Here is a 211,615-nt window from a genome sequence, read left to right on the forward strand (position 1 = left end):
CCGGGGACACAGGCCCCGTGCTGCCAGTCCGTCTAACTGAAGAAGTCTGATATCTAGATGTTCAGGGGAAAACTCCTAATTTTGAATGTAGACTCGAACTGGTTTTAAGACCTGTGTGAGATAAACAAAACACATCAACAGGTTTCTGGGCTGTGTCTGGCACACACAAACAAAGGGAATGACACAGGCAGTGACACTGTTATAAAGAAACATGTAGGACGCCTGGGTGGCTCAGTTGGTTGGGCGACTGCCTTCAGCTCAGGTCACAATCCCGGAGTCCTGGAATCGAGTCCCGCATCGGACTCCCAGACTCCATGGGGAGTCTGCTTCCCCACTCTCATGCTCTCTCTTACTCTGTCTCTCTCTCTCAAATAAATAAAAAAAGCTTAAAAAAAAAAAAAAGAAACATGAAGCAGGATGATTGGAGAGAGGAACGGTGTTGTTTAAGTGGAGAATATTTATATAAAAAGACCATTAGTTCATGGGCTCCTGGGTGGCTCTGGATTTTGGATCAAGCCCCACATCAGGCTCCGTGCTGGGGTCCACTTGAAATTCTGTCCCTCTGCCCCTCCCCCACTCTTGCTCTCTAAAAATCAATCAATCTTGAAAAGAAAAAAAAAAAAGACCAGTAGTTCACCTGGTGGTTCATCCCCCTCACTAACAGAAGCCAGAATCTCCTTAGCTTCAATACTTTCTTCAATGGTTTACTCCAAAAGGGCAGGAGGCCAAAGCGAAGGGAAGAGAAAGAGAGGTAAAATGCCCCCCTTCCCTCAAAAATCTTTTCAGCCATACTGAGGGCTGAAGGCAACCATGCAGAGAGCCAGCCTGAGAGAGAGAGAGAGATGGCGACAGACACACACACACACACACACACACACACACACACACACACAGAAATACACTTCTCAACCACTGTCCAGGGAAGTTATTCATGCCACCTGGCAAACAATGGTACAGGAGGCTTTATCCAGGACCAGAGATAGGTGCAGGGATCACTGCAAGGGGGTGTGTAGTGAGGGAGAGACACTGGGCTTGACTCCCAAACACAGCGAGGAAGGCAGCATTTCATAGCCAAGGTGGGGGAGGATGAAAATAAGAGGAAACATCAGGGGGACTGTGGCTAAACCAACCTACTAGGATTCTTGCTGAAGGCAGGCCAGCATGATCAGACATCACCTGGGGGATGCTGGAGGGTGAGGAAACCAATCAGATATCAAGGGTGGGGGTCCTGGCTGAACTGACTCAAGTGGATTCTTGCTAAAATTGGGTAATGCAGAAATGAACACAGAAGTCCCAAAGTCAAGGCCCTGCTGAGAAGAGTTCAGAGGAGCCTAAGTAGAGTTTGGTTAAGGAATCTTTGCCACCACCTCTAGGGTAAAAGGGCTCTCTCACAGACAGAAAGGCGCTCTCCAGAAGCAGAAAGTGCCCTTTGGGGTTCTCAGTTCTAAAAGAAAAAGTTGTTCAAGGTAAGACAGCAAGAGATGCCAAGTGCTGTCCGTCCGCCCACCGTCTACCTAGGAGATAGAGACCTTCCAGGTCAATGCATAGCCCCAACCTCGTACTGCCTCCTTCCTTCCCCGTCCCCCCTCCCCCTCCTCCTTCTTCTTCTTCAGATTTTATCTGAGAGAGAGAGAGCAGGAACAGGGTGGGGAGCAGAGGAACAAGCAGACACCACGCTGAGCAGGGAACACGATGGAGAGCTGCTTCCTAGGGAATCTGGGATCATGACCTGGGCAGAAGGCTGATGCTTAACCCACTCACCCACCCAGGCGCCCTGCCTGCTGCTGCTGCTTCTACTTTTTCTTTTTTTTTTTTTTTAAAGATTTTATTTATTTATTTGACAGAGAGAGATCACAAGTAGATGGAGAGGCAGGCAGAGAGAGAGAGAGAGGGAAGCAGGATCTCTGCGGAGCAGAGAACCCGATGCGGGACTCGATCCCAGGACCCTGAGATCATGACCTGAGCCGAAGGCAGTGGCTTAACCCACTGAGCCACCCAGGCGCCCATTCTTCTTCTTCTTCTTCTTTTTTTTTTTTTAAGATTTTACTTATTTATTTGACAGAGAGAGATCACAAGTAGGCAGAGAGGCAGGCAGAGTGATAGGGGGAAGCAGGCTCGCCACTGAGCAGAGAGCCCGATGTGGGGCTGGATCCCAGGAACCTGGGATCATGACCTGAGCTGAAGGCAGAGGCTTTAATCCACTGAGCCACCCAGGCGCCCCTTCTTTCTGAAATAATAATATTGGCCTCCAATTCCGGAGCACCTGGCGATACACATTTGCTCTCCCTCTGTTCTTATTTTGGTAAATAATAGGGGTAGTGTGATCTCTACAAGTAAAACCCCTGAAGCTCCGAGGAGGTCACACAGCCGGGAAGCGCCAGAAACGGGACTGGAAGCCACGTCTCTGATTCCAGAACCCCAGCCCCGAAGCACCACGCTAAAGCACTCTGGCCCGGAATAATAACCCAGGCATCCTAACGCCTGACTCGGTAGCTACACTGGACTCTCGTCCTCTTTGGCTGAACACGCTCTGCCCCGTTTCCCCATCTGGGGCGCGCCCAGAAAGGCCAGGAAGGGTCCTGAGATCCATTTCCGCTTCTGCCTGGTGGCTGCGACGACGCGCCACACACATTAGGACATCAACTAAGAAGACGCCATCCCTACCTACCGCGGCTACAGCAGTTCTATCGAGTCTTTCCCCAAGCCTCGCACAAGTCCGTGACCGCCGGAAGCGGAAGTCGCCGGAGACGGAGACCGGACCGGACCGGACTACACTTCCCAGAGTGCCCCGCGCCGCGCTTGGAAATTCTGTTACTTGGGCGCTCCTGGGGTGCTGTGGGATGCCGCTCTGCCTTGGGGTTCAGCACGGGAGACGGCTCTGCGAGGGCATCGGAGGGTGGTTTCATCCTCAGGGCAGCTACGTCCAGGTTATTGAGGCCTGGCCAGCCCCTCGTGGGCTATGAGCCTCAGTTTCCACATCTGTGAATGGGGGCGTTAGCCGTTCACGGTTGTATCAAGTTCAAAACCAATCATACGTATTTTCCAAAGCATATTGAGACCTCCCATCCGCTAGCCGCAGGCGTTATCACAAGTGGTTAGTTAGCAGGCGCTTGTTTTCGCGAAACTCAAATTCTACCAAGAGAGTATCTTGGAGATAGATCTACCTTGATCTTCATAACTAGGATGGTGATTTTTTAAAAGATTTTATTTATTTATTTGTGTGACACACAGAGAGAGAATATAAGCAGGCAGAGGGAGAAGCAGGCTCCCCACGGAGCAGAGAGCCTGAGATGGGGCTTAATCCCAGGACCCTGGGATCATGACCTGAGTCCAAGGCAGAGGGAACCACCCAGGTGCCCTAGCACAGTGACATTTCATAGGTCTTCTTAATTCCATATTATTGATTTACCAACCTTCCTTGGGTATCTTTAAATCTTACATTCCTTTCTAGAAGAATAGAAAGGCCTCCCATGTCACAGAACAGCAGTTAGACCTCTTGCACAACCCTCTGGCACTGAGAGCTGTAAAGAGGCACCACTAAGTCCACTTGGAATCAGGACCTGTTACAGACCACTGCATCCTCTCACTGATTAAAGATCCCTCCCCCCCTTTTTTTTTTTAAGATTTTATTTATTTATTTGACAGAGAGAGATCACAAGAAGGCAGAGAGGCAGGCAGAGAGAGAGGAAGGGAAGCAGGCTCCCTGCTGAGCAGAGAGCCCGACGTGGGACTCGATCCCAGGACCCTGAGATCATGACCTGAGCCGAAGGCAGCGGCTCAACCCACTGAGCCACCCAGGTGCCCCATCCCTCCCCCTTTAAAACTCTCCTGGCTAGGCAGAAACCAGGGAGTTAGCTTTTGGACAGGAGTCCTACTTCTCTGCAGGTGGCTGACCTCCTGAATAAAACTCATATTCCTTTCCAAACAATATTCATCTTTTGAGTACTGGCCTTTGGAGGGACAGGCAGCTGAAGTTGCGATTTGGTAACAAGAGGCATAAAGTGACAAAATCATCACATAAGTATTCCTTGAACATATCTAACATATTCCTGCCCCAGGGCCTTTGCACTAGCAGTGGCTTCTTTTCCCTCTGTGTGGAATGCCAGGACCCTAGTTATCTCTGTGGCTTACTGCTTTACTCCTTCACATCATTACTCAAGGTTCCTTCCCAGTGAGGTCTTCCTGACCCCTTCCTCCAATTATAAACCCTAGACTGTCCAATACCTCTTAAATGCCTTACTTGCTGCTGGTGCGCCCATCGCTATCCATTATGCCCACATTTTACTTATTTTATTAGGATCTTGTCCCACCTAGGTGCAAGCTCCTGAGGGCAGTGACTTGGTTTTGTTCCCTGCTGAACCCTTAGCCTCTGTAGTAGCACATAGCGGACCCTAAAGTTCTATGGGTAGAATTAACACATGGATGGTTGTAGCTCTGCCTCAATTTTTTTCTTCAGGCTTGAGATATAGTTGACAAGTAACATTGAATTAAGTTTAAGGTATACACTGTAATGTTTTGATACACACATCTATATTGTGAAAGGATCACCACAGTAAGGTTAGCACATCTTGTCACCTCACATAGTTATATCTTCTTTTGAGTGTGGTGAGAACATTTAAGATCTGTTCTCTGGGCCACTTTCAAGTATACAACATATGTTAACTATAACCACTATACTGTATATTAGATCTCGAGAAGTTTTTCTGTCTTATGACTGCAAGTTTGTAGCCTCTGACCTACCTACGCCTGCTCTCCCCCATATCCCAGCCCCAGGTGATCACTGCTCTACTCTGTTTCTATGAATCCAGCTCTTTTAGATTCCCCATAAGACCAAGATCATTCAGTGGCACCTGGGTGGCTCAGTCAGTTAAATGTCTGCCTTTGGCTCAGGTCATGATCCTGGGGTCCTGGGATCCAGTCCTGCATGGGGCTCCCTGCTCAGTAGGGAGTCTGCTCCTCCTTTTCTCTCTGCCCCTCTCCCCCTCTGGTGTTCTCTCTCAAATAAATAAAATCTTTTAAAAACTAGGCAAGATTGTACAGTGGTTGTCTTTACTTCTTTTTTGTTTTCTTTCTCTTTCCTTCCTTCCTTCCTCTCTCTTTTTTATTTGCAAGGTGGGGGAGGGACAGAGGGAGAAGGAGAAAATCCTCAAGCAGACTCCCCACTGAGCCTGGAGCCCAATCTGGGCTCAATCCCAGGACCCTGAGATCACGACTTGATCCGAAATTAAGAGGCAGATGCTTAACCAACTGAGCCACCCAGGAACCCTGAGAAACATAAGGTCTAATACAATCTCTAAATACAATTGCGGAGCCCAAGTCCCTGTGCTGGTAGATATCCCCGCCGTATTGCCTGGGGCTATGTTGACCTCAGGAATGTGCTCCATCCCTCTGTGGCAACAGGCTGCCTCTGGGACGCTGGTGTGGATGGTGTGGGTCCCCACAGGCCCCGGGGAGTTCCTTAAGCCTGGTTGGCAGATTTGTGAATTGGTGGGGTGAACAGCTATGAGGCAGGCAATCTAGGGTTCGTTCACTTAACAGCTGGGTCCCCACCAGCTGTCATGTCCAGGATGAAGCTGATATAGCTCTGTCCTTACAGACCTCCCAGCCTGAGAGGGAGACCGACCTGAAAACAAACCATGTGATACATGCAGAGCAGGCAGCCAGTAATCAGCCTGGGGAAGTCATGGAGGGCATTGTGGAGGAGGCAACTTCCAGTTCGTGGGATGGTTAGTTTTCAGTGTCTACTTACCCGGACCAAAGGATGGCCAGACAGCTGGCAAGATCTTATTTCTGGGTGCATTTGTGAGGGTGTCTCCAGAAGAGACTGGCATTTGATTTGGTAGACTGAGTAAAGAGGATTGCCCCTCCCCGCTGTGGGTGGGCATTACTCAACCTGTTGAGGGCTCTAAAGGAGCAAAAAGGCAGAGAAAGAATGGATTTCCTCCCCCTGCTTGAGCTGAGACAACAGTCTTCTCCTCATGCTGGTCTGCCTGGGCAGGGCAAAGAGGAAGACAGGAAGGGGAGTTTGGGGAAGATAGCTGAAGATGGGGACTTTTTAAGCATTTATGACGCAGGGTCCGGCCCTGTGCGGGGAAGGAGGGTTGGCAGACCACGGCAGAGCCTGATTTGGAACTTGGCTCTGGTTCTGGGGCAAAGGGGCTTGTGGTCCAAGGTACATGCTCCCAGGTCTTCAGGACTCCCCAAAGGGCCTGGGGTCTCATACCGTTATTTAAAAAAAAAAAGAAAAAGAAGAAGAACCATGCTTTTATCTGATGATAGCTCAAAGAAATCATCTACAGGATGTCTTTTGTTTTCCAAGCACAGCTTTTCATAAAAAGCAATGTCCACCTTTAATACATGCTCTAGTATATGGGCGTGTGTTGGGGGCTGCCGAGGACACTGGGAGCCCCGAGGCCTGGGCGCCCTGGTGCTCAGCACTCCTCGTCATCTTCAGAGTCATCCTGGGCCTGCTGGCGCACCTTCGATGTCTGGAGGGTAGCCGGGGGCCCCCCAGGGGTTGGGGTCAGGTTCACCCAACCAGGCCCACGAGGCAGCTGGTGGCTCTCATTCAGTCTGCAGACACGGTAGTTCTCATAGTGGACGTTGTGGGTGACGTCCTTTAGGTCTTGGAGGTGGGAGCTGAGAGATGGGCAGCGGTTCAGCCCAGGCCCTGCTACAGCTTCCCCCTGGGGTCCCCGCAGTCCCCCTGCCGGGCTCCCCGGTCCTCACCGGATGAGCAGATCTCTCAGGAGGGGAAACTCACAGTGCGCCAGGTTCTCCACTGCAAGACAGGACATGGAGCGCTGGCCCTGCCCTGCCTGCTCTGCCCTCAGTGCGTACTGAGTAATCGCCCGCTTTATGCTGTGTACCCCCATTATCCACTGCAACCCTTCCCCCACATTTCTCACTGTCTTATCCCACCTCCCATTCATTCGTTCATTCATTGCTTTGTTCCCCAGTGCCTGGTACTGGTGGTTCCTAAAAGAGTTGAATCAATGAATCCACTAACCGTTATTGTATCCTTAATAATTACTACATTACTACATTACATTATATACCATATATACAGTGTATATTACATCCTTTTAGTAATTATATTGGAAAATTGCAGGCTCAGGCCCTGGCTCCTCCTCCTTCACTTCCCAGTCTCCACCCCAGGGAGGCCTCCCTCTGCTCCCTCAGGCAGCCCTGTCTCCCACCCCACTTTGTCTCATCGTCTCATCAGCTCTATGAGGGCAAGAACCCTGCCAGTCCTCCTTTCATTGTATCCCCTCAGGAACCAAATATAGTCTGCCTGGCACGCAGTAGGCCCACAGTAAATTCTGGTGAGTGCCTAGGGTATCTTCTGGGTGCTGGCCATTGTGCAAAGCAGTGGCCTGGCCTGTCCCACCACCTTCCATGTGCAGATGTAGTTCATCTACTGCACCAAAGCAACTGGCTATGACGTTGATGTTGTCATCATGTCCACTTTACTGTGAGGAAACTGAGGCTCAGAGAGTCGGGGAACTTGCCCGAGGCCTCCCAGCTGCAAAGAGGGACTTGATCCCAGGTCTGTCTGTTTCCTGACTGTGGGCTTGCCCACTCTGGGCCCTGGGATAGGGGCTGAAGGTGCCAAAGGCAGTAGGATGACCCCCTCACCTACATTCTCTGCCAGTTCCCCGCACTGACCTTCAACGATGCCCCACTTGGTCTTCCGGCCCAGGACACACCTCCCATTCACCAGGTGCTCTCGGTCAGCCCCCACCACAGCAAAGGGGATCCGGTCCTGCAGGAGATTAAACAGAAGGGTTGGCCTTGCCTGGGAGGTGGGGAGAGAAGTCACTGTGGGAAAGGCACACTGTCCTCTGTAGAGAGAGAAAGTGGTAGAAGCAGCACAGAGATCTACAGGGCAAAAGACACGGGGCAGGGCGCCTGGGTGGCTCAGTGGGTTAAGCCTCTGCCTTCGGCTCAGGTCATGATCTCAGGGTCCTGGGATCGAGTCCCGCATCGGGCTCTCTGCTCAGTGAGGAGCCTGCTTCCTCCTCTCTCTCTCTCACTCTCTGCCTGCCTCTCTGCCTACTTGTCCTCTCTCTGTGAAATAAATAAAATCTTAAAAAAAAAAAAAAAGACACGGGGCATCTGGCTGGCTCGGTGGAGTCTGTAACTCTGGATCTGGGGGTTGGGGAGTTCAAGGCCCACATTGGGTGAACAAATAACTTAAAAATAAGATCTTAAAAAAAAAAAAAAGTCACCAGGTACAAAATCTCATCAATGGCTCGGTTTCCTCATCTGTCAAGGGGGAGTCAGAACAGCACATACACAGGCTTTGTGAATGTTTGGGAAGTTTACCCAAGGCCACAGTAATAACATAATCTTGCGGATGGCCCATCTCTTACCCGGGAAACAGGAGCTGCGACCATCTTCATCAGTTACCGTGAGGGTTAAAAGACACAGGTTTGTAACCCAGGGTTTGGCAACCTACAGTGAGCGACCCAGATTCAGCCACGCCTGTTTTTCCACGTGGAAAGTCTGTTGGCACGCGGCCCATCCAGTCATCTACTCCAGTCCAGGCTACTTTCCTGCTGCCATAGCAGACGGTGGGGGCTGTGCAGGGACGGCGTGGCCCACAGAGTCTAATACCTTTATCATGATCTCGGGCCCCTCACACACACAAAAAAAGACGTTTGGGGGTGCCTGGGTGGCTCAGTGGGTTAAGCCTCTGCCTTCAGCTCAGGTCATGATCTCAGGGTCCTGGGATGGAGCCCCACATTGGGCTCTCTGCTCGGCAGGAACCCTGCTTCCCCCTCTTGCTCTGCCTGCCTCTCTGCTACTTGTGATCTCTGTCAAATAAATAAATAAAATCTTAAAAAAAAAAATACGTTTCCCAAGCCCTGCTGAAAATTCTAGTTGTTCACTTGCTCGTGGTCAGAAGTGGAGAAGACTCGCATCCATAAACTGCAAAGTGCTGTCCAGGGCTTTGTTTTTTTATTTTTCCGAGAGTTAATTTGTAATGAGGAACAACACGGACGCTAACAGCAGCAAGCTATCTGTTGCACACTTATTAGGCACCAACCTGTGGCAAACCCTCAATGAATGTTTGGTGTCTGGGTGATTTACTGAGATGTCAGGTTTGTTCTTCTTGTACTTCCGGTTCCATTCCAGCTGTGGCCAGGCTGCTGCCTTCACTGGCCTTGGGGCAGAAACCAGATTGTGGTGGAGGTCGAGGCTCTCTTAGTGTTTCAGAGGAACTCCTGTTCATTGGAATGTATGGGGACACTGGGTACCAGCTGGGAAGGAGGGCCTCCATGTGCAGATGTGCGGGTTGTTTACTGTACAAAGGCAACTGGCCTTGAGACTGTGTAGGACCGCTGCCCTGCAGGCTAGATAGGGTCCCCTGGGGAGGGAGTCAAGTCTAGGGTGATGGATGATGGATGATGAATCCCAGGCCTTACCAGGGTCCTTTGAACGATCCAGACAGACAGACATTAGATGCACCGCAAGGACAGCAAGGTGGGGGTTTGGAGTCCTAATTCACTTGATTTGGGGAAAAAGAAGATATTAGCTACTCTCCCCCTCCCCCCGCTCCTTTTTTGGAACAGCTTTACTGAGATAGAATTCCTGTACCATAAAATTCACCCTCTTAAAGGTTCAGCATCTTTACAGGTACAGTTCACAAGACTGTGCCCCCATCCCTACCATCTAATTCCAGAGCACTTGCACTGCGCTGAAATGAAACCCTACTCCCATTAGCAGTCACTCCCCATTCCCCTCCCAACCCCCACCCCCTGGCAACAACCACTAACCTACTTTCTGTCTTTGTGGGATTTCTCTGTTCGGGACATTTTGGAACGGAGTCCCGTCATGTTTATCCTTTTGTGGTCTTGCTCCTTCCAGTTAGTTTTGTGCTTTCCTGGTCTATCCACGTTGTGCGAGGTTTTCTTTTCTTTTTAAGTCTGAAGAATATTCCATTGTGTGAACACACCACGTGTGCTTCTCCGTTCATAAGTAAGACACGTGCATTATGTCCACTCTTGGCCTATGGCAAGTGTTTCCGTCAGGAACATCCGTGTACACGTTTTTATGTGAACATAGGTTTTCATTTTCTCTCCAGAGTGGGACTGCCGCTGGGTACTCTGCTAACTTAGAGTTTAACCTTTGGAGGGACTGCCACATTATGTTCTGTTTGGCCTTCCCGCCAGCGCCAGCGGCGTGTGCAAGTTCAACTTGTCCACATCCTCACCAGCACTCGGGATTGCCTGTCGTTTTTGATCGCGGACGGCTTAGTGGGTGTGAAGTGGTATCTTGTGGTTTTGATTTGCGTTTCCCTTATGACAGGTGTTACCGAACAGACATCTCTTCGTGTGCCTCTCAGCCATCTGTTCAAATTCTTTGGGGGAATGTCCGTTCAAAACCTTTGCCTAGGGGTGCCCGGGTGGCTCAGTCGGTGAAGCAACCAACTCTTGATCTCAGCTCAGGCCTTGATCTCAGGGTTGTGAGTTCAAGCCCTGCATCGGGCTCCACACTGGGTGTGGAGCCTACATAAAAAAACAAAAAACAAAAAACTTTTGCCCATTTCTAAAGTGGGTATTTATCTTATACTGTTGATTTGTAAGAGTTCTTTACAAGTCCCTATCACATACATCATTTGCAAGCATTTTCTCCCGTTCTGTGGGTGGTTGCTATGACCCATTTCTTGGTCACCTTTTGAGTCTGTGGATATATGGACGTTCAGACCTGCTAGGAGTATGTGCCTCCCCGCCCAGCCCTGAGCTGTAGAGAGAGATGAATCTGCACATGGGAAGGATGAGTGGAAAGAAAATCACCCAGTCTTGGTCATGCCAGCCTGCCCACCCTGTCAGGGCCTCCTACCCGGATCTTGCTGTTGAGGATCCTGTCATTGATGTCCTCATCGAAGCATTTCTGCGGGTACACCTCGATGCAGTGGGTCCTCAGGTTGTGCTGGATCTGGGGATGCAGGTGACCTCATCTCATCCTGTGTACTCTGCCTCCTCCTTGCCCCCACCGACCCCATCACCCTGGATGCCCAGATCACCCTGCGCCTGAAGCTCTCTCGCTCCTCAATGGTCAGGCTGTCAGCCCGGGCAATCACGGGCACCACGTTCACGGTCTGGGACAGCCGCTGTAGGAACTCAATGTCCAGGGGCCGCAGGCTGCTCCAGTGGGGGTGATGGCAGTGATGAGTATGAGTGGGGGTGGCAGCCCCCAGCCCACCCCAGGGACTCTTTTTCCTCCACCTCCTCCTCCTCCTCTCCGTCCTGGGCAGGGGCCCTCCCCCAGCAGGCCCAACGACCTCACCAGTGCCCCGTGGGTGGCACGAAGTACACGCAGCAGTGCACCCGGGTGTCGGGGATATGACGCTGGCGGGTGATGAGGATCTCCTCCTGCAGATACTGCTCATACTGTTGGTTGATGTAGCCGAGGATGGGGTCCCAGCTGGGGCCGCAGACAGACTAATCTCAGAGCCCTGCCCCTGGAAGCCCCACCCCATTCCCCTGCTAGGAAGCCCAATGGCCCTGGTCAGCCCAGGACGCAGGACTTTCAGTCCTGTACAACCCAAGGCCCTTGGTTACCCAGGTACCCTCCTCCTACTCCCTGGAATCATCAGAGAGGCCCCCTGCCATGCTCAAGCTGGGGCCTCAGCTTCTCTGCTCCTGAAATGGGGACAATATGAGCACTTACACTTTGCAGGGTGTGATACTGAAAGAGCTAAATTGTCACAGCCCAGTTCATTGCCACAAGGATCTCCTTGTGTCCTCTCCCTTTGTCCCTTCTGCCCTGGTTGGGCTATTGTCAACACAGAACCCCAAAGATCCTTTTACGAATAGGAGTGGGAGCATATCCCTTTTCTGTCCACCCTGCAGTGGCTCAAGGATAGCCAAACGCCTTACATTGCACTAGCAGGCCCCACGCCATCCCACTGCAGTTTCCTGCCTGCCCTCTCCTCCTCCTCGCCCTGCCACTCACAAACCGCCAGCTATACCAGCCTTCTGGCAACAAACCCACCACAGGGCCTGTGCAAGTGCCACTGTGCCTTGAACACTCTCCCCCGTGTTAGCACACGGCTCGTTCTCGCATCTCCTGGCAGTCTACCGTGTTTCATTATCCGGGAGGCCTTGCTTGATCATTCTGCTTAAAACTGCAATTCTCTGACTGCTCCTGACCCTTTCCACTTTCAGAGCTGTCCTGCCTGGATGACAGAGCTGAGGCTCACCCCGTGTATAACTGATTTACTGTGCTCACTGCCCCACTGCTCCACGACAATGTAAATTTCAGGTTGAAGAAGATGTTCATCTGTTTTGTTCATTGCCGTGTCCCTGAGTCTAGAACAGACCTGGCACACAGGACGTGCTCTCCGAGGCACCCTGTGCAGGCCTGGCTTCTCAGGAGCACAGAAGGAGCAGTCTCACCATCTCTGCTTCAGAGGGCCTGCACTTGGCTGAATGTTGTGTAGTGGTGGTTTTATGATTCTTCATACTTTTTTGAACAAGGAGCCCCACATTTTCATCTCACTGGGTCCCCCAGATTATGTAGCCAGTACTGAGTGTGTGTGTGTGTGTGTGTGTGTGTGCGTGTGTGTGTGTGTGACCAACCACTGTCACGGGGTTGGGGTCTCATCGAGAGCTTAGAAGCACTCTGCAAGGTGGGTGTCAACATCCCCAAGTGACAAAGAAGGAAACTGAGGCATGGAGAGCTTCCATGAGCAGTTCCAGGTTACATGGCTGGAAAGTGGTCTAACCTGGCAGTTCTGGTGGTGTGGGCTTCTAACCACTGCTATACCATAACCCTGACTGAGCTACTATTTTGTATGCTAGCCAGCAAGCTCTGACATTTCTGTACTTAACTCCCTTCAGTCTTGGAGGGATGGTTGCACACACCCATTATACAGACAAACAAACTGAGACTCAACGATGCCACAGCCAGGTTAGGTTGCTTCAGGGCTCGGCTGTTTCCCAGAGACCAGAGGGGCAGGGGCAGAGACCGCCAGGGCTCGGCCCCCACTCCCGAGGACTCACCACTTGTCATTGTTGATCTGGTCCCCGAAGCCGGGAGTGTCGGTCACGGTCAGCTTGAGCTTCACGCCCTTCTCCTCGATGACTGTGTGGGGAGAACAGAGTGGAGCAAGACTGGCGGGGGTAGAGTGGAGCAGGGTGGGGAGGAGGGTGGGGGGCCACTCACTGTGTGTCACCGACTGCAGCTTCAGCGTCTGGGGTATAGGCGTCTCCAGGTCCAGCGCGGTGGACTTCCATATCTTGGACTTGAAGAGGGTGTTCACCATTGTGGACTTGCCCAGCCCGCTCTGCCCTGGGGGTAACCGGGGGACAGCAATGATGGTGGACTTTGAGGCAGTGCTTCTCAGGCTCTTAAATAGTTTTAGAAAGTGAACTGTTTTGTAAGCATAACATACAGAGGAGTGGGTAGTATCGTCAGGGTCCCCCTCAATGTTAACCCCCCTTCTTATTGAGGCAAAATTCATACGATAAAAAAAAAAAGAACCATTAGTCACTTAAAGTGAATAATTCAGTGGTATTTAGTACATTCCCAGTGTTGTGCACCCATCACCTCTGTCTAGCTCCTGTGAAAAATAACCTGCGTCGTGGGGCTTAACCGACTGAGCCACCCAGTCGACCCCCGGAAATGTGGTGTTAACTCGTAGGTCAGGGATTTTCTGGCCAACATCAATGAGGTTTGGTCACATGGGGCTCTCCATCCCCCAAAGGAAAGGGAGGTAAACCACCTGGGACCCTGGCTTGTCCCCTAAGAGAAAGCAGCCTTGCCTGGAACAATCCTTTCCTTTTGCTAATTTTCCTTGCACCGCCCCCTCCGCATTTCTTATAAAAACCTTCCAGAACAACAATGACACAACAACAGCCCCAAAGCCTTACAGCACAGCCCCGTGGAGCTCCCCTCTACTTGTTGGATGGGATGCTGCCCTACTCATGAACCATGTAATAAAGCCAGTTAGACCTTCCAACTGACTAGGTTGAATTTAAACATTTTTCTTTATTTGAAGTAGGCTCTGGGGTGCCTGGGTGGCTCAGTGGGTTAAGCCTCTGCCTTTGGCTCAGGTCATGATCCCAGGGTCCTGGGATCAAGCCCTGCATCAGGCTCTCTGCTCGGCAGGGAGCCTGCTTCCTCCTCTTTCTCTCTCTCTCTGCCTGCCTCTCTGCCTACTTGTGATCTCTGTCAAATAAATAAATAAAATCTTAAAAAAAAAAAAAGAAATATTTGAAGTAGGTTGAAGTAGGCTCCATGCCCAGCATGGAGTCCAATGTGGGGCTTGAACTCATGACCTTGAGATCAAGACCTGAGCTGAGATCAAGAGTTGGACACATGACCAACTGTGCCACCCAGGCATCCCTGAATTTTGTGTTTGTTTTTTTGTTTTTTAACATAAACAAACACTTGCAAAAAAATTTGCAAAAAAACCCTAAAACAAATCATTTGTATTGCTCCCCAAGAAACCCTACAGTCATTGGCAGTCCCTCCCTGTTCCCCCCCCATGGTCACCCTTGGCAACCACGAATCTGCTTTCTGTCTCTGTGAATTTACCTATTCTGGTCATTTCCTACAAATGGAATCATGCAATATTTGTCCTTTTGTGTTTGGCTTCTTCCCCTAAATATCCCATTTTCAGGGTTCATCCATGTCATACCAGCTGTGGGGCCTTTGTTCTTTCCCATGGCTGAATAATGTTCCATCACAGGAACGGACCACATTGTGTTTATCCATTCAAGCTGATGGGCAGTTTAACACATTTCACAAATTGAACAGCTCATGGAAGTAGAGATGGAGCACACAGCTCCCCACAAGCCCACTCACGCCCCATCTCAGTAGCTATAAGCCCCAAGACCCCAGGGACAACTGCTTACTGCCCTGACTTTCGACAGCGGGGCGCGGTTCTGCTTCCCCTTGTCTTAGGGAATCACACAGTGTGTGCTCTCCTGCCTGGCTCCTTTCGCTTGATGCTATTTGGTGAGATATACCCAGACTGTCTGTTGTTGTAGACAGTCCATTCTCCCTGCTCTGGGGGCTTCTCAAACTCTGCGGACCACACCTTGCAGGAGGGAGCACCTTGCTTCACAAGGACACACCTTTGTGTAGCTAATGGACATGGTCCTTAGGGATGAGCTATCCTATCTGGGAGTCACACTTGGCTTCTGCCGCCAGCAATACGGCAAAACAGAATTGAGCTGTGTGATCCGCGGCAAATGCAAACCAGATTTTGCAGCCCTGGGTTTGCCAAAAAGAATGCAAAATGTCTCATGGATCATTTATTATGTGAATTACATGTCAGGTCACGATAGCGTTTTGGAATAGTCTGGGTTACATAAAATAAGTGGTTATAATTGATTTCTCCTGTTTCTCTTCACTTCTTTAAAGGTAGCTACCAGAAATTTAAAAAATGATGGTACATAGCTCATGTTATAGTTCTATTGGACAGCAGTGCTTTAGAATAGTACTCTTCATGGGTGCTACATGCTCCAACCTTTTATGTTCTGTTGTAGCTTGTTTTGTTAAAATTGTAGTTTTGGCCTACAAAATCAATTTTGCATATATAAAAAGGCAGTTCCGGAGAACCTCCTGAACGCCAGGCCCTGTGCTAAGCCGGATGAGGAAAGGGGGCAGAGAGGGGTCGGGGACAGTGCACAAGCTCACCCACTGGTAGGTGTTAAGGTCTGGGACCAGGATCTGGGTCTAGGTGTTCACCACTTCCTGCCACAGCCTCCCCTTTCATTGCTCGGTTTGGGTTTGACTGGGGCTTTCTGGGTAATTCTTGTCTTTTAATGCCTCAGGGTTTCTAGATCTTCAACTATGACACCCGGTAAGAGGGACCATCATCAGGCCCTTTACGGATAGGGAGACTGATGCTCAGAGAGGTGAAGTGATGTGCCCAGGGCCCAAAAGGTTGCACTCATTGGTCTGTCCTGTGAGTCCCCGCCCCTCACTCACCCACTACCATGATGTTGAACTCAAACCCCATCTTCATGGCCTTGATCTTCAGTTGGTCCAGCACGGCATCAATGCCCACGTAGCCAAGCATCTCGCAGGGTAGGGTCCTGGGGCTGGAGGGTCTCGATGAGCAGGGGGAGGGGGACTGCCTCATGGGTTCCATGGGGCCAAGGACACAGCAATGCCTGTCATCCAGGTGGGTGGGAAGAAGGGGGTCACTGGGGCCCCAGAGGGGGACCCCTGAATTCTCATTTCTGGACTCTGGCTCCTGAGCTCTGTTGCCAGGCACCCCCCACACATGATACCCCGTAATCTACCCATCCTCCACATCTGCTTGGCTCAAGGGCCTTGGGGTGAGGTTCCTGGAGGAGCTGCCTTTCAGGGGGAGGCTGAACCCTTCCCTGAGATGCACAAGCCCATGAATCTGTTCCTCTCCCACCAACCCCCTCCCCCAGCTTCTTCCCGCCCCCACCCATGGTCCAGGCAGGATGCGTGCTCGGCTACTCCCCACCACCTCCTGCAGAATGTGACCAGCCTGGCAAAGCCCAGGGTCTGGACCCGTGGGGACAGAGAGAAAGCAAGAAGCAGCTTTTGTGTGGCACCTGATCACCTTGGGACTCTGAGGGAGCTTCAGGGGGCTGTTCTGTCCTGGCAGACCCTGGTTGAGTGTGGTGAGGGAGACGGGACAGGGTGACAGTTAACTGAAGAATCTGAGCTCCACCCCTTTCCCCTCAAGGGAGTGGGGGGTGGGGGGCTCCTCTACAGCAGGGAGCTGAAGGCAGGGACAGGTAAGATCCTCCAAGGTCCTTTCTGAAAACTACCCTAAATCCTTACTGCGACACCCCCCTCCTGTTACATAGACAGAGCCCAGGGCCTCTGGGCAGTTCCCTCACCCAAGGTCACCTAACTGGGCTAAGCGGGCTTCAGCTGGTCCCTCTGACTTCCAAATTCATATCCCTTAACCCCTCTGCTGGGAAAAGCCAACCTGTGATCCATAGCCGGAAAGCAGAACATCTGTGTGTCCTCTTCGGTCTGTCCACTGCTGGTGCTAGCACTGAAAATCCAAAGACTGATGTAGGAAACAGTCGCCCCAAACGTAGTCTGTGCATATGTTGCTCTGGGGGCCCTCTGGAGCCGGCGCTGTTACTCCCTCCAGTTTACAGAGAGGGTCTGAACCAGGTGTTCAAGGTCACCTAGTGAGGAAGTGGTAGGGTGGGTGGGATCTGAGTCCATGTTCTCACCTTCTAACGCCTCTTTTCTTGTTCACAGGAACATCTAGAATTCCAGTGTGTCTTCGAGAATGAAAGCGCTGGTGATTCTGGCCCAGCCCACAGCTGATGAGCTGCCCTCTGTAGCTGGGCCACGAACTCTTAGTTTGCCGTAGTCCTCACCCCTCCCTAAAGTGTCCCTGATAAGATGTTTCTTATACCAAATCCACCTGGCTCAGTTCTTTCCCACCTGTTTCCTGGCGTGTGAGCAGTCCTCGGTGGTGCTGGCAAACATCTTCTCTGAAAGCCTGCGCGTCATAACATCTCTATGGCATGTACCCTTCAGCCCCGTTGTCTGAGCGGGAAAGCAGCCACGGACAGGCAAAGGGTGTGGCTGTGTGGCCTTAAAAGTATTTACAAAAGCAGGAAGCGGCCTGCTGACCCTGCTCTGCCTACGGGAACTCACCAAGTCTGCCCCAGTCCAACTCACCTCCACTGTCCTGAGCCCCAGCTAGCTTCTGTCCCTTTGTACCCAGACCCTTCTGCTCTCCCACCTTCTACACATCTATAAGGCAGAGGCTCAAACTTCAACTTCACGACTTGAGGCTGGGCAGGGCCTGTGGCGGGAGGACTGGGCAGAACCTGGCCTGGAGCAGAGAAATCTCTCAAGCCATCAGTCCCCAGCTCTGGAGGGATACAGGAGCCTGGCTTCCTCCTCAAAGCAAATGAGAATGTTATGTGTGGACAACTGAACAGTACTGGGGACTGCTGGACTGGCCCTGAGCAGGAGGAGATCTGGCCTCTGGAAATGTCCCTTAAGGAAGTAAGCCACTCTGGAGAGAACACCCCTCCCCCTGCCAAAAAATCACATGTGAGTGGCAGCAGGGTTCTGAACAATTTGTGTTGGGGAGCAAGGCTCAGTGGGTGGCCACTCTCACTGCAAGGGAGATGATCAGGTTTGCGGAAAGCAGCAGTCACCTGCAAGGTGTCCTTGGCTATGCGGACTGCGAAAAGCCCAGGGTAAAGTGATCTGAGCAGTGTGAGCCTGGCCACTGAGCCCAGAGGTATACGAAGAACAGAAGACTGGGGGGGAATCACACCCACTATTTGGGTGAGTACCACACGGCCATCTAGTGTGTGTTTCTAGAGCGTCTCATCGGGCTAAGAAGTGTTAATGCAGATTATTCCGTTAAATCTTAAGACTAGAAGGGGGATGCTAAGTATACACCCATTTTACAGAAAAGGATACTGAGGCAAAGAAGATCAGGGATTGTGCCCCAAGGTCACACACCGGTGGGCAGTAAGGGCTGGGAGCAGGATCCAAGTCTAACCCACGTGAAATATGTCCTGCCACATGACCCCCTCCGTCATTGCTCTGCTTGGGTCTGGGGGCTCTCATGGGTTTTTTTTTTTTTTTTTAAAGATTTTATTTATTTATTTGTCAGAGAGAGAGCAGGAGAGAGAGCAAGCACAGGCAGACAGAATGGCAGGCAGAGGCAGAGGGAGAAGCAGGCTCCCTGATGAGCAAGGAGCCCGATGTGGGACTCGATCCCAGGACGCTGGGATCACGACCTGAGCCGAAGGCAGCTGCTTAACCAACTGAGCCACCCAGGCGTCCCGGTTTTTTGTTTTTTAACAGCTTAGAATGTCCCAGATTTTCTTTAATGAAAAGGTCTTACCTCCCCACCCCCACCATGGGGAGGTCGTACTTTCATAATGGGAATGAAAAACAAGAAACAAGGGTCTGGATGGGAAGTCTAAGGGTCAGTGGGGAGAGGAGTGGACAGAAGGCCTCTTGCCCACCCAGCCCGGCCAAATGGTGGGGAGACAGGGGCCACAGCTGCGGACCCCAGGGAGCAGGGGCAGAGGAGAGAATCTGAAGCAGATTCTATACTAAGCACAGAGCCCGAGGCAGGGCATGGAGCTCACTTTGGGGCTCAATCTCACAACCCTGAGATTATGACTTGAGTTGAAATCAAGAGTCAGATGATCAACCAAATGAGCCACCCAAGAGCCCCAGTGCTTCCCTCTTTTTAAAAATTGAGGTAGGGCGCCTGGGTGGCTCAGTGGGTTAAAGCCTCTGCCTTTAGCTCAGGTCATGATCCCAGGGTCCTGGGATCGAGCCCCACATCGGGCTTTCTGCTCGGCGGGGAGCCTGCTTCCTCCTCTCTCTGGCTGCCTCTCTGCCTACTTGTGATCTCTGTCTGTCAAATAAATAAATAAAATCTCCCTCTCCCGCTCTCCCTGCTTGTGTTCCTTCTCTCCCTGTCTCCCTCTCTGTTAAATAAATAAACAAAATCTTAAAAAAAAATTTGAGGTAAAGGGGCTCTTGGCTGGCTCAGTCAATAAAGTGTGCAACTCTTGGGCTCGGGCTGTGAATTCAACCCCATGTCGGGTGTAGAGCCTACTTAAAAATAAGTAAGTAGGGGCATCTGGGTGGCTCAGTGGGTTAAGCCTCTGCCTTTGGCTCAGGTCATGATTTCAGAGTCCTGGGATTGTGCCCCGAGTCGGGCTCTCTGCTCGGCGAGGAGACTTGCTTCCCTCTCTCTGCTTACTTGTGATCTCTCTCTGTTAATAAATAAATAAAATCGTTTTTAAAAAAATAAGTAAATAGGTAAAATTCACATAAAATTAAACATTATCTGTTCTTTTTTAAAAAAATATTTTATTTATTTATTGACACAGAGAGAGAGATCACAAGTAGGCAGAGCAGCAGGTGGAGTGGGGGAGGATCCCTGCTGAGCAGAGAGCCTGATGCGGGACTCAATCCCAGGACCCTGAGACCATGACTTGAGGCAAAGGCAGAGGCTTAACCCACTGAGCCACCCAGGCACCCCTATCTGTTCTTTTTTTAAAAGATTTATTTACAGAGTACCTGGGTGTCTCAGTCCTTAAACGTCTGTCTTGGGCTCAGATCATGGTCCTGGGGTCCTGGGATTGAGCCCTGCATCGGGCTCCCTGCTCTGCGGGAAGCCTGCTTCTCCCTCTCCCACTCCTCTTGCCTGTTTCCCTCTCTTATTGTCTCTCTCTCTGTCAAATAAATAAAATTTTTTAAAAAAGATTTATTTAAGTATTAGAGAGAGACAGTGGGGTGGGGGAGGATCACAGGGAGAGAATCTTCAAGGAGATTCCCTGCTGAGCACAGACCCCAACTTGGGGCTCAATCCCAGGACCCCAAGATCATGCCTTGAACCAAAACCAAGAAGTCGGATGCTCGACCGACTGAGCCACTCAGGCACCCCCTCCCCCACCGTTATCCGTTCTTTCTTTCAAGCAGATAAGTGGCAGACCAGAATTGAGTGCATTCACAATGTCATAATGCCACCACCCCTGTCCTGTTCCTGGACATGTTCATCACCCTAAAGGACATGCCATCAGCACTAAACACTCCCTCCCTTCCCCACCCCACCCCCGAGTTCCCCAGACCCTGGCTAGCGCTAGTCCTTGGATGTGCCTGTTCTGGACGTCTCCCGGAAACAGAACCCCACTCTGTGTGGCCCTTTGAGTCTGGCTTCTCTCACCGTGTGGCAGGTCTTTGAGGGGCATCCGTTTTGTGGCAGGTGTTAGGACTTCATTTTTCTGTGTGGCTGAGGAAGGGCCCAGTATGGACAGATCACGTGGGCTGTTCCCACCTTTTGGCTCTCGGGATGAGTGCCGCTGTGAACATTTGTGCCCAAGTCTTTGAGAACCTGTTTGCAGTTGTCTTGGGTCTATACCTGGGAGCGGAATAGCTGGGCGTTTGCTATCACCAGCACGTGACCTTTTGAGGCACTACCTGACTGCTTTCCACAGTGGCCACAGCCCTGCCTCTCCTTTGGCAATAACACTCTGCTTGCTTCAAAATGACCCTGCCTCTTGCAACAGGGCTCAGAGACGTCGGAATGGGATGGAGGGATTGTAGGGACCCAGGGCAGGAGACCCTAGAATATGGCGGTCAAGGGCTCTGGGGTCTGAGTGCCTGGGTCCCAGTTCTGGCTTCTCTGCTCACTCTGGGTACGGCCGGCAGGATCATGCCCCCGCCAAAGAGGTTTTCATCCTAATCCTTGGAACCTCGGAGCAAATATGTTAACTTACCCGGCAGAAGGGACTTTGCAGACGATATTCTGATCGTGAGGTCATCCTGTGGGCCGATGTCATCACAGGGGTCCTCGTCAAAGGGAGGTCAGAAGGGTCAGGGCCGGAGAAAATGAGGATGGAAGCAGAGACTACCTGCTAGGAGCTAGCAAAAGCAAGGAACAGATTGTCTTCTAGAGCTTTCAGAAGGAACACAGCCCCGCTGTTGTTTCAGACTCTGACCTCCAGAACCGTGAGGCAATAAATTTGGATTGTTTGAAGCCGCTAAGTGCAGGGGTGATATGTTCTGGTGGCAACAGGAAATGGGTACATCAGGTGTGTGACTTGAGCTGGTTGCTAGACTTCTCCAGGTGGCGCCTTTCCTATCTGTGTGTGGGGAGAATGGGAATAGCCCGTTCAGGATTGCTGCAAGGACACATCTGGTAGTGGGTGTCGGGTGGTCTGGTTGGTCCGGAGCCTGACACTAGCTGAGATGTTGTCCCCTGCTAGACCACAAGCCCCAGAAACTGTATCCACCTGGGGCATGGCCGACCTCAAGTGCTGAGCAGTCCTGGCCCCTTGGTGGGCCTGGATCCATGTGTGCTGAAGGAAGGAGAGTGAGAGCTGCCTTTGTGGTCAGCATCAGGCCCCCAGGTCCCCAAGTCCCGGGGAAAGAGCTTGTTTGAGAGGACAAGCATCTTCTTGTAAGGATTGACCTGAAGATGAGGATACAGCAAACAAGGACACAGAAGACTCCTAGTACGATGCCGGCAAATGCCACCTGCCCAGGAAAGGGATGTGGGAATGGAAACCACGTTTCCCTCCCTCCGTCTTTACTCATGAAGTCCACAGCGGCCCAGGGCGCACTGTGTTCCAGGCTGCTTGTCTGGTCTACTGAGAAAACATGAAAAATCCCGGAAGGAAGAGGGTTTCGGGGCCGGTGGCTCCCTCCGTGGGTCCTGCAGCACCTGCTGCTGTGGGGAGGCCGTGAGCACAGCTGCTAGGGCACAGGCCCCGCCCTCTGGAGTCTGGCCGCCCCCTGGGAAGGGTGGGACCGGTTGTCAAGGTGCCAGGGCCTCAGGAGGCACCTAGGATCCGGAAGCAGGAAATAGTTGGTGTTCTCAGGACCTGGGACCTGCCTGGCTGGGGGAGCTCCGAGGCTGGTGGGGGTCTTGTGGGGGGGGCTGCCGGGGCAGGGGGTAGTGGGAAGGGACAGGGCAGGGGTGGAGGGGTGGTGTGGGACAGAGCAGGCACAGGGCAGGGGCTGGACTGCGGGAGGCCTGGATGCCGCCCAGTCCCAGACAACAGGGTTCTGAGGCAGCCCTTGGGGGCTGGGGCAGGTGGCACCCAGAGGCCTCGAGTGGAGATGGACTCGGCAGAAGACCTGGAGAAAGAGCTGGAGACCACAGCCCAGGAAGTGCTGGGGAAACTCAGGAGCGGTGAGCTGTTCCAGTCTAACTGGGACACTGCTGCCTTCATCATCTTCCTCACCTTCCTCGGTGAGTGCGGCCCTGGCCTCTGGTACCCCTTGGCCTCCTGTCCTAGGCCTGGCCGAGGGCCGTATCTGGACACCCGTTCCGCCCCCAGGCACCGTGTTGCTCCTGCTGCTGCTGGTCTGTCTCCACTGCTGCTGCCACAGCTGCTGCAGCCGCCGGGCCTCCAGACCCCGGAAGGTGAGCCCCGAGCAGGTGAGGCCCGCCGGGCAGGTGAGGCCCGCCAGCGGAGGCAGCAGCCTGGAACTGCACTGGGGAGAGGCGGGTGCTGGGGCTCCTGTGGAGAGGGGCCGGCCGGGCACACACAAGGGAAGCCCGGCCAGCCCCGTGCCTCTCTTGCAGGAACACCGCAGGGGAGTGGATAACTTGGCCCTGGAACCTTAACGCAGCAAGCCCCCCAGCCCCCCTGCCCGTGTGTCCTGCTGGCACAGTGCCGATGCCTTGGTTGTCCGGAGTGTGTGTTCTGAGCTTCCCTTCAAGGGGTGGGCAGTGTGGGCACTCGCTGCTTTCTCCGGATGCCCACCTGCTCCCCCACGGCTTTCAGCGGGCTGGACTGTCGCTCCAGGTCCCACAGCAACTGCTGACAGCAGGGGAAGCTGGGCTCCAACTCAGTGGCCCGAACCGTGAGGCCGAAACCTTGTCCCCATCCCACTCAGTCCCTTGGCAGCCTGGAGGACCCCCTCAAAGGTGGGACAGGAGGCCAGGGGCTCCGTCGTTGGGTACTCCACCCAGGTGCTGATGATCAGGGATCCCCAGCTTGGTCCTCACTCAGACAGACAAACAGACAAGACGCTCCAGGTAAAGTCAGATGATCTTTATTTCCTGGAGGCCTTGTCAGGGATGCGGAGCAAACACATTCAAGGACACCACAGCGAGGCGGTGGATGGTTCTGTCTGCCCTCCTGACTCCCAGCTTAGGGCCCTTGCCCACTCCTCACCCTCCAACAGAGGGGAGAGTACGGCTGCCCGTCACCATCCTGGGGCAGGTCAGAAGGCAGAAAGAGGAGGGAGGAGGAGAGCCCTGGGCCTGGCGCCACCCCAAGTCCAAAGGTTCCCGCTGTGAAGGGAGGGCAGGGTTTGGAATGTGGGCTACCTCTGGGCTCTACCTTCCTGACCACCCCCAGTAAAAGAAAAAGCAAGCCAGCATCCCTGTCTCTCCATGCTTCCAGTGCTCATTTCCACATCCCTGTCTCTCCGTGCTTCCAGTGCTCATTTCCATCTGTGCAAATGTGATAGGCAGGATGGGTCAAAGAGAGAAATAAATAATAGCCCATGCCGCCTGGTTCTGGCTCTGGCTCTGGCCAACGTTCCTGGGGGGGGATGGGTGAGGGGGACAGGGGCCATTCCCCTGGGGGTCAGGCTCTTGGGTGCTCTGCTCAGAAAGGCCTGTAGCTCCAGTAGCTGGAGAACACGGAGATCTAGGGAGGGAGAGAGGTGGGGGGACATGGTGAGTGGAGGTGTTAGGGGGCTTGGCCCCTACTGTAGCCTGTGACCCAGATTCAAGGTCTTTCGGGGGCAATGTGTCAGGGAGAGGGTATTGCTGCTCAGCCACACCGTGGCCCATCTGCTCGTGTGTGCAGAAGGTACAGAGGACCTGAAGATTTGGGGGTGCTTTGGAGGTGTGACAAGAGCCCCTGGAATCCCTCCAAAATGAAATGACTTAGTAGCCTAGTATCTGCTGGCCCCATCTGTCTGAGAGGCCCGCCCCGCCCCCACCGTCCCCACAGCCCACCTTATCCTTGAGCTGCTGGCAGAGCTGCAGGGACACAGTGAAGAAGACCAGGGCGTCGTTGAGCCAGGGGATCACACACTCCACCTTATGCACGTGGCTCACCTCCAGGCGCTGGGAGCCCCACTCACTGTGGGGAGAAGGAGGGTCTCTGGGGGTGGCCTGATTGGCCTGGCCTCCCGGCCCCCAAGGTGTGGAAGGTTGGGGCGGGCAGGGAGCTGCAGGGCACCGTACTTACAACATGGCCCCGGGGCTGTGGAGCACGGCGCCTCCCGCGGGGCGGAAGTTCTAAGCAGAAGAGCATCAGACCCAGTCAGGCCCGAGAGGCTGCAAGGCACTTGGGGGTGGGGAGGCAAGTGGGGTCCCCCTCACCTTGGTGGAATTGGGCTGCAGGGCGTGCAGCTGGTACACGGTGAGGCAGAGCTTATTGAGGTTGATGTAGACATTGACGAGCAGATCGGAGGGCAGCGCTGGGGCAAACATCCGCTGGGGACAGGGACCAGGCAAGCAGGTGGCATGAGGGCCAGGCAGGCACAGCTTCCCCAGGACCGCCTGGGGGACCCCATGCCCCAGCCCATGGACTGGGGCTTCCAAACTCTTCCCAGGTGCCCCAGGGAGCTTCCTGCACCAGGCTTGGGAACCACTAACCCAGACCCGGGGTATTTGGGGGATGCAAGACGGAGGCCCAGAAAACTGCACAGACCTAGACCTTCGACTGACAACAGTTTGGGGTTTCCAGGACCCCGTCACACCCCTGTGTCCCTCCCAGGGGCAAGCTGGGCTCCTTGGTGGGGATTCCTTCTCCCGGAGCAGGGGCTGGCCTAAGGCACTGACCGTGAGGCCACTGGCAGCGATCTCAGGCAGAGTAAGGGTGGCTGGCGTGGTGAGCCGGTTGCGGGCTCTGGTCAGCTGCAGCATCACAGCGTCCATCAGCTGCGGGGAGGTGGCCGGTCACAGCTGCTGCGGGGGCAGCCACCACCCTCTCACATCAGGGAAGGACCAAGTCATGGTAGTGCCCAGCTCCTGCCTGTGTGGTCCCACTCTCACGGCCTGAACCCCCATAATGTGGGGCTTGTTCAAGGGGCGGATGTTTGGGCTCCAGCTGCGGGTGGGGATGGGACATCTGCACTGCTGACCATCTGTGCAGGAGGTTCTACCGCATGGGGTCCCGGGTGCTGGTCCAATGGGGAATGAAAGACGGAAGCTCCCTGGAGTTACTCCCAGGGGCATGAGGTCTTTGTGGATGGGGGTGCAGGCAGTGAAGGAGCTTAGAGGAAGGGGCCTTAATCCAGGCTGGGTGTAAGAAGCCAGGGGAGGCTTCCTGGAGGAGGTGATAGGATGGGTAAGTTGAGGTCTTAAGGTGGGCACCAGTCCCGTTTTCAAAAGTAAAGCTCCAAAGTGGTAAGGTCACATAGCTAGTCAATGGTGGAACCATCTGGAACTCATCCTTTTCCTTTGACAAGGACCAAAGCTCTGGCCAGAACTCCTCAGAGCCCCAATTTCCACTGCTTCCAGATATTGTCATGGGAATGGGACTGGGGGTGACCTGGCTTCTAGGAAAGGGAAATTTTGGGTGGAGGCCTGGGGGCCGCACCGCCTACACCCAGGGTGGTCACAGTTCTGGGAGGGACCTCAGTCCATCTAGTTGTAAGTTTTCCTAAAGGACCCAGAGGTCCAAAGAGGGTAAGTGAATCACCCAAGTCAGGGACAGAGCTAAAGCATGAATCTGAGGCGTGTCAGTGCAGCCCACCCGTCCACACCGTGTGAATTCACTTTGCGAATTAGAAGGGTTTCTCTCCGTCTAGGAGGGATACTACTTCCTGAGCATTCGCCACGGGCTGCTTCGCCTGCATCATCACAACTGCCAGTCATGACACCACGGCACCCTTTTGTAGGTGAGGCTGTTGACGCACAGAGTGGCTAAGAGAGTGACCTGGGGCTGCACAGCTCAGTGGAGCCTGGGATCAGAGTCCAGGTCTGCCTGGAGCCCAGGCTGTGAGTCGTTTGAGTGACTGCATGGACACGTCTATCAAGAGGTGATGGAGCGACCACTGGCTGCACCTGAGGCTGCTGGGGGCCGAGCTCTCCAGCGGCCTGGTCAGGACCAGGAGTAGGGATCCTGCTTCTCCTGCTCCTGCAGGCAGCTCACCTTGAGGACCTCTGCTCCTGTCCTGAACTGGTAGCTTTCATCCCGGTTGGCGAGGAGGTAAATGGCCTGGCTTACATGGTTCCTGGCATCCTGGATCTGAAAAAAAAAAAAAGCCCACTGCAAGGTCAGTGGGCTGGGCCTCAGGAGGAAGAGATGCCAACTTCAGAGTAGCCACAGTGTCCAGGGCCCCCGATGACAGGGCCTCACTCTGAGGGACTGTCCTCCTGGGAGGGCTGGGGTGGGTCTCGGCTGCTTGACCCCTCTCCACCAGCTATCCCCTCTGTGCCCACTGAAAGCCAGGCCCTGCCTGGGTGTTGGGCATATGGCACAGACTGGCAGGCCTGCCATCATATAGCTCACCTTCTAAAGGAGGACAGATAATAGCAGAGCGAAGGCACAAGAGGACAACACACTGAGTGACTTGCATAAGGACAAAAGGGTGACTCTGCAGGTGGGGGGAGGAGGAGCCTCTTTAGATGGACGTCAACGGAGGCCCCAGGGAAGTGCCTCTTGAGCATCACCCAGTGAAGAATAAAGCAGTGAGAGGGCTCCAGGCAGAGCGATGAGCATGGGCAAAGGCCCTGAGGTGGAGGGGCAGGGTCCAATCACAGAGGAGTGTGGACTTTGTCCCCAGGAGTCATTGGAAGCTCCTGGAGGCTCTGTGAAGAGTAGTTCCCTGTGTTTCCCACTGGGGCCCAGAGGCCTACAGACAGAGCAGGTTCCCACCTCCCTCCAGGCTAGACTCTGGAGTCCCAGGCACTGCCTGCCCCAGCTTTGCTGCTAGGAAACAACTTCCCAGGCTTGCCGCAGCCTTAAATCCCCCACGGCTACCCCAGGAGGCCTCAGTGCCGCTCAGGCCTGCCCCTGCCTGCCCTTGTGGCTTGAGCCCTGGCAGGAAAAGGGCCTGATTACCTGTTGCAGCTTCCACTGCTTGTCCTCTCGGAAGGCAAAGTGCAGCAGCTGGTTGTTCCGGGGAATCTTCAGGTTCACGTCCTGACGGGCAAGAGTGTATAAGCAGGAGGACCCCTCTCCTGCTTATGGCCACTCTGAGCCCTTGAGCAGGGGGCAGACACGGCATGAGTGTGGTATCTCAGGCCCCAGCCAATCTACAGGGTAGAAAGTCTCCCATCCTCCCCGGCATTTGGGGTGTGAACAGGGAGGTCAGGAAACAGGAACTCAAGCCCAAAAGGAACCACAAAGAAATGAAAGGGAACAGAGACAGAAAGGGGAAGGTGGCCTTAGCTGGGAGGAGGTGGTGTGACTGTGGGCAGAAAGGGAGTATGGGTACAGGCCAATGGACTGAACACCCACTACTGGAGGAGAGGAACCTTCCCCCACATCTTGGTGCCTGGCACAGGCGGAGCTCAGATGTTGGCTGATTCCACTTTGAACTGGGGCCAGCCTAATCCCTCCAATGCCCACGCTTCACTGGGCCCAGACTCAGGGCCAGGCCGTGTGCAAAGCATCCCCCTTCCTGCACCTCTCATTGAAGCCACACACCAATTCCAGAGGAGGTTTAGTGGGGTGGGTTGTTATTTTACAAATGAAGAAACTGAGGCCCAGAGAAGTCAAGGATCCTACCCAGGGTCACAAAACCAACGGGTAAAGGCAAAGCTCAGCAAGAGGCCCCCACACTCTTCCCCACTGGATCCTCCAGCAGCAGGGAAAGGGAAGAGGGGCTGGGGGACTCACCGCCTGGCTCAGCGCATCCCCTTGCAGAGTCAGCACGCCCTTCACCTGGTCTGTGCTGCAACATGTGGGGGTCAGAGCAGTGCCTGCGGCTGCCCTTTCCCACCACCTCGCCCTCCTAGCAGGCTGCCCCTGCTGTCACAGGATGGCCCAGGCTGCCCCACAGCACACCCTCTGCATGTTGGGGCTGAAATCAGTCTGCATGGCAGGGCCTTGGCAGTACAGCCTCCCCTAGAGAGTATCCCAGGTGTCCCCCTCACAACCAGTCCGTCCCTCCTGTTTCTGCTCAGCCCTGGCTCACCTACAGCTGCCGAGGATGAAGTTCTCTTGCTTGGCAGGCCCCTCGGTGCCTGCACCAGAGCACGGCAGAGTGAAGCGGAGCGAGGCCTCCTGGAGAGGCAGAGGAGAGTGGAGTAAAGTTGATGCAATCCAGCTCACCTCTCCTTCCAGAAGCCCCATTCCTGGGTTGGCTAGGGGAGGGACAAAGTAGGCTAGTTTTCCAACCTCCAGGGCACCTTCCCATTTCTCTGGCCCTTCCCCCACCACCTGAGTTTCAGGTCCTACCAGACTGGATAGCTGTTCCTTTCACATTCCCTGGATGCCTACCGACTGCCCAACTCAGGGGATATAGAACAGAGATGACCTCCAGGCTGGGTTAAGATGCTTGAGTGTGGGGGAGCAGAGTCAGGGAATGACGGTACTCATGGTAACTCGAAATTCTGGCGATAGCAGGCAATGCGTGGACATTTTTGTGAGTTGACTTGTCTTCACAACAGCGCTGTGACGCCAGTACTGCAATCTCGTTCTTGCGAAAAGGAGGCCCCATGAGGTTGAGTAAGGTGTTGGAGACCTTGAGATCACAGCTTCAAAGGAAGCCTTCCTTGACCACAAGCCTGACCGCCTAGACTCCCCTTAGCCGGGGGGTGGGGTGGGGGGGGTGGGGGTGGGGGTGGGGGGGGTGGGGGTGGGGGTGGGCTCATTCCAGGCCCACCCACTACGCTCACACGGCTGCTTGTGATTAAGTGGGCAATCACATAATGATGCCTCCACCGGACGCCAAGTCCACTGGGGCAGGGCCTGGTCTGCACAACGCGCGTCGCGTCCACAGCAGGCGCTCGGGAGGCAGACGCGGCGCCCCGGGAAGGAGCCGCAGCCGGGCCGGCCCGCCAGAAGCCTTACCTTGAGGATGTCCTGCAGCTGCCTGAGCACGGCGTGGACCTCGTCGTGCAGCAGCCAGCGGAACTCCTCCTCCTGCGGAGACAGGCCGGCGGTCAGTCGCCCGGGCCCGCGGGCCCCCGCCCCACCCCACCCCACCCCGCCCCGTCCGCGCGCCTCACCAGCACCGCTCGCTCCGCCGCCGTCGCTGCCATCGCGGTCGCCATCGCCGCCACCCGCCCGCGGTCCGCCCGAGGCTCGGTCCAACCGCCGCCCGTGCGCCCGCGGCGCGCTGGTCCACCCCCGCCGCCGATTGGCTGCGCGCGCGTCCGCCCCGCTCCCCGGCCCCCTCCCCGCCTCCGCCCGGCCGAGCGGGAGCTGCGAATCGAGACTGGCCACTGCGCGAACCCGCCTGCGCCGGCTCTCCCAAGCCGCCGCGGGCACGTACCGCGGGCGCAGCGCGCTTGGGCGCCGCTCCCCCTGGAGCGCGGCGGACGCTAATCTCTTCCCCTCCCGGCAGTGCTAGGACGCCCTGCTCCGCTTGCGCTCACTGATTGGCCAACGGGCGGCTTGTTCTCGCCGCGTCCGGCGATTGGCAGGCAGGGCGGCCTGTTCCTGCTCGGCCGTGCCCTCCGCGCGCTGACATCTCCGGCCGGGGAGAACCGACCAGCTGAGCTGTCCCGGCGCTCCCAACCCTCCTCCCTCCACCGCTGGGCGGGGAGGGTCTGGGTGCAGGTAGTGGCCACTGCTGAGGTAATCAGTCACAGTTGTGTTACCAATAAAGGTTTTATTTTGCTTGCAGTAGCTTTTTGTTAATTGCACAAAATCATGTTTTTGCCATTTAAACATTATCACACAATCCTATTCTGAAAGACAAATGTTCATTAAAAACAAAGCAAAAATAAAAATTCACAACCTTAATTACCTAGATTTGTCATTTAAAGGAGGTTTAAAGGAAAAAAAAAAAGGGTCATGGAAGAGGGGCTTTCTTACAAGCTTTTTCACAAGTGTCACATTTTCTCCTAAAAGGGAAGGATTTCAAAACAAAGGTGAAATAGCTTAAACGAAATACTCATAAAAAGAAACTTTACAGAATTGTCAACAATATTAAGACAACATTGACTAACCAGTTTCATTACAGTATTCTCCCCACCCCCACCCTCCCCGAAGTGTCCGGCTAGGACTAGAACAGGCTTTGTGTTCAGACAGAAAAGAATTCCAAATCCCAGTGAAGTTATGCCAAAAACACGCAGCATCTTCCCTGCCCTCCCCCTATGTCTTCTGAGATCCCTTGCCTGGTTTCTGATCAGCGAAAAAGGGCCAAGGTTGAGGGGGAGGGGTCCACACCCGTGTGGTCTCATTCTGTATATTCACTAGAAATGCTGACCTGCAAAGTGTGACTTTGGAAAATGCAACCCAAGCAGAGGAAGAGAACATTGACATCCTTTAGGTGACTTCTCCTTGTTTTTACGCCACATTCCAAGCCCCTCTGGTCCCCTATCCAAGGAGAAATGTTAGGGTCTTGAGGATGTCTCAGGTCCACCTCTGAGGGTTAGATAGTTCAGATTGGGTCAGACCCAGTTCTCTTCCCTCCCGAGAGACCCTGGGGCCCTGGAAGCATCGAAGACCATGCTTCTGGCTGAAGTGAAGACACTCGTTCCTGTTTCAAGAGCTGAGCCTAAGAAATGGCTGTCATTGGTCAGGCTGGGTCTGGGCCAAAGAAGGGACAGAAAACACTGTCTCCACAGGAAGAAAATGAGGAAGAGAGAATGAAGAGGCGGGCAGGTGGGGAACATGTACAGGAGTAGGGCGGAGTGGGTGAGACTGCTGTGAGGGGACCCAGTCAGAGTGACTCTTGAGAACCAGGTGGGAGTCTGCAGCATAACGGAAAACAGGAAGGAACCCCTCTCCTCCCTCTTCACTCCTCCCTGGTGGCCCTCAGGATCCCCTTCCCAAGGGCTGGAATGCAAATCCAAATACTAAGAGAGCCTGGTGAGGAGTAAGCTCCCCCTACACCAAAGCAAGGAAGTCTGATCCCAGCCCAGGGCTCTGCAGTGACGGTGACTTCTGGGACAGGAGCTCAAGAGCGGCGAGGAGAGCAGGCTTCCATGAGGCTCACCTAATGTGCTGGCGATCTGCTGCTCTCCCCAGGGAGCCAGAGCCCTGCGTCTGCTCAACTTCGCCAATCTCTTTTCAGTTCACAAAGGCATTTATGGAGAGTTGGTTGCACACTGGTAGCTTAAACATGACAATCCTCATCAGCTGGTCACCTGAGGTTGGAGGGCCCATGAAGACCCTGTTTGGAGTCGGTGTGGCTCATCTTGCCCCAGAGCCTCTTTTTCACACGCAGGATCCGGTAGGGGGATGTGGACGTAACCACAGCCTCTTTGCTCTGAGGGAAGGAAGCGGTGGAAAGGCTTCCAGTTCTTTCTGCTGATTCTAGTTCCTTGAATGGAAAGGGTCTGAGATAAGACAAGCTCAGAAGGAAAAAAAAAAAAAAAAAGCCAGGCAGCACTTTCTGGGCAGGTTCTATCCTGGGGCGAGAGCCAGTGTGTGGTATGTAGGGGTTGTGTGTATTGTGTATTTCTCTGTATGTGTGTGTGTGTGTGTGTGTGTGTGTGTGTGTGTGTGTATGAACACACAGCCACCTAGTCCGGGGCCAGTGCCCAGCTCAAGAGCTTTCCCAAAGGCCAATCCTGCTGACACCCCTCCCCTCCCCAGGACCTCCAGGGGAGGAGTGACGCTGTGTGCTGTGCTGATGGCAAGTCTCAAAGTCTGTATAAAAGGAGATGGAGACAGGTGGACTGGTCCAGAGTTAAGTCCCAGGACCCCAACCCCATGTGAGGAGGAGGGGTCAGAGGGAAGACTGGGGAGCAGGGGTGGGGTATCGAGGGCTTAGTGTATATAGGCTCGGTACACGGCAGACATGTCGTTGTCAGACTGGTCCAGTGCCTTGGCTCTTTTGTACACCTGGAAAAAAAGGAGATGGGCTCAGTCTCTGGCCACAGAGCTGACTTAAAGACATAATCTGCTTTGTGGAGGTAGTTCTAGATGCGGTCAGGCAGGCAGGCTCTGGAGTCCAGGCTGTCTGGGTGCAACTCCTGGCCACCCTCCACTGATCTTGAGCGAAGTGCCTCAGTTTCTCTCTGTCTTCGTTACTACTCCTTGATGTCATGGAGAAGATAACAAGGTTATCATGAGGACTAAATGAAGCGAGGGAGGTAAAGTGCTCAGAGCATCGTTAGTAATTATAGTCATGTCTCTTCCTGCCTTTAGGGTCTCCCTGTGTTATTCTCTGGTCTGCTATCCTTGCCCTTCCCTCTGCATGGGATGCCTTTCCCTAGGCAAAGCTGGCTCCTTCCCAGTCAGCTCCAAGGCCTTCCCTGACCAGTCTATATAGCATATACAGCAGCGGCTGTACCACTTTATCCTGTCACCTTATCTTACTATTTTATTCGTACTTCTGACCTTCAGAGAATTCTTGTTTAAATACCTGTCTGCTTATCTTGTGCCTCCTTCCATTAAAACGTTAAGCTCCACAAGGAAGGGAACGGGCGGCCCCTCACCATGTCCCCAGAACCTAGAACAGTGCTTGGCGGCTGACAGCCACTCCAGAACCACTAGGTGAGTACTACGAACGAGCGTGAAGAGAATTAAAAAGCCATTCAAGCAGGGCAGTGTGGCGTCCAGGCACACTGAGGAAATGCAGTTGGCCACAAGGTTCCTCCCACATAGCTGCATCTTTGTCTTTTTTTTAAAACATAGTCCAGTTGAAGCCACGATAATTGAGTGTCCATTATAGCTCAGGTATAGCTGTTAGCTCAAAATGAAGGCTAAATAAAGACTGTTTCAGAGAAAAGAAAACGAATCGTTGCCAGCAGACCTGCATTACAGGGAATGCTGAAGCAAGTTCTTCCAGTTGAAAGGGAACAATACCAGAGAGAAATTCAAATCTTCAGAAAAGAATGGAGAGCACTGGAAATGGTAAATTAGAGAAATATAAAATTATTTTTTCTTTTAATTAAAAAAAATACATACGACCACTTAAAACATTCCAACATTGTCTGGTAGGTTTAGAACAAAGGCAGATGTAACACACAGGACATCTATTCCCCAAAGCAGGGGTTCTCTTGGGGCGCCTGGGTGCCTGAGTTAGTGGCTCAGAGCGGCCGACTCTTGATTTCAGCTCAGGTCATGATCACTGGGGTGTGGGATCAGGCCCCCACGTCAGGGTCCACACTCGGTGTCAAGTCTGCTTGTCCCTTTCCCTTTGCCCCTCCCAACTCATGCACGTGTGTGTGCCTGCTCCCACTCTCTCGCAAAATGAATAAATAAAACCTTAAAAAAATAATAAAGCAGGGCTTCTCAACCTGGGGTTATTTTGCCCCATGGGACACATGGTAGTGCCTACAGACCTCTTCCCAACTAAGAGGGCACCACAGGCTTCTAGTGCTTAGAGGACAGGGATGCTGCTGAATATCCTGAAACGCACAGGGCCGCTCCCACAACCAAACGGCGACAGTGCCCAGGTGAAGAAACCTTGCCTTAGAGGAGGAGGGAGGGCAGGTGAGGGAAATGGATCTACGTTTTATGTGAACAGGTATAATATTAACTCTAAGTGGGCCATGAAGTTAAGGGTGTTGCGCATCCTTGCACACTGCAATCTCTAGGCCAAAGATAAAAGAGAAACAAGGCATTTTTAAAGAGCCAACAGAGAAAATGGAATTCTAAAAAACAGTCATATAATCCAAAAGGCGATAAAAAAGGAGGGATAGACAAAAGTCAGAAAGGACAAAGAGCAATCAAATGGTAGCTCTAAATCCAACCACACATCAACAGACTTTAAGAAAAGACTACATGTGAATGTACGGGTGAACCTTAAGATCCTGAACGCTGGGCTCCAATTAGAAACCTAAATTCACACCCTCCAGAAAACACTACGCTCCCCTGAGAAATTAACCAAAATGTCTGTTTTCAAGCCAACGAGTCCTGTAGAGCCACGGCAGAGGCAGGTCAGAAATCCCGGAGCACACTGCCAACACAAGCCACACGCAGATCCCTTCCGAAGTAACTTCAGTTAAAGACAATCGACGGAAAAAATTCTATAAAATACACAGAGAAGTCCACTGCTAAGAGAGAATCCAAGGCAAAACAAACAAGAGGAACCTGAAACTGTACTGAAACCTAAAAAGGTGAAGTGAGTTCCCTGAAATGCTCAGGCAGACAAGGAAGGGACAGGAGACCGATTACACATTATGAAAGGCCATGTCTGCAAAAAGCACAACTGTGTTTCTTTACTTCTTCACTGGAACAAGCCACTTGAGACTTCTATTTAACTTGAATCGAATGTGTATCCTCTTAAAGTTCCTAGAAGATACAGCCTCTAAAATAAATCAATTTATGTGTTTTGTGTTTTATACAAAATACGGTTTTGATTGTAACTCTACAGTAATGAAACACTGCTCAGCTTTTTTAAGGCGTCCCTTCTGTCAGGCTGAGGAAGACGACCTTCTCAACAACTGTTTCTGGGGCCCCTTGCTGGCTCAGGTGGTACAGCACCCAACTCCTGATCTCAGGGTCATGAGTTCGAGCCCCACATCAGGTATACAGATTACTTAAACTTATTTAAACAAATAAATAACCCCCTCCCCAACCCAACTGTTTTCAGGAAGTGCATATGTAGGTGCTGCGTTGTCACTCAAACAAATGTTAATAACCAAACCACTCCAGTCAACAGGCAGATACTGTCAGAATGCATACACATGCAGGCCCCACCGACAGGCTCTACACTGAGGATACCATTTAAATATAAAGACACAAGTTCAAAGTCAATGAATGAAAAAAAGATAAACCATGTACACAGCAGCAGCTATGGTAAAGCCAGGCAATAGGCCTCAAGACAAAGGTCAGGAGGGACATTCCATAATAATTAAAGGCCAAATTCATCAGGAAGACACGACCATCACAAATGGCTAAAAACCCAAACACAATAGTTACAAAGATAACAGAATTAAAGGGAAAAACAGACAATGCTACAATCACAGCTGGAGATTTTAATATCTCTCTTTCAGCAACCAAAAGAACCAGAGAAAAAGGCCAATAAAGATGATCTGAAAAACCACTAACTAACCTCGACCTAACTGATTATCGGCAGAACACAGCACCTGACAAGTAGAGAACAGTCTTCCTAAGTGCACATGGTACGCCCACCAAGACAGACCATCTGCTGGGCCGCAAAACAAGTCTCAATAAATTTAGAGTTAAAAATCACACAGGATCTGTTTTTTAACCACAATAGAGATACATCAGTAATCAATAACTATTAGATTCGCAGGACAACGCCAATTATCTGACTGATGCACTTTTAAGGAATCTGCAGGTCAATGAAATCACAAGGGTTACAAGTAAGCAGGGCTCAGAAGGGAATGTATGCTTTTAAACGCTCCTGTCTAGAATCAATGACCTGAGCTTCCATTCAAGAGGTGAGACACAAAGAGACACAAAGCAAAGAGAGGGGAGGAAGCCTAAAAGCAAAGGGAAGGCTGTCAGATCCGGCCTCTTGCAGTTACCTCATTGGCTGCAGCTGCCATAGGAGTAGGATGGTTGACGGCATCCCCCAGGGCAATGGCTAAACGGAGATCCTTCTGAATGTACTTCAGGTAGAAATCGGGCTTAAAGTTCCCTTGCAGGATATCTGAGGAGGGAAAGCCACATAACAGAAGAATTAAATGGACCCAAATTAAGAAACTATCTGCTGGACCACCAGGGCTCAACATCTAGCATTTCTTCCCTCTTGGACAATGAAGAAACCAGTCCCCAGCCAGTACCCCCAAATCCCATCTGCCATGTCTCTGGATCCCTCTGACAGAGGGCATGGAGGGCATGGACTGACCAGAGAGGGTGCCTCTTTCACACCGGTCAGCCCCTAAAGAAGAGAATGCTCTGTGACAGCAACCTGACTCGGTTTCTCAGCTCCAATCACAACTAAAATGCAGGAAGAGAGGCCAAAGGCAACTCACTTTGGCACTTCTGGTCCAGGAAGATGCTGGCCAACTGTCCCTGATTGAGGATGTCCAAGAGTGTCTGCTGGGACTGGCCTGTCACTTGGGCCAGGGTTAACCCCTCAGCGATGGTGGCCATGAAGCTTCCCTGTACCATGTTCACAATCAGCATCATCTTGGCAGCATTGCCAACCTCACCTGGCCAGGGTAGAGAATCACGGTTACTTTCCAAGAATTCCGAGGGAAGGGACTTTCTGCCCACCCTCATCCCTGCTCGGACCCACCTCTACACCCAGGGGAGGCCCCATTCACCTGCCCCTGACAGAACTGGCTCTGACCCTTCGGGCTCTTCCTCCTTCCAGGCACTGACTGTGCAAGTCAAAGGAAACCTTCCCACGGGGGCCCCAGGCAGAGAGGCCGTGCGGGATTGACGCAGTCATCAGTGCAGTCTAGAGGGGATGTGGCCCACCCAGCCTCCGGGCCTGCAGTGGCCCGACAGGTGGGCAGGCGTGTTACCTAGAAAGAAGGAGGTCTTTCCCATTGCCTGGAAGCAGCTGCTGCAGTCCTCATACAAGCCCCTGTCTCCGGCTGCTAAGATCACCAACATCCCATCATTAGACAGCTGCTGATTCCCTGAGACTGGGGCTTCCAGAAAGCGGCCCCCCCTGGACACAATCACCTAGAAAGGAAAGTCAAAGCTTCTGAAGGCCTTGCCTCTCACCGGTATTTCAAGTGGAAACACCTGGCCCTCCACACTGAGCCCCCAAACAGGTGTCTGAATTTCATGCAGACACAGAGAAGAGGGGTCTCCCCAGAGACGCCCACTGACTCCGAATTTCCTGCAATGACCAAGCGTGACCATGCCGATGGCTTGGCTGAGCACACCTCCTCCAGACACTGCCCTTCCCTGCTTCAGCCCCTCTCAGAACACACAGGGGCCAGAAGTCACCGCCCTCTCACTCGGCCCAGGAGCTTAGGCGGGGAGAATACTGTTGGGGACAACTGTAGACGACCGCTTAAACCAAAAAGGCCCTGCCGGAAGCCTGCACTGCTTCCCATTGTGGGGCTGGCGGCTACACGACCTAATGCCCATCCCAGCAGCACCTCTCCTCTCACGGCTGTTCGGATTAGCTGTGGCTTGGAAAGCAGAAAGTGAAGACAGGCTAGTTCCAAGGCTACAAGCCTCTCCTTCTCTCCTGGCTTGGTTTCTAGAGTAACCAAGTTGCTCACTCAGGCATAATCAATCAGCCTGAGTCTTGGGCTCCAACTGCCAAGGACGCTGGAAGGCCAGCATGAACGAGGCCGCTACCTGGGCCAGCTCGGTGACTGTGTCAGCATCCACTGTTGACATGTCCACGTAGCACTTCCCGGGGCGGATCCCCTGCAGCACACCACTGGGGCCCAGCACCAGCTGTGGGGACACAAGGGAAAAGCAATAGCCCAGGCTCCCAGCCAGATGCCCAGGAGCCCCTCAGACCTAAAGTCAGAATCTTGTTACTTTTTTGGCTCACTTCCTAATTAGGAGGTATTAAGGCTGCAAGGGGGCAGCAAGTAAATAAGCCTGAGGGAGAAAAATACCTCTACTTTATTCCCATTTATCTTCAAAACAATACATGCATGTTCCTTCTCACTAAAAATCTCCCATTTAAATAATAACCTCAGTATTTTTTGGGGCTTCTTTGGAGTTACTTGGATTAAACTAGTTACCAATTTAACAAGATGATTACTGTACTTGAACTTATAAAACATGCAGATACAGTCACAGCTAAACATAGGATCTTGCCAGGTACACAAAATAAGACTACATGAGGACAGCCGGCATAGATCGCAGAGACCCTAGTTATTTTCTTTCTTTGTTCTGAATTAAAGGATGTCTGTATTGAATTTATGCAGGTAACTTTCACGATGGGGGATGGCCCCAGATGGGAAATACAACCCTCCCACATGCTACAGACACTCACTCATGGGCAGGGGAGAAGGCAGGGAGGCCAGCCAGCTTTCCTAGCCACCACCTGAGACACTGAGGGGAGGGAGGGGATCCTTACGTCCTTGGCTGCCTTTGGATCGGACACGCAGGCAAAGGTGATGTCACAAGTTGAAACGACTTCAGCGGGGGTTCTTCCTAGGCGGGCCCCCTCCTGGATGAACAAATCACACTGCAAAAGTCACAGATCCTAATGTGAGCTGCAGGCAGTGCACAACAAACACACCAGCTAGGCCAGAGACACGCTGCGCAGTCCTCCGAGCTGGCCTCCCAAGGCAGAAGGCTGAGACTAGGAGCCAAGGACACCAGAGGTGGTGGTCTGCCTTTCTAAGAGAAGTGGATGGGGCTCCTTAAGGACTGTCTTGTGTTTGCATACCTGGTGCTTAGAATGATGTTCTACTTCACAGTAAGCATAAAACAAGTGTCTGCTGAAGGTTTCCTGTTTGAAGAACAGGATGCAAACAGCACCTGTTCGCAGCCCTCTGTGGCTATCTTGGCTGTGGCAAAACGTGCGCAGTGTCCCAGGCTATTCACATTGTGCTGGGGAAGCAGGGCTGGGGCTGGGAAGCTGCTGCTCTTACCAAGATGTTTCTGGGAGTCTAAAAGCATGAACTTTTCTTCCTTGAGAATTAAAATTACCCAGAATATCTCATAGCAAAACATCATTAATATTTCAGTGTTATTTCCTTTTCTAAGGCATTTAAAAAGGTAATTAGAATAAAGTGAACCTACTATTTTGTATCCAACTCTCAATACTGTGTGTGATATGTATTTATACATACTGTAGTCTAATAGATGGCTGCAGAATATTCCATTGAGATAGACCTGAGTGTACCTAATAGCTCTCCTGCAGTTAGTTATGTAGCCTGCTTTTAATTATAAATGACTCCAACAAATATCTTCACGCACAATACCTTTCCTGTATGTTTTGAATTTAGGTTTCGGAAATAGAATAGAACAGGCTCCAAACAGCTTTAAAGTTCTTAATAAATGTAGACAAATGGCTTTCCATTGGAGCTGTGAATTTATAAAGATCATCAGCAAGGTCTCAAACCACTATCAGTACAAACTTTAGAAACAACAAACAAGGGGTGCTTGGGTGATTCAGTCATTAAGCATCTGCCTTCGGCTCAGGTCATGATGTTGGGGTTCTGGGATCAGGTCCTGCATTGGGCTCCCTGCTTGCGGGAAGCCTGCTTCTCCCTCTCCCACTCCCCTTGCTCGTGTTCCCTCTTTTGGTGTGTCTCTGTCAAATAAATAAATAAAATCTTTTTAAAAAATTAAAAAAAAAATAAAAACAACAAACAAGCATCCACAAATACACAAAAATTTTGTCCTACTTGATGATTTAACCAGCCCACAACAGCAACTTTTTGATATATTTTGATCACTATTCATTACTGAACCTTCTAAATTTAATACCTTTGTTTGCTGTTTCTTTTGTGAGGTAGTTTTTATTTTGAAGTTATCAATATATTTAATAAAATCAATATATTACCTTTTCTCTATCATCTTTGCTATAAGCACTTTGAGTTGTTGTCCCTCTCAACCTACGTGGAATTTACTTTAGTAGTGGGTATGAAGTGAGATTATTACTTCCTCAACTTTCTAACCGGTTGTTCTGAATATAGCTTACTGACTGGCCTTTCTTCTATCTCACTGATTGCAGCGAGCCGCCTCTATCAGACAAAGTCCTAGCTGTCCAGTCTAGCTGACGGGTGTGTGTCTTTATTACGCTACACATGCATCTTAGCCTTTACTATACAGCTTTACATTTTAAACTTTGCTTAGGAGAAATCGCATTACTCTTTTCTGAAAAAGTGAAAATATGTTTCCCATTTACTATGCCAGGGAATAATTTTTAATCAAGATCCTTTTTTTTTTTTTAAAGATTTTATTTATTTATTTGACAGAGAGAAATCACAAGTAGGCAGAGAGGCAGGCAGAGAGAGAGGAGGAAGCAGGCTCCCTGCTGAGCAGAAAGCCCGATGCGGGGCTCGAACCCAGGACCTGGGATCATGACCTGAGCCGAAGGCAGCGGCTTAACCCACTGAGCCACCCAGGCGCCCCTAATCAAGATCCTTTAAAAAAAAAATTACACAGGGATTGTCGAAGATTTACATGGCTTTTTTTTTTTTCCTTGAGAGAGAGAGTGCGAGAGTGAATGTGAGTGGCAGGGGGTCTGCAGAGGGAGAGGGGAAGAGAGAATCTTGAGCAACCTCCATGCCAAGTGGAGAGCCTGACGTGGGGCTCAATCTCATGACCCTGAGTTCATGACCTGAGCCAAAATGCAGACTCCATGCTGAGCATGGAGCTCAACGTGGGGATCGATCCCAGGACCCTGAGATTACGACCTGAGCTGAAACCAAGAGTCAGATGCTTAACCGAATGCCCGCCCAGGCACCCCTAATCTTTTGCGGCCATCATTTTACAGATGAGGACTGAGGCTTAGGAAGATAACCAATCTTGCTGGGGGAGGGTGAGCAAGACAGCTGTGACTTGGATTTAGGTCTGATTCCAAACCGAGGTTCGTAACTGCTTTGCTCTCCTGCTTTCCCATAAATTAATTTAGACAGAATAGCCATGTTTATATAATATTTAGGTTTTTCAATCCAGACACAGGGTGACCTGAGGCACCTCTATCAAAAGTGAATGTACTTACAAGGGAAACCCTCTGACTTCTGCCTTAGGTACCCAATGCCCAGCAGGGGAAGCCCAAACCTTTTAGCACAGCTTTCAGTGCCCTTTCCCCAACCCTCTTGACTCTCTAACCAGTTCCTTGTTATTCTTGAAAAGGCCTTTGTTTGATTAGAGTGTTTTTTTTTGTTTTGTTTTGTTTTTACCTTGCCAAGACATTTCTGTTCATTCAAACCCATCAGCTCTGACACCTCCTTCAGCAACCAACCTTTCAGGTGCATCTAGCTCCACGAGGGCGCTTGCTCAGTTACTATGTAAACACATACTCAGCCACACCTGCCCCCCAACAGGCTGGTCCTTCCTCGCTCTCTCTTCGTGTGCTCCTGGTCACTACAGGGCTTTAGTTTCTCGGTACTCCGACTACCGTTCTTTACCTTTTCTCGGATAGGAACGTGATGGGAGGAGCCATGGCCCCTCTCCCTTACAAAAGGTGCACATTTGCACCTGGAATTCCATTTCAGGGCATGCACAGACCCTTGAAGTGATGGACCACCACCTTAGGTTAAGAACTTCTAATCCTGTCCTGTCCACTTTGGTGCGTACTTGCCATGGAGGGCTATTTACGTTTAAGTGAAGTAAATTAAAAATTCAATTCTTCCACCACACTAGCCATGATTCAAGTGCTGATGAGCCACAGTGGCTAGTGGCTATCATGCTGGACAGTACAGACATGGACGTTTCCAGCTCTGCAGGATGTTCGACTGTACGGTGCTGTTAATACAATCCCAGTAAGAGAACACAGTGCAGCCATTAAAAAGGAAGAAGCAGATCTATCTCTATGCACTATCAGTGAGCTACTAATACACACACACGCATATATTTTCATGTGCAAAAAAGGATACAAACATCTGACCTGAGCTACCTCAGGTAATGGCAGGAAAGGGAGAATTTTCACTTTATTTTATATCCGAGGGTTTTTAAATGTTTAATTTTTATAATAACATCCAAAGCTTAAAGATTCCTTTTTTTTAAAAAAAGATTTTATTTACTCATTTGAGAGAGAGAGCATGAGCAGGGGAGAGAGGCAGAGGGGAAAGCAGACTCTGGTGACCAGGGAGCCCAAGGTGGGGCTCAATCCCAGGATCCTGGGATCATGACCTGAGCTGCAGGCAGACACTTAACCATCTGAGCCACCCAGGGGCCCCAAAGCTTAAAGATTCTTAACTATAGAGAACAAAGAGCTGATGGAAGGCGGTGGGTAGGGGATGGGCTAAATGGGTGATGGGTATCAAGGAGGACACCTGTGAGGACATATACACATTATGTAACACTGGATGATGTTCCAAGTGACGAATCACTAAATTCTATGCCTGAAACCAATTTCTACCACGCATGTTAATTAACAAGAATTTATTTTATTTTAAGATTTTATTTATTTATTTGACAGAGATCACAAGTAGGCAGAGAAGCAGGCAGAGAGAGAGGGGGAAGCAGGCTCTCTGCTGAGCCAAGAGCCCAATGTGGAGCTCGATCTCAGGACCCTGAGATCATGACCTGAACCGGAGGCAGAGGCTTAACCCACTGAGCCACCCAGGCGCCCCAACTAGCAAGAATTTAAATAAAAATTTGAAACTAAAAACAAACAACAACAACAACAACAAAACACACAAAAAACAAACTTCTTAAGCTCATATACCTACAGCTTTACCTGCCTGAAGTAAGAGCTTGGTTTCTCCCACTTCACCTGTGCAGAACGCTGAGCGGAGACAACAGGAAGATCCCCATCCTTAAGCCACTCCAACTCCAAGGGTCAAGGTGTTATCCCACCCCGCCTGACAAGCACCCCCATGAATACTTACTTTTTCTGCAGTCCGGTTCCAGACAGTCACTGTGTGACCCATCTTTAGCAAGTTGGAGACGATGCCACTTCCCATGAGGCCAAGGCCCAAAAATCCTATCCTGAAAGAGAGAGACACGGACGGGCTCAGGGTGGGGCCCCACGCCCCAGAAAGCTCACTCAGCGGCCCACAGCGCCTCTGCAGAGCCAGCAGCAATGTGTGCACGTTGGGCCTTTTCTCCTCATGCCGTTGTTTCAGAGTGTCCCTCAATCTAGACGGGCTTCTCTAAGTCCTTGCCTGCCACAGAAAGAAGTGTGCCTCATATGGTTTAGGGCAAGTCTTCCAACTTGTTCCCTTACTGCTCTGCTAGAGCGTCTGAGCCCATGATTCCCGCACAGCGAGAAAGCAGGCATTTGCCTTCAACTCTTGCAGCGGCTTCCCGGTCAGCTGCCCTGAACGCCAGGCTTTCGGATGTCATTTTAAAGCACATCAGAATCTGTGACAAGGAACTGAAGCAACGTGATCAGAGCCGGCCAACTCCTCAACTGCAGGGATCGGGATCGCAGTCTTCACCTCCCTCCCCAGCTCGACACCCGACACTACCTTTGTGGTGTTCCTGCTGTTAGCAGAGATGGGCACTGACCCTTTTCAAAGCCTGGAGCCAATCTTCTCCAGAACGTGCATTCTCCCTATGCCTGCCTTCTCCCGAACCTGTCTGGCACTGCTCTGCGCTGGCCCGTCCGCGGCTCCCCACCTGGCCCCTCTAACTGCAGCCCATGCTCGTCCTGGGGGACTGAGCGCCGGCGGCCGGCAAGTTCTGCTTACCTTCACTTCCTGCAGCCTGCTTCCTCCCGCAACGCTGAGTACTTAGGGGCTGTTAGCTACCACTGCTATTTCTATGCGCTCTTACGGATTTTATGCTGCCCGGAGGTCTCTTTCTCGCTCCTGCGCTTCACTCCTTGCATGGGATAGAGCTAACCAATGCCTCTTCCTTCATTCCTTATTACATGGTGCTCTGGTTTCAGTTGGGTTTCTCTCAGCTCCAGACCCTCTCTGCAGCCTGTCCGCCTTCTCCTGAGTTACCCTTTTAGTATTCTTGGTCTCCGGGGCTCACGTTCGCCGCTACCCCTGCAAACTGGCTCTTGTACTGAAACGGTCTCCCCCCATCCCCGGTGCAATATGAACTCCCACGTGCTCTCTGTCCTAGCCTGACTCCAAGGATGGAGAGAGCCCACCACCTTCCTCACCACATGGCACCCTTGCCCACTGAGTCTGCAGCCAAGGCTCAAGTCCAGGAGATCTTCTGTCGCGCACATTTGTCTGGGTAGGGAAGCTTGCCCTATGACTCGACGTCACGGCGGACTAATTCTCTTTTCCTGGCATTCCAGTACGCCTAGTACACCATACAGTTGCTTCGCTTTTTAGTAAGCTTCAACATTCACGTCCAAAAATGGTTTGACTAATGGGGCAACAAAGGTCTTAGGTGAAAGCACTGGATTCTGGCCTCAGCCTCACTTTTTTTTTTCTTTTCTTTTTAAGACTATACAGTCCTCCTTAAGTCAGTAGGTGACACCCATCTCCCCTTTCGTTAGCATAGAACATGCCTTTGCTTTTTCCACTCTCCCCAGGGCTGTTCCCCCAAAATAACCGGTAGAATCAGGGATTTCATCAGCACAAAAAATTACGAATAAAGTAAAAGGTGTACTGTTTTCACTCTGAGAAAGAACTGTACAGGAGATACGCATGGAGAACTCAGACCTGGCACTCAGGAGGGTGCCCCATCTTAGCACTTGTAGACACACGACTGCAAATACCGCCAGAGGAAAGGCAGGGACGTGCGGACCACAGTCCAGGCTCACCCCAGAGAGCTGCTGGCAGGTGTGCGGAAGGACCCAGTGGCAACAGCAGGGAGAGCTGGGGAAGGCGGGATGATGGTGATTCACCTCTCACCAGCCACCCGCCCCCACCACAGCCAGTTTCACGGTCTTCATCACTGTTCTACTAAGCCAGTGGTTCTCAAAATGTGGTCTTTTGACTGGCAGCAGCAGCACACCCTGGAAGGTGTCCAAGATACCAACCCTCCGCATCTACCCTAGAACCACTGACTGAGAAACCCTGGGGGTGGGGTGGGGTAGGGCCAAGCAGTGGACGCTTGACATGTGGCCTTCCAGCTGATTCTGAGTTAGGGGCAAGTCTGAGAACCACCAAACTGAGTGTTCCTCCAGCTCCAAGACTCACCAGTGTGCTATGAAGGCAACCCCACCATGTACTTATAGGACCTTGGTCGCCTGCAGGTCAAATTACTCCCAGGCAGCTCATTAAAAATTACGCCTTTCCCTCTCTCTCTCCGTTCAATCTCAGCAATGGCTGGGATACAACCCTTAAGGAAGCCCCTTGGGGTTATCCCCTATTCCCTAACAGAACTAGAACCACAAGAAGCCTTTTCATCAAAGGTCCTACTTTTTGTCTGTGGGTGTGATGCTGCCATTCACGGCCGTGCTGTCTGCTGCCTGGATGGAGGTGGACCCAGTTTCCTAGGGAAAGGAAGCACAACTCATCAGGTCAGTCTGCCCACGGCAAAGGCCCCAGTGGAAGAGAAAAACAGGGAGGCGTGGAACCTACGTACCTCTTCACATATTTTCAACTTCTTTGTGATTGCCTGGTAACAGACAGCTGGCTAATAAAGGAGGAAAAAAGACCATGTATTAAACTGAACACTTAACTGGTCTTCATTATAATTTCCCTAAGAGATTAGGCCTAAAGTGTGGTGTTAACACTGAAAACCTATTTGCTGTTCAACTTTACTGAACTCCAAAGGACACATCAGAAATGGAATACACACTATCTCACTCAAATATCTAGGCAACTCTGCAAATTTCTTTTGCCGATGATGACATTAAGGATCAGAAAGTCATACACTCATAATTACAAAGGTAGTCAGTGCAACTGGGCTCGCAACCCAGATCTGTCCAACTCCAAAGCCAAAGCCTATCAGGTCCTATATCAAGGTTCAGCCTAACTCACGGCCTTGCAGATACTGAGAAGCCTTGCCTCCGCAAGCTGACGGTTCAGAGAGGCTGCCTGCACAGCAAGCCCGAGACTGCATCCACCAAACAGCACGGGCTACCTCACGAGTGCTGAAGCTCACAGGGTCTGGCTTCTGCCCCAGACTCCAAAGGCAACCACAAATGTCTCAATCACACAGCTGCTGAGTCTTTTTCTTTTTCTTTTATTTTTTTAAGATTTTATTTTTTTTGACAGAGAGAGACAGAGCGAGAGGAAACACAAGCAAGGGGAGTGCGAGAAGGAGAAGCAGGCTCCCCGAGGAGCAAGGAGCCCCATGTAGGACTCTATCCCAGGACCCTGGGATCATCACCCGAGCCAAAGGCAGACGCACCCACAGCTGCTGAGTCTTAAATGCTTCTTTGGGGAGGGGTTTACTTTCAAACTTAACAACACCTGATTCACAAGTGGGCCTCCATGTGACTTCTTATTTTGCTGCTCCGCGCAGCGGTAGAAGCAGAGCCTCACTTTACAGACCAGTGGGGTGAGGTCCATGGAGCCACCTTCTCCCCTCAGGCCAGCCCCTGACCAAGGATCAAGAATGTCAAAGACCAACTCACCTTCTCAGTTTGGCTGAGCAGGAAATGATGGAAATGAGGGTCTGCATCTTTCACAGGCTGAAACCAGAAAATGATTGAATAAAACAATTTAACTTCCACCAGAGGTCACCTTGCCTGCTGCCTGGTAACTGACTCTCCTCTGGCTAAAACACCCCTGGCAGCCAGTCTCGACTCTGCCTGGAAGCGCTTTCCCGTTGTTGGTCTAAGCCTTTTATGATTGATCCCTGCTCTACCTACAGGGAAACTGGCTACAAGTGGAAGAGAAGACAGAATTCTGTCAGGTTGGCCTAAAAATTATTCCAGTAACAGTGTAGGAAAATAGTTAAGAGGAATACTGGTATTTTTTTAAGATTTTATTCATTTATTTGAGAGAGAGTGAGTGAGAGAGAACATGAGAGGGAGAAGGTCAGAGGGAGAAGCAGACTCCCCATGGAGCTGGAAGCCTGATGTGGGACTCGATACCGGGACTCCAGATCATGACCTGAGCGGAAGGCAGACGCTTAACCAACTGAGCCACCCAGGGGTCCTGAATATTGGTGTTTTTAAAATGCAGCATTTACCAGTCCTGGATAATTGAGCAGGGGAGGCCAAATCAATTCTCATGACTCCTGATCTTAGGGTTTTACCTACTGTATCTGGTGTCAGACCTTTGAATATCTCGTCTCATGGAGGACGGATATAAACAGAAATGGAGGACAATGAAGGCTTTCACAGTTAGGCTTAACAGGGGACTGGGGCATCCACTACAAGGGGCTACTGAACAGCAGAGTTGTATATGTGAATAGTGAAAGGTGTGTATAAAGCATTAAATGAAATAAATGTGTGGGCCAATCCCACATTTGTGAAAACCAACCCTATTCCCAAAAGTAGAAACCCCATGTGGGTATATAATCCTATAAATGATGGGTGAGTGGGGCGTCTACCAAAAGGTCTAGAAGTTACATCGAACTTGAAACTGAGCACCCCTGAGGGTGGAGACATGCAATTTTCCCCCTCGTACACCTCAGTACTGCTTTGCAATTTAAAAAATGGGGAAAGGAAAAGCGCCTCACACAGGCCAGGAAACCAGCTTGGAGGCTGGGCTTATCCTGGCCTGCGGGAGAGCTTGTTACCTCGCTCACAGTCGGCTGCCATTTAAACGCGGCCATCGGTCCAGCCATCACCCCCTTCACGGTACTAGACTCAGGGATGGTGAGATCCTACAGAAGGAAAGGCAGATGGTCAAGACACTGAGGCCACCTCAGTAGGAGATGTCTTCCTGCGCCAAATCGGGGAGCACCTCTTTACTGCTCCGCTTCCTTCAGTCACATTCCACATTAAAAGAACCCCAACTCCAGTCTCAGTCCCCAGGCATGGTTCTGACTGTCGGGGGGAAACCAGGCAAGTTTTCATTAACAGGGAACAAGGGTTTCTTCTCTGTTCTTGAAATAACAAATTGTCTTCTTGTGCCCAAGTTTCACAAGGACAGGTGTCTCTGGAAAGCCCAACTGTGGTGTGCGGTGTTGTCAGCAAATCACAGTGATGTGTCCTTACGGCCAATAACGAACATTAAGAAAACAGTACCCTCTTCAGAGAAGACCTCAAAAAACACTAAGAAAGCCACATGGTGCCAATGAGGAAATGTGCCCAGCGTTTTAGCTACTAAGTGACAAAGCTAGACTTCCAACTCAGAGCAGCTGGGAACCAAGAGCCCCACTTGCTCTCCAGGCTGATGCCAGGGCAGGACCCAGTAGAACGGGGTGCACCTCCTCACCAAGGGCCTGGCCCATACCCATCTTGAACAGGGAGCTGCTTCAGCCTTACACCTGCTGTGCTCTTGTCCCCTCCACCAAGTTTACCTCACACCCCCTTTCCGCAAGTGGGATCTTCTAGCCACAGTGTCCCTCCTGACATTTCTACTTGGTATCTCATGGGAATCTTGACATGCCCCACTCTGAACCCTGGATTTCCCTGCCCAAATGGCTTCTTCCATTGTCTTCGCAGTCTTAGAAAAGTAGCTGCATTCGACCAGGCTGAGATCTTTGCGGTTCATCATGATTCCACCCTCCTCTTTTCTGCTGGCAATGATTATGGTTTTACGACTGCTGATCTGGGAACCCCTTTTGCCACCCCACTGCTAACATTCAAGCTAGGCTGCCATCACCTGTCACTGGGGCTGTAGCAAAAGGGATCCCCCCGCTTCTGTTCTGGAACACTGCAGTCTAGACTGTACACAGCAGCTACCACTTCTCTGCCTACAACTGGCTTCCTGTCTCATAGTCAGGCTAAAGGCTAGAATGTCATGGCCTATGGGGCACTACAAGTTCTACAACCCTCACTCCATCCTACTCTCCGAATTCATGTCCTATTATATTTTCTTCCCCCTCACCACTCTCCAACTCACTAGCACTAACCCTTGGCCCTCCAGCCATTCCCCAAACACACCAGGCATACGCCTGCCTCAGTGCCTTCGCACTACTGGGAACGCTTTCCAACAGTGATCTACTTGGCTCACATGCTCACTTGAGGTCTCCACGGAAATGTCACCTTATCGGGGTGCTTTCCCTGACCCCTCTGTATCTTCCCCCATTAGAACATGATACTGATGTTATTATCAGTGAGTTCTGTGAAAGCAAGACCTTTGCCAATTTTGTTCACTCTGTATCCCACGGTGGGAGCCATGCCTGGCACTGACGAGATATTTCATTATTTACTGAAGAAGTGAACACGGGAGGGGCCTTGTCAAAGTATCATGCGGCTGAATCACTAGACATCTGACTTCTGGTGGAGTGGCTCCCTCCACAGGTGCTGAATAAAGATCTCTGGGGGAAAAGGGGGCCTAATGCAGTACTGCCCCAAAGAACGTCCTGCCACGATGGACATATTCTGTATCTGTCCCCTGTGGCTAGGGGCAGCACAGCTCTAGTGACCTGCTTCAGGTCTCAGGACAGAAGGAGAGTGGGGTGGAGAGCACTGGCTTTCCATCTGGCAGCCGCAGAAGGCTTCAGCTCCCAAACCATCAGCCTCTGCAGCACTCCGGGACCTGGGGAGAGACAGAGCCCTGGCGGCTGCGGGCTGCCAGGGTGCAGCGTGCCGACTCGAGCTGCAGTTCTTCTTTCCTGCCCAGGACTTGGAGACGAGAGCCCCTGAGAGAGGATGAAAGCACACCTCGCACAATGGAGTTGCACGAACCCAGCCTTTCCCTGTTTGCACGGAACTGACACTTCTCCGTCAAAAGGTCAGCCTTTCCCACTGATCCTCAGGGGACAGGGGATTACGGCTCCGAATGGCAATCATCTGGGGCTTTGCCCAGGTATCAGCCTAGGCGACTGCTGTTTCAGAAAGAAGCCTGACAGCCAATTGACAATTACCGTAGCAACACACACTCTTTTTAGAGCACAGAGAGCAGAAGATGCACCAAAATTCCAAGCCCAGATTCCCTACATCTCTGAAGGTGCTTAATTAAAACCAACTGTCTGAACCGAAATGGCTGTGCCTGTCCTGCACCACTAGCCACGCTCCTTCCTCTCCAGCTAACAAATCCTTCACTAGAGGCCGGGCCAAGCAAGGAGACTGCACAAAGGGCTGTGCTGAGGGTAAATAGCAAGTAGACGTCTCGGCTGGGGACCTCGCTCCAAGAACAGCAGCAGAAATGTTACTACCCCCTAATTAATAATTCAGACTCAAGGGCAAACTGCTTTTCTCTGGGAGCGCGTGAGAAGAGTCCCTGCAGAGAGCCCAGTGGTGGCCTCGGGTTACACTAAAACCACTACGCTCTCGCTGCACAACGGGCTACTGCCAGACACTGACACATGTAAAGCCATTCATCAGACGCGTAGTTCATGGCTCACTGTTCTTGGTGCTTTGCTCGTTACTCGTTTAATTATCACAACAAACAAGAGAGACAGGTATCACTACTATTTCCAGTGATCAGACGAGGAAACGAAACCAAGGCAAAGGTAGCTGGCCAAGGTCACACAGTCGCACAAAGTTATGGAGTCACAGTTCGGACTCAGACCTCCTCCTCACCTCTCCTGGACACCTCCCTTTTTCCAAAAAGATGTCGTTTCTCTGCTGGGCCAGCACGGAGTTGGTGAGATCCACGGCTTCAGAAGGTAGAAAATAGGAATTTGGAGAACAGTATAAAACCTGACAGCTCAGATGCCTCTGGATCCCCAGGAAATCAGTTCAACTGGACCAAATCTGATCACACCCCCTGAGGAGTTCTTTCTGCACCGCGGCTAGGCGTTTTCTCCATCTTCTCCACCTCTGGCTGCAGTTCCCTGTGCTCAGTGTCAGCCAGGGCTGTCCCGAGCGCTAGTCACTCTGTCTACTCTCAGTCTCGGGTCATCTGACAGTGAGAAGGATCTTCTCTAACACAGTGGTCACTCAGTGGCAGCCCACAGGCTCAATCGGGCCCAGAGATGTTCCTTGGACCTAAAAGTACTTTAAAATTTTGAATTAGCATGTAATATTTAAAACTGGAGTGTTTCACATAAAACTCTGTATTTTCAGCTTCTCTTGAGGAAAGACCAGAAAACCAGGCACAAGTTGGCTGGGACCCCATGGACAGAGAATGGTCTCCCCAGAGCGCCAGCTGCTGTCACCCCTACTGCTCTCAGCGTGGAGGCAGGTGAGGGCTGCGGGCCCCCAGCAAGCCTCTCCGCCTGCTGCAGAGTCCGGTCTTGCTGCTTCCTGTCTGGTCTCGCTGGTGTCTGAATTTGCAGGCCACGATCTGATGCGGTCTAGCATTTCATCACGGCCTTATCACCCAACTGTTTCTGCCAGCCATCTGGCTCCCGTCCCCTTGATTGTGCTCTAACAATCCTTCCCTGTGTTTTGACAGACTATCCCCTCCATCTCAAATTCTCTTCCCTTGGCTTTTAAGACTTGGCCCGTATCTTTTCAGGAAGGTGAAAGGTACGTTATTTCCACTTTATTTCACGGTGATGGCTCTTCCAAACCCTTCCAACTCTGATCTATGGGTGTTTCCCCTGCAAAGCAGACTCCTGCCTTTGACTGCTCCCTCCTTACTTTCTCTGAAAGTGGAGGGCCACTGGGCCTCAGATATACTTTGTATGTGTTCTCCAACATACTTTCTACCTATCTGCCTCCCACATCTACATTCCATCCTGACATTAGTTCAAGGCTCCCTAATAGTCTGGCATTAGGCACTGGCATCACCTCAAATTCATCACAGTCAAAATAGTACCAGTCCTTCTGCTCCGTATGCCAACTCTACTCCAGACTCTTGCTCTTAAGAATGGTGTTACCATTTCCCAAACAAAAACCTGAAATCATCTCCCTCCCCCTTTCCTCTGGAACCAGTTGCTAAATCTTATGAGCCCTTCCTCTGAAGTGCCTCTCAGGCAGTTCCTTTTAGTATTTGCTATCAGGATAGCTCCTCATGGAAGCGTAACCTAGGTTTAGCTTTCGGACTGGCTTTAGCCTGTCTTCTCTGCCCTCCACCAATGCTAACACACAGCTTCGAGCACACCACCACCCTGCCACCCAGCTTCAACACACTCGTGGCCCCCTATTGACTCTGTGACCGTAAATACTGCTTTAGTAGTAGACCTCGAGGCCCTCTACAACCCAGTGACTACTCACTTTTAGCTCTCTGCTCTCCTCCTCGTCCTCCACCTATAATGAGAACATCCACGCCAACATCAAGCCCCACGCAGGCTGGGCCCTCTGTCTCTGGAATGCTTTCCCCCTTTCTTCTTAAGCCCTTTCCAGTGCCAGCCCTCACATGCTGGCTCAGGTGGACTCTTCTCCGGCCATGACCATCTAGCTGAATGCAAGATCCTTTACAGCCTTGTGTTCCTATTTCACGCCTGTGCACCCAGGCTGTGTCCCTCCCCTGGTCTGCAGGATTCTTTAGGGCAGTGCTTAGCACAGGTTTCTATGTCCACTCAGTGAGCTGAGGCACACTGTAGGTGTGCTTTCATATACAGCCCTTTCATATACAAAAGGAAGTCGCTAATCCCAGAAGCTGCAGAGGTAAAACAAACCTTCTCATCCTTTGGGGGCCGACCCCGTTTCCGGGGACTCTGCTCTTGGGCTCTTTTCAGAGGGGACTTGGAGCCTCTCTCTGATGAGCCTGAAGACACCCTCTTCTTTCCTTCTCCCATGTTCTTCTTCACCTTCCCTTCAGACAGGCTAAGCTTCCGCTTCTCATCACCTGAGTTTGGCCTACTTCTCTCCTCACTGGAGTTACGCCGATTCTTGTCATCAGCAGAACTGTGGGACGGCGTCTGAAAGTTTAATAATAACAGTGATAGCCACCACAGCAGCCACTGCTGCCATCACCGCCATTTATACAAGCCACACCCTAGGAGAAGCGTTTTACATGTGCTATCCGCACAACAACCCTACGAAATAGGTTCTGCTATGACTCCCACTGATGTTTGGGGAAGCAGATAAAGTCAAATCACTTGCCTATAGTCCCAAAGCTAAGAAGTGGGATTTACGCCCAGGCAGTGGATATACCCAAGAAGCTATACTCCTAATCTCTAGGATGTAAAAGGGAGAAATGCCTGTGTGATACTCAAAAGCTGAGATACTTCTCCTGAGTCCAAGAGACTTGCCTAAGAACAGCAATCCATTTCAGAGAAGTTTGCTGCGTTCATGGAGTTTCAAGCTGATAGGCAAAACGCGGATACCCTAGATTTGAAGTAGTATTCTTTCCATTGGCATTTCGTAAGAACAGGGTTTGGGTTTGGGCCGTATTTAATCTGTTACTTACTACACCAAAATAACCAGTCAGATGTTGGAATAAAGCAAGGATCAGTCTCTCACCTGGTCTTTCCCTTTGGCTCTCCGGAGGAACTCTTCGACAGCATCCACAGCCTGCTGGAATCGTTTCCCCTTGTTAATCTTTATCATTTCCTCCTTGTGTGCATGGTATGGCTTTAGCTGTTCCACTTTGATCCAGGCACTAGCAGAAAACACACATAGAAAGGTTATGATCCACACTGCCCAGGCCCGAAATTATTAACCACCTCATCGCAACAGAATGCAGATGTATGTTTGGTTTCACTGGACTTCGAAACATGCCTGCTGTGTTTTCAAAACATGTTACCAACCTCCCCAAACTCTTGGGGTGTTTTCCTTACACAAGTCCAGCACAATCACCACCACCACCAAAACCAGAACACCCTTCACAAGCTGCATGCTCTTCCTGTCCACTCCTGTTCACCAGCCTTCCACACTAAACCACACATCACTTGCCACTTGTGCAGGGCAGGGGAAGCCTGGAGATGTTCTTCCATTCTCATCATGGGAGCCCCTCACGGACCCAGGGCAGCAGGAAGCATTATCAATCACAGCAACATCACTGCCCAGTCAACGCCCAAACCCGAATGACAACCTGTCAATCAACTGGGAATCAGGGACGCGTCCATGGCTCAAGAAAGGCAGCATCTGAAATCCGCTGCCCTTACAGGCATGTTCATAAATGATCCTGTCCATGGCTACTAAACCACACAAAACGTGACATGATTTGGAATTAGGGCAGCAGGTCGTAACAGGAGGTTTTTAGAAACAAGATTCTGCTTGTGATTAAAAGTAGAACATACGTTATGATGTTTTAAATTTTAATTCCTACTATTAATGTATAACACACACAAGTAGACATGCCATCAGTTGTCACTTTTTTTTTTTAAGATTTTATTTATTTATTTGACAGAGAGAGATCACAAGCAGGCAGAGAGGCAGGCAGAGAGAGAGGAGGAAGCAGGCTCCCTGCTGAGCAGAGAGCCTGATGCAGGGCTTGATCCCAGGACCCTGAGACCATGACCTGAGCCAAAGCAGAGGCTTTAACCCAGAGCCACCCAGGCGCCCCAGTTGTCACTTCTGAAATATCTGGCTTACCATACTAACCTGAACAAATCAGCCCCTGCTGGCTTCCTGTGATTGTCTTAAATGACATTTAGTATCCCAGTACAAAGGAGAGGATTTTATAGGCTTGGTGAGGTAACAGTTAACTTATGTACATTTTTACTATGCAATACTCAGGTTTCAGAGCATAACCTTTTGAAAAAAGGGGTCAGGTTAGGGACCTAACTAACTTAAGGTCTTCTCCTTTAGACAAAGCTGGAGAATATTCACCATTAATAGTAAAAATGTGGGGCGCCTGGGTTACTCAGTCAGTTAAGCGTCCAACTCTTGATCTCAACTCAGGTCTTAATTTCAAGGCGGTGAGTTCAAGCCCCACACACTGGGCTCCACACTGGGCATGGAGCCTATTTAAAAAAAAAAAAAAAAAAGTGCTAATCTTTACATAAAAATAGTGTGACCAAGCCACCAATGGCCACCTATGCTTTGCATGTTATATGAATAATTGTGACGATGGATTTGTACAAACACAATAGCCATGGGACTATCAGCCTGCAAATGTGACAGCAAACCAGGACTAAGCAGGTTCCCTACGGTGAAACAAAACCACAGAGAACAGAACGATGAGATGCGGCCTCACTGCATAAAGCTCCAACCAGGTGAGTGAGCAGGTACCTTCCAGTAACTAACTCATCTAAAAGCCTGAAACTTGACATGATAGATTCAATTGATCTATTCTACCGGGAGGAAAAATGGAATTCTATCTTGACCTTACCTGGCCTGGCAGGTACACCACTGACTGGGACCATCCTGCTTCTCTTCCCACTTAGTGTTTCTAAGGACAGACCACCAGAGCAGATGCAAAGCCAGACACACCCTGAAAAGCAGGTTAAGCTGTCCTACCAAGACGACAAAAGTACTAGCGATGAAGCTTACAGAGCCACGTGCTCTGGACTTGCCTCTTTGTTCTCTGAGCAGCAGGTTAGAAGCTGGGACCCACACAAGTTCTGGTGTAAGATCAATGTGGGGGCAGTTTATAGAGCCACCCGAGATGGGACAATACACTCCAGGCATTCTAATCCCTGCCTCCCTCTCCCCACATGAACCTCTGATTCAGGGGAAGTGGAGAGGTAGGGACATCCATAGAGGAAGCACCAATAATCCATGCGTGTGTTTCCACTGAAGCATTTAAAGTGGATTACTGATCTCTGCCGCAAGAATGGTACAGTCAAAATTCCATTCATCCCCAGACTGGCATTTGAATTCTCAAATGAAATTTTCCTCTCTGACCATTTTTTGAAAAGTGAAGATGGTTTGCTAAAAGAAGGGACAGTGTACATATCAAGAGGATAAATGCAAGAAATATTAATCTGGTTAAGATTGTTGAAGCAATGTGCCCCATCAGAAAAACTGTAAGGAAAAGGCCAGCCCAGCAGGGCTCTAGGAGGATTACCTCTTGAAAGCAACCAAATTGAAATAGAGTTTTTTCTCTGAAGTCTGTATTGCAGAACTCTGTCTCCTCAAAGAGTAAGCTTTTCAGCCAGAGTTTCAATAATGCACCATTCTCTAGTACACTGATGTCCGTCACCTGGGCCTGGCATGCAACTGGTGCTCAATAAATAATCACTGAGTAAATGATACCTTCCAGGCAAGTCCAGAGGGCTGGAATGTTATAAGGCTTTGCTGGCCTTTTCTGTATGTTGCTGTTGTCTGTACACTTCTGTTTCTGTTTTATTATGACCCTGAGATTGAGACCTGAGCCGTGATCAAGAGTTGGGATGCTTAACTGAGCCACCCGGGCGCCCCTGTTTATTTATTTATTTTTTTTAGGTGACTTCTGTTTCTTTCTGTGATATGAGCTGTGACTTATGATTTCCTTCTTATCATCCTCCTGATGCCTAGATGGTGCTGGACCTTTTCTGCGTAATTTGCTGTGGGGCTGGGAGTCAGAAAAATCAAGCTAAGTCAAGTGGTGTGTGAAGTACAAACCTTTGCTTTTATGCACAAGGAAGTAAATCCCAATGTAGTAGCAATCAGTGAGGTCATCACAAAGAACCCTTAAGGAAGGTCCCTTAAGATGTCTGCTTAAGTGGAAGAAATCAAAATGCAGAACCGTGTGTACAGTATGCTATTACTCGTGTAAAAACAAGGAAAAAGGAGGATGTAACTTCTTGATTTTGCGTAGTGTCTTTGGTGGGACATGCCATAAGAATCCAGTATAACTGGATGCCCAAGGGCTGGTAACTGGGTGGCTGAGGGTCAGGGATGAATGGAAGTTTCACAGTTTATAGCTGGATTTGGGCAGGCAGGCGGGGGGTGGGGGGCATAAACATGTATTATCTTTAAGAAACATCAAATCAACAATAAAGGCCTCTGCTGTAGAACATGGGCTGCTCTGCCCAGGGGGCTGCCCCCAGGACTTCTTCAGGTGGGTAGCTACTGGCTGGTTGCAGTAACTGCGCCTGTAACACAGCCAGGAGCAGCAAACTTACCCTGGTATTCTGATACACCTCCTATAAATTCTTCTCATTTCTACTATAAACCCTCTTACATTACACGCTCTGCTCAAAATGAATTCAAACACCTCACGTTTTCAAAAACTTCCATAGTGCCGACCTGCTTTTCCCTTAAGTTAAAATCATATCATGTACACATCGTATTAAACATGTGGTCTACAAATTAAACGTGGGTCTACGAATAATCTCCAAAAATCTCACGTATGTGACTCAGACTTTGCATGACAGAAAGACCTGGGTGGGGGTGGGAGGGAGAACACACACGTGTCAGCAGAGTCCAAAGGTGAGAACAAAGATGCGGACAGAAGACATGGGCTGCTTCTCCATCTAGATTTTATGAGTAGTACTAAGCAAATGATTTGTATGCTTGCCCTGCTTCAAAACCACTTAAGGAGACTGAGGATTACTAAATTGTTACAGGTCCAAGTCTAAGCTATTCAGAAATCAAGACACCCCAAAACTCACAAATCAAAATACAAAACAAAACACAACATAAAAGTCACAAAGAAAATAAGAGTTTGCCAATTAGTTTCAAGCACTGATGATCATACAGACATCAACAAAGACTTGCAGATAAGATAGATTAAGAAGATTCTGTTTTCAAAACTTGAAAACATTCTGGATAAGGCGCTGGATAAGGCGCTTCCCAGCTGTGCTGTCTATGCCAATATGGCCAGCCACTTCCTTTGTGCCGGATTCTTTAATGCTGGTGCATGACACCTGTTCCTGGAGTCCACTGTCTCAGCCATCAGAGGAGTCACCTGTAGGACTGGTGCTGGGACAGGAGAACCTACTCCGTGCTCTCTAGGACAGGCACCGTCCAGTCCTGGCAGAGGACACTGCTGGCTCAGTACAAACAGCAGCACACTTGCCATCCATTTGGCTCCATTCTCCAACTATTGCACAGTGTCGCATGTAGGCAAAGCGGGGCCGTCAGCTCCCAGGTGAAAAGAAAAGAGGGGTGCTCAGATGGCTCCAATCTGCTTGTAATTACAAGCCGCAGGTTATTCTCCAAGAGTCGTACCTTCTATTTGCCTTGATGGAAAGTTTCTTAGATTGGGATCCTGGAAATTCCATCACTGAACTCCACAAATCTCCTGCCTCTCAGTGTACTTATCTGTTAAAAAGTGAGAACCAGAACAAATATGCTATCTATTTCCCTAAAGGACTGTTGTAGGGTCAGGTGTGAAGGCGCTACACAAACTCTCCGGTGGTCATTTGGGATCTATCCTCTTTTGCCAGTAGCCTTCTCTTGAACTGTTTGTTTCTGGGCATTTTTGAACACCCACAGACTATATGAGCTTCCCCCATTCTGCCATTCCATGGCCACTACTGAAAATTTCAAACTCCAGGCTGTTTCTATTCTGATGGGCAAATCCCTGTCTGAGATGGGCTCTCATGTGCCTGAGACTTCATCTGCGGGTGTGGTCACCTGGTAGAGTCGTCAAAGTTATGATAAAGTTATTTTTCCCTCTGTATCTCTGTGAAATAGAAAACGACCATAAGTAACCCCTCTACTGGCCATCCAGGCTCGGAGAGCTGAATCCAACCATCTTACTAAGTCCTTCCCCTTCCAGGGGTCGCTGGTTAGGAAGGTCTGGTCCTCTCTCTTCCTAATAGGACATCAGAAGTTTTGACAGAGGAAGGGGGAGAGAAAAACTAGTTTTCTAGAAGATTGAAATATTTATCTTTAAAAAAAAAAAAAGATTTTATTTATTTACTAGAGACACACACACACACACACACACACACACACACAGAGTACAAGCCGGGGAAAGCAGGGAGCAGGCTCTGTGCCAAGCAGGGAGCCTGCCATGGAGCTCGAGCCCAGAAACCTGGGGTCATGACCTGGCCTTAACCAACTGAGCCACTAAAATTGTTATCTCAAGGAGCTACTCTTTACACTCTTTAATAAAGATCCTTGCTAATATTAAAAAAATCATATCTATAAATATTTTCCCCCATACAGAGTGTAGAGTTTTGAAAAGATACATGTCTGACTGAATCCTATATGGCTCAGGAATTCAGGAGCAGCCCCATGGGGTCAGGCCCTATCCAGTGCGGGAAGCATCATATCCCTCTCCCTGACATCAAACATCAAAGGGAGGTAGAGCCCCGTTTCTTCTGGAACCACCTATGGCCCTGCCCTTCACAAAGGAGTTCTCTATCTCTGAAAACCCACTTGTACTTCCCGTCTAAAGCACTTCTCAAATGTCCGTTTCCTACAGTGCTTCTTATGCACGCCCTAAACATAGTCACCACAGCATTTGTTCTGCTCACAGTGCTGCTATCGAAGCGTCTGATGATTTATGAACAGGTCAATGTTTATCTCCTTGGGGTCATTCATCATTTCATCAATTCTGATTGTGCTCTTTTTCACATTAAAGAATCCTACTCTTTGATCTGATTTGGTTCCCTTTTCTGATATTATCTAGTACCATCAGATCCCTTTGGGAGTATGGACTCAACTGCACATAGCACTCCTGGCAAGGCACAGCACAGTTTTTACATAAAGATGTAACAATTAAAAAAAAAAAGGTAGAACAATTTACTGTTTGGTGTTTGAAGCCTTTTCAGTCACAAGAGATGTGGGGGTGCCTGGGATAAAATAAAAATCTTTAAAAAAAAAAAGAAAAGATTTTATTTATCTGAGAGAGAGAGAAATAGGGACAGAAAGCGCAAGTGGAGAGAAGAGGGAGAAGCAGGCTCCCCACTGAGTGGGAAGCTGGACTTGGGGCTCATTCCCAGGATGCTGGGATCATGACGTGAGCCAAAGGCAGAGGCTTAACCGACTGAGCCACCCAGGCGCCCCATGTGGGGGTTGTTTTTGTTTTTGTTTTAAGACTTTATTTTATTGAGGGGCACCTGGGTGGCTCAGTGGGTTAAGCCACTGCCTTCTACTCAGGTCATGATCTCAGGGTCCTGGGATCGAGCCCCGCATCGGGCTCTCTGCTCAGCGGGGAGCCTGCTTCCTCCTCTCTCTCTGCCTGCCTCTCTGCCTGCTTGTGATCTCTCTCTGTCAAATAAATAAATAAAATCTTTAAAAAACAAAAACAACCCCCACAAACCAGACCTCGCTGAAGTCCTTAGGAATTTCCAACTCTCAAATGTCTTTCTTTTCAAACACAAATCCTTTCTCTACCTCTCAAGTTTCCCTTAAAGCCACTTGCTTCTTACCAACTTACTCTCTCTCTTGTACTGTATTTATATGTCAACCTGAAGTTTACTGAACCCGTCGTATACCACAACACACTACAAACAAATGGCACTACTTCTGCATAACTACAAGGTAGAGAGCATCGTCCCACATTGTGGGCAAGGACACAAGGGTTAGAAAGGTAAAAACAACTTGCCCAAACTGTAGGCCAGGTGCGATGGCATCTGAATGCACAGGACACCAGCCTCAAATCCAGAGCTCTTTCCTCAAAGTAACCCCCTGGACACTTCACCTTCAGATCATTTAAAGATAGTAAATAATGTCTGCTGATCTCTCATCACCCTTCTTCCTTCAGAGACGTGCCTGGAGATCCTCACCCCTTGTTTCCTTTCATTGTCAACTGCCTAGCCACCAAAAAATGTGTTGGTCCTGTGACAACTTACTTTTTAATAACTTTTTATGTGGAATTCTACCAAGCGAGCTTAACAAGCTTAAAGATATTATACCTAACAGCTGCCCCAAATCCACCTGCTTATGAATCCCCTCAAAGAACTTTAGTTAGAAGTCACATCAGCACCACCACTTCTAACACCACTAGGTTATTTCTGAGTTCAGTTAAGTGCGTCCCTTTCCTTGGCTTCACTCGTGTGCCTCGTGAAGTGCTGAAATGCACTCAACTCCATTTTTCCGTCTCACCTATAGTTTTTTTTTTTTTTTTTTAAACACACAGGCATCCGTTCTCTCTTCTGACTTGCAGCTTTTTACATTATAAGATCACAATGGCTTTCAGGCTTCCTGTAATCTGACCAAGCCCCATTTCCCATGAGTTTCCACCTTTGTCTTAGACGTGTACATCTCCACTTAGCGAACCAAGCTGGGTCAACCACATTGCCTGTTATTCTTGAGCACAGTTCTTTAACCCGGGGGGCGGGGAGCCTCTTTCTAACCATGCATCCAACTTAACGCCCAGGTGCTCACAGCCTTCACACTGCCTGCACTGCCCTTCTTCGTCCCGCCTGCTGGAATTCTATCGGTCCTCCAGAGGTGAATTCTAACTCCATCTCTTCCATCACTCTTCTTTGATCTGCCTCTTCTCCATGATCTCTCCTTGTTCTAGAACCCTTTAATAGTCACCTGTATCACTCACTCTGCACTTACTCCCATCTGTAATGTTTATGTCTTGTCACCTGAATTCCTAAAAGGCAAGGTCCACAACATTTGCTTTTCTCTACAAGTTCCTTTTGGTGTCAACAATTTGGTGTGGCTGTACAATTAGCACTTGTTTTATACACTGGGGCAATGTTTCTTATAAAGTCAATGGCATTACCAGAACATTCTGGCTTCCAGAGTGTCTCTGGATCTCAAAGCTCTGGGCCAGTGACTCCCTTGAATACTGTCATCAAAAGGTGGTAAATTGTTCTGTGACAGAGAACTGGGTATACTGGTGTATCTACAACAGTGAAGATAAACACTCCATTCAAACTCTAACGCAGGGGCGCCTGGGTGGCTCAGTGGGTTAAGCCTCTGCCTTCGGCTCAGGTCATGATCTCAGGGTCCTGGGATCAAGCCCCGAGTCAGGTTCTCTGCTCAGCAGGGACTCTACTTCCCATCCTACCCCCGCCTGCCTCTCTGCCTATTTGTGATCTTTCTCTGTCAAATAAATAAAATCTTTTAAAAATAAAATAAAACAAAATAAACTCTAACCCAAGGGGTGCCTGAGTAGCTCAGTCCATTAAGCATCTCATTCAGCTCAGGTCATAATCTCAGGGTTCTGGGATGGAGCCCCACGTCAGGCCCCTTACTCAGCGGGGAGCCTGTTTCTCCCTCTCCCTCTGCCTCTCCCCTGCTTATACTCTCTTGTGCAGGCTCTCTGTCAAAAAAACAATAAATAAAATCTTTAAAGAACAAAACAAAACAGAAAACCCTCTAACCCCGGCTGAGCACTCCGGTATATACACTCCTGAATGAGTGAAGAACACTTTATAATAGAGATCTTGCTATAGAATATCATAACATATATTTTAACCACGGCTATTAGATTCCTCAGAAAACTCACATTTTCAAACCCAAAACCACACTTTTCTCTAAAAGTGGTAAGTAGAAATGCAACTACTTAAACCATCTAGCTACACTCAGGTAATCAAATCCAAGTAATAACAAGAAAGCTGAACAAATCACCTGAAACTCAGGTAAATACACATTCTCTTCTTCACTGTGACCAAATGACCTATCAAAGAATCTCAAATGAATGGTCCTGATTTCACTGTAAACCTCACTCATGAAGCACAATGATAAACAGCCATTAAAAGAGAAACAAACATAGCCCTTATAAGAAGAACTACCTATGGGAGTCGATAAAGAGATGTCAGAGATAATTTTATTGTGATTATCATACTCAGAAGATAGTGAATTCTATTTTTCACTTGACTGAAATTGTTATAGGCCCCAAGACAATTTCTAGGAGCTAAGAACAGCACCTTTTATTTACGTATAAAGACAAAACAATACGCCATTCTAACAGACTACAGTAAAAATCACCTAGGGTCCCTAGAATATTCTCACAAGCAGCTCAGATCCAGGACAACGCCCAAAGAAAGGGAAAGCGAAACTCTTGATGAACACTACTCACTGATCTTCTGTTCCAAAAAACTTCACAAAGAAGCATTTCTTTCCACGTGGTTTCTTCAAGTCTTTGGGTGGATTAACAATCTGGGGAGTAAAAGGGGGAGAAAAGGTTTTTCCATACTTCTAAGTTGGTTAAAAAAAAGGAAACAAAAGGAATATGTTTAAAGAGAACCCAGGTAGTACATGTCTAAGTCTGGCACTTTTCTACTGAGATGTGTGGAAATGTGCAAATATTCTTTACGTTCCCTACATCTACCATGCAGCACTGTTCAGTAGGTAGAATATCCCTTCTGCTGGAATTGGCACTGTTTTAAAAGCAGTTAAAACTAAGATCAACATCAACCCCCCCAACCACGTGACCCTGTCATCACTGAAGAAATGCAAAGAACAGTTCTAAAAATACATCAGTAAAGTAAAAATGTTCGGTGGTGTCTATGTTTATCACTGTAAGCAGTGGATAATGTATAGAATTACTGAATCAATATGTTGTCCACCCCAAAACGACTATAGTGTTTTGTTAATTATGCTTCAATTAAAAAAAAAAAACTGTGCAAGGAGAGTTGAGGCAGGTAATAATGACAATGAGAACAACTGAGGCAATGAAAATGCCATATTGCAAAGAAACAGTCTGAAGACATTTCCTGGGCTCCTTGCAAGAATATAAAAAGAGAACATTTGGAAAGCTATGACGGATCGCCTCATGCAAAATCTGGAATGCCAACTTCTGCAAAGATGCACTGGAGCAGCACATATGGTAACATGGAAAGAAGATTTAAACTTAGTTGGGACAAAAATACTTTGACTTTTCACTAACCTACATTTAGACTCCTCTCTTCCTGGGGAATTTATTTTCTTCTCCTTTTGTTACATTTAAGTGTAAAGCTAAATTCAAATTAGAATTGATTTCCAGGATTAAAAAACCTCACCAAAACCACCTCTGATTCAAGAGATAAGCGTTTACTGCAGATTACAAGATCTTGTTTATATTATATTGCCTTTTCTAAACCAACAGTAGAGAGAGAAAAACTCTTTTGAGTTATATATTTATTTTTTGGAAGGTTTTATTCATTTATTTGACAGAAAGAGAGACAGCGAGAGAGGGAACACAAGCAGGGGCAGTGGGAGAGGGAGAAGCAGGCTTTCCGGAGAGCAGGGAGCCCGATGTGGGGCTCAATCCCAGGATCCAGGGATCATGACCCGAGCTGAAGGCGGATGCCTAACAACTGGGCCATCCAGGCACCCCTCTGAGTGTTATTTAAATAGGTCCAGTTTCACTAAATGCCAGAAACTGAGGGGAATGAATCTTACAGTCTCCAGCTCCTCAAACCCACTTCACGTATCTTCCAATAGTAGCAAGACACTCACCTTTCCTGGCCAAGGAGGATACCGGCCGAGTTTCCCCCTAGAGAAAACACACAGTCAGCATCTGCCCTGGAAAAGCCAGTCCATCTCCTTCAACCCACTCAACGTCAAATTTAGTTTCCTAACTCTCCACCTGCACCCTCAAGTGCCAGAACAAAAACTGGCAAACAGGAGGTCTTAATTTGGCTTCCACAGCTGGGCCCAAGAGGCCCAAACTCTTCAGAAATGAAATACAGAAGTGCATAAAGTATGTGCATTCTTTGGGTGACAGGGAAGACAGAACAACAAAACCAAGAGTCACTTGTATAGAGCCTCCCCGTGACGGGGGTTGGAGGGTAGTTTGCTCTGGAAACACAGACTTCCCCTTACAAAGTCTGGTTTAATTCACGAGCCCGGCTTTGACAAATGCTAATGGAAACCTTCCTCTGGGTCGAAAAGTGAGCTACGTCGCTCCAGGGAAGCGGCGACAGTCAGTCTTGGTTCGGGCGGTTGTCTGGGACACAGAAGCAGACCACAAGAGGCACCCAAGAAGGCACTGCTTACTGCCAAGCCTTCAGCTGTAAAGGAGAAGTCCCCCTTCCATTTCTTCACGGGGCAGCGCCAGCAGTCCGGTTTCGACACCCCCAGCCAAGTAGCCCGCACAGGTCGTTTCCATTTCAACGCGAGTTTTGACGGGCTTGCCCAGGCGAGATGGTCCCGCCGGCTCCCCGACTCTCCCGCTGTCTGAGGAGCCTCAGCAAGACCCCAAGGACCCGGCGTCCGCGGGAGCTGTGCGGCGCCAGAGACTCCCTTCACGGTGGCCGCCGGCGTGCAGGTGCGGAGCGAAGCCCTCCCCTAGGCGGCCCTGGGGTTCAGAGCCCAGCCCGCCGCGGCCACTCTCGGCCTCAGTCCCCCGGGGCCGGGCTGCCCCTTCCGCCCGGCGTAGCTCCCAGCGCCGGCCCCTCATCTCGCCCTCTCTCCGCAGCCTGGAGCGCATAGAAAGGAAGCTCCGGGGCTGTCCGCGAACCCCGCGCCCAGTGGGGGAGCTCCCCGGCGCACCTCGCTTAGCCCTGGCCGCCCGGACTCACCACACCAAATCGCCGAGCCGCAGACTCACAGCCGCCATCTTACCACCCAACCACCGCCGACGCACGGGCCGCCGGGAACACCAGGTCGCCCCGGCGCCGCCCATTGGAGTGCGCCCGGCCACGTGACGAGGGCCGGCTGTCATCGGCCACGCCGCTGCCCTGACGTCACCGCGCCCTCAGGGGTTCATTGGCCAGTGGAGCTGCACGTGACCCGGGCGCCGCGGTCTCGGCGCGCCGGAGTCTGGAGTCTCCCGGCTCCTTCCCCCTCCCTCCGGCTCGTGACAACGGAGCGCCCGCGGTCTGAGGCGGCGGAGGTGGCGGCGACGGTGCGGCCGTTCGAGTTCGCGACGGAGCCAGCCCTGCGGTCCGCCCCGCCCCTGGGCTCTGGCCTCCAGCCCCCTCCGGTCGGCGCTTCCGTTACGGCCGTTAGTCCCGCGCGGGGGCCGGCCGTGTCGCCACACCGGGAGCTGCCCTGACGGACCTCGGCGCGGCCTGGAAGCCTGTCTCCGCCCGCGCCCGGGGCCCGCGCCCGGCGGGCTCTGCGTGTCCTCGCCCGGGGGGCGGACGGGTCTTTCGGTGCGCGCTTTCTAACGGCCGGCGTCCGGGGAGCGGCTCGGAGCCCGCGTTCGCCGCCTCAAGTTCTCCCGGGGCGCCAGTTGCAGCCCGCCCGAGGTCTCGAGCTGCTCGACCGACGTGGAGCCGGCGTCTCTCCGCTTCCTCCGGGGCCGGGGCGGCGGCACGGCCGGCGAGGCTCCCCCGGGCGCGTGGGGACCCGGCCATGGGCCGCGGCGCGGGTTGGCCGCCCGCCGGGAAGCATGGCTCGGGGGCCGGCCGCTAGCAGCGCCGCAGCCCGGGCGCCCGGGCCGGCATGAGGACGGCCGCGGGGGGACGAGTGCGGCCCTCGGGGCCGTAGCCTGCGTCGCGCCGGGGACAAAGGTGCGTGTCTTTGTCGGGACCGGGCTCTCACGTACCTCTCGTTGTAGTTTGACACTTTTAGAGAAGTTGGGAGCTGGCTGTTGTCACAACAGGAAGGCAGATGCTCGCGTAGTTTCAGTACGTGAAAACCAAGGCGTTGAATGGGGAACTGTTCACCAGCAGTTCAGCACAGGGCCCAAGCACCCGGGTGGAGAATAACAGTTTTTGAAAAGGTCCCAATCCCTCTTGGAGACTCCACATAGTTTACGTGTCGACTTAGAGTTTTTCTTGAGTCGCCCTCTTGCTTGGAAAAAGGTGGCGGCGGATCCTCACGCATCTCCAGTAGGTGTTTCTGTTATAGAGAGACTTTGGTTGTAAGAGTGTTTTTGTTTGTTTGTTTGTTTGTTTAGTGAGTTGGCTTGTCCGAAGCTTGGTTTTTCTTGGAGTTCAGTTTCCCTTAAGTACCGGCAGTTAGTTTCAGGAGCTGTCATTTACTGTTTCATATTGTCTTAAGGGCAAACCAGTTATTGAAAACACATTTAAGATTCCAGGAAATGATTTCATAAAATTCAACACGTTCATAATTTTAAAACTCTTTAGTTTTTGAGCAGTTGAAGGATATCTTAATGGTTTGATTAAAATATACGAATTTTAAATCAACATCACATTGGGCCTAGAGGCATTCCCATGAGAGTCAGAACATGGCAAAGAATATATGTTTAATGCTATTTTGGAAGTTCTAGCCAATGCAATAAGACATGAAACAAAAATAGAGACATTTCAGAAAGAAGAAAAAAATTCTCATTTCCAGAAATGACAGGGCAGCCTATTGTGGAGGGGGGAAGGGAAAGCCATTAAATAAGTTAAGTAAGGAGACTAATTACAAAGTCATCATACAAAATTAGGTTTTTCTGTTTCACTGATAATCAGTTTGAAAATACAACATTTGGGGCACCTGTGTGGCTCAGTTATTAAGCGTCTGCCTTTGGCTCAGGACGTGGTCCCAGGTTCCTGGGATCAAGCCCAGAGTCCGACTCGCCGCTTCTTAGGAAGCCTGCTTCTCCCTCTCCTATTCCCCTGGCTTGTGTTCCCTCTCTCCCTGCCCCTGTCAAAAAAAAAAAAAAAGAGGATGTATGATGAAAAAAAAAGTGTGATTCCTGGGAATAAACCAAGATGCAAAAGAAGGCTAGTGTTTCTTGGATGAGGTTTTTTGGGAGTGATGTTTTTGTGTGTACAGTACTGTGCTTTTATTTAGAGTGATGTTCAATTTGTTAAAATTGAGTATTTAAATATTTAGTTTTTCTTAAGCCTTTTAAGTTTCACTCCCAAATCTTTTTTCTTTTAAAGATTTTTATTTATTTTGAGAGAGAGGAAAAGGGAATGGGGAGAGGTGGAGGGAGAAAAAAGGGGAAAGAATCCCAAGCAGACTCCATGCTGAGCGGGATATGGGGCTTGATCTCACAACCCGAGATCATGACCTGAGCCCAAACCAAGTGTTGGACACTGAACGAGCTGAGCCACCCAGGTGCCCCCCCCACCATCTTACTTTACTTATAAATCTAAGAGTAGTTATATAAAAATAAAAATATTTGACTCCTGACAAAGCTTCAATTAAGGTACCAGTTCAAAAGATTACTTTCCACTAAACAATGAATTTTTTTGCAAATGTTAACTACCCTTAAAAGTTTTAAACTGCATTTAAAGTTTTTGTTTTTTTAGCAGGTCCATGCCCCAGCGTGGAACCCAAAGCCAGGCTTGAACTCATGGCTCTGAGATCAAGACCTGAGCTAAGATAAAAGCCCAATGCTTAACCAGCCAAGCCACTCAGGCACCCCTACGTTTAAAGTTTTATATGCTTCTTCTTTGAAATACTTCAGACTTCTGAAATGGTGAATTTATAAGCCTAATGGTAAAATCTTTCCAAAGACGTAACTCTTGTAATGTCTTCTCTTCAGACAGATGTAGAATTAGGTTTAAATGAACACTTTGATACTTGCATTAACGATTTCAAATTAAAATTGTAAGTCTAATAAGTCAATCATTATTATGTCTGATTTTCTTAAATGTTTCAAATAACTTCGTAACACGTAGCAAGCACTTACGGTGATTATAAAATTTAATCCAAAATCTAATTACTAAGTGTTAATATGTTATAGGTTTGATTTACTTTATTCTCTGGTCTTATTTGTAAAGTCATACAACCGAGAGAAGCAGTTTTACCATCCAGGTAAAACATGCAATGTCTAACATTAGGACCATGCTAAGGGTACTTTTTAAAAATTACTGCTTGCGGGCATCTGGGTGGCTCAGTCGTTAAAGTGTCTGCCTTGGGCTCAGGTCATGATCCCAGCATCCTGGGATTGAGCCCCATTTCCCCATATTGGGCTCCCTGCTCAACGGGGAGCCTGCTTCTCCCTCTCCAGCTCCCCTGTGCTTGTTCTCTGTCATAAATAAATGAAATCTAAAAAAAAAAAAAAAAATTACTATCTGGACAAGGACAGGAACCTGGTTGCCCCTTCCAGGGTGAACGTCCTATATTTCATCTGTTAACTTGCATGTTCCCTTCTTATAGTGAGACCTTGACTGCTTGTGTCAGTGGGGGACCTTTAAGCATCAGCTTTCAGCTGTGATTTATTTTCACAACCCAGGGCATCATGAATGTCCTGGGGCCCCTGAAAGGTTTTTTTAGGGGAATTTTTCCCCAACATTTTAGTGCGTGATGGTTTTTTGCACTACTAATCTATTTTGCTGCTAATTACTTTGCTGCCTACTTAGGATTATTCTAACTCTTCATTTTTAGATATTTTACTCCCTGATCTTAGCAATCAGAATTTTTGGTCATAGTAGAAAAAATGAACATTACGTATATAGTAAACATTCTTACATGGGGATATATGTGACATGTGTAAGTCTTCTTGAATTAGTTTCTACTAATCATTCATTACTGTCAAAATACAGTGAGCTTTTTTTTGGAATTTGTCAAAATAATTCTAAAGTTGACCTGAAATAATAAACAGGCTGGAATAACTATTTTTAAAAGAATAATAAGGATGAATTTTTGATTAAAGGTATTAAAATACACCATAGAAATTTTTCGAAACAGTATAGTTTTGGTTAAAGAATGTCTACATATACTAGATTAACAGGTTACATTTTAGTAACAGATCTTAAGATGTCTAATGCATTACTATATAACAAAAGCCAAATCAGCAGGGAAAAGAAAGGTTAGGGATTGAGGCTGGGAAGAAGCCAAGTTAGAGTACAATGTGAAAACTAAGTTAAAATTTCCTTTATACCTCACTTTAATCTAAATTAAACAGTAACAAAGCAGAAAAATGTAGTTGTAAGTGGTATGACAGGCATTTTATATATCAAAATTTATAGATTTATAAGAATTGTAAAAAGCTATGATTTTTAAAAATTATTTTTATTAACATATAATGTATTATTTGCCCTAGGGGTACAGGTCTGTGATTTATCACGCTTACACATTTCACAGCACTCACCATAGCACATACCCTCCCCAATGTCCATCACCCAGCCGCCCTCTCCCTGCCCCCACCCCCTTCTGGCAACCCTCAGTTTGTTTTGTGAGATTGAGAGCCTCTTATGATTTGTCTCCCTCCCAGTCCCATCTTGTTTCATAAAAAGCTGTGATTTTTTTTCAACCATTTCCTTAATGCTGGATATTGAGGTGGTTTTTTAAAATCATTTTTCTTGTATAAACAGGGCTGCAGTAAATATTTTTATTTAGTGGTGTTGTAGAAAGTTCACACTCGAGTGTGTTTCAAAAAGCAGGACGTATATAGTATAGATGATACCTGAAGCACCACACAAAAATTGTGTGTGGGTGTGTGTGGGTGTGTGTTTGGATATTTATATTCCGTAAACCCTTGGTATTCTGAGCTTTACTATCTATTTTGACCATTTCGAAGCAACTTTGAAGGTCTTTGGCATGTGATAATTTTTCATTTTGCTGAGGCCAAGTTTTGGGTGGAGAGGCAGGTGTGTTAGGAAATGAGCCGAGCCCCAGTCCTCTTGAGACACTGGTTTTTTACTTACCCAGAAGAGGCCGTACCTTCTGTGATCTGCTGAAAACTTTCTCATTGTAAAGATAGGCCCTAAATATAAGTGCAGTGCTGGTGATGAAAATATAGAGATCTTAAGAAAGAGATTATTCTCAGCCAGAAAAAAAAAGTGTCGGATAAATTAAACGAAAAATACTACTCTCTAGTGGTGTTTGCAGTTTTGAGGATTCTTTAAGGCCCTATCAGAATGGATTCTCTAACATCAAAGAACTATTGACTAGGCATAGAAAAAAAGACTAGAAAGAAGTATGCTGAACACTATCTCTCAATGATAGGATTTGGGGTGATTTACGTTTACATTTAAAAATGGTATATTTAAGATGAATAGTATTGAAGAACAAAGAAGCAGTGAGTGGTAATAAAGATCAACTTAACAAAGGATTCTTCTTGACAAAGAAATTCTTTTAAGCTTGAATCTGAGTAGCTGAACAGGAAAAATCACCATTTTTATCATCTTGGTTTGACCTGGCCCTTCTTTTAATGTTAACAGAAGCCATGCAGTGACACCCGCTAAGACTTGTTGGTAGCCATGTCGGAGCCCCACAGGGTCCAGTTCACCTCTCTCCCAGGTTCTCTGAATCCTGCATTTTTGAAGAAATCCCGGAAAGAGGAGGCTGGGGGAACAGAACAGCATCAGGACTCTGAGCCGGCTGCGGCAGCTGTTCGGATTACACTCACCCTCTTCGAACCGGACCACAAGCGCTGTCCAGAGTTCTTCTACCCGGAGCTGGTGAAGAACATACGAGGGAAGGTGAAAGGCCTTCAACCTGCAGACAAGGTACACCCGAGCAGCCTCAGACTCTGAGACTCTCAGACTCTGTCTGCGGATACAGTGCATGGCACATCCTGTGCAAAAGGGGCTTCTGAAGGGTGGAAGCAAGACTAGAAAGGCTCTGGCTATCCCAAGATCATGGCAGTTAGTCCAAAGCAGTCACAAGGCGTGCTGGTTTTGCCACGGGCAGGAAAGGATAGAATTCTTTCTAGAACCATTCTTCTGATGTATGCTAGAGAGAACACTGTGCATCCAAGGCTAATATGAATTATGGGTAATAATAAACAATGAAGCTTTTCACGCCAAGGTTATTTATACGTGTTATGTGTAAACGTGAGCAGTCCCTGGCTGTTCCAGCCCTGGAATTTGGTGCTGGACATTTTTCTTTTCCAATGGAATCTCACTCTGGTTAGTGTAAGGAGCAGACGAGAAAAGACCCTGACTGCTCATCTCTTCTGAACAGTGAGATTCTGGATAGTTTCTTTGCCTGGATGGATGGAGACCTGTTTTTATGGGATTTTTTTTTTTTTTTTAATATATTTTGTTTGTCAGAATTAGGTCGTAGCCTTTAGGTCTTTTGAGAATCAGTTTGATTTCTTTTTTTTTTTTTTTAAAGATTTTATTTATTTATTTGACAGAGAGAGATCACAAGTAGACGGAGAGGCAGGCAGAGAGAGAGAGAGAGAGGGAAGCAGGCTTCTTGCTGAGCAGAGAGCCTGACGTGGGACTCGATCCCAGGACCCTGAGATCATGACCTGAGCCGAAGGCAGCGGCCCAACCCACTGAGCCACCCAGGCGCCCCTCAGTTTGATTTCTTAAATGTTTTTTTTTAATGACCTATTTATTTTCCCGGCAGATTTGTTTTGTTCAGTATGGAACTTCTCAAACATGCTCAGAGGAAGAGAGTAGCGTAAAAGCCCGCATGTACCCATCACCACCTTCAGCTATTACTGATGTTTTGATAATTAACATAAATGTTAATAAATTTATTTATTTATTTATTATATATTTATAAATAAAATAATAAAATTATAAAATTTTTAAAAATACCATTTGCTGAATTAAATACATAAGAAAAATGCATATATGATAAATTAACAGGTTGATGCATTTTCACAAGCTCAATACACCCATGTATCCTGTGCCTGGATTAGAAAATACAGTATTTTCCAGGACACCAGAAATCCTCTTCCTGCTCTTCCAAAATACTACACAGGCCCACTGCTCTGATTTGGAGTATTTTGGTTGCTAGAGTGGCTCTTAGTAAAATGAGGATCAGCCTGGTACAGGGTGCTTGAGGGTAGAATGAGATCACATAGGTATAATTTTTGGCAGCATAACTCAGTGGCCCGTGCTCCTTCATTTTTAATTGAAGCTGTTGTTCAGCTTCAATTAATTGAAGTTTAATTGAAGCACTGTTGTGCTGTTGGGGGTGAGTGCCTTTGGTTAGGAGGATTATCTGTTTTCTTTGCTCAGGTTAAAATGTGTTTCCCGATTAAGATATGATTAACTGAATGGAAGCCAATAAGTTTCTGCGAAGGGTCAACCTGTTATTTGAGGGCTTTTGGGCAGAATGAGAAAAAAATAATTTCAAATCCATTCGTGATTTTTTTCCAAGGTCGGAATGGGATCATCTTCCTTGAGAGGAAGAGACAGTAGCAGGGATTGGTTGAGGTCTTTATTTATGAGTTTAACTGAAATTAGAACTCTAGTACTCTGATTCCACCTTTTTGAGGGATCCAGACGTTCCCCATAGCAGAAAAATGTATGGAGCATATACAGAGAGCTTTGGATTCAGTTTAAGGGGATTCATTCCTGGCCCTCAGATTCAGAACTCCTGAATCTTTGTGTCTACTCTGTGGTTTTCAAAGTATTATGTAATCTGATGGATTCATGTATTAATTCAGTTAGTGTGTGTGTGTGTATGAGTGTGTGTGTGTGTGTATATATATATATATATATATATTTTTTTTTTTTTTAAGATTCTATTTATTTATTTGACAGAGATCACTAGTAGGCGGAGAGGCAGGCAGAGAGGAGGAAGCACTCTCCCCACTGAGGAGAGAGCCGGATGCGGGGCTCAATCCAAGGACCCTGGGATCATGACCCAAGCTGAAGGCAGAGGCCTTAACCCAATGAACCACCCGCGCGCGCACGCACACACACACACACACACACACACACATATATATATATTTTTTTAAAGATTTTATTTATTTGACAGAGAGAGACCCAGCAAGAGAAGGAACACAAGCAGGGGGAGTGGGAGAGGGAGAAACAGGCTTCCCACCGAGCAAGGAGGCCGATGCAGGGCTCAGTCCCAGAACCCTGGGATCATGACCTGAGCTGAATGCGGACACTCAACAACTGAGCCACCCAGGTGCCCCAGCATATATTTCTTATAAAGGCACTGGGCAAGATGCTGAGGACTATATAAAGGTGGAGAAGCCACTATCCCAGCCTCAAAGGAGCTTTCAGTCTTGTAGGTACTTTAGAATTAAGCCAACACAGGTAACAGGAGTTACAATGTGGCAGTTGCTAAGTCTCATGTAAAAACAAACCCTGCAGGGCTTGGACAGCAGAGAGCTTACATTCCGGATGCTGTGCGTGGACAGAGGTGGACCTTCATGCGTGCAAAAGTAGTCCTTTTTGGACAACTACTGGTTGCAAGACATGAGAGAGTATGCATTGTATCCACTATTTCTATAGATTGGTGGAAGTTCTTTAAATTACTTAAAGTGCTTGAGTTATGTGTGATCATTATAGAAAACACAAGGTACAGATGAGTGTATGTTTTAAAGAACACTCACCTGTGGCACTTATATGTACGTTCCACAATATCTCATTTAACTGGTCCTCATGAGTGGATGGGATTCCAGTGGGCAGGGATGGGAGGGTCTTAAGACGGGCATCCAGTCTTTAGTGATTTTTGTCTACTTAAATGTATTCCGTTTAGGAGTCTTTTATTAAAATTAAGGTTCCTTGCCAAAGAAACTTAAAGTCCAACTCTGAAAATTTACTTGATGAGAAAAATGGAAAACTACGTTCATGGAGTAGAAATAAAACTGGAAAACCATGTGAAAATATTGGGAGTGGGTACTGACATTGGGAGGAAAGATAAGATTATTGATCCATCAAGATAAGCTTCTAGGCAAAAGGAATGCTATGAACCTGGTTATGACTATTTTTTGTTTTGTTTTGACTATTGATAGCAGTGAGGGAAGTGCAGGTTCATACCACTCTACTAAAAAATACAGCAGAATAGCTCTCCAGGACTTGTACTTTCAGTGGGTTCTTAACCTTTTTGAGCCATTGACTGCTTTGGAAGTCAGTGAAGCCTATGGACCTTCTTAGAGTACTGTTTTTAAATGCGTGGAATAGTTTTTAGGGTTACAAAGGAAACCAACTGGGGGCGCCTGGGTGGCTCAGTTCATTAAGCAACTGCCTTCGGGCCAGGTCATGATCCTGGAGTCCCAAGATCGAGTCCCACATCGGGCTCCCTGCCTAGCAGGGAGTCTACTTCTCCCTCTGATCTTCTCCCCTCTCATGCTCTCTCTCTCTCTCTCTCTCCCTCATTCTCTCATATAAATAAATACAACTTCAAAAAAAAAAAAAAAAACAAAGGAAACCAACTCTATTGAAACAGTTCTATGCAGGTTGAGCATCCCTAACTAAATGCCCTTTGCCATATTTGGAGCCCTCTGGGACATAGTGCTTTGGTGGGCAGTTGTAGGCATTTAGTTAAGTTTTGTTGAATTATGTGAATGGAAACTTTATTTCCTTTAGTAACTAAGGTAAACACTGTTGGGAGAGTAGCATGTGTTTTATCTTGTCTTTTTTGAAAAAGCTATTTTCATTATGCAGTTCATGGGTATCGAGTAGTCAGTGCAGGTATTATGAATAGGATTGTGGGAATTTTTTTGTGACTCTTATTTTTGTGGAATGGTCTTTTACAGAAGAAAGATCTCTCAGATCCTTTCAATGATGAAGAAAAGGAAAGGCATAAAGTGGAGGCCCTTGCCCGGAAATTTGAAGAAAAATATGTAAGATTCCTCTCTTGGGCAACAAAACAACCTCGTTGAGTGGGAGAGGTTTCCAGACATTTTTATGTTCCTTTAGTGGATTATCATCTAAACAAGTACAGAGGTTGGAGAGAACAAAATGCAATTATTAGATAAATGCATTAAGGTACAGAAAATGCATGTGGCAGGCACTGGTGTGTGAAGCTAAATGGATGAATGAGCAAGAAGGGCCTTTTATTCCTAGAGTTTATGCTTAGAATAAATGTTTTGATACAAAGCATAAAAGTCATTTAGTTCCTTCTTCTGTTTTAGGTCATTTTATGCAGATACAAATCTGTTCTTTTTAGAAGGTCTTCAAGGGAATGGGGTTTGGAGTGGGTGTAGGGGTGTGTGTGTGTGTGTGACTACTTCACTGATTTTATAACCTTAGTCACTAGTTGATGGAATTCAGGGCAACTGTTAATTCTGCATATCAGAGAAAGTGTGTGGCCTTAGACGTAAACATTTCTTATTGAGAGGGTGGGCCTCATGCTATGTGTTTTTACTACAGTTACACGTGGATAAAACACATAACCTATTTTAAATTTTAGGGTGGAAAGAAACGTAGAAAAGATAGGATACAGGACCTGATTGACATGGGATACGGTTACGACGAATCTGACTCCTTCATTGATAATTCTGAGGCGGTAAGTCCTTACTGAAAATGCCCCTGGAGTCACCACACCCTGGCTTCTGCTGATGATGGCCTGGAGGTGGAGGTTGGGTTGGTGTGGGCATGTTCTCAGGGTGAAGAAAAGATCGCCCTGGTGAGAGAGAGAGCTAGCGAGAGCGAGGAAGTGACACGCTTGATCAGGCCATGTTTCCCTCACTGAAAATGTTGACCAGATTTGTCCAAACGCCTTTGAGCTTGGACATCCGTGGTTGACCAGAAGCAGGTCTTGTCTGAAAAGTCACCGAAGAACACAGTCATATCTGCTCAATCAAGACCCACTCTGTACGTTTGGACTAGAGTACCAAAACTTGGAGCTGACTGTTTGTTTCCCCCCTTCAGTATGATGAGCTTGTTCCGGCTTCTTTGACTACAAAGTATGGAGGATTTTACATTAACTCGGGAACCCTGCAGTTTAGACAAGCATCCGAGTCTGAGGATGACTTCATTAAAGAAAAGAAGAAGAAATCTCCAAAGGTTAGAACGATACTTGCTTTTGGATTTCAGAAGTGCTTTCCTTGTATGACTTCATAAGATCAGTAGGTGACTTGCCAAAATGCTAGCGTAGGATGGCTCAGGAGCTTGGTGGAAAGGCATGAGTTGTGCCGAGGCCGACAGGTCACTTCTCACACCTGTACTGTGGCGAGGTGCCGTGAACCTGGAGGTGTCCATGCCTGTGTCCAAGTAGGCTCAGCAGGGATTTGTTTCTCGAGGTGGTCTCAGGGCGGGGACTTAAGGCAGTGAAGGGTGTGGAGTGAGGGGAGTTTGCACCAGCCTTGCTGTGTCTCTTCTGTGGACATGTAGAGGACTTCAGTTCCCAGGGCTGTCACCCCCCCCAAAAATAAGTTAGCCTTAAGATAAGTTTATTTTGAAATCTGCCCACCACTGCCTGTGTGTTTCAAATAAGAGGTAGGGCCCATATACAGCTAACTTGAACTAGAAAAGTTTCGGGCTACAGAATGGCCTCTTGCCTCAGCCCTGGGTGCTTCCAGGAGACACTGTCAGTGGGAACGCTGTGTTGACCTGTTGCAGGTCTGTGGTCCAGGGACCGATCTGAAAGCTGTTGCTCAAGATGGTAATAAGACAGCTCTCAGGATGTGCCCTGGGCGGAGCAAGGCCAGTGCTGTGTAGTGCACTTGCTCCCTGAGTTAGGGAGCCGTGTAACTGTGCCTTGTCTTTAATTCTCAGAAGCGGAAGTTGAAGGAAGGTGGTGAGAAGATAAAGAAGAAGAAAAAAGATGACACTTATGACAAGGAGAAGAAATCGAAAAAGTCCAAGTTTTCCAAAGCCGGGTGAGAGGCAGCAGCTTCTTTGCTAGGATAAAATCTGACCTGTTAGGGCAGGACACCTGGGAGCTGACGCGCCCTCCTCCTCACAGCTTCAGAAGAGGCAGCAGGGCCTGGCCTTCCTTTCCCTCTCACGCCTCCCGCAGTGCCCTTCCGGGCAGCCGGTGCTCTCACATCTCTGTGTGTCAGACACTGGAGCTCTCTCTGTCCCTCTGTCAGTGTTGGCGGCTATGTCTGTCACTGTGTGACTGCTGATGTTTCTTGTTCTCTTGAGCTCCCCTCCTCTGCCCCAGTTCTCCTTCCGTCTCTGCCATTTCCTTTGTCTTCTGTGGTCCCGCTTTCTTCACCTCACTTGGTCTCACCCCAGCTGCCCTTCAAGTTGCTGCTGCTCTCTGCTGCTCCTGCTTTTTCCCGCTAAATACTTTTCTGGCCCCCCACCCCTTTTTCGCAACCTTTTATTTCAGCCTGACAGTGGTTTTTAAAAACACATCGGATATTTAGCATTCTGTGACACTGTTTTGTTAACCTGTATTAAATCTCAAGCTTTGGTCCCAGCAAGAAGGAGTTTTATATGCCAAGAGGAGGGAGGAGGAGTAACAGGGTGGCCTTGTGACTGAGGTTCCTGGAGACCGTTGCGCTGGGAGCAGGGGCAGTCTCTCATGAATTTCCCTTTAGAGGTGTACTGCAGCTCTCGTAACCAGTTTCCTCCTTGCTTGCAGCTTCACAGCCCTCAATGCCAGTAAGGAGAAGAAGAAAAAGAAATATTCTGGGGCTTTGAGTGTTAAAGAGATGCTAAAGAAATTTCAGAAGGAGAAAGAGGCTCAGAGAAAGAGGGACGAAGACCATAAGCCCGTAGCGGTCTCGTCGGCGGAAGCTCAGGGCCTGCGGGAATTGGAGGGCGCCTCTGACCCTTTGCTCTCGCTCTTTGGCTCCACTTCTGACAACGACTTGCTCCAGGCAGCCACTGCCATGGACTCGCTGACTGATTTGGACTTGGAGCAGCTGCTCAGTGAGTCTCCAGAAGGAAGCCCTTTCCGTGATATGGATGATGAGAGCGATTCCCTTGGGGTGGGACTGGACCAGGAATTCAGGCAGCCCTCTTCCCTCCCTGAAGGCCTGCCTGCACCCCTGGAGAAGCGCGTTAAGGAGCTGGCTCAGGTATGGTGACACAGAGTGGCCGGGCTTTCCTGGAAGCGGTTTGGGCAGATTGACGCTGGTTCTGCTCCACATGAAGCTCCCTGCCCAGAGCAACCCTTAGTGAATTGGCAGTTTTGGCGTAAGCTTTTCCAAGCTCTCTTCTCCTCCCAAGTGAGGAAACCACGTAAGCTCTGCCTGTCAGACATCACTTTTAGGCCTTTTGTGGTTCTTCCAGAGCTGGAAAATCTACTTTCTTCTGGGGGGAATTTCTGTCTTTCCATTTCCTGCCTATCAGTTCCTTCCCTGCAAATATCTTTCCTTTGGTGCATAGACTGACACTGATGCTGGCAGCAGGCGGCTGAGGCACAGATCGGTCATTTTAGTAATCTCTTGAATGTTTTCAAAATTCACAAAAGCTTGCAGATGAATGTTACCCACAGAGAGTATGTGCTTAGTTGCCACTGGGTTTCAGTTGCTCCTTGGGCTTGCCTGTCGTCACCATTAGGTAGTGATTACAGGAATGCCTAAGGTTCACGTGATAGATGAAAAGGAGCTGAACCTTAGTAATGTCCGTGAACCACTGAAAACAATGATAGTCTTTGGGCTATAGCAGCCAATGGCAATTGGGAATGGATTTCTAGAGTGCTAAAAATTGTCAATTTGGTAATGTATTACTAACCGTAAACCAAGCATAGGTCATTAGTTACGATGACTTTTAATTAAAAAAAGTTTGACCTTGGGCATCATGACTTATAATGCAACTCCTGCGGCATTCATGGTCTGTAGCTTAAGTCTTAAGCCAGTGATTCTCACAGGATTTCAGAATCACTGTCATACGTAATCTCTCTTGTGTTTTAGGGAAGGGTAAATGTTAACCAGTGCTACAAATGATTTTCTTGTTTCCAAAAAATATTTAAGGACAACATACAAAGTAAAGCAAATGTCTTACTTGGATTTCTTGTTCTTCCTCGTTAGCCTATGTGCAGTATTCTGTTTGAATGTGATGACTTAAATGAATTGTGCCATGTCAGGGATTCAGAGTATATCTTAATAGGACATTAAGTTGGAAGTAGTTGAATCTGAACTTGGCATGTTTGAGCATACTGTTCTGTGTTTGCTCTCAGAATTTGTTTAAAAATGTTCTTCTCAATCCTCCTCAATCCTTCTCAATTGTAATCAAATTGTTTTGTAGCTTCTGAAAGTCTTGTTAAGCAAGTTGAGTGAGATATATGTGGCAGTTAGCCAGTCATTTCTTGAGAGAAAAGTCAAAACCATTCTTGGATTTGTCCCTACCCCCACCGTAGGTAGTGTTCTAGTCTGATCACTTAGACTCATTATTTCAATTTCTTGGGAAAGATGGACCAGTGCAATGGAAACAGAACGGCTTAACATGCAACAGCATTGGGTTGTGATTCAAGAAAGCCTCGCTTTCTGGAGTCCACTGGATGGACCCTGAGCAAGCTGTCCTTCCTCAGCGATTGCCAGGTTATCTCTTGGGACAATGGAGAACAGGGTTCTGGATCCCGTAGATAAGGTAGGCTTGGGTTTTGGTGGGAAGGTGGTGACCAGGACAAACTGACATACTGAAATGAAAATACAGTGTTCATATGTGAAATTGATACTTTAGTCATCACCTGGCCCTTCTACTATAACAGTGTTAAGAAACTTCGGGAAATGGGGTAGAAAGTGGGGATTATCCATCATTCTGCCAATCTGAAAACTATTTTCAATTTGCTTATTCCTTTCTAGCTTCTGTGTATGTTTTTATGCAGTTGTACTTATAGTTGTGAATAATTGTTTCCTGCTTTCTTCACTTAATAAATATTATTGTAAAGCCCTCATCACTTCTGATGGTTGCATGGAAAAGAAGGCTTATTTTTAGAAAGTTACTTAATGCCATTCCAAAGATGCTCAGGTGCTCCCTTCCCACCGGGCCTTTGCTTGGGTACTTGGAGCCTCCTGCATGTGTGCACAAGTGCTCTAAACCCAGATCTCACTGAGCTGGGAAAAGCTATTCTTCCCAGTAGAAAAAAGCCTATGTACACAAAAACTGCATACAAGTCCACAAGCCACCCATGGATATTTGGATCCTTAATAAGGAGCCCTGTCCTCAAACTTGAACTGGACATTGCGTTTTTAAAATTTAAATTAAACTTGATGTACATAACTGTAACATTAGTAGTGTTATGTGTTTCTCACTTTATTTTTCACTCCCCTTACTATCTTTTACACTCTTTTATTTTTATAAGATTGTTTACATTTAAAATTTTCGCTCTGGGTAATAAATACATCAGTTTCTACTGTTGTCTAGAAAACTGCCCAGATCTTAGGGCTTCAAAGAATAGTTCGTTTCTCCTGACTCTGGGTGACCAGGCAGATCCTCTTCTGGCCCTGCCTGGCTTACTCTTGTGGCTACATTCAGCTGGCAAGTCGGCCAGGCGCTGGGACGGCTGGGATGGTCAAGATGACCAGAGCATCTGGCCTTTCCCTCCTCTGATCTTCCATCCTGGGTTTCTCCAGGGTGTGGCAGTTTCAGGGCAACATTTCAAGAGAATGAAGGTGGCAGCTGCAAGGCCTGTAAGATCTAGCCATAGAAGTTGTGTGTTCGCATCCCTTCTCCCACTCTGTCGGTAAAGCAAGTCGCAGGAGCAAACCAGGTTGGAGGGTTGGGAAATTAGAGGCCACCTCCCTGCGGCAGAATGCATGTACTGGGAGGGAAGGGATCTGCGGTCCTCTTTGCCATCTATCACAGTCTCATAAACCGATTCTAATCTGGTACGTATCCGTTCCTTAGGAATTAATCTTTGCTGTGGGAAGCGAGAATTAGATTTACCTTCTAACTAGACATGATGCCTAAAACGTTGAACAAAATCTATTTGAAAACTTAAATATGTTAAAGAGGAACCCTAAGAAGGCTGCCCTGGTGGATGTCCAAGCAGTGGTCACTGTTTTCTTATGTTAGCCTGTTTTTCATTTCCTGTTCCCTTGTATTGTACATTTTTATGGGCCCCAAGAAATCCAGTGATTTGATTTGATGGCCTTACCCTGTCTGCACTTAATATGCTTTGATTGTGCCTTTTGTCTTGGTTGTTGGAAAGGTCAGGTGTGTTGTGTCCCCCTCCCCCCCCCCCCCCCCCCAGGGTACTTGTCTTGATGTAGTTTGGTGGCTAGTCAGCCTGGTCCATACAGATGACCCAGGTCTGTTGACTCAAGCATAAAATGGGAACAACGCTGAGGAAAGAAAAGAAACAGAAACTCCATGTCGCCTACCCCTCTAATCTACCTGCTCACAGCTTACCCTCCTATAGACTTAGAACTCCTACATCACAAATCCAGGGAGACCTGGATTCAAGGAGAAAAAGGTAGAAAAAAACAAAACAAAACAACTAACCTGTTTGATCTTTTCTAAAAAGAAAATCATACCAGCAAAAACAGGTACAGTATATAAGGTTCTGATTTAGGTGCTAAGAGGCTGCAAGTGGCTTTTCTTCTAATTAAAACAGCTCATTAAAGGGCTATTGGAATTATTATAAATCAGCATGATTGGGCTGTTTGGTTTAACTTCATTTCCTAATTTAGGATTGATCAACATGTACAACTCCATAAGCAAGGGTGTCTCTTCTTAGGGTTGAGGAGCCTCACTTATTTCCGGAAGAGTGTCAGATAAAAATCTGTTCTTTTAATTAGATTTATTTAAAAATAGAACACTTGAGGGGCACCTGCGTGGCTAGTCAGTTGTGTCCGACTCTTGGTTTTGGCTCAGGTCATGATCTCAGGGTTGTGAGATTGAGCCCCACATCAGGCTCCACACTCAGCTGGGAGTCTGCTTCTTTCCGTCTGCATCTGCCCTTCTCCCTCCCTACTCACGTGCTCTCTGTCTCTTTCCTTCTCTGTCTCTCAAAATACTTTAAAAAAAATATAGCACGTGACTAATTATCTCCGGATAAAACCAGACCCTCAGAGATCATTGTCTACACAATTCAAAAGGCATCAGAAAAAAATCTTCTTAAGAAGTATATCACCAGAAAGCCTCTGACACACTGGAGGAACTGGCTGATATCTAAAAATAAAATTCGAATGGAAACCCAGGCTTGTTGATAGGTCTTATACACAGTGGGGCATTTGAAGTACATGTTAGAGTAATTAGATTGAGTTAATATGGAAGTGCTTCTGGATCTTGTAGCTAGCATTGTGTAAGCTTAAGTAAGAGAATGACCCAGTTTTATTTTCTCTCAAACTAAAATCATACTCTCAGTGTATTAGAAGTGCCGAGAATTCTGAATCCTTCTGAGACTCTAAGAAATTGGCAGGTGAATGAATGGATTAAAAGTCACACCCTTTATTTCATTTCCATACAGCCATTTCACCCCCCTTCATTCTGAGCCTTTGTACTTCCCTCCCTCCCTCCAGGGTCTGCAGAAGCTTGAGTTTTGCGTCTCCTCTGGTTCCTCTGGTTCCTCTGGTTGCATTCCTCTGGTTGCATTCTTTCAATAATCCCTGTTTTTCCTTCATGCATTCACTCAGGCAACATTTACTAAACTCTGTTATGTGATAGGCAGCTGTGGGAAATATATTGACAAGTAAGTTTCATTCATGTTCTCCATGAGCTTGTTCTGTAAGTGGACCAGTAGACGTGTGAACACCTGGCTGTAGGACAGAGCAGAATGAGGTAAGCTCTGTGATGTTTGGGTGGCCAAGCAGATGGTCAGGTGAACAGCCAGCTTTGAGGAGGTAAGACAGAAGCACCTTAAGATACATACGAATCAGACTGGAGGCAACAGGCTTGGCCAGGGCCAGTGGTGAGATGGTCTTATAGGGAGCCAGGGCATAGAGCTGAGGATGGACAAGGAATTGTTAAGTTGGATGGAATGGGAACCCGCTGGAGTGGCTGGCTGGGGCCAGGTCCTGGAAAGTCATAAATGCCACATAAAGGAGTTTGGATTTGATGCTGGGTTTGGAGAGAGCTACCTGAGGGGAGGGGAGTGGAAGGATTTCAGGAGGATGCAGTGTCGTTATTAGAACTGGGAAACACAGAAGGAGGAGCAGAAGCTAGTGGGTTTGGTTTTGGGGGAGTGTCCATACCAGAGGATCATCGATTCCCAGAAGTCATTGGAAATTCTAATCTAGAGCTTAGAAGAAAGGGAGTCGGGCTAGAGATTTAGATTTGAGAGATCTGCATGCATTGTGTTACTTCAAAGCTGTGAAGGAGAAGAAGATATTAGGAGAAGGTAGTTCTAGGTAGACCTTTGGGCTCCATCTCTATTTAAGGAGTTTTAGCGGAGAAGACAGAGAGGGAGCAGAGGTAGGAAGGAGACACAGAGGATACTGTGAGGGAAGGCAAATGGGGTGATGGGAAGGTGGAGGTTGGTTTTCAGTGCCTGGAGGGGTTGATCAGGATTGTTTTAGACAATCCTCTTATTGCCCTTGTTTGTGATCATTATTCTATATCAATCCTGATTTTAGATACCTTATTTTTGCCTAAAGCCTTTGGACCAGCAGCTCTTGGGTTAGATCAGCAGTTCTCAATCCCCTCTGCATATTAGAGTTACGGGGCTCCTTTTAAAGAAGCAGATGCTTGGGCCTCATCCCCAGAGATTCTGATGTGGTTGGTCCAGGGTGGGGAAAGCCACCAGGTAATTCCAATATGCAGCTGAGTATGAGAACCAGTGGTTCAGACTTCTGCCGGGATTGCTTTCCTGACTTCTGCACTCAGTGCCCTGACTGCCTGTCCTGGCTGCCATCCAGGGTGCTAACTGTGTTCTCATGGGAAGCAAAAGACTGTATAGTAGCCTGCTCTGCTACTTGTGTCAATAGGTAGGAAAGTGTGTTAGTAGTTCAGATGGTCTGGGTAATAGAGTTTGTGATACACTGTAACTAGATTGTGAATTTCCCAAGAATTACAATGTCCTTAAATGCTAAAGTAGCACTTTATTATTATTTAGGGGTGAGGGGAATAAAGGTCTTTGGATTTGGCGGTTTTGTGGAGGTTCTTAATTGTATTTATACTGTAGACGTATGGAAATAGCAACTCACAGTTGAGGTGACAGACTGCCAGTCCCAGGAGTTAACTAGCTGGTTGAATCCAATGCATCATGATTGCTTTGGCTCTGTAGATGTTCTTTTATGTGGCTGTCTTTTCAAGTCCTGGGAAGAATGGACAATCCATAGATGCTTTTGCATAGATGCTTTTGAGAAAAGGATTTGAAAAAGCTGGATATACCAATTGTGGAGCATATAGCCGTCATAGGTGAACTTAATGTGGGATTAGGACTGAGTAGTGAGGATTTTATCAAATTGACAGGTGTTCTGTAGGGACTGACTGGTCTTGTGCCTGCGGGCATGTGTGGTCGTGTGGCGAAAGTGCACTAATGGATGTTACTGTCTGCTGTGAACCAGGCTGCCAGAGCTGCTGAAGGAGAGAGCAGACAGAAGTTCTTCACCCAAGATGTTAACGGCACCCTCTTAGAGTGAGTATCTTTTGTTTCCGGGCACCTGCGCTTACCATGCCTGGCTTGAGCAGGCTAGGGGAGGTGAGCACTGATCGAACTACATGAACAATGACCACTTATGAGAGGGAAAACAATGGTTTTTATTGTTTATTCTTTTTTTAAAAGGGGGTTGGGTGCACCAAATATTTTATCTCCGAGAAATGATAGACCCTACTGACCTTAGGCAACAGGTATTATTAGAACACTTGTTTAATATTCATGGCTAGTTGCAAGAGGATTTCCTGGCAAGTATGAAGTGAGAGAGAGAGAAGAAGTGTTGCTTTGCCTGTCTTTGAGAATCCAGAAAAATAAGAGATAACTTGGTGTAGCCACAGGAGCCTGCTCTCCTAGGATCATTCTCCTCTCGCTCTCTTTTCTCCCAAGGCCTGGTTATGTAAATATCATCCCTCGGCACTTCTCCCAGGTACCTGAGCCCCTGAGATGTTGCGCATGTATGAATTATATTAAAAAGCAAAAAAAAAAAAAAAAAAAAAAAAAACCCTGCACATAGAAATCCAAACCGAGTTCTTGGTATCCGGCCTTCCAGCTCTGCTGGCTTCTCTCTCTGCGCTGCATTATTTAGCAGAGGAAGCTTGTTGCTCAACAACTGAGGATTTTGCACATGTAAGAACAGTTGTTAAGGCTTGGGAATGTTCTAGCAAATGACCAGGATGGGGATTGGCCTCCTGGGTCAGGATGCCTGGACGATAGGGAGCACCTGAGGGTCAGCACACATGAGCGGTCTGTGTCAACAGTAGCCTGCTGGGGCGCGCCCAGTACAAAGAGCTCAAGGGATTGAAGACAGATATTTTTTCTGCTTATTTAGATGGGGACACTGGAGGGGTGAGGATTTTCCTGACCTCCTTATTAGGGATAAAACTAGAGAAAAAAGGAAACACTGTTGGAAAGTATTTCCTGTCTACAGCAAGTAACCCAATCACTTTCATTTTGAAAGCTCTTGTGTTCTTTTTGTTTGTGAAATTTAGTACTTCAGAGCTTGTTCTCTCGGGTTCTGTTTTCCTGACTACCTTTGAGTTGGTCTTGTCTTTGACCTGAGGGCCCTGGCCCTCTGTACCTAGCCAAGTTCATCAGGTGTGGGACTTCTGATTTGGTGACTCCTGGGGATCTGTTGCACTGGTCACTCAGTTACATTGTGTGACCGAGAGCATAAGGTTTGATCTGTTGTTGGCTCCCCCTCTCTGCAGTAGGGTGACCTCATGATGCAAGGAGCTCCAGTGAGCTGTGGGCTCTTGATGACTCTGTTCTGTTCTTCAGCATAGAGGTGCAAACTCGGGAGCTGAGTAGCCAAATCCGTTCTGGGGTGTATGCCTACCTTGCTTCATTCCTGCCCTGCAGCAAGGACACCCTGGTCAAACGTGCTCGGAAACTTCACCTCTATGAACAGGTGGGTAACTGTGGAGTGGAGTCCCTTGGCTTCAGGGCCCAGCAGAGAGGGTGACTGAGTCTTCACAGATGCTACATCTGCTGTTGTCCTGCCTTCATGCAATTATTCCAGTAGTGTATCCTCAGTATAAGAAGTGATGTGTAAACCAGTCTTACAAAGTGTCCTCCTCTCTTCAGGGAGGGCGTCTGAAGGAGCCTCTCCAGAAGCTTAAGGAAGCCATTGGAAGGGCAATGCCAGAGCAGATGGCCAAGTACCAGGATGAATGCCAGGCACACACACAAGCCAAGGTCGCTAAGTAAGTGTCTCATGGCACTCACATGACATCATCCTCTTGCCTCTTCTCTTTCTTTCTTTCTTTTCTCCCCCCATGATTACATTTGTGAATGAGACGCTTGGCTCTTCTGCAGCATTTTCACCTTCTCTTGGAAGCCTGGGGCAGGGTGTGGGCAGGAGGGAGGTGGTGGGACTGGGAGGAAGTAGTTCTTCCATGGCAGTGACCTTAGGGTTCCATTGGTCCTATTTACACTATAGGATGCTGGAAGAGGAGAAGGACAAGGAGCAGAGGGAGCGGATGTGCTCTGATGAGGAAGAAGATGAGGAAAAGGGGGGCAGGAGGATAATGGGACCCCGGAAGAAGTTCCAGTGGAATGATGAAATCAGGTGTGCCCAAACTGGGACCTTGCCTCATTGGAGGGTTTGTGGGGCCAGTGTCTGAGCATGTTCCTGTGTTTCTAATGAAGGTTAGAATCATTTACTTTAATCAGGGCTGCTGAAAGCACATGATTGAAACCTTGAAAGAAGCATTTGGGGTAGTTTGAAGTTTTTGACTTCTGTCTACCTCTCAGGGAGCTGCTCTGTCACGTGGTGAAGATAAAACTGGAGAGCTACGATTTGGAGAGGAACAACAAGACCCAATCTTGGGAGGACTATGTGAAGGCCTTTCTGGATGCTGAGGTCAAACCTTTGTGGCCCAAAGGCTGGATGCAGGCCAGGTGAGGGCCACGAGCAGCCAGCGCGGTCAGTGTGGTGATGCGGTGGAACGTTCTTGCAGTAAAGAGATACTGGAGTGCTTCTGTCGTGCCAGACCAACACGGTCCCTGCCCTCAGGGAATCACCCTCTGGCTGACTCAATCCCCATCTCGCTTGAGTAGCCGGAGAGTGTGCCAGTTGCTGTGCGTGGCTCTTACTCTTCCCTTGAAGAGGGAAGTTACCTGTGGGGTTTTGTCTTTGTCGTTCTTTGTCCCGCTTCAGCTCTGAGATGGGGCGTGCTCTTCTCACCTCAGTCTGCTCTTATGTGTTTTGAGATAATGGCTCCTCGTAGAAGTTGAGAGGTAGATTCATATTGGAAACCTCGTCCCGTTCTGAACAGAAGTCTCATTTGTGAGTAGCAGGGCTGACTGCTTATTGGAGTTATGTAGCTTCTCAGGTGAATGGACCATAGTTGCCATCCGCGGGCAGGAAAGGTGGCTGGAGCTAGTGCTCCGCCCACTGTGGGAAAATACACCTTACATAAAATTTACTGTCCTAACCATTTTCAGGTGCATGGTTCAGTGGTTTTAAATACATTTACATTGTTGTGCAGCTATCACCATCCATTTCCATAACTCTTGTCATCTTATAAAACTGAAACTCTATACCCATTAAACAATAACTTCACATCTCCCCACCCCTGCCCGATTCTGTGACCACTGTTCTACTTTCTGTCTATGATTTTGACTCCTCAGAGTACATCACAGCTGTGGAATCATACAGAATTTGTCTTTTTGTGACTGGCTTTTTTCACTTAGGATAGTATCCTCAAGGATTTGTCTGTATTACACATTACAGAATTGCTTCCTTTTGAAGTCAGAATAATACTCCATCATATGTATAGACCACATTTTATTTATCCGTGCATTTGTTGATACTTTGGTTGCTTCCATGTTTTAGCTGTTGTGAAACATGCTGTTATGGACGTGGCTATACAAATACCTCTTCGACACCCTGCTTTCAGTTTTGTGTGTATGCCTGGAAGTAGGATTGCTGGATCGTATGATAATTGTATGTTTAATTTCTTGAGGAACCATCAGTGTTTTCCATGTGGCTCTGTCATTTTGCATTTCTACCAACACTGCACAAGGGTTCCATTTTGTCCACATCCTCACCAATACTCGCCGTTTTCTGGGTTTTTGATGGTAGCCACCGATACCTGAGGTGGTATCTCCCTGTAGATTTGATTTGAATTTTCCTAGTGATCAGTGTTGAGCAACTTTTCATGTACTAATGGGCCATTTATATAAAGTCCTACACCAAAAAAAAAAAAACAGTCTTACACCCATTTTTTAATTGGGTTATTTGTTGTATTGTTGAGTTTCGGAGGAGTTCTTACTGTATTCTGGATATTAATCTCTGACACCCTTGACAGATGTGATTTCCAAATATTTTCTCCCATTTTGTGAGTTGCCTTTTTACTCAGTGGATAATATCTTTTGGTGCACAAAATTTCTAGATTTAATGAAGTCCAATTTGTCTACTTTTTGTTGTCTGTACCTTTGGTGTCCTATCTAAGTTCTAATCGTCAGATCCAATGTCATGAAGCTGAGCTAATTTTTGTATATGGTGTTAAGGGTCCAACTTCATTTTTTTTTGGATGTGGCATCCCGTTTTCCCAGCACCATCTGTTGATAAGACTGTCCTTCCTTCATTGGTCTTCGCATCTTTGTCAAAAATCATTTCACCACATACGTGAGGGTTTTATTTCTGGGCTCTCTGTCCTTTTCCATTGGTATTTGTGTCTGCCTTTATACCAATAACGCACTGTTTGGATTACTGTGGCTTGGTAGTATGTTTAAATCAGGAAGTGTGATTCTCCAGCTTTATTCTTCTTCTTCTTCTTCTTTTTTTTTTTTTTTTTTTAAGATTTTGTTTATTTATTTGAGAGAGCAAGTAAGAGAGAGCCTGAGAGGGTAGAACTTCAGAGGGAGCAGCAGACTCCCTGCGGAGCCGGGAGCCCGATGTGGGACTCCATCCCGGGACCCCGGGATCATGACCTGAGTTGAAGGCAGGCACTTAACCAACCGAGCTACCCAGGCGCCCCAGCTTTATTCTTTTTTAAGATTATTTTGGCTATTCAGGGTCCCTTGAAAATCCATATTGAATTTTGGGATGCATTTTTCTATTTCTGCGAATAACGCATTAGGATTTTGCTAGGGATTGCATTGCATCTGTAGACGGCTTGGGTAGTCCTGAGATTACAATTCAATAATAATAAGTTGTCTAGTCCATGATGGGATGTGTTTCCATTTATATCTTTAACTTCTTTCAGTAATGTTTTGTCATTTTCGCTGTACAAGTCTCTTACATCCTTTGGTGAGGTTAATCCCTAAGTTTTTCTGTTTTGTTTTTTTCTTTTGATGCTGTTGTGAATAGAATTATTTCTGTAATTTCCTTTTAGATTGTTCATTTTTTTTATGTACAGAAATACAACTGATTTTTGTGTGTTGCTTTTGTATCTTGCTACTTTGCAGAATTCATTCTAAAATTTTTTGGAATCTTTAGAGTCTTCTAAATAAAAAATCCTATCTGCAAACAGGGCTCACCTTACTTCTCCTTTCCAATTTGGATGCCTTTTGTTTCTCTTTCTTGTCTAACTGCTATGGTTAGAACTCATAGTACTATGTTGAATAGAAGTGGTGAAAGCCAGCATTCTTACCTTGTTCCTGATCTTAGAGGAAATGCTTTTAGCCTTTCACCATTATGGGGGTTTCACATTTGGCTTTAATTCTGTGGAGGTATTCCTGTTCCTAGCTTGTTGAGTTTTTTATCATGAGAGGGTGTGGAATTTTGTCCTTTGCCTTTTCTACATCAACTGAAATGATTGTGTGAGGTTTTTTTCCTTCATTCCGTTGATGTGGCATATTGCATTGGTCAGTTTTCATATGTTGAATCACCCTTGTATTCCAGGCATAAATTTCACTTGGTCTTGGGCGCCCATGTGGCTCAGTCAGTTAAGCTTCTGCCTTTGGCTCAGGTCATGATCCCAGGGTCCTGGGATCCTCCATTCGGCTCCTTGCTCAGCAAGGAGTCTGCTTCTCCCTCTACCTCTCCCCCCTGCTCTTGATTTCTCTCTCTCTCTCTCTCTCTCTCAAGTAAACAAAATATTTAAAAAAAAAAAAACAAAAAACCTCACTTGGTTGTGATGTGTAATGTTTTTAGTATATGTGCTGCCGAAGCGAGTACACGTATAATGTTTTTAATATGCTTCTGAACCCTGTTTGCTGGGTTTGTTGGGAGTTTTGCATTGGTGTTAATACAGGATATTGGTCTGTAATTTTCTTGTGTGTCTTTGCCTGGCTTTGGTATCAGGGTAATGGTAGCTTTATAGAATGAATTTGAAAGTATTTCCTCTTCAGTTTTTTGGAAAAGTTTGAGAAGGATTGGTAGTAGTTCTTTACATACTTGGTTGAATCCACCCATGAAGGTATCAGGTCCAGGCCTTTGTCAGGAGATTTTTTTAAAGATTTTATTTATTTATTTGACAGAGAGGGATCACAAGTAGGCAGAGAGGCAGGCAGAGAGAGGGGGGGAAGCAGGCTCCCTGCTGAGCCAAGAGCTGGATGCAGGGCTCGATCCCAGGACCCTGAGATCATGACCTGAACCGGAGGCAGAGGCTTAACCCGCTGAGCCACCCAGGCATCCCTGTCAGGAGATTTTTGATAACTGAATGGGTCCCCTCACTAGTGATAAGTCTAGTCAGGTTCTGTATTCCTTTGAGAAATACAAGAAGTCTTGGTAGGTTTTGTGTTTGTAGAAATTTGTCCATTTCAGGGCCTCTGGGTGGCTCAGCTGTTGGGCGTCTGCCTTTGGCTCAGATCATGATCCCAGGGTCCTGGGATTGAGCCCCTCATCGGGCTCCCTGCTCAGTGGGAAGCCTGCTTCTCCCTCCCTCACTCTCCCTGCTTGTGTTCCCTCTTGTTCGCTGGGTCTCTCTCTGTCAAATAAGTAAATAAAATCTTTAAAACATTAAAAAAAAAAAGAATTTATCCGTTTCAACTAAGTAATCCAGTTTGTTGGTGTGCTGTTGTTCGTCGTACTCTATGAGAATACATTTTTATTATAGAGTCAGTAGTGATGTCCCCGTTTTCTTTCCTGATTTTGGTAATTTGATATCCTCTTGAACATTGCTTTCTTTCTTTTTTTTTTTTTTTTTTAAGATTTATTTATTTATTTGACAGGGAGAAAGATCACAAGTAGGCAGAGAGGCAGGCAGAGAGAGGAAGGAAAGCAGGCTCCCTGCTGAGCAGAGAGCCCGATGTGGGGCTTGATCCCAGGAACCTGAGATCATGACCTGAGCCGAAGGCGGAGGCTTAACCCACTGAGCCACCCAGGTGCCCATCCTCTTAAACATTTCTTAGTGGGTCTAGCTAAGGAAGGGTTTCCCAATTGTGTTGATGTTTTCAAAGAACCAGCTTTTGCTCTTACTGATTTTTCTCTATTGATTTTCTGTTTTACTTACCTATACTCTCATCTATATTTTCTTCCTTCTGCTTGCTTAAGGTTTAACTTAATCTTTTCTTGTTCCTTAAGTTGTAGAGTTAGGTTGTTGATGTGAGATTTATTTTTAAATGTAAATGTTTATAACTTTAAGTACCCTGGAGTTTCAGCATCCTTTGCACCATAAGTGTTGGTATATTGTGTTTTTCTTTTCATTCATCTTTAAGTATTTTCTAGTTTCCTTTGTAATTTTTTTTCTTTAATCCATGATTGTTTAAAATATATGTTGGTTAATTTCCACAGTTTGGTGAATTTTTCAGTTTTCATCATGTTACTGATTTTTAACTATATCCTCTTGTGGTCAGAGAAGATACTTTGTATGATACTTATCTTTGTAAAATTTTCTCTTTTGTTAAGAATTTGTTTATTTGAGAGAGAGCGCACGAGCAGTGAAGAGGGTTGTAGAGGGAGAGGGACAAGTAGACTCCCTGCTGAGCAGGGAACCTGATAGAGGATGGGATCCCAGGACTCCAGGACCACGACCTGAGCCAGATGTAGACGCTTAACCAACTGAGCCACACAGGCGCCTCTATCTTTTAAAATCTCTAGAGACTTCATATGTGACCTAACATATAGTATGTCCTGGGAAATGTCCTATATTTACTTCAGAAGGAAGCAGTTCTGTTGCTGGGCAGACTGTTCTGTGCACTCTTGTTAGATCTAGTTGGTTTACTGTGTTAAGTTTTCTGCTGTCTTACTTGTCTTCTCTCTGGTGATCTATCCACTATTGAGAGTGGGGTACTGAAGTCTCCATCCCCTATTGTGGAATTGTCCATTCCTCTCTTTACTTCTGTCAGTTTTTGCTTCCAGTGCAGGAATGGTTGTAATTATTATATCTTCTTGCTGTTTTGAAGTTTTTATTAATACATAATGTCCTCCTTTGTTTTGTAATCTTTCTTGATTCAAAGTCTGTTTTGTCTGATATCAGCATAGCCTCCCCTGCTCTCTGTGGTTATTATTTGTGAGGAATATCTTCTGTCCTTTTGCCTTCAACCTGTTTGTCTTTGGGTCTCAAGTGAGCTCCTTATAGACCACATTGAGTTGGATCATGTGTGTTAATCCATTCTGCCAGTGTTTGTTTTGATTGGAAAGTTTAATTCATTCATATTTGAAGTTATTACTGATAAGGAAGCGCTTGCTTCTGTAAGTTCAGTGACGTATAAAAGTGCTGCTCCCTTACAGTTCTGTCACCACTTTAGTTGCTGATGTCACAAAATTACATTCTTAGACATTGTGTGCCCCAAAACCTAAGCTAATTATTTTTTTTAAGATTTTATTTATTTATTTAACAGACAGAGATCACAAGTAGTCAGAGAGGGGAAGGGAAGGAGGCTCCCTGCTGAGCAGAGAGCCCGATGCAGGGCTCGATCCCAGGACCCTGAGACCATGACCTGAGCTAAAGGCAGAGGCATTAACCCACTGAGCCACCCAGGTGCCCCAAACTAATTATTTTTTAAAATGCATTGGTGTCTTAAATTATTGTAGAAAACAAGATTTGGAGTTACAAACTAAAGTCTTTAATACTAATTGCTATTTTTTTCTTTAGTCTCTTAAATCATGTAGAAAATGAAAAGTTCAGTTACAGACCATTGTTAGAACACTAGCTTTTTTTTTTTTTTTTTAGAGATTTGAGAGCTCAAATTTTTTTTTTTTTAGATTTTATTTATTTATTTGACAGAGATCACAAGTAGACAGAGAGGCAGGCAGAGAGAAATGGGGGAGAAGCAGGCTCCCCGCTGAGCAGAGAGCCTGATGTGGGGCTCGATCCCAGGACCCTGAGATCACGACCTGAGCTGAAGGCAGAGGCTTAACCCACAGAGCCACCCAGGCTCCCGATAGTTCGTATTTTTTATTTGAGAGAGAGAACAAGCATGCACCTGTGCAAGGGGAGGGGCAGAGGGAGAGAGAGGGCGAGAGAGAATCTCAAGGAGCTTCTGCACGGAGTGTGGAGCCCGATGCTGGGTTTGATCTCATGACCCTGAGATCACAACCTGAGCTGAAACCAAGTCAGTCACTTAACCAACTGAGCTACCCAGGCACCCTGAGAGAACTGGCTTTCATAATTGCCCTCCTATTTACTTTTTGCGATCCTTATTTCTTCACATGGCTTTGAAGTACTGTCTGGTATCCTTTTATGTGACCCCACAGGGTGCCCGTGAGCATTTCCTGCAGGGCAGTCCAGTGGTCGTGATGTCCTTCAGCCCTTGTCCATCTGGGAATATCTTCATGTATCTCCCACTTTTGAAGGAAGGTTTTGCTGGATATAGGATTCTTGTTGGACCTTTTCTTTTAGCACTTTGAACATATTAGCCCACTATCTTTTGGCCTCCAACATTTCTAATGAGAAATCTGTTGATAATTTTATGTGATGGTTTACTTCTCTCTTGGGGCTTTCCAAGATTCTGTCTTTGTGTTTTAAAAGTCTGATCAGAGTGTTTGTCTGCGTGAGGTACATCTTGGAGTTCATTGAGCATTTCGGATGTTTATATTCATCTTTTGCATTGGGGGGTTTGGCTGGTGCTTCTTCCACTGTTGTCTCTGCCCTTTCTCCCCTCTCTTCTCCTTCTGGGACTCCTATAGCAGGTGGGGTCCCACACGTTCCTCCACTGTATTCGCTTTTCTTCAGTCTTTTTTCTCTCTGTTCCTTAGACTTGCTGATTTCCACTATTCTCTGTTTGTTCACATCTGTGTTTGAACATCTCCAGGGAAGTTTTCATTTCAGTTATTGTAGTTTAGAGCTCTAGAATTTCTTCTTAATTTCTTTATAGGTTTTCCGTCTCTTTATTGCTAGTTCCGTTTTGTCCACATACTCTTTTTTTACTTTCTCCACATCTTCCTGTAGTTCTTTGAGCATCTGTAAGATCATTGTTTTAAAGTCTTTGTCTAGTGTATTGGCCATTAGGTCTTGTTCAGGGAGAGTTTCTGGGTTGTTTTATTTTTCCCCCTTGAAGGCTCAGTTCTTTCCTGTTTTGGGTGGCACAGGCCGCCCATGTGCCCTGACGAGAACTTTTAAGATTAACTCTCTTAGGGGTGCCTTGGTGTCTCAGTCGGTTAAGTGTCTGACTCTAGATCTCAGTTCAGCTCTTGATCTCAGGGTCATGAGTACAAGCCCCATGTTGGAGCCTACTTTATGAAAAAGGACACCTGGGTGGCTCAGTTGGTTAAGTGTCTGCCTTCATTTCTGGTCATGATCCCAAGGTCCTGGGATCGAGTCCTGCATCAGGCTCCTTGCTTAACAGGGAGTCTGCTTCTCTTTCTCCCCCTGGTGCTCATGATTTCTCTCTGTCTCTCAAATAAGTAAAATCTTTTTTTTTTTACGATTTTATTTTTATTTATGTATTTGACAGAGATCACAAGTAGGCAGAGGGGCAGGCAGAGAGAGCGAGGGAAGCAGGCTCCCTGCTAAGCAGAGAGCCCGATGTGGGGCTCGATCCCAGGACCCTGGGATCATGACTTTAGCCGAAGGCAGAGGCTTTAACCCACTGAGCCACCCAGGCACCCCTCAAATAAATCTTAAAAGAAAAATGAAGACTAACTCAACAACTTTCAAACACCCAATACAGTATGATTAATTATGGCCCCCATTCTATGTATTGTTTTTGTTTTTGAGGAGTTTGTGGGCTGTCTCTGGTCCTGGGAGCAGCTTGCAGTGTAAACTTTATATTTACTTTATGTTTTCTTCCCAGGTCTTGTCTCAGCCATTTCTTGAGCTTGTGTAGTTGCTTTCTCATTTTTCCCCATATATGCAGTTGTTTTGAATGTTGTGTTTTTAATTTTTATTTATTTTTATTTTTTATTTTTTTAAGGTATTTATTTATTTATTTGTCAGAGAGAGAGAGAGGGAGAGAGAGCAAGCACAGGCAGACAGAATAGCAGGCAGAGGTAGAGGGAGAAGCAGGCTCCCTGATGAGCAAGGAGCCCGATGTGGGACTCGATCCCAGGACGCTGGGATCATGACCTGAGCCGAAGGCAGCTGCTTAACCAACTGAGCCACCCAGGCGTCCCTGAATGTTGTGTTTTTTAATATCTGTCTCGTGAAAGTGGGAAAGTGAACAATGAAGGAGGGGGGAAGGGCACCAGTTTTTCAAATCCCCTGGAAGTCACCTCATCCAGAGGGGCAGGGATTTGCCACAGGGGGTGGTGTGGGAGGTGGGAGGGTGGACAGCAGTGGCTGTCCACCTCTTTGTCTGCATCTCTGTGATGAAAAGCAACAGTCAGAGCAGAGATTCCTGCTACTTGGAGGACCGTGCGTTTTTGCCCACCCGACTTCTTGTAAGCTGCTTTGGGGACACGTGTATGGCTCTCAGCCATGGGGCTGGGGACAGAAGGCTGCAACTGTGCTAAGAGCTGAAACTGATGGCAGTTTACCCTCCAGGCCTTCCCCTGTAAGTTGTAAGCCTTCAGCACAGGCTAGAATTCCAAAGTAGTTACTCAGTTTTACGATTTACTTTTTTATTAGAGAGAGAAAGAGAAAGCTCAAGCGTGTGGGGGGGGAGGGGGAGAGAGAATCTCAAGCAGACTCTGCTTTGAGTCTGAACCAGAATCAAGAGTGGGACACTCAACCAACTGAGCCACCAGACACCCCCAAAATAGTTGTTTTAGATTCTTTTAGTGCACTTGTCCAGATGGGTAGACAATTCCTGCTGCTTCCTACTCCACCATCTTCCCAGAATCCAAATCATGGAGCCTTTCTTCGTCTCTGCTCCTTCTTTAGGTGTATTTGCTCTTTTCTTTACAGATTGAACATCTGAAACTGTGCAGAGAGGGACACAAAATTCTGTTGTTTCTGTGGAAAAAGACATGCTATGGTTACGCCACATTTAACTCTTGGAAGGGATGAGAATCAGCAATAAGGAAAGCACTCCCGCCTTTGGGGGCAAAATCACTATGAGAAATTTTGGGGCAGAGCCATAGCTTTTGGGGGTCACTCCTAGACTGTTTGCTTCTGAGTGGCCAGTGCAGCCAGTTTAGATTCTCTCACTAGGAATTAAACTCACCAGGTCACTGACATTTAAGGTCTAACAGCCATTGAGTACCAGGGATGGCAGGAAAGCTCTAGAAGCAGAGTGCTTGCCTTCAGGAGGTTTGCACAGACTGCCTAGTGTTCTCTGTCTGTTTCAGGACTCTGTTTAAGGAGAGCAGACGAGGCCACGGGCACTTGACATCAATCCTGTGAGTGTCTCAGTATTTTTTCTTCTCAGGGTGATTGTTACTTTGACCTCCTCTCTGGATTTCTAAACCTTTTCTGTGTTCATTCCTTTGAACAGGGCCAAGAAGAAAGTAATGGCCTCTTCTAAAATCAAGATGAAGGTGAGTCGGCACTCAGATCACGTGCTGGTCTCCTTCCTCTCCAGCCATGCCTATGAAACCTCTGAGGTGACTAGAGCAGCTGATTGCACTTTGCCGGACTGGGGGACAGTCCTTCTGGATGGCACTCTTGAGACGGTCTAAGAGGCATCCTGGCCCACCGCGGGGGCCTGAGGTTGGCAGGGCACAGACCTGAGCTGGGCCACTTAGTACCTTCCAGCCTTAGTTCTAGGATACAGTACCCACCTGATCCGTTCCTGGGGTGGTGGTGGCGGCGGTGGTGGTGGCGGTGGCGGCGGCGGCAGTGGTCAGATTTAAATGAGGTCTGCCGATCAGCCCTCTGAGGAGTGAAGAGCCCCTGCTGATGTGAAGTTCTGACAGTGTGGTGATACTCTTTCCGTGGAAGAACACTGCTCGCCAGGGGCGGGTTCGCTCGCCAGGGGCGGGTTCGCTCGCCAGGGGCGGGTTCGCTCGCCAGGGGCGGGTTCGCTCGCCAGGGGCGGGTTCGCTCGCCAGGGGCGGGTTCGCTCGCCAGGGGCGGGTTCGCTCGCCAGGGGCGGGTTCGCTCGCCAGGGGCGGGTTCGCTCGCCAGGGGCGGGTTCGCTCGCCAGGGGCGGGTTCGCTCGCCAGGGGCGGGTTCGCCCGCCAGGGGCGGGTTCGCCCGCCAGGGGCGGGTTCGCCCGCCAGGGGCGGGTTCACCTGGAGCTGCGCGGGAAGGGACAGGTGCTTTGTTGTGTTTGCCTGGCGGGAGATGGAACTGAAAACTCTCTTGGGCATCACAGAAGCCTTTCAATGTAGTAAAAATCGCTGTTTTACCAAAAATTTTAACAGCTCATGAGGCTTTACAGTGCCCTTAACCGTACATAAATAGTCCATGAGAATGAGCTGTGTACATTCTGTATTCTACAGTATCTGTTGCGGTCCTACAGGGTCTCAGACGAACTGCATTAAGCACCTGGGATTTGAGTGCTCGCTTCAGCAGCACATGAACTAAAATTGGAAGCACCTGGGGTGTGGGAGTGAGCTAGACCCTGTTCCCACTCCCATGATGGGACTTCTCCTTTGCCCCCGCTGAGGAGACGCGCCGGAGAAGACCGAGGAGGAAGAGAAAGCTAAGGCAGTTCTCGTGCTATGCGTCATTTTCTGATGGCCGCTGGGAGTACCCTGAGACACTGTGAGGCCACTAGGGAACATCTCCTTGCTCGAGTCTTACACTTTTTCAGAAACAGAGAAGAGTTTCTCTGAGGGTGCATGGGTACCTAGCAAGAAGGCATGCTGGGTAAGCCCGGCCCCAGCCCGCCAGCCAGAAGCCAGAGGGGGTGAAGGAGATAAGCTCTTGTAAGTCCAAGCAGGCATGGCAGCCGTTCTCTTCCTGTCTTGTTTTGTGATTGTACAGGAAAGTCTGGTTCTTTTGGCCTTGCGGTGATCTCACATTTGTGTTCTCACCACAGGACCAGTGTTGGCACCTTTGGACGTTTCTAAACATCAGGTTTCTCCTTTCCTTTAGGAATCATCTACCAAGCCTGATAAAAAGGTTTCCATCCCACCAGGCCAGATGGGCGGCCCCTTGGCTTTGCCTTCAGAACATGCGGGAGGCCTGAGCAGTGGGGCTGCAAACAGGGAGCACCCAGCCCAGGCGTCTGGCAGTCTTGCTAATCCCGCTCCTATCAACCTGGAGGACTCATTGGATGGAGACTTGGTCCGTAATTCGGCCTCCTCCTTGGAGGTGGTGTCTAAGGAACTGGCCGGGCTGAGCAGCAGAGCAGGTGGGAGCTCTGAGTTCCCGCTGCCGGCGTCTTCAAAAGCACCCGCAGAGAAGATGCTGGGCATTGTGTGTTCAGAAGAGAAGAGGAACTTTCCGAAGCCCGGCCCTGCGGCCCCTCCAGCCTCTAGTTCTCTGCAGTCTCCCCTCAATTTTCTGGCTGAACAGGCTTTGGCACTGGGGCAGTCGTCTCAGGAGAAAAAACCAGAGAACTCTGGCTACAAAGAGCTGTCCTGTCAGGCCACGCTCAGCAAGGGCCTGTCAGAAGTGCACCAGTCCAAAGCAAAGCACCACGGCTTGCCGCGGACGTCTCACGCACCCCAAGCGGCACCTCCTGTGCCTGGCCCCCAGGTCAAAGTTTTTCATGCAGGCACTCAACAGCAGAAGAGCTTCACCCCTCCAGCTCCTTTCGTCACTAAGCTTCAGGGCCCAAAGCCTTCATCCCCGCAGTGCCATCGTTCCCTCCTCCAGCTTGTGAAGACAGCAACCAAAGGCCAGAGCTTCCATCCCTCCACGCCATCCTCTTCAGGAGGCACGCAAGCCTCCAGCAGCAACTCTCATAAGACCCCAGCCTCGTCCTCTACCGCCCTGAGCCATCCAGCAAAACAGCACTCAGCCGGCTCTTCAGGGCCATCTTACAAGAATAGTCCCTTTGCCAGCTCTGTCTCTAAACATGGGGTTTCTTCCGGCAGCTCTTCCTCTGGAGGAACACCAGTCCAGAGTTCTACTTCCGGGAACCTGCTCCCCAGTGTACAGCCTCCCTCTACAGGACAGTCTGCCAGCAGACCTGTCCCAGGCTCTGCAGTGAAAAAACCACCTGTTTCCCAGAAGCTGACCCTGGTGGCCCCTCCAGGTGGTCCAAATGGAGACTCCAGTGGTGGGACCCAGGGAGTGGCAAAGCTACTGACTTCTTCCCTAAAATCCAGCGCGGTTAGCAGCGTGACATCGTCTACCTCCTTGCCAGTGAGTGTCCTGGCACAGCAGCCCGCCCCTCGTGGGTCTTGTGGACAGGGCCGCTTGCCTTGCCCTGCTCGGAGAGTGAGATCTGACACTGAAGGTCAGGTAGGAACAGTGAGCCCGAAGATTGGAAGGAGGACTGGGCTTCCTGTTTTCAGGTCTTTCCTTTTCTTTTTCTGGTGTAGGAATCCCAGGAGAGCCTGAAACTTCTCCTGAGGATGAGCAGAGGGAAAGGACTGGTTTGCAGGGATGCTATGATCGTGGGTAGTATAGAACAAGCCATATAATTCCTTTCATTTTTCATGGCCTCCTACTTGTCCATCTCTCCAAACAACTAAATGAAAATGCTGTCACCTCTCAGATCATCAGCTTTGTGGAGATGTTCAAGCCCCAGGAAAAGTGATTCTTTTGGTTGGATTTTAAAGGACTCTGCAGGTCAGACAAAGGCAATTTGACAGAGTGCAGTGGTTAATGAGGGTTGCCTGTGGGTAATTACAAGAAGTTTGGATGCAGGGTAGGGACATGGGAGAGAATATTTTCATTTTTCCAATATACAAAAAGGTTATGTGGTTTAAAAACAAAACTATAGAAAGGTTTGAGGCAAGTTGTTAACTGCCTCTGTCTTGTCCTACCTCCCCTGCAAGGTGACTATATATTTCTTAGGTCCGTGTTTTTCCTGTTTCTTTCTAAAAACAAAGATCAATACATAAAAATATATATGTGTATGGGGTTTTTTGTTTTTTGTTTTTTTAAAGATTTTATTTATTTGACAGAGATCACAAGTAGGCAGAGAGGCAGGCAGAGAGAGGGGCGGGCAGGGTGGGAGGGAAGCAGGCTCCCTCCTGAGCAGAGAGCCCGAAGTGGGACTCAATCCCAGGACCCTGGGATCATGACCTGAGCCGAAGGCAGAGGCTTTAACCCACTGAGCCACCCAGGCGCCCCAATATATGTGTATATTTTATGTATATAAGTGTGGACACACCGGTGTTTGTATATGCTTACGTCTGTTGATGTCTACAGAAGATACCCTTTCTTCCTTGCACAAAGGAGGCATATTTACTACCAGCTTTTCAAGTGAACGCTGTCCTAGGAGCCATTCCACGCCAGTTCAGAGACTGTCCTCTTCTTTTTCTCTGGGGCGGCAGAGCACAAGGCACCTTCATAAGGGGTGGTCTATGAGTGGGTCCCCGCCCTGCATGTCCGTTACCAGCCTTGGTCTGTGAGTGAGCTGTGGGCAGAGCTGGTATTCTGACCATGCCGTGTTTCCTCCCCAGAAAGGAACGAGTGGGGCTGTGCTGCTGGCCAGCTCCTCGCCCTTAAATCTGCTGTCTGCATCCTACAAGTCTGGCAGCCCGAAACTGCCCGGAGCCATGAACTCCAACTCCCTGGGGATCATCTCCCAGTTTCCCCTCCACGTGCTCTCCTTCAGCGCCGAGTCCTCTGCCAAAGCAGGGGTTTCCAAGGATGCCATCGTCACGGGTCCTGCCCCTGGGACATTCCACCACGGCCTCAACCATAGTAAGTGCTGCTTTCCTCTCTCCTCATGCTGGAGGGACAGAAGGTTCCCCAGTGCCTGTGCCGTGATGAACTGATGAGTTCTGTTGTCATGTGCTGGGTTCCTGTGTTTGTCTGGTGTGCAACCATGGGCAGCGTTCCTGGGAAACATGCCGAGCACCCCCTCCCCTTGGTGTTCTCACCCAGAACTGGTCCAGTAAGTTGTCTGGGCTCTCAACCACTGAAGCAGCTTTTCTGTTCCTGTCTTCAATGTGTGTGTTTTGTTCTTTTCTCCCCTCCTGTTTTCTCTCAGGTCTCCTGGCTGGCTTGCACTCCAGCCCACCCCGTGCAGCGCCTCTCCCACACGCTGCCGTGTCTACCCACATCCCGCAGAGTCTGCCAGGTAATTGCCAGGTGATCAGAGTGCCATGCACCCCATACGCCGTTGTGCTCCCCACTCATTAGATGCCTTGTCCGCTGCCAGGGAGTTCAGTGTCTTCAGCTTGTTGTTACTGTGTTGTCCTGGTTTGTCCTTCAAGGTTGTGGCTCTTTGGGTACTCACTGACTTAGGCTTCCACTTTGAGATTTCCTCTCGTTCTGCACTTCGAACTGCTACTGGGTCCCCCTTACCCGCTGTGATCACAGGGGAGGTTGTAATGTCCTGTGTTCGATGCAGGGGAATTCCCTTAGCTAAAGTTGGTACTCACATCAGTGCTAATATCCAGGGGCTAATTGGGGCACAGAAAGGCCTTTACGTTTAAACTGCTGCACCTTTCGTGTGCTGTCAGCTAAGCTTTAAGTGAAAGGGAGGCCCAACAGCAGCAAGGCGACAGGGGCTCGGTCTTAGGAGGAACCCTAACCTGTGATGCTACCATATGTGCCAGAGAGGAGGATCTTCCAGTTAAGTTCAGTGTGAAGGTAGACATTAGGGAACACAGCAGGACCCGGGACAGCGTTCTTTTTCTTCTCCTGCTTCTCATCTCTGTAGACGGGCAGATTTCAGAAGGGGGTAGGTATTGCCACAAGAAGGCAGCACAGATGCCCAGCTGGCATCTTCACAGTAAGTGATGGGCCTTGCCCTGTGCTGGAGCATGATTCTTAAAGACACCTAATGGGATGCTGGTGGGAAGCCTCCCGGGATCTTGGTTCTGGCCTACTGCTCTTCTTACTACTCTAGACCTGCTCCAGAGAGGACCAGGGAGGCCGCGTCAATCACGGCACACCGATTCTTCAGGAAGCTGAGCCTGCGTAGCCCTTGTGCACAGGTGCCGGGCTGGGAGTGAGACAGGGGGCTTGCCTGGCTAGACATGCCTGTGGCCGACACCTCCCAAGTCTGTGTCTGTCTCCAGATTTGCTGTGGGTCTCTGGCCCCTGGGTCCCGAGGCTGATGCATTCCTGGCGAGCGCCAGAGGCTGTCTGGGCATAAGAATGGATTGACAATTGTCAAGATGAAAATTTTGCTGCTTTAGAGGAAGGAACCAAGGTGCTAAGCCTGTATGAACAGTGACTCCATTTTCCTCCAGAGAAGCTGTAGCTCATTGAACTTAACTCTGCAAACTGGTGGCTGCTGTAGTAGCTAAGAGGATAACGGGGGGGGGAGGGGGGGGGGTGTCACAGAGCCACCTGGGTGAGAGTGTGTGGTTTGAAAGATGGCACTGCCTCTGCTTGATTTCAGGCATGTCACACTTCCAAACAGAAACAAAATCATCGAAGAGCCATTGGAAACATGACTGTTGGCCTGTGGTATTTTCAACAGTCAAAGGAAAGCACTTAGACTATCTCTGTCTCCTTTAGCCCTTCTTCACGTTGGAGGATTCTGCCGAGTGGTTGCAAATGAAAAGCTGCCGGCTTATTTCAGCTGTGTGACGGTGTCTGCTTTGCTTTCTTTCCCGCAGACTCAGAATGCTAGCGCCTTTGAACTTGTCTTTGTAGGGCCCGAGGGGTTTGCTGCTGAGAGCGCTCCCTGCTGCTTGGGCGGAGTCCGGCGCGCCAGGGGGTGGTGGCGGTGGCGGGAATGCGAGCGGCTCCGGCACAGAGCTCAAGGTGCCGTGTACGCTGCGCTGCGAGCCGCTGCAAGTGACTGTGCCCTCCATCTCTGCCGCGGGATTTTGGGCTCATTGGAGCCTTAGAACACAACAGCATTCGGGGGCTTTTGCTATTTGAGTGAGCTCCTTGAGGTTTTGTTCTTGCCGCCCTTTTAAGGGAATCAGAGATCCTGAAAGACTTGTGTTTTTTGCTTACTCTTTTCCAGACGCTTCTCAGCTTCATGGAAAGGGGCCCGGTGTACCACGGAAATTATGACCTCTTCAGAGGAGAGGCCCAGCTCACTTATGTCTGGGCAGAAGCTGAACAAGTAGGTCTCAGAAACTGGATAATCACTATGCTCGTTCTGCCGATTGGTTTTCTTCTGGAGAAGGTGTGAGTGCTAAGTGGAGCGTCTCTTGGCACCGTGATGTGCCTTCTGTTAGGGGAGCAGCCCTGGGCTTCTCCGGAGGCACTGACTGGCCTGGTGCTGTGGGCTCCGTGGCTCTGTCGTGGACAATCGTTGGAGGGGCAGCTCTGGGCTAGGGTGCGCACTGGGTCATGTACGATGCTCTGGTGTCAGGGCGGAGCAGTTGGCACACACGCTTTAAATCCGCCTGACCCCTGGCATTTGGTCAGAGTAGCTCCTGGTGCCCTAGGGGTCCGGGACTCCTGGCTACAGCGGGATCCCTGAATGGTCATGGTATCCATCCCATCCTCAGGCTGTGTGCTCAACAGGACAAAAACCCAGGCTGATACACAGCTGGGAGACTTACCTTGTTTTTTTAGAAAAATACTCAGAACATCTAACGTGTGCTCATCATGGTGGGGGCCAGCTTCTCTGCTGAACATGACAATGAAGCTCTTTCAGAGAAAAGACCTTTGTAGATTCAACAGTTGTGACAGGATTTTTAAAGACTTATTTTGGTCCAGATTTCGTCATTACCATTAACGCATTGGATAGAATGGGACTGCTTTTCGCATGTCGTATTATAGTAAGACATAATTCCAGTGCCTTTTTGGTGGAGCAGAATTAGACACACGTCCATTCAGCCCTCTGAGTGGATCTCAGATGAAGACTTTTTTAAAAGATATGTCTGTATTTAAGACATAGCCAGTTTGAGTTTTTTACAGTTGCACATCATAATCTGTGCCGTCCTGACTTGAAGGTCATCTGGGCCCCCAAATCCCAGGTCCCAATACAGCCAGGGCCCCCATTTTGCTTTTTCAAAGTTCATACAGGTGGACTGCAGAGCCCCAAAGCCCTTTAGCTCTTGGAGGGCCAAGGATATGAGGGGTTCCAAGTCTCAAGACATTCCAGTTTGTTTTATTTAGAAACCGTTCTCAGGCAGAGCTGCAGGAACAGACCTTTGTGAAGCGTCTGCCATGTAGAAACAGGCCTCGCCGTCCCGGAGTGCTCCTGGCAGCAGGGCTGTGTGTTGACCTAAGGGTGGCGCGCCCATGAGCTTGGCGAGTGCGTCAGAGACAGACTAGGACCGCGACCCCGGAGCGCACTCAGCCCGTGGCTGCTTCACAAGGATGGTGAGGGCATTTGCCTGTCCTGTGAAGTATGTGCCACAAGGGTGTCTGAACTGACTGCTTCGGCTAAGTGATCGCAGATATGGAGAGTTCTCCTCCTCCTCAGAATGTGCACCTGTGTGGAGACACAGGCTGCTCTCTCGGTTCCTGCCTTCCAGGGTACAGTGCTCAGTAACTCCCAGTTCATGCAGAGGTTTGCCTGGTTGCCAGCAGAGCAACACCTCTGTCAGCTGTCCGGCTAGGCCTCTGCTGTTTGGTCCCCCCCCCTTTTTTTTTAAATAAGGTAAGAACCAACATGTGTTTCACATCGGGCTAGAGTGGATTCCTTCCCTTCATTATATCTATTTTTTGCAACTTGGGTTTCCAGTTTGTTTACAGAATAGTCTTAGGTAGTAGCAAAAGAGCCAAAGAAGAGATTTGTATTGCTGAGCTCAGCCGCGCAGAGGCCGCCCGTGAACACTGAGCAGTGGGAACTCTCCAGGCTTCTCCACCCGGAACACCCGAGGTCCCTTCCCTGCAGCGCTCCCTCCTCCCCGTGTACCATTGAGTGTGCAGCTGGAGCAGAGTACCCTCATTTTTAGGAATCTAGTGATGCCTCTTGCCTCAGGGAAACGTTTCTTTGATGGGGAGTTTATGAGATTTCTTTTTCTTGTTTATGCTTTATTTGTGGTAATGAAAGAGTGAATGACTTTCACAGCCATGGCCGGGCAGACCGGCAGGCAGAGCGGGCTCCGGGGCCGGGGGCTGCGGGGCTGCCCTCGGTGCGGCCAGCTGCTCCTGAGGTGTGAGAGGGGCTGTGGCTTTTGTGCGGCGCGACTTTGTTGGTGTGGGGGTTGGTGTGGAAATTGTTAATCTTGTATAAAGCAACTCAATAAATTGTTTCAAGGTTTCCAGAACATTGTTTCTCATTCTCTTTACCTTTTTTGCAACTAATTCTCCTTCCCCTAGGAGCTGGTAGATGTGGAATATCCATTTTGGCCAAAAGCCAAGAGTGAGCAAGGGAAATAATAAGCCTCACGTGCAAAAGAAGACACACTATGGAGTTAGAATGAAGCCACCAGGTTTTTATTTTTGCACTATAAATAGAGTTCCCTAGTCCCATTTTCTTACATAATACATGAGATAACAGAGAACCTAAAATTCTTTTGGTGAAAAACCAACTGTATAGTTAGTATATCTAAATACCAGTGAGCTGGTAAGACGACTTGTAAGGCACTGAAACTAAGGCTGACAGCAACGCAGTTCTTTATGAAAATACTTTAATTTCAGAACCACAACACCTTAATCTGATGGTACATTTTCCTGGGACAGTCTGGCTGACAGTTTACCTTCACTCGAGTGCTGAAGGCCAGGCGTTGTTCTGGCTTCTTTGCAGCTTTTCTGGCTTAGAACCTGGATCTCTCTCACCAGGAGGCCTCTGACAGAAAGTCTGCTGTCAGCCAGAACCCAGAGTGGGCATTCAAATGCAGGTCAGCACCCCAGAGGGGCCCAGTCCTTTGATGTAGGGAAAGGTGTCAGAGGGAGGCCTTTTTGCCCGAGAGTCCTCGGGAGTGGGCTTGTCTGTTGCAGTCGTCATGTGTCATGTGCTTTAGTAGTTTTTCGGATTGCTTCCAGAGGTCACACGAGGAGACTACTGATGGAAGTGTGTAGGAAAAGGGACAGAAGAGGGGCATTGTGGTTGTCTGATCATCAGAGGATGAAGTGGTCCCTCCCCCAGGTTGAGTGACAGCAAGGGCTTGGGGGACGTGCTCAGCTCTGCACAGGTCAGCAGCCTGCATAGGGCCAGGGAGAAGACGCGGTGGCACGGGGTAGGCTTCTGAGAAGACGAAGGGCCAGGCTGTGCCTACTTCTGCCCAGACACCAGGACAGCCAGCTCCTGGATGGACATATCCTTGTTGACGTAGCGGTCGTACTGAGCTGGGGTCAGCCTTCCTTTCTGCAGGGCCTCTTCGATGGAGAACTTCCTGCCAGACTTCCTGTCGTGGATCACGGAGGACTCTCCGGTAGGACCCTTCACTGATATTTCCTCCCAGTCACACTCCTGGCTCCGGAGTTTGACAAACATGTTCCAGTCGATGAGACCGGCCCGGTGGGCTTCCTCCGGGGACAGCTCCCGGCCTGTGTCGGGGTCGATGACCACAATGGAGCGCCGCAGGTGGTTCTCCCTCTGCTCCCTCTTGACGGCCACGGAGCCCAGGCGCTTCTGCAGCTCATCGATCTCGAGGTCTTTGTCTTTGGAGAGCCTCTTGAGGTCGTCCAGTTCTCTCTCCAGGGACCACAGTCTGGAGTCCAGGTTCGTCCCAGAGTCCGCCGTCGTCATGTTTCTCAGGTCTCGTGTTTCTGTTGACGCCATTTCAATTTCTGACTGGAGCCGCCGGGTCTCAAGCTGCAGGCTCTGCCGCTCCAGCTGCAGCCTGTGGTTCTCTTCCCTCAAGAAGTCCAGCTCCTTGGAGGACTTGGAGTTGTAGAACTCCAGCTCCGACAGCTTGGCTTCCAGCCGGCTCACCTCCGCGTCCAGGTCCCTCTTGCTCCGGCTCTCCTCCTCCAGGCTGCTCTTGAGCTTCCGGATCTCTTGCTCCGTGTCGCCCTTGTCCACCTGGATGCTTTCGGAGAAGACCACCTTCTCCTTGACCTCCATCTGCTCCAGGTTCACTAGCTTCTTCTTCAGGGTCTCCAGCTCACTCTCCAGGACCTGCCGCCGGTGCCGCTCTTCCTCCAGCTGGACCTGGAGCAGAGAGTGTTCTCTGACCTGCTGGGGGTCCTGCTGCAGCACCACCTTCTGCTTGAGGGTCACCTTCTCCCGGGCCTCCCCCTCCTCCTTCTCCAGGTCAGCCAGCCGCTGCTTCAGGCGCTGCACCTCCAGCTCGGCCTCCCTGCGCGCCTGCCTCTCGCGTTCCAGCTCCTCCAGCTGCCGTTCGAGCTCCGCGCGCCTGCGCTGCAGCCGCCGCAGCTCCCCGCAGAGGTTGTCGATCTGGCGCAGCTCCACGTCGATGCTCTCGGTGAAGGCGTTCACCTCCGCGCGCAGGCTGGGCTCCTCCTCGTACCTGATCACCTCCTGCTGGACCACCTTCTCCCTCACCTGGGACAGCTCCTCCTCCTTCTGCCTGACCTTCTCCTCCTGGGAGGCCCTCTCCCTTTCCAGATCCACCTGTTTCTTCTGTTCCTCTGAGAGCCTGGCGCGCAAGGACTGCACTTCCTCTTTGGTCTGGGGGTCTTCCTGGAACTGGAGGATCTCCTGGACTACCTCCTTGGTCTGCACCTGGGGTTTGGTGTCCTTCAGGGACTGGATCTCTTGCTTTAGCTGGTAGATTTCCAAATCACACCTTTCAATGAGTCTGGTCTTGTCCACAATCTCCTCCCGGAGCCTCTGAAGCTCCTTCTCCATCTCAGGGTCGGTCTTGTACTTGATGACTTCCTTCGTCACCTCCTTGACCTCTACCTGGGGGCCCCGCCTCCGGAGCGCCTCCAGCTCGCTCTGGTAGCTCTTCAGCTGTTCCTCGGCCGCCTGGTACTTGCGCTCCTGCTCCACGAGCTCCAGGCGGAGGTCGGCCACTTCCCTCTCTGCCTTGGGGTCCGGCCGGACGATTTCCCGCACCTTCTCCTGCACCAGCACTCGGGCGTTTTCCTCCTCCAAGGCCCAAATCTTGCGGAGCAGCTCTGTCTTCTCCCTCTGGTTGGCGCGAGCCTTGGCCTCCTCATCCTCATACTGGCGTTTGAGGTCGCTGACCTCCCTCTCGGTTGCCATATCCTTTTCCACCTTGAGCACCTCCTTCACGGTGATCTTGCCCTCCGCCATGGCCCGCTCCTTCTCCAGCCTCTTGAGCTTGTCCTGGAGGAAGGCCAGTTCCTCCTCACGCTCCTCCCGGAGCTTGCCCTCCCGCCGCTGGGCCTCCTGCAGCTGCCGGTACTCCGCCTCCAGCTGGGGGTCGCTCTGCAGCTTCACCACCTCCTTCTCAGTGACCTTCTCCTGTGCCCGGTTCTTCTCCTCGGCCAGGGCCGCGACGCGCTGCTGCAGGAGGGCCACCTCTGCTTCCCGGGTGCCTTTCTGCCGCCGCAGCTCCTCCAGCTCCTCCCTCAGCTTCAGGACCTCGTCCGCCTGGGCTCTGTCTGGCTCGATGCGCAGCACCTCCTTGACTACGTACTCCTGCCCCCCGTCCCCCGTCTCCTGCTCCAGCACGCGCAGCCGCCGCCGCAGTGCCTCCAGCTCCTCCTGCAGCTGCTGGTTCTTGTGCTGCTCCTCGCCCAGGCTCCGCTGCATCTGCTGGAAGCTCTCCTCCAGGGCAGGGTCTGGCACCTTCTTCAGCACTTCCTTCTTCACCACCGCTTCCTGGGGGCTCCGCTGCTTCAGAGTCTGGATTTCTTCCTGAGCACTCTTGACCTCCTTCTCCAGCTGCTGCCGCCGCTCGATCTCCTCATCCAGCTCCTTTTGAACCTTCCACGTCTCGTCCGCTGTGGAGCCCGGTGTGCTCCCTTGCAGGCTCTCGTGGCTCGCTCCCACCTCCGGCTGCTGAGGAGAAGACAGTGCGTGGTTACAGCCGGACACTCTGCCCGGCCCGTTCCCGCCTGGTTAGAGCGCACCTCGGTCACCTATGATGTACAGGTCAGACTGGTGGCCCCGTGACCCCCAAGGCTCCCTCGGTGCTGAGGTCACTGGAGTTCTAGGGTTACTTTTGAAAATGGTAAAAACAAGTGGTTTTTTTAAAGTGATAAAGTATTTTTCAGCCAAAGAGCATGAAGTGAAACTACAGCCTGCTACCTGCCTCCGGTCGTGTTCCCAGAGGCTGTGGGGCGTCTTGGAGACGTACATCTGTCCCACACTGATGGCTGTCGCCTGTTCTGCACTTAGTAGGGACAGCGAATTCCACAGTGGTGCTACTTCATTTTCCACTGTGTGGCCGGACAGACGCGGGCTTCTGAAAATAAGCGACCTGCTCCTGGGCACTCAGCACATGTTTGGTGGATGGCACGCTTGTCGCATTCATGTCAGCAGAAGCATTGGCCACGGCCAGTACTTGGCCTCGTGCTATCCAGCCATGTTAGCAAGGGACACTGCCACCAGCTCACAAACGGTTTCTTGGAAACAGAATGAGCCTTATTTCTCACCTGCTGGCATAGTGTTGAGCAAAATGTCTTACTAAGAAGGGCGCCTAGGTGGCTTAGTGGGATGAACAGCGGACTTTTAATTTCGACGTAGGTGGTGTTCTCGGGGTCGTGGGATTGGGCTTCGAGCTGTGTGAGGAGTCTGCTTGGGATTCTCTCTCCCCCTCTCCTCTGCCCTTCTCCTTTCTCTTTCTTGCTCTAAAATGAAATCTTAAAAGAAAAAAAACATCTAAGGAGATCCATTACCTGTCTTAGGAGACTCAGAGCAAACTCCAGATTCTGCAGCCTCTGTCTGTTGATGGCGTTAACTTCTGTGAACTTGGCAGCCAGAGCCGCTTCCTACAGGAGAGTCAGCAAACAGGAGTCAACAGGCTAAGCCAGAGTGAGCTGAACAGTGTTTGCAAAGTCTGAAATTTGGGGACAGTGGGTGGCTTCTGGCCTCTTGCTACCTGGAGCTGGACTATAGTCTGAGCTGGTAGAAAAACTGGATTTAGAGGGAGAAGCCTAAGTCCCCGCCTCTGTGCCCTAATGTTCTCGTGTGTAGAAGGAGTATCAGCCCTCCGTCCGTGTGTACTTAGGGGGGTAAAGTGGGAGCCTCCCGAATGCACGGCTCTGGCCCAGATGCCTCTAGTAGCCTTTCCAGGTAGATCAGCATTCCAGCCCGAGAACAAGCTCATTATGTTTTCTTACTGAGCACGTTAGCTCCCAGGAGGGCTTCTCAGGCCCGTCTCCCTATTGGGTGTCCGTCTCCGAGGCGCCGGCGGCCCACAGAGCTCACCTCTTCTCTCACTTTGGCAGCAGGGGACTGGAGCCTGGCTCTCTTGCTCACATGGCTGCTGCTTCCATTCTCCAGATCAAGAAGGGACCTTAGCTTCTCTGCTTCTAACTCGTAGTCCTGGGTGAGAGAGAGATGGGGCAGGGGGGCAAGGGCAGCGGAGTCCGAACCATTGTGCTCCTTGCAGTGGCCGGCAGACGGCTGCACAGCTGCACCACCGGCCCAGAGGTCGTGAGAACCATCGATCCACCAGCAGCACCAAGCTGTGTCCCTGAACAACCTAGGACACAACCAAAAGTGCCCGCACTTGCCCCTGGCGACCCCCCCAGCGGTCCCTCCGTCCCCGCACGTGGCGCTCTGCTGCAGCAGCACCTGATCCTCCTCCCCTGTCAGTGTGATGACTCTAATCCAGCAAGTGGGGGAAGGAGAACGCACCTGGCTGCTTCTCTGGTGTCCGCCATTTCGGGGATTTCTAGTTTCTCTTTTGCTTTTGTAAATAATGCCGTTAGAGTGATTTTGTTGATCTTCCATTGTTGTTGTTTGGTAATTTTTCCCTTGAGGATAAATTCTCCCTGTGTACTGCTCTGAGCAGTAGAAATCCCTTTTCTGGTGGTGTCTGATACCCCCCTGTTGTCCCCAAGGTCGTGCCAGTTGACAGGAGGCCCGCCGGGCCCGGCCCGCGGCGTCCCTGTGCAGCGCACATGGTGGGAAGAGGCTCACCTTGACAGCTTGCTGGTACTGCTGGGAGTGCGCGCAGACTGTGTGGACTTCCTCCTCCCTTCTTGCTATCTCATCTAGCAGGTTCTGTAAAACAACAGAGACTTTAAACATTAAATTGGAAAACAAACAAACAAAAAAAACAAAAGAACAACCCAGCTTGACAGGGGAGCTGGATTCCTTAAATCTGACCTCCTTCTTCTGTAGCACAAAGTGTAATGAATGGCTTCCTTGTGGACAGCTGTTTGTCACAGAAGGCAGTTCTCCAGCCCTATGAAGAAGGGCCAGGAGGAGAATGGTGTTTGCCCGGAAACCAGTGTTTATTGAGTGCTTGGAAACGTCAGGCACTGTTCTCCTACCTTGCTTGGATTATCTCATTTAATCTTCCAGCCCCCTTTGAGGGAAGCACCATCACCCTCTCCAGTGGAGGAGGACACCAAGGCACAGGGAGGTTCAGTGACTTGCCCATGGGGACACAGCTCTTAGGAGTAGAACGTGGCTTTGAATCTAGGCTGTTGGGGTCCCATGTCCCTTGTCCCTGAGTCCAAGATTGCTGCCTTCCAAGGAACCAGGACTCTGAACTCTGGACACGGACGGGACCTTTCACCACAAGTGCTCCCCTTACGGAACTATGACGGTTTGCTCAGCCACCCGGCTCAGACGGTCCACGCCGGGCCAGGCCCTGTGCTGGGCACCAAGGAAGGAGTGAGACTGCTCTCGTTCTCATAGTTAGGTTCTGGGGCCAGGCAGGGCCAAGGTCCCTTGAGGACACAGATCTGCCAGGCCTTTGCCCTCCTCCTATTGGGGCAGGTGGCAGCCACTGCCTGGGTCCCCTCCGAGCACCCCGTGCCACCACAGGCCTATGAGCAGAGAGTCAGCTGCCCTACCTTCTGATTCTTCAGCTTGGTCTCCATCTGGCTGAGGCTGTCGGTCTCCTGGGGCTCATAGCTGGGGATGTGGGACAAGAACTGGAGCACGTGGTCGCAGCCGCTGCGGTAGTCCTCATACGCGGCCTTGGCGCTCTGCAGGCTCTGGGCCCTATTGAGACAAGCCCGTCAGGCCTCTGCCACCGTCAGCGGGTGCTGCCTATACTTTCTCAAAGAAGTTCTCTCCACTCATCGTTTACAAGCAGGAGGGATCAAGTATAATCCAACAAAACCTAGACACTCCCCCAAAAGAGGGTGGTTAATGAAATTATGGAATGTTAACTTGGAATACACTGTGGCCTCTGTCAAGGACAGGTAGGTCCAGGCGTACTGACCGGCAGAGATGCCTGCGGGGTATTATAGGACCTCAGTAACCCACAAGTCTAAGGAGAAACCCCAGGAGACGCTAGGAAACCTGAACTTAATAAAAACATTAACATTTGTGGGACGCAGCAAAAGCCATGCTTATAGGGAAATACGCAATTTTCAGTGCTTTTATTGGAAAAGGAGGAAGCGCTCAACAATGGAGAAAAAGCAAATTAAAGCTAATACCAGCAGGAAATGGTTAAGAACAGATGCCACTGGAAGAGGAGACCAAACAGGAGAGAAAAGGACTGAAACCAAAGCTAGTTCCTTGAAGTGGTCAGTGAATTGATGAGCCTCCCCATGGTCAGGAAGGTCAGGAAGGAAAAAGAATACGTAAATAAAATGAGAAAAGGTAAAACATCGGGAATGAGGGAGGGGACATCCCCTCAGGTCCTGGAAGCAATGAAAGAATAATGTTATTAGGGACAATTTTATGTTCGTCGATTCACCCAATTGAGATGGACAGATTCCTTGAAAGACACAAGCTCTCGGACCTGCTCCAAGGATGGGGTGACCCCTTGTTACCTAGTAACAAGGCTGAATTTGTGAAAATCTCACACACTGCTAACAAATGACTCACAGGCCTGCATGGCTTCTCCACTGGAGAATTCTACCAAGCATTTAAGTAAGCAGGATCAGTTCTGTACTAGCTCTTCGGGAGAGGAGAGGAGGAGACCCCGCTTACTGGCGCCTGACCCCAACAAAGCAGAGAGGAAAAAGCAGGACGCGGTGTGTGTTGTCATCCGTGTTCCAGACCTGCCCCAGCTCCTCAGCGGTCTTGGAAGGGGACACAGAGTGGTAGCCATGCTTCCCTTGAACAGGGGCTGGTCGTTGTAATCGCCTTGAGTTTTTTAGTTTGTACATGTATTATTGATTTTCTCAAAAAGAAACTCTAGAAAACAAGCAGCCTTCAGCAGCCTCAGTGCAGACCAGCTAAGCGGGGGCCGCGGCCTGCCCACGGCTCCTCACCTGAGCTCAGCTTGCTGGCGGAGGTTGTCTGATCGCTGGCCCAGCTTGTGCACCTCGGCCTCCTGACGCTCCAGGTCCGGGCAGTGCTCCTGGAAGCGGCTGGCCAGAGAGCTGGAGCACTGCTTGGCCGCCTGCAGGTTCTGCTCCACCTCAGCGAGGAGGGCCTTCTGGGCCTGCAGCTCGGAGGCCAGGGTCTGCCGGGGCAGAGAGGCAGATGGCGGGTGCTGTAGCCGGAGCTCCCAGGGCCAGGGCAGCACTGCCCCAACTGCTGGGGGCCGTCTGCCTTGGCAGATAGGTAAGTCTGGGTGTGGGAAGGGACTGGGGCTTTGCCTCTGCGTTTCTCCTTAAACTTGGTGGTGGTTTGTGCAATGCTGGGTTTTGTCACAACACAATCCAGAAAACCTGACCTCTAAAAACCCTGCATCCGGCTGTGTGTGCCCTGCGACGTCGCAGCGGGACCAGCATGACCGGCTGCTCTCCCTCCAGTTGCGAGGCCTCGGGCCTGAGGTGAGGATCCCCGCAGGAGAACGGGTGTGTGAATGAGGGGCCTCCCGAGGGCTGGAGTGCCCACGGGCGACAGGCAGGCAGACACGCCAAGCAGCCCAGGGGCCAGATCTGCTCGTCCGGGGACACTGGAAATCTGGGCGGTTGACGTGGATAATTTTAAATCCAGGCTCCTGATTTCCACAAGCCCCATGAGCAACTGGGACGCGTGCCATGGGCCTCCATTTGCAACTTCGGACCTGGCACCCTGCAACCTTTCAGAACCTGCAGACTCGCTGTCCCCGTACTCAGGGCCTCCGTCCCCATCTGTTTGGAGGCAGGGGATCGGGGAGCACGTGGGGAGAAAGGCTCACGAGACCCCAGGTCCCCAGACTTACCGCCAGCTCCTGCCTCTTGCTGTCCAGGGCGCGGCCACTCTCAGGTACTGTGTCGTCCTGGGTCAGCTGTTTCTCGTAGGTGGCCAGCACCTCCCAGCCCTGCTGCAGACTCTTCTCCAGGCGGTTGGCCACATCCACTCTGGGGACACGAGTCAGGAGTGAGGGGTGCCCGCCTGGCTCCATAACCCCACCCGACCTCCCCACTGCCCGCCTGCCACCCACTTCTCCTGGGCCAAGTCCAGCAGCTGCACTAGGCGCTCATATTTGCGGTTGGTGTCCTCCACCCGGGTCTTCAGCAAAGGGGTGGTGCCGCTGCCCGGGAGGGCCTGCACGAATTCCTCACATTCAGCTGTGCTGCGCACCTTCTCAGGCTCGATCCGCCGCAGCTCGTTGGTGATGTTCTGTGGGGACCAAAGCCCCTGGAGTTGGCCACGGTCCGGCAGCCTCCTACCCTCTAGGGGCTTCACGGGACAGAGGAAGCTGCTGGGGAAACCTGGGCCCTCCCTGGGGAGCCAGCCCCCAATGAGCGTCCCCCGGAATTCTGGCACGGTGGAGTGACGGAAATTAACAGGTAACTATCGAGCAACTGCTCTTCCGTGGACAGGATGTGAATGAGCTCCGTCTTTGGGGGCCACCCCATGAGGTGGGTACCTTTCCTCTCCCCATTCACAGGTACTGTAACTCCTACTAGCTCAGGAAGGGATGTGACGGGGCTTGGCCACGACCTGCCCCTGTGCCTGTCCTCCTCTGGCCTTGAATGCTTCTAAACACGCTGAGGCCCAGGCTGGAAGAGCAGGTCTGCAGTCAAGCAGCCAGCAAGCAGCTCTCATTTTGAAGCTGCGGTCGCCATGCATGGTAGCCTCCCACTTGGCGGGTTACTGGGGTCATCCATACTGCCATGAGCCGGCAGGTGACAAGCCATGTGGAGGCAGCAAGAGCCTCGCTTGCCCTTTCTCCTGGGGCTGTCTTAGGGGTTCTGGGGCTCAGGCACCTCCTCGGTCATCAGCCTAGAACAGCACCCCTCACTGCCATCACTCAGGACTTCTAGTTACACGGGACAGGTGGTCCCTGTCCAGCACCAAGACCCCCATGAGGAGACCAGCCTGGTGGTACCTTAAGGTCCTTGGCCCGTTCGGCACTGTCCTGCACAGCCCGGCCCTGCTCCAGCGGTGGCCGTAGGATTGCTGTGATAGCCTTCTCCTGCCGGTCTAGCTCTCTGGCCACCTTGTCCAAGCCAGCCAGCAGATGCCGCCCCTGAAGATCAGAGGCATCTGCCAGAAGGAAATCAGAGTCAGGTGGCAGTGGGGAGCCAGAGGGGGGCCATGAGGCACAGGGAGAGGACCTAGCCCAGCCTCCCCCACCCCTGTCCTGCCTGTCTCCTGCCATCCCATCTGCAGCACAGACCTGGTGTCCATTTCCTCCTCCCTGTCCACCCAGAGCCCTGGACTGTGGCCCCAGCACCCACCTCCAGGATTCTCTGCCTTGAGCACCTCATGCCGCTGCTGGAGTGCGCTCCTGCTCCTGGCTGCCTTCTGCCGCACGCTCCGGTACTGGCTGTCCAAGCTGTGAGCGCAAAAACTGGCTGGGGTCCAGGTCGGCGCACCCATGGGGCCCCAGACCGCGGCTGGCCAAATGGCCCAGGGGGGTCACCAGGTTCATCAAAATGCTTTGAGAAGTCAAAACCTGGTACACGTGGCAAGTTTGCTATAATGGATTCTTTACTTCTGGGTTCAGGTAGGCCCTTCCTTCTCTTCTTCATAACCAGTTTTACTACCTAAAATTCTTTGTTCCTTTGTCTTTCCTACCAAGATGTTACTCCTGAGGTAGCAGTACACAGCAGGTGCTAAATAAACACTTGCTGAAGGAATACATGACGGCATTCCTTGAATCACTCACTGAACAAAGGAGTTGCTGGGTACTTACTTTGCACCAGGTACTGAATCAACAAGGCCCCGGAGACAGTACATCTCAAAGGAGCTCCTCCTGGCCATGTGACTGACCCGCACAGCATTCTAATAAGCAGCAGTTACATGCAGCGGGAGAAGGTGCTTGAGCCAGGGTGGAGGGTGAGTGGACAGTCAGGGGAGGCGTCACAGGAGAGGTGACCATGGAGCTACCTTAATTTAAGAGGCCTGAGCCAACCAGGCCTGGAATAAGCATCCAGAGGGAACGGCATATGCAAAGGCCCAGAGGTAGGTGTCCAAGCAGAGGGAAGAGCCTATGCAAAGACCCAGAAGCACTTGAAGAGCAAGTGCTGACTGTGCCTGCAGCCTGATACTGACATTTGGCAAGTCATCCTGCCAGTGGGGTCTGGTCCTGTCCCACTTGAGCCCCCAAGGGGGTGCAGGTATGGGGTGTCAGTTGCCTCCTGAAGCTGGGTCAGGATGCCCAGGGCTGTGAATAGGGCCCAAGGGGCCCAGCGGGTGGGGCCAGCCCTTGCCGGCTCCGTCCTTTGCCCCATACCTGTCCGCCAGAGCCAGGGCCTCGGGGTCAGTCGGGGGGATCACGAAGCAGACGGCGGGGGCAGTCAGCTTATTCCCTGCGCTGTCCGTGAGGTCCCAGCTCTCCCCATTGTTGCTCTGCAGGGTGTAGCTGTAGCCCCGTGAGATCAGGCCCTGGCAGGGGCAGGCTGGTCAGCACGGAGAGACCTGCCCTGGCCAGTGACCAGGAGCCCAATCGCCATCACACCCCAGCCTCCCAAGCCTTATTAGCCCCTCTCACTGACCCTCTCCAAGACATTTCGCTATAGAGTGTAGGGAGGGTCCAGCGGCAAGCAGACGTGTGGGATCTGATGTCTCAACACCCACTTGGATTTCCCTTTGAGGGGCTGCCCCGGCCCTCACCAGCCCCTGACTGCTCAGGGTGAGCATGTGACTCAGGCCTGGCCAATACGAATGGCATCTGGAGCCACAGTGACTGGTTTAGGCAGGACACAGGACTCAGCTGGTAGAACAGAAGGTCACGGCAGCTGGTGGGACACTGTGGTGGGGGGGGGGCAGCAGAGAGTGACCCCCAACGCAGGGATGGACAGAGGTTCCCTAAAAACATTGTGTGAGGCCCTACATCCAGCTTTGTCACTCCTAAGACTCTTCAATGTCCTGAAAGGGGCAGATCTGGGCCCAGCCTGTCTGTGGCACCCAGGGCACCTGGATGGCAACTCACCTGGTCACCCTCAAAGTCACAGAGCGCCTCCACGGGGATGGGCTTGAGCGGGGTCTCCCGGCGGTACTTGAGGGGCACAACCTGCTGGCCTCGCTTCTGCAGGCCCCGCACCACATGCTCGTACTTGTCCAGAGCCTTCTCCTGGTCCTGAATGCAGCAGGGGGAGGGCCCAGGTGAGACCACCCACTCCCCCAGGTGGGAGCTGCAGGGAGGGGGGCGGAGAGGCCCTGGCTGGGCCCGTCACTCACGTCCAGCTCCCGCAGCAGCAACTCAATCTGGTACTGGTCCTTGAAGTCGGGGTTGTACTTCTGGTTCAGGTCCGAGTCCACCTTGTGCAACAGGTCCTGGGCATCCTTCACGTCTTTGTGGAACTAGGGGAGACCAGATGGTCCTATCACGGACAGGAAACCACTAGGACACGGCCGATCCTGGCTGCAGCTTCAAGCCCACCCCCGGCCAGGGCTGGGCAACCCCAGTCACTCTGAATCCACAGGATCACACCCCAACCCTCCCTGGCTGGCTTCTGGGGGCCTCTTGGGCCAGGTGCCTTCCCGCCAATCCACAAGAGGCAACCTTTAGGACATTTTAAGTGTTCATACATATGTACTGTTAAAGCTTTCTTTCCTATTTCATTCCCCTCTTTGAGCTAGGGACACCCTGACTTCATGCCACACTTTTCAAAGTCTTGATACACAGAACACAGCCTCCCATTTCGTTCTCGAAAGTTCTCTTGGCCGTTCTTTAGTCCATCAACTCTGGAATCCCTCAGCTCTCTCCTGGCCTATAACAGTGAATGGGACCCTGAGGCCCCTGTGAAGCTCATTGACCAGCGGGGTCAGACACTGAACGAGTGTCACCTGAGTTCGAGTCCCCAGTCCTAAAGATCAGGTGACCAGCCCTTGTTAAAAATACACATTCCTGTGGAAACCAGCTAGTATCCACCAATGAAGGATGGATAAACACAATGTGGTCTGTCTATACAATGAACTAGGATTCGGCCGCAAAAGGGAATGATTCATGCCATGCCTCGAAAACATCAGGGTCAAGTGAGAGCAGCCAGATACCAAAAGCCACATAACCTGTGAGTCCCCCTTCATAAAATGTAGAGTAGGAAAATTCATAGAGACAGAAAGATAGGTTAGAGGTTACCAGGGGTTGGGGGTAGGAGGAGGGAGAGAGTAGGGAGTAATTGTTTCATGCGTACAGAGTTCTTGTTCGGGATGATGGAAAAATTCTGTAAACCTTCCCAAGGTTAAGACTGCACAACACTGTGAATGTAATGAATGACAGTGCATCATGCTCATAAAAATGGCTAAAATGGTAAATATCCTATTCTGTATGTTTTACCAAAATGAAAACCCCACACTCCTTCCTGGGCCCCACACTGACCCATGAAATCAGATTCTCCAACCCTGGCCTCCAAGGAAGACAGACAAGGGCCTGGCAAGCGCAGGGGCACAGCCATGTATGCCATCAAAAGCATGGGCACGGGGAGGCTTGGGAAGGCAGCCCTGTGAGGCCCTTGGAGGAGGCCCTGAGGGGTTTCCGTCCGTGATCCTCGGGTTGACGGGTACCTGGTGGTAGTCTTCCATGTACTTCAGGTGACTCTCCTCACAGATGAGCAGGTTCAGATACTCCTTCCAGTCTGCGTGCACGGCCTCCATGTGTGCCTGCCAAGAGAAGGGGGCAGGGAACAGGTCACTGCTTGGCAGGTGTGTGGGATGCCCAAAGAGGAATGGCAAGATTCTGGAGCAGAGAATGATGGGGGAGGGGGATACCTGGCATCTTCCTGAAAGTGGCCCCCTCAGAGGCAGCCAGCCTCTTTCCAGGCATGGGAAGGAGAAAAGGGACATGTTGAGGAGCCAAGCAGGATTGCCATGTACAGGTACTTGGGTTGTGCACTGCACAAGGGACAAGCAGGGGCTCCATCTCCCCAAAGGGGTGTTTTTTTAAAAATTCACACAAAGGCATCCCTCCCCTCCCCAAATTCATGTCCACCCAGAACTCAGAATGTGACTTTATTTGGAAACAGGATCCTTGCAGATATAATTAAGGATCTCAAGAGGAAATCATTCTAGATTTAGCGTGGGCCCTAAGGTCCAATGACTGATATCCTTATAAGAAAAGGAGATGACATACAGAGACGCATAGGGGAGAAGGTTATCTGAAGACAGAGGCAGAGATACAAGTGATGCAGCACCAGGCCAAGGAATGCCACAGACTGTGGGCGATCTCTAGAAGCCAGGAGGCAAGGAAGGATTCTGTCCTAGAACATTCAGAGGAAACAAGCCTGTCAACATCTTGATTTCAAACCTGTGGCCTTCAGACTGAGAGAGTTAGTTTCTGGTGTTTAAAGCCACCGAGTTTGCAGTCACTGGTCACAGCAGCCCTAGGAAACTATTACAGGTACCGTATGGCTTTCAGAAGTCCAGGGGCCAAGGGATGAGATAATGAGAGGAGACAGGGTCAGACAGAGGAAGGAAAGACAGCAAAATGGAGAGACAGATAGACAAGGATGAAGGACCCCCATCTTGGGGGCTGTCTGGGTCCAGGTGGCTCACAGCAGAGGCTGGCCTTAGGCCACCCTGGAGGAGGCATCCCCCCCCGCCCAGGGCACACGCACCTCAATGGAGTTCCTCCCGGGGTGCTCAGCGGCCAGCAGCTGGTCACCCTCGCTGTGCAGCTTGTTAATTCTCTCCTCTTTGGCCTCCAGGTTCCGGTTGATGAAATTCTGCAGCGGTGACAGGGGAGGGGGCTCAGCGCCCAGCTGGTGGCCCTGTGCTCCCCGCCAGCCCCGCCCCGACACCCCAGGCCCCCAGGCCCACCTCATACTGGCGCCGGCGGCTGGGGTAGTCGAGGTTGCGGTCACTCCAGTCATACTGCATGCGGCCCTTGGCCTGCTGGTCCAGCCAGTACAGCTCGTTGGTGCAGCGCTGCATGTAATCCTGCAGCGTGTTCAGGTGCTGCTGGCGAGCCTGCGATGCCGCCTGCAGGGGGCCGGCGGGGAGGGCAAGGACAGGGCTGAAGCCTCCCTCAACCCTTCCCCTCGGGCTGGCTCTGGCCGGTGTGTGGACAAGCCCAGCTCCACACGTCCCTGATGGACCGCCTTGGTCAAGTCACCTGACCCTCCGAAGCTCATTCACTCACTCGGCAACCGTCTATGGCACAGGTACTAAGTGCCGGGCTCCGCTCCAGGCTCTAGGCACGGAGCAGTGAGCCAGACGGACCAAACCGGCAGGGAACAGACTCTCCTGGGGAGACTCGAATTTCCTCACGCGCACAACGGGGATGACAACAGCACTGATCTCACAGGGTACAAAGACTGTCAAACAGGGGCACCTGGGTGGCTCAGTGGGCTGAGTGTCTGCCTTTGGTTCAGGTCATGATCCTGGGTGCTGGGATCAAGCCCCACAGAGCCCCATATCGGACTCCCTACACAGTGGGGAGCATGCTTCTCCCTCTGATTGTACTCTGTCTCTCTGTGTCAGATAAATAAATAAAATCCTTTAAAAAAGGTGCCTGGGTGGCTCAGTGGGTTAAGCCTCTGCCTTCAGCTCAGGTCATAATCCCAGGGTCCTGAGATCGAGTCCTGAATTGGGCTCTCTGCTCAACAGGGAGCCTGCTTCCCCCTTCTCTCTCTCTGCCTGCCTCTCTGCCTACTTGTGATCTCTGTCAAATAAATAAAATCTTTTTTAAAAAATCCTTTAAAAAAAGTGTCAAACAGCTGGTGCTCAATAAATGTGGGCAGCCACAGCTTCCCCTTTTCTCTTTATCCTGATGCCCATACAGAGGCTAGGAGCACAGAAGCAAAGTGCTACCGCATTAGTTACCCAGGAGAGGTGCTGGGCACAGGGCAGGGAGGAGCAGGAGGGAGCACGGATGTCCGCCTCTGCTCTGCAAACAGGAACAGGAGCTCATGAGTAGGGGGGTCCTCCTGCATGTGTCCCCTGCCGGGACTGTGCTGTGGGCACATCTGCTGCGTCAGCGATCCTAGCAGACAAGGACTCGAAGGAAGTCTGTCATACAGATCAGGAAACTGAGGGTCTGAGAGGCTCCGGAGCTCACTCAAGCTCTCCACAGCAGCAAGCGATGGAGGCGTCTGGCCCCGAGCCTGTGTGTCCTCTCACCCGAGTGGTGTTAACCAGCTGCGGTAATGAAGCATTTAGGCATCACTGCGCACTTGTAAAAAGAACGCGTTCTCGGGGCGCCTGGGTGGCTCAGTGGGTTAAGCCTCTGCCTTCGGCTCAGGTCATGATCTCAGGGTCCTGGGATCGAGCCCTGCATCGGGCTCTCTGCTCAGCAGGGAGCCTGCTTCCTCTTCTCTCTCTGCCTGCCTCTCTGCCTACTTGTGATCTCTGTCTGTCAAATAAATAAATAAAATCTTAAAAAAAAACAAACAAACAAGAACGCATTCCTTAAAGGCTTTGACAAGGCAACTAGAATACGTTTGCTTATAAAACACATGGCATTCTACCTGGCACACACACGGTGCTTAGTATAGAAGCAAGAAGCGGACCGCAGGATGAGCCGTATCCAGGGGACCTATTAGGGCTTTCCACAAGCAAAGAGCAAACTGGGACACCTCTTGAGTGGGGGCCCGGGGTACAACCTTCCCGCTCAACCACTTTCATTCTCGTTGAAACGTTCACCGCACACACTTCCCGTGCCCCTACCCCTGGCTTCCCACCCCCTCCTGTCCCATTCCCCAGCGGGGCTTCTCACCAGCAGTTTCTGGTACTTGGCCTGGAGTTCGCTGTTCTGCTCCTGTGGACAGAGCCAGGGGCAGGGGTCAAGGCGGGGCTGCAGGTGTGAGCCCTTCTCCTCCCGGGGCCAGGCCCCCAACACAACCACACGTACCTTGCCCCCATCCTTGGCCAGATGGGGCCCGATGGCCTTGACCTCATTGTGGAAGATATTGTGCTGTTCCACCTGGTGGTCCACCAGCGGCAGGTCCGTCCCAAAGCTCTGGCTGCTCAGTTTGTCCTGTGAGGGTGGGCGAGGAGGCGGCCCGCAAACAGTAGGTGAGGCCCCGGGACATGCAGCCCACCCACCCCAACGGCCAAGGAGGGAGCCCAGGGGCCCTGTGAGAGATGTGGGGAGAGCCGGTCACCTTTACCGCCGCACCTACATATGTCATCTTATTGTAACCTCAGAGCCCCTAACAGTTGTCATTTCCATTTCACAGATGGAGAAACGGAAGCCCCTGGTCAAGGGAGTCGCTTGCCCAGGTCACAGTACTAAGAGACGACTGCTGGCTCCAGAAGCTGGCCAGAAATCCGGCTACTCCTCCTAACCTGCCCGGAACCCCAACAACCAGGCTTGGAGAGCAATCCCAGGAGGGTCCCAGTCTCCACCACGTCTGCTCGGTGACACTGGGCTGGGTGCTACACCTCTCTGAGCCTCGCCGTCCTTACTGACGCAGCCACTGAGAAACGTCAGGGACATGACCCTCCGCGAGGCAGGACCATGGTACCCATGAAATGGCGAGGTCCTCCCTGCACACGGCTGAAGCCGGGGCCATACCAGCTTCTCATCCACCAGCGCCGCCCAGTTGACCTGCGGGTCGACCTCTTTCACCACCAGGTTGTAGATCTGCTTGTGTTTCCCACGGAGGCTGGTCACGCGCTCCTTCAGCTGACGGATGCTGGGCGGGGAGAGTGGCCAACCTGCTTAGTGGGGTCGGTTGGCAGGCCCACTACCCACGCCCCTTCCCCCAGGAGGGGCCTCCCACCCCAAACACTGGCCTGGGGCCTTCTGCTCAGGTGCCTGGAAGGACAGGGACCAGGGCCTTGGGTTCCAGACCATCACTACCATCCTCCCTCACCCTTCCTTCCCCTATCAATGTTTCCCCGGGGCCTACTCTGTGTCCAGAACCATAAAAGGTTCTGGAAGAAAGAGGCAGGTCCACTGCTCTCCAGAGCCCACCATGGAGCAGGAACCACAGGGGTAGTGGGCCATGACAGGAACGACGCAAGGAGTCATGAGACACCTTGAGACCCTTGCCCCTGCCAGGGTGGGGATCGAGAACCAGGCTGGTCTGGTTTTGGGGAGCTGATTTATCCACATCTGAGCTGAAGGCAGAGCCATGAGCACAGGAAACTGGCTAGACATCAGGGAGTGGGAGAGCGTGCTCAAGGGCTTGGAGGTCAGACAGCATGACGGTCAGGGACCTATGGTCACAGAGTGACCAGAACAGGGGATGTCAGGGCTAAGCCTCAGTTTCCCAGACTACAAAATGGGTCGTCATGAAGATAACAAAAAGCATTTGGCATGTGCCTACCATCTAGTTAGCCCTCAGTAAACCTTGAGTTGGGCTCTGGAATGCTGAGCGGTCTACAGCCCTCCTGCCCTGTCCCAGGATCCTGGAGCAGAGGGGACTTACTCCTCAGCAATCATGTCTCCCTGCGGATGCTTCATGTGCTTAGCGATGGCCGTGTCCGCCTCCAGCACATACAGCAGCTTCTCCGAGTCTGACACCTTCTGCAGGGTCACGTCCCGGTGCTCAGGCTGTCGGCCCTCCTGCAGCCGGGCCAGGTCCTGTGAGAGTCAAGACAGAAAAGGGGGCTGCAGATGGGGACTCAGTGAGCACTGTGGGGGTAGGAGGGGTGGGAGGAGAGGGCCAGCAAGGGGTTCCCGGTCCCATCTAGCCTCTCTTCTGCCTCTTGACAAGCAGCCCAAGCACTTAGTGTGGAGGCTCTGGGACACAGCTTCCAATGAAGAGGCCTGATCCTGCCCAGTCCAGTCAGATAAACAGATAAACCTCACAAAGGTGATTCCAAGTTCATACAAGTTGGTGTTTACCAAGGAAACACACCAGAGGTGGAACAGCAGGGGACTGCTTTAGATCCCGTGGTCAGTGAGCCCCTTTGGAGGCAGCGACACCAGCTAAGAACTAAGGATGAAAGAAAAGAGTGTTCTAGGCAGAGGGAACAGCCTGTGCAAAGGCCCTGAGGCAGGAAGGCAGGCTGTCGGAGGAAATATAAGAGGTGCAAGGCAACAAGACCCCATCCGTCCTTAAGGGCAATGCCTCAGGGCTCTGAGAGGATGAGATAATAGCTGGGAAGGCAGTCAGCCGTCGCGACGGGGCTGGGTGGGAGCTGACCACGGGGGATCTGGGGCGGCATCTGCAGAAATGGTGTGAGTCAACAGAGCAGGCGGATTTTTGGGAGGTGTTGCTGATGAGTCCAGGGTCTCTGCTTGTTTAGGGAAGAACAAGGACCTGGCAGTCAGGACAGCAGGTGTCTAAACACAGCCTGTTAGCTCACTTGGTCAACATTCCTGCAGCCCAGCCACACGCCATGCGGGGCCCTGGAGACCCCAGGCCCACGGGGGAGGCGAGGATAGGCTGGTGACTGGGCTGAACACAGACCATGGTGATAACACAGGGGGCCTTGAGGAGCCAGTGTCCTCCCCTGTAGGGTCTCAACATCCCCACCTCTGCCATGGGAATAAGGAAGAGGCGTCCAAGTGACCCCAAGTGTAGGGTTCCACTTTGCCCAAATCTGTGGAGACAGGAAGTAGATGCGTGGTTGCCAGCGGCTGGGGGTGGGGGGGGACTAGGAACAGTAAATGAGCACAAGGATTCTTACTAGGGGATGAAAATGTTCACAAACCCATTTATGGAAACGGCTGTGCCACACTCGGTGAAGTTACTAAAAATCACTGCATTATACACTTGAAGTGGGAGCTTCTCCTGATACGTAAAACACACCTCCATAAACCTGTTACAAAAGCCAAAAGAAGTGAACGAAGGGGTGTGCTTCCTGGCCCAGAGGAAAGAGCAGACATCCCCTGAGAAGAAGAAAAGGAAGAAGAAGAAGCCTCCCAACCCCAGGAAGGCTGAGGGGCAAGTGGGGCCCCGCGCGTCAGGGGCTCGGAGGTGACGCCCAGCGGGGCCTGGACCATCTCTCCGGCCTCGTGCGGAGAGAAACATCGTGGTTCTTGGCTCGAGTGGGACAGTCTCCCCTCCATCCCTTCCAGCTGACTGGCAGCTCTCCTGTGCACTTACAGTGTCAAAGATTAATTCTGCAAACGGGGAAGTAAATTAATCATTACCTCATTCATGCCAGAGCTGTGTGGGAATGCAAGCCCGCTTGAAACGTGCTAGCCGAGAGGAGAGAGAGAGAACATCGAGCTGAGAGATGCCGTGTTCAAGGGGTCACAGTCAGGCAAAACAGATCGACGGACAGAGGGGTCAGCGTCGTGGTTACCTCTGGGGGATACGGATTGGCAAGGTCACGAGCAGCTTTCCGGGAAGTGTTCTCTATCCTGACCTGAGCATGGTTACCTGGGTCCCTGTGGACGCAGAGGCCCTTAAAACGTGGACGCTTTCTGTAGACCTTATGGAATGTACACCTCCAGTAAAAGGTTTTTACGAGTTAAAAAAATCATAGGGACTGACGGAGCTTATAAATCACAGGCATGCTGAGGGGGCAGATGAGTAATAAAGCAAATCCAGCAGCGGGGACCGGCAGAGTCTGGGGGGGAGGGATGTGGATGATTTCTGTGCAGTTTAAAAATTTCTTTTCTGCGTGTTTAAAAATTTGAAGAGAGGGGCGCCTGGGTGGCTCAGTGGGTTAAGCCTCTGCCTTCGGCTCAGGTCATGGTCTCAGGGTCCTGGGATCGAGCCCCATGTCGGGCTCTCTGCTCAGCGGGGAGCCTGCTTCCCTTCCTCTCTCTGCCTGCCTCTCTGCCTACTGGTGATCTCTCTCTCTCTGTCAATAAGTAAATTTAAAAATCTTTAAAAGAAATTTTTGAATAGACAAACGGCCATATATGGTACAATTCGGTTTATATGAAACCGAGTATGAATGTGCACAAGCAAATTCATAGGCACCGGAAGAAGCAGATGAGGGTTTCTGGGGGCTGCGGGGAAGGGGGATGGGGAGGGGCTGCTGCTGGGTATGGGTTCCCTTTGGGGGAAGGGAAATGTCTTGGAACTAGGAGGAGGTGGTGGGTGCCCAGCCCTGCGAACGGCCTACAGGCCCCTGACTTGCACCCTTTAAGTGGTTCATCCTACATTCTGTGAATCTCACTTCAATTTAAGAAAACAGGAACATTGAGAAGAACTTTGGGGTAATAAAATGAATAGTGACATCTTCTGAGAAGTGAAACGATAGAAGGAAAAAAAAAAGAAAGCAAAAGATGAGTCCATATGGTCGTCCAAGCACGGCTTCTATTTTCAGGTTTGCTCATCTGAAGTTAAAAAACAGTTCAAAATTATCCCCCAAGTACAGCCTTGTTACCGTGAGTCATTACTCTGAGCAAATAAAAATGAGAGCTTGAGACCCTATTCGCTCTCTCGCTCTCCTTCTCGCTCTCTCTCACACACACATGCACACAGGAAAAGGTCAAACAGATACACCAAAAGGTTAATAAAGGTTAACAGCGGCTGCATCTCTCTGGTGCTGGAATTATACAGGATTTCAATTTGCTTTTTATATTTTGTTTATCAGTCCTGAAAGATTTGTAACAAACCCATATTACTTCTATTAGGACGAAAATGGACACACCCAAAAAGCTGTTTTCATTTAGGAAAGAAAATAGCAGGCGCCACAAGAGGAGGGGAGTGGAAATTCAGCAGAGGAGCTGGGACAAGGCTGCGGCCTGAGGGGTGAGCTGCGGGGCTGGCGGGGCTGGCGAGGCTCTGAGGCAGGTAGATGCTGGCAGAAGGGCAGGAAAGGAGCCAGGGGAGGGCCCCTGGCAGGGAGCAGAGAGCGCGCTCCTCACCTTTCCTGCTCGTTCCCACATTGCCATTCCTCGCTTCTGACTCTGCCCTCCCCGGCCTATTCCATCCGTGTGGCTGCCTGTGGACTGGTCCTGGACCAGCAGACCTGAGCATGGTGGCGGGGGGGAGGGGGGGTGGCGGCAGCCACAGCTGGGCCAGGCCTTGAGCTCGCTCATGACCTGTTCACCTTCTGTCCCCCATTCCTCTGGACCTGCCTCTTGGTCACCTCCTGGGTAAGAAGGCGGATGAAATACAGATCATCCACATTTCAGATAAACAATGGATAACTCTATAGTATAAGTATATCCCAAACACTACATGGGATATACGTCTATGAAAAAAAATCACCTGTGTTCCGAAAGTCAAATTTAAAGTACATCCTGTATTTTTATTTGCTAAAACTGGCAACCCCACCTCTGGGATGCCTCTGGGGCTAGCTCTGTCACAGATGAGTCACCTCGTTGTCTCTGAACCTCAGTGTCCCCAGCTACAAAATGGGTATAAGCTCAACCGCACTGGGCTGGCGGAGGGTTCAAAGGGATGGTCGTCCTGGCAGCTCCCAGGCATCCCGCCTGCTACAGATTGCTCAGGAGAGCTCGTGGCTCCGAGTGGCTGTTACCCACGTCACAGAAGAGGAAAGAGAGACACAGAGAGGGAAAACAATCTGCCTCACTACTTTCTCCCTCTTCTCCGTGAAAGGAGGATCGCATGCTTCTGAGGAAGGGCAGGGGACGTACAAGAAGAATGAAGGTATCGATGATCATACTGAGCCCCGTGATACACCTGCATAACCTCGCTGAATCTTTACAGCAGCAGAGGGGATGGGGATGATCGCTTTTACCCTGTCGGAGGCAATCACACACACACACAGAGAGGTACGGCGACTTGCCTCAGGTCACACAGTAAGGGGCAAAGCTGGGATGCTAGCAGGACTTGGTTCCTGAGACCATAGCTCCCCTCCAGACAAGGTCCACAAGCTGTAGGAACTTAGCCCCCTGAGTGGGGGGCTGATATTCACAGCAATAATGAGGTTTCTCCATCTCAGCACTACTGACCTTTGAGGCCGGATCACTCGGGGGAGGGGGACATCCTATGCCCTCATCGGTGTTTACGAGCATCCCTGGCCTCCACCCACAAGACGCCCGTCCACCCCACTACCCCAGCTGTGACAGCTAAAAATAACTCCAAATGTGGCCACAGGTTCCCGGGGTGGGGCAGAATGCACCCCCTCCCCAGTAAGAACCATTGGGTCGGGCAAGACCCTGGTCTCAAACGGGGCTGATAGCATGGCAGGGGCAGGGGGTGCCACTCACGCTCTGCATCTTGGCCTCCGTGTCCACAATGTTCTTCTCCACCTGGTCGGCATTCTTCTGTAGCTGCTCGATCAGCTCTGACAGCTCCTTGTTAGAGATGCTGGGGACGGAAGACAGGAGGTGGGTTGGGGCCAGCAGGGGGGGCCGTGTCCCCACCAGCCTCAGCGGGAGCCTCACTGCCCACCCCATCTCCTGCCCCCCCAATTCCAGGCCGACATCACCAAAGCCACAGAAACAAGGCAGCTTGGGGCGAGTTTCTATTTTTATATGGCAAAACACCTTTCCTATGTTTTTTTTTCCCCATATTTTTTATTGAGATATAATTCACATGCTATGAAATTCACCCTCTTAAAGCCTATAATTCATTCAGTGGGTGTTAATAGATGCACAAGGTTATACTGGTGGGTGTCGGACCCTGCCTCTGTTGTTGCTTCCTTTCAACACCAGAGAGGGAATGGAACTTGGCCAGCGTCACCCAGCCAGCCAGTAATGGTCAAGATTAGCACCTAAGGGGCTCCTGGGGGGCTCAGTCAATTGACTGCCTTCGGCTCAGGTCATGATCCTGTGGTCCTGGAATCGACCCCCACATCAGGCTCCTTGCTCAGCAGGACGTCTGCTTCTCCCTCTGCCACTCTCTATGCTCCCCTTCTGTGCGCTCTCTCTCTTTCAGGTAAATATATAAAATCTTTTTTTTTTTTTAAAGATTTTATTTATTTATTTGACAGACAAGGATCACAAGTAGGCAGAGAGGCAGGCAGAGAGGGGGGAAGGGAAGCAGGTTCCCTGCTGAGCAGAGAGCCCGATACTGGGCTCGATTCCAGGATCCTGAGACCACGACCTGAGCCGAAGGCAGAGGCTTAACCCACTGAGCCACCCAGGTGCCCCTATAAAATCTAAAAAAAAAAAAAAAAAAAAAAAAAAAATTAGCACCTAATTCCCCTAATTCCCCAATCTCCACTGAAAACCTTTAAGCACTGACTCCACAGTAGAGCCCAAGCAGCCAAGCACCCAGAGGTTTCATTCTACCTGCACTCATTAAGCACCGACTATAGGCCAGGCCCAGCACCATGCACAGAGAAAGCCTCAACCTCTGACAGGTCACCCCCCAGATGGGAGGAAATCAGCATTTACAGAAATAGTCACATGACTGAGATAGGCATGAGGGAGCTCGGGATGCCCAGAGGAGCCTCCTGGCTGGCCAGGTGGGGACGGGACTGGTCACTGAACATTTCCTGGAGGAGGTGGGGGGCGGCTAGGTTCTGAAGAATGGGGAAGAGTTTGGGGCTCACGGGCAGAAGGCTTCAATGAGAAGAGGCCACCAAAAAGGTGGGTCCTGGGCATGTCCATTGTAGGGGGCAGGGCAGGGCTCTGGACCCTCAGGCAGAGGGCGGCCACCACCTTTTCACAGTGGAATTCTTCAGATCGAGACTTGGGACCCACGTCCTGGGGCACGAAACATTCAGATTCCCAGGAACCAGCCCGGGCCCTCTGGATCTGGATCTCCAGAGCTGGGCCCGGGAAGCTGTATTATTACTGCTCTGGCTATTATGGGTTCTCCAGGGGACCCTGACCCCCTGTGGAGTTTGAGGTCCAACACTTGCTGGTACTACTGGTAAGCGGGGAGAGGGGGGTGTCTCGGGGGCAGAATCGGGAACAGCCAACAGAACCTATGAGTCTGTCCACCGTGTCTCAAACCCTGGCTGAGAGCCCGCTCTGTGCCAGGCCTGGGTGCACAGGAGCCAGGGCCCAGGGGTGGGAGTGAGGGAGAAACGAGACCCAGGTGGCACCCTCTGCCAAGTCCATCAGGGAGGCAACCTTTCCCAAAGTGGGTCCCAGGAACCCCAATCCTGTCAGTCACTCCCAGAACGCAGGCTTTGTGAGTCAAGGCAGCTAGGAAAACCTGGACCCTTGAGAAGTCCATGAGCCTGGAAAGGCTCTGAGCAGTCCGGCAGTACCGAAAGCTGGTATTCAGTGGAGAGGAAGGGAGGGCTCAGGAGGGACTCTGTGTGGGGGATCAGAGCAAGGGAAAGGGTAAAGGCTGGGCTGCCAGGGCATGGACTGAGCCCACAGCCCTCACCCGCCCTGGCTGGTCAGACCACATGGGGAACACGAGTCCTTCCAGGCCCCTCCCCTCCACCAAACCACTGACCCTCAGCCTCGCCTGCGGCACTCAGATGTGGCGAATCTTAAACCAAATATTTAACCCACAACTGCTCAAGCATCATCAGGAACCCCCTGTGTGGATTCGGTGGGGGTCGCTGGCTCCGTGCAGCCCCACCTCAGGACATGAGACCAGCTCCCAAACCAGCCCCTTCACTGGCTGCGAAATGTGAGCAAAGTGCCTTCTGGACCCCAACCGGGGCCGGCCCGTTATTCCAGCCAAATCCTAGCACCAGAAAGGGGACAAAGGACAGGGAGGGAATAAGCAGGCCCAGGAACATGGTGGTCCTGGCAGAGGACGAAGGAGGGCTCCGTGGGAGCTTCTGGCCACACAGGCATGGGCTCCAGTCCAGGGGGGTCATGTGCTGCTTGGACCATCTCAGGCAAGCACCTTACCTTCGAGATACCTCCATTTCTCCGTTTGTCTACAGGGGATGCCCACCAAGGGATCGTGATAATTTGATACTTTCCACGGATGCTTCGCCAGACATCAGACATGTTCACAGGCACTTCCCCAACAACATCCTCACCCTAAGCCCCAGGGGAGGGCTGTGTGCCCCTTTACAGGGACTTTATAGGAAACCAAGGCTCAGAGATGTCAAGGTGCTTGTCCAGCATCATACACCCTGAACTCTGCTCAGGCAGTCTTGTTCCAGAGGCCATTTTATCAATTACGGGGCTCACAGCTACTCACAGGAGTGCTGGGAAAATCACAAGCACACATACAGCAACCACCACCATCACCAGAATAGTATGAGCTTGTATTTACTTTCCACATGCCAGGCTCTCCACTCACTTCTTAATCTTCATTACAATCCTGTGAGGTAGGTGTTGGCCCAGGGGGTCATGATATTATTGTTCCCCACTTTACAGATGTGCAAATGGAGGACCAGAGAGTTTCAGTAACTTTCCTAAAGTTACACAGTAATTAAGTGTTCGAGCCAGAATTCCAACCCAGGTAGGCCCCTAAGTCCATGCTATTAACAACCTCCTGTGACAATCCTGCAGGGCTCCCGGGACATCCGAGGCATAGACTGCCAAATACCCTAGACCACAATGGGATACCACTTCTCACCCACCAGGATGGTGATGATCAGAAAGACATATCACAACGATTTGGTGACAAGGATATGGAGAAATTAGAATCCTCACTCACTAGAGGGTGGGAACTGTAAAACGGTGCAGCTGCTTTGGAAAGCAGTCTGGAAGTTTCTCAAAAGTTAAACATAAATGGGGCGCCTGGGTGGCTCAGTGGGTTAAAGCCTCTGCCTTTGGCTCAGGTCATAATCCCAGAGTCCTGGGATCAAGCCCTGCATCGGGCCCTCTGCTCGGCAGGGAGCTGCTTCCTCCTCTCTCTCTCTCTGCCTGCCTCTCTGCCTACTTATGATCTCTGTCAAATAAATAAAATCTTTTTTAAGACTTATTTATTTGAGAGAGAAAGGAATCGCAAGTAGGCAGAGAGGCAGGCAGAAAGGGGGAAGCAGGCTCCCCACTGAGCAGAGAGGCCAATGAGGGGCTCTATCCCAGGACCCTGAGATCATGACCTGAGCTGAAGGCAGAGGCTTTAACCCACTGAGCCACCCAGGCGCCCCTAATAAATAAAATCTTTAAAAACAAAACAAAACAAAACAAAACAAAAAGCCTTTCCTTAAAAAAAAAAAAAAAGTTAAACATAAAGTTGCCACATGACCCAGTACTTCCACTCCTAAGTACCTACCCATAAGAAATGAAAACATAGGCCCACACAAAAACTTGAACGAAACACGAATGTTCGTAACAGCACTATTTACAATAGCCAGAAAGTGGAAACACAAGTGGTTATCAACCAATGAATGGATAAATGTGGAATATCTGTACAACAGATTATCACTCAGCAAAGAAAGGAACAAAGCACAGATATCTGCTATAGCGTGGGTGAACCGCAAAACCATTACGCCAAGTGAAAGCAGCCAGACGCAACAGGTCACCTATGGTAGGATTCCATTTACATGAACTATCTAGACCAGGCCAGTCCACTGAAGCAGAAAGCAGATTAGTCATGGCTGGGGCCGGGTGTGGGGCTGGTAAGTGAGCACTGAAGGGTATGGGGTCTTTTTGGGGGGCGATGAAAATGTTCTAAAATTGATTGTGATAGGGGTGCCCTGGTAGCTCCGTGGGTTAAGCCTCTGCCTTTGGCTCGGGTCATGGTCCCAGGGTCCTGGGATCGAGCCAGCATCAGGCTCTCTGCTCAGCAGGGAGCCTGCTTCCCTCTCTCTCTCTGCCTGCCTTTCTGCCTACTTGTGATCTCTGTCAAATAAATAAATCATCTTTAAAAAATTGATTGTGATAGTTGGGTAATTCCATAAATATACTAAAAACCATTTAATTGTATACTTTAACCCACTGAGCCACCCAGGTGCCCCTAATTGTATACTTTAAATGAGTGAATGGTATGCTCTGTGACTTACATCTCATTAAATCTGATACTAAAAAAATTGGCAAGTGCCATTGTTTGGCAAGTGATAGGGGCTCATTTCTTCTTCCCTCACCCCTTTTAGCCTTCTTCCTGCCTTCTCTCCTATTTTCCATGGAGGCTAGACCAGCTCCAGGCTATGGCCAGCTGCCTAGAAGATGCTAGTTAACACACAGAAAGTTGACTCTGTGCCCACCAGTGCTGAGCAAGTCACACATAGATGAGCTCCTTCGATCCCACCACTGCTGAAGCTGCACTGTTCTCCAATTTTGCAGATGGGGAAACTGAGGCATTGATAGAAGAACTTGGCCCGAGTCCCACTACCAGGAGACAAGGAGAGCTGGGGATCTAATCCAGGCCTCTGAGGCACAGTCTTAGTAATTTTGCCTTTTGGGTTTGGCATCAGGAATGAGAGGCCCCACAGGGTCCTGCGTTCTGGCCAGGAGTGTAGGAATGCAGGAACGTGGGCAGGTCAGGAACGTGCAGGGAGGGGACAGAGATCCCAAAAGGACTGGGAACTTGCCTGGCCAGTCCAGCTTTTCATCTCACTAATAAGACTCACGGGGACAGCCAGACAGGGCATCAGCCCGACTGATGAAGACCAAGATACAGCCCTTCACCACCACCCCCATCCAGTCCTGTCCCACCCACGGAAATGACAATCACCGGCAGAGCCAAGAAAACCGAGGTGCCCGCACCCCAGAGAGGGGAGGCGCATCTGAGTGACATGCTGGGAGAGGGACACACCCGGCCTCCTTCTGCTTACTCAGAAGTTTAACATGAACACAGGTTCTCAGGGCAAGTGGCCTTTGGTACTAGAAGGTGGCTTGGAAGTCATCCAGCCCCACCTGCTCATTACATAGATGAGCAAATGGAGGCCCTCAGAAGCAAAGGCACCTACCCGAGATCATACAGGAGGCCGCTGGTGCCTGGAGTCAGACAGGGTTCAAATCCTGACTACACCAGCCATTGGGGGAAGCTTGGAGGAGCTACTTTATGCTTCTGAACCTCTGCTTTACCATCAGTAAAGTGGGGATAGTCCATCTCACCTAGTCAAGTGAGGTGGGTGGGGGACAGGTCAGGAGCACTACTGGAAACACCTGAATGGGTTTCAAAGACCACTCTGAGGTTCAAGGACAAAGCTGGAGGTTCAGGGCAGCCTCAGGAGGCCCAAAAGCAGATTAGAGATCGTGTAGCTTCACAAGTGGAATCTCCCTGGTTTCAACTGGGGCCGAACCAGTGCAGGGCACGTAGGAGACGTTCAACACGTACTGTTCGGTGAAGGACCTCGAACTACCCAGCACACCAGAGAGGCCTCACAAACGGTGAGGATGGGGGCTCATTCATACAGCACGTTCCCACTGCCCTTGTACTCCCCCACGGGTGGTGCCATTCGCCATGTACCTGAGCCCATAGGTGGCTCCCTGAGCCACGGACTGGGCTCTGCCTGGGGACTCCTTCTTGCCAGTCACGCCTAGTCCCGTAGAAGAGGTTTCTTCTGAAAATCAGTGAACTCACAGTGGAGAAGACAGAAGGCTCACTTCCCCAGGGGAAGGCATATCAGCACAGCAGAACACCTGACCCCGGGGACCAAGGAGGACACAAGGCTGCTTCCAAGGAACCCTTCTCAGTGTATGACTCCACCTCATGGCTAGAGGCCAGCAGACAAGCCCAAACCGAGGGACAGTCTATAGCACACCCGACCAGCTCCCCTCAAAAGTGTCAAGGTCACGAAAGACAAGACTGAGAAACCATCAGCCCGGAGGAGCCTAAGAAGATGGGACCGCTGACTGTGACGGGGGGTCCTGGACTAGAAAAAGGACATGAGGGGAAAACCAGGGAGTTAGAAACAGGTTTATAGTTTAGTTTTTAAAGTTTCCTTCCAGATTTCTGGGTTTTCCAGCAAACCCCTACAGGACATCTTGGTGATGGGAATGACATCTAGGACACCCACCTATTGGCAGGCAGGGAGGAGATGGGGCTATGACCCAAGACACCACCTGGTAGAAGCTGGTAGGACTCAGGATTCAGCTGTCCCCACGACAGTCCCCTCAGTCCAGCCCAGTCTGGCCCGGCCCTGCCCAGGAGCTGCTGTGTGGGGTGCACAAGCCAGGTTGGGGGGGTCCTAGGCAGACCTGGGCCCGTTTCTCCAGAGAATCAGCCCTCATTCTCTCCTCCTGGGCTGAGGAGTCTGGGGTCTGGAATGGGCCCAGCAGGGCCAGGGTCCTGTCCAAGGTATGCCAAGGAGCCCCATGTACATGGCCTAGTCTGTATGTGAGACTCCTGGCACAAGGAGGGAAACACGGGGTACAAGCCGGCCAGGGGGCTGCCTGGCATCTCCCCAGAGCCCTGGGCTGGGCTTGAGGACACACTGAGGGACAAACAAGGGCCTTTTGGGTCTGAGCCTGCAGGCGCCAGCCTAGAACAGGTGTCTCTTTGTGTCCCAGGCTCCACTCAGAGCCCTGGAACAGCGGGGAGAGAGCCTGACAGCTTGAAACGGCGTCAGGTACCCCCGTTCTGTCACCGGGAGTTAGAAACTCAATAACCACAGTCCAACCTGCTCTGCAGGAGGCCACCCAAGCCCAGGAGGTCAGCAGCAGCCTGGGGAGGTGGTGTGCGGGCCAGCAGGGGTACCGTCCTGGTCATCTAGTGACCAGGTCATCTAGACGCCAGGGACGGAGTATATGAGCAGGAAAAGAACACAGGCATCTCAGGGGACCCTAACCACCCCCATCCTGCTGCCTACCTCTTCTTGCTTTAATTTCGGGAAGGTGCTCCCTGCCCTTTTCCCTGGCTGGAGGGGCAGTATGGCCTGATGGTTAAGCACCCGGACACATGGCAGCTGGCCTGCATTTGAATCCTGACTCAGTCCTTACAAAGCTGTGAATTACTTAGCCTCTCTGAGCCTCAGTTTCCCCATATGTTAGTGGGGCTCATGGCAGTATGCCTGCCGCAGTGCTCGGCCAGGGGTTTAAATGAGAGAGAGAGTTGCTGTATGGGTGAGCCCAGGCTCTCTGCCTCCACTTGGGGTCACTGTCCAGGGATCTGGGCTCCTTTTAAAGAAAGGCCTGAAGGCAGAACCCACTGGCACCAGGGAGCTTAAAAAAAAAAAAAAAAGAAAAAAAAAAAGACCCAGGGCCAGCACACCATTCACACTGATTCTCACACAAGCCAAGACATGCTCTGGCTCGTCCCTGTGATGTCGCCTCACCCAGGCATGGGAAATTTGCAAGTAACATCAATATTTGGAAATATCTCCTCCAATCCCTGCAGGGAGAGGCTGGTGTACATATATGGGTAGTAAGGCTGCTGGGAGGATTCGGATCCCAGACCTGGTCTTGGGTTTGGGCTTAGAAAGAGGTTTGGGATTTGAAAGGTATGGTGTGTTTCCACCGCAGCGTTTCTGCTGTTCTAAGAATCTCCCCCATCTGTAGGAGGGAAACCGCAGAATGGGAGAGCAGGGAGGGCCCGTCTACCTGGTTGTTCAAGCAGAAACCCAGAACCACCCCAGATCCCTCCCTTTCCCTTCCTCAGTTCCACCCAGGAACAGATCTCTTCTGCCTCCATCCTCCTTTTGCCCTGTGGTCTCAACCTGATCAAGGTTGCTACTTCTCACCTAGACCAGTGCAAGAGCCACCCCCAACTGCCTCCCTGTACCCAGTCTCTTGCTGCCTCCAGCCAGCTTCAGCACATGTCCACAATGCAGCCTGATCTTACCACTGTCTGGACTCCAACTTGCCAGGGCCTCAGGCATCTCAAATGCTCTGAGAATAGAGTTCAAACTCCTCCCCAAGGCCCAGAGGACGCCCAGACCTAACCCCTGTACCCAGCCTTTTCTGCCTCAGGGCCTTTGCACCAGCTGGGACTTTGGTAATGGGGGTCTCTGTAGATCACCTCCAGGACCACACTGGCTAAGACTTGGTTTATTGACTGCATGCCCAACTGACCCACTTAGTCTAACTCCTTCCCAAGCTCAGCAGCCACTGGAAGGACCTGCTTCCCAGCCTCCTACCTCCAGGAGAGACCCAGGCTCTCCAAGAACACCACGGATGGCCAACCCTCCAGCTAGCAGCGAGAGCCACCCTTGCTGCCTTCAGCTCTCCATGCCCAAGTCATGCTAAACCAGTTGGCCCATTTTTCCTCTCTATCCTGCCTGCAGGGAGGGAAACTGAGTCATCCTGGCGCAGAGAAAGAACGTAGGGTCTGGTGTTGCTCTGACCCGGGCAGGCTTAGCCTTAGCCTCTCTCTGCCTATTTTCTTGTCTGTGTAATGGTGATAAGAATCTGTCCAACCCCAGAGAATTGAAACAATTCAAGGAGATAATCCTTGCAAAGCACTTTGCATGTGGCAGTCACATGGCGGAGGCTCAGGATTGCGCCCAACACATCGCTCACCCCAGCAACAGTGCAATGAGCCGCGCAGGTGACCGGCGTAAGCAGATGTGCTATTGCTCCCACCTACCTGAATCTCCTCATCCGTTTATAGGGTTATGGTGTCTACTTGTGGAGCGGTGAACGGAAAGACACATTTCATAGGTCGGGAGCATCCCCAAGTGGGGGTTTGTACTATGTGGCTTTGCATTCAAGGCCACTGCTGTCCCGTAGAAATAGGCTGCAAACCACATTTGTGGTTTAAATTTCTCCAGCAGCCACATGAAAAAAAGTCAAAAGAAACAGGTGAACTTAATTTTTTTTTTTTTTAAGATTTTATTTATTTGACAGAGATCACAAGTAGAGAGGCAGGCAGAGAGAGAGAGAGGGAGGGAAGCAGGCTCCCTGCCGAGCAGAGAGCCCGACGCGGGACTCGATCCCAGGACCCCAAGACCATGACCCGAGCCGAAGGCAGCGGCTTAACCCACTGAGCCACCAAGGCGCCCCTGAACTTAATTTTTATATATGTTATTTAGTTAATGTATCTAAGAAATTACTTTGACGGGTAGTCAATGAAACATTATTAATGTGTTATTTCACATACCATTTTCATATTACATCTTCTGAAATTGTAATGCATTACATGCATTTACATGCAGGTTTTTTTTTTAAAGATTTTATTTATTTATGTGACAGAGATCACAAGTAGGCAGAGAGGCAGGCAGAGAGAGAGGAAGGGAAGCAGGCTCCCCACTGAGCAGAGAGCCCGATGCGGGGGCTCAATCCCAGGACCCTGAGATCACGATCCGAGCCAAAGGCAGAGGCTTTAACCCACGGAGCCACCCAGACGCCCCATGCCATGCAGTTTTAAATTTCAGCACATCTTGCCTTATTCTAAACACACCTCATGTGGCTGGGGTTTCCCAAGCAGGACGGCAGAGTTCAGGTGATTCTGTGGCTTCTGGCCACTTTGCTACAAGCCCATTGGTTCTGCCATAGTAAAGGTGATGGGTGCTCTCAGAGGATCTAGTGGTCCTGCTCAGAGCCCGGTACCTAGGGACACTCAGTAAATGGTCATCCCTTTTGCTCTCTGCCACTCTCCCACCAGATCTACACAGGCTGCCGGGACACCTGCCCCAAGGCCAGGTCTGGTCTACAGATTCCCGGCTACCTGACTTCAAAACATTCCAGGGCTCCCAGCTGCACACCCAGCAGAGCATGGTACCTGCGTGTAGAGGGCCAGAGCCCCTAAACCACAGCCCCATGCCTTTTCCCAGGCCCCCAGAGCTACAACATCCTTGCCCACGGGCCCCAGGGCAGACCCACCGGCATTTGGCTCATTTCCTGCCATCTCGCCCTTCAGGCTGGGGGAACAGCTTCTCTCCTGCCCTGGCCTCTTTCAGGACCTGCCACTCTGGGGATGAAATCACACCCCCCAAGGGGTGCTGCAGCCCTGCCGTACGACCGTGTCCCTAGCTGTCCCTGCCTGCCTAGAACGGCTCTGTCCCCCATCAACCACAACTCAACTTTCTCTGTGTATGGAGACAGAAATTGGTGGGCACAAGGCATCTGTCTAGCGGGAAATGCTCTTCCTCCTTGGCCAGGACCACCTAGGCTTCCAGGCCTGAGTCAGTCCCCGTGTTCCCCTTGATCACGTCTATCCATCCTTCCCTTTGAGGGTTAATTCTGTTTCAGTGGGTGTGCACCGGAGCAGGGGAAGGGTGGGCAGGAGCCATCAGTTTTGGAATGTCTGGAATGCATAAGAGTGCGCACCTCTCCCCAGAACCAGCCTCACCCTTCCCAGAGCCCAGAGCAGGGACCTGGCTGCCTGCTGGCCAGGATCATCCTCTTCTGAGTCCTGCCTCCAGGGCCAGCCAGGGCAGGAGCGCTCTCTGGGGACATCCAGACCTGCTAGGAAGTATACCTCTGGTGCTGGGTATCCCTCGGCCCCCATTTCCTTTTGTCCCTCCCAGACATCTGTCCATCCCTGACACAAAGGCACACACGGTAGGCACTCAGGAAATGAGTGCTAAACACTGAGGGCACCTGCAAGGTACCTATCGCCCCTCCTCAGATCCTTCACAACCAGATCCACTGAACTCTTACAGTCCGGGGAGAAAGCCACTCTTACGGTCATTGGACACTTCTCTCTTTCTAAAGATTTTAATCTTAAGTAATCTCTGCACCCAACGTGGGGCTCGAACTCACAACCCCGAGATCAAGATCACACGACACCAACTGAGCCAGCCAGGTGCCCCCATTGGGCACTTTTCTTAATCCTGCCTTTATTAGACTATACACTTCCAGACAATAAGGATGTAGTCACCTTTTCCTTTTTCCTTTTTTTTTAAAGATTTTATTATTTATTTATTTGACAGACAGAGATCACAAGTAGGCAGAGAGGCAGACAGAGGGAGAGGAGGAAGCAGGCTCCCTGCAGAGCAAGGAGCCTGATGTGGGGCTTGATCCCAGGACCCTGGGATCATGACCTGAGCCGAAGGCAGAGGCTTTAACCCACTGAGCCACCCAGGCACCCCCTACCTTTTTCTCTTTTTTAAAGATTTATCTATTTATTCTAGAGCTGGAGAGAGCCCAAGTGGGAGAGGGAGAAAGAATCTGAAAGCAGACTCTGCGTTGAACACAGAGCCCAGAGCTGGGCGTGATCTCACTGATCTCGGGACCACGAGATCATGACCTGAGCTAAAACCAAGAATCCAATACTCAACCAACTGAGTCACCCAGGCACCCCAGGACCCACTCATCTTTTAGAGGGCCCTTTGTGGCCCTTAATTCCAGGCCTTGCACAGCTTTGGGGCTCAATAAATAGGTACTGAACTGAGCAGACTTCTGAAAGCATGGCCACAATTCCTAACCCCCCATTTTCCAGATGAAGACAACTGTGGTTTAGAGGGGATGAGAACACCCCCCGCCCAAAGTCACACAGCTGGGAAGTGGTGGTGCCAGGATTAGAACAGGCTCCAGAAACACCTTCTCAGAACACGGGTGACATCAATACCCATCCACAAAATGACAGGGAGACACTGGGGAGACAGGATGAAGCAGCAAGGCGTTTCCCACTCAGGGGAGGCCTAGTGATTTACATCTTGTTGGCATCTGCCTCGGTACAATTAATCCCAGCGGTTGAGTAATAGTGGTGGCAACTGACTCAGACATCCTCCTAAGATGCCACTGTGAGGGGCTCCCAATCTGTCCCTCTGAGCAGGCCTTCTGGGAGAAGGAATCAGCATGGAGGGAACACCTCTCCAGGCTGACACATGTTTCCACTTGGATCCTCACAACAACCCCTCCAGGTTGGTACTATGATTGCTCCCAGGGAACAGACTGGGACTCGGGAGGAGGGGCCCCTTGGCTGGGGCAGCTGTGGGGGCCTGGGAAAGGGCGTGGGGCTGTGGTTTAAGGGCTCTGGCCCTCTACACACAGGTACCATGCTCTGCTGGGTGCAGTTGGGAGCCCTGGAATGTTCTGAAGTCAGGTAGCCACTGGACTAGTAAGCATCCAGATGGATGACTGCTGTCACCCCAGCCGTCTTCTAGGTAGTCAATCACTCCTGAATAACCTTTCAGCCCCACCCCCAACTCGTCATCTCTCCATCCCCCTTACAGGCCCTGGGAACAGGCCCTTCTCCATTACCAACCCAAGACAGGAGTTGTTAACATGCTATCAGACGTCCGCTCAATTCAACACTTATTTATTGACCTTCAAACCTAAGCAAGACCTGGAATTAAGGGCACCAAACTGCCCGCCCAAAGATAGTAAGTCCAAAGGTTCATTATTTTAAGATTATATTTATTGGGCTCTTGGGTGGCTCAGTCAGTTAGGCTGATGCTAGGTAGGATCTCAGGGTCCTGGCATCGGGCCCCACAACAGGCTCCTTGATCAGTGGGGAGTCTGCTTCTCCCTCTCCCTCTGCTGCTCCCTCTGCTGTTCCCCCCACTTGTGCTCTCTTGTTCTGTCAAATAAATAATTAAAATCTTAAAAAAAAAATTCATTTATTTATTTGACAGAGAGTGGGTGGCTCAATCACAAGCAGACGGAGCAGCAGGCAGAGAGAGGGAGAATCAGACTCCCCGCTGAGCAGGGGGCCCAACACAGGACTTGATCCCAGGACCCCAGGATCATATCCTCAACCAAAGGCAGACACCCAACCAGGCACACAGTCCAAAGGTTTATAAACTAATAAGTAGGATGAAGAAAAACACCCAGTGACTATAATTACAAAGATTCAGAATGCCTGGGTCAGGGTATTTTCATCCACTCTGTCTCATTCAGGCTTTATATCCTAACTTAATTGTGAAAAATACAGCTTGACCCAATTAAATGAAGGAAAAGAGCCAAAAGGAAACAGAAGAGAAAGCATGATAAATAAGAAATACAAACTAACATGTCAGAGGTAGATGCAAACACATCAGTTATTACAATAAACGTGAATGAGTCAAACTCTCCTGTTAAAAGATAAGACTCTTGGAGCGCCTGTGTGGCTCAGTTGGTTAAAGCCTCTGCCTCCAGCTCAGGTCATGATCTCAGGGTCCTGGGATCGAGCCCCCGCATCGGGCTCTCTGCTCAGCGGGGAGCCTGCTTCTTCCTCTCTCTCTGCCTGCCTCTCTGTCTACTTGTGATCTCTGTCTGTCGAATAAATAAATAAAATCTTAAAAAAAAAAAAAATAAGACTCTCAGGTGAGAATACAAAAACAAAACAAAAGCCAGCTCTGTGCCATTTTACAAGACACATACCTGAAACAGAATGATACAGGACAGTTGAGAATAAAGGAATACAGCACAATGGATGGTTGCCACAGCAATGGGAAAGCAAGGTAGGTGTGTGTACCTCACAGACAAGACGGATCAAAGTTATCAGTGTAAATGTGGGGTTCGCACCCCTTGCTACACATCCAAAGATGGAGGTGTGGGCCCCACCCCAGAGATTTTCTGGCTTACTTGGCCTGTGAAAGGGCCTGGACAATGCTTTTAAACTCCCCATATGAGTCTAACTTACCACCAAGGCTGAGAACCCAGAAATGAACCACAGTAATGTGTCACAGGGTTAGGGGGAGTGGACTGAGGAAGAATCCCCAGATCTCTACAGGAAGGAAGTCTTGTAAGAAAGCAGTACACAGGAAACATGCAGTAAATACCAGATTGATTGGTCAATTGACTGATACTCTCCTTACTAGAAACTTCCATGGTAATTAGACAGTAAAATCCTCCACACCCAGCTATTAATCCTGGGGAAGTACGTCCTAAACAGAGAAGATTGCTGGTGTAGTAACTGCAGATCCGTTTCCCGGCCTAATCTGTTTCCTCCCAGCGAAGCCACCCAACCCCTAGGCCCGTGTCAGGCGTGTGCTCTTGGGCTCCTGTTACCCACATGCAGAGGTTTGCCTTGGGTAACATCAGGGCTAATCTTGAAGATTTCTGCAAGGTTTAAACAGGGCTCAAGCCAATCTCAGTGCCCTTGCAAGTCAGGACGTCATTCCAGGTTCAAGACCAGGAGTACCAGACTCCATTTATTAAGCATCTACTATATCCCTGATGTTGTACTGCCCACTGTCTCCAGTGTTCTCCACAAGCTTACGCTCCTCCAACCCACAGAGTCAAGAGAGACCTTCTGCCACTGTCTACTGAGTGCTACGTGTGGTTGGCACCATTCTTGGGGGTATGGGAGTGACTGCACAGCATGCGAAGTCCCGACCTTCGTCAAGCCCAGAGAGGGGTAGGAATGTGGCCAGCAGCACAGCAGGGCCTGAAGGGCAGGTCTGCAACTCCCAAACTCAGGTTCCTTCTACTCCACCCACCATGCCCTCTGTCCCTGCCCATGGGCCCCGGCCTCCCCCTCAGGAACAGTGGAACTTGGCTGCCCATTTTATACTTGGTAAGAGTGAAGCTCCTTAATCGTGTGTGGCAGCAGGACCGAGACCTCTTAGTTCTTGGCACAGACTTAGAATCCTTCCTCAACCTTCAGTTGGATCCACAATGTCACCACACCCAGGACGGAGAAATGAAAACCAGAAAAGCTGGGAGTCTGAGACCCGAGCCCAGGCCACTGGGGCAGCGAGGAGTTCCGCACGCAGTCGGTTCCTTGCAGTGTTCCGGGGTCAGCGGGCCACAGACAGAGCTGCTAGTCAGGGAGTGGCTGGGCGGGCAGCTACCTTACAAGGCCTGACAAACCCTTCACCCAGGCGAGTGTGGGCCAGGCAGCCAGGTGGGACACTCTGGTGGCCAGCTTGCCTGCTCCCAGCTCAGAATGCCTGTTAGAGCAGCTCAGGGTCGCTGGGCAGGCTACTAAACTCTGAGCCTCACCTGAAACAGAGCCATCGGGGACGAGAAACACCACATATCATCATTTAGGGCAGCCACTCCAAGCCAGGACTCAACCCTGAGCCTCCTGTATGTTCATAGCTTTCCCAGTAGCCCCTGCTGCCTTCCTGACACTTTCCATCTGTGTCTCCCGATCCAGAACCATCCTGCTTGCCTTCCAGTCTTGCTCCTCTGGCCTCAGGACCTGCCCCCCTGGGCTTACCTCCTCTTCTCCCCATGACCCCTTCTCCCACTAATGACCAGACTCTGAGACACAGGACTCCAGGCTCCCTTCCAGGCTCCAGCCCATGCTGTTCCTGCTGCCAGCTCTCCTTGCCCATCCCACTCCTCACTTTAAAGACCTGAAAACTCAAACACACACAAAAGCACAGAAAAGAACCCTACCACCAAGACTCATCTGATGTTCCCACGCTGCCGTACTTGCTTTGGATTTTGTTTACAAAGAAATATGATGTTATCGTGTATTACCCCTTCGGCCGCCTCCTCTTGGGAAGGGTGATTTTGGAGCTACTGGTTTCCTCCTAAGCCCGTTTCATGCTTTCCACTACGTACCTCTGTCTGCATCCAGAAACATCATATTGCAAAAAAACAAAACTAAACAACAACAACAAAAAAAACCATCAAATTGCTTTGTATGAATGTTTTTTCAAACGTACATAAATGTACTCTGTCTCCTTCATTAGCTTTGTTCACTGATGACTTTTCAGGCTGATGCACCTGGAGAGACCTACCCCGCCTCATCCCGCTCCAGGCTCTCTCCATCCACCCACCTCCTGCTCGTCCCCCAGAAGCCCTTGGGCTGGCTCAGGGCCTCTCTGCCTCCACTGTCCCAGCATTTACCACCCTGCATTGTTGCCGCCTGCTTACTGAGCAGACAGAAGGTGGCTGGATGAGGACAGGGGTCAACGGCACTCTCTGTTCAGGCCTTCACATTCTGTTCCACCCCCACCTTCCTGGTCAGGGTGTGTGTGTGCGCGCGTGTGTGTGCACGCACCAGTGTGTGCCCTGTGAGGGGTTCAAGGAGGGAGAGCATCTTAGCAGTCCTTCATGGCTCACCCTCATTCATTCGTTCATTCACTCATTCATTCATTCAGCACACGTGCTCCACCAGCCAGTCTCTTGGGTGGGGAGGGGAGATATCCACCTCCCTCTGGCCAAAGGACCAGAGTTAAATGGCTGCTGAGATAAGGATCAAGGAGATGGGCAAGACAAGAGGTTAGGGAGGGCTTAAGGAACAGAGACCAACCAAGAAAGAGGAAGAGAAATGGGCTAAGAGGGATGGGAAGGGCATTCTAGGCAAGAGGAACGGTGTGGGCAAAGGCCATGTGGTTGGATGTGGTGTGGAAAGGACAGGGTGAGAGGCACGGATTCGTGTGTGCAGGGCTACCGCAACCAGGGCCTGAGAGCAAAGGGAATCCAGGGGCAAGGGTTAAGCAGCAGGGGACAGGATCAGATCTGCATCTTGCAAAGAGCTCCCCGGAAGCCATGGGGAGAAGGGACTAAGGTGTCGGGGTGGAAGCAGGAACTATAAAGAGGCTACTGGACGTATGCCGGCAAGAGGGCCTGCGCTGCTGGCTAGGCGAGGATAAGCAAGGCAGAACTGAGGACAATGCAGGGCTGGCCCCTGCAGAGACCGACCTCCCGGCTGGGGGACCAGGGGCCTCCCTGCCCAGGCTCAGGAGGCTGAAACACAGAAGGGCCACCAAGAGCACAGAGAACAAAGACCAGAGGCCATTTCCCCCTTCCCTCTCCAGAGACAGGCTGGGGCAGGCTGGGAGAGGGGCAGGCGCCCCTGCCTGGAGTTGGAGGGAGCCGGGAAGCCCAGGGCCTCCTCCCTTGACAAGGAGCTTTGGAAATGCTCTTAAAGGCAGCTTCTCCCTAGTGCCCAGGCCCTTTGGGTGCCCCTCACCCTCCTTGGGGTATTGCCTGAATGGTGTGAATTGAGCTAAGCCTCTCCCCGCAAAACTTCCCATCCCCAGATGACTGCCCCTGACAATGCTCAAAATGCCACCAGTAGCAGCCATTCCAAAGGTTCAGTGCTGTTCTGTTCTGAATCTAATTGATCAGGTCTCCTTCCCTCTGCCAACAGGAGCACTGGGCAAGTGAGGGCAAAGCCAGAGAGAGGGGAAGCAGACAGGGTTGCTGGGGCGGAGTCAGGGAATACAAAAGCCAGTGACTCCACCATCTGCCCTGGGGCAGTCCCTGGAGAGAGCTGCCACCAGGCCCAGGTGTGGGTGGGAAGACCTAGTTTCCCTTCCCAGAGGCTCCTGGGCCCCCAGCATGGCCACCTGTGAGCTACGAGCAGGGCGGTGAGTGCCTTTACTCTTGGCCTCAGTGTGAAATGAGACACCAGCACCAGACTGGCTGGCACGGTGTCAGAATGAAACGCTGTAACACCCACAGCTGTGCTGGGTGCACAGAAGGTGCCTGAGAAATGGTGGGATCCTCCAGTACAAACCACCCCAGTGGCTGGAGGTGGGCTTTGCTGACAAAACCCTCCCCAAATCGTTCAGGCTTTCCAGCCGTCACTAATCAGGGTGTACAGGTGTGTCTCCATGGATCTACTGGAGGTAGGGGGCCCCATAAATGGTGAGGTGAATGGATGAGAGTCAGCGGATCTCCTGCCCCACCTGGGAAAAAAAGACAACTGCCTGGTCAGCTCTGGGCTTAACACTAGCCTTACCCTTACAATGTGTGCTGACTGGTGCTGGAGTTGACTGCCCACTCACGGTGAGCCGGGTCTGGGGCTGGGCACCTAGCAACCTTACCAGCGGGGGCGTGCTATCATCACTCCCATTTTGCAGATGAAGAATCTAAGACTCAGAGATGTTAAGTGACCTGCCCAAGGTCACAAAGTCAGGAGGGGCAAAGGGAGGACTTGAACTCACACCTGACTGACATCAGACTTTGTACTCTCAAACACCAAGAGGCTCAGGGTACCCCAGCCGGCTTCCAGGAGGGTAGGCATCCCTTTCACCAGCCCTTAAAGCCTTGGGCCCCACCTCCCACACAGGGTGCTCCCTGTTAAGACAGGTTAATTCTTGCAGGATGCAACTCAGGTTAGTTTGAGAGGTGAGGCCAGGCTGCTGGGGGCTTACTGGGACCCATGTCTAGGCAGAGGGGCAAAATGAGTCCCATTTTACAGATCAGGAAGCTGAGGCTCTGTGAGGCCAAATTTCTTTGCCAAAATCAAACGGAGGCAGAATTCAGTCTAACTCCCAAGCTGGATTTTAACCAGTCCACTCCTCCCCATGACAGGTTAGACACCTCCCCAGGAAATCCTGCCTGATCTCCTAGGTCTCGGCCCTGACAGCTCTGACTTCAGACCAGTCAGGCACACCAGAGTCGATGCGATGCGCTAGAGACCTCATCTATCCAGCTCTAAGTCCCACCACAAAGACATAGTCCTGTAACCACACTAGTAATTAAGCATAACTCCATCAAGTATAAAGAGATTGTCAATGTCTCCTCCACCCCCCGCCCCCCGAACGGCAGCCCTGGAGTTGGGCAGTGCACAGCCTATCCCTCAGCATCCAGTTCAACCCCAGGCACGTAGTAGGTGTCTTATCTGCATTTGTTCAGTAGTTATAATCATCACAGCTGCCATAGATTGAGGCCTCCTAGAACTCTCATCTCTTTCCCTGTGTTATTTCATTTAATCTTCATGCCATCAATATCATCCCATAACTATGCTTATACCCATTCTACAGGGGAGGAAACGCCGGTTCAAAGGCCAAGCAGCTCGCCCTGGGTTGCCTAACCAGGAAGGGGCAGCTGCTAGGGGCTGCACTTTCAGCTGCTTTTCAGGGTTAGGTCCCCTCCAGACCTTCCCTGCTGGGCTGGATGGCTGTGCTCATCCTCGGTGACCTGCACTATCAGGCCTGACCCTGTCATTAGCTTAGGTGTGAACATCAGCTCCCACACCTGTTATTAGGAACCAGGGTGACAGGAGCAGCGGGGTTCACTGTCCCAGCCCTCCCCAGTTTCAGATGCTAGAAGGCGGACAAACAGGGAGAGGCAGTTTTCTCCAAGAGGGCTCTTCTGTGGTTCCCCTGCTTCCGGATCCTGGGTCCCCTGCACTGAAGGGGGTGATACTGACCCTCTGTCTGGGTACTTCCTGTGTGCTAGGGGCATTTTGTGTGTCGTCACATTTGCCCCCCTCCCAAGACCTCATGCTGGAGACACGTATTCGCACCATCCCAGCTTTGTGGGTGAGGAAGGTGAGGCTCAGGGCGGTTCCCCGACTTGTCTGTAGCACCTGTGGCAAAGCCGGGATCAGAAGGGAGGCCTTCTGCTCTTGGGGCCGGAGCTCCCACCCACCTCGCCATGCTGGATCTTGCTGTCAACCCCACCCTCCCTCACATAAAGGAGACCCCCCCAGGGTGAAAGATTGAGGGTCAGGGACCCCGTCACAAGTGACCACATCTTGGAGCTCCAAGACAGTGCTAGGCACCAAGTGACACTCAGAAGATTCTTGTTGAGAGAACAGAGCAAAAGGCTGTTCCCCAGCCCACAACCCAGTCCATGAACTTGTCCCCACTGAGGGGAAGGGACAGAGGGATGCACTGGTCTGGTGAGATCAGGGAGGGAAGCTCCCGGTCCCTACTCAGGGCTGTCTGTGCCAGGCCACAGAGCCCAAAGGAAGAGTCTCTCATCCCATCCTCAGGGAGAGAATCAGGAAGGCTTCCTGGAGAAAGAACCTCAAATCTGAGATCTGAGATCCAGGGCTGTCAGCCAAGGGCAGAGGATGGCTGCCTTGGGCCAGAAGTATACAGGGAGGAAAGAGGGGACAACAGAGGGGTAGGGACCCTGAGTCCTTGCTTCCCCAGGCCCTTGGAGTCCATGAAGCTATAAAGGATGGGAATTCCTTCCTTCCTATCCTCTGTTGGGAAAGCCAAGACCCTTCCAGCTTGTACGATTTCATCATAACCTTGTTAGGTCCAACCTTCTATTGGGGGACCAGACAGACAGCTGAAGGGATTAGGGTCTGGAGGGATGGGGAAGGCAGAGGGCAGGGTGAGGCCTGGCCCATCTCCCGGTGTGTGGGTGTGTGCATGTGTGAAGGGCTGGAGGAGCCCGAGTCTTGGTGGGAGAGAACAGAGCAGTCCCCCATGGCTGGCACAGAGTATGCGATTGTGCAATGCTCCAGGGAACAGCCCAGGGACTGGACGGGACCCCAGCTAGGTATGAGAGCCAGCTGGACTCAGCCACAGAGGAACAGCATAGAGGGCCCTGCCCAACCTCTGGGGTTGTGAAAGCCTGGGGAGGCTGGAGAGGGGGGAGGCTTTGGAAGGGAAAATAAATACCTCTGAGCTTGAAAGAGTCCAAAGCAGAGAAGGGGGGGCCCTGAAATCACAGGGGGTGCAGTTCCTGAAAGACCTGGAACTCACAGAAATGGAGTGCCCAGGCCTGCCTGCACCTGTCTGAAGGGTCTGCCTGGGCTGGACAGCAAGAGTACCGTGGGAACCCTGGCTGGAGCCTTCCCACCTTCTGGGCCTGGCCTGGCCTGGGCGGGAGTGAGGATCGTGGTGGCGTGAGGGCATGATAGGGTGGACACTGCCAGGCTGGTGAGCAGTGCAATTCGCGGAGTCTCCCACCTGAATAGAGCTTGGTAAAGTGCACCGTCCTAGCCAGGAGCCCCCCAACTCATATTTGCAAGCGTCGAAGTCCCACCCCTTCCCTCAATCTCAGCATCTCCAAGAGACTTCCCTAAACCGGTTATTAAATGAATACATTAGGCTTATCAAAACGGACGTGGGCTGCCGTCTCAACGCAAACACATCAAGACATGTCATTCCCTTCCCAGGCCGCCCTGGGAACCTGAGGCTCAGAGACGCCGCCAGTTTCTGGGCTGGGGGGTGGGGCACACCCCTGGGAAGTCAGGCAGCGAAAAGGAGGCTCGGATGACGCCCAGCCGCCACGCAAACCCCGGCATAGGTAAAGGGGCGCCTCAGCCCGTTCCCCCCCAACCCACCGACCCCAAACACACCCACGGGTTTTTCTAGGTGACGCTCTGGAGGGCAGGGTGGCAGGTATCAGGAGCAGCTGCCGCAGGCGGCACACAGACCACCTTCCCGCCGCACACACCACCCCCACCTCTAGCCCCACCAAGCCAGGAGCACCTGCGCGCTCTCCAAGAAGCGCTGGCGAGCGCCCCCCTCCCCAGCCCAGCTCAATTTCCCTTCCCCCGTGAGCTACACGAAACTTCCTGAGTCCCCTGCGGCGCCCCCGCCTTGGCTTTAGCGTCCTCCCGACACACCACCGTCCACCCCTGCGGTGCGTCCCGTCTCAGGAGAACCCCCAGCGCAAGGGCGACCCTCGGACACTGAAGTCCCCTGTACTTCCAGCTCAGCTCTCCACCCTCTAGGTGACCAAGTTAATGCTCCCTGGGCTCCTACAATCTCCGGTGCCAAGCATCATGCTTCCCCTCGGTCGCCCCCAGCGCGCACCCCATTCCCACCCTGGCAGCGCTCGCCAGCTCAAGGGTGTCCCTCGGAGCCGCGTTCCCGCCTGGCGCGCACTCCCGGCTCAGCTCCCCGCCCCCTGGGCCACGCTTTCGGGGGCGCTCTGCCGCTCTCCCGGCCAGGTCGCTCCCCCCACGCTCCGGACTGTGCTTCCCCGCCTCGGACGCCCCTCAGCGCGCGGGTTTCCCGCCGCCGTCCCGGGCGCGGCGTGCGGCGTCTACTCACCTCCGAGTCTGCACGGTGGGGCTGTATTTGCCTTTGTTTCTCTTCCTGAAGAGCGAGTTCATGGTGGCGCTCGGGGTGCGCGGGCGGGGGCGGCGGGTCGCGGCGCCGGGCTGGCACTGGGAGGCGGGCGGGCCCGGCGCGCACCGAGGGGCGGGCAGGGGACGCAGGTGAGCGAGCGGCGGCGCAGAAACCCCTAGTGCGGCGCGGCGACGGCGGCGAGCGGTCACTACTCACGGGGGGCGGGGCGACCGCCGGCCCCCGGCTCTCCCAGCCGCTCGGGGAGAAGGTGGCGCTTACCTTCCCGGAGGAGGGGCCACCGGGCGGGCGGGGCTTCCAGGCCCTTTGGGCGCGCGCCCTCGGCCTGGTCCGAGCGAGTGGAGCGTCCAACCTGGCCTGGAGGTGGGACACGGGGACCTGTCGGGACACCGCCACCCTCCCCGGCCCCTGCTCTCTAGTGGCTGGCAGGTGGGCGGGCGCGCACAGGCCACTTTCCCGGGCACACCCAGCCTCACACTCACCACCCCTCCCCCGGGCCTGGCGCGCCCCCTAGCTGAGGGCCCTCACCTGGCTCTCCGCGGCCCCTCGCGCGCAGCGCTCGCGTCCCCGTGGCTCACACCCAGGTGGTGGCCCCCCATACAGGTGTGGCAGAGACTAGATGGGTCTCTGTGCCTTGGCTAGCTGGTCAGTTACACGCAGGTGGTAGTAGTGCCGATGGCAATTGAGAAAAGAGGTTGTGGAGCGCACCTGCCTGATTCAGATCCCCGACCTCAACCACGAATGGTCAGCTGACACCCGGCAAGACGTCTTCCTGCTCCCAGCCTCAGTTTCCTTATTTGTCAAACAGCGATAACAACTTCCCATAGCCCCAAGGGTTAGGAGGAGAGTCCTTTTGAAGATCTACTGTTGAGAATCCACACGAAGTACTTAGCACAGCGTCAGGCCCAAATGTACAGGAAGCATGGCCATCTAGGGTAGACAAAAAATCCTTTGAAACTAATGACTCCGGGCCCTGGCATGACAGAAATACTTCATGGCTGGTCATAAAAGCCGCTGGATTCTGGTTCAAAATAGCCAGCATGTGCTCAGGTTACATTGTGTGCCGCGGGGTGCCTGGGTTAGACTGTGGCCCACTGTCCACCGGCGTTAAGTGTGTTCCAGTCAAGAGGACTGAGCTGAACGGACAGTAAACCGAGTCTGGCAGTGAGGCCAAATGGGGCCCAGACAGCTGGGAAGGTTCAGGGCCACTTTAGAGGGGGGTGGGGGTGAGGGCTGGGCCCAGCAGGAAAGGAGGAACAATGAGGTCTGCAGGGGAGGGAGGCAGGAATCCCCAACCCTCCCCCCCGATCCCTAGTCCTCAGGCCAGTCCCTTCCCCACATGTTCTTATTTATAAAATAAGGACATTTCTGGGGCACCTGGGTGGCTCTGTTGTTAAGCCTCTGCTTTCAGCTCGGGTCATGATCCTGGGATCCTGGGGTCCTGGGACCGAGCCCCGCATCCGGCTCCCTGCTCAGCGGGAAGCCTGCTTCTCCCTCTCCCACTCTCCCTGCTTGTGCTCCCTCTCTCTCTGTGTCTCTTTCTCAAATAAATAAATAAAATCTTTAAATTAAATGAAATAAAATAAGGACATTGCTGTGGAAGTTGATTCCCAAAGGCTTTTACTACCCCTGGACCCCGGAGCATCTGAGACACACGGGAACATTTAGACCATCTCTTGCCCCTGCCACCAAAGGACTTCAGTTTCAAAGTGTTATAGAGACTCCAGGAAAATCTTATTCTTAATGAGGCATCTGAGGGTGGGCTTTGGGGGGGGGTGTCTGTGAATCCTTACAGCTTCTTTCAAAATGTGTGTTCGTATGTGCATTTTTCTTGGGGAAGGCCTATTGCTTTCAGGGGGTTCCTTCATTCACTCATCCTGCAGATACTAACACTCTCCCAGCTTTGGCTGCCTGGTTCCGCTACAATGATAAGAAAAGGGAGGGGCCCTGGGTGGCTTGGTGGGTTAAAGCCTTTGTCTTCAGCTCAGGCCATGATCCCAGGGTCCTTGGATCGAACCCCGCATCGGGCTCTCTGATCAGTAGGGAGCCTGCTTTCCCCTCTCTCTCTGCCTGCCGCTCTGCCTACTTGTGATCTCTGCCTGTCAAATAAATAAATAAAATCTAAAAAAAAAAAAAAAGACCCAAGTGGGGCATTCCCTCTTCCCAGTGCCTCCCCGCCCCATCCTGGCTGCATGCCCCTCTATCTGCACCCATCACACTTGATGGTGATAACCATCTTCCTTGTTGGATTTTCTTACCGAACTGGGAAGTACTGGTAGGTAAAGATTATGAAAGACATAAAACTTGGGGACTAGAAGAACCTGTGCTGAAGCAGGAAACTGCTCTCCTCTCAAGCTGCTGATAGTCTAAGAACTGAGACAAAGATATAGCTCTTTGAGTTATGCTGGCTGAGTCTGGGAAGAGCCTCATCAGGGCTCCAAAGATGGGAAGGAGCAGCCTGGGAGACCTGGGGTGGAGTCCTCGCTTGGGCCTTTTCCTCAGTGTGGACATGGGCAAGTCATCTTGCCACTCTCAGCCTCAGTTGTCCTCATCTGTGAAATAGGCACACAACAATAGCATCGACCACAGAGGGCGAGCCCCCCCATGTGTGTGGCACGCCCCCTGCAGTTAGTGATGGCTCCACAAATGGGAGGGGGTTACATCTGCAGCTGGGGGCTGGGTGCTTGTAGGGCTGAGGGGTACAAGAAGTCACAGGAGCTCCAAACCGTGTCAAAACTCTGGACTTGTCCCAATTTCCAAATCTTCTTTCCCCACACCTCTTAGAAAGGTGATGGTCAGGGGTGTCTGGGCGGCTCAGTCAGTTGAGGGTTCTGGTTGTGATCTCATGGGTCTTGGGGTAGAGCCCCATGCCAGGCTCCAAGTTCAGTACAGAGTCTGCTTGGAATTCTCTTTCCCTGTCCCTCTGCCCCTCTCCCTGCTCTCTCTCTCTCTCTGAAACAGATAAATTAAAAGGAAAAAAAAAAAAAAAAAAAGGAAGGTGATGTTGGCTTTGGAAGGAAACCGGGCTAGGGACCTCCAGGTTAGCCTGCTTGAACTCAGCTGCTAACAGTCATGACACTGATGATATTTATGTCATTTCTCGTTTATGGAGGACGCCTCCGTGCCAGGCAACATGGCATGTGCCCAACCTGCCTCAGCTGATTGGTTCTCTCCAAGGACCCCCGCTGGGTGAAGCAGCCAGCTCTCCCCACATGGGGCAAAGCACTCTCATCTCATGTTCCAGGGAAGGGCACTGAGGCCCTGAGAGGCCTGGTGCCCAGCGGAGCTGGTTCCTGGGTCAGCTTGCTCCAGCACGGAGCTCGGACCCCCACCCACCTCCACCCTCCAAGCCTCCCGCTGACTCAGCTGGGGAGAATTAGCAGATTCAGGGAGGAATCTGGGCCGTGCTTCGCCATCCCTCCCTGCTCTGTTCTCTGAAATCTGGACTCAGAGCCGGTGAGGCTCTGTGTGTATACACACGTGTGCATGACACTGGTCTGTGGGCAGGCCGGATGGGGTGGGAGCCGTGTTCTGGCCCCGTGCATCCTCCTCTGGGCAGATGGGATTTGTTTGGTTCCGCGGAGCCCTCTTATGCCAAGTGACTCATTCCCCGGTCGGCTGGGGGTGGGGGCTCGGGGGAGGGTGTTTGCTTTCCTGGGGTTTGCCTGATGGTTAAAGCCAGGAGGTGGCACCTGCAGGGGCCTCCAGTGCCCTGGCAACCAGACCATCCTCAGTCCCTGAACCCTGACCCCTCTCTGCAGCCGGGGCCTGGCTGCTGACTCCCAGGAGACCACCGCCTTCCAAAGGGTCACGCACACCCTCGTTGTTTGCTGTCGTTGTTTCCCCAGCGGTTGGAGAGGTTGGAGAGGTGCTCACTCCCTCACTGGCTTGGGGTGTTCCTGTGAACCAGTTTCAAACAAGAAGGGCAGCATTCTCCCAGCCCCAGAGACAGGGGTGTGTGGGACCAGCAGCCCGTCCCTAACCACACCGCCTTCTCCTCCCATCGTCCTGTGGACAGCCATCTCCTGTCTCCAACTGTGTGACCCTACGCCCCACCTGAGGAGCATTTAAAAATGCAGATTCTAGAGTCCCCTGGTTGGATGGGTCTAGAAGGACCTAGGAATCTGCATGTTAACAAACACCTACACTCTGGTCGCTGAAGCCGTCCTAAGAAGCACACTCTGGGCCCCCCAGAAAAACACAGCTGCGAACAGACAGATGCAGTACCTGCTCCCACCTGGAAGGAGCCCCCAGGCTGTAGCTTGAAGCCCACCTGGGTTTGAATCCTGGCTCAGCCACGCCCCCAACCTGTGTACCCTTGCAGGAGTGGGGTGGCTTCACCCACTGGGGTCTTGGTTTCCCCATCTGTAAAATGGGGAAGAGTCAGTGTGGCATGGGGTGCCCCAAGCACCTGGCACGGAAAGCCCTCTCCCCCCCACTCTTCAAGGGGACAGGAGGGGACTGGCCCAGCTTCACCCTGCATTTTGTAACATGTATTTACTTTTCTTGCAGAACAATGCAAGGGATGGAAAAATCATGTTGGCTCTCCAGCCCAGCTGGGCTGACTCACACTCGGTCCTGGGCTGGAGGCCTGGTGAGCTCCCCACAACACCCCTGGGGCCAGAGGGGAGGCTGGACCCTGGCAGCAGAGGGAGGAAAGGGTCCATGGTGAGTCACCCTACTCAGACCCTGAATCATCCCCTGAGAATGTGCCTCGGGGCCCTACCCACAGGGCCCCCCCACAACGGGCAGGCTGCCCCATCCTGGCCATCTCCCCACTGCCTGCCAGGCAGCCCCACCCTGCTGCCCTCCCAGAGAGCTGCTGCTCAGAGGACCCTCTTGCCAGCTCCCTCTGGAAGCAGATGTGAATCTAGAATGGCTGTGTGTTGTCAAAATACTGAAACAGCTCCTGACAGTGGTTGAATAGAATAGCGGCCACTCTGAAGCCCTGGTGCCCCCCTGACCCCCACAGCCCTGGCCCTTACCCCGGACGGAGGAGTTAACCCTCAGCTCTGCACTGGGACTCTCAGACCCTGCCTCTCCCACTCTGACCCAGCCCTACTAGCCCATCAGTCCATCTGGCTGATCCAGGCCTCATCATGAACCCTGGATTGCTTTCCAGTACAACCTGCTCCCTCTCTCTGGACACCTCATTTTAAGCCCTTCTCTGGGCCTCTCAGCCAGGCCAGAAGGGCCTCCCAGTGAGGAGGTCATGCTGTCAGGCAGAGAGCAGAGCTGGGTGGGACCAGACAGGCTCTGCCAGGCTTGGGATCCCCGCAGGACAGGCTGCCCATCCCTACCCCAAAACTCCTACCCTCCCCTAAACGCCCAACCTTTCTTCCTCCCACCCCGCCTTGAAGGGCCCTGCCAGGGCTCACACTGGCCAGACTGGTAAGGCTGCATTTCTGGGGCCACTGTCCAGGGTGTGGCAGCCCCTGGGGATGGCCCAGGTCAGAAGGTCAAAACCCCATTCCCTCCAGAGCCTGGAGGCCTACGTGATGGGCAAGCTAGGCAACAAGGGGCAGAATCAAATTAGGTTTTAGCTTGAAGTCAATCTGGGTTTGAATCCTGATTCTGCTGTGTACCCAGCTGTGTGACAGGCAAGGGGCTTAAACCCTCTGAACCTCAGTTTCCCCATCTAAAAACTGGGGAAGAGCCAATGAGTTAAGATATCAAATCCTGGGGGCGCCTGGGTGGCTCAGTGGGTTAAAGCCTCTGCCTTCCGCTCAGGTCATGATCTCAGGGTCCTGGGATCGAGTCCCACATGGGGCTCTCTGCTCAGCAGGGAGCCTGCTTCCCTCTCTCTCTCTCTCTCTCTGCCTGCCTCTCTGTCTACTTGTGATCTCTCTCTGTCGAATAAATAAATAAAAATCTTTAAAAAAAAAAAAGATATCAAATCCTGGGGTGCCTGGGTGGTTCAGTGGGTTAAGCCTCTGCCTTCGGCTCAGGTCATGGTCTCAGGGTCCTGGGATCGAGCCCCACATCGGGCTCTCTGCTCAGCGGGGAGCCTGCTTCCCACTCTCTCTCTGCCTGCCTCTCTGCCTATTTGTGATCTCTCTCTGTCAAATAAATAAATAAAATATTAAAAAAAAAAAAAGATATCAAATCCTAGCTCCTCTGTTTCCTAGCTGTGTGACCCTGGGGAAAGGTCTTTCCTTCTCTGAACCTCAGCTTCTCCACCTGCAGAATGGGAAAACTCTAACACCTGTGCTCCAGGGGCTTGAAAGGATTCGGTGAAGTAAGACATGTTGTGAAGACTAGCAGTCACAACACTGCTGAGCATTTACTATGTGCTAGGCCCTCTGCTAAGTGGTTGGCCTATGGATTCCAGCTTGATTGAGGTGTGACAGGCATACCACAAAGGATGCATATTTCAAGTGTACCATCCAGGGGCGCCTGGGTGGCTCAGTCAGTCATTAAGCGTCTGCCTTCAGCCCAGGTCATGATCCCAGGGTCCTGGGATCGAGCCCTGCATTGGGAGGCCTGCTTCCCCCTCTCCCCCCGACTTGCGCTCTCTCTATCTCTGTCTCTCTTTCTCAAATAAATAAAATCTTGGGGGAAAAAAAAGCGTACCATCCAATGAGTTTTGACATCAGCACCCAACAGTGAAACCAGGACTGCAACAAAGGAGATGAACTAGCCCTCCTCCTCTCCCCACTTTTCAGATGTGGAAACCAAGGCCCCAAGATAGGAAGTGTCTGCTCAAGGTGGTCAGGAGAGGACTCAGGATTCAAACCCTGCAATTTGGGGTGCCTGGGTGGCTCATTCGTTAAGCATCTGCCTGTGGCTCAGGTCATGATCCTGGGGTCCTGGGATCGAGCCCCACATCGGGCTCTCTGCTCTGCTCAGCGGGAAACCTGCTTCTCCCTCTCCCACTCCCCCTGCTGTGTTCCTGCTCTCTCCCGGTCTCTTTCTGTTAAATAAATAAAATCTTTAAAAATAATAATAATAAATAAACCCTGCAATTTGGGGCACCTGGGTGGCTCTGATGGTTCAGCATCTGACTCTTGATCCCAGCTCAGGTCATGATCTCAGGGTCCTGGGATCAAGCCCAGCATCGGGCTCTCCACTCAGCAGGGAATCTGCTTCCCCCCTCTCTCTCCCTCCTCCCCTACCCCCACTTGCACTCTCACTCTCTAAAATAAATCAATAAATCTTTAAAATAAAAAAATTTTAAAAACCCAACAACCAAGCAGTCTGGGTTAGCATCCTTGTCCCCACATGTGTCTGTCCCCATTCAGCAGGCTGCCTGGCACAAAGTAGGTGCTCAGTGTCACTGCTGAATGAATGAACAGGAGGGTCAATGCAAGGTAGTGGTCTCAGGGAAGGTCACAGAGGAGGACTGACCAAAGATTAGTAGGTCCTGAGTTGGAACCATGGTAAAGAGAAGGTGTTTGTTCATTCATTCATCAAACATTTATTGACAACCTACTATGTGACAAGGCCTGTTTTAGGCTCTTGGGATACAAGGCTGAGCACAACAGACACCGGTCCCTGCTTTCATGTAGCTTGCTGCAGAGGGGTGGGAGTCGGGGACGGTGAGCTTAATGCCATCTGTGGGTAGATGATGGCACCTGTCCTGGGTCCCCAACGATGGAGCACCCCAGGCAGACAAAGTCGTGGAGCAGGGGCCCAGAGACACTGTGAGGAAAGAGGTCAGACCCGAGGTTCTGAGGGTGGTTGGTGCCCTGGCAAGGGAGGGGAGAAAGGCAAGGGAACAACCCTAGTTCCCTCATCACCCTCCCAAGCATCACTGATATTCCCACAGGAATCAACTCCCCCTACCCCCTCAGGGGAGGATCTTCTTGCCTCCCCAGGGCCTCCCACACATCCACCCATCTATTTATTGGGCACCTACTGTATGCCCAGCCCTGGGTATACAGCAGCTAACAACATACGACCCATGTATTCACAGCCTGAGAAGCGAGAGACAGAAAAGCAGACAGACAACATGTTTTATTACTTTTTTAAAAATATTTTATTTATTTATTTGACAGAGAGAGAGACCACAAGTAGGCAGAGCAACAGACAGAGAGAGGGGGAAGCAGCCTCCCTGCTGAGCAGAGAGCCCAATGAGGGGCTCGATCCCAGGACCCTGGGATCATAACCTGAGCCGAAGGTAGAGGCTTAACCCACTGAGCCACGCAGGAGCCCCGACAACACGTTTTAAAGAGATAAAATAACCTAATACCCCGCGGGGGGGGGGGGCAGGGAGACGTAGCTGATGAGTGCTGAGACCCATATGGGCCACGGCCACGGCCATGGACACATGGGGGGGTGGGCGTGTAGGCCTCACAAGGAAGACAGCGCTCAGGTATTAAGTGAAAAAAAGAAGTGACCCCGCACTGCACGGGTCACTGCATTTTTGCCATTTGTGGTGTAAATTAGAACTGCTCCCCGCCCCCTGTCTCCCTCCTGCTTGCCTAGGTCTGGGTCTGCCTGGGCCTTTTGTCCACTCTCTCTGCTGAGGTCAAACATTCCTGCCAGGGACCTGGATGGCCAAGCCCCCATACGCTGCCCTCCCAGGCCATTCTCTGGTCACTGGCTCAGGCTTAATCCCTCGCCTGGGCCCAGGCCCCGGGAACGATGAGTCAACAGCAGTTGGCTCTGGACAAACACCCCCTCTTTCGCCCCCGTTCAGTCCGCCCTTCCTGTTCTCCGGAAAGGGCCCAGCTTCTGCTAGTCTAAGGGCAGCTCTGGAGAAGCCCTGTCCAATGGCACTTCCTGAGATGTGTTGAGCACTTGAAATGAGGCTAGTGCAAGTGAATTTTAAATTTTATTGGTCATATTTATTATTATTTATATAAATATATATTCATATCCATGTGATTAATTTAAATTAAAACAGCTGCATGTGGTTGGTGATTATCACTTCTAGTGGCTCCAGAGACTTGGACTGGCCCCAGGCACAGAGGAGAAGTAGACAGCCCAGGACCCTGGCCCATCCCCCAGGCAGGGGCAGCTGGGGCCTCAGAGATTGAACTGGGTGTGTTAGGGGGTTCCCTTGGGGTCTGCCCAGTTAATGAGGCCAAGCGTAGGTTTTGATGCCTGTGGCCAATCTCCTACCTGCCTAGCATCTTGGTCTGACTCCAGCGTGGCGAGCAGAATCATGACCTAGGCTGACCCCTTAACACTGTAGTGCCCAGCTCCAGCACCATGGTCTAACCTCTCTCAGACCCTACCTTTCCCTCTGCCCATCCATGCTCCCACCAGCACTGTTCTAGAGGAACCTAGGATGGGGGGTGGGGTCACAACTGATTTGCTGAAAGGCAATAGCATCCTCCTTCCAACCCAGAGGAGTCAGAGGCCATAGCTGTCCTGGTCCTTGTCCCCCCAAGAGCTCGGGTGCAGGGACTTTGCTTTTACAGGGATCCCAGGCCAGAGAAGCAGGAGCAAGAGGGAAAATGCTCCAGCAGGAGGCAAACCAACCCAAGGTACAACCACAGGTGGGCCCTGCAGTGGGCTAATGGTGGCCCTCCCAGAAAAGATAAGTCCAAGTCCTAACCCCCCAGCAATCTAGGAATGTGACCTGATTTGGAAAAAGATTCTTTGCAGATGAAATTAAGTTAAGAATCTCAAGACGATATTGTCCTGGACTTAGGGTGGGCCCTGTATCCAGTGACAGGTGTCCTTATAAGAGAAAGGCAGAAGGCGATTTGCAACATGGACACACATTGAGAAAAGAAGGCCTCGCAGTGACCAGCACAGCTAGAGATGAAGAGATGAGATCTGACGATGCAGGCAAGGGTCACGAGCCAAGGAATGCAGCAGCTTCTAGGAGCTGGAAAAGGCACGGAAATGGATTCTCCCTTCAGAGGTTCCAGAAGCAGTAAACCCTGCTGACATTCTGGCTTTAGCCCAATGAGACTGATTTCACATTTCTGATCTCCAGAATTGTCAGATAATTAATTTGTGAGGTTTTTTTTTTTTTTTTATGACACTAGAGTAGCAGTGGGAAATTAATACGCGAGGTTCCTTCTTCCCTGCCCCAATGGGGGACTCTGTGTGCCGTCAAGGTAACTTGAGGCCTGAGGAAGGTCATGGGTAAAAGCAGGGGAGTAGGGGCTGGGGGAACATGGAGGAACCTCGGAGACACAATGCTCAGTGAGAGAAGCCAGTCACGAAAGGTCATGTTGCACATAATTTCATCGACAAGAAATGTCCAGAATAGGAAAATCCATAGAGACAGAAAGCAAATCAGTGGTTGCCAGGGGTTGGGAGGATACACAGGGAGGGGAGGGGCTGTTAAGGTTATGGGGCTTCTTTTTGGGGTGATGAAAAGGTCCTAAAAATTGGTAGCAGTCGGGGCGCCTGGGTGGCTCAGTGGGTTAAAGCCTCTGCCTTCGGCTCAGGTCATGATCCCAGGGTCCTGCGATCGAGCCCCATATCGGGCTCTCTGCTCGGCGGGGAGCCTGCTTCCCTTCCTCTCCCTCTGCCTGCTTGTGATCTCTGTCTTTCAAATAAATAAATAAAATATTTAAAAAAAAATTGGTGGGGATGCCTGGGTGGCTCAGTTGGTTGGACGACTGTCTTCGGCTCAGGTCATGATCCCAGAGTCTCGGGATTGAGTCCCGCATCCGGCTCCCAGCTCCATGGGGAGTCTGCTTCTCCCTCTGACCTTCTCCTTGCTCATGCTCTCTCTCACTGTCTCTCTCTCAAATAAATAAATAAAATCTTAAAAAAAAATTGGTGGCAGTGGTTGCACCATTTTGCGAATACACTGGCTCATACGCTATATGTGGGTGTACTGTATAATGCAAGAATTATGTCTTAATAAGGGAGAGTTATCACTTTCCTCCACTGCACCATCTCAAATGCCACCCTGTTCCAGAAGTCCCCTGGAAAGTGGTCCTTCTCTCCTAGCTGACACTATTTACCACTACATCATTAAAAATTTTTCCCAACCTGATTTCTTGAATTATTATGGTCAGATATACTTAATATGAGACTTCCACTTTACTAACTGGAATTAAAATAAAAACGTGGAAAAAAGACTTGCCACTTTAGGGGCGCCTGGGTGGCTCAGTGGGTTAAAGCCTCTGCCTTCAGCTCAGGTCATGTTCCCAGTGTCCTGGGATCGAGCCCCACATCGGCCTCTCTGCTCAGCAGGGAGTCTGCTTCCTCCTCTCTCTCTCTGCCTGCCTCTCCATCTACTTGTGATCTCTATCTGTCAAATAAATAAATAAAATCTTAAAAAAAAAAAAAAAGACTTGCCACTTTAACTATTTTTAAGCGCACAGTTCAGTAGAATCAAGCCCATTCACGATGTTGGGCAATCATCACCACCATCCAGTCCCCTCAACCTTCTTTCTTACCTTGCAAAACTGAAACTCTGTCCCCATTAAACATTAACTCCCCATTTTCCCCTCCCCCCTCACCCACCCTTCCACTTTCTGTCTCTCTGAATTTGACCACTCTAGGTCCTTCATATAATGGGAATCAAACACCATTTGTCCTTTTGTGAATGGCTTCTTTCACTGAGCACAATGTCTTCAAGATTCATCCGTGATGGGACGCCTGAGTGGCTCAGTCGGTTAAGCCACTGTCTTTAGGTCAGGTCATGATCCCAGGGTCCTGGGATCGAGTCCTGCATTGGGCTCCTTGCTCAGAAAGGAGCTTCTCTGCCACTCTGCCTACTTGTGTGTGCGCGCTCTCTCTCTCCCTGACAAATAAATAAATAAATAAAATCTTTTAAAAAAAAATTCATCCATATTGCTGCATGTGGCAGAATCCTCTTCTTTTTTAAGGCCGGGCAATGTCCACGTTATCCCCACTTTATTTTTTATTTTTATTTATTTTTTTTTTAAAGATTTTTATTATTTATTTATTTGACAGAGAGAGATCACAAGTAGACGGAGAGGCAGGCAGAGAGAGAGAGAGAGGGAAGCAGGCTCCCCGCTGAGCAGAGAGCCCGATGCGGGCCTCGATCCCAGGACCCTGAGATCATGACCTGAGCCGAAGGCAGCGGCTCAACCCACTGAGCCACCCAGGCGCCCTTATTTTTATTTTTTTTAAAGATTTCTTTTTATTTATTTATTTGACAGAGAGAGATCACAAGTAGGCAGAGAGACAGGCAGAGAGAGGAGGAAGCAGGCTCCCCGCTAAGCAGAGAGCCCGATGCGGGGCTCGATCCCAGGACCCTGGGATCATGACCCGAGCCGAAGGCAGAGGCTCAACCCACTGAGCCACCCAGGCGCCCCTATCCCCACTTTAAAGGAGGGAACACTGTGGCCATATACACTGCAGGGACACTACAAGGTGGCAGGGCCAGAATTCATGCCCAGGCTGACCTGACTCCAGCACCCACGCCTCACCTCGATGCCACCCAGCCCCCTCCCAGGTGCCACACTGACTCCGGGTGCACCCTACCTTTGCTCCGTCTCTCTTCCCTCCTCACTGAGACCTCCTGGGACTTGGACAGCCTTTTACTCACCTTTGGACCTTGACCCCACCTGCAGCTCCTGCTGGAGTCCCAAAGCTTATGTGGAATTAACTAGAACTGGGGGTGGACGGGGGGGTCTGGGCGTGCAGTACCGGCTGTGCAGCCTCTCGGATCAGGTCCCTCCAGGCTCAGCTTCCTGTTCCACCAAAGCCGTCTAGGGACAGGGACCCCTGCATAGAGTTGTGCATGTTACAACCTACACACCTGTACACAGCCACCCTGCCAAGGACCCTTATGCCCCTCGAGATTCCCAACTCCAGGAGGTTTCTAAGCTCCACTCTGAGAACGGATAGGTACTTAGAGGCAGCCCTGGGACAGATGAGATATGGTGTTGAAAGCAGATTGGGGGTTGTTAGGGTCCGGGGAGGAAGAAAGGAGGAGGGACTGCCTGATGGATGCAGGTTTCCTTTCCCGGTGATGAAAATGTTCTGGGACTGGGACGCCTGGGTGGCTCAGTCAGTTAAGTGTCTGCCTTCAGCTCAGGTCATGATCCCAGGGTCCTGGGATCGAGTCCTACATCAGACCCCTTCTCTCTCTGTCTTCTGCTCCAGCTGCCTGTGCACTCTCTCTCTCTCTCTGATAAATAAATAAAATCCTAAAAAAAAAAAAATGTTCTGGGACTAGATAGTGACGGATAGTTGCATAACTTTGTGAATGTACTAAAAACCATTGAACTGTACACTTAAAAATGGTTAGGATCATAACTTTTAAGTATATTAACCACAATTTAAAAAAACGTCCAATCCTCTCCAGCTTCAGTACTGTCCTGGGGCGCTCATGTATTCCAGGGCCCACATCAAGGGCCACTTGTGTCCCCCCAAGAGTCCCCCTCCTCACCCCATCCGTTTTTGGTTTCACACTGAGCTATCCAACTGAGGACATTTTCTTGCAGGACAGCTCATTCTGAGGATATCTGCATTTGGGCCCAGTATTTTTACTCAAATAAATGGATTGTTAATGGTTCTATTTCCTACAGCAGGGTCCCTTTGGTGGAGGAGATAGAGATGCGGGGTGGTTCCTAGAGTCTTCAAAAATGACCTCACCACAAGGCAACTTTGGCTTGGTCATTCCCGCAGGGCAGGTAGGAAGCAGCAGATAGAGGCTGAAGGTCCTACCCTGGGACTGACCTTTCACCCCACAAGAGATCCTATGGAATCAGCCCATCCTTCTAGAACCTCCTTAGCCCAGAACAAGATGCTTTATAGTCCAGGCTGGAAAATCATATCATATGGGTCATTCAGCTACAGTCCCAGGCAGAAGAAGGCACTGGAGAACTAGAGTCCTCGGTTTGAGTTCCTTAGTAGCTGTGTGGCCTTGGGCAAGTTACTCAATCTATCTGTGCCATAGTTTCCTTATCTTTAAAATGAAGATCAAGGGGGGCCTGGGTGGCTCAGTGGGTTAAGCCTCTGCCTTCAGCTCCAGTCATGATCTCAGGGTCCTAGGATTGAGCCCAGCAGGAGGCTCTCTGCTCAGCGGGGAGCCTGCTTCCTCCTCTCTCTCTGCCAGCCTCTCTGCCTACTTGTGATCTCTGTCAAATAAATAAAGTCTTTTTTTTCTAAGATTTTATTTATTTATTTGACAGAGATCACAAGAAGGCAGAGAGGCAGGCAGAGAGAGAGGGAAGCAGGCTCCCCGCTGAGCAGAGAGCCACATGCGGCTCCATCCCAGGACCCTGAGATACTGACCTGAGCCGAAGGCAGAGGCTTAACCCACTGAGCCACCCAGACGCCCCAAATAAATAAAATCTTTAAATTTTTTTTTTAAAAAATGAAGATCAAAATAGTTTGATCTTAAAAAGTTCTTTCTAGGGGCGCCTGGGTGGCTCAGTGGTTAAAGCCTCTGCCTTCGGCTCAGGTCATGATCCCAGGGTCCTGGGATCGACCCTACATCAGGCTCTCTGCTCAGCAGGGAGCCTGCCTCCTCCTCCTCCCTCTCTCTGCCTGCCTCTCTGCCTACTTGTGATCTGTCTGTCAAATAAATAAAAATCTTAAAAAAAAAAAAGTTCTTTCTAAAAAATCTTTAAATGATAATCATGTAAGAGAACCACCAGCCGTTCTAACATTAACCATTTTGATGTGTACAATTCAGCGGCATTGAGTGCATTCACGATGTTGGACAACCACCACCTCTAGGGAGTTCCGAAACATTCTCACCACTGCAGAGGTTGTTTTGGAGGATTAAATGTTTGTAATGCCCTAGAACGGTGCCTGGAACAGCATCGGCCAAACAAACGCTCGATAGATGGTAGAATAATTAGTAACAGAACGGGGCTCATAATAGGTAACACGTGCTACGCAATGCTATTATTAATCCGTTTCCCTCGAGCTGGAGGAGGAGGGAGTTAGGTTCTTACTTCATTTTAAGCCATATTTTCCACTTTGAGCTTTCCGAACCCGCCTGGCTGTCGCCCCCTCCCCCATACTCCCCGCCCCCCACCCAGAGTCCCATCCTCACCCGTTGGGGGCGGGGGGAGGCGCTGAGGGTAGCGAGGAAACCCGAGACCTCCCCCGCAGTCTCAGGGCCTCTCCTCTGCTCCTGGGACTCTTCCTGGCCCGCTCCCTGCATCTCCCACGCCCGCTCCTGCTCCCCCAAGCTGTCACCTTCCGTGGCAAAGGAGACACGTGTGTGGGTGGGTAGCCAAGATTCTGCCAGAACCGAAGGAAGTGACTTGAAGTGGAAGCACGCCCATATGGGGGAGGGGCTCTGGCGAGCAGACCTCCCCCGCTTATGAGCGCACCGCCTCCCCCTCAGGACCGATGTTTAGTCCGAGCACTCCAGGATCCTCGAGAGCTTGGAAGGACCCCCTCGATCTGCCAGCCCGCACCACCAGACCTGTCCACTTAGAAGAATCACTTGGGGAAGTTGTTAAACAGGCAGATTCCTAGCCTCCTCTGAGCGGTGCCCGGGAATCTGCATTTTAGCATGCACTCTGCTAAAAGGAGTCAGGAGCTGGAGAGTTTGGGACAGACTCTTCCTCCCCATCTTTCTACGGGTAAACATTCTGCTCTGTGGTTACTTAATGCCTATTGAACCCCCTCCGTGCTGGAACAGCAGCTAAGTGTTAGTGCTCACAACGCTGCCGCAGTGACGCCTAGGGTTAAGCAGGCCAGTTTCCTTGCTGAGCCCCCGGGTACAGAGGAAACATCCCTGGACCATCTCCCGCAACAATTTCCCTTGGTGCGCGGACCCTGGAGTCGTGGACTGTCGTTTGCTGCCACCTTGTGGCAGAGATGGCGACCTTGCGCTCCATTTCTGTTCTTGGTAACTGTAATTGAAAGAATGCGCTGAGCACCTACTGTGTGCCCCGTACCCAGTAAGGTCCTGGGGACCTGGGGGCAAATGAATAAGGCAGATATGGTCTCTGCTTCACGGAGCTCACAGTCTCCTGGGACAGTCAATAATGTACAAATAAATAAAATGAAGGAATGAATGATTACAGAGCGTAAAACATGCTAGAAAGGAAACGAACAAGGGCTGGTTATCGTAGGATGCAAAGGCCTATGTATTTGTAAGGCGATGTATTGCTTTCCCTGTCCAGGACTGTGCGCCACGCGAGGGCATGTGCGTCTGTCTGATTCCCCTTTGTGAATGGGTGAAGTCACCCAGTGCTGGCACATGGTAGGTGCTCAGTAAATGTCCATTGAATGAATACATTTCAGGATGACAATGTTGCCCAGAGCCAGCCTGTTGGCTCTTCCAGGCCGAATAGATGGGGGGGGGGCGCTTTGTTTTAAATTGTACCTTCACTTCGTTCACTTTTTGAACGCTTTCCCTGCTTACTTTTTTCTCCTTGGTACATTTCATCCTCTCACATACTATATATATGCCTTATTTATTTAATGTCTGGTCCTCCGGGAATGTAAGCTTCAGGAGGGCAAGGATTTGTGTGTGTGTGTTTTAGATTTTATTTACTTATTTGACACAGAGAGAGAGATCACAAGTAGGCAGAGAGGCAGGCAGAGAGAGAGAGAGAGGAGGGAGCAGGATCTCTGCTCCCGATGCGGGGCTCGATTCCAGGATGCTGGGATCATAACCTGAGCCAAAGATAGAGGTCCAACCCACTGAGCCACCCAGGCGCTCCGGATCATTGTTTTTTGTTCACTTAATGACTCTCTAGCACCTGGAAGGACTTGACGTTAATAGGTGCTCTGTAAACCTACGCGGAGTGATGAACGATGCTTGGGCGCGGCTTGGGGCAGAGCCTGTAGAGCTCAAGTAGTAGCCCATGGGAGGGGCGGGGCTCAGAGACTAGGCGACCCTGGTAATCAGTGCAGGACAGTAAACCTTACGGAGAGGGGAGGGGCTGGGCGGGGCAAAGGTCCGCGTGGGGGCAGAGCTAGACTGGGGGTGGAGCCTTGGGCGAGGTCTTCCCGGGGCTGGGCCGTTTTCGAGGCTGGGAGTCTTAGGGGAGGGACCAGTATAGGGGTGGGGCCTGCTGGAGGTGTGGCCAATCTGGAGAAAGGGCCGGGCTGGGGCGTAGTCAAACAGAGGGAAAATAAGGGAAGGGCGGGGCTAAGACTGGGGCGTGACGGGGGGGTGGGGCCAGGCCAGGGGCGGGGCCAGGCCGGATTCTCCGCTGTCCCAGGTCCTGGAGCACTCCCTCCAGGCAGGTCTCGCTCCCGCGTACAGGCCCCTCCCTGGCTGGCCGGGCCCCGGGAAGCGCAAGGCAGGACGCCCCAGGCTGGGCGGTCGCAGTCGAGCCTCGCCCCAGACGCTGCGCTCCGGGCCAGGCGTCTTCTGGGAGCCCCGGCGGACTCAGCTCCTTACTGCCTCCTGGGCTACGTCCCTGGAGACTCCGAGAGCGAGGGTGAGCGGGGCTGTGGGGGCCCGAGAGTGCATACGTGTGTGCGTGCATGTGCATACCGGTGTATGTGAGAGTGTGTGGACGTTTCTGTGCACTAGTGGAATTGTGTGCATGCGTGGAATAGTCGGTAGGTGTGAGGTCCAGGGAGCTGAGTGTGCGTGTGAAGTTGCATGTGTGTGCAAGAACAGTCCCGTATGGGAGGTGGGTCGTGCATGTGTGTGCCCGTGCGTGTGAAACAGAGACGGTGCATGTGAAATTTAGTGAAGACTGTGGGTATGTCAGAGTATCTTGGAGGAAAATGGGAAGGCATATCCAATGATACTTGGAGATCTATAGGGTCAGGACGTCTGTGGCGAGCTGTGGGGTGCGTGGGTGGGTGATGAATTGTGGGAATATAAGAGTTGCAAACGTGTGTTTCCATGTGTGTGGCAGTGAGGGGTGCTGCTGAGGGCCTCAGTGCGAAGGGGTAGGGATGGAGGAAAGTTTGAGGGATGAGTGTGATCTGGAGCAGTGGGTAATGGACAGGGCAGGGGTCTGGGGCCTGGATCAGGGTAATCTGGTGATCACATCAACCTCCTCACTTTGAGGGCTGGAGAAATGTGTGGGGAGAGCCTGAGGGGGCTGGGCTTGCCCCTTGCTTGGGGAAGCAGTGGGCGGGGTACTTGCTTCAGGTGGAGGGAGCTGCTACCTTACCAGTCACCTATCACCCAGGCTCTGTGCTCACTCCTACCTGGGTGGCTTCTGTTGGCGCTCCTGCGAGAACATGGTGCAGAAGTACCAGTCTCCTGTCCGCATCTACAAGTACCCATTTGAGCTGGTCATGGCGGTGAGTGACCCTTGATTCTCCAGCCCCTTGTGTGATGGTTAGAGGGACAGAGGAGGTCAGTTATGCAGGAATGAGAGGCAGCCCCTCAAGCCCCCAAATGAGAAGGAATTATTGAGCTGCGCCTCTGCCCTTGTGGGTAGAGCTTCTCACTAGTGACCCCTCTATCTGGCCATCCCAGCTTTCACCACAGCCTCTGGAATCCTTGCCCACTGACCAAATCACAAGATCTTCCTTTTTCTCCTCAATGAAGCAGACCTATTCTCTTATCTCAAGGTCCTCTGATGGAAAACAAGGATATTGTGGCACGAGCCACTGCTGTCATTTTGTGTAATGCTAATAATAATAATAGTAATAGTAAATATACTAATGATGACAATGGTAGCAGCCATTCACTGAGGGTTTACAGAGCCAAGTCTTTACATACATTATCTCATTATTTCCATTTTACCTTCACTAAACCGAAGGTTTGGACTGGCGAAGGGGGCCCCAACTTCTGTGGCTGAGAAGAAGTAAAGCCAGGGCTCAGACCCAAGCAGAGAGTACTCCAGAGTCATGACTTTTACCACAACACCCCCACCAGAGTCCTCCTTCTGCTAGCACACCTCTTTTCCTTTCCCTCAAGGAATCTGAGAGGGTGCGAGTGTGTAGCAAGGACCGTCATTTTCAGGGTGGCTTCAGACTGAATCTATGTAAGTCAGGCAGCCAGTCAGTGGAGGGACTGGCATTGGCTCCCAGGCTCTTGGCTGGTGCAGGTGCTGTAAAGAGGCCAATGTAGCTTTCCTTCTTGGGACCCTCCCTCTGCCTCTCAGAAGTCCCACTCCTTGGTGAAAAGGGGGCAATGCTATGGGATTGTGTCAGGAATGAATGAGAAATGTGTGATGCCTCTGGCCCAGTGCCTGGCACACAGTTGGCACTCACTAAACGTGGGTGTCCCAGCTAGTGCACCACACAGTGTTATAAATGATTGTATTGAAAGTGCAAGATATACTGGCATCCATTTGCGTCCTCCCCATCCCAACCTGGCTGCCTTAACTTCAACCTTTGATTCAAGGACTTTCATATCAATTGGTACCTCTGTGGGCGTGTGTCCTGCCAGATCTACCTCTATATGTGTTTATAATCACATAATGGAGTTTAGAGCATCTGGAGTCATTCATAGATGTTGTGCTGTTATGTGCAAAGGATTCCAGCGCAAGAGGCTGGGGCAGGGCTGGTGTTGACCAGCTGGGTGACCTTAGGCAAGTTACTTAACTTCTCTGAGCCTCCATTCCCCATCTCTAGATGAGGAGTATGTGGTTTCCAAATCCGGGCTTTGTGCCGTGGATTAAATTAGTCAATATATGTAAAGCTCCCGATGCAAGGTCTGGCACAGACCAAATGCTGTTACTGTTACGGTTGCTGCTGCGTGTGGCTGTGTGACTTTCCCTCATTGGTGATGAGGGTGGGACACCAGGGGATGATCAAGAGTCAGCAGCACTGGGTCCTTGCTACAGGTCTGCTGTGCTCTGGCTGTGTGCTGTTGAAAAGGCACTGAATTTCTCTGAGCCTTGGTTTCTTCGTTTGTGAAATGGGGATGATTATATGCAGTTCACAGGATTATCATGAAGACTCAAAGTTTTATAATATATAGGTTATAAATATGTATGTTATATATTATAACATAGGGGAAATGGGGGGTGGGAGGCAGGTGCCCCACATGGAGCTTGGTCCATACCAAACAGATAGTAGTTGGCAGCTGAATATAAGTACTTGTCCTCCATCTAAGGCTCCAGGCAGCTCACATATTCTAAGACCCTAGGACTCATTCATTCATTCATTAAAATAAGAGAGCCGCTGTCCCCACCCTTCTGGAACAGTCCAGGGACCTGTGGTTCTCTACCATGAAACTGAGAAAATAACTACCACATGGAGAACTAATACTGTTTTATTATTGCCAGAGCTTAACAAATCTAAATTTAATTCAGCATATTTAGGATTCTCAAAATATTTACAATTATTGCACTTTAAAATAAAATGTGCTGGCTAAAGTCTCACGTAAGTAGGTATTAATAAGACTAGTACAGTATTCACTTTGATTTTACTGGAGTAGCTTAAGCATATTTTGTAAGCTTCCTGTTTCATAAACAAGGCAGGTCTCCCTTTACTCCCCTAGCTGTTAACAGTTTCTGGGTGTTCGTGCACAGAGGCTTGTGCGGACAGTAGGAAAGAAAGGTTTTCAGATACTTGTTATCTGTATCTGCATTAATTTATTTGTCTTTCTCAACTTGCCCACGTTTCCTCATCTTCCATACAATCCTAGTTGGTGAAAGGGCCCCAAACCTCTGTAAAGCCACTTTGCCGAATGTTTACAAAACATCATTGTCCCCAAGATAGCTGCATAACTCAACATAACTTGCATGCTGTGTGGGCAAAAAGGGTTTTTCTGCACTTAATGTCCGTCTTTGTTTCTCAGCTAAACACTTGGCCTCAGTTTGGGTCAGATGCCAGGGAAGCGTCAGATGGACTCAGCTCTTCTCAGTGTATCCGAGTGACCAGATGAGCTGGCCTCTGGTTTTCCTGTTTAACAAAACTGACTTGAGAACTGAAGCATTCCTTGCTTCAGAAGTCCACCGGCAACAAACAAACGACTAAAACTGGGCTCAAGGAATTGGTTATGAAATAGCACTGAGCCAACCGTTCTAGACAGAGCTTAAAAAATGACAAGAAAGCAATTTTTTTTTCCTCTTTAAATTTCAAAAATTGAGTCCAGGGAATGGGTGTCTCTCTCCTTGGGCTAAATTCCTTGATGTGAATTCTATTTTTGAAAGGTGGGATTCCAAGGACCTTTACTTTCTTCTTTCCTGATTGTATTCTGTGTTATTTGGTTCAAAACAATGAGCTCCTATTATCTTGGTAAACAGAGGGAAATCATTAAGACAATGGAGGTAGCTGCGAATCCAAGGTTGGAGAGGGTCTTTGGCTCCTTTGTTTGTGGGGTCCCAGAAGGTGGGGGGGGATCTTTGTGTATAGAACACAAAGGACATGTTTCGGACTTCAGACGGTGGTCCCTTGAGCATCAAGGCCTCTCTCTGGTCAGTCTACAGCCTGCTGTGAATGGATTCTGGGTTATCCGGGCTCTCCTCCCAGATGGATGGTGGTGAAAAGCCCCGATCTATCAGCTGGGTCCCTGATCCAGTTTCTCAGCTGGAAAATGGAGGATAATAAAGCCTCCTGCTCCATCAAGAGTGAAAGTGAGGCTTAAATGAAGGGACCAGGGTGCCCAGACACGGCCAGGCATATTGTTCATGCTAGTGAAATATTATTTAGGTTTTTTTTTTTAAGATTTTATTCATTTATTTGACAGAGATCACAAGTAGGCAGAGAGGTGGGGGTGGGGGGTGGGGTGGGGAGTGGGAAGCAGGCTCCTTGCTGAGCAGAGAGCCCAATGTGGGGCTCATCCCAGGAGCCTGAGATGACCTGAGGTGAAGGCAGATGCTTAACGACTGAGCCACTCATATGCCCCCCAAATTTGTATTCTCAATCTTGAACTCTGCCATTTCTCAGAGCTGAGGATCTCAACCCACTGAGGTATCATCTGAGCCCAGTGAGTGGTCTAGCAAGGATCGTTACCACCAGGACTGCGTCCCTATCAGGACCCCACAAAGGGGAGCACACCAGGAACCCACAGACCCTGGCCTGCTGGAGGGGGCAGCTGATGCTGACAGCCTGGCAGTGGTTACCTACCAAACCCTCTCTGTGCCCAGCTCTTGAGGCCCTCTCAGAGGCGGGAACGTTCATGGGTGGCTTAGGACAACAGATATCTAGAGGCCTGAGTCCAAGACAAAGCCTGTGCTACAGCCACACATTCCAGATGCTGGTGCTGATGTTCCGTAAACACCTGTGTGCCAGCGGTCACAGCAGCTCCAGGAATAACCGGGCTGCCTCTTGTCCCCGCACTGCCCCGGGATCCCAGTAGGGCTCCAAGGCCCCGTGACTTCAGCTCATCTCAGATTCTGCAAATCTAAAGAAGGAAGATGGCTTGGAGTAGAATTTCCTTAGCAATAGGCTTTTCACACAGAGGAAGGGTTATGGAGGTGAGAGCTGTCGTCAGCAATGAAGTGTTAAAATATTTAAAAACCTGGCCTTTTGTCTTGATAAACAGCTTGTAATTTGGCAAATGGGTTATTAATCAGGAGCAACATCGAGAGGTAAATCCTGGCACCTCAGGCCAGGGCAGTTACAGTTGGACCCGTTGTTATGGACCTAGTTTTAATAAAGCAGCGGGGCCTTATTTAAATGAGTTTAAATTAGTTCCCCGGAGCCCATCATCTGATCCTGTTGCTAACAGATTAAGGGAAGCGACATGTTCCGTCCTGGATTGCTTACAGGGACCTGACGTGTTCTGCTTTGGTCTGGGAGAACAGAAGCGATCCAGTGCCCAGCAAAGTGATCTCACGATTTCAGAAGCAAATTTTAGGTCCTCACTCATTAGTTTATGCAGATATTAATTCACACACGTGCTCGTGTGTGCATCCTACAAATATTTATTGCGTTTCACTGTGTGCTGCTGGCAGCATGCTAGGTATAAGGGCTACAACAGAGCAGATTCCTAGCACGTTATGAAACACATCATAATTCTGTTCATTTGCTTCATTGCTTGTTTATAGGGGCCTTTCTCATTAAAGTAAGCTTCAGGAAGGTGGGGACTTTGTCTATCTTGTTCTGGTTCTCTGATACCATCCCTTCCTGCCCTCATGGAGCTTGCAGTGGGGTCTCTGTGTGTGTGTGTGTGTTTCTGAAAGAGAAAGGGAGAGAGACAGAAGAACCAGGCAAATGCTATGTAGAATGATTCCTAATAGGGAATACATTGGGTGTTATAGGAACATGGGGAAGGGCCCATTAATCACCAGCTAAAGGTCTTTTAGGTCCTTCAGGCTGAGCCTTGCCAAGGGCAGGAGGGTCCACGGTGTGCAGAGAAGGAGACGTTCTCTCTGAAGAAATAAATGTGGCTCCTTTGGGTCCCAGTGTGAGTTAGAAAGTGATTGCCAGGGTCAGTTTGTCTGTTCAAGGACCTTGGGAGCTTTGGAAGGCTTTAAGCATGAGTGACATGATCAGAGTTAGGGTTTAAGTGGATTGGAGGGGGTTTTCCATCCCAGAGGCCAGGAGAACCAAGCAGAGGTGACAGAGGCTGGGCACATTCCTGACACACTTGAAAAATCTAAAATAGTGTTTCCCTCCCATCGAGATCCTGACATACCACCGCTAAATGTCAAGACGCTCTGGGCCGGCCTCTCTGCCTCTCAGTCCCTTCCCTGAACTATCAAGGGCACCAGCTGATCCTGGAAGTTTGTGGGCACAGAGTGTATTCAGAGGAGGAAAGTTTCCTCCGCCCTGCTCCCCATGCGTGGGTGAGAATCCACAGCATATTTTTTGTGCAGTTGCTGGGTGGGGTGCCCGGCTGTGTGTGTCCCCTCCTCCCCTGCCCAGTGCTGGAGAGGCCAGGCATTCTGATGGTGTCACCTCCTGAGGCAGAGACACAGTCCTGGTGGCCGGGGCAGAGGGACATCCAAATCCGATTCGTGCAAAGAAGGGATAGAATAGGAACAAATAATACCTATGCTCCACTAACAGCCCCCCATGCTCCAGCCTCCACCCCAGGAAATTGAAAAGCAGGCAGAAGTGTTCCCTGGCACCTTGTCTGGGGCTGATTTACTGGCCAAGAGCGGCGGTTGCATGGCTTTCATGACCACAGACGGGAGCTACTCAGGCATTTATTCACCTGTGTGGTGGGCACCTGCAAAGATTCAGCTCCGTGCAGGCGGAGGGTAAACAGCCACACACGGGCACAGTTTACCCACTGGGCCTGCCCCAGCGCCCTGGCAGGTGCAGACAGAGCCCGCCCACGGGGAGATGGGGGTCCTCTACTGCTCTACCTGTCCTTCAGGTAGATCTATGTCCATGGTTACAACTTCCTGCTTTCTTTCCCCAACACCTGCTCCTCCTTCCCTCCCAGCCTCCTTTCCTTCCTTCCTTCCTTCCTTCCTTCCTTTCTTCCTGCAGCAAATATTGGCCGGGCGTCTGGAGCATCCCAGGTGTTGTACCAGGGCACTGGGGAATCCAGTGGTGAAGGAAACAGACATAGAGACAGAGATGTTGACTGAAAACAAACACACAGACATGGTATTCTACTCCAAATAACAGTCAACATTCCCGGCAGGGCTATAAACCGCCCAGGAGATGGCTTACTCTTCTCCCCGCTAAAAATTATGGTAAAATATTCATAATGCGAAACTTCCCATTTTAACCATTTTTAGGCATACAGTTCCATTCAGCATGAAGCACATTCTCAGTGCAGTGCAGCCCTTACCACCATCCATCCCCAGAACTCTTTCGTCTTCCCAAACTGACATTCTGCCCCCATGAAACACCAGCTCCCCATCCCTCCTGCTCCTCCCAGCCCCTGGCGTCCACCCTTCTACTCTCTGCCAGTGAATCTGACTATTCCAGGGACCTCATACAAGTGGAACCGTGGAGTATGTATCCTTTCGCATCGGGGTTCTTTCACTGAGGGTGACGTTTTTGAGGCTCAGCTATGTTCTAGCAGGTGTTCGTGCTGCCTTCCTTTATATGGCTGAGTCATATTCCACTATATGGATGGGCCACCTTTCATTTATCCATGCATCTGTCCGAGGACACTTGGGATGTTTCTACCGTTTGGTTACTGTGCCTGATTCTGTACAAATATCTGTTCAAGTCCCTGTCGGTTTCCTGTCGTCCATTTAAAAAAGTCTACAGCTGGGGCGCCCGGGTGGCTCAGTGGGTTAAAGCCTCTGCTTTCGGCTTGGGGTCGTGATCCCAGGGTCCTGGGATCGAGCCCCACATCGGGCTCTCTGCTCGGCAGGGAGCCTGCTTCCTCCTCTTTTCTCTCTTCCTGCCTCTCTGCCTACTTGTGATCTCTGTCTGTCAAATAAATAAATAAAATCTTTAAAAAAAAAAAAGTCTACAGCATCGTGTCTGGCACTGTGCTCGGGACCTTAACCGTATTATCTGCGTTTAATCTTTACCATAGTCCTTATGAAGGAGGTATCACTATCATTCTCATTATCTTCTCTGTGTGTGTGTGTGTGTCTCTCTCTCTCTTTTTTTTTTTTTTTGAGGGAACTGTGTCTCAGAGAGGTTAAGTCAAGGTCACCCCGCTGGCAAATGGCAGAGGCGCGTCTAAACCCCGTGCTTTGCTTCTGCCCAGCCCCCCCCACCCAAACCTTGCCCCTTCGCCATGTCCCGGTGCCCTGGCTGCGGGATCCTTCTGCCCCTTTGTCCCCATCTTTTGTGTCTTCTGAGCTGGCTTTGACCAAAATAGCAGCAGGTTGTCCAGCTACAGGACCCTCTGGGCATACCTGTTCTTATAGATTGTATACAGCAGTCAAGAGGCTCCAGTGGTGTGTTGGCCTGGTTCTACCAGGCCTCCTACCCTTCATCAGCTGGGGTGACACTGCTGCCGTCACCAGTCGTCACTGACTGATATCTCATCCCCCAAGCTCTAGCTATGCAACTTGTCCAAAGTTGGGGTGGGGGGTCCAGACAATAGAATATGCTTCAACCACGAAAAGGAATGGGGCACTGACACCTGCCACGATGTGGATGAACCTTGAAAACATGATGCCAAAAGAAACCAGACGCAAACGGCCACATACTATGATTATTCCACTCCCGTAGAATGTCCAGAAAAGGCAAATATGCAGAGATTGACAGTGGGTTAGTGGTTGCCTGGGGCTGGCGTGGGGGCACTAGAGGTTGACTGTAATGGGTAGGGAATTTCTTTTCAAGGTGTTGACATGTTCTGCAATTAGGTGGTGTTGATGGATGCACAACTTTGTACTAAAACCCACTGAATCGAGGCGCCTGGGTGGCTCAGTGGGTTAAAGCCTCTGCTTTCGGCTCAGGTCATGATCCCAGTGTCCTGGGATCGAGCCCCGCATCCGGCTCTCTGCTCAGCGGGAAGCCTGCTTCCTCCTCTCTCTCTGCCTGCCTCTCTGCTTACTTGTGATCTCTGTCTGTCAAATAAATAAAATCTTAAAAAAAAAATAAAAAAAAAATAAAACCCACTGAATTGAACACTTTAAAACGGTGCATTTTAGAGGCACCTGGGTGGCTCAGTCGGTTAGGCATATGCCTTTGGCTCAGATTATGATTCCACAACCCTGGGATCGAGTCCGCATCAGGCTCCCTGTTTAGCAGGGAAGCCTGCTTCTCCCTCTGCTGCTCCCCCTGCTTGTGCCCTCTCTCTCTCTCACTCACATAAATAAATAAAATCTTTTTTAAAAGGGTGCATTTTATGGTATGAGAACTCTATCTTGGTTTTACAAAAAGTTGGGGGAGCTGAGAGGATTGATCCTCGTCCGTCCTGGGGCCTCCCAGGCTTGCAGGAGGCAGGTGGGGGTCATTGAAGAAGGCTCCTGAGGAGTGTGATGGGAGGCGTGTGCCTTGTGTGATGTCACACAGTGCTCAGTGCCCCGAATCCAGCCTGCAGCATGGAAAGGGAAGGCAAAGTACTGGGCCAGAGTCTGTCAGTGCAGTTTGGATCTTCTTTCCACACTCTTGGTGGAAGGTTTGGGGTAAGAAGCTTCCAGCTTTTTTTGAATTTGCATGAGGAAGGGCAGGAAGGAAGGAGGGATGGGGGGAGGAGGCGGCAGCTGTCAAGTGATTAGCAGAAATAGCTTTTCTGTACTTTATAGAATCTCACTCTTTTTTAAAATTTAAATTTATTTAACAAATGCTTATGTAGCACGAACCATGTGCCAGGCACTGTTCTCAGCACTTTACAAAAACGGACTCCTTGATTCCACCCCCCCACACATCCCACAACTCAGCAAGGTAGCCACTTTCCTTATTCTCCTTTTAACAATGAGTACATTAAGGAACGGAGAGTTCCATGACTCGTTCAAGGCCACACAGCTGGTAAGAAGCAGCACAGAGATTTGGACCCAAGCCCCAGAGTCCGTGCCCTTAACGGGTATGGAATGCTGTCGTTCACTCATTCACCACGTAAATGCCCACTGAGTGTTGGCTGTGCCGTTTTGACAAGCCCCAGAGAATTGGTGGGAGGGGGATAAACTCACTGCCAGGGGCCGATGACTTCTTGTCAGCAGCTGTGACGCACAGATGAAGGAAAAGGGTACAACCAGGTGCTCACTGGGAGTGAATCACTCCACTTTACAGATGAAGGGAGACTAGGGGACATGCCTGTGCTCAAGGTTACCCAGCTGAGGGTAGGCCGGTCTGGCTAGGAGTCCAGCTGCCCATCTCCACATGCTAAGTGTGTCACTGTGGATTTTTACAGGATGGAGACCCATGGGAGGCAGTCAATGGAAGTTTCCACTGGTCTCTGCCTACCCCAGCTGCAGCCCTGCATGGGCGGGATCTGGGCCTTGGACCAGCTTCCTTTCTGAGTGAGGAGGCTTGGGTGTCCCTCTCTAGCCACCTGGCAGAAGGGCTGTAACCGAATCCTTCTGCTACCTTGTGTTCCTTGGGGGCGGGGGTGGTTGAGGGGGAACAGACCATGAGCTTGTTCAGCACAGGGAAGCTCAGGCGTGATTTGTGGGGACAGGAGCCCATGGGGAGGATCCTGTGGACTGCTCCGTCCTGTAAGACCCTGCGATTTGCCAAAGGCAAAGGTGCCCCTGACTCACAGGTTTTAGGCCAGCAGGACTCAGCATTTCCAAACTCTTGACGCTTGGGATATAGCCAAAGTCCGCTGACAGGTGGACAGGGTGGTTCAGGGCTGGGGTCTGGGTCAGAAGGGCCTGTGCTCCAGCCCCACAACTTACTGACTGTGTGATGCCTTCCAGAGCCTCAACTTGCTTATCTGTAAAATGGGGAAATACTAGTTTCCCTCTTGGAGCACTGTCCAAAGAAACGATGCAGTTGGCATCCCATAAATGTCAGTAGCAACAGTGCCTGACCCTGGGCCTCACAACTTGGGGACTCTCCAGCAGGAGGTACAGCACTGGGAGGGACTCTTTATTTAGGGACCTCTGCCTTCCAGCTGGGACCTAGCTCTGACTGCTCCCCGCCCTAATGCCTGGCCTTGCCCCATCATTGCTACTTGAGAAAGGTAGCACCTTCCCTTTCAGGGTCAGGGAAAGCTGGGCCCAAGCATCCTCTGCTGCTGAGCAGCCCTCCACCCTCCACCCTCCACAGTTATCTGGAGCCTCCAGATGGAGCTCTTCTAATTAGGGGTTTGTTACAACAGGAAGTCAGTCCCGGTTGGAGTCTCAGGCTCCATGGCCTGTCATTGCCCTCCCGGGACACCTTTCTTGGGGCTTTTTGGGTCATCGACAAGTTTATTTATTTATTTATTTTATTTTTTTTTTTTTAAAGATTTTATTTATTTATTTGACAGAGAGAAATCACAAGTAGGCAGAGAGGCAGGCAGAGAGAGAGGAGGAAGCAGGCTCCCTGCTGAGCAGAAAGCCCGACGTGGGGCTCGAACCCAGGACCTGGGGTCATGACCTGAGCCGAAGGCAGCGGCTTAACCCACTGAGCCACCCAGGCGCCCCATCATCGACAAGTTTAAATTATTTTTTTTCTTTGCTTGTGGACATTTATTAGTCCTACTGTGTGCCGAGAACTGAGACAGACATGCATGAGGTTAGGGCTGTGGAAAAGCACGTAGCCCAGGCCTCTGGCACACCACATGCGAGCTAGGATATGGCTAAAGGGTGTGATAAATGGTATCAAGGAAATGAATAGGCTAAAAGGACAGAATAGGGAAAGAGGCAGTCTTATAGGGGAGAAGGTGGGGGGAAGATGTCACAGGAGAGGGACCAGCACAGATGAATTCCTGAAGCCAGAGCATCTCCTTAGCCCCGGACACAAGTCTGTTAACCCTTTTGAAGACCCAGTTACTCAGGCCTCCTTCCTCCTTCCTCCTTCACTGTCAAGTAAACTGATTAGCGACCCAGGGAAAGAGAACAGCTCGTGCAAAAGTCCTGTGGTGGGAACAGATGGTACGTGCATTAGTGTCCTGGGGCTGACATTTAAAAGTACAACAAACTGGGTGGCTTAAACAGAAATTTGTACCTCACAGTCTCAAGCCTAGAAGGCTGAAATCAAGGTTTTGGCAGGATCAGTCCCTTCTGAGGGCTTGAGGGAGAATCTATTCCATGCCTTTCTACTAGCTTCTGGTGTTGCTGGTGATCTTTGCCATTCCTTGGCTTGTAGAGGAATGACCCAGACCTGTGCCTTCATCATCACATAGTGTTTTTCCTGTATGACTGTGACCAAATTTCCCCTTTATATAAGGACACAACAGCTGTATTGGATTAGGGGTCTTCCCAGCCTCACCCTCCCCAAGTATGACCTCTTCTTTTTTTTTTTTTTTTTTTAAGATTTTATTTATTTATTTGACAGAGATCATAAGCAGGCAGGGAGGCAGGCAGAGAGAGGAGGAAGCAGGCTCCCTGCTGAGCAGAGAACCCAATTCGGGGCTTGATCCCAGGACCCTGAGATCATGACCTGAGCCGAACGCAGAGGCTTTAACCCACTGAGCCACCCAGGTGCCCCAGTATGACCTCTTCTTAACTAATTTCATTTACAAGGATCTATTTCCAGATAAGGTCACATTGAGAGAAACTGGGTTTGACACATGAATTCTGTTGGTGTTGGGGGAGATGGGGATTGGCACACAACTAAACCCATAAAAATGTGTTCTAGAAACAGCAAGGCTGGCGTGGCTGGAGCAGAGTGAAGGTGGCTGGTGGCAGAGATTGCCTGGGGCCTGGTGGGCCACAGTGTGGAGTGTGGGACATGTTCTGGGCATCTAGGCCTGCTCTGAGTATGTCATTTCATCTGGGAAGCAGGAGAGACTATAGAATAATTCGAGGGAGTGCAGAAACTCGGGGGCAGTGTGGCCATGGGCGAGTAGAGGCTGAAGGACTGAGGGTAGAGAACGGGGAAATCATCACTGCTCGGCCCTGGGTTTAATGCCTGGCTGTTTCCCAGTTCCCCAGAAGAACAAAGCCTTCCTGAGGGAATGGGGACTGTGCCACGCTGGGATTCAAATCCAGGTTTACAGTTTTCACTGTGTGACCTTGGGTAAGTTACTTAGCCTCTCTGCGTCTCAATTCTTTCAATTGTCAAATGGGGATGCCGCCCCGTTTCACAGATGGGGAAACAGAGACTCCCAAGGCCGCTCATTGAGAAAGTAGCAGAGACATGAACTGAGCCTGTTGATTCTGAAACATGCATCCCTTTCCCTCCACATACTTTCAGAAAATGTCAGCATCCCTCCTCCTATCACAGAGGTGAGCCCAAGCCGGCCCCTCTGGCTCCCTCCAGCATTAAGCGAGAGGGGATTACTCAGGCACGGCTCGAAGGGGACTGTCTGCAGTTCTTGTAAACCCGTGTTCTGCTGTCGTTTGAGCCTTGTTGCCTGGAGAATGAAAATTCTGGTTGCTTTAAATGAGCCAGGCTCTGCATTAAGTAGCCAACCTGGTTTCATACTCTGGGAGGCAAACTTGGTATGTACCCATTTTCTAGATGGTGAAAGAGGCTTAGAGGAGGAAAGCACTTGCCTCTGTTGGGAGGAGGTGGAGCTGGGCCTCACACCCCCTTGGCTGGCCACCACCACGGGACCGGCCCACTCTGCGGTGCAGTTCTGTCCTCAGTGGGCAAATGCCGGCTGGCGGTGCCCTCTCCGCTGGGGAACAAGGGCTCCTTATTCCAACCCTGCCGTGTCTGTTCTGTCTGTACAAGGCAACCAGGCTCAACATATGGCAGGAAGACACACTGGGCTGGCCTTGTGGGGCCTGGGGTGACATCAAGGGCACGGGGCACCGTTCCATTTCTTCTTGCCCCTCCCGGGCTCTGCCCTTCGGAGCTGGGAGGAGCCCTGAGGGATGGGGGAGGAGGTGCTGTCCTCAGATGCCGGCGCTATTTTTGGAGCTGCTTTGATCCCGATTGCCTGGCACGTGGGCTGTGACAGGCGCCTGGAGCCGACCCCACTTGGATACAGTCAGCCGTGGATGCTGGCTTACCCCACCGTGGCTCTTGCCCTGGCATTTCCGGAACTGGGCACAGACTCCCGTCCTCCAGTCTGGATGCCTTTTATTTCTTTTACTTCCCTAACTGCCAGGGCTGGAACCTCCAGGACAATGTCGAGCAGACTCTGCCAGAGGGGACATCCTTGTCTTGCTCCTCATCCCAGAGGGGAAAGTATTCTGTCTTTTAGCAATGGGTATGATTTATCAGGTTGGGGAATTTCCCGGCTCGTCTTCGTTTGTTCAGTGCTTTTGTCCTGAAGAGGTGTTGGATTCTATCAAGTGTTTTTTTTTTTTCTTTTTTTTTTTTTTTCCTGAAAGATGCCTTCTTTTAAAACGCCCCAGGCAACCCACGCTTCCTTCTGAGGATGAAATCTCAAATGCAGAGCCAAGGAGTGATTTGTTAAATCATTGTTTGTGTACTTGTGTGTTAGTCTCTGAAACAGGTATTAAAATGATGTCTTGTTGGTCAAACGGCAGGGGTCACTGCTCTTAGGCCAGGAATTCAAGTTTGTTTTGTTTTTTTTTTCTTTTTTAAATTGTTATTTATTTATTTTTTAAAAATAAGCTCATCTGCCAGGTAAGCAGGTTTTTTTTTTTTTTTTAAGATTTTATTTATCTATTTGACAGACAGAGATCACGAGTAGGCAGAGAGGCAGGCAGAGAGAGAGAGGTGGAAGCAGGCTCCCTCCCTGGGATCATGACCTGAGCCGAAGGCAAAGGCTTTAACCCACTGAGCCACCCAGGCGCCCGTGTTATCTTTTTTTTTTTTTTTTTTAAGATTTTATTTATGCGACAGAGAGAGACAGCGAGAAAGAGAGAACACAAGCAGGGGGAGTGGGAGAGGGAGAAGCAGGCTTCCCGCTGAGCAGGGAGCCCCATATGGGGCCTATCCCAGGACTCTGGGATCATGACCTGAGCTGAAAGGAAAGGCAGACGCTGCTTAAGGACTGAACCCCCCCAGGCGCCCGGCGTTTCTGCTCCAGTAAATGAGACAACAGCCCAGCAGGAGGGAGGAGGGTTGAGCTCCAGGCCTCAGCAGCCGCGCTGTGGGCCCCTCTGGGGCCACCAGCCCCCTTGGCGCTCACTCCCGCTCTGCCTCCAGGCCTATGAGAAGCGCTTCCCCACCTGCCCGCAGATCCCCGTCTTCCTGGGCAGCGAGGTCCTGCGCGAGTCCCGCAGCCCGGATGGGGCGGTCCACGTGGTGGAGCGGAGCTGCCGGCTGCGCGTGGAGGCCCCACGGCTGCTGCGGAAGGTGAGCGGGGAGGAGGGTCCCAGGGGCTGGGGGAGGGGCACAGAGGAGAGTTCTGGGGTGGGGGACCTGGGGGCGGGTTCAGGTGGTGGACGGAGTTTGTGGGAGTGTAGGTGCCAGTACGCGGCGTCCTGGGATTGGGGGCAGTGGGGTCTGGGTTGAGGTCTAGTCTGGGAAGGACCAAGGCCTAGGGGCTGATTGATGGGCTGGGAACTAGGGTGGGTAGGCGCCCGGGGTCTCAGGGCCTGGGGGTGGAGGGCCAGCTGGTGGGGCGAGGCCAGGTCTCCGCGAATCTCCATGTCCTGCAGGCGCCGCCATTGCCCTTCCCTTGCAGATTGCCGGCGTTGAGCACGTGGTCTTCGTGCAGAGAAACGTGTTGAACTGGAGGGAGAGGACCCTGCTCATCGAAGCCCACAACGAAACCTTCGCCAGCCGCGTCGTGGTCAATGAGAACTGCAGCTACACAGTGAGCCTGTGTCCCGCCCCTCCCCCTTGCACCAGCTCAGCACGCCCCCTCCTCTGCGCAGGGGCCTTATCTTTTGCAAGTCGTAGGACACCAGGTTTCCATCTGCAATTCAGATGCACAGCTGATACTTTGTTGTTTAAGTAGTGGCAAGTATTGCTTGGGACACTTAACAAAATATTATTCATTGTTTATCTGAAATTCAAATGTGGCATCCTGTATTTTGCTGGTGAAACCTGGCAACCTGCCTCCCCCTTCCTCTTTTTTTTTTTTTTAAAGATTTTATTTATTTAGTTGACAGAGAGAGAGAGATCACAAGTAGGCAGAGAGGCAGGCAGAGAGAGAGGGGGGAAGCAGGCTCCCCGCTGAGCAGAGAGCCCAGGACCCAGGAGATCTTGACCCCAGCCAAGGCAGAGGCTTTAATCCACTGAGGCACCCAGGTGCCAACCCCCCTTCCTCTTCTCTCTCTCCTTTCCTTCCTCCAAGAAATGCACCCTCATTTACAGTTTCTCCATCTGTTTTTTTTTTTTTAAAGATTTTATTTATTTATTTGACAGAGAGAGATCACAAGCAGGCAGAGAGGCAGGCAGAGAGAGAGGAGGAAGCAGGCTCCTCGCTGAGCAGAGAGCCCAATGTGGGGCTCGATCCCAGGACCCTGAGATCATGACCTGAGCCGAAGGCAGCGGCTTAACCCACTGAGCCACCCAGGCGCCCCATCTCCATCTGTTTTTAAGTGTGGTTAATGCACCTACCGCATGGGTTGTGTTGAGGATTAAAGGAAGTAAATTATCCAAATCCCTTAGAAGAGTGCCTGGCACATACCAAGCCCCGTAGGTGTGTTATCTTGTAATATAATTAAGGGTCGTTCGTATTATTCTTCAGTACACACTGACTGGGTGCCTACTATGCACCAGGGCACCTGGTGGTGGACTAGTCCGCTTGACTGCTGGGCTCACGAAAACTCCCATTCCAGTGGGAGACAGATAAGGGAAAAAAGTCAACATATACTTACAACGTTGTCACAAGTGCTAAGAAGGGATCCAGCAGGCAGGATGAGGGAAGGGAAGGGGACAGGTACTCTCTTACGTACCAGTGTCCCTTAGGCCTCTGCGGAGGAAGCTGAGAGCTGACAGATGAGAGGACTGGGAACAGAGTTCTGGGGCAGGAACAGCATATGCAAAGAGCCTGGAGTGGATGAGTGAAGTCTGGGGATAGGGGCCTCCAGAGGGTGGAGGGAGGGAGGAGTCTGGAGGCATTTGCTGGGATGCAGCCCAGCTCTGCCACTTTCTTGCTGAGTGATGTTGGGCAAGTTGGTTCCCCTCCCTAGGCTGCCTCCGAGGTTTCTGCCAGGGGAACCTGCCTCATCTGATGCTGGCAGGAGCGAATGAGATTTTGTAGGTGAAGCCCCCTTAGCCTCTGCTAGATTCCCAATGGTGGTTTTCATGATGATAAGTCCGACATCGTAACTATAGTGCATTAGAGGTGTTTCAGGGGGAGCCTCCTCCGTAGCAGGGCACTGCCTTGTTCATCAGTCTGGTCCCCAGCACTTGGCGTTGGTGCCTTGTAGACAGCAGGTATCCAGGAAATGCCCATTGCTTTTTCCTTCCATATTTTCAAATCCTCTTGGGGCCTCCTGGAAACTGGGCCCAGGATGTTCAGATGCTTACCTGTAGGAAAGTGCGGGTGGCAGTTTTTAATGAATCGTTTTTAGTGCACTCTTTCTCAGAGTGAGTTCGGCCCACAGCTGAATCAGCATCACCAAGGCTGCTTGGGAAATGCAGGTTTCCAGGCCATGCCCTGGACCCATTCAGCCCAGACAGCTGCATGTTTAGCAGACTCCCCGCTCATGTTTCTGCCCACGGAAGTCTGAGAAGTACTAAGCCTGGGCCTGCACAGTCGCTGTATCAACAAAGTTTGCATATATATATATTTTAAATAATACATATATATATAACACATACTTTAAAATATATACCTAAAATATACTAATTATGTTTAACTTGCTTATATATATTTAAATATTAAATATATTACTCATTTAAAGATATCATTCTGTAACAGTTTTTAAGGGAGAGGCATGCACATACCAGACCCACTTTCTCCTGTCCCCTCATGAGAAGGCTCTTTGTTCTTTACCACTTTGCATTGTTCTCTGAGCGAGGCTGCTGCCCCTCCCCCTGCCCTAGGAGCTCCACCCCCCCCCAGGTGCTGTCGCTGTATGCTCTGGCTGGGCCCACAACACCAAGAGTGGGGGGGGCGTGGTATCCCCACTCTGGGACCTTATCATCACCCCTGCCTGGCTTTCAGGTCCACCCTGAGAATGAAGAGTGGACTTGCTTTGAGCAGTCTGCCTCGCTTGACATCCGGTCCTTCTTTGGCTTCGAAAGTGCCCTGGAGAAGATCGCCATGAAGCAGTACACAGCCAACGTCAAGAGGGTAAGAGGCAGGCTCCTGGGTTAGTCACAAGCAGGAAGGTACACAGACCTCAGAGCCAGCCATCCTGGTTCAAAACCCGCTCTGCCACCCGACAACCCAAGTGACATTGGGCAAGATGGATCCTTAACTTTCCTTGGCTTCAGTCTTCTCATCCATAGAATGGGTATCCTAATGATGCCCATAACACACAAGATAATGAGTGGAAACCACCCGGCCGGGAATGGAGACACCATAATCATTATCCTGAAGCTCCGTGATGTTTGGGGCTTGTGCAGTGAACTCGGGACAGAGGAAGGGCTTTCTCTGGTGCTTTGCCCCAGTTGATTGCTGTGTAAAGATCTCAGACCCGTCCCTGAGGAGACGGGTAATGAAACAGATGAAATTCTTTTTAACAGTATATTTTATCCAACGTATTATCCAGAGAAAACTTATTAATGAACTCTCTTATGTTTTTTTTTTCCACACTAACTCTTGGATTTCCAGTTTGTATTTGACACTCGTGGCACGTCTCTGTTCGGACTGGCCACATTGCAACTGCTCGATAGCCACGCGTCAGGGTCGGGATGGCAGCCAGGTGGGCGTGACAGGCTGACGGGCTCACCTGCCCTGGTGCTCATGTGCCTCTGATCTCTCTGGCTTCCAGGGGAAGGAGGTGATTGAGCATTACCTGAACGAGCTCATCTCCCAGGGCACCTCTCACATTCCCCGCTGGACGCCTGCCCCCGTCCGAGAGGAGGACGCCCGCTCTCAGGCTGGCCCGAGGGATGCTGGCTCCCTGCAGGCTGACAGGCCCAGCAGCACCCCAGTCCCTGCTCCTGAGACGGTTCTTACTGAGGGTAGGTCCCTGCAGCAGATGCCAGCTGGCCAGGTCTCTGCCTTTGGCCACCCCTTCCCCCCTGCCAGCCACCCAGTCCCCGGAAACCTGCTTAGGGTTTGCTCACTCCGTGGGAGGAGAACTGCTGCGCGTCCCCTTGGGAACGGGTCTGGGACCTGGAATGAGTCAGCTTCCTCCCTTTCCCGAAGCTTCACCCTCTCTCCCTTCCGGCCCAAGAGCCAGAACTGGTTTATTTCTAAATCAGGAATTGACCTGATCTGGTGCCTCAGGGCTGCCCTTTTCTCCTTTTGTTGTTGTTGTTGTCTTTTACTATTTTTAATTATATGAGTAAGGCATGATGATGGTAAGGAAAAAACTTCAAATTTCTTGGAATATGTAAATTAGGAAGTAAGACTCCTTTCTTCTCCCTCGAGGCCATAATAGTTTTGTGCTTATAATTCCTGAAACTATCTAGGCATTTATACGTACATAATACGTACACACACATGCATACACAGGCAAGCAGACGTGTATAACTTGTATGTTGAATGAGTGAGAGCATGTTATACATTCTACTGGATGTTTTGCTTATTTTCAATTCCTGATGTTGCTTGAACAGTTTTCTGGATCATTGTTTCTGTCTCAGCACCTTGCAGTATTTTACGGTGTAGTTGGGCCCTACTATAACTTAACTTATTAATAAACACGTATTGATTATTGATTATTTTTAGTTAATTTAGCTTATCTTCTATTAATGGATATTTAGGTTTCTGGTTTTTAATTTTTTTCCACTTAAAAATATAAATAATATATCTTTCTACTTAAGGTTGTTTTTATATTTATATGAGCATATAGGTAGCATACTTTTTTTTTTTTAATTTCCAGAGAGAGAGAGAGAGAGAATGAGAGTACAAGCAGGGGGAGCAGCAGACAGAGGGAGAAGTAGGCTCCCTGCTGAGTAGGGAACCCAATGCAGGACCCCATCCCAGGATCCTGGCATCATGACCTGAGCTGAAGGCAGATGCTTAATGACTGAGCCCCCCAGGCATCCCATAGCATAAAATTTTTTAAGTTGAATTGTTGGGTCAAAGGTTATATGCAGACAAAATTTTGGCTGATTTACCAATTAGGCCTACAAAGACATTGTACTAATCAATTTTCTCCCCAAAAGGGCATAGCTGTGTCTATTCCTGACCTCACTCCAGTTCCCCACGAGACTGTGCCTGGGTGGCTCTGTTGGTTAAGCGTCTGCCTTCCACTCGGGTCATGATCAGGGTCCTGGGTTCGAGACCTAAGTTGAGCTCCCTGCTCAGTGAGGGAGTCTGCTTTTTCCTCTCCCTCTGCTTCTCCCTCTGCCTCTCCTTCTGTTTCTCCCTCTGACTCTCCACCCCTCCCCGCTCGTGTACTCTCTCTCTAATAAATAAATAAATACAATCTTTAAAAAATATGAACTGAAAGCAAACAGTGACCACTGGTAGACGAGTGGGGCCAAATATTATTTTCTTGTTTTTAGTGACTCCGTATTGCTTTTCTGTGAATCTCTGTTCTTGTACTTTTTTATTTTCCTATTTGCCCATTGATTTCTTACTGCTTTGTAAGAGCTCTTTGTACTGAAGGCTATTAGCCCTTTGTCATATTTTAAAACTTTTGTTGACATGGGAAATGTTCACAATATAATGTTAAAGTTAAAAAAAAAATCCCTAGGACTCAAAACTACATATACTCCATGAATTCAGTTTTAACCATACGCATTTGTGCTTACGAAGATTCGGTCTTTCCTTGGAGGCCACTGAAGTGTAGGGCTTGGCTTTCTTTGACATGTGCCATGTAACCAATAATACATCTGGGGCAGTGTTTAGGGAGAACAAAATTCATTCACTCAACAAACATTTACTCTGTACCAATTGTATATGTACTAGCTGGCTACTGGGGTATGTGCACTTCTAAAATATTTAAAAAATTAAAACTTCTGCCCCTTCTTGTGCACATTGTCTGGTGGTCATGCCCTGTGCCCTCCTCATTTTGCACCAGGCTTTTCCTCCCTTGTCCGTCTGTGCTGTCCAGCAGCAGGGCTGGTGTTCGGGATGGCTGGCGAGAGGCAGAGTCAAGCCCCTTCCAGCCGGCCCTGAATCACTGGGCCTTTGTGCTCAGGAGAAAGGGGCCTTCACAGCTGCCCAGAGGCCGGAAGGATGCTGGTATCTCCTGCCTCCCTTGTGCTTTCTCCCTCATCCTCTCCAAGCCCCTTTCTCATCTCCAGCCTCTCTGAGGCTCCCCCACCCCTACACCACCAGCATCTCTCCTGCTTCTGTTTACCCAGATGCCTTTTGACCTCCAGCCTGGACTGTTTTTATGTTAGAGGGAACCATTGGGTCCTACTGCTGCTTGTGCACACATCCCACTTATTTTCTTATTGCGCACACAGAGAACGGGCTGTGCCCGTGGGGGCTGATCTTGTGGACCGCCTACCTGCTGCTGAGATGCTCGCATGCTAATGTCCGTGCCAGCATCTGCCGCCCCAGCAGTTAGGAGTGGGTACCGGGACCTCAGGTTGGAGCCCAGCCTCTAAATGCCTGAACATGCTGACCCCAAACAGCCCAATCACGCAACTGGACAGGACTGAATACTGGGAATGATCTGTGCAACTCCTGGGCTGTATTTCGGGGTCAGGGCTCTGTCTATGAAAAGCCTCAAACCCACAAGGGGGCCGGGAGGTGGGAAGGCAAAAGGAACTGTACCTACGGACCATCTCTTTTATGATGGGGCACTGCATGCTTTTGTTGCTACTTAACCTCTCTTGACCTCAGTTTTGTCTTCCGTGAAGTGGGGACAGTAGTGCCCCTGCCTCACAGGGGTGCTGGGAGAGCTCCCTGAGATGACGCATGTCTGGAAACAATGAGCACATGTTGTTAATAATCTTCAGAGAGCAGAACAGCTCCGGGGGGGGCGGGTGGGAATTACCTGGATTTCCAAGGGTCAAAGGACACATCACCTGCCACAGTGAGATCCAGGCCGGCCCCACCATGAGTTTTCATAACCATCTTGGAAATGGGTTGGCAAGACCAGAGGGTGTGGAACCCCCGTGACTGTTCTTTGGTGAAAGGGCCACTGTACCCGACGCTTCTGATCCGAGGTGGCCAGTGAGATGAGGGTTCCAGAAAGAGTAGACAACGTGGAGAAGATTTCCCTCTGGTCCTGAACTCCCCCATCTTCTCCCGCAGGGGACAAGCTGGATGCAGACTACATTCAAAGGTACCTGGGCCATCTCACACCCGTGCAGGAGAGCTGCCTGATCCAGCTTCGGCACTGGCTGCAGGAGACCCACAAAGGCAAGGTGGGTGCAGAGCTGGGGACTACCAGAGCCTGTTCAATGGTAGCTACTCACTTCAGGCCCTGGTGGCAAAAGGGTGGGGTAAACAGGCTGCTGTCATTAGCAATCCTGGGAACTTCTTTTTTTTTAAAGATTTTATTTATTTATTTGTCAGAGAGAGTGAGCACAGGCAGACAGAGAGGCAGGCAGAGGCAGAGGGAGAAGCAGACTCCCCGCTGAGCAAGGAGCCGGATGCGGGACTCGATCCCAGGATGCCGGGATCATGACCCGAGCCGAGGGCAGCCGCCCAACCAACTGAGCCACCCAGGCGTCCCAATCCTGGGAACTTCTATTTTACCTTCCTGTTTTTTCTAATTTAAATTCAACTTAATTAACGTATACTTTATTATTAGTTTCAGAGGTAGAATTCAGTGATTCATCAGTTGCTTACGACACCCAGGGCTCATTATTTCAGGCCCCCTCCTTAAATGCCCATCCCCAGTTATCCCGTCCCCCCACCCACCTCCCCTATTTGCCTCCTTTTTATTATGTATTGTCTCATCTATAACGCATATAACGCATATTGTCTCATCTATAACGCATATGCTGTGTGCACCGCTGATCACAGCCTTTCTCATCCTCTGCACTGTTGACATTTGAGGCTGGACAGTTCTCTATGGGGTGTGGGGGAGGTCTTATACATTGCGGGGTGCTGGCCTCACTGGAAGATAACTTCTTCTCCCCCAGCTGCGACCCCAGACTCTAAGCCCTATCCCATGAATGTCCATCGTGCTTGTACGTCCCAAGCACGGACTTGACCTTCAGCTCTGCTGAGTAAGAACGTCCAGCTTGCCCTTCCTTCCTATCCCCTCCCCAGGCTGGGCAGGGCAGACAAGTGAGACAGAGGGGCAGACAGGGGAGTTTACTTTCATGTTGGGCTGTGCTTTAACCTATCTGCCCGTTTTCTCATCTGTAAAGCGGGATAATGCTGGCAGTTGCCATCTGGACTGAACTACAAGGGACAAGGCATGTTAAGTGCCCAGAGGTGTCTGGCTCGGGATGAACACTCAGGCAAGGGGAGATTTCCCTGGGGCTGGCTTTCTCTTGCCTGTTGATATTTGCCCAAGGAAAGGAAGGAGAGCTGACAGGGTCTTCACTTGTCCCCTCGGCCTCTCAGTTAGACTCTCAGTTAGACTCTGGGTTCTGTGTGATAGGAATGCACCTTGATTCAAGGCAAACAAGGAGAGGAGTGTTTATTGGCCCATAGAACTGTTGAGCGGGCTGTATTAGTTTTCTAGGGCTGCTGAAAGAAAATGCCACAAACTGAGGGGCTCGAAACAACAGAAAAGTATTTTCACAGTTCTGAAGGCCAGAAGTCTGAAACCCAGGCGTGGGCAGGGTTGGTTCCTTCTGAAGGCTCCGCGGGAGGATCTGGGCCATGCCTCCTCCCTCCTGGCTTCTGGTGGCTGCTGCTGGTCCTCAGCTTGTAGACGCGCCGCTGCCATCTCTGCCTCCATCATCGTCCTGTGGACTTCTTACCCCTGTGTGTCCTGTGTCTGTGTCCCAACTCCCTTCCTGGAGTGGGGCCTACCTATGCCAGTGCGACCTCATTTTAGCTAATTATAGCAGTATAGACTCGTTCCCAAATAACGTCCCATTCTGAGGTTTTGGGTGGATATGAATTTTGAAGGGACATCACTCAGCCTCGCCCAGGGGCCCATGCAACCTGTCTCAGGGATGTCCTGAACCAGGGCTCACATGCCGTTGGGACCGCTGAGCTCTTGTATCTTATATCTGTATCTTGTTATCTTGTATCTGTTTGCTTCTGTTTTATCCCCGTCGGACTTCCTTCCCCGTTGAGCTTGGAGCTGTGGCTGCCCGTGGCTTGTAGACTCACCTTTTGCCACTGCAGAGAAAGGGGTTCACGACCCATTCTTCTGATTTAAGTTGTCTACGTGCCGTGATCGGGCTGTGCCACCCCTGAGGCCCTGGGAGTGGCGTGCTGATTGGCAACACCAGCTAAAACCAGGATTGGTGCTGGGGAGTGGGGAAGTAAAGCAGCTCTCCAAAAGAAAAGAGGTATGTGGGGAGGGAAGAAAGTCAGGCAGCCGAAACTCGCAGATTTTTCCCTACAGCTTACCCCTAGACTGCGTCATGGTTAAGTGTATCATCCTCTTCCCAGCTATGTATTTTGCAGAGGAGACAGGAGACACGCTCTCCATAATTTTGTCCATGGGTTAGGGAATACCGTTCTACGCCCTTTCTCCTTCTCTCAGATTCCCAAAGATGAGCATATCCTCCGGTTCCTGCGGGCCCGTGACTTCCACCTGGACAAGGCCCGGGAGATGCTGTGCCAGTCCTTGAGCTGGAGAAAGCAGCACCAGGTGGATCTCCTCCTCCAGACGTGGCAACCGCCTGCCCTCCTGGAGGAATTCTACGCAGGGGGCTGGCACTACCAGGACATAGGTGTGTCCCTTTACCTCCATAATGCAGAGCGTCGTACACTTTGGTCACTGCCAAAGGTGCTTTGAAGGTCACGTTTCAGGTTGGCCTCTTATTATTTTTCCTTTTGACTCTTCTGGGTATCTGGAGATGCCCTTGGGGTTCACTCAGCCATGGGGAAAGTAGGGCCGGGCATTTTGGGCTCGAAGCACTATTTCTCACTCAGGGGCAGCCTTAACCCACCCTTGCTTTTTTTTTTTTTTTTTAAAGATTTATTTATTTGACAGACAGAGATCACAAGTAGGCAGAGAGGCAGGCAGAGAGAGAGGAGGAAGCAGGCTCCCCGCTGAACGGAGAGCCCAATGTGGGGCTTGATTCCTGGACCCTGGGATCATGACCTAAGCCAAAGGCAGAGGCTTTAACCCACTGAGCCACCCAGGTGCCCCGCCCCTTGCTTTTGATCTTTGGGACCCCACACGTGATGACTGCATGAGTTTGCATGAGTGCCGGGGCTGCCAAAGCAAATTACCCCACGCCGGGTGGCTTAAGGCCATAGAGATGTATGTTCTCATAGTTCTGGAGGCAGAAACCCAGACTCAAGGTGTGAGCAGGGCCATGCTCCCTGCAGTGTCTCTAGGGGAGAGTCTCTCCCTGCCTCCTCCCGCTCCTGGGGGCTCCCGGCGTTCCTTGGCTTGTGGTCATGTCACCCCAGTCTCTGCCTGTCTTCACATGGCTGCCCTCTGGCTGTCTCTCTGTGTCCTCTCCTCTTTTTTTTTTTTTTTTTTTAAAGATTTATTTATTTATTTATTTGACAGAGATCACAAGTAGGCAGAGAGGCAGGCAGAGAGAGAAGGGGAAGCAGGCTCCTTGCCAAGCAGAGAGCCTGATGTGGGGCTCAATCCCAGGACCCTGGGATTAAAGGCAGAGGCTTTAACCCACTCAGCCACCCAGGTGCCCCTCCTCTCCTCCTCTTATAAAGACCCCAGGTCACTGGATTTAGGGGCCACACTGATCTAGCAGGATTTCCTCTGGAGGTCCTTCTCTAATTTCATCCGCAGTCTATTTCCAAATAAGGTCACATTCAGAGGTTCTGGGTGCCCGTGAATTTTGGGGGGACACTGTTCAACCACTACAAATAACCTCCCTCAGTTTCTCACCAAGCTGCCCTTGATGCCTGTGCCCATTATTCTTTTCAATGCCTTTTAAGTAAAAATTCACATATATTGATTAAAGTGAGTGCTTGATTCTTCTGGAGAACCGGTTGGAGCACTTTATTTTAATACGCAGTCGTTCCTTATTATTCATGGATTCCATATTGGCGAATTTGCCTACTCACGCAAATTTATTTGTAAGCCCCAAATCAATACTCGGGTGCTTCTGTGGTCAATTAGGACCATGCTCAGAGCGGCAAAAAAATCAGCTGTCTGACCTGAGTGTCCCCAGGGATGTCCTTCCGCCTTTTTGTTTCAGCTCTCATACTGTTAACAAGAATCCTTTTTAAAGTCCACTTCGTACTAGCTTTATTTTTCTTTTGGCAATTTTGTGCCTTGTGTGTGTGTGTGTGTGTGATTTTTGCTGTTTAAAGGCAAAGTGCGAAAGTGCTGGCCAGTGTTCCCGAGCACAAGAAGGCTGTGATATGCCTCACAGAGAAAATGTGTGTGTTAGGTAAGCGGCTTCTTCTTCTTCTTTTTTTTTTTTTCTGAAGATTTTATTTATTTGACAGAGAGCGAGAGATCACAAGTAGGCAGAGAGGCAGGCAGAGAGAGAGGAGGAAGCAGGCTCCCTGCTGAGCAGAAAGCCTGATGTGGGGCTCGAACCCAGGACCTGGGATCATGACCTGAGCCGAAGGCAGCGGCTCAACCCACTGAGCCACCCAGGCGCCCCCCTAGAAAAGCTTCTTAAGGCTTGAGTGTTGTGCCTCTGGCCATGAGCTCACAATGTGGATGAATCAACAATTTATACCCAATAAGGTGTCCTTAATGAGCATGGCCCCTGAGGCTAGAGCTCCTGAATTCAATAAATTCAGGACAAGGTTATGTATCGATCAGTTAACAAAAATGTAATGTCTCAAGGCTCGCAGGGACCTTACCCCATATTATTCCTCAAAGCGATGCTTCATTGTTCCCTAACTCAGTGTTCAAGGTGGCTTTAGGAAAGAAACATCACTACCATGAACAACAAGAATCGACTGTATTCGTACACACTTCCTTATTTTTCCTATTCGCTTTGGTTGACAGAAAGCTGAGAGCCGACATTATCCCCTCTCTCCGTATTCCTTCCTAACACGGTTCATCTCTTCATTTTTAAAAAGCTGTAAAGTAAACGGTTAATTTTAGGAGAGGTTTGCAGAAAAGTTGCTGAGGTCGTACAGAAAGGTATCCTGTGCCCCTCACCCAGTTTCCTGTGTGATGCAAATCTCTTTGACTCTTGGACACTTTGCCTCTCTGGCCATAACTGGTGTCAGCCCCTCTTGGGAGCAGGCAGAACATCCGCGAATAAAGGGACAGGAGGGGCCAGGCTAAGTCACAGCCTGGCATCGCCTCCTCCAAGGAGAAGTTTGGGTCTTGCCCTCTCCCTACCAGCCCTGAAATAATGTCCCTTCTCTTTGCTCGGCCTCCCTCGCCTACAAAGATGGCCGCCCCCTCTACATCCTGCGCCTGGGCCACATGGACACCAAAGGCTTGATGAAGGCTGTGGGGGAGGAGACGCTGCTGAAACACGTGAGTCGGGGTCCCCACTTTCCGGATCCCAGGGCTGCCCGCGGGCGGAACAGCCACCAGAACGTTTGCCAGCCCGTTCTCTACTTTCCAGGTTCTTTCTGTCAACGAGGAGGGACAGAAGAGATGTGAAGGGAACACAAAGCAGTTTGGCCGTCCCATCAGGCAAGAACCCCAGCCAGGAGCCAGTTCCCTCGAAATAGTAAAAACAGCCAAGGTTCATGGGGTATAGACGCTGGGCCAGGAAGCATGCTGGGTACTTCACAGAAATGTCCTCTCTTCATTCTCACAACGATCCTGTGAGGCAGGGACTGTTACCGTCCCTGCTCTTTGTGGAGGGGGAAACCGAGACTCAGAGGGGCGATGCTTATCCAAGGTTGTTGCAAAATGGGTAAGTGGCAGAGCTGAGATTGGAACCTGTTCCCGTCTGCTTTGGCCTCAAAGACATGATGCCCTGTGCCCCATCACCCCCTGGATCTTGATTTGTGAGGCCAGCTCTGCTCCCCCACCAAGTGCCACCTTGACTCTGTCTCCCAGGCAGGGGGACTCGCAGGTGTCACGGCACATCCAGGAACCACCGTCCCTCTCTGACTTCCCCCAACTGAGTACTTACAGTGGCACTGAACCTTTCTGAACAATAGCTTGCACATCTGTAATGTGGGAGTCATATCACGAGTCCCAGGGTTTCTTTACGTATCATTAAAAACAATGACTGTCGAGGGGTAACACTGGCTCTTCAGCATGTGTTCTCCATAGTACTTGATTCATCTTGTCCTTCTTACAGCCCGGGGCGTGGGGAGCGGCAGGCTGCTCCTGCTGTTGCGGCTTTTTATCTTAACGTAGCCCGATCTTTGGGAAAATTAAGTTCCTTTGTTGTCTGGAGATTTCCTAAGGAGACATACATTGGTTGGGGTGAGAAATCGGTCAATCAGGGTCCTGCTCAGAAGTGGAATTCATCTGAGATGGCTCAGATGACAGGATGTTATGAGGGACTCCTTGCAGTGGTGTGGGCTGGATGAAGGGAACAAAGGCAGGATGGAGAGGCTCCTGGGGACTAGCCGCTGTGGTAAAACAGTCATTTCCCTAATGAATTACTACCAGTGAAATGGAGGCACAGAGAAGTCAAGGAACCTGGCCAAGGCCACACAGCAGGTGGCAGAGCTGGCATCTGAATCCAGGCCATCTGGCTCTGGAGTGTGTGTTCTTAGCAGTCAGCACCTTTTCAACAATTGATAGCAGTAACTGGCTTTTATCGAGTGCTGCTATGGCCCGTCCCTGCAGAGCGCTTTACACATACTATCTCACTTAATCCTAACAACTGCTCCAGATGGGGACCCTTAGTATCACTGCCACTGTCTTGATGAGGAAGTTGCCCGTGTCACACAGCTCTCAGGGGCGGAGGGGACACTGGAATTTAGGTGTCTAGCCTCAGAGGCCAGGCACTGAACTCATCCCATGGCCTCCCCAGCTGAGGGTCGGGGGTGGTAGCCTCCACGAGACTGTCCTGCCCCTCCACTCCCAGCCCTGCCTTCCTGAGTCTCTCCATCCCTTCCTGTCTGCCAGCCCCCGAGACTCCCTGAGGGTGTCAGAGCCCTGGGAGGTGGCAGAGCAAGCTGGAGTGAGTGGCCCATCTCTGTCGCAGCTCCTGGACCTGCCTGGTGGACCTGGAGGGTCTCAACATGCGTCACCTGTGGCGTCCGGGGGTCAAGGCCCTGCTGCGGATGATTGAGGTGGTGGAGGACAATTACCCCGAGACCCTGGGCCGGCTGCTCATCGTGCGAGCCCCTCGTGTCTTCCCGGTGCTCTGGACGCTGGTGAGAGCAGGCGCCCGGGCCAGGCCCCTGCCAGGCAGAGATGGCCGAGATGGGGGGGGGGTTCCCTTTGCCTGCTTGTTCCGTGTCATTTCTCCTAAGTTTGGGCTCAAAGACATGATGCCCTGTGCTTTATTGAGGTAGAACTCATGAACCATAAGGTTCACCCTTTCCAAGTGCTGAATTCGGTGGTTTTTAGTAGATTCACAGACTTGTGCAACCATTCCACCAGAACATTATCAGCACCCCAGAAGGAAGCCCCGTAGCCATCAGCAGCCCCACTGCTCCCTACTCCCCAGCTCCCAGCAGCTGTCAGGCTGCTTTCTGTCTCTATGGATTTGCCTGTTCGCGGTCTGTCCTGTAAGTGGGATCATACAATACAAGGTCTTTTGCATCTGATTACTCTCACTGAGCGTCTCACTGAGCGTCTCACTGAACGTGCTGATCCCCCATTCATGCGTGCTGTAGCTCGGATCAGTCCTTCAGTCCTTTTTATGTCTGAATACGATTCCGCCGTATGGGTGGACCAGGATTTATGTATCTGTTGTCCTGCTTGTGGACCCTGGAGTCGCACTCGACAGTACAGCATCCCTGGGGTTCCTGTGAGTCGGCTCCAAGGAGTGTTGGGATTCTGTGCTGTCCGTATTTTATTTTATTTAAAAAATATTTTATTTATTTATTGCTGTAGGGATTTTTTTTTTTTAAGATTTATTTATTTGACAGAGAGAGAGGGATCACAAGCAGACAGAGAGGCAGGCGGGGGTGGGGAGCAGGCTCCCTGCTGAGCAGAGAGCCCGATGCGGGGCTCGATCCCAGGACCCTGAGATCATGACCTGAGCCAAAGGCAGAGGCTTAACCCACTGAGCCACCCAGGCGCCCCTGCTGTCGGGATTTTAAAACATTTTATCCAAGACCCACAATAAGAAATATACATTATGTTATAGCCCAACACACACACACACACACACGAAACAGATCTGCAAGGGATGGTTTTACCCTCTTCACTCTTCTATTCCATTCCATTAAAAATAGGCTAGTCACAATGCCCTGATTCCATCTCACCACCATGAGCAGGTTGTCACTGGCACTTGGAAACCACTGGGGCCTTGCTGCTGGTCCACAGGCCCCCTCCGAGGAGTCAGCGTCCCAGAAAACCAGAGAACCTCTACTACAAATTGAGGTTCAATCAGACAGACATTTGAGAGTTAAGTGGATTCAGTGCTTCACTAAGCACCTACTATGTGCCAGACACCTTCCAGGCCCTGGGGATTCGGAATAAACAAGCCAGCCTCTGTGTCTCCCCACCACTGTCACTGGGTGGGGAGAGATAGAGCAGATAACCCCGCAGGAGCCAATGCTTCATGGTTCCCTGTGACAAGGGACTTGTCACAGGGAACCTGGGACTTAGCCTCTCCAAGAACCCTGTGCGTGAGGATGGCAGGGTTCTTGGAGAGGCTGAGTCAGGCAGCGGGTGATGCAGAGAGGTAATTTAGATTGGAGAACTGAGGAAGGTCCCTCAGAGGAGGTGACTTGTGGCTGAGACCCTCGGAAGGAGCAAGAGTCATGCAGGGAAGGGTGGGGAGGAAGGACGGGCCAGGCAACCCACACAGCACGGGCCAAGGCCTGGAGGCAGGATTGTGTTTGATGCTTTTGAGAACCTGAAAACCCAGTCTGCAGTGGTTGGAGCAAAAAGAAAAAGGGCTGGTGGCCCTGGCAGAGGCTGGGGAAATGCTTAGAGACCAGTGCCTGCCAAGTCCAGGCTGTGGTGAAGGTGGGCTTTGTCCTGGGGCACTAGGGAGCCATGGAGGATTGTCAACAGGAGGGGATGTGAGCAGACTTCTGGGGCAGAACATTCTCTGGCTCCTGTGGCTACTTCAGGGCTCTGCTGGGGCTGGGCCAGGGAGCAGGAGCTGTGGGAGGGACGGGCAGGGCCTGCTCCTAAAGCGTTTTTATCTTGAAATATCCTGATCTTTGTGAAAATGAAGTTCCCTTGCTGTTTGGATACTGGGTGGTGGTGGGAGCCATTTAGGGTGCTGGCCAGAAGTGGGATTCACCCCAATGGCTTAGTGGGGACATAACAGGAAAGAACTCCTTGCAGAGGTATGGGCAGATGGAGAGGCCCCACGAGCTAGCCCTGCAGTGAGCCCCGGCCACCCCCGGGGACAGAGGGACAAGCAGAGGGGATGACAATGTTACTGAGCCCCACGAGAGCTGGAATGGAGTGGGGGTGGGGGTGTCCGGGGCACTGAGGTGGGCAGGAGTGGGGGAAGAAGTACCCTGGCCTCCTTCTCTGTTCCCAACCCCCATCTCCTGCCACTGCCCCCCACCCCCGCCCAATGGCCACAAGAGACGGAAAGTCAATGGCATGGAGCCAAGTTGTCGAGGCCCGCAGGGGACCGCTTCCCAGGATGGAGGCTGAAGGACAGTGAGCACACAGGTGGCATTCCCAGTTCCCTGTCCATCTTCCACCTGTGGCATTCCTTGCTGGATTGGCCTGTGCCCCGACAGGATCAAGTCCTTCCTTCCTGCCGCAACTACAGATCTCGTCACGAACCACACCAGCAGTGGGTGCGGGGTGCTTTGAGAAACAGCCAACTGAGTTCAGTATTGAAATTCTTTCCGTCTGGGGTCAACGAAACGGCATCATCTATACAGTGCGGTATTACTCAGCCATAAAAAGAAATGAGGCGGGACCCGGGCTCCAATGTGGATGAACTAGGGAACCATGACGCTGAGTGAGAGAAGCCAGACACGAAAAGCCACGTGTCGTGTGCTTCCATTTCTACGAAGGGTCCAGAACACGCAGATCCATAGAGAGAGAAAGCAGATCAGTGGTTGCCAGGGGCTGGGCAAGGGGCATGGCGAGGGACTGCTGATGTGTCTGAATGTGTAAAAGGAGTGGGGTTTCCTTTTGGGTTGATGAGAAGTCTTGGAATCGCAGGAAAGTGGTAGTTCTACAACATAGTGAACGAACTAAAAGCAATTGAACTGTTTGCTTTAAAATGGTTAATTCTGGGGTACCTACCTGGCTGGCTCAGACAGAAGAGCGTGTGATGTTGGAGCTCCTGGGTGGCTTAGTTGTTGAGCGTCTGACTTTGGCCTGGGTCATGATCTCGGGGTCCTGAGATCGAGCCGGGTGTTGGGCTCCCTGCTCACTGGGGAGTCTGCTTCTCCTTTTCCCTCTGCCCTGCCCCTGGGTCGTGCACGTGTACTCTTGCTCTCTCTGTCTCAAATAAATAAATAACATCTTAAAAAAAAAAAAAAAGAACAGAAGAGCATGTGATGCTTGATCTCAGGGTCACGAGTTCAAGTCCGACACTGGGTATTGCTTAAATAAATTAAAACTTAAAAAACCAGTAAAATAAAGTGGTTAATTCTTTGTGATGTGTTACATCTCCACATGACAAACAAACACCCCGTTCCATCTTGTCTCCTCTTCCCCACTTCAGATCAGCCCCTTCATCAATGAGAACACCAGGCAGAAGTTTCTCATCTACAGCGGCAGCAATTACCAGGGCCCCGGAGGCCTTGTGGACTACCTGGATAAAGAAGTGATCCCCGACTTCCTCGGGGGAGAGTGTGTGGTGAGTGTGTGGCCACAGGCCCTGGGGTGGGGCTGCAGAGGTCCTCGCGGAGGCTGCAGTGGGGCCCCGCCCTTGTGTGTGTGGGTGCTGACACCTGGAGAGGTCACGCTTTCTCTTCTTGGTGGCAGGCCTTGTTTTCCAAAGCTGCCCCCAAGAGAGGTGAGTCTTCTCCCAAGGAGGGACCTTACCTTGTAGATCAACATAGTGATCCAGATGGAAGTTTCTGGAAGCACAGAGACCAGGCCATCAAGGGTTTATCTTGGTATTCCCCATTCAGTATGTTGCTACATAGCCGAGTTTACCTGCTGACTTTGCGCCCTCTGCTGCCGGGACAGGGGACTCCCAGCCCAGTGGTCTGGACCCCGGAGCTGGTGTACCCAAAGGGATTTATTCCCAACCCACAGCTCCACGGAGTGGGAAGATCGGCCAACTGCTTGAAGGGGAGGCAGCCACAGACCCCTTCTACTGCCTCCCCCTGGGAGTGAGGTGACACAGAAAGGGGTGACCCTGGGACAGGACAGTCTTATCTCATCTGGCTATGGGAAGGCAGGCCCCTCTTCCTTCTCTAACAGAATACCAGACTCCAAGTTTACCTGATTTTTGAGTTTAAAAAAGGCATTTCCTAGAAATTCTGCCAAGCTTGCCCACTTTTTCCACTTGTTGAGATACGTATGCATGACTTATGTTTAGCAAATGGGCCTGTAAGTCCAGCATGGTAATAAGAGACATGAGCCCAGCGGGGGGATTGATAAACATGGGTTTGTGCCCAGGCTCAGCCACATTCTGCTGTGTGATCTTGGGCAAGTGGCCTGCCCTCTCTGAGCTTCCATTTTCCTCCTCTGTGAATGGGAAGAATAATAGCTCCTACTGCATTGTGGTTCCTGGAGAGTCAATGAGGTCATGGAAGCCCGGTTCCCTACTCACTAAAGGGTGACTGTGACAAGTGCAATTTCAGGGGTCACAGACTTCTTTGAGTCAGCCAGGCCTGCCACCTTTGTCTTTGTCCCCCAGTGTAATGTCCCTGAAGGAGGGCTGGTCCCCAAGTCCCTCTATCTGACAGAGGAGGAGCAGGAGCACACGGACCAGCTGCGGCAGTGGAGAGAGACCTACCAGTCGGCCAGCGTGCTCCGAGGAGCCCCCCATGAGGTGCTGGGACCTGGCCTGGGAGGGCGCGCTGGGCTGGGGTATTGTCTTAGGCCAGGGTCCCCCGGAGCAGAGCCTGAGGCTGGGGTTTTTGTACCGGCGATGTGTTCAGGATGAGCTCTCAGCAGAAACCTGTAAGGAGAGGTGCGGCAGGGTCGGGGGATGTAAGCACAGGGGCAGTGCACCGAGTCTCGCCCAGCCTGACCCAAGGGGAGCCCTGGGCTGTGCAGAGCACGACAGATGGACAGGCCTTTTGTACTCTGTCAGACTCGGCTGTGGATTACCCACACCTGGACAGGGTGGGACCTCCTAGCCGTTTTAAGACAGAGACAGGTGCATCTCCCTAGAGCAGTTCTTAGACAGTGGAAGCTGAGGGCTTCAGCAGCCCATATTCCCCACAGCCACAGTGGGGACTGGAGACCCAGGTGGGCAGCCCTCAGCACTTCCTACAGCTGACCTCCCCATCCCAGCTTCCCACTCCTGGTGGGGTTCCAGACGGGACTCTCGGACTCTGCCCCTACCCTCCATGCAGGTTGCGGTGGAGATTCTGGAGGGGGAATCAGTCATCACCTGGGACTTTGACATCCTGAGAGGGGACGTGGTCTTCAGCCTGTACCACAGCAAGCAGATGCCCCAGCCTGGCCGCCAGGAGCCGGGGGCCAGGGCCGGCGGGCAGCTGATGGACAAAGGCTGGGTCCTAGGTGTGGATTACAGCCGTGTCGAAGCCCCTCTTGTCTGCCGGGAAGGGGAGAGCATCCAGGTTTGAACTCCTTTGTTCATTTATTCATTCATCATACAGGATTGAGTGTTCACTGTGTGCTGGGGTTCTGGCCCTTGACCTCAGCGACCCCGTAGGACAGTGAGGGAGAAAGAACTGGGCAGATTGAGGACTTTGGGGACCCCAGGACCCCATTCTCAAACCCCCCGGGACACTTGTCAAAGCCTCAGACCGCCAGGTCCCATGTCAGGGGCCTAACTCAGAACCTCTGGGCACTGGGGCACCTGGGTGGCTCAGTTGGTTGGGCGACTGCCTTCGGCTCAGGTCATGATCCTGGAGTCCTGGGATCGAGTCCCACATCGGGCTCCCTGCTCAGTGGGGAGTCTGCTTCTCCCTCTGACCTCTCTCCTCTCATGCTCTCTCTTTCTCTCTCAAATAAATAAATAAAATCTTAAAAAAAAAAAAAAAGAACCTCTGGGCACGAGGCCTGGACTCGGCATCCCCTACCCTCTCCCAGTGATTTCTTTTTTTTTTTTTTTTTAAAGATTTTATTTATTTATCTGACAGAGAGAGATCACAAGTAGAGAGGCAGGCAGAGAGAGAGGGGGAAGCAGGCTCCCCGCTGAGCAGAGAGAACCCGATGCGGGGCTCGATTCCAGGACCCTGAGACCATGACCCGAGCCGAAGGCAGAGGCTTTAACCCACTGAGCCACCCAGGTGCCCCTCCCAGTGATTTCTGATGTGTTAGTTTCAGAACCTAGAGAGTTAGAGATGCCCTAACACTGGCAACAGAACTCAGATGTGTCTTGGAACATCAACCACCCCGGCCCGCCGCTACTCACATGCTGCTGGAGGCCAGTGTTTGCAAGTCTTCGACCACCAGCCCCGCTCACTCACCCACCCTGCACAAAGAGGCTCTGGGGAGCAGGGCAGGTCTCACCCAGGGCCCTGTGCAGCAGGCTGTCCTGCACCTCACACACCAGCACCCCTAGTACCCTATATAGCCCCTCTATAATCCCTGAAGTTATAACAACTAACACCTCCATTCTCACCATCCGGGCCCTCCACTAACCCTAACCAACCTGCCAGCTCCCTGCCCAGATCCCTCCTGGGGCAGCAGAACAAAAGCCCAACAAAATCCAGGTGTTTAACCACCTGCACCTGTTCTCCTGCAACCGCAGCTCCAACCCCCGCCGGCCTCCACTCCCACCCGATCAGAGGGAGGCTCTCAGCCCCCACAGATAGGGGGGTAACGGCGGAGGAGTCAATGATACGTCAGGAGGCCCTGGATTGGTTCGGCAAGGGGCTCCCGTCCGCCCCCACGTGGACCAGAGCCTCAGGGAGGGCTGCTGTGTTTCAGGGCTCCCATGTGACCCGGTGGCCTGGTATCTATTTGCTCCAGTGGCAAATGCACAGCCCCCCTGGGAATGCGGCTTGCACCCTCCCCGGGGTGGAGGACGTCCTGACGGCCCTGCACAGCCCCGGCCCCAAGTGCAAACTTCTCTACTACTACGAGGTGCTGGCGTCTGAGGACTTCAGGTAGGAGGGGCTGGACGTGGATCCTGGGCAGGAAGGCCCCCCGCCCCCCGACCCCGCTCTCCTCCAGTCCAGGCCCATAGCGCTTCTGAGGCTCCTTCCTTCTGGGCTGGGTGACATTGGATTCATTTCTCCCACGTGCCTTTGAGCTTATCCAGGGGCGGGGCCCCAGAATGGGTATTGTTAAAATTCGCCAGTGGTTCAGCACCCGTGTGAGCAGTCGTATCCAACGCTATGTCTAAATCCTGCTTCAGCTGCAGAACGTCCCCTTCCAATTAAACTCTGGACAGAACCCCAATATACCAGATTGATGGCAGGGAGAAGGGGAGCCCAAAGCCCTCCTCTTTGGACCTCCTCTCACTCCTAGAAACCCATAACACAGGGTCTGGATTGTTCTAGAACATTCTAGAATAGTGTCTCGCAGACACCTCTCCCCAAGTGTTGCTTTCCGAGAGAGTGGTGGCTAAGACCTCCAGCACTTCCTGGTTGCTGTGTGACCTCAAGCAAGTCACTTCAGCCGTCTGAGCCTCAGCCTCCCCAATGGTTAAACGGGGGCCGCTGAAACCCCCCACATCCAGAGATGTCATCAGGAAGAAGTGGTTGGTGGAAGCCTGCCCTTCCCTGAGGCATACAGAAAGCACTTGATGGCAGAAATGAAGCAGAGGGTGACAAGATAGAGCTGGCAGTTTCTTCACGGCTTTACAGTTTATCTTTTAAAAACAAATGTCATTTTGCTTCCTGCTTCATGACATAGCTCTGTTAGTTTCCTACTTTTTTTTTTCTTTTTTTAAAAAAGTAGGCTCCACACCCAGCGTGGAGGCCAACATGAGACTCGAACTCATGACCCTGAGATCCAGACCTGAGCCGAGATCCAGAGTCAGACGCTCCACTGACTGAGCCACTGAGTCCCTCTGTTAGTTTCCTTCTAAAATTAATGCTTTACATTCTTTACCGTGGGGTCAAATCGAGGCTCCAGGAGGGTGTGCATCTGTATCTACATGCCGGATGCAGGTCCAAGTACCCTAAGGACACGTGCAGTCCAGTGTGAGAGATACTGGGCCAGTATCTTTACTCCACAGAGAGCCCCACAGCATGGCAGGGCTGGTGATGTCCTCTTTGGGAAGCAGCTTGTTTTGGGCACTGGGCACCAGCCAGTGCAGGGGACAGACCCCGTAGACACGAGCATCCAGGGGCTGCCGCCTCCGGGAGGGCAGGTGGCAGCTAAAGGGTGGGCCAGATGCTGCTTGCCAGCCTGCCTCGTCTGGTCCGTGTGGGGGAAGCTTGCAGCCCTGACCTTCAACAGCTCGCAGAGAACCAGGTCAAGGGCTAGCTCCTGGCCGTCCTCAGTAGGCAGGCGTTGGGCTGGGCCCTGGGGGACCAGACACGCAGGGGCTGCCATCATGGAGCAGGAGGCCACACGATCACACCTGCACGTAACTATGAACCAGTGGATACCATGCCGATGTTCCAGCCTGGGTCCTTGTCCAAGGTCACACAGCTGGGAGGTGCCGGAGGTCTCAGCACAGCGTTTTGTGAGAGCATGGGATGAGGGGCCTGGCCTAGGCTAGAGATAGGGCTGGGGACTGCCCAGGCTGTGGGGCACCTTCTGGGCCATGCTAGATCCCCAGCTCATGGAAGCTCCTGAATGGTGTGCGGCAGGTGGGGATCTTTTGGGGTGGGGCAGGAAAATGGGCGGAGCCTTGTTTCTCATCACAGCTTCACTTGCTTTTCCCTCTGCACTTGCCCTCTGTGCCTGGGGTGGTTACCAGCCTCGTGGAAAGGGCCCTGGGGCCTCATTTGCAGCATCACCAGCTTTTCCACTGCTGTGCGGGGGCCCCAAGCCTGTGTCTCCACCAGAAGGTAATGTGTGTGCGATGCCCTTCCTCCCCAGGGGCTCCATGTCCAGCCTGGAATCCTGCACCAGCGGTTTCTCCCAGCTCAGCGCCACCACTTCCTCCTCATCTGGCCAGTCCCACAGCAGCCCTCTGGTCTCCAGATAGTTAGGACTGAGCCCTGTGGGGCAGCCTGCTTGCCTCCTAGGTCTGTAAGTGTCCATGGGGTCTGGGACCATGTGGGCTGCAACCCTGCGTCTGGACACTGACTAAGTTGGGGCATCTGGAGCCAATGGCAATGATCCAGCTCACGCATTCTCAAGGATGCAAGGATGGAATGATCTTCTTTGGGCTTCACGTAAGGAAAAGCCAGGGAGTGGCTGGGCCACCTTTGGGTCTGCCTGGTCCGGGAGCTCAGGGATATCATCGGGCTCAGCATCCCCTCTCCATCCCTGGCTCTGCTTTCCCTGGGGGCAGCTTCCTTCTCAGGTGCCCTCCCCATGCAGGGGATCCCACCACCACTAGGGTCCCGCCCTCCCCCCCCCAGCTCAGCTGCAGATGAGAACCTCTGTCTCCCAAAGTTCCATCCAAGCTCCCAGAATGGAGTCTAATCAGCCTGCCTGAGTCCCACACTGGTCCCTGAACCAATCACAGTTGCCAGGGTACCAGAGAACACTGATTGGCCGACAGGGTCCTGTGTCTGATCTGGGCCAGTTACCATACCAAGATGGGGTTTCAGCGATTGGTCTACCTGGACCAATGACTGTTCCTGACGCCAACCACCTAGTTTGAAAAGCATAAAGAAGTTGCCTCTAGGAATACTGGGGTGCCCCACAGGAAGAAGAGGGAAAGAATGCTGGGTTGGCAGAAATGACTTTCACAACGGACTGCAAAGCAATGCCCTGTGTCCCAAGACATGCATGCTGAGCAGATATATGAGTTACAGGGTCACTTTCTGTGGGGAGTAGCCCACCTGAAACCCATCTTCCCAGCACTTGGCTAGGAAGGCAGCCTGACCACCACGACTTGAGGAGGGTGGGGAAGCCCAGGCAGGGATGAAGTGTCTCTGGCTGTCTTTATTTTTTTTTTTTTTTTTTTATATATTTTTTTTAAAATATTTTTTAAAAGATTTTATTTATTTATTTGACAGAGAGAGATCACAAGCAGGCAGAGAGGCAGGTAGAGAGAGAGGAGGAAGCAGGCTCCCTGCTGAGCAGAGAGCCTGATGCGGGGCTCCATCCCAGGACCCTGAGATCATGACCTGAGCCGAAGGCAGCGGCTTAACCCACTGAGCCACCCAGGCGCCCCCTCTGGCTGTCTTTAAACTCCTCTAGAGGTCCTTTTCTTTCCTTGGAGCAATTTAATTATGACTTTTTTGGTTGTAAGTCACAGAGACCCACTCAAAAGGGTAACCAGTCATGATCACATTCAACTGGCCAGTCCAGGAGTCCTTGCTTCAGGTAAGGCTAGATCTAGGATCTCAACATGGCACCAGGACTCCCCTGTGGGGAGGAGGAGGTTGTGACTTTGTTGTGTCCACCCTAGGGCAAACCTGACCCCTGCAACCAGCTTCAATATTGACAGACTTTCCCTGAGTTCTCGCATGGAAAAGTTTTGGGTATCCTTGGGGCTTGAGGACACGTCTCCTTTCCTTTCCTAGGCTTCCAAAAAGGCAACAAGTCAGAGGTTACTAACTGGCAGCCTGCAGACTGATCTGACTTTTGTTTTGCCTATAGAGGGATTTAAAAATTGGGGGCATTTCATACAGAAATCCAACTGTCCAGCTTCCCTTAGGCATTTGGGACTGTTGGCAAAACGGGGCCACTGTTACCATGTAAAGGCAATACAACTGTGTTCCTTGATGGGGCTACCCCAGTCCCTACCCTACCCCTCACTGTGACTGTCACTCATATTATCTGCCTGGGAGGGCCCTCACAAATATGGCTCTATCAACAGCTGGGGGGCCAATCTGGGCCCAGATGGCTCAATGGTACTCTTTCCTTATAGCCTTCCTTACAGCTGGGGGTCATCTCTGGTCAACACCCAGAGTCACTGGGCCTTGCCCAAGGGGTAGGCTTGCAACTGTGGGCTTGATGCTTCCATGCGGTCTCAGCATGATAGAACAAGGAGAGCAAGGACTTCCTTGCCTACCAGCCTCACCCCCAAACCTGGAGCAGAGAGAAGGAGCTACCTTCTTGGAGACATCCTTCTCCCTCCAGGGAGGGAGTCTCATCCATCTCTGTTTGCTCCTCAGGTATAGGAACAAAATCCAAAACTGTATCCTGCATCAAGGTGTGTGTGCACATGAGGGAGAGTGGTAGGGGGAGATGGGCGATGTTCTCAAAGCTAGTTGCTCCCATGTCACCAGGCATTAATCACTGAGGAATCTGAGATATTTGTACCAGTCTTTAGATGAATTTCTCGCCTGCCTCTAAAACCCAGGTGTGCCCTAGAAGCATTCTGGGCTAAGCTGCCCTAGCACTCCCCATACATTAATTGTCTAGGACCAGCACCAGGGAAGGATGGAGAAGCCTTTCCTTGACTTGGGGTTATACTTGGCTTGAGAACTGGAACCTGGATCTGCTGTGACCTCTCCAGCCTGGAAAAAAGGGATGAGCCTCAGGCCCTCTCAGTTCTCCCGAGAGCTCATTCTTTCTCCCATGAGAAGGCTCCAGCTCAAACTGGCTTAAGCAAAGGGAATTCCCTGGGTCCTGTAACTGGGATGGATAAGGGCGTGCTTGTTTCAGGTATGGCTGGATCCAGGAGCGTAGTGTCCTCAGGCTCATATGCTCATCCTCTCAACCTTACCCAGGCCTCCTAGCTCTGTATCTCTTTTCAGGCTGGTCTCATCCTCTCCTCTGCCTAGTGGGAAAGGTGTCTGCAAGCAGCCCCAAGTCTACAACCACAGGATTCACAATCTCTAAGGCTGAGAGAATTCTCTATTCCAAATCCCAAAGAAGCTTCTGCCTGGCCCTGTTTGAGTAAAGTGCTCACTCCTACAGATGTACTGGCCAAGGGGCTGCGGGTCTTGTGATTGCCATTTCCTCCAGAAGCAGCAGTGGGTTAGGAGAGAGCAGATCACCCCAGGACAAGGGAAGCTGGGCCACGGAAGCAGCAGACAGCCATGATGCATCTGCTGCAGTCCCCCTCCCTTGCTGGAGGTCTCTGGGGCCCAAGCTGGAGCTTCATCAATCAGTAGGTCTTTCCTACCTTTGGGAGGTGTGAAATTAAAAATCCAAGGGCTGCCAAGTTCCTGGCTTCTGTATTTCCCTAAACCTCAGGGTTGGAAGTTCCTTGGCTTGGTTTCTTTCTCCCTCTTGTTCATTAACCTGTTGTGATCAGGACAGAAACAACCCACTAGCAAAAGGATCCTGCCCATGCACTGTGTTTAGGAGCTTGGGTCTTAACATTTAGACGGGGCGGGGTTCAAACCCCAGCCTTCTTTTCACTAGCTGTGTAACCTCCAGCAGGTGACTTAACCCCCTGTGCCTCAGTTTCCTCATCTGTAAAATGGGGATGTGCCTACCTCATTCACTGGGTTGTCATGGGACAAGTGAGAGGAGCTGTAGAGTCCGCAAGCCCAGCGCCCAGAACACAGAAAGCACACGATAAACGTCAGAGGTTAGCCTGATGACTTAAGGCTTCTCAACCAAACACTCCAGACTCCTTCCGGAGGAGGCCCGCCTGCCACTGTTTCTCCTGGGACAGAAGGCTTGGCACCACGAGCATCCGGAGGAAAGTGGGTGTCGGGATATAATTTCCCTCTTCCTCTCCCGTTTAGCAACTGCTTGCGTTTTCTGAGCAAATCCACTAAATCTGGAAGAGCATCATTTGGAGTGGTATCTTCCCCGACTGGCTAGAGAATGTTCTCTACAGGCTGAAATACGGGGCTTCTGAGAACTACCCCCGCCCCACCCTGCACTCTGGAATTGCTCCTCCTGTGAAATGAATTGTTTGATGAGAATACAATAATTCTGTTCCAAACACTCTATTTCAGCCAATAAAACACGATGTTCCTTGTTTGCCTGATCATTTGCTCCAACCAAAAGCATTAAACATTTTCGATTCGGATATACCTCAGTTGTCTACCTCCTAAAACCCTGGGGGTTTCCCTGGGCTTCTTCAGGAGTTACTCCGCCGCTGTTTATAAGACGCAAAAGCATTTTCAGCAGGGGTGGTATCATCCTCAAGGGGTTGCGAGTTGGTTCTTGGGGGAAAGGGGACGCATACAAAATATAACATTTTTATATATAAAGCACAGACATACCATAGTAGTTCCCTAGGGCTGCTGTAACAAACTCCCACACATTTGGTTAGCCTAAAACAACAGGAACGGATTCCCTCACCGTTCTGGGGGCTGGAAGTCTGAGATGAAGGCGTTTGCAGGTGGCTCTCCTAACACTAGGGGAGGACGCTTCCTACGTCTCGGAGCTTCTGGAGTCACCGGGAACGCGTTGGCCTGTAGCTGCATTGCTCTCGTCCTGCTTGTCTTCACACAGCTTCTTCTCTGTCTCCTGTCTTGTAAGGACACCAGGCACTGGATTCAGGGTTCACTGTCAATCTAGTACAATTTCAGCTTCAGATCCTTAACTAATTACATCTGCAAAAACTACTTTCAAAAAAGTCACATTCTAAGGTTCTGTGTGGACGCTGATTCTGGGGCGCAGGGGAAAAACGCTATTCAAACCATTGCACAAGCACAGGGTGCATACAGAGATACATGCATAGTTTATCAGTGGAATTAAATGCTTATTCCCTGGGCCCACTCAGCACTGCTGACTTGGAATCTTGAGGGTGCATTTCTGGATTCTCTTTGCCAGGTATCCAGGTGAAGGTGAGGCCCTGCCATCCATCTTTCTGGGCCACTCTGCCTGGTTCCCTGGGGTTTGACCTAAGACCTAGTGTGATGTTCAACAACAGCCATCGTCCTGAGGTTGGGGGTTGGGTGGGGACCTTGTCCAGGGCACCAGCTGTCCTTCCTGTGAGCTTCCTTGGGACACGGAGCAGGGGTGCTGGCTGCCACACACATCATGGGGTTCTGAAAAGGCCCTCTTGTTCTGGAGCAGGAGGCCAAGGACTGTCACTTGGGGAAGCAGAGAAGGTGTGGTTCTCTTGTGGGACTGCTCTGGGGTACCCTGTCTATACCGGGTTTGGTTACCTAGCCGCACCCAACACATCCAACTGAGGGAGAGGAAGCAGCCCTTGCCTGCTTCAGTACAGTGCATGCATTCATTCTCTGGGACTTTGCCATGGATTTCTCTGCAACTGTGGGTAAGAGCTCTCCAAGGACCAGCCAGCTGACTCCTGCATGTGGTGGGTGTTAAGAAGGACAGGTCCCTGGGGCAGGCCAGCTGGAATCAGCTCTTAGCCATGAGTCACTGCTGACGTCTGTCCTGGGCAGAACTGCCTCCTCAGAAGCCTCCTGAGGTTTGCGGGGCCCAGAGAGGGGAGGACACACTAGGGCTCCCTTGGGGCCCAGAGTCTGCCTCTGGGACCAATTCTTCCTCAGAGGCCAGGGGCCAGGTCCAAAGCAGCCTGCTGGGACTTCTGTGGAGGCAGGGTCTCAGGGTACTAGCAGCTGTTGGGAGTTTGGGCAGGGCCTGGAAAGAGCCGGAAGGAAAAGTGCCAGGTAGCTCTTAGGGACAGGAAAGGCAGCTGTGGCTTTCAGACTTCTCTTCAGTCCATTTTTCCCTCTCCTCACTTCAGTGCCTCCCTGCCCCCGCCAAGGCATTTCCAAGGAACGTGGGTCCCCAAAAAGCGTAACTTGAAACCACTGACTTAAGAGTTTCCTGGAGCCCAAGTTTTCTGAGATACACACCCCTTTGCAAATCCAGTAGAAGCTTTGGGCATCACACTTGAATTATTCCCATATCAGGGCTCCTAAGAGTCTTGGAAAGCCCATCCATTAAGCCCAGGATTGAACCTTTTTCTGGAGACTTTCCTGATGCTCAAGTTTTATGAAGGGCATCCTAGCGGCCATGTGTTACCATGGCAACAAGAC

At 50.9% G+C, this 211,615-nt stretch overlaps 7 protein-coding genes across 23 annotated transcripts; 3 read left to right on the plus strand and 4 right to left on the minus strand.

Moving 5' to 3' along the window:
• Positions 1-6,288: 6,288 nt before the first annotated feature.
• Positions 6,289-21,425, minus strand: SEPTIN12 (septin 12). 2 transcript variants are annotated; one of them, XM_047713239.1, is made up of 10 exons: positions 21,234-21,425; positions 15,952-16,136; positions 13,177-13,302; positions 13,014-13,095; positions 11,296-11,433; positions 11,033-11,150; positions 10,849-10,944; positions 7,669-7,765; positions 6,730-6,781; positions 6,289-6,639 (listed from the first exon to the last, which is right to left on the minus strand). In XM_047713239.1, exons 2-10 carry the CDS (start codon positions 16,112-16,114, stop codon positions 6,432-6,434), a joined length of 1,080 nt encoding a protein of 359 aa, XP_047569195.1. In that variant the 5' UTR covers positions 16,115-16,136; positions 21,234-21,425; the 3' UTR covers positions 6,289-6,431. The 2 variants fall into 2 exon arrangements, with proteins under 2 accessions (XP_047569195.1, XP_047569194.1); XM_047713238.1 differs by lacking the exon at positions 21,234-21,425 and adding an exon at positions 16,554-16,662.
• Positions 21,426-22,260: 835 nt separating this feature from the next.
• On the plus strand, positions 22,261-23,986 carry SMIM22 (small integral membrane protein 22). Of its 3 annotated transcripts, none has more exons than XM_047713243.1 (4): positions 22,261-22,375; positions 22,553-22,711; positions 22,800-22,900; positions 23,048-23,986. In XM_047713243.1, exons 2-4 carry the CDS (start codon positions 22,579-22,581, stop codon positions 23,087-23,089), a joined length of 276 nt encoding a protein of 91 aa, XP_047569199.1. In that variant the 5' UTR covers positions 22,261-22,375; positions 22,553-22,578; the 3' UTR covers positions 23,090-23,986. The 3 variants fall into 3 exon arrangements, with proteins under 3 accessions (XP_047569199.1, XP_047569201.1, XP_047569200.1); XM_047713245.1 differs by having other exon boundaries at positions 22,262-22,375; positions 22,800-22,885; XM_047713244.1 differs by having other exon boundaries at positions 22,281-22,371.
• Positions 23,505-29,762, minus strand: ROGDI (rogdi atypical leucine zipper). Of its 3 annotated transcripts, XM_047713240.1 has the most exons (11): positions 29,609-29,761; positions 29,451-29,522; positions 28,573-28,661; positions 28,275-28,329; positions 27,495-27,575; positions 26,583-26,678; positions 25,268-25,366; positions 24,806-24,919; positions 24,672-24,721; positions 24,437-24,563; positions 23,505-24,122 (listed from the first exon to the last, which is right to left on the minus strand). In XM_047713240.1, the coding sequence occupies exons 1-11, from the start codon at positions 29,651-29,653 to the stop codon at positions 24,081-24,083; spliced, it is 870 nt and encodes a 289-aa protein (XP_047569196.1). In that variant the 5' UTR covers positions 29,654-29,761; the 3' UTR covers positions 23,505-24,080. The 3 variants fall into 3 exon arrangements, with proteins under 3 accessions (XP_047569196.1, XP_047569197.1, XP_047569198.1); XM_047713241.1 differs by lacking the exon at positions 27,495-27,575 and having other exon boundaries at positions 29,609-29,762; XM_047713242.1 differs by lacking the exon at positions 25,268-25,366 and having other exon boundaries at positions 29,609-29,762.
• A 431-nt stretch (positions 29,763-30,193) lies between these two features.
• GLYR1 (glyoxylate reductase 1 homolog) lies at positions 30,194-65,169 on the minus strand. 7 transcript variants are annotated; one of them, XM_047713234.1, is made up of 16 exons: positions 65,055-65,169; positions 63,991-64,027; positions 62,630-62,709; positions 53,290-53,428; positions 52,503-52,745; positions 47,622-47,708; positions 46,510-46,566; positions 45,513-45,563; positions 45,347-45,420; positions 42,908-43,007; positions 38,473-38,565; positions 37,737-37,835; positions 36,944-37,106; positions 36,446-36,625; positions 35,996-36,120; positions 30,194-32,396 (listed from the first exon to the last, which is right to left on the minus strand). In XM_047713234.1, the coding sequence occupies exons 1-16, from the start codon at positions 65,156-65,158 to the stop codon at positions 32,322-32,324; spliced, it is 1,707 nt and encodes a 568-aa protein (XP_047569190.1). In that variant the 5' UTR covers positions 65,159-65,169; the 3' UTR covers positions 30,194-32,321. The 7 variants fall into 7 exon arrangements, with proteins under 7 accessions (XP_047569190.1, XP_047569189.1, XP_047569188.1 ...); XM_047713233.1 differs by having other exon boundaries at positions 37,737-37,838; XM_047713232.1 differs by having other exon boundaries at positions 38,473-38,583.
• A 104-nt stretch (positions 65,170-65,273) lies between these two features.
• On the plus strand, positions 65,274-105,385 carry UBN1 (ubinuclein 1). Of its 4 annotated transcripts, none has more exons than XM_047713227.1 (18): positions 65,275-65,990; positions 70,548-70,835; positions 74,786-74,872; positions 75,442-75,537; positions 75,903-76,037; positions 76,749-76,852; positions 77,566-78,004; positions 84,380-84,450; positions 85,747-85,876; positions 86,053-86,171; positions 86,408-86,536; positions 86,722-86,868; positions 96,530-96,580; positions 96,676-96,718; positions 98,223-99,539; positions 100,709-100,952; positions 101,242-101,331; positions 103,180-105,385. In XM_047713227.1, the coding sequence occupies exons 2-18, from the start codon at positions 70,587-70,589 to the stop codon at positions 103,227-103,229; spliced, it is 3,501 nt and encodes a 1,166-aa protein (XP_047569183.1). In that variant the 5' UTR covers positions 65,275-65,990; positions 70,548-70,586; the 3' UTR covers positions 103,230-105,385. The 4 variants fall into 4 exon arrangements, with proteins under 4 accessions (XP_047569184.1, XP_047569183.1, XP_047569186.1 ...); XM_047713229.1 differs by having other exon boundaries at positions 65,276-65,990; positions 98,223-99,440; XM_047713228.1 differs by lacking the exon at positions 101,242-101,331 and having other exon boundaries at positions 65,274-65,990.
• A 147-nt stretch (positions 105,386-105,532) lies between these two features.
• Positions 105,533-150,866, minus strand: PPL (periplakin). Of its 2 annotated transcripts, none has more exons than XM_047713226.1 (22): positions 150,433-150,866; positions 128,426-128,525; positions 123,768-123,922; positions 122,909-123,029; positions 122,243-122,368; positions 122,108-122,149; positions 120,211-120,372; positions 120,009-120,116; positions 118,960-119,055; positions 117,634-117,756; positions 117,386-117,532; positions 116,687-116,838; positions 115,689-115,786; positions 115,337-115,494; positions 114,446-114,624; positions 114,224-114,362; positions 113,343-113,536; positions 111,969-112,119; positions 111,085-111,168; positions 110,368-110,484; positions 109,836-109,928; positions 105,533-108,993 (listed from the first exon to the last, which is right to left on the minus strand). In XM_047713226.1, the coding sequence occupies exons 1-22, from the start codon at positions 150,492-150,494 to the stop codon at positions 106,333-106,335; spliced, it is 5,268 nt and encodes a 1,755-aa protein (XP_047569182.1). In that variant the 5' UTR covers positions 150,495-150,866; the 3' UTR covers positions 105,533-106,332. The 2 variants fall into 2 exon arrangements, with proteins under 2 accessions (XP_047569182.1, XP_047569181.1); XM_047713225.1 differs by having other exon boundaries at positions 105,533-108,996.
• Positions 150,867-167,482: 16,616 nt separating this feature from the next.
• Positions 167,483-206,676, plus strand: SEC14L5 (SEC14 like lipid binding 5). Of its 2 annotated transcripts, none has more exons than XM_047714474.1 (16): positions 167,483-167,717; positions 168,426-168,540; positions 182,665-182,814; positions 183,146-183,277; positions 185,582-185,710; positions 186,354-186,546; positions 189,743-189,855; positions 192,108-192,297; positions 194,905-194,993; positions 195,085-195,155; positions 196,633-196,804; positions 200,251-200,385; positions 201,397-201,531; positions 202,061-202,288; positions 203,607-203,785; positions 205,674-206,676. In XM_047714474.1, exons 2-16 carry the CDS (start codon positions 168,478-168,480, stop codon positions 205,780-205,782), a joined length of 2,088 nt encoding a protein of 695 aa, XP_047570430.1. In that variant the 5' UTR covers positions 167,483-167,717; positions 168,426-168,477; the 3' UTR covers positions 205,783-206,676. The 2 variants fall into 2 exon arrangements, with proteins under 2 accessions (XP_047570430.1, XP_047570431.1); XM_047714475.1 differs by having other exon boundaries at positions 203,649-203,785.
• Positions 206,677-211,615: the final 4,939 nt, after the last annotated feature.

Source organism: Lutra lutra, chromosome 18, assembly GCF_902655055.1.
Source record: "Lutra lutra chromosome 18, mLutLut1.2, whole genome shotgun sequence".
In the NCBI taxonomy this organism is placed as follows: Eukaryota; Metazoa; Chordata; class Mammalia; order Carnivora; family Mustelidae; genus Lutra; species Lutra lutra.

What these genes read in the sequence shown, in the direction of transcription:
- SEPTIN12 (XM_047713239.1), bottom strand. Translation starts at nt 16,114, where the DNA reads ATGGAACCCATGAGGCAGTCCCCCTCCCCCTGCTCATCGAGACCCTCC. An exon ending in GTTCAACATCATGGTAGTGG is followed by an intron (nt 13,303 to 15,951) that starts GTGAGTGAGGGG and finishes GGTTACCCCCAG; the next exon opens with GGCAGAGCGGGCTGGGCAAG. An exon ending in CAGATCAACAATGACAAGTG is followed by an intron (nt 11,434 to 13,013) that starts GTGAGTCCTCGG and finishes CTGCGGCCCCAG; the next exon opens with CTGGGACCCCATCCTCGGCT.
- SMIM22 (XM_047713243.1), top strand. Translation starts at nt 22,579, where the DNA reads ATGGACTCGGCAGAAGACCTGGAGAAAGAGCTGGAGACCACAGCCCAG. An exon ending in CATCTTCCTCACCTTCCTCG is followed by an intron (nt 22,712 to 22,799) that starts GTGAGTGCGGCC and finishes TTCCGCCCCCAG; the next exon opens with GCACCGTGTTGCTCCTGCTG. An exon ending in GGAAGGTGAGCCCCGAGCAG is followed by an intron (nt 22,901 to 23,047) that starts GTGAGGCCCGCC and finishes CCTCTCTTGCAG; the next exon opens with GAACACCGCAGGGGAGTGGA.
- ROGDI (XM_047713240.1), bottom strand. Translation starts at nt 29,653, where the DNA reads ATGGCGACCGCGATGGCAGCGACGGCGGCGGAGCGAGCGGTGCTG. An exon ending in CGGCGGAGCGAGCGGTGCTG is followed by an intron (nt 29,523 to 29,608) that starts GTGAGGCGCGCG and finishes CTGTCTCCGCAG; the next exon opens with GAGGAGGAGTTCCGCTGGCT. An exon ending in GGGATGCGCTGAGCCAGGCG is followed by an intron (nt 27,576 to 28,274) that starts GTGAGTCCCCCA and finishes CTTGCCCGTCAG; the next exon opens with GACGTGAACCTGAAGATTCC.
- GLYR1 (XM_047713231.1), bottom strand. Translation starts at nt 65,158, where the DNA reads ATGGGCGGCGCCGGGGCGACCTGGTGTTCCCGGCGGCCCGTGCGTCGG. An exon ending in TGCTCAGCCAAACTGAGAAG is followed by an intron (nt 45,564 to 46,509) that starts GTGAGTTGGTCT and finishes CTCCTTTATTAG; the next exon opens with CCAGCTGTCTGTTACCAGGC. An exon ending in CCTGGACCAGAAGTGCCAAA is followed by an intron (nt 36,121 to 36,445) that starts GTGAGTTGCCTT and finishes TTCCCTCCTCAG; the next exon opens with ATATCCTGCAAGGGAACTTT.
- UBN1 (XM_047713227.1), top strand. Translation starts at nt 70,587, where the DNA reads ATGTCGGAGCCCCACAGGGTCCAGTTCACCTCTCTCCCAGGTTCTCTG. An exon ending in TCATTGATAATTCTGAGGCG is followed by an intron (nt 75,538 to 75,902) that starts GTAAGTCCTTAC and finishes TCCCCCCTTCAG; the next exon opens with TATGATGAGCTTGTTCCGGC. An exon ending in ACACAAGCCAAGGTCGCTAA is followed by an intron (nt 86,172 to 86,407) that starts GTAAGTGTCTCA and finishes TTTACACTATAG; the next exon opens with GATGCTGGAAGAGGAGAAGG.
- PPL (XM_047713225.1), bottom strand. Translation starts at nt 150,494, where the DNA reads ATGAACTCGCTCTTCAGGAAGAGAAACAAAGGCAAATACAGCCCCACC. An exon ending in GGAGACATGATTGCTGAGGA is followed by an intron (nt 123,030 to 123,767) that starts GTAAGTCCCCTC and finishes CTCCCCGCCCAG; the next exon opens with CATCCGTCAGCTGAAGGAGC. An exon ending in CTGGACTTGGCCCAGGAGAA is followed by an intron (nt 114,363 to 114,445) that starts GTGGGTGGCAGG and finishes TCGTGTCCCCAG; the next exon opens with AGTGGATGTGGCCAACCGCC.
- SEC14L5 (XM_047714474.1), top strand. Translation starts at nt 168,478, where the DNA reads ATGGTGCAGAAGTACCAGTCTCCTGTCCGCATCTACAAGTACCCATTT. An exon ending in ATGAGAACTGCAGCTACACA is followed by an intron (nt 183,278 to 185,581) that starts GTGAGCCTGTGT and finishes CCTGGCTTTCAG; the next exon opens with GTCCACCCTGAGAATGAAGA. An exon ending in AGGAGACCCACAAAGGCAAG is followed by an intron (nt 189,856 to 192,107) that starts GTGGGTGCAGAG and finishes TCCTTCTCTCAG; the next exon opens with ATTCCCAAAGATGAGCATAT.